The following is a 243793-nucleotide window of genomic DNA, read 5'->3' as shown; positions in this document are numbered from 1 at the left end:
ATGGCAACACTGTGTTAAACAATGGAGCTGCTTCCAGAGTGATTAGCAAGAGTGAGTGAGGTTTCTGCAGTGACAGTAACCTCAGCAGACACTTCCCTTGAAGGTAACAGGGTCAGCAAGTGCAGTCTCTTTCACATGCAAGCACACTTCCAAACACACAGCTCTGCATATCTCGGGGCCTTGATCCACAGTAACCAAGCTCCAGAGCTGCTTGAAGAATCCCACACAATGCAAAGACAGCAAGGCTGAAAATTGCACAGTCCAAGCAGATAATCTGTTCTGCCTTCCCCACCAGCCCAAGCCTCATGACTGACCCACATCTCAGTCATAACCTTAAGTCATCCATCAAAGAAACTTATACTGTGCTACCTAACCCATGACTAAAGCCCAGGTAGGAACATGACCTTTCTCACCTCAGCAGTGATGACACTCTGGGAGCTGTCAGATGAGCAGCAGCTTCTGGGACTGTTGCTGGAAAAATTCCCATGCTCAAAGCTTGCAGAACCTAGGTTGTAAAAATATTGGCAGGATGGGATTAATATGTTGGCACATGCAAGGAGACTTCACCTTCTACCATGAACTTCAGAATACCTTTCATGCTTGCTTTGAGCTAGTGGTCAGAATCAACAATCCATGTAAATGATCAATGAATCTGAGCTTGACAATGACTGAAAAATCACTGGTAAATGTCTGTATAAACAATCACATTGTTTTGAAAAGACTATTTGGAATGCAATGTAAATTAATATATTACTTGAACTTCACTTTGCCTTGTCAATTTTTGAGCAGCAGTATTAGCAAAAGAACAGCTGTTTTCCACAACAAGCAAGACCCATTTACTGCTCTAGCACACCAGGCAGAGGAAAAAGCTTTAAGGTTTTAATACAATCCATAAAATTAATGGGTTTTGTTATTTTATATTTAATTTTGTTTAAATATTAAATAAAAGCATATATTTCCCTAAAGAAAGAAGGCTAGTAGATATTTGGTGTTGGAGTTCCTTCCTAGACTACCAGTTGTCATAGGTTTCAATGGTTCCTGAAGGAAGAAAAAAATCATTCTTGCATAAAGGAATGCACCACTTAAAGCTTTAGGTAGAGCTTTAGTAGTCCATACAGCTTAGTGCAATCCATTAGTTTGAGTTAATTTTAACTAAGATGATAAGTAACTCAGTAATAATGACTATGGGGGGAAAAAAAATTGTGTGTGTGTGTTGTTCTGGGTTGGTTTTTTTTTTGTTTGTTTTGGTTTTTTTACAGTTTATAAAGACAAAAGAAACTGAGAAAGTTGAAACATAAAATACTGAAAGCTTCAATTTAAATTCCAGGTTGGGTTTACTACCTTTTACTCAGATCTGTATTACAGCATCTTACAGATTTTCCATCTCTGGCAGTGAGTAAATCACTGTAAAAATACCTTGGTTTTCATACCCTTGTTGTTACAGTAATACCTGCATAGGTCATAGTGCCAGGAGCAATTCCTACAATAGTTTTGTTCTCTTTGGCAGAGCAAGAGCCAGGATTTTACTATCTCTAAGATGCTGATTACAGATCAGCACTGGCTTCATATATATACCAAGATCTCAGAAGTGTTCTGCTGAACTGAAATTGATGAAAAAAAATGCACTAGATCTGCACTGTACAACACTACACGATTAAGTTTCTTTCTGGATTTTAATTAGCAAGACCATGGTTTCCATAGTAGGTCAGCAAATTCCTGATAATATGCATGTAAAAACGTGAAAGTAATTAAAAACAGACAAAAAGCCATATATAGGCTTCTGGGACTGAAACAGAGTGATTATGCTAGCTAAATTTAGAAAAAATAATATCTTATTACAGAATTAACATTACTTAGGATCAGTGGAAGAATACATCAGCCTTCTTTGGATAAGGAAGAAGGAACAGTTAAAATCAAATCTGAGTTAATCATTATGAATGAGGTTTTCCTGGCTTTGATCAAACAGGTAATAGAATGATTTTAGTCAGGTTTTTCTGTCTCCACTCTCTCAAGATACAAAGCAGCTCCTCAGCTACAAAAGAGAGCGGTAATTGTCCTGGATTTGGGGTCACTTCTCTGATGTAGGACACTTTAGACTTGTTGGTTTCACCTACACCCTATGCCCCCCTTTCATAGTCATGATCATCCTGCTGTTTTACTGCAACATTTAAATCCTACTTTCTAATCCAAGCCCAGCATTTTTTTACTTGAAAAAATCTAGCCCGTTTGTTACAGTATCTTACTTGTATGCCCCTCGTAACTACAAAGTCTCAGGATCCCAGAATGGGCCAGGCTGGAAGGGACCACAGTGGTCAGCTGGTCCAACCCTCCTGCCCAAGCAGGGTCATCCCAGAGCAGGTGGCACAGGATTGTGTCCAGGTGGCTCCTGAATGCCTCCAGTGAGGGAGACTCCACAGCCTCTCTGGGCACTCTGTTCCAGTGCTTGGTCACCTGCACAGTGAAGTTCTTCCTCATGTTCGGGTGGAACTTCCCGTGCATCAGTTTGTGCCCATTGCCTCGTGTCCCATTTCCTGGCACCCTGAGCAGATCCCGGCTCCCTGCTCTGAATCCCTTCGGACACTGACGGACATTGCTGAGCTTCCCTCTCCTCGAGGCTGAGCAGCCCCAGCTCCCTCAGCCTTCCCTCCTCACAGAGTTGCCTCAGTGCCTCACTCACCATCGCTGCCCTCCGCTGGACAATAAAATTATTACACTGTAATTTTTGTAAAATAACTACACTTACTGTGTGCTACACAGCAGTTCCCAGGGAAAGGGAACTGCTCAGGCCTCGTTTCACTCCCCGCCGATATCAAAGCTCTCTGAGGGACCCTGAGTTTATCAGGAGCCAGTGCTTAAGGCCGAGGTCAAAAAAGACTCCCGGTGGTGTTGTTTACTTATCCCTGGCTTCCTCCGCACAAGAGGGGCTATAGAGATTCCCCCGAGCGGCCTCGCACTGATACTGATGCGTGGAGACCCTGAAAACCGAGTCACCCGCGGGTCCCATGAGCAGGAGAGCGGGCGCGGACGGTCGGGAGCCCCACACGGCCCCTCCCTCTGTGGGCGGCCGCGGGGCCGGGGCCGCCCGTCCCTCTCCCCGCGGAACTACAGCTCCCGGCGCGCCCCGCGCCGTTCCCATGGCCACGGGCAGCCGGGCCCGCGCCCCGCGCAGCCATGCCCAAGGCCAGGTACCGGGAGCCCTGCCCGCGCTGGAGACGGGAGATCGCTCCCGCTGCTCTGGGGGAAGGGGCTGGCGGCGGGGGAGAACAGCCTGGAAGAGGGAGGAAGGGAGGAATGGAGGGAAGGAGGGTTTGCAATAGGCCGTTCCGGCCTCTACCCCTAAGCGAGCGGGGCCGAGGGCAGGTGGGGCACGCTTGGCCCTTACCCGGTTGTTTCTGTAAGGGACCCCACATTAACGAGTCCGCAGGTGACCGCGGGCCAACCTGAGCAGCCGCCTCCCGCACACGGAGCTCTCCCGAGCCGTGCCCGGCTCCTCTGCCAAGCCTGACACGCCGCACGACCTTTTGAAGGTGTCTTGTGGCGCAGTGGGCTGCCCGGGGAAGAGGTGGAGTGACCGTCCCTGAGGTGTTTTAAGGAAAGCCTGGACGCGGCACTCGGTCTGGTGGTGTTCGGTCACAAGGTGGACTCGGTGATCTCGGGTCTTTTCCAGTCTAACTGATTGTGTGATTAAATGTACTCCAGGCAGAGCCTCCCGCCGCACAGCTGGTACGTGCTCAGTATGTGCCACAGGTGGCGGCTGGGGAAATTGAGAAATGCAACTTCAGCTGGTTTGGTTAGAAGTACTTCCACAAACAGAGAGCAGGAGGTGTGAAATAATAATAATAGCAATAGTCATCATCATCTACACCACAATAACTTTCATTTAGATGTTTTCAGGAATTAGGGCCTTAGATGTTTGTTTTCTCTAATTGTTCTCTTCTTACTTTGTTTTCTTCTGAATAGTGATACTTTATGGGATCTTGCTATAGCTGAAGTGGAGAAGAGAGAAAATCCTGATGATGATGGTGTCAAGCCAGGGGAAGTTTGGGAAAAATCAATATTATTTATGGGAAACAAAAATGGGGTAATCTAAATACTGTACAATTCTACACTTTTCAAACATAATTTTTGTCAGGGAAAACATCTTGTATTTTCAGGTGTTAAGGTTCACTTAATTTTAAAGACATAACATATCATTCTACAGAGGTCTGATTTATTACTAATTCTGTTTTAAGTACAGTGTTCCTATTACTATATTTGTCATATCTGTTAGTTTATACTTACAATAATGATAATGTAACTTGATTCTGATTGAAAATTGGACCTAAGTTTCCACTCTAAGGCTGCCAAAAGTTATATGCATTTACAGTTTTCTGGTGCTTTATTGTAGGAATGTTAAATGAATTTGACTTAGTGACACAGCTTTATGCTTTAAAGACAGTTCAGTAGAGTTCCTCTGTTTTTAATTTCCAGGGAAAGACCACTATCATACTGAGATGCCTTGAGAGGTATGTGTTAAATATTTTAAAGCACTTTCCAGCTGTAGATTGTGTGATAATTCATAATACATGTATGCAGATGTGTTCTGTGACTGGTTGATCACTAACTTCATTTATAGGAATGTGCTTATTTCCCTTCATTATAACCTCTAAGGTGACCCTTTCAAGTCCTTCTCCAGTGTTAGCTGGAATTACTCATTTATTTGGGCTGGTGCTGCTGCTTCTCCTGTCTTCAGTATCTGACACCTCCTGTCTAAAAGTGTCCTCTCTGTACTGCTGTCTCTAAACCAAATTCTGAACTGACTGTTAAATTCAATTTAGTAACCATAGAATTAACTTCCTTTCTTTAGAGAATCTTGACAAAATTAATTACTTTTCCTCTAGGGAAGAGTCTCCAAAACCTACATTAGCCTTGGAATATACTTTTGGAAGAAGGGCAAGGAGACCCAATACAGTGAGTATAAAGTATAATTTACCATATCTTTATATATACACACACCTAAAAATAACATAAAGAAACTCTTTTGCAGCCTAAAGATGTAGCTCACTTTTGGGAACTAGGTGGTGGAACTTCATTAGTAGAACTCATTCAAATACCAATCACTAGCCACAACATAAGGTAAGTGTAAATTCAATTACAATTCCAGAGTTAATTTGAGCTTTCCTTCAAATATTAATAATCTCTAAACTTTTCTTTTTTAGTATAAATTTTTTATGAAAACCTTTGAAAGATAGAACATTTACAGGGTTTTGCTAAGAATACCATGATGCTTTGCTTTGGTCTTCCTCTTCATGCTTCTCTCCTAAATAAACAAGTTGTAAATAATCTCAACAAAACATGGAGGAAATAGGCTGGACTTTAATAGATAGAACAAGAAATGCAGAAAAAGAGAAGACATAATATCTTTATGCTCAGTGAAGAGCAAAAAAAGAGACTTGGGGACATATGAAAAATGAAATCTTGCTTCCTACTTTTGTGCTCACATAGATGCTCTTTCTGTGACAGATATTTTAGGGTGAAAAATAAGGCCAAAAATTGTGACAAAAAAAAAAAAAACCTCTGGATTTTAGTGAAATGATCTTTTAATAAGAAAGTAATTTCCTAACAGAGAGATTGTATTTCCTGGAGGGACTAGAGCTGCTGAAATTATTTGAAAACAAAAGGAAAAAGAAATTTTGATCAGATTAAGAGAATGTAGTGAGAAGAATCCATTAAAGTCATGGACAGCATAAGAAGAAGAAATGCATGAAAAGTTGCATGAAGAAATAACAAAGTGATAGGAGGTGCTTTTTATGGGTTTTTTTGGCTAAGGAAGATGGGAATTGAAAGGGGAGAAGAGGGTTAAAAGATAAAGCAATACATCATAATACAAAAGTTATTTCATTGGTATTGAGCTTTAACTTCTGTGGGGAAGAAAAAGGAGGGATATAATTTTTATCAGGTACATTTGCTCCTGTTTTGACTTCTGAAATAATGTCATTATTTGTGAGAGACTAAGACAGAGGGAATAAAAATAAAACACTTCTGGCATGTGAAGCTCTTTGTCTCTAGAAGAGCTTGGGAGAGAAAAAATTATTTATAATTTTTTAGCCCCTGACCAAATTACATTAATTGAGCTCTACCTCCATTTGTCTTTTCTTCCTTTTTTACTGATGAGAGATTTTCTGATGTGGAAAATCTTAAGACTCTTTGCTGGGATAGCAATGTTGTGTAAGAACAATTCACTTCTGTTCACAAGGTAATATTTTAACATGCCAGTAAAAATTCTACTATTTCAACAAATATAAGTGCATTTTGCTGGTTTTCTCATCATTGTAGACAAGCAATTTGCTTATTTAAAAGTCCCATAAACTATATATAGTTTCAGCAAGAGACTTTTCACCAGATTTTTCTTCCCCACAGCATTTTAAAATGAAATTGAACACTCAGTTTGTTTCATCACTTTTGTAATACCACTCTGGTCTAGAATTCCCTTTTTCAAGTCAGGCTGGAATAGGATAGAATGGCATCCATTCAGATTACTGCATTTGCAGTGATCTTTACAGTTGCACTAAAATGCAGCTGGTGTTTTGGGAGGCAGGGTTGTAGAAAGAGGACTTCAGATGTAAAACATTTCTCATCAATAATCTACTTTTAAAAGTCTGGCAGTAGCTAAGGATGTCATGAGTACTCTTTTATCTTTCAGAACACTTTTCTTATGCACCCATTCAAGGTTTCAACAAATTGTCACAGTCCATGACACAGAATATTGTCCTTAACCAGGTTTTCTTCATTTCATATTAGAAAATAATAACGAAAGTAGGGAATTTTCCCAGGTATACAGGGAATACAGGTAATAGTAAAGATCCTAGCTGTTGGCTAACATTGCTTGGTCTGGGATTGTAGTCTTATGAGATGACAGGGATACATAAGAGCAGAAATCCTTCCTCCTAGGAAGGAGCTACAGATCTGAGGCTATTTTGCATATTTTACAGTTTGAAGACAGTCCCCAAAAACAATGCTTGATTGAAAGTTGCCAAAATAACAGTTCTGAACAAGAGACAAGGGAAAGATTTCTTCAGAATACAGAATATCCCTAAAAGCCATCTTGCTTTGCTGTGACATTTAATTCCATCTTAGCAGTTAGATGTTCACATTTGCACTACAGGTGTGGTTTTGTATGAAAATGCTAAATATCTCATGCACTAAATATGTGACCAAATAATGCCTATTTAATAGGTCATTTGCTGTAGTTCTGGTATTGGATCTCTCCAAACCAAATGAACTCTGGACTACTATGGAGAGCCTTCTGCAGGTCACCAGGAACCATGTGAAGAGAGTTTTAACAAAACTAGAAAAGACAAACCCTGAAGTAGCTGCTGAAATTAAACAGAGAATGTGGAACGATCTGCGGAGGGATCACCCTGTAAGTTACTTCTAATATTTTCTCCAGATGTCACAGGCCTTTATACAGTTAAAGATAATGCTTTTGAAAATCATAAACAACTCTTTTAGATTTTTATGCATGACTGAAAATCCATTTGATGTAGATGAACCTGTTCACTGGAAAATTATAGCAATTTAATAAAAATTCAATAAGAGCAGAAACAAGGAAAGAAGGTTTCTTATATCTTTTTGTTAGATATCTAATGTGATTGTTATGGCATGTTACACCAATCAAAAGAAATAGTTTTAGAGTAGCAGTTTGCTTTTTTCCCCCTCATCTTTTTAAAATGAAGATGAAAACTAGAATGTACAAAAGTCATCTAGCAAGAGACTAGCTGAAGGTACAAATTTAAGCAAAGAATATAGTTATAACAGCCATCAACATGACTATATACTTTGCATTTATTTAAATGTCTATCACAAACTCAATGCCTTTTGATAATCTGACAACTAATTAAATTATAAAGTTTCAGAAATGTTAACATCAGTCCTTTAAACATAATTGCTAACTAAATCTCTGGAAAAGCTAAACTAGATTATGCGCAATAGAAATGAAAAGTCATTGTGCATTAAACCTCTGCAAATGTTGTGTGTATATAATGCATAAATAAGTATTCAACAATTCAAAGACCTGGCATGTAAATCTAGTTACTGTAACTTCTGTAAAATTCTTCAATACAGCAAGTGCTTGTAGAGCTCAAAAATTTAAAAGTAAATCAAAATATATGAGAAAGCAAGATACACAGCACTCCGTAGGTTTAGTGTATGGGGTTTGATATAGGGATTGTTTTGGTTTTTACTTCTAGAGAAGGCAGTTCACAAAAAAATAACACCTACATGCACACCTGGCAGTAAATTATGACCACAGTGTCTAGTTTCATGTAGAGGTTTACATACCAGAAAATTGCAAGCTTATTGCTATAAGGAAAAATAATAATGCTATTAATTGTTAAGAAAACTTGTTATTCTTGCACTGTAGGAAACACAATTATACCTTCTGAATTAAAATTTCAGTTTAGCTTCCATTATCAAAGACATCAATAATGCAAATAAAATAATATGTTACTGCTTGGTTCTCTTCTTACTTTCATCACTGTTCAAAGAAAAATTGTCTCAATTTATTAGAAGAAAATATTATCTTTTATAGTCAAATTTAATGACAGTTTATGGAGATCATTATGTGCCTTTTAATGGCTAAGCATATTTTATCACAAGCAGGAATCAATGAAATACTTATATTTTTAAGGATTAAGATCTACTTAATTGGCCTGGCTAAAGAATTATTTGCCATGATGATAAAACATCAATTACAGACCTTGTTTAAAAAGGCTGGATGTATCTAAAGTACTCCATAGTCAAAACAATAATAGGGTTCAATATGCTAGTTTTAGGGTTTCTGATATTATCCCAAATTTTCCTCTTAGTTAGGAAATGAAAACTATTTTTTTCAGTTTTATATTCTATGTACTCATTTTTAAGTTGCAATAGTTTTGCTCAGAGGTTTTGCTTTGACAGTGTGTGAGTGAAGCCGTTCTTTCTCCTCTCCAATTAGAGGATTTTCAGTATGTGCAGCTTCTGTCAACATTCTGTCATTTCACATGTGAAGTACCTGGGGTTAGGAGGAGCAGTTGGACCAACCTCTGCTATAATAAATCCTTCTTGCACTGCTGCAGCCAAAGCAGCTTGAATAAATAATTGCTTGAACATACAAGGGGATTATCTCATTTCATATGGACTACAGCAAACCTTTCCAGACCACTTGAGAATTCTTGTAATTCACTTATTAAAATTTTTATCCCACGTTAGCTATTTAGCACTTAAGTCTCACTCTCAGACCTGCTGTCCTCCATTGATAGTGATTCACATTTTCAAGATTATTGGATGATGTTTCCTCTTTGTGCTAATATCAAACATTTGAAATTCACATTAAATACTGTTTAAGTGTTTGGAAAACATCATGTGGGGAGGACAAATGCATAATACAAGCAAATTATTCCACTTATTTTTCTTGAGATTTTATTTGTATTCTTTAAGATTTTATCCAAGGAAGGTGAATGTGTCAAAAAGCCAGTTCTATTAATCCAGGCTGACAGGTGTTCTGTGAACACATCAGGTTTTTCCTCTCTTCCTTTCCCATCTAAAAATGTAATACATAGTGTAAAAGCCCTTTTATGCTAGTAAGTGTTCTGACTACTCAAAGGGATTGTTTCCTGACCATTCAGGAAGAAAATGGTGGAACATAATATGGATATTGCAATGAAGTTGATTACTCTACCTTAAGGTTTGGAAAACCTTGTCTTCTGTGTATTAATTTTATCCCCTTTCAGCTGCTTTAAACAGTTGCAATTTTCTACAGTTTGTTTACAGAGCTTAACTGTCCTATATCTTTTTAACAGGATTATGCATTAGTTGATCCTTTTCCACTACCTTTGGTGATCATTGGAAGCAAATATGATATTTTTAATGTAAGTATTACTTAGGTACATTTTTAATAATTAAATTTTCCCCAGTACATATTCTGTATATTAAAATTTCACTAGTATAATAGTAATCTTTTGCACTGAAGTGTGGACAGACAGTCTTCTACCAAAAAAAAAAAAAATCATCTTTCCATCCAACGCATTAAGGAAGGCCTACTATCATTCCTTCACAAAACAATCCCAAACTGATGATTTTTGAGATGTACATAGAAAATGTTAAGACAAAAGCTGTTGCAGACCAAAAAGGGAAGCCAGAAAACACCATGTGGATGTTTTCCTTTTATAATGAGAGAAATCCAACTCCATGTGTCCTTATGACAGCAGCTGTAAGTTTATGGCAGTGAAAGAAGGGTGTATCTCAAGTCAGCTGATTAGATTTTTTTGGCAGTTGTGGCAGCTTCAGTCTGGAACTTCTTGTAAAGCACTTCCTAAGTTTCTAGAGACAAGTGAGTAATTGCATCTTTTATGAAAGGAAGGAAAGAAATGACATAGTACTGCTGGATTCTTTCCCAGGACATAAAAAACCCAAACAAATGCATTCTCACTGCACTTGATCATGAGAAACTAGGACAGTACTTTTGATTTTTAGCAGTCATGCTGGCAGCCTGTGCTTCTCTGGGTGGCTACACAGTGCACTCAATAGCTGGCTGACTCTCTGAGTTACTGAATTCTTTATTGATAAGGGACTTGCCTTCTCTCATACCGAAGCTTTATGTTGAGCCACGACCCCCTTAAATGACTCTCATGTAATAAGGACAAAAAACTAGCCTACTTCCTTTAGGAGTCTATGGATTGACTCCTGCAGGCACCACTGGAACCAAGTTTTCACCCATTTTATCCAGGGAAGGCCATCTGTATGATCTTAGATTAAACAGACATGGAAAGAAAGGTATTTTGATGTACCTTTCAAATATTGCAGGTATTAGAATTTAGACAGCATATACCCAAAGATTTACTTAAATATCTTTGCAAAAAGAAAAAAGAAAGTCCTTATTCTTCTAGTAGGCAGGATTTCTACTGGTAAAAATTTAAAACAGTATAAAAAAAAAAATTGAAAATTAAATGTGCATTCTCAATTAAAAAAACTTTTCCTGGACTAACATATTGCCTGAATTAGGCTCCATCTGTAAAAAAGAAACAAAGAGAAATTGTGACATTTCTTTTCAGAGTAGGCTGTTACTGATTCTGTCTTAAGATATAATTATGCTGACAGCTGAAAGCCTTATATATTGTAGCTTAAGTGCATTGCAGTTTATATAAAAAAATAAAAGTTCTAACTGTATTTTGGGCTTTGTTTCTTAAATCTGTGTTCCACTATCAACTTTTTCAGGAGTTTGACTCCGAAATGAGGAAAATAATAAGCAAGACACTTCGGTTTGTTTCACATTATTATGGAGCATCATTAGTGGTGTGTATTTTCACTGTCTACTTAAGGATAGAGAAGATGAACAATATTACTGTTACAAAACACGTTTTTTTAAATAGTACTGTAAAGCTCCTAGAGAAAATAGGATTTCATTGGTTTTACAGGAGCTTTCTTCATGAGACTATCTGTTGAAGAAGTCATTGTACTGGCAGGGGATGGATGGACACGTCTTGTAAACAAGCAAACTACACAGTTCCCCTATTCCCAGTACCAGCAAAAATGAAATGAAAATTGTTACCACTATAGCCACCTTAGTTCCTACACTGAGTTTACTGCATCTTGGGGAAATTTTTTTTTTATACCAGAAAGGAGAATGGGCAAAAGTGATTTCCTTAGATTGAGTTAGAGAACTGGCCCTTTTGGTTTCAGAAGCATGAACTTACATGAAGTGACTCGGCTTTTGCAGATTTAAAATCAAGGGCTCATTTTCACAGTAATTTATGTATATACAATATATGTATACAGATTACTACACTTAGGGTGTTAAAGAAGGACAGGAGCTTCCTACAGAAGTGGGTAGAAAGATGCCAACATGAGGACAATGAAGTATACCAAATTTACTGGGGCCAGGTATTAATTTGCAAGGCTCTGTTCTCTTTGTAGATGACAAAATGTAATAAATCTATGATGGAAGTTCATAATATATATGTTTTGTTTTCTGATTCATTTAGTTTACCAGTAAATCTGAGGCTCTCTTGCTGAAAGCCCGTGCTCTTATTAATCACTTGGCATTTGGCTACGATAAAAGGTAACATTACTGTTCAACTATTAAATGTCTTGCTCAGAGCCCGAAGTTACTTAATATTTTAATCATAAAAACTTTTCTTTTTCTTAAACATTATATCTGAAAGATTTTTGTTCATAGGCTTGAACTCCTGTGAGACAGCTGCCTATCTGTGCTAAGGACAGTGGTAGCTCCTTAGTTTTCATCCTCAAACCGATGAATGAAAAATGTGGTTACCACTGGAATTGAGTGCTATTTTATTTATATGTATTTATTGCAAAACCCACAAAGTCTCTAGTCTTGGCTAGAATAATGTTGGTTTTTGTTCATTGCTAAATGCTCACTTGATACATTTTCTTATTTTCTGTTTAGTAAGTCTGTATCAGTGGATCCCAGCAAACCTCTCTTTATACCAGCAGGCCTGGATTCCATGAGCCAAATAGGTTTGAACATTTCCTCTTCATTGTTTGTTGCTTAATTCTTTTGAAAACAAGAAAAACACATTCAGCACATAGATAAATTACAGCACAGCAGTATCAGTTTTAACAGATTATTGATGGGAATAGCTTAGAGATTTTTAAATCGTGATTCAGTATATTACTGAGAATTATCTGTGCAGCTTTGTTAGGTAGTTTAATATAAAGTCTCTGGACTATGTAAAATAATAAAGTACCAATAAGCTTAGATATGAAAGAAAATAAAACATACAAAACCTCTCAGCCCATTTCATGGTAGGAGATCAATGTTTTTTTCAAACTTGTTGTACCTTGTCAGTGTAGAAGGTAAAATATTAAATTAGATGGATCATTATGCAAAATCATTCTGTGATTTATCTGGTTATGACAACACATTTGTCTTATGTGTGCTGTGATCTTCAGGACCACCACCTACCTCTGACAGTGATCTTGGAAAGATGCGTGCCAACACGCCTTTGGAACTATGGAAGAAAGTATTTGAGAAAACATTTCCTCCCAAGGTAGGCATGTATATGCCATGCACACAGTTGCTTTTCTCACAGAATAGCAGCAATATCTCTGCTCCTCTTTGTCTTTCAAGTCCACTGACTAGTATTTCAATCTCACTTAGTAGTTCTCAGATAAAGACTTTTATGTAGTAATGCTTCTACATTTTCAACCACCTTCCTACATTTAGAAATTATGAAAGATGCTGTTCTCAGTATAAAATGCCACAACATAATAAAGACTAAACTTCTCAGAAACGACACAGAAGTGTTGTTTTTCATGTTAGTTTTCCTCACAGCCTTTAAAAACACAATAAACAAATGTTTCCTCCTGCACCCACCCCTCCAAGTACCCCCTTTACACCTCCTGAATCAGCTGGAGAAAACACTTCTCATCTTGCAAGCTCCATCACTGTTCATCAGTGTATCAGTTTAATTAAAGAATTAAACATTTGCCAAATAAATTCACAGTCTCCGGTTTTGGTTCCACAGTGGGCTTTAAATTTTGAAGCTATTTTTATGCATTGTAAACTTCTTTTTCCATTGTCTCACCTAAGAAGTAGAATTCTGCTTTATTTTATTCCATCACTGGTATTACTGCCTTCTTGCTACTTTCCATTTGATATGATTCAAAAGAAATGTGCAGGACAATATTTTTAAAAACCCTCCTCATTTGATAGTTTTTCTCAATATTAGTGTATTTGCTTTTTTGGAATCCAAGTTATAGATCACTCAAGGCTAGGAAGTGAAAATTCAGATATTTGCCAAAGATAGCAATCAGATTCTCAGCTATTGAAGTAATGCTTCTAATAACCAGAACTGAATTCTAGTCATGAGTGTTAAATATTTAAGTAAGGGCAACCTCAACTGTGCCCTAATGCCATGGACCAGAAACGGTATTTTCATTTTGATGCTCAAGAATAATAACCAAACACCAGATAAGAATATTTTCTGCCCTTTAGAATCTAGCTGCACTATTACTTTTTCTTCATTTTACTGATAGAACAGCTTTTTTTTTATTTTTAACTAATCTGTGTCCTGTAGCACAAAATTGTTCCATAAATGCAAGATTTTAATATATTAGTATTAAAAGAAAATACTTCTATACTGTAGATTTTTCTTATTAAAAGAAGATAAATTCTGTCACTTGGGTTTTTTTCTTTTCTCCTTTTAGAGTTTCTGTGATTTACAAGATACCAAGGATCCTGCACAGGATAGTCAATACGCTGAGTATGAAGTTGATGCCATGAGAGCTCAGAAAAACCAGGTATGTGGTAATATTCCAAATGCTGCTCCCAGTCAGGTATTCCAGAACCACTAGCACTGCTGAACTAATAGCATATATTCATACCACCCCTTTGCCCTTAAATAATTTCAGCTTTAGATTTCAGCTTAGTAGTTGGTTGTGAGGGTTTTTTTCCCCTTTGTTATGATACTAAGCCAGTAGACCATTGTTAGATGTCAAAGTTTTCGCTCTGAGTTTCTTTAGAAATTAATAATTCAAATTTTGCCTCAAACTGTTCTCTAGAATTAACTTGCTAAAACAAGCTTTGAAGCTTTCTTGACAATAATTTCCTTATTTCTTCTGTACTTCATTTGAGTGTTGACTGAGAAAGTGTAGGAAGCAATATCAAGGTCTGTGATGGGGACTGTTTACTTCTCTCTTTCTGCTTCAAAACTTATTTAAACTGAAAAGATACTGAGATGGTAACATTTCTGACTTGAATCTTAAGGCTACAGACACTTTATCTTAAACAGAGTGAATGGAATTGTTCCACAGAGTGATGATATGTGGCTTTACCCCTGAATTACAGAAAAGACCTTTAATGAGGAAAGGGTCTTTTATTTTTTCCTATTCATTTTGAAGTGTTTCTGCCTTTCTCTAGATTAGTGAGGAATTAATTGTATTAAAAAATTCCATGGCAAACTAGATGAAGGTTAAAGGATTGCCTTAGAGCTGTCAGTATATAATATCAGCTGAGTAGCAGCACTGTATATAACAGTTTTCATCAGTATCATAGGTATGAGTCTGTTAAAATCAAACCAAGATTTATCCAAAGATGCAATTTCAAAAATCCCCTGCAGCCTTTGAACTTCCACATTACCTGCAATATCCTATTAATGTAGATATCAGTTCTGAATTTCTGTCACATCAAGAGCAATCTTAGAAATCATTACAATTTGTAAAGCATGCTGCTTTTGGAATTTATAATACAAACATACTCAGTATGGCTACATATCTCAAAATAACTATATAGTATACTAGGTTTGTTATTTTTACATAATAATGTGTTTCAAAAGAAGATACTGGTATGTATTGATTAAATCATACAGGAAATTATTAACTTTCTATTTTTAAACAAAAGACACAGGCTTTTAGAATCTTAATCTGTTCAAGGGCATTGAAAACCATTATAGCTTCTTTTTGTTGGACAACTACAAGTAATTTGAGCATTAAAGAGAAAATTACTTTTGTTATCTGTAGTTATTCCTTAAGTTTTCTATCATGAAGTTTAATTTTTACAAGATTATTTGCACATTATTAAAATGTTTTATACCAGGAATTTGAAATGCATCAAGCTAAAAATATGCATCTAAAAGAAAAGAACTCTCTAGCTACCATGTTTCTTGAAGTGTCCTTCTGTTTTCCAGTTCAACGGAAAGCAGCACAAAAATCCTATTTTTAATGCAACTTTTTAAATTCACTGTGTCTGACATTCTTTATAGAGTCTCATGTTATCTGTTGTGTAAGGAGGACCAGTATATTCAGATGGTCAATATGCAACGTGATGTTAATGAAATCATGGGACCTAATGCAAAATTATAAGTATCATGTGATGAATATTTTCATGTTATCATTTTTCCCGGTTACTTTCGGTTAATTAATGTTACTTTGGACTCCAGGTAATAGCCTCTTTGCTTATTTATCTCAAAGATAAGCTTTAAAAGAAAAATAAGCACAAAACCAGCAAGGGAAGCAAAACACAGTCCCTGTCACTGTATCTGATAGAAGAACCAGCGATACCTGACTGACTCAGTCTTGGTCAGGACTGCTGAATAATACTGTAATAGATTTAAAGATAACTGTGGCAATGCAAAGTTTATATAAATAATTTCCAAATTTTTAAATTTGATTGAAGGATTTGCCTACATTCTAGCAGAGTAAAAGATTGAATTCTAATTCTTAAATAAGGAAACAGTTTTTATAAAGAAAAATATTAAGCAAGTCCCTGACTGACTCCGAGGTAACTGTCAGCCAGCATTTATCTGAGAAGCTGTTTGGCTGTAGAGTCCAGCTCATCAGAATGCTGACACAACTGTTTTCTTTTAGACCAGATCATCTTGCCTCCTTAATATTTTCAGTTAATTATGTGAGATGTGCCACTTTCTTTCTAATCATTTTGCTCTGGAAAGCTCTCTGAGGCTGTCTTTTCCTCACTGTGCCTTTCTTCAAGATGGAGCACATCTCTCTTTCTCAACTGTGTCTTTTCTTGTCCCACAGACATACATAGCACAAGTTTATATCAAATAGTGCTCTTGGAATTGTTTACTGCTTTTCATTCCTTATAGTTAAGCTCTGAAAGAGAATAAAGCACCAGGGACCCTCTTGAAATTTATATTTCTAATGTAATTCTTTACTAGCAAATTTTCTCCAGGAACTAGTAGAACATTGTGGGATTTACATGGCTTTCAAGATTGAAAAAATATATTCATTTTGCATTAATTATTTGGCCTTAAATGTCTAGGTTTTGGTCAATTCTTCATACATAAACCACATGGCAAACTTCTCATTCTCTATCCATTCCCTATTAGCTTTTTGGCTTTTGATGCTTTCAGGTCACCTTAATTTTGTTTTTGGTACACACATAACTGGAATAAGAGTGAGATCTTTTAAAGTAATATTTCTGATTAGAGCTGTATATGCACACCTGCATCTGTGAGCACCTATGGGGAGCATAAAAGTCTTGTTCCTTAGTTCCTTCTAAACATTTGTGGCAGTGAGAGCCTGGCACATGGGTTCTCTTTCCTTTAGAAATGCTCTCTGCCAGAGATGCAAGTACTCTAAGGTGTCTTTTTGGAAGCTTTTCTTTGTTTCCTATTACGCCTTCACTGCTAATATTCAAAATGGGTGCTTGGACCTCTTGATCTGGACATTTGACTACAGCTTCATTCATTGATGCAATAGATAAAGCTCAGCCTTGAGTTGAATGAACTGGAGAGCCTCCTACTCAAGTGCTACTCAAGTGCTTCAGAAGTCATGCAGTGCCAAAGTTCTCAGTGATTGGTCCTTGTCACACAGAGCTATTACTTGAGGGATTGGTGCCAGTTCTAGCTGAAGCCTCATGCCATGACATAATGTCAGAAAAGTAGATGCCTGGTGCCATTTGGTGTCACCTAGTAAGTCATGGAAGCAGTCCTTAGCGGACAGAGATGTAACTGTTAAGACTTCAAAAAGCCATAAACACAAGAAGATTCTACATCTCACAAGAAAGGATAGTTGCATTTCACCTAAAATTGCAGCAGCCTGATCAACTGTGGCACTCACAATTCACAGCAAATATCACCTCCATGTCAGACATGCAGGCTGACATGGGGACTGTGTTGGCCAACAGACTGAGAACCATATTTTTTCAGCATACTTTGCTGACAAGAACATATTGCTGAACTTCATTAGACCATTTCAATCTCATTCCACAGAACAGATTTCATACTGTGCCAGGAACCCTTGGTCACACAGGTGTTACTGGGTAGAGAAATAGAACAGGCCCCTACTTTAACCCATGTCACAGAGCAGTACCACCTTTCATTTTCTCCACAGAAGGACATGTGCTAGTCTTTGTAAGAGAAAAAGTTTAGGATATTTACTCAGCTGCAAAGAACATGCTTTCCTGTTTTCACATGAAAGCATGTCCTAATAGGTAAAATAGATTTCTTTTTTTAAACCAAATTAAAGAGCATTATTAGAGCACTGCTATTAAATTTTCTACTAAAGTTTGTGTGTTTAAGATTTTTAATTAGTGTTTCAGTACTTGGTTGCTTTCACCATGTTCCAGATTGAAGGCACTTCTAGTAAGAAACTGCATGAAAAGGAAAGTAGAAGCCATATCAGTAACTCAGAACAGAGGAAATGCAACAATTAAAGCTTTTCCTACAATCTTAATTTTCCCTTCTTGTTTGTAGACATTGTAGTATTGTCTTTAATTACATGATCATATACTATTTTGCTGCTACCTCAATTCAATTGTTCAGTATTTCTTTTCATCATCCTTATTCTTTATGTACCTTATTTTTCAACCTGCCATTCAGATACTTCAATGAACACAAAAGTATTATTCTTTTTTTTCTCTGAGAGTGTGTGGTTATGTTATCTTATCTGAGTGCCTCACAAACACAAGTTAAGTCTTTCTTCCCAATCCCTTTATGAGATTAGGTGTGATCTTCCCTGTTTGACAGATGTAGAATTTACAGAAACACAGAAGCATTAAGGTTAAAAAAATAAATTTAAGCCCACTTTATGCCAATGTTGAGACATCTGTGATAAGCTGCTAGCACTAATTATGTTTAAAGCATTCAGAGCACATTAAAAGCACATTTAAATTGCAATTATTTTTCCTTTGTATATCTGATCTCTGCCCTCTACACTTGCACCCTCAAAACAAGCATAGCATAATGCTAGCATGAAGACTTTGGTGTACTTTGAGATATATTCTTTTGTAGGATCTTCTTTCACTTTGGAGAGATGATCTTTCAGCTGACTGTATCATCAGTTCTAGAATTCTGCTCATGTTTGCAGTAGAAAAACTTAATGAGCAGGAATGGGGGGTCTTTTTCAAGAGGGTCTCTAGAGTGATCTTTAAGTAGTGTTTGAAAGAATTCTGCATTACATTTCTGAGTTATGGGGATGTATTTTATTTTCTGTTTTGCACAAAATCTAGGTAAGTGTACTTTGCTGGCAACATTTTCTCTCCTGAATCACTGAGATTTGTTAAACTATTATTTTTTTTCCTAAATATACTCCCATTTAATATTTTTTTTCCTTTTTTTTTTTTCTATTTCTCATTGTTTAAATGTTAGCCTTACTTAGATACACATCCAAAATACTTAAAATTTTGTTCTGTACTTTTTTATGTAGTGGAGTAGCTAAACAGCTTTAATATATGTTGTGATTTAACAGTTTGCATGTTTGCATTGTTTTGAATTGCCTTTACACTGAAATGCCTCCTAGGCTAGCTAAACCTACAGCAAAATGAATTCTGCTAAATTATCTACCTCTTTCTTTAAAGAGTTTAGTCAGATGATAAATCTGCAAGGGTAATTATTTGGCCAACACCTGTTGACATGACCCCCAAACAGTATTGTCATATATGTAAAACGTGGCTATCTAATTTTACCCCTTCCTGAAGCCTTTGAGAAAGTTTTTAAATGAAATTACTTAGCATAAAGCAGATTCCATGTGCTTCTTAAAATATCACAATATTCTTTCTATTCCTAACAGTTGGCAAGTTTCCAACAGTTCAGTATGTTCCAAGATCATAATTATTTTATATTAATAATGAGGGAGGGAAAATACTGAATCAAGACCAGCTTAGAGATGAACAGTTTGACAGTACTGGAATTGTAGCTAGTAATGCAACTCACTGGCTTTAGCCTAGACAGAATCTGTTGGGTGTCAGTCGCCCATGGATTTACTTAACCCTGCCAGTGGACTCCTACAAGCATCAGCAAGAACATGCACTATCTAAAAATCTTCTCTCTGCTCATACAGCTGGGGTGCTTTCTGAAAACTTTGCACCTCTGACAAATCTGCTGAAATTACTTCTTGAGAGAAAATTCCATTTTCTATTTATTATTTCCATACAATCTTAAAATTATGATTGCTTTGTTGTTCTGCCCTTTAATTTCTTCTTCTTCCCTCTGTGCTCTGGACTGATAGTTAACTTCTGTTAAATTCACCAGGTGTGAATTGTTACTTTTGTCATGCTGATACTTCCATGCCTACAGCAAAACCTCTCTTACTCTCTTTCTATTTCTTACTCTCTTTCAATTAAAATCAAAGTAACAACTGTAAAATACAGTTTTGAAGGTCTTTGCTACATTTATCCTAAGCACTGGTTTATATCCACCTCTTTCCTGATCTAAGTAAGATATGGTGAGTTTTTTTTTCTTGCAAGCAGTACAGGGTTAGGTCTAACAATACCTCATTAGAGCATCATCTTCCTGTAAATTTGCTGGAGGCCTTACTCTGAAATAAATCAAAAGCCATCGTAATGCTTCCTAAATTATTAATTTTGCCTGAATAAAATCTTCAGAAATACTCCTGACAATACACATCCCTACATAAAATTCAGTAGAGGAAACTGTTGTTTGTAATGGTGCTAGAAACCTTCTATTATAGGCTTCAGTGTTCCCAGTTGTCTGAGATGAGGTCATTTGTCTACCTTGCTAGCACTCCACTGATCTAAAGTACAGTAAAATGTAGCTCCCTACATGACAGCAAATGTGGCAAAATTCATAGCATTTTCAGGATAATTTTGTCAAATATAAAAATACAGTACACTTTTTCTACAGTGTAAAGTATTTGTACATACATGCATTTGCCAAATAAATATGTGAAGTTTCTGGAGACTTTTAGTGATGAGAAAATTAGCTTAATATGTTTTTACATTTCTTTTTTAGGAACTTGAACAATACAAAAGAAACGCCTCTAAATCCTGGAAAGGAATGGATTTTGACTCCAATTGATGAACTACTCTGTCTTCAGTTTAACACCATTTACAAAATTATTTTTATCACCATTACATTAGCAATTTCATCTAATGCAGTTGAAAATTTATAATACCAAACTATGAACTTAGTATTCATTAAGCATCCCTGTTGTTATTTTTCATAAAAGGAGCTGTTTATTCACTCAGTCTGAAATTGTTTATCTTGACACTGGCAAAGAGTTTTAAAAAGTGGGGAGAAAGGAATTCTAGATTGCTCTCAGATAGGTTTGTAGATGAAGACTGGCATTAGTCAGTTCTACCTATTTTATAACACATTATTTGATTTACTTTTGAATACTTGCACCCTAAGCATATATTTAAATATAAATAAGTTTTCATACCCAAAATATGAAATTTTTCATATGAAAATATGTAAGTGTGCTAGGCATCTTTTTGTAGTTCAAAACCAAAGCTTAAGAAATACTTGCATAATTGTTTGATATATTTGAATAAATAAATAAAACTAAAACTGGCAGAATAAAGTGGAGTTAAAACCATCTTTGACCTGAATTTCAGAAGTGTGCTTCTTCTGTGTCACAGAATCATGCAGTTTAATATAGGACTTATTCTTGCAATGTATAATGCCATACAGAGTTTGGACGATGGATGTTTCTGTCATATATTCAAATGCTAGGAAGTCGGTCTCAATAATTTGACAGATACTTGGTTAGTGCTGAGAATATTACTGATTGATTCAGCCTAAACTGGGGATGGGTTTTTGTCCATGCATAGTCTGAGTCTGTCCATACATCTCACTAGTCTGAGATGTACTGAGTGTTCTGAGAATACACAAAATAATCCAGATTAAAGCCAGAGGTGTCTTCTGAGAGTTCAGATTTGCTAGAGAGTGAATGTCTGATCAGTCACTTGGCAAACCAGATCAACCCTACATGCTTGTAGGGAGAGACAGACTAATCTGGTAACTTTCCAGCTATTTAAAGCTGCTTGTTATTTTTAATATATTTATTCACCAGATGTTTTTCTGATAACAACATTTATATCTCAGAATATTTTACATAAAGATATTAGAAAAATACACTTAAGTGGAAATATTGTATTACCTTGAGGATTGGATTTCAAATTCCTTGTTATGAACTGCCTTATCTCAAAACTATCATATAAAACTAGTTATATAATTATAGAATTTTAAGATAAAAATATACTTACCTCCTTGGAGAAATCTATTTATCTCCAAAAAGTAATTTCTTCACAGAACATTAAAATAAGATACAAAATTTAGGAATTCTATGTCTGTTATGTTTTCACTTTTGAAAGGCCCATGAGAATAATTTCCAAAGATAAAAATGGCATTGCTTGTGACAAACAACTTTGATACTTTTTCCCTAGTTAAACTGACATTTTATTAAATAAAACCAAAACATTATTAAACAAACATATTTTTTCCTTGTAATTCATAAACGGCTTCCAAAACAAGATTAGAACTTGACAATGAAAAGAAAGAATTTACATAAATAATGTCTTCACTGATTTACCATCATTTACAAGGCAAAACCAAGTTGGATAACTTTGATACTGCTTCAAGATCCTGTACTCATCAGTTGTATAGTGTGTGTAAGATTAGAGTGATTTCTTGATTCAGTCTTTACATGCATTTGGTTTGTTTCCTTTCTACAGATTCCTCAAATGGTATCAAAGCAAGGCATAAGACTGAAAATAAAACTCCAGAAATGAGATTTACTAGCAGCTGGACCCCTCTGCTTATTAGTAGTGGTTAAAAAAAAAAATAGTGGGGAAATAGTTAGAGCACCATTGCTACTTTGTTAAAAATTGTCAGCAACAGCTGACTGAATTAAATCAGAAAGCCCTTTAAAACATGAAATAATGTGGATTATGGCTGATCTGGAAATCAGCCAGAGGAGGAGAGTGGAGAATACCAATATAAGGACTCATTCACACTCTTAAGAGAACACTAGTTTTCAAGATGAAAACAAACATGAGTAGATGAATGTGTTTTCTATGTGTAATCACTCACATTCTATCTAAAATCCAACAATATAAGCCTTCGACCATAATGTAGACACCAGCATAGTATTAGAGACTATTGGAATTGCTACTTTTTCACTGTCTGTCAATAATTCTCTCTCTTAATTTGAAGCTCAGAATTGCCATAATGGCAAGTACTGGTATAAAAGCATACAGTACAAGGAAATCGACTGTGAACCGTGCCAATGCCCCGGGATAGTTTTTTTCAATGAACAGGACGCCTTGGGATAAAACACACGCAGGATTATTTGCAGTGGAACTGTTGGCTCCACCTGTCAAAAGAAACAAACAATTTCTTTAGCATGTAGATCAGTAAAAGTCAGGCTCCAGTCTCTAGCTCATGCCACTCCCTGCCATCACTCGCATGGTTCTTCACAGCAGTAAAAATACCCACAGCAATATTTCTCATCACTGTGGAATAAAACCAGACAAAACCTATGTTTCTGTGGTTAATCCATAATATAACAAAGGGTCACTTAGGAGCTCTCTCTTTTGTTCATGCCAAACAAAGATTTTTGGCTTTTCAGACACATTATCTGGAGAGGCATCAAGAAGCAAGTTGCCCCATGTGGTAGACTTGCAGTGTCCATATGTGTTGAGGGTTCCAAAATGCAAGAAACAGTGACTTTCTGAAGGGCACATTAAAAATGAGGTGTTCATTGGATTCATTTTCTAACAGTTGTTGATCTTGTAATAAAGAGGTGCAGGAAAGGTCAAAGGTATGCAGCCTTGGAGAGGAGCACAAACACCTGGCTACAACACCCCAAATTTCTTAGGGTAGGTCCAAAGCTGTAAGTTTTACCCCACTAATTTGTATTAGCTACTAACCCTGCCATCCTGATTGATTCTCTTGTTTTGCAGGTTATCGTGCTCACAACCAGCAAAACACAGCCTGACAGACCCAAGCTGCTCAATAAATACCATGGAAACACATTTGAACTGAAGCCTCTCTAGTATCAGAAGAAATAACCTGGTCAGTTATTTGTTACCTCTCAATACTCCCTCCACTGATGTTTGATCTTAGATTGTGCAATTCTCTTGATTCTCTATTTGTGTATCATTGCTCAAAAAAAATTTCCAGCCTGTAATAAACTTAGCTTCCAAAATTCCTCTGAAGAGTGGATAAGAGAACAGGTGAAAAAGAGAAAGATGGAAGATCTTGAAAAATGAGAAATGGTTGGAACAAAACAATCATTCTGCTCTAGCTTGCTGATGTGGCATTATAGTCTTTACTAAGTTCTTTTTAGCAAATCAAAAGTTACCTTTATTTTATCAGGATACATGTACATAGAAGGAAAATAAGCATCAACATCTCATTAAGATTATTTTAATGGACTTTTTTTTGAACACTTACCACATGTGAAGTTTAAGCCATAAAATTCATTGACTACAAGGACTTCACTGCTGTATTTTTGAAACGTAAGAAAACTGAGTAGTTTGAAAGGTGTTGGCATTTCTTCAATGGTCCTTAAAGAAACAGAAAAGTTCAGCTGGCTTTTGCTACATAGTAAGAGCCCCCAAATTAAACCAAGCTCTCGTTGTTTGTAACCTGTGACAGAAACAGTTCTTGTCTCTTGTGTTCTCCAAGCATAAAGTCCAATTTTAGGGCTAAGTGATGAGACAATCATAAAGAGTGTCCCTGACTTTGGTACAGTGTCACAACATTCAGCCCTGACTTGTTTATGGACAGTCACAAAGAATTCTGTGGTTGTTTGCTGTTCACGTGGCAGTGATAAACTGAAAATGACAAGACCCAATATAAACCTCACTTGCCAAAATGTGTTGCTTTCAAAGAAACCACCATCCTTCCCTCCATCTTGCAAGTAAGACTGAATAGCAATTCATTGCCTCAATAATAACAAAGCAAAAATGAAGCAAAAATAATGAGAAGAAACATTCTAGAAGACTGGGCAATTCCAGCATCTAAAACACTTCAAGACTTATAATTCAACAACAAAAAAATTAACAGGAAAAAAAACAGCAGCCTAAGTCTCAATGCTATTTTTAATGTCCTTTGTTGCTTATTAAGATTAATCAAAAATATACATAATATTAACAAGCAATGTCTGTGCTGTAAAATAAGGTTAGAAACCACTCTAATGCTTTCAAGTTATCATTAAGGCATTAGACTACAGTAGCAGGAATAAATGTCTTGTCACTATAAACACACATCTTCCTGAAACTAGGCAGAGACCAAATAATTAGTCATTAACCTAGCTTTATATTTTAAGTATAAATTGAGATCTACTTTAAAGAGACAAAGCATCATCAACTTTGTGAAGATTCAGGTGATATTCTTCAGGACAACACCATCTCTTGCTCGGCTTACTTCATTTTCATTGGGAGGGTCTCAGGTAAGCATATCCTACTTACTCAACATCTCAGGAAAACTGCTTTTAACAATTACACATTTATTCTGGTATGTTCTTCAAAAAAAACCATTGATTTCAGAATTGACAAATACAAGAGGAAAACTGTTCAAACTTCATGCAATTAAAACACAAAATCATTTATTTGCACAGTAATAGAGCAAGTGGATCACAATTTTCCCACATATTTATTACACTACTTAATAATTTTTATAGATTTCTGTCTGTATGGGTAGAAAAGTTTACTGGCTAAACTGAATAATAATTCTAGCTAGATAGTTGAGAGCAACTGCTTTTTTAAACCAGCATTACCAGTGTTTAATGCCTGATAAGTTCCAGCAGTAACTAAAAGATGTAGGAAGAGGGATTTTTGGTAGGCTCCTTTAGTGAAGACAGCATTTCACAACATCATGTCAGCATCAGTAAAAAACTTAAGCTTATATTAATTGTTCAGTTTTATCTTCAATGTATTTGCAAAAACTGGGGGAAATCCTCAATATCTTTGTTGATATAAAGATATTAAGTGTCTGTTTTCTGTGTTTAGTACAAGGCCTAACAAGATTAGCTAGTTCTGCCTCTGAAGAAGCTCAGCTGCTCTCGCTTTTCCATTTCAACCTGTGCATGAATAGATTTCTGTAATACCAACTGTCCTATAAACTCTTCCACAATTGGATCACTTTAAGAGCAACACTGTAACAAAGTAAGATTTTTTCCTACCTTACTAGTCCTGTTCCCACTATCACACCAGCAGAATTAAGTAGCACCACTCCACTTTGGACTATATTTGGGTCTTGAACCACACCAAGTATAACAAGTGTTAGTAGTTCACCAATCATGTGAGATGCTAGGACAACAGCAAAGAAAATTCCAAATCTGGAAGCATCAGGATACAATCCTGTAGTCCTATACAAAGATGAGCAAAAGAACAGTTAAAAAATGTTTGGGGAGTAAATTTGGAAAGTAGCTTTTACTTTTTTTTCTATTTGTATTTTTGCAATTATGGCTCTTACAGTGAAGAGTTTATACCTTGATCCTTAGTATATTGTTTGGAATCTTAACACAAAGAACATCCATTTACTATCTTGATGTAAGTGCAGACACATGAGGTTTTCTCCATCTTTGATTGAAGGGAGTTATGCAAAAATGTAATTCTTGTAGAAACCCAGGCTGCTTCAAGACAATCACCATGGCTTTTCAATTCCTTAAACTAACCTGCTGCTTCTTGTAAGAGTCTTTGCAGTGAGAGTCATGTAACTCACATATTTAAAGAACATCTTTATGCAAGTAATTAACAGGTGTGATTTTGCACTTCTGATAATGTGCAAGCAAACAGAAGTATGGATATACTCAATTAAATGAAAAACTAATTTAATTCACCATCCATATAATTCATACCAATGCCATTTCCCCCATACTCCTGCATTCTTAAATGCAACATGCTGTTCTCAGTTTTCCCCTAGCTAACTCAAGGGAAAGAGTCCTCTCAATCTGTACTCAAGATTAAAACGTTAAAATAAGCCAGCAATTGCTTGAAAAAATTAGTGCATATGACAGATTATGAAACCTTTTATTACATTGTGACACATTACTCTTTTTCCAAAATACCTCATACCAAAATTGCATCACACCAGGTGCACACTGAATGCTTTGCTTAGCTAACAAGCAGCAATTTGACACATAGTTTTCTTTTATTTGTTGTTCAGTGCAAGACCCTATGGCTTTTTATAAATCTACCATGTTCAAAGATGATCTTAAAACAGAAGTATCAATTTTGTCACAGGTTTTCCTGTAGCATTTTTTGTAACACCAGAATAATTTATAAATTGATGGATGAACATTGACTCTTCCAGTATCAAACACTCAGCAAGCTAGCAAGTATTTAACAACTTTTAAGTACAGATTGGTGCAGAAGAAACAGTTTTCCAAAGTCCTAGCAGAAAACTATCACCTCTGAGACACTCTAATACTTTACACAGAGATATGGAGACACAAGCTAGTAAATCTGGGGTATGAACAGAACAGAAAGAAACCTAAAAAAAAAAAAAAAAAAAAAAAGCCCAAAGAGAGAATAGAACAGTAACAGAATAGAACAGCAATAGAATAACAACATGTTGTGAACTGTTAGAAGATTTCCCAGAGGTATCTTCAGCTAGGAAAATCTGCATAAACAGGACATTTACTTGATTGCAAAGAGGCTCGCTTTGAGCTTGGCCAGACCTGCCTTGTTTCTGATCAGGTCAAAGTTTGGGTCTGCCTGACCCAACTGTCTGACCCCACAAACACAAACTCTCTGAGAAATGGCTTGTAAGAACACATGCCAGAGATTGTCAAAGCCTCTCAAAAAGTTAGTCCATCCAGGAAAGTTCAGTCCTGCATAACAACTGCCAAAATTTCATCCAGAAATTGCTTGCCCTGAGAGGTCTAAGAGCATTGTGAAATCACTTTGACACATCACTAGTGGCTTCCAAACAACCGCAATATTGGAAAGATAATATCTGTAAATATTATCCATTAACTGGAGACTCACTATTTATTGTTGATTGTGTCTGAGCCAACCAAAGCACAGGGGCAAAGTCTCTGCCCATGTGGATGCCCTGCTTGTTAAGGAGTTGAGCGTGTCACTGAGCCTGGAAAGCTGCTTTCCAAATGGCTGTGTCCTCAGCACCAGTCACAAACAGAAAGTCAGCGCAGCACTTAGTGGGAGGAAGAGTAATTTCTGTCTGTGAAAAAAAGACTTCTCAGGGAGCCCTGCCTGAAGCAGGTAGCACTGACAGCTTGCAGAAATAAAAGCCCAAGTAGCTAAAGGGACAAAGGTGGCTACTTTTCATATCAACACCAAACTACAAAAAAAACCTGTGCATGCATGCAAGTCCTCACACCTAGAAGAGCAGAAATCTTCGTCTCAAAGACCTTCTCTTTACACTGAGATTTCAAATGGAAAGATTTAAGTAAATGATGAGCACTGCCCCACACTGCCTACTATAGACCAGAAGGAAGAAGAGAATAGTCATCATTTTTTCCTGAGATTTTCCAGATGGAGGAAAAATGTTACTACAAAATTCTCCATGCAGAAATTCTGATTTAGAAGTCCAAGCAATTTTGTGTAGTTCTCCTTTATCCATTTTCCATACATCTTACTGGAAAGCAAGAGCACTAACATGCACGGCTACAGCAGAATGACTCCTCCACTTTAGCTCTTTTATAAGGGTGTATCCACTTAACATTTTTAATAGCTCATCAGATAACATACGTACATCCATGACACAAACCAAGCCTCAACACTTGTAAACATTTTATTACAGGCTGCCAACTGATTGCAACTCTCCCAGGAAAACTAAAATTAACTTTGGTGCACTAGACATCCCTCAACATTAGGAAAAAGAAAAGATTGAAGGATAGAAATTTTTGCTTTTCTCTGGAGGGTGTAAGAAAGGGGTTTCAGATTCCATCACTTTCATACGCTGTAGTAAACCCCAGTGTCCCAGGAAATAAAAATTTTGTTACTGTCATGTACCTACAGGTGACTTCCTCACTTTGGGTCTTTTAGGTGACTTCCTCACTTTGGGTTTTTTGTTTTTTTTGGTTTTTTTTAATTTCCTGTCTTTCTAAATGCAACATAAAATGACACTTCCTGCCTTCAATATGACACAAGGATGATAACTGTCCCAGGTCCATTAAAACTTTCCAAGTTACCTAGAGAACTGGTAATTTACTTACTGGGGAAGTGTTTTCAGCTCTGCCTGAAAGTGAAGGGCAAAATTTGTGTCATCTTTCCTTATGCTTTCTGTGTAATCATTTTGAGAGACGACAGCAGGAAGCTATGCCAGGAGGCCTTTTGCTGACATCTTAACTGACACTGGTAACAAAAAGAAAATGACAATCCAACAGATGGTCCAAATGCTTACCAGTATATGAAGGTGCTGAAAATGGCCACGCTGATGACACTGAAGGGCAGGAAATGGACTATGTAAGCTACAAGCATTTGCCATTTCTTATACAAGCCATCTTTACTTTCTTGGTCACTGATAGCACGTAGAGGTGGGACTGAATTAAATATATAAGAAATAGAGTAAATTAGCATTAAACAGAGAGAGGAATACTTGTTAGCAGAAATTACCTGAATCACAGAGACAATTTTGAGAATATATCACAAACATTCTGCCCAAACCACTCTGATCACTTTTCCCCCCACTATAAGTGCAAAGCATGCTCCCTGCAGATTTCACACACTGGTAAGCTTAATGAAAGAAGCCTAACTTAGGAGCATGCAGGACAGCCTTCTCTTTTTGCATATACAAATTAAAGACATGAGAAAACCTCTGTCACTGGCTAGTTTATTGAGGTGCTCTAATTTCAAGCTGATGACAGCATTTTATGTTCCCTACACAAGCAAAAGAGTTTTTAGAGCTGTAAATGAAAACTACTGTTGCTTTCACCTGTAATAGAAAAATCCTTTAAAAAATGTAATCATCGCATAATACTCATAAATCCAATAATGCTTAATTCCTGTCAAAGCTGTTTTGTATTTCCATCCTTTCCACGTGTGTGATTTCGAGCTCACTTAGATATTAACTAGACCTAGACTTTGTCTTGCCAATAAAATGCTACACACAGGCAAATCACTTGCACAGTTTAGAACAAAGCTTTCATAGACAGGTCAGCTGTAAAAAAGCAAGACAGGGATCAGGGAACATTCCCTTAAATTCCATTGAATGTTGTGCTTCTGTATAAACTCTGACATGACCTAGAACAGTGAAGATCCTTTAAATTACTATCTTCAAAACATATATTTTTTTTATTTAAGACAGTGGCAGCAACACCTGCTGCTGCATGTAAGACAGAACAGAAACTCACACAGGGCCACAGCATTGAGCATCCCTGTGTAGGGGGGGGCACTCACGCACTGGTAGACAAGCCCCACGCGGTCCTGCACGGCTCCCTGGGTCAGGTCACTCCTTAGTCTAAGAAGGAAAAAGGCTATAAACAAGCCAAACAACAGATTCTGGAGGAGACGCATGATGACGCCTATCTTATCTCTGGAGAGGTTTCTTGTTGCTCTCCTGATAATGAAACAACAAGAGGCTTGTTAGCTACAACTGAACACATGTTGGTGGGGTGTTAAGCTTTGAACAAGTCTTAGACACACAGTATCCACAAAGAGCTCATATGTTAAACAATATATGTACAGTGGGAGATCAAATAACCAAGGATCTGCATCTATACATGGAGAAGAAACCTGAAAGATTAGTGGAGAAGATAATTGCTTTAAAAATGGAGTATGGGGGAAGGCTTACCGTAAAAGAATCAATATTTGGTAAAAGCCACTGGGCGAGTCTTTGTTTTTGAATGGTATTGGTGGCAACTCCTTCATACACTTTGTTTTTTCAATGGCTGCCAGTACTTTGCTAAAGATCTCTGAGTTTCTATAGGCTGAAACAAATTGCTGAACCCTACTGTATGTTTCGAGTTCATGTTCCTTGCTTCGGGTGTCCACAGATGTCAGATCCACTGTAAAATGACAAAGTTTTTACTTTATATGCACATCACTTTCCCTTCATACATTTTTTCCCCTTAGAAGCAACTAACTTCTTCTTGTCTCCATTCTAAAATTTGCAAAGATGAAAAGATCAATTGAATGCATTCAAGGCTTCTTTCTCCCTTCTGTCAGATGCAGCACGAATGAATTAACTGTGCAGCCACAAGAAATCTGTGTTTTGTAGGATCCCCTGTAGGATACTACAGTTTCAGGTCCTGAAATGCAAGGCCTGAGCACTGTGCTGGTCAAGCCTTTAGCATTCTCCTAAGACAACACAGAGCTGTAGAGAGCAAGACAAAGCACCAGAGGATGAACATTTATGAAGACAGAGATGACTTATCTGGTCATGTATTTCTCAGGTTTCCAGCCAAATGCCCAGATGGCACCATGGCTCCCCCTTGTCCTCTGCCCACCCCTCCATAACCATGGAGCTTTATTTTTTGGTTAGTGTGAACTCCATTGTAGACTGTTCTTCTCTACTTGAGCTGTTAATGCATTGTTGCACTGGGTTTCATCTACCTCCTTTGCAGACATGCTTCTCTTTTAATGTGAAGTTAGAGGATGTTCAGCTGGCCAAATTCCCCTAATAGGCTCAGCCCAAGTTGAAGGAAGTATTACTGACTGCTATGGAACTCAGGAAAGGTAACTACTTCACAGAGTTAATGTTCCTTTCTAGTAAGTCCACCTAAACATACTCCTGGCACCAGCAATTCCTTTGCTGGCAGATGGGAAATTTGTGTGTTCCATTTTCACAAGTCACGGAGATTCAGTAATAGAGCTGAAACATCCTAGAAATTGCCCATTTCCCTAACAGCAATGAATTAGCCAAGGTTTTGAAAACTGGATTGTTGTTCTCAGCAATATTTGTTTTTACCCAATTTTATATTACTCTCCTACATCTGGTAAGATGACTTCACCACTTATTTATTTCTAAGGTTTCTCTCATCCTTAGATTTCAGTTTTGCAATATTCTGTTCAACTTCAAAATACAAATCCAACAAAAGGAGGCCTTGTCCAAGATTCCTAATTTGTCCTCAAGACCTGAATTAGGCTTATGAATAGATCCCTGGTGTTCTGAAAAGCTGAAATTTAGCAGAATTGTCTTAATGGTAAACATAAGCAAAATGAACCCTTCGCTTCTACAAATATGAATATCCCAAATTCAGAAACATTTTTTTAAATCTGGCTGGTGTGACTTGCTGGAAGTCACACAGGAAATAAAGGGCAACCAGGTGTGCTTTAAAAGAACTATAGCATTGACTACTAACTAGACCAACTAGCTGATGCCTACCATGCATTAGTACTTTTTATAAACATGTGACAGTTCAACAATATAATCCACACTCAATACACAGGATCTATTTTCCTCTGCTGCTGGTGTAAATGATATCAGAATCTGTCCCTTCATTCACATCAAATCACACAAAAAAATATAAACTACCAATTTTCAAAAGACTAAATATTCTGATGATTCTTTGCTCTAATCTGTATTTTTTCCCTTTCTTGTCACATTCAAAGGTTGACATTTGAAGAATGCAGTACTGTCTTTACCAAGCTTTTTTAAAAGTGGGTCTAAATCTCAAATCATCTATGCTTTTCAAGACTATTCAAATTCATGAAGGCAAAATTATCCTCACTGTCATACCAGTATTTTCAGCTTTATCCCATTCCAGCTTCATGTCAACAACCATCCTCTCTTCTCACTGAGTTTAGAATGCCATGCAGACAATAGGAAAACAGTGCCTGCTCTGAATGCAGATTTTTGGATTGGTCAAATTCATTAACCTAACATTTAAATAGAATTACATACATGACTGCATATCCATACACATACAAACACATCCACATTCTCTTCAAACCCGTGCCTGTAGGGATCAGGGACATGGATGTCCTGCAGCAAAACCAAGCCTCATTTCCAAAGTCTCCTGCTGACCCTTTTTTTTCCATCCTGATTTGCTGAAACAATACTCTCCATCTTATGCCAACAGCTTGCTATCATCATCTCCTGAAGCATCCATTCTGTTCCAGTAGTTTACCCTGGTATTAGCAACTCCCCAAACTTTCAGAAACCTCAAATTCAGAATTCCTGAAAGTGGATTCCTCAAGTCATTCCATATTTATAGTACATCCTTCCCTCCATGTAACAACTCTTTTATGTTGCTTGGCATCACAGAGTCCATAAGAGCATGGGATTTTCCACAGTTTTGGAATCAAATTAATTTTCCAACATCCAGTGCACAGCCATAGGGAAACACCATCAGGAATCCACAGGTTTCATGAAATTGAGATTGGTTTTTATTGCCAGTTTACTCCTTTACTACAAATATGGCTCTTTTATAGAGTCATTAGGAATGACATGGGGCCAGCCCTCTCTCTGAGCTGAAAATAATTAAAAAGTTGGAGCAGAATTCAAATACATTTATACCTCTGGAAAAACTTTAACTTGGGGAAGAAACTCAATTGTTTTACTGAAACGACTTAGACAAACTTACCATAGAAGTCAAAAGGATTTGATTGTTCAGGACAAGAATAGCCACAGTCGCTAAAAAATGTGATCATTTCCATAGGGTTCCCACAGAAGACCATTTCTCCAAAGCTCATGATGGCTATTTTATCAAATAACTGTTGGGGGAAAATTAATATATTAGCAGTATGTACTAAGATTCACAGAACATGCTGACTTGGAAGGAATCTATCAGGAACATCGAGTCCAACTCCTGGCCCTGCATAAGACACTCCAAGAATCACAGCATGTGCCTGAGAGCTTTGTCCAAAAGCTTCTCAAACTCTGTCATGCTTGGTGCTGTGGCCAGTTCCCTGGGGAGCCTGTTCCTAACCACCCTCTGTGTGAAAAATCTTTTTCTAATACCCAGCCTAAACCTCCCCTTCAGGCACTTCCCTCACACTTCAGGCAACTCCCTCAGGTCCTGTCACTGGGCACCACAGTAATCAGATCAGGAGTGCATTCATTCTTGAATACAGCTACTGTCGTGGTAATATAAATGCTCTGATGGAAAAAATAGTTTTGACACATTCAAACTTCCTTACTATATTTCTCCCAAAAGAAGTTTGTCCTTTCTTTCACTCCTCTCATTGGTGGTTATGCAAAATGACACATCTTTAAGCTCCAGTGGTTCTCAAAACTGTCAGTGACTACAGCATACAGAGGTAATCCACAAAAAGAGATGTGGCTTTCTGACTACACTTCTAATGTACCTTCACTGACTGACTGACTTCCTGCTTAACAGCCCCAGTCTGTAAAACCCCTCAAATTGTTGGCAAGATTATCCTGAAGTACTTAAGGATTCTAACAGCACTACTCTTCAGGGCAACATTTCCCAGGGCAAGGTTCCCACCAGCTATGATCAATCCATGTTCTCATGACACAAGGGCTGCTTTCATTCCAGAAAAGCACTGTTGCTCCCCTCTGGCTCCACATCCATTTATACTCCATTCAGTCAGACAGGGAGGAAAAGTTTGCATTCATGTGGTGGATAAAAGCAAAATGAGAAACAGTAATGGGAAAAGAGAAATGCTCTCCCAGCACAAGCCCTGCAAGGCCAGACTGCCCCACCACACGACCAAGGCATATCCAGATGCCTTGTCATGGCTTCTCCCAGTGGTTTTGGTTTGAGTAGTTGCATAACACAAGTGTTAGGCACACAGTCAGAGTCCATACTATTTGCACAGGGCAATGTGTGTCCCAAAGTGATCACAAAGGCCAGAGGTGTGAAATTCAAGAGAAGCCTCTAATTATGCAAAGGAAAGGAAAAGAGGCAGCTATACTGGATCTTGTACTCCCATCCTGAAAAGAACCTAAGTACTAAAAGGTCTGGTGGAAAACCCACGAGTGAGTAGGTCTCATCTACCTTGAAAAGTTCTGAGCGAGGCTGATGGATTGTAAGAATCACAATCCTGTCTCTGTGTGCAAGCTCTGAGAGAAGCAAGACAAGCTGGTTTGCAGTCAGGCAGTCCAGCCCAGTTGTTGGTTCATCAAGTAGCATGACCTCTGTCAAATGACAAGATAAAAGCTTTAAAATTCAAATAAATGAGGAGCAAATGGCATAGCTTCTGTCTTTAAAGTAATTTGGCAAATAACATGGAAATAACTTTGCAAATGAAGTTCCACACATAAAACAAGGTATGCACAGATATTGCCATGACATGATCCTTCAGTTTTAGTTAGTTTCAGTAGTTCAGTTTCAATGACTAGGAAAAAGGACATTGAAAACTACTTCAGAGCATAATACTTCTTTTTCTAAATTCATTTGAAGTCTGAAAATTACCAAAATAGTTTTGATGCATACATCTGCTTCTAAGAAAAATAATGATAAATTTCAGCATGCATAAAAATGCAAATATAAGCAACAAAATTAACTAGGAGTTATATATTCTGAATTAAATGTATATATACACACAGAATTTGTTATGAACAAACCAAGTACTGTTAAAATACAGATGCAATTCCACAGATCGAAGCAGATGTTACTGCATTTTCTTCATTATTTTATTGCACATGGAAGGGAAAAACTTATCATCAAATCCATCATTTTTATAAAGATTAGACAAGCACAGCAGAGGCCAGTCCAACCTTGATCAGGGTACAAGGGGAGTAAAGTTTTCACTACAGTTTTATCTACACTGAATTACTATAGTGTTTACTATAGAGTTTAGTGAGGTCCTGAGCAGCAACTATGCCCCAGGAGTCACCAGCAGCAGGGATGCACCTCACTGTGCTATTTAAGCTCATCCTGCCCAATATACAGTTGTAGCACACCCACATGGCTACAATGACCCCAGCATCCAATAAATATGTGCTGTACATTTTCTCCCCCCACCATGAGATTCTGGCACCTTCAAGAAGCTCTCTCAAAACTGACATGATTTTTCCCATAGATAATCCTCCCATAGTTACTCAGCTTTGACTTCCTTTCACTGGAAATTTTTTGGCTCTGGAACACATATGGCAATCACACATATAAATATCAAGGGCAGCTAGTCCACTGCAAGACTCAATGCTTGCACATATATGGCTCTAATGTACTCAAAATCATAAATTAATGGGCCACAATCAACATTTGGGAAGAGTGAACCCAGAAAGATTTAAAATTAATAAATCCAAGTCCAAACCTATGTTCAGTCCCTAAGATTTTAAAATTGTCTGTACAGAGGTATGCTGAATCATTCTTTATACCTCATTACAACACTTTCCAAGATCAATGGCAGACCTCAGTTACTGCTTATTCTTTTCTGTCATCACCAGACTGGCTTCTGCTGAATTAAAGAATGTAGATGCTTTTGTATTTATAAGTGGTTTATGGAGGCCTGGGGTAGGAGCACAAAGTGACACAGCCTTGTTTTATTTTGAGAATCCATGCAGTGGTACTTACTGGGATCTTGTAAAAGCTGGGCTGCCACTGATACCCGACGCCTCTCACCCCCAGAAATTCCGGCAACATTCCGGCTTCCAATTATTTTATCAGCAATGTGGCTCAGACTCAGCTCAGCCATAACTGCATCTACCTGAAAAACAATTACAATTTCAAAAGATTAAATATAGTTCAACTCAGATACCTGTGTGCAGTAGTAAAAAATAGCAGAAAAAAGGATCTAATTTTAATTTAAAGCTTTACCAGTATCCTGCTTGCATTCATCCTGGTAGGATGGTATCTGGCCTAATTCCTATTTGATTCTTTTGAATACATTATTTCAATCATTTTTTAAAAATTTATTTCAATGTATTCTGAAGTAAGTAAATTTTAGCTTCACTTGACATTAAGAGATGAAGAGTTCAGAGGTGGGATTAGAAGTTAAGGAATGGACCATGATGTGCTGCTCTGGTTTTCAAAATCAGGCAGCAGGAAGGCACTTCAATTCTGGGAAATTATAGAGTGAAAGACTGGGAAAGAGAGAAGATAGAAAGCAAGACCCTCTGGTCATGAATATCCAATTTCACCTTGAACAGAACTCAAAAAGAGCCCTTTAAATAAATCTGAAACACACCAATTTAATCAAGAAAGCAGACCCGTGCTTTTTTGAGCTGTTGAGGTTAGTGAGAGATGTCCTACAGGAGACAGAGTGGTGCCAAAATCAGTTGTGCTGTCCATGAGACCTGCCAGCACCCAGAGCCCCAAATGCCCCAGAGAACTGAGGTTCCCCTCTGGGGAAGGGGAATTGGCCTCAATACCCAGACCAGCATCTCCTGCAGTAGTAACTGCTTCAGTTTTGGGTGAGAGGGTTTTGTCCCAGCATTACTGTGATGCCCGGGGGTATCAGCACTAACTCCTTGAAGAGCTGGGACCACCAGAGAGATTGTGTCCTACTCCTCAGCAGGGGGATCTCTCCCCATGTGCAGAATGAGGATTACAAAAGCTCATAAACATCAAACACAGCCATGGATGGAAAGTGCTGCTGCTGAAAGCATTACATGACATCCTGTATGACTTTCTGGTGGAAGACTGTAAAATACTGACCTTCTTTTTGATGGAGCTATTGGAGCAATTCTTAAGAGTTAGTAAAGCTGTGTAGGTCAAAGACTCCTGTATGGTGAGAAAGCTCAACAAAGAGTCACTCTGAAAAAAAAGTGAAGAGGAAGAAGCAGTTAGTCCTGTAGTAATTAAAATTTTGTCTCCCTTCATGCAAGCTTAATCACTCATACAGCTGATGAACTGATTTCTCCCAAATTTACTAGAAAAATCACACTCACACTACTCCATTAAACTAGCAACCTTTTTTACACAAAAGGAAGCACAGTACAGAAAAAATAAATATGGAAATCAACCTGTGGCACATAAGAGAAGCAATCTCTGAACTGTTCCCTCTTCAGCTGACGTCCATTCAGATACACTTCACCAAAGAAGTTGTCTTTATGTCCCAGTCTTCCTGATATTGCATCCAGAAGTGTTGTTTTCCCAGATCCTTTTAAACAACAAAATTTAATCATGTGCTGAGATTAATTTTATGACTCCAAGAGTGGTAGCCTGACTTGGATGGACACATATGAAAAGTAAAAAGTTGGATTTTTTTCTCAATAATTTAAACTCATAGGCCCAGTAAATGTAGCTAATTAAGGGAAAGTAAATGGGAAAAGTAGGAAGCAAATTAGCATTTAATTCATAAAAAAGTCACACTTTGCAGTGAAACATTTGAGTTTTGAAGTAACCTTGTCTGTCATTGAAGTCATAATTGTTAGTTAGATGACAGAAGACTGAGCTCTGAAAACCAAGCACCAGTTTTACATAGCAGAAGTTCAAATCAGCCACAATTTCATTATTTAAAACGCAGACCTCAGTCACATTCATGTCACTGTGGAAGTCACCAATATTAACTGTGATCTTACTTTCTTTTAAAGTACTGGAACAACTTACCAGAATTTCCTAAAATCCCCATAATCTGGCCACTTTCTATGTGAAATGAAACATCCTTAAGTATTTGCCGGGTCCATTTTTTACAATATAAAGAAAAGTTCCACCATGGGCCAACACGCTCTCTTGGAAAACAAACATCAATATAAAATTAGAGAGAGAATATGTAAAAATTTTGCATAAAGCAAGTGAATGGTTCATAGCTACTTCCATGTGGGTTGGGAACTGCAAGGATTTTCAAATATAGAAAAATAAAAGTATTTCCCCTCTCCCCTTACCCTTTCCCCTCCTAAGGCTTCAACTTTGGCATTACCTGGAAAATAAAACAACGTTTGACTTTTCAGAATGATTGCTAAGAGCCTTTCTTTCGGACTACAACCAAATGGGGCAAATGTGAACTGTGGCCTTATTTGCTGATGATGTTTGCCAACCATTAATTCACCTGTCCCTTTCCTCAGGGCCTCGTGTTATCCCTCTGGCAGCAGCAAGAAAGCATTGGGAAAGGGCTCAACGTTTGTAAACCTCCTCTAAAGCACGTCCTTCAGAGGAGGAGATGCGGAGAGCTCCGGAGGGCTCTGCCCTGAGGAGGGGGGCCCGGCACCATGAGGGGGCCCAGAGCCATGAGGGGGCTCGGCACCATGAGGGGCTCGGCACCATGAAGAGTCTGACACCATGAGGGGTCTGACACCAGGAGGGGCCCAGCATCATGGCTCCCGCCGAGCCCGTAGCCCACAGCCCACAGCTCACATCCCACAGCCCAGTCCTGCTGCCGCAGTCCCCGGCGCAGGAGCAGGGACCCTCGCACCGCCCTGCCAGCCCTACCTGACGGTGTAGGAGACACCCTGCACGCTGATGCTGTCGGGGAGCTGCCTCGCAGCCTTCCCCTCGCCTGCGTGCCCGATGCTGCCGCTCTTCTCCAGGGTGGGAGACGCTCTGCCCGACATCCTCGAGCGCCGGGGCTCCGCAGCCTCCCCGCGTCCCTCAGGCTGCCGGCCGGGTCCCTGCCGCCGCCACTGCCGCCGCCACCATTCCTGCCTGGCACCGCGCAGGGGCCGCTCCCGCTGTCCCGGGTCAGAGCAGGTCGCTGCCCTCGGCACTTGCCACCTCAAAGAAAACAGACGCGTTCCCTGTTCTTTATCCAGAGAAGTACTGATCAGTGATTAGCTGAAGTCGCTATCTGATGTACCTTTAGCCTTAGCTATTAGTGTCCCAGGGGACGGGAGTATTTCCCTGTCCGCAGGGTCATGCCAGCTGCAGACACAGGAGCAATGGTGCTGCGGTGAGGGTGCCTGGAAAGGACAGCGTTCCAAACCAAGAGGAGCTTTCACGGAGACCACAGTCAAACCACTGCAGCGAGCGAGACCTTCCACCACCATGAAGGAAACTGCTGACAATGTCTCTCTGGAGGACGCCAGCTGGAGCCAGGTGATGTGCGAGGGCTTGGCTGCGAGTGAGAGCCGCGTGGAGTGAGTGGAAGGAGCCCAGCTATCCCGCAGCCGCAGGAGCTGGAGAGGCAGCAGCCATCCTGCCCAGGGCAGACCCCGGCTGTGAGCCCTGAGCTGCTCCCGCTCGGAAACGGGGGCGGGAAGCACCCGCATCCCCACCGGAGCGCGCCGGGCTTGAGGCTGGTGCCATGCGAGCCCTGCTCAGGCGCCACCGTGGTGGAGCTGAGAGAGGCTCTCCAAATGTGTGGGTGGAGGAGAAAGCCCCTGAGCATGTCCTGGACTGGCTTTCCCAGGACATGCTTCAGACTGGATCACATTTGCTGGGGAGCACCTGTTTTTAAAAGTTAGGTTCAGCGTAAGGAAGGGCTGAGTGCTTTGGCAGCAGGGGTAGTTTGGAGGGCTTTCCTGTGGCTTTTCAGGCTGCTTGGTGTGGTGCTGCTTTCTGCTGTGTATCTGGAGTGAAAAAAATAATCAGCCTTGTTTGCTGTGAGGGCAGGGGTGCACACAGCGATCATGGTCATCTCTGCCAAAGACACCACAGGCAGGCATAGGGTCTGGTACACAGGGAACAGGTACGTTTGCCTTGGCTGGGGTGTGAGTGTGACAATTGGGAAAAGCACAGAGCTGTGGGAGAGATACAGCTGGCTGGAAGGAAAACTGCAGCATGCACAGAACTAAAAACAAAAAGCCAGAAAGCTGCCTCAGCTGGGACTTCATAATTGCAGCTGTATGCAAAAGGGCCAAGTAGACTCTTGTTATTTTAACTGATATCCCAGAACATTAAGTTCCAGCTGATAAATGGTGAATTAAAAAAATAAAAGAGAAGAAAGACTGCACTAGTGGCTACACACCTATTTGTTCATAAAGCCTCCAAGTTTATGAGTTCATGTGGAATTCAAAAATGGACATACTTCCAGTGAACCTTCATTTTTAGCTGCCAAAACGCACCAATTACAATATGCACCATTTTGATTCAGTAGACTAATGCTGCTGAAGTAGTACATCTTTCTTCCTAACCAAAAAAAATAAAACAAAAAAAGTCTAATCTTTTTGTAGTAACATGACATTTATCTCTATTTTGAAAGTTGCCCCTTTTAATCTGAAAGCAACTAGAAAAGCACAGCATGGCTTGTTTGGCCCTCACACGTCCCACTGATTAGCAGATAACTGATAACTCATTTCCACCCTTCAGACTATTGCACTACACTAACTCATCAATAATGCTCTTACATTCCAGAAATGCATTTCCCTTTGTGCTTCATCTTTTCTGAACTCAGACTTTAGCAGCACTTTAGCTATTGCAATTAACTGTTGTGATCTACCTATTAACTTTTCCAGACCAAGACCCAGGATGCTATTTTTCACTCTGAAAAAGATAACAGTCTTTATTTCACCTACAGTGGAAAATCAAATGTTCTGGAGGTCAAAGAACTCAATTACCAGGTAAAAATGGTCATTTATGCATCTCCCTTCAGCAAGAAGCATATCTAGCAATGCCTATTTCAGTACCCATTTCAAAAGCCAAATAAAGTTGAAAAAGTTCACACAACTGTTGCACAGTCAGTGAGCAGAATCATACTCTTGGCTGCAGTATTGACAGCAGACTAACTCCTGTATTGTAAATACATCCACTAAAGTTAAGAGATAAGACAGAAAAAGACATCTGTTTCTAGGCCCTGCTTTGTTCCAATCTTGAGCAAAATTATTCTTCTGAGGGCTGGAGCAGAGGGACTTTCTGTTCAGCTAGGGATGAAAGGAGCCCTTGCTGGCAAGAACAAGCATGTGGAAGGGGATATAGAGAAGACTAACAAAGAAGATTTCAATGAACCAGTGAAATATTTCATCTCCTTCTCACCATGGCATCTGAATAAGATTTTACTATTTTCAGTTTCATGGAATTCTAATTAAAGTTTGAAAGAAATATTTAAAATTTACAATAGCAATAAATTACCAAAGTAAGAAAGGACAGAGAGCGCTTTAGTCATAAACAGAGCAAGAAGCAAGGCAAGAAAGTATAGGTGGCTGCAAAAGAACTTCCTTCTATGAATTTCTGAAGATGAACAATAATATTTTAATATATGCTTTGCTTATAGCGTTGAAACTTGGAGGTATTTGTTGTTAAATATTTTATTGCTTGAATTGAAGGGACTTGTTTCTTTCTTTGTTAGGTTAACACAGCATCCCAGATTCCCTGGTATGAGAACCTTGCTCAGATGAAGATGCCCTGGACCTGGAAATCAGATCCCCATTCCCATGTGTCAGTAATCCAGAATCTGAATCTAAAAGTGAGAAGTGGTCAGATGCTTGCAATTATAGGAAGCACTGGTAAGAGCAGCCACATTTCATTATTTGACCTGCTCTCAGATAAAATGTACACAACCAAGAGCATCATTCTGCAGTCTTCATAATGTCAAAACCTAGTTGAGAAAAAACTATTGGATGTGTCACTAAAACACATTCTTTAAGTGACATGATGAACAAGGAAACAAAGAAAGATACTGGCGGTGGGGGAAATTAAAATTTATTTTCAAACCCTATTTTGTTATGCCCTGCACACATTTGCATTCTGTTTCCTGAGGTGTAGTGAAGTATTGTTACAAGTGTTACCTTGCAGCCCCAGATCTGCTGGACATGAATCAGTTTCATGGCTCAGATTCAAAACAGGCCAGTTGCAGACCATACTCAGATAGCAAACAAATGAGGCCAGACCCCATAAAAAAATCAGTGCCAACTTGAGTAACCATAAGCAGGAATTCCATTTGGACTGAAACAATTCTAACAGGATAAAATATTGCATTTGCATTAAGTAATAGATAATTACTGAGAAGAAAAGACAGTTCCTCTTCTGTCTGTTATTACTGCTTTATTACACTGGGATTTGGTTTTTTCTTCCATTTTCTGGTGGGACTGGTCAAGGGGGACAAGAAGTAGACATATGACCTTTAAACTGAAGTAAAAAGTACTTGGAAGGCAAAAACCCACATGCTGTGTCTTCACTAGAGTCTTATTACATCAGGTTAGCTCAGTGATTCAGTGAAGATGCTCTCTCTCAAAAGCAAGGCATATTTGCCAAAGCAGTTTTAACTTTATTCCTAAAAAAATTAGAGTTTTCTTCCCTATTGCCATGGGAATTTTTCTTTAGCAGATATTCTTAATGTAAGTGAAGCTTACCTTAGAAATTCTCATGATAATAAAAGAAAAAGCTTTGTGAGATGAAATAACATACTGAGTTATAGATATAGCACCTTTGTAAGGCAATATACACTGAGCACAAACCCCTTTCAGCAAACTAGTCAAACTATTTTCAAAAGCTGTTTATCATCTATTTCATCAAATGCCTTAGTAAAATGGATTAAACTGCTGATGGGTTTCACATTGTCAATTGCAATCAATATGTCACTCTTAAACAGAGCAATGCGTGGTTTACAGATGGATGGGTTTCTTTTTTAAGATGTATGTATTAAGAAGCAAGTGTGGAGTTAATCTTTCAACAGGGAAACTAGAAATAAATGACATCTAATCATAAGAGTTCTGTGTATTTACATACAGAATCATACAACAAAAAGGAAAAATTCATTTGCTGTTTAACTCCAGGTTTTGTTTTCATTGTTTTACTATTCTTACCTCTGGGTATGAGCCAGCTTTTCTTAATTATTTAAATGACTTTTTGTCTAATTTAAGTCATAATAATTTGTATTTTAATTGTGATTAATGTTCTTATTGTCTGTATAATCATTCAATGCCTTAGTCATTCAGCTGATCCAGCTGCTGTTTCTGAATTCACAAATCCCTCCACAAAGAAAGCTCTTGCTGAGCATTTGGGTGCCAGCCCTGCAGCCAGGGTGGAACCATCTCTCACCTCTGTTTCAAAAGTGAGAGAGTTTACCAAAGAGATTTGAGACACTTCTTGTGTTCATGTCCTCAAAGCCCAACTACCGAATTCTGCTGAGAAATGATAAGGATTCAAACCACCTACTACATTCCAGAGGGGAGAGATTTCCTGAAAAGGAGTTTATAGTCAGTATTTTCTTTGAAGATCATCCTGTCTCTGTGATTTTGGGAAAACTTTAGGAGGGGCTGGTGAAGAATTTTTTTTTTTCTTTAATATCTCTGTCTATGCCAAGATCACTTTTCAAAACCATCCCTTGGAAATTAATTTTAAATTTTTATTTTTCTAGCTGGTGGAAAGACATCCTTGCTTGATGTGATAACGTGCCGGGATCATGGAGGCAAAATCAAATCTGGTCAAGTCATGATCAACAACAAACCCATTACTCCCCAGCTTGTTAGGAAATGCATAGCACACGTGAGGCAGGATGACCGACTGCTCCCCCACCTGACTGTCAGAGAAACACTATTGTTCGTTGCCAAACTGCGCCTTCCAAAGTTTTTTTCAGACTCACAAAGGAAAAAAAGGGTAATTAAGCTGTTGGGAAAAAATAAAGTTGTCAAAAATGTGTCTGACAGGAATTATCCAAGAGATCCTGTGTGTTTGGAGTCAGAACAGCTAATCTGGCATTTTTTTATGTAGATTATGAATTATAAACCTTTTTCATCTTTCAAGATAGAAACCAGCAATTGTTCCAAAGCTCATAAAAAATGACAATCTAGAGAAAGCTTTAGAGAGGCTGAAAGACAAACTAAATTTTTGATCGCTCAGTCTTTTATAACATTACCTCTAAAATCAAGATTTATTTTCAAATGTCTCTAGCACTGAAATATCCAAATGAATTTTACCCATATTAATCATATTTTCAGTTTTATCTATGCACGAATGTGCAAATGAACTCTCGCTTGACGCCTGTCACCCTTGGATCCCCGCAGGTGGAAGATGTGATCGCGGAGCTCCGCCTGCGGCAATGCGCCAACACCCGGGTGGGGAACGAGTACCTGCGGGGCGTGTCCGGGGGAGAGAGGCGCAGGGTGAGCATCGGCGTGCAGCTGCTCTGGAACCCGGGTGAGCAACGCGCACCTTCCTGGGGCCCACCTCACTGCCCTTGGCCATAATGGGGTGCTGCATGAAGATGGAGGCTCGCAGGGAAGAGCCACACACTCAATTGCCCCTAGGGCAGCTGGAGGAGTTAATACTCGAGACACTTAACAGGCCCTGCACCACCCTCTGCCAGAGGCTGCCTCTCCACAACACAGTTATTGACTGCTGCTGGTCCATTTGCTTCAATTGCAATCGGGGCTGACCACAGATAATACTGTAATTGTCACAGGAATAATTCTGTAAACAGAGTGTTTCAGCAGCTGACACACTCTTGTTTCAGTCACCTTTGCCAGTGGAAAAGTGGAAACAGACCAAGGCAGAGCCCCCAGGAGCCTTCACCCACCACTCTCTAAAAATACCACCACAAAGTTCCCTGAAGTTACTCTCACAGCAGTACTTTGGTTAGTGAATATCAGTATAAGGTTTAGCTTTTATCTGACCACATGCCACAAGTTATTTTGGCTTATTTTAACACATAGATTGTTTTACTCTCCTCTGACACAAGCCCCCATTTACATGTGCAGTATTAACAGGAAAGGTCATTTTCTTCACTGTATAGTCAGTCATTGCAGTCTTTTGCAACTCACTGACATGGCTTCATATTGCAGGTGAACTAGAAACTTCCACTGTCTTCAGTGCAAGCAAAACATGAGGCTAAATCCACAGATGAATTTGCTGAATTGAATCCCCTCTCTGATCTTATATATATTAAAAGCACTACTAACCTTGACTGAGCCTCTCGTTGAACAAGATTCCCCATCAGCTTTTTCCCTAGGAAATGGATTTGAAAACTTTTTGCTTGTATATACTTCTGTAGTTATGGGGAAAGCAGGGGGTTTGCTTTTATAAGATGCTCAGGAACAGATGTACCAAAGTAAAAAAAAAAAAAAAAAAAGTATTACTTTCTTTAAATTTAAAAACAGTGAATGAAATTTCATGCACTAGCACCATTTCACTTAGAATAGATTTTCCAAACCAAATATGCTGCTTACCACAGATAAACTTACTGTCTTTGGCAGGAATTCTCATACTTGATGAACCCACATCTGGACTGGACAGTTTTACTGCACATAACCTTGTGATTACATTATCCAGACTGGCCAGAGGAAATAGATTGGTTCTTCTTTCACTTCATCAGCCCCGGTCAGATATCTTCCAATTGTTTGATTTGGTTCTTCTGATGACTTCTGGACTTACTGCCTACTGTGGAACAGCTAAAGACATGGTCCAGTATTTCACAGAACTAGGCTATCCCTGCCCAAAGTACAGCAATCCTGCGGATTTCTACGGTCAGTATCAAGACCTGTCATAAAACAAGGGTTACTGAAAATCATTTGCTTTCCTAAGTGGCTAGATAATGTTTTATTTTTATTGACCATGACTGTATTAGAAATTCCTTGTAACTAACTCAAATCAGAATTGCAGCAAGTTCAGTTTTTAACAGAATTCTTATTTGTCAGTATAGAAAACGTAGCAAAAACAAGAGGTACAGACAAAACTAATTTTAAAAATCCTTCTTCTAACCATGACAGATGCAGTAACTTGTAGACATGTTTATGTAGACATACTTATCCTCATGTCTTAGCTGGTTGAAACTTCTTCTCTGGGAAAGACAGATTAACTGATCAACTGCTTTCTGTAGACAGTTCTCTGATTTCTCAATTAAGCACATGTAGAAGTTTGTTTCCCAGAAGCTAGCTCCTAGTCTGAGACAAACCTGGAACAGGTAATGGGAAAAAGGAGCGCTGCCCTACAGAGCACACTGGAAGGGAGAAAATCCTAATGCAAATCAACCGTCTTTTTACTCCTCAAAGAAAGTTGACATGGTTTCAAATCCATCCATCTTCTAGTTTTTGCAAGGTGACATCTGCCCCTGTTAATCTAATGGCAGCAATCTCTTAATTGAGGCTGATTCAATTCCAGCCCTTAGGTCTTTGGAATCAAGTTGGACAGAAAACCTGGAACTGACCTCAGATAACCACAATGCTCTGGAGTAACCTCTTCAGCTGTGCCTGTGTGGCAGGCAGCGCCAGCTGCGCAGAGATAAACAGAGGTTAACCTTGGTGTCAAAAGACCTTTGTCACCCTCAGGGTTCAGAGCAGTCCTCAGCCAAGGAAAGCCTTGGGGAAGGCTTGCAGCACCCCTGCATGGGAATGGAGAATGGGAGGCAGTTCTGGGGAAACCTGTAGCTACAGCCTGTGGTTACAAAGACAAACCCCTGTGACATGGAGGTGGGCAGGGCAGAGAAGCAGTGGATTGAATGGTATGCACCAAGTCAGTACCCACAGGAAAAGAAAGGAAATATAGGCAGCAGGAATGTGGATATAGGACAGGATGGCAGAGCATCCACAGCAAGAGGGAACACCTGATGGAAACACACAGATGCTGGCTGTGTGTCTGACAGAGAAACAGATGACCAGGGCAGAAGAGAAAGCAAAAATTTCTGATGGAGCAAGGAGTTAGAAAATGTGCAGTGATAGTTCTCTCAGAAGGCATCTGTAAAACATCAGATACTGTCAATCTACACCAAAGGTCAGCATGGGGAAATACTACTGTAAGTTTATGGTACCTCTGTAAGATACAACTAAGACTGTAACTATAATTTTTCAGATGAAGAAAAAAGGTGATTTAAGTCAAAGTCACATAAAAGACTGTAAATGCCAACATGCCAGAAAGGAAATTCAAACTATTTTTTCTCAGCACTGCTCTCAAGGTGCTATGAAATTTATAACAATCTGAAATAGCAGTTTATAATACTATAATAAGCAATTGTGTAATCTCTCAGTGATTCATTGAGTGACTAGGTAAGAAACATACGCATTAACAATTTGTTAATCTCTAACTACCTAAAATAACTGATAGTTTTAACTGTTGTAATTTAATGCAAGTACACAGGTTGGACTGTTTACTCCCAATGAAATCCCTGATTCTAAACACATCATAAAGTTATTTCTTCTACAGCACATGGGCTCACATCAAGCAATGTCTTGCAGTTGACTTGACCAGTATTGATAAACAGACTGCAGAAAAGGAGATGGAAAGCCGAAAAAGAGCAAATGTTTTTGCCAACTTGTTTGTAGAAAAGGTCAAACATTTTGATGATTTCTTATGGAAAGCTACGGAAGGAGACAACACTGAGACCACAGTCATCAAGCAGAGGTAAAGAAAAGTGTCGTACAGAAGATCTGGAATAATAGCTACACCTTGTGCTAAATTAATTTTTTTTCTCATTTTTTTGGGCCAGGAATCCAGAAGAGGTTATCAATATGCCTCACCATTCAAGTGATCAATTACCAGGAGCCTTAAAGCAGTTCAGTATATTATTAAGGTAACCTTATCTTCAGCATGAACAGTTATATATAGTGCCCATTTGTATTTAAAATCATCAGAAAGAGGCTGATAGACCAATTGTCCTTCAGGCTTTCAGCATTTCAGATCTGAAATACTTGGTATCTACAGGTGCTTCATAGGTTTGATTAGGTAAAATCCATTACAGAAACAGGCAGCTCAACTCCTGTCCTAGCCAAAGCCAGCAAGTTTCAAGAACTGATTTTAAAACTGTTTGGGGCAATGTATGAATATAAGTGGCATTAGTAAGTATTATATCTTACAGTCAATATTGCTGTTTTCCTAGTCGTCAGGTCTCCAATGACTTCAGAGATCTTTCAACATTATTAATCCATGGATTTGAAGCCCTTCTTATGTCATTACTAATTGGATTTTTGTACTATGGCCATGAAAAAAACGGACTCTCTATTCGAGACACAACAGCACTGCTGTACATGATAGGTGCCCTAATCCCATTCACAATAATTTTGGATGTTATTGCCAAATGTAAGTGTCAGTCTTCTTGTGAATGCTATAAGGAATCAAAATCAAAAAAATCTTAAATCTGTGAAAAAAATAAACTTATGATAATAACCCAGTGGGTTTGTTCCTATCCTGCAGGTCATTCAGAAAGAGCAATGCTTTATCATGACTTGGAAGGTGGAATGTACTCTGTTAGCCCATACTTCTTTGCTAAGGTAATTGGTTGTGTTGCCAAGAAACACAAACAGCTGTCTTGAACATTAAAAAACACAAGCAAACCAAAGTCTTGTTGTATAAATAATCACATTCATATCAGACTTTGTTCTTTGGTGTCTGCCAGCCAAGGCTATCAGTCTCACTTCCTTAGTATTAATAGATTAAGCCTCACACTAGTTTAGAACTTTGCCATAAGTCATGGCTGATATCCCACACCAGAAAAGCCAAAGAAGAACATTTCACTGGGTTCTTTGGCCAAAATGTGAAAAATCTCAGATTTCCAGGTTTAGACAATTTTACATACCTTCTTATTTAATTCAGCAGCATCTCTGAAAGTTTACTTACACACTTTCATCTGTAAAACAAAACACTCATATCAAATGCTAAAGCAGAGGTAAAACAGAAATGACAAAGTGCTGTGATATTTCCAATAGTTGTTTGGGCCCTTATTGGTCCAAGCTAAAAAATTAATTACATGCACAAAGAGCCAGAGTTTCTAGAATTAAATTTAGAACTTTTAAAAAACTACATTCTCTTTTTCACAAGGGTTTTGAATAATCCCTCTTTTGTGATGTTAGATGAGTTCTGCCTGCCATGGCATCTGTAATTTAGGTTTCCATTTCTGCACAAGATTTTAAATGCTTATTAGTGGTTGCCAGAGAAAAATATTCTTTGCATTGTGTCACAAAGATTGCACATTATTCACAGAGAAATCGATGTAATTTGTTACAACCTTGGTATTAGAGGATAGTAGCAACCCTCTTTGGAAGAACTAATACTCTCTATACACAGCTTTAGATATTTGAGAAAATCACAGTTATGCTTTTGTTTTAAAATGAATCAAATTGCTAACTGGACTGCCTTTGGGACAAGGTGATGAAGGGACCAACAGCCAAATTTGCCTCAAATTTGATGTCACACTAGTTTCAACCAAACTGGGACAAAATATTCAGTTGCCATGAGTCAGTAACAGTATTAATGTTATCAAGCACACCAGTTCACAGCAAAAATGTATTACATTCTTAGAAACTCCCAAAACTCTTAACAAAATAATCCATAATCATTAGTTATAGGCATTGTCACATCCAGAGGAAAAATCAGCAAGGATTTGTTTTTATTGTGGAGTGGTTTTGGATGTCACTGGCAAGCCCTAACAGGGAGATGATTGCATTCTAAGGGAGTGTTTCCTATAGCTCTTACAAACAGTCCATGAGTACATTAAGGCATATATCACATATTTTTGTAATTATCATTCACCTTTTTCTCTTTTTTTAGATTTTCTTTTTCATCTTCCCAAACAGGTTTTGGGGGAGCTCCCAGAACACTGCGCTTTTGTTATAATTTATGGGATTCCCATCTACTGGCTGGCAAACCTTATTCCTGAGCCAGAACATTTCCTGCTGAACTTCCTGTTACTGTGGTTGGCTGTTTACAGTGCCCGTGCCATGGCACTTTGGGTGGCAGCTCTGCTGCCGACGTTACAGCTCTCAGCCTTCCTTGGCAATGTCCTCTTCACATCCTTCTACCTGAGTGGTGGCTTTGTGATAAGCCTGAACAGCCTCTGGACAGGTAAGACAAAGCTCCCACTCTCCCTCCAAATGGAAACATCAATGGATTTCCTGTGCAGGAAAACTCAGCTTTATTCTTACCTTTGTAATAATCTTCTTGGATGGTGACAGTGCAGTCAGGTCATCCATTTTACATCAGTTTCTCCATCTGAAATTGAGGCAACGAGAAGTTTGGTCAAAAAAGCACTGGTGAAAGGCTAGCTTCTTATGTGGTTGCTAAATTCTTCAGTAAAAAGAACTGTATTCAAGAGACGAAGATGGAGCTCCAGGAAGACTTAGTTGACAGGGGGAGTTTGATGGATATGGATATTAGCTAACTCCTCATTTCCCATCTCCATGTAACTGTGTAAAGTATATCTGCCATTTTGTCCAATAATAAACTGTCACATGTTTACAGCCTCTGGCTGTCAAGAAGTGAGACAAACCTGCTGTATTTGGCAGCAGTATTTGAGGTCTCAAGTTTTGTATGTGTGTATCAATTTCTGTCATTTTTTTTTTCAGTTCCTTTTTGGGTTTCAAAAATCTCTTTCCTCAGATGGAATTTTCAAGGAATGATGCAAGTTCAATTCAGTGACACCACATATGAAATTACTGATCGAAACATTACTTTTCAAATACCAGGGAAACTTGTAAGTTGATAATAAAAATTGTTGCACACATTTGATAAGAAATTGGAATGCTCTTTATATGCCTGTCATATTTGTGTAGATGGTGTAGGCCTGAAATTCAGCAATCACCAGATTAACACAAAATGTTGTTACACTTCATTGTAAATTTGTTCCTGAAGATGGCTCTACAGCAGTCACTCCTTCTATGCCTTTCTTTTAGTTGAAGAGAAAAAAAGAAAATAATTAAGGGCAACTCTTTCCCACACCAGCCCCAAACATGAATTTTGCTGTAATTGTTTAGAAGCTGAGCTGTGTTTTTGTGAAATAGGAATAGCGTAGCTGCAGCCCTCTATCAAACCACCCAAGCTGGAAAACTGGGGAAGCAGGGGTCAGGGAAGCTGACACATAAAACACACTTCACAGATCCAGCATGAACATTCTGTGTCTTTTCCTAATTTTATGTTATTGGTCACTGCAGGTCACTCAGGCTCTGGACCTCGACTCCCACCCCCTCTACGTGAGCTACCTTGTCCTCACTGGCATCATTTGCAGCTTCCTGCTTTTATACTATCTATCTCTGCGCTTTATCAAGCAGAAATCATCCCAAGACTGGTAGGAGCAGCGGAGGCAGCGGGTGACGGCCTCCCCTGCAGGCAGGCAGGGGAAGAAGGCTCCCGGTGTGGGAGCCGGCAGCCGCCCGGGAGCGGGGAGCGCCGGCAGCCACAGGATGGCAGCAGAACCCCAGGAGTCGGGACGCGGGAGCTGCCACGGGCCGTGGCTGCAGCCCGGGATTGGGGTCGGGGTGGGCTTCGGGCTTTTTGTTTGCTTCACCTAGTCTGAACGAGTGACAAGGCGCTTGTGAGTCCCGCACTTCTGGAAACAGCCTGAGCTGTGGGCCCCCGATATAAAAGGACCCATCGCCCTCTGTAATAATAGCTGATGTTTTAGTCCATAATGTTTGAACATACGATGATCACTTACTTAATTCAAAGGGCTGCAAGAGAAGAGGATCAAAGCACTTTCTGTGACATTTTAACTTATTAAGAACAGCACAGAGGAAGGCAACACAGATTTCACAAGTGCTTCAGGAGAACATGCAAGGATGGAAAACACAATTGTTAACTACTCTGTGTTCTAATTGCTTGTGTATTTTGAAGCTTTATTTCTGTGTTTTAAAGCTTTGTGTTCCAATAATATGCTGATGATGCCCAAAACAAGTATTTACGCACTGTATAGATGAGATCTTGTAATAAATAAAATTATCTTACCTTCTTGGATTTATTTTTACAATATAAATCCATAGCAACTGATTGTTATTAATGACACCTTTCTCCATTGCAATTCACGTCATAGCAAATTGCCAAGTTTGCTTCCTAAGGTTCTCAGGTAGAAAACACCAACCTGCCCCTGAGTAATTAAAAATCTAATGATGCAACCTATTAATGCTTGTCACAGTGCACCTAGTTATGCTCAGAAAATGAATATCAGTAAATAAATGGCTGTAATTCACAGAGTCACGGTAAGTGCATGTGCAAATCAGGTGTACAGTTGCTGTGAGCATTTTGTAAGATTAGCTTATCTGCTTTTAAACATTTAGATGCATATCTCTGTTCTTATATGTAGAAACCCAAAGCAGATTGTCTACTTGACTTTCATTTGCATGTTGCACACAGTGGAAAACTCCTAGTGTAATCAGCTGTAATGTCCCAGATAGTTGTTATGCAAATTGTGAGGTTTGGTTAGTTTTGGTTGTCTTGGTTTTGTTTTCTGTTGTTGGTTTTGTTTGTTTTTTTAAGAAATATGAATGAAAGAACACCTGTATTTTATTATTCTGTTTGGCAGTTAGGATTGCCATATTACTTTCCACAGGTTCCACATGGTAATAAATTCCCAAGAGGACCCTGGTCTGTGGATGTTAAGCAGGTCTGAGAAAATAGGATCTTCAGCCCCAGGCAGCAGTAGGAATCCAAAACACTCCAAGGTTCATCTAAGAATTCTACCATTTCTTTCTCCTTCTGCTGCATTTGATTTCAAAAAACCCCACTTGATCTGATCTTAGTGCCATTTTGAAATTATCAGATTTTCACTGCCTTTTAGTGGCAAAGCCAATTCTTCAGTCCAATTCAGCATCATTAAATTGTCAGAATAGCAGCTTCCTGTTTGATTCTTAATTATTCCTTTTTATTATATTTAAGACACTTAATTTTTTTTAAAGTGGTTTACTCTTCTTTGTAATGATCTGTTGTGATTAGAATCTCTTTTATATTACACTGAAGTTTTAAGGGTATATATTGGTACTTCTAGTCTAAACCTCTATTTTCAAGGTATTTAGAGGATTAAATTCTAGGCTGACTCTCTGTTGTGAATTCACTTTGATGTTTAATAAAAAAAAAAGGAGCGACACAATGGGAGAAATTAAAGACATAAGGGACAGCTCTGAATTTTAGGGGCATATTGTCATGCACAGAAATCTTCAGGCATCTAGATAAGAATATACCATAGCCTTAACTTTGAATTTCCTTCCTTTTGTGAAATTAGTCAGGCTGCTGACATTACTTAAACAGCCTTTTTCCATTTAATATTCCACCCTCTTACCATTATGCAGCAGGACCAAACGGTGTGAGTGTTTCAGAGGTGGTGTTATGACAAGGGTGGATGTATCCATAATGGGGACTTGAGCGGTGAGCCGAGGAACAGCCCGCGTGCGGGGTGCGGGAAGAGCTATCATAGGATGTGGCCAGGCCTCTGTTTACACAGAAAATCTCATATTCTATATACTACAATTACATTAGCACACTGCCTATGATCATATCTTGTTTCCTTGATGCCGAGAGATGGGGAATATAGGCTGTGATTATTGTTACAGGCTTTAGCAATAAGAAGGTAGGAGCCTTGAAATACCAGCAATTAGCGTTCATGCCTAACAATAGCATCCGTGGGGCTGTGTATGGAGCAGAACTCAGGGAAGAGTGGGTGGATGACACACAACCTGCCCCACTCGCACTGCTGGCACTTGCAAATAGCACAAGTCTGGGGGAGAGATGTCCCTCTCAGCCAGTGAAGGTCGTGCCTCGGCCTCTGCACATGCTTCCACAGCAGAGCTGCTGCTGCAGAAAAGCAAGTGCTTGGGGAGGCAACAGAACTCTTCCCACGAGCTCCAACCAAGGCTAGAAGTTGTACCTGAATTTCAGCACAGCTTTGCTTTCCAAGTTTGAGAGTAGCCGTTCCTTTTCCTTAGACTGTATCCCTGTATCAGCAGCAGCAGCGCACTGTGCCCTCCTGCCTGCACTCCCTGCATCAGTATAACCAGAGTTGCTGAAGTCCACAACAATCTCAACACTGAGACTAAACAACACAAGGAAGACACTGCCCAAACTCACTGTAGTGCCCACTCCACGGGGTCAGTACCATGTTAGGGACTTTAGCAATGTGGCAAGGCAGATGTGCCACTCGGCAAAGCACTGCCAGCCAGTCCTACAATGCCACCATCCCAGGGATTCACCAACTGCTGCCTTTGCTCTCCCTATATCCTCCATGGCCAGCTTTCAAAGGGATCTCCTCAGCTGTAAATCCCAGTCCCTGCTCCTGCAGGCAAGCAAGGCTGGTTTTGAATTGGCACCACATTTAATTGGTTACAGGATTTCCAGGCTGTTTTGTCCAACTTACTGTTTCAACTGTGCACAAACCAGCTGCATCAGTCTGTGGGGCTGCAGTGTGCAGATGTGTTCAATTTGGGAATGGGATTACAAATACAAGCAACAAGGACATTTGTAAGGAAAATTCACCCAATTTAGAACCACAAGAGTCGTTGGTTACATGGATACTGATCTGCTAAGAAACAGACTACAAAATTCCCTTTATTAGTTTGGTATTTAATGCAGCAAGAGGTGGGAAGTTCTTCCCCAGTTTCCACTCCAAGTTTATGCATTCTCTCAACTATGCCAAAAGGACAAACTCTTTCAGCACTGGAAAATGGGATTATAGAAACACTGCCCTACATACTGGCTCATAGGTAGTGTTAGTCCTCCAAAATAATTTTAATTCTCTGTGGGAAAGAACTAGCTTTCACTATGGCTAGCCTAAATTAATAAGTAGTTGCCAAAAGTTTCATTTTGCATTTGTTCATACCAACAATCTCTTTAGAAATGCTAGGCAAGTAGCAAGTATCAATAGCCATTCCTCTTAATAAAAAAATCCATTGAATTCCTTTTAAAAAAAAGAAATCACAGACAATACACTAAACATGGAGATTCTTTGGGTAAGAAATTACAGGTGTTGGTGTGTCCACTTGTACCAGAAATAACAAACCTTTCAGGTTATAGCCACAGTGATTAATTTTAATGGCAGTAGACAAGAAACAGTGTACACAGAGCTCTGTGACATGCTGCTTTTTTTTATATATACTCTGAGAGCCAAGACAAGCCCTTCATGTGTTAGCAGCTATTAATTAAGGCAACAATGTTTAAGCAGTGGGTTGAGGTAATTTTAAAACTGCTTAACCCTTTTCAGAACTGCTGAGCTTTAGAAAGCACATATATATGTGTGCTCATATGAATATGTACAAGTATCTGCATGAATGGATTACATACATATGTATATACACATATAAATAATGCCTATGATTGCTTTTTTTTTTTTTGTAGACAATATTTAAAAAGCAGTTCAAATCCATAATTTACAGAAGTGCTGTTGCCAATTTATATAATTAATTATAAGACTGTTTGTTGACATTTATTTTGTCATTAAATCAAACTTAAAGGTTATTTTGAATTGCAAATTGTGTTGGCATTATTTTGCTTTCATGGTCACAATTAGATTCCTATAATGCTTCCAGTGCTAAAAACCCTGCAACTCCAAACCCTTAACATTCACACCATGGCTTCAGAATTATCATCTCCCATCAACAACACATTTGTATGTTTTGCTCCTCTTTAAGCATCTGATCAGATTTTGCTATATTTCCTACTGCATCTCAGCACTGTTTCTGCCCCATGGTAGTTTTTTCACGTTGAACTAGTGAGTTTAGTGGCCTAAATGTTAAAGTACTGGCCAGAATTACATGGTGAGTAAACAAACAATGCTACTTGCCTCAAAAATAATTTGTATTTTTTACACAAGCAAATTAGTCTGAATTTTCAAGCAGATGCAGAAGAATTAGAAATCTATGAACGTTCGCAAGTAATCAAAACCAAAATGCACACAATGTAATTTTCAACAAACTCCCAGTGCCTTGCAGTAACATACAACCATACTAGGTCAGAGCTAGCATCATCAGTCTTCAAGACAGTACCTTTGTTCACTTTCACCTGCTGGGGGATGGGGGAAGTGTTTAGAAAACAACAGAAACTTTCCTAGCATAGAAAACCTTCACCTTTCACTGAGAAAATCAGAAGGAAGAAAACCAAACAATATAGCAGCACTGTTATGCCTGTCTAGCCTCCACCAGCAGCTCCTCCCTGACACAAGTAAACATCATCCTCATGATTCAGTGCTGTGAAGATTGCCCTAAAAGAACTGAGTATTATCTTAATAATGGCTTTTCAACAAACACCCGAATCTTTTATGACTCAGTTAAAAATACCAATTGCCTTGTGGTGGTGCTTCATCTGACTGTGGAAAGGCATAAAGCCAAAAATGGGAGCTCCAAATCAGGCAGCAGAAAAATGTGCTACACAAAATGAAAACTTTGAAGAGCAAGATGTGTTGTGCCCTTATTAGCTGCCACCAGGGACTGGATGTTGTGCTACACTAGGCAGCCAATGGATTTCCAAGTGGGAAAGCTGGAGGTCAAACCTGTGGTGGCCATCAGCCCAAGAGACTCTGATCTCAACTGAGCAAAGCAGAACACCAACAATTTCTTTGCTCTTTTAGCATCCCCTTGACAGAATCATTTAATCAATTTTTTGGTTTGCAGTTCTTAGCAATGGGAGCATTATCTGACACTCCCCCCCCCGCCCAGAGCCACAGTGCATTTCAGGCACAGTTTGAAATCTGGCACGGTCCCATCAGCCCAACAGTGATTCTGCACACAGCACTTCTGGCTGCTTACACCACAAACGGTACCTGCTTCCCCAGTTCCCCCCATAACAAAAAGCTTTCTGCACAAGTATTATTATTACCAAGAAAAGTAGACTTGTCTGGTTACAGCAGAGCTCAGCACTGCCAAATGCTTTTCCACACACTTGCTCCAGGTTCATTCCTTCTAAAAGCAAGACAAAAGAAAGGTGAGTGAGTATTTTTAGTGTTATGTACTTCACAGTGAATTGCTCAGCGCCTCTGGATTGGAGAAAAGCCTTGCAGCTCTGTAGTATGTTCAGTGACAGGCAAGTGATAAATTTCCACTGGAAAAAAAATTCTTGAACATGACTGACAATAGTAAAGCCACAAATTACCGTAATTTTATGCCCCCTGCAGCTAGTGGTGTAAAACATAGTTTTCAACCTTGTTTTTACTTGCTGAATTTAGACAAATTTATAATGTTACTGATGACAGTGAGAAAGACACTCAAATGCAGAAATTGTATTCCTTGGCACAAACACAACTGGAGCACAATATTTTATATGTACTATAGGGAATGAAAAATATGGCTGTCCTTAAATACATACATATAAAAGAGTGGAAAACTAGAGGATGCAAAATAATTATTTTCACATTATATACATATTTACAGCTATCACACACTCGATCATGTTTTTTTTTTTTTCTTCCTCCCTACAATGCTGAACTGTTAACCAGGTGCAGCACACATTGCCAGTGCTCTCTCTTGCTGAACACTAATGTTTGAAATGCAGGATGTGTCAATAATATCATGAAGAAATGCAAAAACCTTGTTTAAGCAAAGTCTACAGATATATTGTTCCTAATGGATTTTCCAGTGAGCATACACTTTCTATCATATTTCTAATTTTTACAGTGTAATTTTATTTACTAAGGGTTCTGAGGGTCCTAGACCTGGACAACTACTAGAGATAATCAAGCTTTACAGTTACCTAACCCCATACACAGACTGTTCCATCTACTAACTGAACTGATGGCAGGGAGATCCCAGGGAACTCCGCAAGTAACAAGGGCAATTGCATGATTTATTTTGGTGTAGGCGGAAAATTTTTCAGATTATGGCTCAGTTCTGGACAGAGCTGCTTCAGTTCCAACCCCACCTGAGGCTGCAATTCCAGTATCAGAACACACAAAGAATGCTACACACAGTCCTGTACCCAGACTCCTGTTCACCCTGAATTACACTAACAGCACACTTACTCTTTGAATTTGAGAAGTGAGAGGTTGAGGAGGCTGCTGCTGGAACAAAGTTCCTTTGGTATCTCTGGCCTGTGATGATGCTCCTCTGCCTTCAGCCACCAGCTGTGATTACAAGGCCAGCACCATCTCCACTCCCTGTGGGGAAAAGGCACGAGGGCCAGCTGGACTCAGCAGCTCTGATCAGTCCTTCATGGCCTCTTCCTTCACTCAGCTGGGCTCAGCAGCCACACAGCCCCAGCAGCCCTTGCTGCTGCCACAGCTGCCTCCTCCAGCACACCTCAGGGAGAAGCAGTTGAAGAGGAGCCAGCAGGAGCCATGCAAGAGGCAAAGGTCCATGGTGGTGTCATCAACCACAACAGTCAACAACCTGCAGGCTGCCCCTTCCCCTCATGGTATTCAATCCAAAGCACTCACAAATCTCAGGCTTAAGGCATCATGGTGAAGCTGCTGGTGTTGTCTATTGAAACCTACAACTGCCATCCTTCCCACCTTCCCTGTACTTCCCCATCCCTTCACAGTTCCTCTGCACTGATCCTGTGTTTTGACAACCACTCCTTCCAGCCCATTTCCCATAAATAAAAATCCAGCACCCAACAAAACAGCCTTGCAGAGCCTTCTCTGACAGCCTTGAAGGAGGTTGGCTGGAACAACCCTGTCCTGTCCACACTCCCTTGCTTTCCCTCCAGCCCAAATTACTTTCCACCTGCAAAGTTAACCCTCCACTCCTGCCCTCAAGACTGTCCAACTATCTACAACCCTTCCCAAAACTCACTTTTCAGATCTGCCCTGATCTCCTGGACTACGTGAAGAACAGCAGATACCAACTACTTGCCAAGACAAGAACTAAATTTGCTGCTGGTTGTCAAGGCTCATCACTGCCAGACATTGGGGTTCACTGCTTTCATAGCTCTGAGTTCACTGGTACTTAGAGCTGAGGGAAAGAACTGAGAAACACAGAGCTACAAAGAGGTTTGCAGCAATCACTGCAGACAATAGCAATTCCACAGACACCACTGCTTTATCAGTGTTCAAGAGTAATCACATGAGAAATTGTGAAGCATTAGCCAACTGCAGTGTAAAGATTTAAGAGTATCAGAGAGAAACCTTGCATTAATAGTTTTATCTAAAAGTAGATCAATGTGGAACCCCCCTCTATAGCAGACACTGCATAAGACAGTTTCTATTATCTCATTTTCTTAATTACAGGAAACAGAAAACTTAAACCTCAAACTTCCTTATCTACTCTTATTTCCATATCTAATGGGAACACCAGCACTTTGCTCTTGCAGCTGAGGATCTGCACACTCAGGAAGATGCCCTCAGATTGAATTACAGTCTCAGCTGAAGCCACTAACTTAGAAGGATACTGGGTTTCCTCTGATTATTGATTCACAGAAGCACTGGCAAACCACGAGAGGCTGCAGGCATTCTGGAAAGGAAATAATTTTTGGCAGTTAGTTTACACAGAAATGATGAGAATAATTTTAATAAATGTAGAGAAATACTTATTTTTAATAAAAGGGCTAGATTGAATGACAGTCTCAGCTTTTTCTTACATGCTTACTTTTTTCACTTTTGCAGTAAAAATAAATTGGTTCAGGAAACTAGACATTCCTTCTAGATGCTGACAGATTTCTCACACTGAACAGTGAGACCTCTTGGTCACATTCATCACTTCTGTCACTTTCTCCTCTGCTGTGTTCCTGGGGAGTCCAGAAGAATAACATGTTCAAGAAAAGCACTAAATACAGTAGAACCCTGGTGAACACACTACCAGTCTATTCCTCTGTCAATATGTGCACTCATGATCCTCCCTTCACAGTTATGATTCTCCCTTGCCATGTAAACTGCAGGTGAATCCTGCTGACTCAGGCATTCAATCTACAAAAACCCTCTGACTCTCCCTGCGAAAGTCACAATCCCCTCAGCTACTCCATTTCAAAAGTGGGTACATATTAAGAAAGTGTGAAGAACAGCTACTAACCTACCAAGCTGCAATTTTTGCCATAAGAAAGGGTCTCAGGAGACAATGAGTTGAACAAACTGTTTTAGTAGATAAGGATAAAACCATAGCATGTAATTATCATGCTGCAAATGACTACACCAGTAGTTAACGAGGAAGCTTCCCATGCTGATCTCAAAAGCCCAAAAGCCCCCTGCTCCTGCCCCTGCCTCAAAGGGAGGGGGAGAAGAGGCAAGCCCATAATGTGGTGCAGGGCACAGAAGTGAGATTAAGTCATCTGAATTCAGGCAGCAAGCTTTTCCCAGTCCTCTCAACCCCAATCAAGACACACGATTATGCAAACACATACACACTCTCACAATTTGCTTTCTACAGTAACATGTCAGGTCATGGCATGTCAGCAGGCTCTCTGCTTCCCACGGAGGCCTCTGGAAAGGCATGCCTCCATCTCACAGACACTGCACCTGGTCTGGATCTTGCACAGTCCCTGTTATCCACTAGCCAGTGGCATACAATTCTACCCTGCTTTAAAGGGGTGCATGCTGTGGCCAGTGTGACAGAGTGTGTTTGCTCTCAGGACCAGTAAATCACCGTGACAAGTTTGCAAGGCTGCCATTCTGCATTTTGTCATCTTACAGGTTTCTCTCTTTGAAGATGAAGAAATAATGAAACTGCCTACTTATCTGGTGAAGAAATGCCAACCTTCTAAACTGCACTTTTCTTCATGCTTGAAATGGCTGAGTCTCAGCACAACGATGCACTAGAAATATTATCATTTCAAGCGTGTTCTTGAAGAGTCGGCACAAATGCCGATTCTGCAAAACCTTCCCGGTATAACCTTGTTTCAGACTGAGATGATTGTATCCCAGAGTGGCACAAATCCCTCATTGGCCCACATTTTAAAGACAGGAGAGACTGCACTTCTCAGTGTAATCATCCCTTAACTGCACACGAAACATTTACTGGAACAGGAAATCAAAAGTATTATCACACAACAGCCCATCCTTTGAATAATCTTCTTCCCATCTCTGCCACAGAGATGGGCTGGGCTCGATGAGTCCAGGCTTTTCCAATGGGAGCCCAAATGATCAGCATGTCCTTTTGCTCATTTTCCTGTCACTGCTGCTATGAAACTCAGGTTTTGTTTGGTCTCACGTTCCTGGAGTGCGTCACTGATGTTTAATCAGCTCCACATCTGGCTTGCTCAGCCCACAACTTCCCATGAGGTCACTCAAAAAGCAATTTTGGAGCTGATAACAATTTCACTTGCACTCTTCAGTTACAGGCTATCAAATGTACTTACTATCTCCGTAACTGCAACAATAACAGGGCATGGTTCTGGCAAAGAGGCAAACAAGCTAGAAGAAAAATGGGTAGATGTTAACTAGCACCAATCCTGCACAGTCAGACCCCAGCAGGGCACCAGGAACACAGCCCTGCAGCTGGCTGTGGCCTTGTGTGCTGCTCTCCTGCCTCAGAGGGCAGCAGCCAGCAAATGTGACCCCTTGGTATGACAACACAGATTACTGATAGGTGCAGTACCTGATCCACAGCCTCATGAGACTTCACCTCCTTGTCAAAAAGGGAGTTAAGATCCACAGATCTGCTGTTAACATCCTCTGTGATGACCTGGTGCTTGCTTCAAGTAATATTCTCTTCCTTAATCCGTGTGCTAGCTCAGCTCCAGCTGCATCCTGCCCATTTCCTCACGTTACGCTCAGCTGTGACTCCACTTACAGGAACACGGCTACTGCTGTGAAATGGAGAGATTCACGAGATGACCTCTAAAAACAAGAGCTGTGGCACCAGAGAGAGGGTTGCCAACTAGTTGACACAGTCTTCAATTATGCTGCTATTACATTGAAACACATGTAATGTAGCTGCAGCTTTAGAAAAAAGAACCATCTCCATTTGTGAAATGAAATAAACTGAGTCCTGCCTAGGCTTGCTTTCAGATAGGGCACACAACCATTAGGCTATGAATGAAATTTCAAATGTTAATGCCTTATCTTGACAAGCCAGGAACAAAGGGTGCGAGACGGTTCGAGCCACAGAGCTGCCGTATGTTGTCGAGTCGACGCCTGTGGAGTGATGAAGGTCACTGCAAAACCACGCCAACGAGGAGGCAGACACTGCTTGCATTCATCCAGCTTGCCTGGAAAACAAAATTTACCATTCTCCCCACTCCTGATCAGTGAAGCCTCATTTTTAAAGTAGAGCAGGATTTTTCTGTGCATTTATTAATGTAATAATTAATTAAATTGGAAGTTTAACTTAAAAACAAAACAAAACAAACCGGGTCCCAATTTCTTTCTTTGACCATACAAGTCTTAAAAAAATCTTGCAAAAAACCTTGTGCGTACATATGAATTTTTAATTACCATAATTTTGCCTGTGGGGGGAAAACCTAAGATAGATAAAGTTAAGATATGGCTGAAAATGTAAAGATTAACAAACCAAGCTGAAATGCATGGAAACAATCTTTCATTTCATTAAAACCCGTTTGAAGTACTCAGCAGGCAACATGTTCAATTTGTAGTATCAATGTGCACATTTGTGAGTTTCTATCATCATGATGCCTTAAGTTTTAAGGCTCATAATGCTCATTATCTGCACAGAGATAATGGATGTGCTTTCTACCTAATATTTAATCTTTGTAACTTAGACATGTCTTATTTTCATGATCAAACAACTCTGGGCTCTGAAACATGTCTCAGAGTAGCTATACTCCCACATTCCTTGAAATAAAGCATGTCCACCAGTCTCTCAGCCAGTAAAAATGGCTATCCCTGCAAAGAATAGTCACTGCTGTGTTTAAAGGGCATGTTTTCAAGGATATGGAGTTCTTGTACACATAAAATTACCTGAACTAACAGTTATGAGAATGAAGATGCTATATGACTACAACACACAAGGCTAGTGCAAAAGGTCAAAGTATTTTGGTATTTTGTCTTTATCTATAATATCCAACACCCTACCAAGATGCTTACCACAAGAAAGTACAATTAAGAGAAAACTTAAAAAATATGTTTATTTCTGTGTAGATACAGCTGAATCCTGAAGATGATGTTGTTCACCTCTATATTTTCACCCCAAAGTACAGTGATCAGGCAAAGAACAAGGATAAGAGACAGTCTTGTTCACTTACAGCTCTGTAAGTGCAACTTTCTTGATATACATATATCTGGCAAATCAACAGGGGCAAAAAAACAGTTGAGTTTACAGCAGATCATACAACAAAATGGAAATATTTTAGAGGGCTGCACCTTGATATTTCATTAGCAATTTTAACAGTATTTCTATTAATAAATGTTTCTACCAACTTCAGTTACAGAAAGTGATGTTAATCACAGACTTAAATTAAAAATTGCACATAACATGCTTTTTAAAGTTTTTATTTAATGTAGTATTTAAACAATTTCATAACAACTAAATCATAAAGCTGTCTGTTCATGATGCTTCCAATTTTCTGTTCTTCCATTTTTCCACATAGAACTTGAATGTCTCCTATAAACAGAGTGGAATAAACAAGTTCAACCTTGTTTCAACTGAAAAGTTACTAATTCTGAACAAAGTCTTACGTCCTGACAAAATCTATTATTCTCTGTCATGCAAAACTAGATCTGTATTGAAGTCTGTATAATTAGGAGAAATACCAGAGAGAGTGAATAAAAGGAAAAGGAAAACCTTGCCAAAAATGCATAATGAAGCTTCTATTACTAAATGCAATAATATAATCAATTTCATTTTTAAAATGAAAACACTTTTTAACTTCAATCTGCAATTGTGTCAAAAAAATTGAAACGCTTTTAAAGACCAAGCTGCATTAGAGAAAAATTGAACAGGGAAATCAGAAAATGAATCATCCCAGTGATTTGGAAAAAACACTCTTATTTTCGCTAGCTATATACAAGAAACAGACATTCTAGGTTTTAAATTTCAAGTCCAAATAAAATTTAATATTAAAAACTATGTAAAGCTGCAGAAAAAAAATGAACACAGCCGCTGAAAGGCTAAACCAAATATTTAGTGGCAAAATTTTCTCCAATTCTTTACAAATTAGAAAATAAAATCACATTTATCATGAAGCAATATAGAGAAATGGTATATAGCCAGTCTTCATGTAATTACAGAAGATTTTTTTAGAATATAAAAAGCAGTGAGAAAATAGCAATAAAAGTTGGCTTAGAGAATGAAAAATAAAACGTCTTCAAAATCTGCTTGCAAAAATGGTACTAATAGAATATTAGTCAAAGGAATGAAACAATACTTTGTGCAGTCTTCACAGATTTAATATCATGCTGCATGTCTCCCTCAAGTAACATGTATCTGCACAGTTGCATAGGTATCTTGGCAGGGCAGCCAGAAGCAAAGCTGCAATTGAAAAATAATTTCTACAGTTCTTAAATTCTATCCTACTAGTGCAGCAACTTATACCAGACACAAAACACTAATTAGTGAAAAGTAGAAGCCATTAATTGTTACTGAAGAACACATTCTGCAACTCTTTTCAAGTCTAATTGCTTAGATAAATGCCCCAAGGAGATTTGATAAAGGTACACCTGTAGATGAGTGCCTGATAAGGAGGAGGTAGTTTAAATACTGTAAGCCCCATGAGGTTTAATTTCCTCAAGTCAAATCCAATGCAAGATTACCACAGCTCCCACAACACCCAGGACTTCCTACATTACCTCCTTTGAAGTCTCTGCAGAGACCTAGTCCCTACATAATTATTCATGCAATTTGTTTTATTAATACTGAACACACACAACTGCAGATCTATTTCTTAATTAGGAAATACTCACAGGGGGTTCAGTGAAAGGGACAGGCTCTCCTACTTTCTTCAGAAAGGTTGCTAAAGATTTCAAAGAGATCTCGTGCAGCTCTATATTCTTTGCTTTTGTTTTCTCATATGTAGCCTTTACAGAAGCAACATCCCCATCCAATTCTGAGGAAAAAAATAGAACCCCAAAAAAATCTCAGTTGTTAATTGTTTCTCTTTCCACCTGTTTTCACTCATGCTTAACCATCACCTGCTGCTCAGACATTTGCTTGAGAAGCACTGGGATGAAACTGAAGCGACCCCTGACAGTTTGACTGCTGTCCCTGGGGTCCTAGAAGCAGTACAACAGTTCCTAGCACCTTGTTAACATCAAGGAAGCCATCAAGTCCAGTTAAATTCATTCTGTTGGCTGGAAAGGAGAACACAAACACCTGCAGTATGGGAGCTGTCTCAGGTTTTACTTATTCACATTTGGAAACATCATCTTCACAACCACAGGAGCTGCAAAAACAATGCTTCATAAAGGAAAAAAAAAAAAAAAAAGCTTTGTGCAGAAATGGATAGCCTGTGTCCCTTTCTCATGAGAAAAATCTTCCTTCCCACTCACATCTGGCAAGTGGCTGAGCTCCTTTTTGAATGTGGGAGGCTACTGCAAAAACTGCATGAAATGACAGCTTAATGAAAGCATAGAAATCGTTAACTTTCTACAACTTTAAATAGATTTATTGTATGGGAAACACCAACAAAAAGAGCTAATACTTAGACTGCATTTAATGGACCACACAATCGTGACTTTACGTATTTCTTCTTTCCTAAAAGGTATACAGCAAGGATTGTGCATCCCACCAGACTGAAGGAAAGCTGGCCCTGGCAATAGAGCTCATCTCAGGACAAGGACAGAATAAAGGTCCTTTTATTTGTTCCATCATGGATGCCTGACAGATAATCAAACTTCTTTCAGCTGTGATGTATATTCTACTATATCTTTGCTAAACATAAACAATTACAATTTTATTTGCCCTTTTTTTTTTGTTAAACAGCAATCAGTTGTGGTAATAACAATACTGTCATGTTTCATAGCCTTTTCTAATTAAAAATAACAATGGCCTGAAAGGACAGTAATTTGTTCCCCAAAAAATTGAATTTGGCCCAAAACAAGAAATAATGTTTGAAAGCTTACTAATGACAAAATAATAAAAAGACAAAACAAACAAACAAACAAAACAACAACAAAAAACTTTGATTTAAAAGATCTTATTTCTACACCTCATGACTAGAGCACAATCTAAGCCTTCTCATTTTCAGTGGTGCTAAATATTTTGCTGATGATCCCTTTAACAATCAAATTATCAATGTCTCATACAATTAAGATGCTTGAACAGAATAGTCTGGGAACAGCTTTTAAAACTCTTCATGCTGATACTGAATGTCTCTAGAAGCTGCTAGGAGCCAGGCACATCTCTCTGCCTGAAGAGAGTACATCAAACATCTGTTCATACAGAGTGTAACTTCACATGTTCAGTACAGTCTAACCACTGTTTTAGGTATAGTAGGGCCAGAGACTGATTCTCTGCAATCTCTTTATGAAAACGCTGTAACAACATGTAGTTAGGAAGGATAGTGGAAAACTTAGTTCACTTACAGAATTTTTACTGAGGTAAAAGCAGCAGAGGACTCATGACAGCGTAAAGCAGCAAGTACTGGTGACAAAAGGGCAATTTTTTGTTTTATAAAAACATGTTAAAAACTTACCCTGCTGGGAAGCTGAACCTATCTGTTACAGGGCTAAACAATTTTGGTAGTGATTGCTCTTCGCAATGTTACTAAGCAAACAAATTTTCTAAGTTAGGTAACACATCAGAGGACTTTGACCAATTGATTCAAATAAGTAAGTTTGTATTCCTCTAACACTATCTTGGATTTGTGTTTGAAGTGTTTTACCTAATCATTCCTATTTATCTCCTCTGTGATAGATTGGTGCACAAGGGCTTCCATCCTAGAACTTTTTTACTTGTAACATGTGAAAAGGATTTATTCCCTTTAAGAAAACTGGAGGACAGTATGAATACACTAGGCAAAGGACTCTACAGCAGAGAGATGCAACCTTCCAACTGAGTGTTGCCATAGGAGCTGTAGGTCCTGGTTTTTCATGAGTCTTGCAAATAAACATAATTCAACAAAAAACTATTTTTTGGACTCTGACTTCAGCAATAAAGAGAAAATCAACTACTCATGTAAATTCTTATGAGGGCATCTGGAATATTAACTTTGGCTGCATTACAAGATGCATAAATAATTTACACTAATAACAAGATCGTTTCACATAGAACAAATCACAGTTTTGAAACACACACACACAAAAGGAACCAATATTACTACATGATTTGGGGGAAAATAAAGCTAAATTCACTTTAAAAGTCATTGATTTCTACAGCATTCTTCCCCATGGGTTAGGATGGATTCCTTCTTATTCCATGAAGTCCCCACTTTAGCTTCTAAGTAAAGGATTCATGGCTTGTGTCAGCTGGTTGCTCTTCCATCCTAACAGCTGGGGCAGCACACAGACCCAACAAACTGAAACAAGAAAAACCTCAGATAACTCCTGCACCTCTTTATGATTTGAACTGTAAAGCAAGTAAGGGCTTGCATGACCTGAATGTCCCCAGATTTTTCACTCAAACATTGTTCCAAGAAGAATGGCTTACCATAACATCTCAAGAGGTACCGGTAGGCTGTTGCTGGATCGAGATGCTCAGGAATCAGTTCTAGAAGAGTCTCAATCTTCTTGGCCTGTGAGATTTAACACACAGAAAAAAAAGAGTATGATCTTGAAAGAACAAAATAAAATCACCAAATTCAGAACAGTGATTGCACATTTTTTAAGTTAAATCAACTGTACTGGTAACAAAGACTGTGTGACCCAAAGTACATACAATAATTTCCTTCCCAAAATTTTGCCAATATGAAATAGTGAAAGAAATTATGCACAAAATGCAACTAATGTTAAAAGGGTCTAAAATCCACACTCAAGAAGCCTAAACACTAGTGTCTTTTTATTTTTTTTCCCCAGGTAGGCAATTAATGCATCAATGAGAATATGGCAGAATTTCAAATAATTTAAGAAAAATGCAAAACACTCAGCATCCTTCAGTGACCTAGAGGTCAATGGTAGTAGCTATGATCAGTGCTTGAAAGGAATCAGATCACTAACTAATGTGCTTAAACTACAAATCTCCTTCCCTCAACCTCTGATTGTATTTCAAAAATTCTCAAGTTTTAAATTAAAAGCAGTTTATTGAAATTAAGAACATTTTTATCATACACTACTGAATTTGATGTGTTAGTAAAATTTTAGTTTGATGAGCTGAGAAATTTCAACCTTTTTAGTTCCTTCTCAGACACCAACCAATGATGTTTATCACATCATATTTGTCATCATCACTTCAACAGAAGAACTTCAAATCTCTTAGTATTGAATGGAAATTTTCACAAAACAAAAATGTGCATTTAGGTCATTTAAAAAAATATTTATTCTAGTTTATGTGCTAGTCTCCTGATGCTGCTCCTCTATGAGAGAGGAATCTATATGGTTTTGCCTGGGTGTGTATTTCAGGGTTTTTGGTTGTTACTGTTTGATGTTGGGTTTGAGGGGTGGGGGGATGTTTGATTTCTTCCTGTGTGCTAAGGCTTTTTTGTTTCTGTTGGAGGTTTTTTTTGTTTACTTTAAGGGGGCCATAGGAGTAGGGAGGGATAGGAGTAGAGCAAGCACATAAATGAGAGCATTTCAAATTACAGGGAATGAGCACAAAGCCAGGAATCTAAACAGATGCTCCAACCAGAAACATGTCCAAACCACCACAACAAGTAATATGAAATGTGTCTTTTAATGTAAACACAGAAGCATTTAATCATCAGAGAGAGGCTGAGGTTTTAACTTGCATTTGTATTCGTACAATGTAGCCAATAAAATAAGGACTTTCAGCTTGCTATACTGAACTGGATAATGCAGTAGAACATTCTAAGCACAGTGTTTGTGGGATATACAGTGTAACATGGAAAAGGCAGGAAATAACTGAAACAACAGAAAAATATTAAGTACACCCTCTTTTCCATCATGCTTCATAATGTAAACTTGTCTTTAAATATAACCAGCTCTGGAAATTAACTTCCCCCTACCTAAGAAACCCAGTGAAGCTGTCAACTATGAAGTTCAAAACACTTTAACAAGGTTGATGAAATAGTATTTTACAACATATGAAATTGTATACAAGAAAAAAATACCATACCTGTCCAGGTCTAGATGCTGATCTAGCCATAAAACGCCCTAAAGTTCTCTTCTCCTGAACTATTGCATCCCACCTCTGAAGACAAAGAAATTATTAATGTAGCAGACATGAGTAGGTTACTAATAAACAAAATTACTAAGGTGAAAATTTCCAGTTACAGATGCTTAACACAATATACTAATATATTATCTATTTACAAGGTAAATGATTGAACACTAGTTTGGCAAGAAAACCAAAATCCAACCACAAACCAAGTTCATTTCACGCACTCTTTGGTAAACATTTTTAAAATGGTAGGTATAAAGTTTGTTTAAAACAATAGGGGAAAGAATTAAACTAATACTTCAATATATCACAAAAACGAGGGTTAGGACTGCAAAAGAATGAAAAAGAGAAACACTATTCCTCTCCAATTATACTGCCAAGCATTCACAAGTGAGCTAGGGATCATAAGGTTAATTATACATTTAATAAGGTGTCAGGGAGATAACTGCTCGTTTCTTTATAAAAATTAAAATGTACAAAGCAAGTTCTCTTTAAAGTATAATTACCTACACTTATGCATACAAAGGACTGATTTCAATCTCTTTATTTTATAAAAGGCTTTAACTGCAATAGACAGGGTTTGAGAGAGAGAAGTTGAACTTAAAAAAGTTTGAGACAGACCAGATAAAAATCAGAAGTCTCTCTTACTTCAGAAACAAGGACAAAATAAAATATACAAGACAATATTTAGTGTATATTCCTCAAAGATGTCAGTCTTAAAACTCTTAACAATGCAGCGTGTTGTGTTTTTTTTTTTTTAATCAGCTGCACAATATCGCTACCAGAATGCACAGGAAAAAGAGAATATTGTGCATATGAAAACACATACCATGAATTTGGTATATTCAACTAGTATATGCAAACACAAAAATTTGGGTTATACCATGAGCATTCTGTGTAAGCAATATGGTTTACAAGCTCTTTAAGGTCCAGGTGAAAAGCTGTGAAGGTTCATTCCTTCAGTAAAACAGACAAGAAGTGGCTTTATGGTGTTAAACAGGGGCAAAGCACTGATGAGAGAAATGTGCAATATTTTATTACCATTTCTAGCCATTCTCACCTACTGCCAGTAATTGCTCTGAGAGCAAAGAGTCTAGTTTGAGAAATGTTATCCACAGTTCTCTTTCATGCTGAAATAATTCCTTCTAACTCTCATCTGTAAAAGCCTCCTCCCTCCAGACAGTAGCAGACACTGCTGCTGCTTCATAAACTTTTAAATAAACTCTTAGATGCTTTCTGAAAGCAAGGAGTCTCCAAGTATATACTAATATTTTAGATTACAAGCAAAACTGTTGTTTACTTTCCAAAATATAACATGAAGAGTGATTATTCCTATCCTCCAGCCACTGTATTCCTATTAGTGCAAATACTTCATCCACATCACAGTCACAAGTATTGAACACAGCTCAAAGTTTTTCCTGAGCCATAAAACCCCCTATTTTTCACCTAGACACATAGACTCAAGCCTATCTGTAAATATCCACTTATAACAAGGTATTTTTAAATTCTCCATTAAGATACAATGTATATAACGTTATTTCATTGTATGCTATAGAGCCATGAACTTAATTCTAACAGTTGGATGCTATTGTAACAAGTGTCAGGAATATAGGTGTGGATTATTAGTCCATGCTCTGAAAAATTTTAGGGATAGTATGATTTTACTTAAAAATTAAAAAACCTGGTCTTCACGAAGGCAAAAACCATACCCAATTTTCATTTACTCATTCCATGTCAATCAAAGACCAATCAACAATTCAGGAAGAGTGAAATAACTTGAAAATCTTTTTGCATTTTGATGTTTCAAGCTACATAGCAAGAGGTTTTTATGGCAAAACTGTAGTCTCCTTTTCATTTAATATTCAGAAGACCAGTTAGGCAAAACACTACAAAAGTAAGCGAATTGCAAGTAATAAACCTCACATTGTAGCAGACTAACTCAACAGCTTTGTTGGCATTGTCTTGGAACACCATTAAATATCCCATGGATGAAGCAGAGCTTTTTCTTTAGGAACTGGTGAGCAGCATGCACTATCAGGAGATGATGAGAGGCCTTGATTTGAGGCAGGAGCCTATGCACACATCAGCCTGACTGCTGGACTGTCACCTGCTTGGATGAGCCTCCTGACAGAGCCTGTTTCCAGCACCCACAGCTCATCCCACCTCTTGCCTGGCACAAAGCAACTAACTCTGCACAAATGGCACAAGTGCAGCTGCCTCAAATCCTAACTCAGCTGAGACTGGGACCCACAGACCAACATTTGGGTATTAATGCAATTGTTGACACTCAAATAGAAAGCAAATTCAGCTCTCAACTAAGGCTTGAATACAATATATACACTATTATAGCAACCAAGTGAAGTCATGTCCATGACAAGCACTCATTGCCTGCTTCTGTTTTGCAAACTGTACAGCTTTAAGATATCATGTTTACAGCACTTAAATTAGGTGAGAAACTGCAAGGAAATGGCTTGCAAGACACAACTGACATCTAGCAGAAAACTTGGAGAAAAGTATTTGCAATATACAAATACTTCCTTTATTTCCTTCACGTTACTGGAATACAAAAATTGTCCCTGACTCTGGCAGGCACTACTACTCTCAGTACTGAGCATGAGCTCATGATTTAGTCTAAAGTGTGCACTGCTGTTCCCAGTGTAATTCAAATGCATCCCAGCAGCAGCCTATGCTGCACAACACCTCTTTCTGACAATTTCTCAGTTAACCTTTGAAGAGCTCGAAGCATTTCCATACCTCTTGTTATGTCATTACCTGTATCAACGATCTGGCATCATCCACTCTGTCTGAACTGATATACTGAAGGAAAAGATCTGTGACAGGTCTGTAAATTCCAAACTGACTGGCCAGTCGTTCTGCCATCGCACCAACTGCAAAATGATGGGTGCATAAGGAAAATCTCTGATTGAAAAGCCATTTCTGTAAACTTCACAGGCATCATTTATGCTGACTGAGCAGGTTTTATGGGTAATAGCTCTTTCATAACACTTCTGTCGAGTCAGAATATTTAAATATCATTGTAATTAACTTACATTTTTCCAAAGCTGGTTCTAATCCTTCCTCAGACACCATCCTTAACAAATAGGAAATACTTCTGACAGCTTGATCAGGATTCTGTGCACCAGAGATAAGCAGAGGCTCAAGGTACTTCACAGCAGCATCAAGGTCATTGCTAGGAAAAGAGATTGAACTGGCTCAGTTTCTGAAATCAAGATTTCTAAACCCAAAGAAGCAATTACAATAAAGTTTTAGTTTTGTTTTCTACATCAAACTTGTATTTACCAGGAATAGTTGATGAAAAAATATTGACCAAAAAAACTTTATTCAGTCAGATATTGTAAATTCATGACTGAATGAATAAATCAATTAATAAATAATTTTTAATGGCCTTTGACCTGTACAAAGTTTAGTTATTTTAGACATACTTTCTTTCTCATTAAGAAAGAAGAGTCCAGCTTGCTGCATTAGGAAAATGCATCCTCCAAATTTAGAAGGACAAAATCTAAATATTAACAGAGAGTATCTGAATAATTAATGCATGCAATTTAAGTATTTTTATGCAATGCAATTAATTATTTACCTGATTTTTCCCATGCCTGCCTTTTTGGATGCAGATGACAATACTAAATGCCATTTGGTCATTACATCTAAATGCTTTTATTCTTAAGGCTTAAATATAGCAAATGCTAATAAAATCATGCAAGAAGTATTCACCAAAGTGTAAACTCTACTTCCTGCATTCTAAAAAGTTCAAATGATGACATCTCTTACCAGTTCACTCTAAAACCTAATTAAATTGAAAAAGAAAATTGAGCACAATGAACGCTTTTAAGCAAAGCAGAAATGCAGCACTTGTGAAAGCTCTTAAAAATGCTTTGAAAACTGAATCAGAAACATGGATCTACCAATAAATGAACATTGTATTGGAAATATCTGTAAGAAACTGTTTTTCAGACTTATAAAGGTACAGATGGCAAGGTATTTAAGAATATATAGGATGTGTATTATTTATACTGCTAAGTCTTTCCATACATCAAGTTAGTTTTGGTGTGGGAAAAGAAAAGTTGCTCTATCTGCATACAACATTAAGAAGATCTTAATGCTTCACAGTTATCCCAGTATTTCATTAAATTTTCAACCCCAAATTTGTTTGGGAGACAATACCAGAACAGAACTGCACACTGTACTCAAGTAAAATTCTAACATTTGGGACACTGTAAAAATGGAAACAGAACAAAATGGATCAAGCAAGAGATTTCCCAGCACTCTGCAGAAAAGAATGAGATACGTAGCCTTAGAAATACTTACCTTTTAGTATGAGCCAATGCAATTGCATTAGGTATTATTGAGTCAGATATACCAAGTGATTTTGTAGCATCTCCCAGGATATTTTCAAGTACTTGCAGGTTCTTTGTATCTCCTTTTTCTGCCAGGGTCTGAATGAGAGCAGTAACTGCTGATCTAGTAGGCAACACACCACTGTCAAGCATTCCTTTTAAAACAGCCAAGGCATCTAACAATGGTAAAGAAATAAGGGAAACAGAAATCAGACTTTAATTCAGACAGCACCATGCTGCTGGTATCATTAATCCTACCCTTTTAAAAATATGTCCAGGTAAAAAAATTCTTTAAGCCCTGCAATCACTATAGTAAATTCTACCTTGAATACATACATAGACAAATAAAAACTTGCAACAATAATTTAGGTTGAAAGGCTGTAATATCTCATAATAAGTAGTATTAAGCTACTTTCAACATTGAAATAATTTGTTTGTGACCAGCTCAAGGAAAGCAGGTGTGTCATAAATATTCTCTCTTATGATTTTAAAGTCCTGACTCTTTTCTTCTCCAAACAGCAAGCAATTTTCTTTATTGAAAAACAAAAATGTTGCATATTTAAGAATAAATAGAGCTTAAAAATTTAGTTCATTATAAAAACTACTTCAGTATAATACTGAGATTTCTCTTTTTAAGTGTGCATGAAAGCTTTGTTTCCCAAAATTCATAGAACTATGGGACACAAGTCTCCTTGCAAGATCAAAAACTGAGAACTCACCCCTTACCTCAGAAACCTCCCAAGATTATACCAATTACATATGCTAAAAACACACAAGGTCAAACTCCTGTCCATCTGCCACAAATTCCCCAAACCCACAGCTGATGAAGTCACTCCCATTTATCCAAGCAGAATTCTTGTCAATATACATTATCCATGAGCAAACACACACAGAAAGACATGCCCCTCTGGTAAAAATCTCTTATTCTTTACCAGCATAGGCAGGATTAATCACAGATGATAATTATAATACCAAGGGATAGCACTTCTAGCATAGTATACACCCACATGAATTCCACAGCATTGCCATTCCAATTCAATATGCAGGTACTGCAGAAACTAAGTACTACCCTTTACTTGGCAGGAAGCAAAAACATCCTGAATGCTTAGCCTTCCTTCACAGGAATTTTTTTTCTGCCCCACATCCTTCTTTTTAGGGAAAAAAAAAAAAAAAAAAAGGAGCAATATGGGGAGGGGCAAGATGGACAACATTTAAAAAGCAATCTCAGAACACATGCCAAGTTCAAATTCTCTCCTAACTAGGTGTGGACTTCCCTCTAGCACAGAGTACAACCAGCTTTCTCAAGAACAAGGACAGAGAAAGATCTGAAAGCTGTGTATGTGCAGCTACTAACTACTAGCTAACAACTACTGCAAGAAGTTAGGTACTAACAGCAGAATGGACAATTCTGCAGGTTAACTATATGCTTGTGAAAACCAATCATGCATCTTTCAAAATGCTCTCCTATAAACTCTGCAAATTTCCTACTATGAAACTCAAGTTCTGACTCTTTAAAGTAACATGTTTTTTACCAAGTTCTTCCTAGAAGTATCAGAGCTCTTAGGACTATACTTAGGGGCCTCCCTAAAACCTTTTAACTGTACCAGCAGAACAGTACAAATTACATAGCAAAGAATGTTGATGAAATAAATGAGGTATGTATGTGGTAAAGCAAGAAAGCTTTACACAAGTGAAAGCTACAGGATGTAGGCCAAATGGAGCTCACCAACAAAAAGATTACAAAAACACCAAAATGTTTTGGGTGTCCAAAAATGTTCTGGGTGATTTACAAGCATTAGAAAATGACCAGTATGGCTGAAATACTTAGTAACTTGAATTTTGAAGGCTTCCCTTAGACAAAGACAAATGGTATCTCTCAAATTAAAATAGAAACAAGGATTAAGTGTAACTATTCAATAGAATTGTCAGATAAAGCTTGTTCAATGCATAAGATAAAAGAAAATAAGTTTGCAAAGCAATGTAATTCCACAGACTTGAGAAACCTTGCATTGTGCAAAGAGTAAGATTTTACAGTACAGCAAGGGAGTTGATATGACAGAATTTAGTAAGCTAGCTAAAAAAAAAAATCCATACAGCTAGTGCAATAGACTGGCAGGATATAGAAACATCATAATGTTCTGAAGAAGGGAAGAATTTTAGTGTGCAGTACTCAGGAAGAACTGATAAAATTCATGGCATATTGAAGAAGAAAACAGAGAAGATTATAAGAATAAAATCAGACAGGAAAGTCAGGTGAAGGCCTTGAAAGCTGCAAAAAAATATCTGCCAAGAGCAAAAGAAGCAATGGCATTCACCACAAAAACTTCATTGGTTGACACATGCCAATGACATGAAACTGGAGACTGAGGAAGAAGACAAGTTTATCAGCCACAGTAAACAAAGAGTACAAGTGAGAAGATGTGTCTAAATGCTCATCTTGAGTATTTTAATGTAGCTGATTTTACAGGGGTATGGGTTAATAGCACACCTATGTGTGATGGAATGAAATAAAATATAATGATGGCCAATCAAAAATGGATTTTCTGATAGTCTTATAAACACAGCTCAAATAATACATTGAATTGGTACATAGTTGCTGTAATGCCTAAAGGTACTGACAAAAATAGGTATCAGCACTGTACTAAGACTTGCATGGAGATAGAAGACATTGCCTGCATGTACAACTATCTGCATGCAGAGTCTTGGCCTCTCCCAAGAGTTCTACAGCCCAACTAAATAAGTAAGATGTAACTCTGTGGAGCTGATCTCTAGACTGCAAAGCAACCAATGTTGAGAACTAAAATAAAACAACTGTAAACTTTATGTACCATCTTGTTGGTTACACCTGCATAGTCCTCAGCCACCATTTTCCTCACTATCATCATTGTTACATTAAAAAGGACACCACAGCATTTTGTTACTGTTGGTATTGAGAACTATTAAAAAGTGTTTGATTAAGTTTTTAAATCAATATTATAATCATTTAGTTCACAATCACGCACATTTAACAGTCAATTTAACTCATCTGGTATCTCACACAACCAACACAATATGCAAGAAACAACTGCTGGGAATTGTTTCAGATGCTCTAAAGTATGTTAATTTCCAAAGCAAAATGACTTGTGCTGTGAATTTTAACGCACTTGAAAGCCTGTACTTTCTCTCGTTCTGGAGCACAAATTTTGCATGTCTGAAGAGCTGTGATTCATCTTAAGAAAACCCATCTTGTGTTAAATGGAATGGAAACTGGACTAAGTGGTCAAATGACAAGTACATTCATATTCAAGCTGTATTATAAATGCATGTACAGTAATTTACGTCTCTCAGCTACCACAAAAGGCTCTTGATAAGCAGGTAATTTGCTAAATGGACTCCTTTATCCAAGTATTCGAAGGGCGTTACAAGAAAAATCTGCAGAGGCATTAATGTGACGTAAAGGTCAAGCATTGTGACATACCTTTCAAATAATCCCGCCTAACTTGCGATATGATGAGGAGGCTGCTGGCAGCACTGTTCAGTGTGAAGCCCTTGATGTGGGTCTCAGCACTAAAAGAAGCAGACATTTAGAAAGGAATTACTGACATGCTTCTGATACGATAATAAATGGTTGAGCACCAAGGTGAAATTATAAAAACTACTGTTCGTATGTTAAAAATATTGCTGCAAAATATCGACCTGGAGACAGCTTTTGTGTTATCCTGTCAATGGTTATAGAAGGATAATTTTTTTTTGCATTCTGACAGATGACAAAGTTGGAAGTGAGCAACAAAAGAAACAAAGTACAAGATTTTTTTTAAACAATCGGTTCAGATTCTTGAATGCTGACATATTAGATGACTAAAATAACTGCATGCCCTGCATTGTTCTGTTGTATCCTAAGCTGGATACTTTTTCTTCTTTTTTCAATAGTCACCATAATTATAAAATATAAAACTATTCTTTCAGCAATAAAAATGAAACATTTATTTTCAGCACTGTATATTTTAAACACAAACTAAAGCATATTATGAACTAACACCATATCATTTGGTTGATTAATTTTCAAATTTCTGTCATCTAGATGTATACAGGTTTTAAAGTGAACATCCTACATTTGCTGCCTTAGCCACATTAAAATTGTATTTAGCTTATCAATTCCTTGTCTCCTGTAATACAAAACTTCATGTATATACAGCAAAGACAGCCTTTACTTCAGTAACCCTGCTAAAGCTTTTCTAACACTCTGGATATTAGTCAAGAGAGACTAACCAGCAATCACATTGGTCTTATACTACAAAATGTTCCTGCTCCCAAATGACATACAGCCAAGCCCCATTTTTAATATATAAGGATAACTTTACAAATGTTCATTTCTAGATTACAAAATCTCTACAGAGCAAAGGGGGGCATTGCCATTTACCATATCAGCAATCAAGATAAACCTCACTGATCATCTTGTGGCAAACAACTGAGCAGCCTACCTACTTGAACTTAGGGGCTGAGCGGATTGGGAGGTAAGCAGGGTCATTGCTAAATTGTTCTCCTCAATCCCAAGAAAATCCTTCACATTGCACACAATATGACTATCCTCTCAGTCACTTTCAGCCTCCCAGGCTCACAAATGCAGTCACTGGACTCAGGATTTTCTTCCTCTCCCAACCAATCCCCTTAATCCCTGCCTAAGCACCCACTGCTCAGTTCCGCCTTTTTTTTTTCCCTTTGTCCCATCTGTCAAAGCCCTTAAGTCAACAATTCATGCATGAGACTGTAAATTACATATAACAAAGGATTTACTTTCTCCAATCTTCCAATCTTTAGTGTGATTAAATAGATGTTAGCTACTATTACAGAACTAATCCATCATTCCAATACTCCTAAATTTCTATTTAAAACTTCTTGGACTAAATGCAGTAAATATTCATCAAAACAGTTCTAGAATGAGAAGACAACTACATTTGGGTTGACCAACAGATCAGGAATGTTCTGGGATGTCTGGTGTTTGTTTCTTTCAAAGGCAGTGTAGGAGTGCTATTTACCTCTCCCACATTGCTTTCTCAAGGAAGTTTTTCAGTTCCAGTAATAGGGAGACATTTTGAAGTTATTGGATGCTTTTAAATTGTAAAAAACATTAGTTATTTTGTTGCCTATGATAATGTGCAGAGTAAGACTATCTACATATTATTTACCTTTCAAATTTGGCTTCAAACAGTAAAATGACTAATATGTACTTAAATGAAGGTAGTTTTCCTGTATTTTATGAAAATATTAGGAGCTGCACAAGTTTCAGGCCACCGTACACATTCAGGCTTTGTAGGAATAATCTCTTTTTAGTGTGAGGCTGGAAGAATTCTGAAGCATCCAGGAATGTGTGCTAAACACACAGATGTGTTATTCCTCAATTACAGGCGCACACATACAATCACTTCATCTATTTCAGTGAATTATTTAGAACTTAAAAGCTTTGAAAAAGGCTTAAAATAAGCATAATTTTGTTACTAGAAAAAAAAAGCCACACATATACCATGAGCATGACCAATATGAAACATTTTCTGTCTTGATGCAACAGCAAGCCGTTAGAAACTTCTCAGATTGTCATTGTTTGGCATCTCTGTGCTACAAGATGGAGTAGGAGAGTTGTGAAAAGCATCATAGTTGGCTTTGACCAGTAACCAAAAAGAAAATCTCTTATAAAATCTTTTTACTTTACTCCTAAACATCTCAAACTTCAGAGGCTTAACACATCTCTAACCTTTTCAGTCTTTCAAATTATTTTTTATCCTAAATTTACAATTTACATACTACAACACCTATCTAAAGTGAGTTCTGAATCCTTGAAATACTAGGAACAAACCATCACCTTCTTTCTTCTCTCTCAATTTGCAAATCATTGCTGGTATTATGCACTACTTTGTGCATCTTGCTTACAAGTGTGTCTGAGCTGTAGAGCAGGGAAACAGTGGATCCATGTACAAATCTTTAGTACAATGTTTCAAGCTTTCCATTAAATCTTTAAATACTTGGCTATTTTCTCTGAAACAAACTACCTAAATTTTATCAAGGTTCTTTGTATTCCCTGAAACACCTCCCCCTCCATCTTCTACGTGCAAAGATTTATCAGTTACTTGCATTACAGGAAGATAAATTTGATAAACTGATTTTGTTTCCCCTTCATATAATCCATATATCCTGCAGGCACAAACATTACTTATTATAAAGCCCAGTGGCTGAGAGCTATTTGAAAAAGCACTGTTTGTTCTTCTGAACACAGAACTCCAACACTTTTTCAATGCAAGACATTTCTCCAGTCTAAACACTTTTAAAGAAAACATTTAAATAATCAGAATCATCTTACACTAAACTGTTCCTGGACATCAGAAACTAAGTTGGCTTGAAAAACTATTAGGTTTTTTTAGAATACTCTATGCATTAGGTAATTCACCTACAGGCACCTTCAAATCCACTGTATTAGTTCAGTGAGCACACTTGATGACAACCACCAGTCTTGTTTTAGTTGAATAAATGGAAAGACTTAAAATCCTTAAACTTAAATTCCTGTTCTTCTAAATTCTATGTTCACAAGTCTTAACACTTTAAAGCCTATAACTTGACCAGAACAAACGTTACAGGCAATAATTAAAGCAAGTGCCATACCATACAACTCACTAAAGGTTAATTCAATTCCTTTCCTTCTAATAATTCATGACAGCAGGTTGGATTTATTTCAGAAGTGTAAGAGTTGGATCTAAGATTTATGGTCATCTCCTAGCCACTGGCATCATAGTCAAATGTACCATTTTGCATTTGGCAGGCAGCCAGCTGCCAAGGAGTGTGGGCAGGGTAAGACAGCAGCAGGGACAGGCATTCAGGGGAAGGCTCACGGGCAGCTAAGTGAAGGAATCTTGTCTGTTTGGATATTGCTCTAAAGAAGAAAAGGCAGACTGCCAGAAGGGTAGACTTTCAGCTCTGATGCCAAGTACATTTTGTTCAGATTGTTATTTGAAATGAGTTATTAGCAATACACACTGTCACTCTAGTACCTTTTTAAAAATGTGGCATATCACCCTATGAAACACTGGTCTATTTCTTACCACAGCTCCCAATCACTAGTCATGACCTGCATTCCCATTAAAAGATAAGGACTCACCTGAAAATGATCCAGAAATTATTTAACCCCTCTCTCTGAGCCAATAGAAATCCCCCAAACAAAGAAAAGCCTTACATGCGCTTCACATCGAGGGCTTCATCAAGACAGTTCTGTGCTAACAATGCTTTTACAAGGATGTCACAGGAACGATAATGAGACTCATCCTTCTCTGGCATTTTCCTGAAAATATTATAGGCCTCTAAAAAAGAGTAAGAAAGCCAAAAAGAAATGTCATATTGCAAGAACGTTGATCACAGAAACAAATCACCTATTCATCAAAAAAGGTCCATCTTAAATCTATGTATCCTTTGCTTACATAGATAAGCCCAGAGCTGCAGATCACAGCTTGCTCAAAACTGCCTTCATACACACTTCTACAGGAGAAAAGGTTTGCTACTGCTCTTCCTTCATATGTGGCTGTTTCTTCAATATCAACATAGCTGGTTAGAAGGGGAAGACTCAGGATTTTTAAAGCAACACCTAATTCTGGGGTATATAGTTACAGTGTCTGGTGCATGATCACAACAGCAGTTAACAAATAATATAGGAGGCGATTCCAATATGGGGAGATCAAATTATTTGGCTACGACAAGATTTATACAAAACATACAATTTACAAATATACAGATATTTAGCAAGTAAACTACACTGCATTTGTTTGACTGATTAACAGTTTTATTTCATGCATTCACAATAACTGTCAGTGTATGAAAAGATGTTACCAAAAAGGGGGAAAAAAATGATAAGCACAGTTTTCAGTCATTTATTTTTCTGAAACAAGATTATGCAGCTATAAACATGCAGCTAGAACTGCCATCCATGCTGTAACATAAGCTAGAAAGCTGTGTTAAGAACCACAAATGATCTTTAGCATTGAAACAGTGACTGCACATTTCTTTTAATGACTCATGAAATAATCCCTTTGCTAATTCAAATCATAGCCACAATAACCTTTAAAACTTATCATAAATAGCTGGACTATCAGCACAATTTTCACAGTTAGCCATTAAGCTTCTTTCTTCTACTTTGAAAGTAAAGATGAAGACAACTCATTTGACTCTTAATGTCCTAAGAAGCATCAGACTAAATGCACCTGGTATAGCATGTTATGGAATTTTAGTCAAAACTGTTGGTATGCTTTTCACTTTGCATCTTAAACTTCTTCAGCCAAAAAATATACACAAAAACCTCCAGAAATATAGGCACAGAAATGGCTATGCATACAAATTATTATTTATATCACACAGACTCCTAAAAATAGTTAATAATTAGAATTACTACGACCATTCATAATCTACTTTGTATGCTTAAAATTTTGTTAAATATATATATTAACAGAGATAAAGGTAACAGCATCTTTGTAAAAATTAAATTCACTTGTGTGCATTTGAGTTTCATGTATACAAGAGAGTCTAACATTACAAAAGTGATTGCACTGTCAAGCAAAAGAGCAATGAAACAACAATAGGACCACATAAGAAAGATCCTGAAATCCTCCACCACTTTTACTCAGTGGTCTGAAGTTAGTTTGGGCTGCAGCAACGTGATGAACTCTCTTGCCTGCTCAGATGCTGATCACCAGCTTTCATAATGTTCAAGATCAAATTCAGTGGGAAGATATTTTTCCTTCCATTGTTCTGCAATCTGAGGTGGACCAGCAACCACATTCAACAAGAACAATACCCCTCTGACTGGTAAAACCTGCTACAACTGCAAGTAATGATTTACAAAAATACAGCTGACTGGTGATACGTTTGGTCTTTCTGCTCATAAAAAAAATAGAATTCAAACATACATTTAAGGCCAAAAAGTCCTTGTGTTTAGAGACTCCTACAAAACTTCTGCTGTCTTCAGACTGAACTAGGACTTCACCCTGTGAAAAGCTACTTTCATCAGATGGGTACAGAAATGGACCTTGCCACTAGCAGTCATGATGTCAAGTATATATCACCATTGCAGTCCATAAGATGTAAGATCTCCTTCATTGAAATATATTTAATTTTTAAATTTTTTTTTTTGTAATGACTAATTTAATGAAAAATTAAAAATATTTCCATCAATTTTGTTGTGTATGTCAGTCCTAACCTTGCAATGATCATCCTACTCAGATTTTTTCCTTAACTTCATTTCTCATCTCTGCAAGAAGCACGTCTAAAGAATACCTAGATCAATCTTGAATTGAGACATTTGCCTGATCAGGTATTATCAGCTTATTACTCTTCAGATGGCATCTAAAATTATTAAAATATATTAGCATTCAAAAGAGAAATTTCTTGGTTTCAAAATCATATTGTGTTATACCAGCTATTTCAAGTAGAAAGATTTGTTAGAAAAGTGACAACTTGCCAAGAAAGTCTCAGTTCTCAAGACAGTCAAAGCTGTTTCAGTAATTGTGACTGTTTGGGATATGTGTTACATGATCCCCTAGAGTCAAGTTCTCACACTGAGGAATCAAGACAAAGATGAAAATATGACTTTGCATATATCAAGCACTTTGGAGAATACATTATCAAAATGTGTCAGACTTGGAAAGTTCATTGAATAGTTACATAACTAGATTGAGTTCATCTTTTTCCTGTCAAAAAGCTGCCCTACTACATTCACACCAAACTCACATGATATTGCTATATTTAAAAAAAAAAAAAATAATCAACAACTTATTGCTTTTAGGTTCTTTTAGGGCCAAGAGAATAGTTTTTCAAGAAGACAAATTGATTCCAACATAGTTGGAACATTTTTTTCCCCCTTCATTCCAAATGGCTCTAGACCACCTTCTCTCAAATATTGCACCTTTAAATAAAAAAATATCCAGAAGTGATTTATTGCCAAGTTCAATATTCAAAGTCATCATAGAAGTTATATTTTATATTTTTTCTTGTAAACTAGTCTCCCTGCAAAGTCTAAGGCATATTTATTTGGTTTCCTCCTGCTCTCCACTTGATCATTTATGATAGTAGAGGCACAGGACACTTTCCTAGTGAAAATGTCATTAAGTTAATTCCCTTGATTTGATCTGATTTTCAATGAAAATATTTCTTCATTTCTCATTTTCTGATGATGCCCAACAGCTACCAGACTGAAGAATTTCCTGAAAACATAATGTCTGCAATAATACTGCCAAAATAATTCTCAATTTCATATGCATATTATGGTGTTGCACTCCCAGTAAGCAAAATGTCCAGACTCAACTTTAGACTCCTAATCTAAAGAAACTGAATATTTAGACTGAATAACTCTAGATGGTAATTTCACTAACAATGTAAGTTAAATGTCTGAATGACTGATACATTCTTCTTTTAAAAAAATCTGTGTCCAACCCATAAAATATACTGATTACATTTAGAGAAGAAAATTACTAGGTGTCTTGCATTTATAAATCTTCCTCATTCAGCAAAATTAATTTTTACATCTATTGAATTCTATTTTCTATACTGCTTTCAAGTGAGGTACCTAGTTATTTACTATAGTATAGATGAAGAAAATAAGTATTTCTAGGATACTCAAATGCTCTGCACCTTGGAAAAATACTAGAAATGAACTAACTGGGACCAAGGCTCTTCTAGGTGATGCAGAGCAATAGGACAAGAGACAATGGGCAGAAACTGATGCACAGGAGGATCCATCTAAGCATGACTGTGCTGGTCACTGAACACTGGAACAGATTGCCCAGAAAGGTTGGGGAGTCCATCACTGGAGATATTCAAGGATCTTGTTCCATGTGCTCAAGAATGAGACTGAGAAAAAAGGCTGGACCAGATGACCCACCCTTACAATCTGACCTTCTGGGATTCTGTGGTTTCTGCCCCATTTTTAAGGTCCAGTTAAGCTATTTCTTCTTCTGTAACCTGCTTTGAGATGAGATGGATAGGAATGGATTTCCAACAATTAAACACAGACTATACCAAAGGAATGACACTGAAATACAGGCTGCTATTCTGTATACAAAAGCAAACACCCATGCATAAATTAATTCTGTTTTTAGTAGAGACTGGGAAGTTTGCATAGAAGAGCTCTGCAGTTAATTGAAACCTTAAAATTAATGTGGAAGGGGGAAAAACACACAGTGGATTTCAGTTTTACCTTTTGCTTTATTTTTCTTGCAAAGCATTTGTATTTTCAGCTCGTCCCCACTAGCAGCACTTCTATCTTCAGGTCTCCCCTTTAAAAGAAACAAACATTTAAATTACTGTAATGCTATCTGTTGATGTTTTTTTAATAAGAAATACATTCACAAGTGGTGTTAGCTAGGAAAGTTAAACTCCACTTACTTTAGGTACTTCAAATGGAACAATCTGACCATTTTTCTCAAATATATCAGCAAGTAAAATGAGTGTTTTCTCACGAGGAACAATATTTTCTTCTTGAATTTTAGTCCAAATAGCTTCAGCCTTTCCCCAGTCCTTGCTGCTCTCTGAAACAAGATTAAAATCTTCAGATAAAAGCACATTTAGAATATACACCATATATAAGGTGATTCAAAATGATGCCTTTGGAAAATAATTCATCAATTAATCATGTACTTCCACTTCATACAATCATCAATTTGAAATTTTAAAGTGTTTTATTACATGGAAGATGCCAGAAAAAAACCCCAAGGATTATAAGAATTTTTAGATAAATGAGAAATCAGCTCAAAAGTAGTAAAAGAAGTGATCATCCCAGCTCATCAGTTCTGTTTTTCTAGAATGTTAACTGAAAGATATAGATGCATTACTGTACGTAACTGCAAAGACACAGAAATCTGCACTTCATGAGAGAAAACAGTTAACTACCACTTAACTACCTACAGCAGGTGGTTTCCTGTTGCCTTTACATTTTCTAGCTTTGCAGTTACCAGTTGTGAAGCATTTATGACTCTCAGACACAACTGATTTACAGTTTGGTAAAAATGAGCTCTCTAAAGCAGAAACATCTTTCTCAATAAACTGCCTTGGCATTTTATTCAAATCAGGTTTAGTTCTCCTACAATACATGCAAATCTTGTAAATTCTTCACTGACCCTTCAAAAGTCCTCAGAAGTGCACAGCAAAGGGAGAAAGGTGACATTTGCAAGCTGCAGCAATGGATTATCTGAGAATGATCAAGTCCTGGATCTGGTTGTTCCAAAAGGCTCTTGGATCTCCACTGTTGGAGGCACCCAAACTTTTACTAAACAAAGCTATGAGGTGATCTGACTTTGGAGCTATTCTAGCTCCAGGAAATAGCTTAGGCTCAAACTCCCAAGGTTTTCTCCAGTATAAATTATTCTGTGATGATCAAATGCCTTGTTAGTCAACATTTTTGATTACTACTTGGACTAATGGTAGGTTCTTTCTTTGTATGCCTAAAATATCTGAAGTTATAGTTTTGGTACACAGTGACAGTCCTACTGTAATTGTGCATGGGGGAGCTTTGATAGGTAACCTAAAATGTTCAAAGCAAGATTATGCATGGCTTTTGTCTTTCATGGTGACAGAAACCCACAAATGTTTTCCACTTCTTTGAATAGATGGAATTGGTTCTGTCTTCTGAAAGAAGACTGAAGATTTTGCATGACAGAATTTGATGAATTGTATCTTCTGAGATTCTCTTCCTAGCAGGCATACTGTCAGACTTAGTCATTGCCAGAGGTGAACAGGATGAGTGGAGAAATAGGAAGGTTCTCTCCCTGTTGAGACAAGATTGATTTTCAGGCCTACTTGACTTTTGATGGTGAACCAGTATGTGTAAAGCCAGAATTAGGTAAGCTACAGTTGTCTTTGAAGCTTTTCAAGGATGAAGGAAATGAAAAGCAGCAAAATTCTCATGGGGTCTCTGGTAATTCTTTTTGTGCAAGTAGTCCTACCTTCTCGTGCTGTAGCTAAGTGCAGTGGGGAAGAGGCCTGCATCAATAGTCCTACCCAATAAAGAAGATACATGGAGAACAGCCTAAAATAACTTCAAACTCAAAAGCAAGTTTTCTAGATATATCAAACTCCTGTAATGGCTCAATAATATATAGACATACATTACCAAAGTACACAGAAACCCCTGTAATGCTTTATGTTCCAATTTACTGTTTAGTGCTTCACACCCAATCTTAATACATTGTATTTTTTCAGTACTTTAAAATAAATCTCCAAAAGTTTAATCCTTTATACTATACTATAATACACAAAACCAGTATTGACTGAAAAACACAGAATAGAGGAATGAAAAGCTCATAGATACATCCTACACTTGGTCTGTAGCACAGAAATGAACTTTCAGTTTTAAAAACTGTTTCATGGCTACAAATGATGCAAAAGTTTGGTTGTGGCTGGTGAAAAGTATTAAAAATATATATGCACCTTTCTGAGAGTTCCAGTTACAGGAGACCCCCGATTTTTATCAGTTATGAAGATAACAGATGAGCAGGTTTTCTTCTCCAAGCACATTGAAAGCCAAAATCGAACTTTCAAATTGTAACACCAGACAACAGCATGGACTGGAAAACTTGTTCTACCTAAGTCTATATATTATATCTATCCATCTATTCACACACACACACACCATACTAAGTGTTCAGGTCTGCAGATGGAAAAAACCAAAACCCTGACCTCTCCTCCCCTCCAAGATGCCTCAGAAATGATACCCAGACTAATTGTGCATCAAGAAAGTTATGTTCCATCTCCAACCCCAAAGGAAAACAGATTAGAAACATGGAAAAGATCTCAAGCTCACTTACCACACAGTTCAAGCAGGTGGTAGTACATCTCATCTCTATCGCATTCAAACAGATTTCGAGTTAATTCTACCAACTGTTCCAAAGCTTCCATCTTCAAAAAGAAGGAAGAACACAGTTATACCTCAGCCAAAAATTTTTTTTTCTTTACATGTGCACATACATGCTGTGTGCATTCAGCTAAAATAGTATTTCTGTTTAAATATACCCTAACGTTAAGTTCACATCATCAGCCTGTCACATGGCCTTTCACAAACATAACAATCAAGCAAGAAAATACTTCAAAACAATTTTTCTTGGAACAAAATGACAGCTCCATAGAACACATTATACAAGTCACATACCTGTTTATTCAATATACACTTTTTTGCAAACCACTGCAATCTTCTAGAATGTGCTCTCAAGCCAGGAGTCTGTAAAATATTTCCACAAGAACTACATTATTGCACACAAAACACTATAAGGGAAAATAAACATAATACAGGTAATCATAATGGAAGTTCATAGCTTTTGTTTGTTTTTTGAAATCTATATGGAACTACAAGCTCACAAATAATCATGTTAGGTTGCATTGACGAGATGTAACAATTGCAGTCACCATATTCAAGACATTCTCCTCTTCATTTGAACAGTGCTGAGAGAGTTTGTTTAAATTACACTTCAGATGAACTGAAATGTTAAATAACTTCTATCATCACATTAATAGGGTATTATTGCTGCTACCTACAATAATCTTTTGTATTACTCATGGAAAAGAACTACACCAAATGTTTCCAAATTGTCTTCACAATGTAATATTTGTATTCAGCACTGCTGCAACTTAGCAGCTAGAAAACCATGCTTCTGAACTGCACCATCACCATTGGGTGATGCCAATACACTGTACAGACATCAGCTATAGTAACTGTATGGAAATTCCCACCCCAGAACAGAAGGCTCAAGATTTAAGGATAAGACACCTAAGGCTTAAGTGTGTGTACACAGAGGAAGTGATGTTTAATTGTCAGCATGCCACAGTTCTTTCTGTTACTGACTTTTCCAGGTTGTGAGCCTGTGCCTATTCATTCCTCTGTTGTTTCAAGCAGTCTGCTACACATGCTTAAAGAAAAGGTTTCAATCTTTGAAACTCTATCTCATGTAGAAAACCACATTGTGTCTTTCCAGCACTAGATGCCATAATCAGAACAGCCATTCCTCAACTTAAGTAAATTCATAAATAAAAATAGGAAAAGTCAAACTTTTTGAAGAGACATGTCACACATTCCACCTACTCAAGTCCAACATAGCTAAAAAAGGTTACAACAAAATGTGTGCAAAGCATCCATCATTTTTACCTCTTGGCCTTTTCTCCCACAGATACTCGATTTCCCTACTTTATTTTGTGTTTACTTTATTTGTCTTGGCACAAAAAAAAAAAATTACCAAGTGGACTCCAAGGAAATGTCTGTTCACCCCTACAGAGTGTTTTGACTCTTCAAGGCTTTTAGTTTTTAATATTGTAAGAAACCTCTACAGTTTAAATGTGAAGTACAAGCTTAAAAATTTGAACGCCACTTTGTACAAAATAGGCAGTTTGAAAAAAATGGTGTGAGAAATACTACATTTCAGTTGCAAAACAGTGGAAACAATTACTGGAAATGTGAATTGACTTCTCTCTTCTAAACACAGATAATTTCCTTTTCCTGTATTCTCCAAGCACAGAATTACTATCCTTGCAACTTTCTGAAATAATTCAGCATATACCAGAAAACCAGCATGCAAAATTTCAGTGAAAACTCTTAAATTTTGTTAAATATATAGAAAACAGTATTCTGCAGAGTAAATGTTAGGCCACATAATCCTACCAATCACCCAACCATTCCAGGAAGTCAACGTAAGGGTTTTCAAAAAACAGGATGCTAATCCCACATAGCTCCTCAACATGCAACATCTCTGTGTGTTTAGCTCTACTGTTAGAACAGTCTCAGCCCAGAAGGTTATAGAAAAATCGTGGCTTCCCACATATTCAAAGTGGTACATACAAACACAGCTTGCCAGATACGTGCTTTTTTCCAATTAGTTGTTTGTTTGTGTTTTTCCCCGTCTCCACAGCTACTTTATTTATAAGTACCTGTTCAGTGCTTTTTAAAGAGCTACCAAGCAGTTTCACATAAAATATGCTGAAAACTAAGTCAAGAATTAACATCTTACACAACAGGCTCGTGATACACAACAGGCTCTTGAAAATGAAAAAGAAAGAAGTATGTTGCCTGCATTTGTACCTAATCCTCTTTAGGACATGGTAAAATTCAAATGCTGAATTCACTTACAACTTCCAATATCACTGCTGATCCGAATGCCAATGAACTCAACAGCTCAAAAGCTACAAACTTTTTATAGTAAATCCTTTTCTGTTCAGAAATGATTGATGTGTCTGTCACTACAAGGACAGCTGAGTTATACAACAGATATCCTTGTGTTTCATTTTGAAATTGAGAAGTGTTTTCACATACTGCAGGTCTCAATCATCAAAAGAACATCTAGGTCAGATTAACTAAATCTCCAGGGCTTGCCTGATAGTCCATATTTGTAGCTTATCCCTTACAATCTTAGGGAATTTTAAACATTGCATTTAGCAGCAAGCAAGTGTTCCTACAATACAACAGACTAAAATAAAGAAAAACAAAATGCAAGGAATAAAGAAAAATTAAGTAAAACACTATAATTATTCTTCCAAATTCCCATTTACAATTTTGATTTGCTTGTTTCAATGGGCTTAAAAAAACCGTATCGAATCTTAGTGGTTTTTTTGTTTTGTTTTGTCAGGTTTTGTTGTTTTTGTTTGAGTCTCATGGAATTCATCTAGCATATAAACCAAGAATGGATTTCTGGCTTTTACATTCTTTTGAAATATAGAACAGTTGTACTATACCAAGTCAAAGTTTGTTATCCTCTCTGCAATAGTAACTATAGGAGAATACAAAATGTCAGAAAACATAGCAATATTTTCCTTTTAGTGCTTTTCCACTCTCCAGCTACCTGAGGTTCAGTGGATCACACAGGTTATTTCTCTTCCATGAGCTCTGTTTACCCCTGAAACCCCTTAAGATTTATCACATGCAGAAAATCTTTTGGCAATGGGTTGCCTTCACCACTTTCTGCAGGGAACAACCAATTTTGATTTTCTTCAGCCTAACTTCTACTAGCTTAATTTGAAACTCTGGATTTTGTATTAGAAGATGATGTTTTCTTTGTCTCGATTTCATACTAATTTAATGATTAGTATATAAAATAATTCCCTCTTTCTTCTCCAGGCTAAGCAGATTTCAGCTACTTCATTATATCCCCTATAGAAATCAGTCCACAGTTTTGATCAAAACTTACACATGATGTGATTCTTGGGGTGTCCCACACAGGGCCAGAAGTGGGACTTGATGATCCTGATGGGCCCCTTCCATCTCAGCATATTCTGTGATTCTATGACAAGTATACTTATGCTACACTTATACCCACACCAATTTACTCACTGATTCTACACTTTCACACTCAGCAAGGAACACTAACCAGAAAGGGAAAAATATGCTGCATCTTTGGAAGAACTCTTGTCAAGCAGCGCTCAAAAATCATATAAATGCAACAGTCCTAACACACTGAAAGCTTTTGATTTTTTTCTCTTCCTTCTGAGAACCAGTCACTTCAGACAGGTGATTGAAGGGGTCCAATCAGCAGATGTTCTGTACTAACATTTTTATTTGAGCTAATTTCTACCTATTACAGCTGAAAGAAAACAGACTGGAAAAATACTGACCTGTCAGAGAGGAATCTATTAGATGTTTTTCCAGATGTTTTTAAACAATTATAGAAATATTCAAATTCTATTTACATTAACATTCTGTAACTGCTACAGCCAATAGTCATACTAGTTTTTTACTTTTTCGAAAAAGCTTTCCTAACAAAAAAGTTTAAAAAACTACAAAGACATATGAAAGTATTTATTGACCCCTCTCCACTTGCCTAAACCAAATTTTTCTCTTTAAACACAAAACTTACAGAGAAAATCACAAAAGACAACATACCACAGCAGAATCCCTGAGCCCTATTCAAAAACATGACTTTTAGCAATCTAAGAGTAAGAACAGCCACTTTTACTGGCTTAGGTTGCATAACTGTTTAAAAACCAGCAGCAGCATTTTTGATTTGGCATATATGTGACATGAGAGCTTATGTTTTAACCTTCCAACACTGCATGTTCACAAATGACTGCTGTGCGCTGTTTGGGAAAATAATTCTTACATAAACCAGTCAACTTACTCTAGCCTTTCATTACTTCACTGAGAATAACACATCAATTCTAACTATTCAAGCTTAACCCTGACCACCAGTTTATGCTTACTTCAAAACTTTTGCATTTTCTATGCAAAAGTTCAATCTTTTCTTAGGGAAACAGCTCTACTATAATCATTAATTCAGACATATTGGAAAGAAAGAGCCAGATTTTATAAAAGCCATCCATGTTGCACCTCCTGAAGGTATTCTTTGGAAGGATAGATCCATCCATCCCTCTCTTTGCAGCTGAAAAAGCCAGTAATAGTAAGAGACAGCTAATGCTGCTAAAGGAAGCAGAACACTTCATGCAGAGTTACATCAGCAGCAATAAGAGACTTATGCTACCAGTACCAGAACCAGTTACTGAGATTTAGATGCCAAAGCAATGTCTTGCAGGAAAACACATTACTTCTCCAAGCAGACAGCCTTGGGCAGACAGCTATAAGAACTGATGTGTGTCATTCCTAACAGCTCTCTCCAACATAAGTGTCAGGGAAAACAGAAGATTTGATTGGAAGTTCTTAATTTAAAGACTGATTTTTCCCTGATTCCACAAAAATGTCTATGATAATCTCACAAATTCCATACAGCATTAATGAAGCCTGGGATATTTTTGCATGGCAGGTTATTTCAACAAAGCTGTTTATAACATAAACACTGGATGTTTTCCTTGAGTGTTCCCCTAGGTTAAAACCTGTGGCAGAAGTCCTCACTTTTACTAAGCAGTAAGTGCACTTCTTAGTCAGTTAGAAGAACATATATAAAATTTATGTACCTTATGTAGCCATCCTAATCTAGTTATTGAATGAGATGGCTAAAATTATATTACACTTCTATTATTTATTTTCTCCTGCTAAATATGCCTTCATTTCCAAATAACAATGCATTAGTTTTTTAAAAAATACCAATAAACACATTTACATTATTTATTATTAATAATCTTACAGCTTGAGTTCATATGTATGCAGGTTTACCACTTGGCTATATTTCTCCCACTACAATCTTTATAGCAAAGTCTAAGTGAAGTAGCATTGTTGAATATACAGGGGGAAAAAAAAACCACCTACTTTGATCATTGGCTCTGAACTTTGATGCAATAGTCCAGAAGCTCACAAAAGATGCAGCTTTAGAGACTGAGGGATCTAAAAACAACCTGTGCATCAAAAAGCATCTTTCCTGCTGCAATCATATCAACTGTCTAATAAAACATATTAGTGCTCTCCTAGCTCAGTTTTTCTTTGAGTCCTTGTACTACCAGGATGACATTACAGATACAGCTGGTTATGGCTGTCAATGGAAGCATTATTTTTTCCCTGTAAATTCATTTTCCACTTTGAAAGAAGTTTAGTTCTCAATGATTTCAAAAATGATTTCTTTGATGGCACAGAAAGATACCCTCACTGACTTTACTCTTTCTAAGCAAAAGAAAACCTTGCAAACTCCATAAAAAAATAGTAATTTCTTTTTTTCTTTATAAGCAATTCTGCCCAGAAATAAATATGACTAAACAAAATACAACTTCCATAATACTGAATTATCTAAAGAGAAACTAATCTAAAATATGTGGACTCTTGTTCAACTTTTCAGGCAAGGGATAACTGTGTGTAAGCTTGAAAACAATTGTATCTGTACCTTCCATGTCCACATTTCATGTTTGATAATAAGGGCAAGCACTCTAACGCAATACTAGAATACTGAAACTCACAAGTTGCTCCATTGCAAGTCATGCCTTCAAACCCTACTTAGCCATAGTGTATTTGATGTTTCATTTGCAGTACCAGATATTTAATGAAAGACAAAGGGACACCTGTCTACACATCCATCCTCACTAACTATTCTCCTGAGACTGATGAGGATTCAAGCTTATGGTCTCTTTTCTGCCTATCCTACAATCACACAAGGTAGCAACCAGTCAACTTTTACTAGGTCAATTTTGATGTAAAAAGCAGCAGCAGTTTACAGTAAGAAAATACAAAATACAAAGTCCCCACTGGGGAAGTTTGTACTGTTGATTGTGACTTTTTTCTTCCTAAGTATGTAATTGCTTCAAAGCTTCTGTCAGTTTTCACAGTTCACTGATCTTACTAACACAACTATCTGTTGAGTAAATATTTATGTTTTTATTTATTTCACTTGAAAGAGGAATATACACTGCTTTATGTTACACAAACATTGAGAAAAAAAATGTCAGACAACTTGATCATTTCCCAAAAATACTAAAATAGAAGTAGGATAGAGTTTTGCAACTTTATCATTACTCACCCCAACTAAAACTGATGTACATTTAATCACTATTGGAATAGTCTACATTTACCAGTAAGTTTTACAAAATAAATTATGCAGTAAAATACTTGTACAAAAAAAAACAAAACAAAAAAAAAAAAACCACACATTCACAAAAATAATCATGCTGGAAGAAAAGGTAACACCAAAAATACACAAAAACTCAGTTTAAAACAAAGTCCTCAAGGTTATACTAGACTCAAAACAGAACAAAAGTTTGTCCTTGGCCTTGTAATGTGGTTTTACAGTGTATGATGAATGAAAAAAAAAAACATTATAAACTTCTTCCAACACAAAGTCCCTGGAGCTAAGAAAAGATGCACAGATTTTGTCATAATCCCACATTCTGAACACATTACAGTCTTCCTTTCAGGAAGGAACTTTTTCAGTAGTCATCTCCTTCACCAAATTTACTTATTAGAAACATTCCTCTTCCTTGTAAGAAAAGAATACTTAAGAACCTCTAATAACTGAACTAGTCAGCACCCCTTTTTAAATTAACCCACATGCATTGATGCACAAAAAAATAATCCATGTTCACTAATACCTAACTGCATCAGAGTCCAGTTCAGAAGAAGCAATGATTTTATTGGACTAATAGGACTCAATAATAATTTTTTAAATTAATCTTTTCTTGTAATTATAGGGCTTGCATGCCTAAAAGTTCTTTCCCCTCTGTCTCAGCTGTATACAATTACCCTAATAAAACTTACTACACCCCCTACAAACTGTTCCTAAATTTCAGACCACCATTATCTAATACAATCTTGCTCAGAAACATGTAAATTTGATTTTAATCACCTCCACTCTTTTCTCAACAGGACCAAAAATAAGTCTTTGTAAATACATTCAGACACCAGATATAGCCATCACTAAATTACACATAACTCATGCACCCCCCTCACTCCCCCAACCCTGCTGTCACAAATCAAGAAAGCATCTTCTCCTGGTAGTTCATCTCCAGCATAAAATCAGCAGCACTCAATTTTATGATGCAGACTCTTAAAAAAAAGCAATCTGGATGAAAGAAGGTTGTAATCTCTCAATATCATGTAAAATATTCTCATTGTTTTTATGGCAGATTAAATCCAATGGCAATTGGTATCTTGAGGTCTGCTGACAATGGATGTCACAATTCTTTGCTTAAATCTATTTACCTCCTAAATTAACTTGACATCTGTTGATAGATATATTCCTGTACACTAAAGTCACCCAAACCTGTTCTTTAGTCAGGTCCCAGATTTCAGCAGCAAATGCCTTTTCCTACATTTCTTCACAACAGAACACACTTCATTAAACTATTTTACAACCATTTGTCCCACTAATTCTCAACACTAATGGTATGATAAACTTAATAATTAAATATAAGTAACATATTTAGTATGAGAGCAGATGAAGATAGTCCCACACTTGATTAAAATCTGGCTAAAAGAATTCTGAAGGCATGCACTATCCCTGGCTCCTCTAGCAGAACAAAATACACAGCTGGAACTTGTACAGAAAAACACTTTCCCCACAGTTCTGAGATCTTCTCCTGCATTCCAATCCTCTTTGCCTTCATTCCAAGCAAAACCAAAACCAGCGTAGAAATGGGAGCTTTCACTCTTTCACTGAAGGAGCAAATTAACAAGTGTTATTTCAACAGCTGATGTGATCTGATCTAGAAAGATTTCAAGAAGCACCTGCTGAACAACATGACAACAGTGGAACACTGCTACCAACTCCTACTTCCTATCAGAGGAGTTCATAAATTCCCAACCAAAAATGCAAGTGACCTGGTACCTTTCTGAACATGGTGCTTGTTTTGGTTTATTTAGGTATTTTGCTGTACAATGAAACTTGATACAAGGTGCAATGATTTTATCAATACAGTGCAGAAATGGTTTAACATCAGTTTAATACCTTGCCTGTTCAATCACAGGAATGAAGTGCTCCTTTCTGCTTCCAACATGGTTCAGACTTTCAGTAAGCAGATATATAGATGGGCTTTGCTTGACCCTCTGCTGCAGAACTGTTACAGTACTGAATGAGATACAAATCTTTTCAGAAAAAGCCAAGAATAGACAAGGGCTGCATTACACACCGATTCAGTAGGTATTTAAGTAGCTGCATTCAGCAGGAGTAAATGAAGGAAAAAGGGTGAGTCCAGAAATATTCAACTATCATAAACACAAAACAGCTGCAAGTTATGAGATCTTGGTGATTCAGAGGTGACCAAAATCCAATAAAAATGACAGACAGACATCAACTGTATTTTAACTACTCTAAGTAGTGAAATCTGTAAACCTCTATGCAGAATGAAAACAAATAGAATAACAGGTGAAAAGGGGAATAAATAAATTCCTCCAAGGTGGTGTAATATTCCCTTTTTTACTCCTACTCCTCTGAATGCCCTTCTCACTAGTACAGATCTGAAGCATCTGCTTAACCAAGTGGCAATCAACAGCTGAGTAAACAAAAGGGTCTTTTAACTGTCCAGTATAGGCAACAAGTAAGAAGTTGAAAGATCTGGGGGACTAGGCTCTAAAATATTCTTTTGTCGTTTATATACCAGACTTAGAAGAACATAAGGCCAAACAATTCTTCTAGATTCTCTCCACATAATTACATAAAACTTCTCTCCAGGAGGAGATCTGATTAAAATTTTTTGAAATAAGAAAATATTTTAGAGGATAGGTAAAGAAAGTATTTTTTTAGAAGGTACTTTTTCCCTAATCCGATTTATCGAAAATTCCCATCCCTTCCTTTTAGCCTACATTAGTTTTAATGTAGTTTAATTCAGTTAAAGGCAAAACATACTGACCTAATTTTCTTCCTTTTTTTTCTTATGAAAATTCAAGGACAAAATGCAATTAAGCTGCCTTTCTAAGTAAGGGAAAAAATCTTAAGTATCCAGATTTGATGACATAGAAGTCATGCTGTGCCAATCCAAGGGAAAGTAAGCTAGTATGTGACCTTGTGGTACGGAGCAAGAAGAGAGATGTGGCAACTTCATTTTGACATGATCATGTCTGAAGGACTCAAGACAAAAGCTAACTTATCAGTTGAGCTGCAATTAAGAAGACCAAATCATATCTTGATGATTTGCATCTACCAATGGGTACTTGTTTTCAGTGTAAAGTGAAACAGCAGCTACCAGCATAACTTTGGGAGCTCAGCAACCTCCAGACACAGCTAGAATAAAACAGACTTCCATTCTATAGAGCAGCCAAGGCTACCTTATTTGCAGTATTGTCTCTGAGAACAAGACTTTCAAGTGCTTAACAAGGCAGTTCAACAACACTGCAAACCTTGTCACACAAGTCCCATGATGCCTCAGAAACAGCTCTTTCCCCAGTGTCTCCTCAAACACAGCATCTCTTCCAGTCAGCACTGCCTCAGAAGAGCCTCCCACTCCCAAACTACCACATGTCTCAGTCTAGCTGCTCTAGCATTGGTCAGACAAATTCTTTGCCTCACCTCCTTTGCACTTCCCTTTTGTTGCCTCTCACAATCTCATTTTCTGATTAGTCTTGTTTTTATTCCAGCAAGCAGACAAGGCCCAGAGCTTTCAGCTGTCTCGTTACATCCCATAACATGATCTTGCATATATATAAATATATATATATATATATATGTGCATTCACAACACATTTGTGGCCAGATAATGTAATAAACACAAGTCTGACCTGATTTTTATAATCTCACTCACATCTTATCCTTTGTCCTTTCCCAGTATCATTACCCACTTTCATTGTAACAAAGATTTGAGATTCGAGAGTTATTTTTTCATTCCTGGGGCTTTGAGTCCCAAATTTTTCAAAGAAAAAAAAAAAAACAACAACAAAAAAACAAAAGCCAAAAAAACCTTGTCACTAAGTTTCACATAAGCATTTAGTGTACCTCTAATTCCTAAAAATATCAAGAGCAAACAGAGGCAATGGCCCCCGATGAGCAAAAATCCCATTAAGCAACCATATCTTCCACAGTGTTCATTTCCTTAGCTCCGAAAAAGGTTTTTTTCCAGCTTCGTTACTATCCTTTTAGATACTCTATTAATAGATACTATATTAATTCCATAGGTGTTTTCAAAACAAACAATATCACTAAAATTAAACGACCATCATCACCAGCAATACTTGATTAAAGTATATGCTTAAAGGTACATGAAACAGCATCTAAAAGAAAGCAGAACCAACTGATCTCCTTCACTGAATATTATTTCACAAGCAAAGAAGATAGAAAAATAATCTGAGATGACCATCAAGAGAAGTAATTTAGTCACAAAACCCACTGGACTAGAAAAAATAATACACATACATCTCATTACATACATATACACACACACACCCCCCATTTAACATTACACTGATCAATGCTTTCACTTCCCAACAAATCAAAAAGCAAATGGCAACTTGCTTTTGTTTTAAAACAATACAAACAATTTTCTTCTTCAGCAAAATATCAAATATAAAATTTCTGTCCTTCCCTCTTGGAAACAATTTCTTCGAAAATACTTAACAAATTGTGACATAACAAAACCATACTTAAAATATTATGCACCATGGTGTAATTGATTTTACAACACTTTTTCCACTAGTGAAATACATGAATACTATTCCTAGATAAATTCCTATACTACTAAGAATTCTGCAAATTAAACCATCTCTTCCTCCACAGCATAAACAAAGTTCTAATTCATACTTCTATGAAATTAGGTAAAAATACTTTAACTAGCATAAAAGGAAGGAAAACTTGTATTTCATCTCCTAATGCCTAAACATCTGTGGTTAGTAGTAAGTTATGATCAATCAACAAATACTGAATACTTGCAGAGAAAATCCAGCATATTTTAAGAAAAAAACAAGTTCCAGAGCCAGAACAATTTGATAACTTGCTTACTATCCTATTCACAATTGTTGAGCTCCAGAACACAAATACAAATTCTGAAAAATTAAAAGCCAATATCAAAGAAAGAGCTTCTAAATCCCATGACAAAAGAGTTTGGCTCATTTAGCTTTTACTTCCAAACCTCAGATTTCATACTTTTACCTCCTGTATGCTTTAATCACAGTAAAAAGAACTCAACTCCTCAGTGTCATCTGCTGTCAGATACCGATATTTCTGTTCTTCTGTATTATAAGATCTGAGTGCCAAAACACCTTCTCAGAACAAAAATACAAATGTTTCAACAGTGTGCTTAGCAATATCCACACACCCCACAGCAGGACAGTATTGTTCCACCACAGATAAACAAACAGATCTTCAGTTTTTTAAATGCAAGAACTCCATTAGACAATTCAAGCAGGGATAGCTGATATTTCAGATACTCTAAGAGGAACTAGGTGAAAAAATTACATTAGAGTTGTGTATGTGCATAACATAAAAATGCTGAGGACAAACTATTACTTTTTCTGCAAGATGCCTCCTCCCATACATCAAGTGGAAAACTTATGCAGCATTTAAAAAACATACAACTGTGTTAAGAAGAAAAAATAATCACAATCTGGGCAGACTCTGCAGCTGCCCCTTTGACTTATCAATTTCAGTAAGCACAATTTCAATCAAGTCTAGATAAAGTATACTAATCCTAAATAGACCAAGTTTGTCACCTACCACTTCCTATAAGCTGCTTACTATCCTGAAAAAGGGAGAGAGAGAAGAAATGCTAAATTAAATGCCAAACAGTAGCAGACAGCGCTTGTTTGGCTGATTAACTTGTAGACAAGCATTACAAATAAATCTGAGCATGGTCTGCAGCAAATTAAATTCCAGTGCTTTTAAGAACAAAGAATTCCTTCGGAAAGAGGATTAGCAACTTTACACCCAGGAATGCCAGTTTAATTTAATTGTTCCACAATCCGATATTGAATATGCAAATATCATTTTGATATGTGAGAGCATATTTGAAAAAGTGAGGAAACGATTTCAATGTACAAGACGACTGTCTCTCTTCTGAACTGTAATTACACAAAATAAAGCTGGCCGAGGGTTTTTTATTACTGGGATTGCATTCTATTAATGTGAATCAGAACAAGTCTAATTGAAGGTTAAAAACTTTAAATGTTTCTAATTAAGAGTCTAAATAGCTGCACGATTAGAGTACCACAGTTAAAACCCCACCTCGATGACCTTCTTGGCCTCTTTGTATTTCCCTGTTCGCAAGAAGGCGAAGAAGAGATCGTAAAGAGCCATCATGTCACCATATTCTCTGCTTACAAAATCTGAAACTAAAGACAAAGTAAAACTCATTAATTTACTTAATATATTGAAGTATTTCAATATTTATGTCAGACATTCTTAATACTAATATTTTCCAAGCCTCATAAAAGATAAGCTGTAAGGGGATAAATTTTGAAACAGAATGATTACAATTTGTTGTAGCTTTGTGGTTGAGCATATTTAAAATGTTTTTTTGTTTATCTGCACTACATTTTGAAGTACATTCAACAAAACAGACTATATTGGCATACACAAAAAGTGAGGATACATGGTATGTGAACTGCACAGCAATTTGAAAAAAGGTATATTGTTTTGTTATTGTGATGTGTCACTATTAATTTGTTTCTTAATAGTAACATACATAGCTAGAACAAGTATTAGCAGTAATCTTGGAGAGCTCAATGTATTATGCAAACAGAGCTGTTTTATGTTTAAAATCACAAATAATTTTTCAATCTGAAGAATGCAGGCATCATATTAGTGCTTTAAAGTTAACACATATAAAGAAACAATTATTTTTTTTCTTTCAGTTGAAAGAAACTATCTACAAATCCTGGAAGAAAACCCACTTCATATTAGCAGACAGCATTTGACAACATTCAACTAACCCTTCTGCAGAAGATCAGCATCTCCTTTTTCTACCAGTTTACAGTAGATGTTATGAAGTTGAAGGATTTTACCATACTTCTTGTAACAGCTGATTAAAGCTTCCAGAGCTGCAGGCATGTCATCCCTTGTGGAATGAAAACAAGAATAAAAACATTCTGAGCAGGAGCAATGCATCTTGAAAATTTCACAGAAAATTCATTTAGCAGTCTATAATCCAAGAGTTTATTCCCCCCTCAATTCTTTATTATTTTTGATTCCATGACCACTGTATACTACAAATTAGCCAAAGGTGTGAATGTTCCTCAGCATCAGATGCACTTGATTTTTGAGCAATATTTTCAAGTTATGCTACGTATATCTGTCTTGACAAAACTAAAATTCCATGGAAAATTCACTTAAGTGTTTAACAGCTTTATTTTACTCAATTTTAAGTAATACCATGTACACTCTATCACCTCAATGCTCAATTTTTAAGTTCTGCACAATTATTTCACAATATTTTGTTTCAGTATAGCTCACCAGAGTTAAGTAAGATAACCACAATCTCACAGATTGCTTTATAATGGTTTTATACTTTAACAGAATGACTATAAATCATCTGTTGATGTCCATTCCATAACAATGGAAGGACTGTAGAATTATTCTGTTCTATATGAAAATCAGAATCAAACAGGTATTTTCTACTCTAAAAAATACAATTTCTGCAGTTAATTCAACAATATAGTATGGTACCAAAATGTGTTTTATGCTGGCCTATCCATGTCATACAGACATGGCACTAGTGTAAATCCATGTAGTAGTAAATAAATGTGCAAGACAGCATCAAGTACATTCAGTCAGGAGCCTCTGAGCAGCAAGTAGAAGTAACACATAGAACATTTCCATTTTTGGTATCTCAATCCTTTGCTGAATTTCCCCCTATGTATACACTATTAACATCTTCAGAAGTATTTGTAATTAAAATGCAAAACTGAAAAGTCATAAAAACAATAATAGTAACAACAAATACAAAATAACCTTCCATACTGTGTAACTCACTGTACTTAATCATCTGCTGCAGACCTTTTTTTCAAAGGATTACAACCCAATCTTGAAACAAAAACCAAACAAAACAGCAAAACCACCAGAAACAACCAAGGACAACCACAGAAACACTGGTAAAACAACATGTCAAGTCAATCTTTGAAGGTTAAGGTTTAAGCTGAAACAAACCAACCCCTCACACACAAAATGTAAGTAGCCACACAGTCAGTAATACTGCATTTTAGATTTCAAGAGCTTTATTTGATAAGGGTAATGTAAGTTACCAAAGAGAAAAAAAAAAAAAAAATTAAATAATCACTTGACAACAGAAGCTGAAAGGCTGACTTGAAACAATGATTTAACATTCCAGAAGCAACCTTATTTTTCATCAACAAAACCTTTAAAAAAAATCAAGATATTACTGTTAAAACAAACCAAATTCAGATGTCCTCTCCTCACAATGCACTTCTTGTGCAGCAGATTTTGCTTTTTCAAAGAATGAACTATCTAAACTACTATGTACTACTCTTATTATCTAGGCTAATATTTTTTAAATTTTTAACAGTAAAACACAGATGAAGAATTAATTTTATTCAGTAATACTGGCATTCTTTAAAAGAGCCTAAGATGATGGATTTCTACCTTATCCCCCTTACTGAGCCCTGTTTACAGTGCATCTTCTGGCACCCCATGGAGTCATTTGAATTTTTGTCATTTGGGGTGAAGACTAAATTACAGGTTAATTTCAAAACTGCAAGTAGATGTTGCAGGCTAGATTACTGTCATAAAAGCGAAATACTATGGTAGTTACCATAGTCAGATATAAATTTATATAATCAGTATTTTTCTCCTGCTTTAGATGCAAGTTCAGTTAACATCTAGGAAAAAAAAAACAGTGTTGCAGAAAACTACTCAATTTCTAAGGAGGCACAACAACATTTATACATTCAAATTAAAGTTTTCAGTGATAAATCTAGCTTTTCAGACTGATGCTCAAACAGCTATAGTGTTGTCTTGGCTGTATTCCTAAAGGATTAAAGTGACTGTTTTTAGGTCAAAGCTATCAATAAATGAATGAATAATTGGAATGTCATACAAGCAGTAGCATTAAGTTTTCTAGTCTCTACATGTATACTTCAGAAGGCATTAATACTGCACATGGAGAGAAAAACAGTCAGCAAATACCTGAGACAAAAATAAATGGAAATATTCTACTTGTTACTGGGACTTACTGCTCGAAGGGGCTGAATAAGTCTGAGTTTAAGGAGTTCTGTATCTCTCACACTGATGTACTGTTACAACTGTTTTGAATCTACTGAAATCAGATATATTTGTTCAGTTGCATTCAATCAACCAACCACTCATCCACAGCTTACTAGAGAACAGGGTTTATAAAATGTATAAATGCTAAAACTGGCAAAGACAAAATAAAACATAGAGAAGTTCAGACTCCATAAAGAAACTGTTGGTATCACTACTGCAGAGAAAAAATGAGCAAGCTTATGCTTGTACTTGAGCTTCTATGATTTAACAATCTGCAGTATTTTTTAATGGTCAGAAAGTGCAGTCAATTCCAAGTAAGTAGCAGCAGCTACTATTGTAAGCAGTTTTTACAGTCCTTTTAGAAAATGAAAATAAAGAACTCACTGTAGGCTTCAAATATTTTAATGTGTTTCTTGTAATGATTATAATAAAAAAGAACTGCACAAAAAAGAATTTCTATATTTTAAGAAAATGCTATTTAGACATAATGAGTTTAAACTAACAAACAGCTGTACATTTGAAAGTATTTGGGAGTGTTTCTGTAAGAAGTTATGCACATGAAACACCCTTTTATCCTCCCAAAGGATACTTACTACCCTAATACATTAAAAGCCTTGTCTTAAATTATTATTTAACTAACATGGTTCAAGTCAAAAAGGAAAAAAACAGCCCATAAACCCATAGCCATGTTGGAAAAATTGGATTTCCAGCATCAGTTTGGAATAAACAGTATTTATAGTGTGAACACAGATGACCCACGCCTCATTTTGAGTTGGTCAGATACTACAGCTTTAAGTCACTCACAAAGATTATCTGTTAGGGACTAAGACCTGTTCCACTTAAAGATTAGGTGTATTTTTCTGGCACTTTGAAACTTGGTCTTAAAAAAGAAGACATACTATTATTTTTGAATGACAGAAGGAGCCTCAGCCACGAGTACATTCTGCTTGGCCCAGAACAATCCTACTTGGCATTATTTTCCAGCTAAAGTGATGTCTGGGTTAAGACACCAAGTTTTTTTGATTCTTTTGGTTTCTGTTTAGAATGGCTATGAAGTCCAAGGTACTATGGGTCCAATCTTCCAAAATATTTGTGTGGGAAATTTTAATCACACAAAGCTATCTGAAGAGCCAAAATTACTCAGGAGGTCTGCAGGACACATCCTGTAGCAGGACTGGCTAGACCATGCCTGGATATTTCAGCCCCCCTCATTTTCAACAAGCCACTCCCTTCTTACTTTAAGAATGTAGCACTAAATCTAACCCTTTTAGTTGTAATAAACAACTTTCCCAACCAGAGAGTCTGCCTGATAAAAATAAGACTCCAAATATTGATTTTAATTGGAATGAAGTGCTGCAACATTATGCATAAAGCTTTAGTGAAGTGGCAATTTACCTAAGGGGTTTACTGATTGAAAAGCTCTCAAACCTGAAATCACTAGAGAGGTAGAAAGAAAAAAGGGGCTCTCTGGGGTGGGGGTGGAGGGTAGCCTGCTAAAACAAATCCCTCTCTACAAATCTGAAGCAGATGTTAGTGTAGAGGGAAGTCAATTCAGCAAGGTACAATCAGCTTTACAAAAATTATTCTGTTAAAAGAGAACGGGCTCTTGAAAGAGCTAAATGTGTTTCTGTTCATTTGCTGTACTAAGGAATCTTCAAGGAGACTGGTGTTGCAATTACAACTAATCCTCCCCAAAAAATTAACTGTGTTGAAGGCTTTGTAATTTCCCTAGGTACAATTTAGCTGTCACTTACTTTAAAATTTACTCAAACATGCGTTCCGAACAGCACTAACTTCACATGTCAAGTGCTTTCCAGCCAATTGAGTCTAAACTGGAAGTCGGTGTTAAACAACTGAATGATTAGACAAGATAGCTCATTTCCCTGCTCTTTTGTTCAGAATAAAATGCCACATTTACATTATCAGACTCAACAGGATTTTCTGACAGAGGGAGAAAAAACCCTAGTGAACACTGTCCATAGCAGGCACATGAAGCCTGTCATTTACCAATCATCCTTCAAAAAGCAATAGCCATGAATGTAACTTAATTACGACCCAATGATCCTTGACGAAAAATCATCTTATCACTGTCCTGTCCCCATAGGGCAAATGAGACACTTTTGTCCTTTGGCACTGATGATGCTAAATTCCTAATTGCAATAATGGAGTAAGAGAGCCAAACATCCCTAATTTCATTGCAACACGTAAGGAGTTTTAATACAATATTTGAAATAAAGCCGCTAAAAAAACTGGAAAAACACCTCTCCCCGCTAGAGATATGTGTCCCTCCCTAAAAATAACATTTAATTTACAGAAATGCCTATTTTTAAAAGTGCATATAAAAGTCAAATAACTTGTAAGTGCTACAGAATGACCTCAAAAAGAATCACAGGTGATTTTAACTCCATGAAAACAACAGAAAGAAAATTGTCAAGGCACTGCATTAATGCTCTGTCTACTACAATAGTAACTAATCAAAATGAGTTTATATGAGATTAATGACAAATGAGTACACAGTGCTATACTGGACAATGCTGTTTTAAAATGCACCAACTAATTCCAAAGAAAAATGGGCTAATAATAGCCTTTTAATCATTTTAGATACAAGTATTACCCTGACTTTAAATTACAAAATAATTTACTCATATGGTCTGTAACACAATGTTTTCATAGTTTACCTGCAAATTTTCTTCCCGCTGCTTAGGAGCACTTCTTATGTCAGGAATTAGTAAATTTCAAGCCTGAAGATTTTTGTTTCTTTTCTCAGAGATGAGTTGGTAGAGAACTTAAGCCACAACTACTATCCTTAACAACTGTAATAATTTTTATACAGCGTAGGTATCACAAGTTTTTGTAATTATCAGCAGCTGGAAGAACCAGTTCAAAAGTAAGACATATTTTAAGACAAAGTACAAGTTCTTTATATCCTTGCAGATTTTTATCACACAATCCAAGGAAGGTTTAGCACATTATAGGACAGAACAAGACCATGTGGACTGTCTCAATTTTTAATTTGATTTTCCCACCTTGATAAACTGTTCAAGGTCATAAATACAAATTAGACAATTCAATGCAGGGGTGTAGTTCCCTTACTCAGTGTCAGAAAAACCACACGGTAAGTATGAGCTCTTTCTCTAGTTACTTCAGTTAAGAGTTTCCCAGAATATTAAAAGTAAAATTTTACTACAATGCTAGCTTTTGAAAAGTTATGCTGTCCATCATCAACATTTTTTTCTTTTCCATGCTCTGTTGAAAGCTTTTAACTCACGCTAGCACCTAACACTGCATATTCAGGACTGGAAGAAAAGGTTAGATGAAAATAATTTATACCTATAACTGCTGAAATCTTCAAGAGTGAACCACAGATTCCTTTATAAGCAATTCAAAAGTTTGAAATAAATTAAGAGCAGAAAATACTAGTACAACCACTGCTGTGGAACATGTAAAAATATCCCAGAGCTTATTTCAGAGGCATGCTGATGACCTGCAGCTAGATGACAACATTTAAGCATGATACTTGAGCTGTAGGATGGCAAATAATAAGCACTACTACTGAAAGAAATGACTAACACTTATTTCAGTCACTCATAACTTTCAAAATACTCTTAGCATATCTAGGAAAAACAAATCCCAAACCATAACACCTTCCCCTCGCCAAAAGTTATTCCTCCTAAGCAAAAAAAAAAACAAAAAAAAGAAACAAAAAAAAAAACACACCAAAAAACCAAAAAAACCACCTTCCAAATTCTGTCTACCACCAGAGAAGATGCAGTCTCTCCCCACATAAGGTGGTAAAAAACCCTTAAGAAATTAGATTAGCTTACTTTGCTTTTTATTTATATATATGAAATACATTATCATCTCTACATGTGAGGACCAATGACTTCTAGCCATACAATTCCACAGTCTGGAACTACTTCCTCCTTCATGAATCCAGTCTCATAAAAAATCCTTTTAATAATAAAAAAACTCCAACTTTTTATCAAGTTTTCCCAAAAATTTATAATAAGAAAAAAAATGTTGAATCAAATTAAAATAACACTCATTACTGTCCCCCTTTCCATCTGCACATGATCACACCTTGATCTACATCATCATAGACTACATCTCAAGTGAAAAGAGCCCAAGTAGCACCAGGTACAACTTGCATGTCAAGGTGCATAAAGCAATTATGTAAAATGCAGCTGCTCTTATGCGCACTGCAAAGCATATCAGATATTTTTCCAACACATTAGTTACATATGATTGCAGTTAAATTACTTTCATAAACATCTGCCTGGCTTGTGATGCAACCAAAGCAGAGTCACAGACTGAGAAGATGTACACAATATTCTTAACCAATGACCACTTCACTACAACACCGTTTTTGAAAGAGAATGTACAGTTACCTCTTTTTCAGCAATTTTCAATACAGAAATGAAATAATAAAAAGATTGTTCATATGGTAAATGAAAAGGGACTCTTGCCTCAATTTCAGAAGGAAATCGCTACATAATTCATATGTATGTTAATTGAAATACCCTACATCTCATAATGAAAATGTATGCAAAAGAATAATGCACATGGAATTAAAGAGACTTCTCACCAGAACGACTGTACAAATTTCCTTTTCTCTAATAAATGTCATTAAAAGTATATATAGGCAAAACCCCTCAAACATAACAGACCGGACAGTATTTTCTTTGAATTTTAAGTTCAGAAACACAGCAGCCTACTGGCAGTGGTATCAAATTATTTGAATTACATGAATTAAAAATATTTGAGTGTTCAACAACCATCCTGCAACTCACCTGAGCTATACTGGAAGGCACAGCAAAATAATGCTGTTCTGATGTGAAAACATGTTCCACTTAACCACAAGAGCTGAGACTGCACCTATCATGTTCTGAATAGCTATCTTGTCAAAAAGACTTTAGAACAAACTAATTCATAAGCATATTCCAACATATAGCCACTTCAACTCTGATGTGCCCATAAAGCACAGCTGCTGTTCCCAGAGATCATGACATTATGTACAGCTGATGAAAAGAGACTTAGCTAAATTAAAGAAACATATTTGTTCATTACTGCTCCAAGATCACTTCAGTAATTGCACGTGCGTGAGCACTTCCAGACACGTATGCGCAGCTGTGAATTGCGTACACAGGTCACAGAACACAAATAAATATCATAACTTGTTTCATCTGAAGCCCAAGCATAGCTTACTTTTCAAGGTGAACTGTAATCAGAGGGGCATGAAGGGCAGCAGTTTGCACCAACCCCAGGTTTGCAATGGTCTCATGTAATCGATTCACTGTTTCAACATCACCTCGCATGGCAGCGGCATTAAGAATGCGGAGAAAAGATGCAACTGTTCTGCCTGAGATAGGAACATCCTTCTCTTTCATCTCCGTTAGAATGTTAATAGCATCTACAATGAAACAACACAAAAGACCCTTAGGTAATTTCATGTAGGGAAAACAAACTGCTATTAAAACAGCATTTCAAACCCAGCAGGAATGTAAATTCTGGTGTATAATGCCGATTTCAAGTTAATTACTACTTGCATTTCTAAACGAGACTACAATTATAAATCCACAATAGCATGGTTTTATCATTTTGCTGCAACTTCGACTACAAATTATAGATAGGAACTGTGTGCCCACTCTGCACCACATAACCCTGTACAGTCTGCCCTATAGCTGCAAGATTCTACTAAATGGATGCTTTTATCGTTCAATGCTAACATCTGCTAAATCACTCCATTGTTTCTTCAGCAGATGGCTTGTCACGAGGCCAGATAATAAAGATATGTTTACACTGTATATACAGCCAGACTAATGGTCTGATACCGATAGGGCCTGTTTGCTGTGTCGATACTAATTAGCCAAGGAGAGCCAATGAAAGCTTTCTAACAGACTGCATGTTAAAACATTAGGTTCATTAAGCTTCATTAGTAAGGCGGAAACAAACATTTTTGTATATGGAATAAGTGCTTTTTTATAATTATTGCATAGACAGAATGTTTTGACCACTTTATGTTTGGCTACGTTTCTGAATTATTTTATTTTCTGAGGGACATTTATGGTCTTAAAACCAAGCTCATATTTTCACACTGCTTAACTTAATGATCTGATTTATTATGACTTGGACAACATCAGCTTAGTTTATTACTTTTCTAACAGTAAACTTAATAAGAGGCCAAGATAAATTTCAAAGGAAGAAATTACATGAAAAAACAGTATTATTTTTTTTGTTTTACTTTACAATGTTTTAAATAAAACCATGAGATTTGTGTCTAGGCTTAGACCATGTTTTATAGCATTAGTGTAGTTGTTACTCTACAAAATCATAGAACTCAATATTCAGAATCACTTTTAAAGCTAATGACAGTCTAGGGTTTTTTAAAGATCAATCAAACCATGTAAACCACAGAATTATTAGACTAAATTACAAAAATGAAAGGGCTAACAGCTTAATGCAAACATCTAAAAATCTGAAAATAGGCAGTTTGCAGAACATTCATTAAAAAGCCAAAATTTCCAGGCAGTTTACAGACTGAATATAAAATTCAACAGCGAACACAGAAAAGAATAGTAATAGAAAAATATATACTTTATGAAAAGTTAAATTATTTTTTTGCAGTACTTGGCTCTTATGATAAGGTTATGTTTATGGGTTTTATGTTCAGCCTTCAGACCTTCTTAAGCAAAAACAAAGCCATTAGTCTAGGCACATACGCAATTTGTGCCATAAGTCATGATCTTCAAACTCAATCCAAACAGCAATGCTAATAAAAACTAGCTGCAGAAATGCAAAAAGCACTGAGCTGTGCAAATGTAAATGACAAGCTTGCCAATCCATTAAAACTAATGGCCTGCACTGTCCAAGCATCTCTGGTTGAATTCACATGCAAATTTGTATGCAAAATGTTCAAGCACTTTTCAGGACATGATATACCATTAATATCAACTCACATTTTTATTCTTGAGGCAAGATACCTTTATTATATAGCAGAAACACACAATGAAAGCAAATGGATTACCTTCTAGTCTACCATGCTTTTCTAAGACTTCTACCAGCGCTACGTACTTTCCACTGTCAAGAGCAACAGGTGAATTCCTAGGGAAGCTGGAAATTAAAGCATTAAGAATTTTATCAACAGAGGCTTACATTTTATAGCTTCAGGTTAAAAATTTATTTTTAAAACTACATAACACAACAACAGCACTAAGAGCTAAAAATTATAGTTAAGTCTGAAAGAAGAAATCTGATAGAATCATAAAGATGCATCATTAGAACACGATTTAAAAATATGATCCATGCACCTTCCCACCCTCAAAAACCAAAGGTTATGTTTCTGAGAAAGAGTCAGATGGTTTAATTAATTATTTGGTAGCTATTGCATATAATAGGGTATTTTTCAGAAACCTGGGAAGAAAACAGCACAGATGACTGGAACGGGGCTATATTCTTTTTGGCAGAGAGATTCCAACTATTCACCTAAGTTAAAAGCTACTATCTTGAAGTTTCTGCTATATATTGTTTCTTTTCTCTGGAAGTACTAAAAGTTAATTCCTCCACTGCTGTTTCTTTGTATAACAATCCAAAGAGACACTTTGCAATACTAGGCTGTGCTTGAGTCAGATCAGTAAAAATGCCTTACCGCAGTGAAACTCCAGCAGAAGACTGAATTTCACTTCATGCAAGCTCACTGGGGACTGTGTGAGAGCAGAAGTGCAGCCAAAGCTAATACACACAACCCTTATTTTTAGAGTGGCAAAATTCTTGATATTCACAGCTCAATCATTTTACATCATTTCTAACACTTGTGGGGTGTAATGAGCACCTGCCTACCAACCTACTGCAAAACCTAAGCAAATACTTTGTGGGTGTATGTGAGAGAGGGAACCTGAAAATCACACATACTTGTTTTCAATTCACTATAGCATTAGACCAAAAAGGAGCTTTTTGAGGGAAAAAGGAATGGGGCAAATACAAGAATCATCCCTAAGAATTTGCTCTGGGCTAAGTCATGCACGGCATGTTTTAGCTGGGAGCTAATTTTTACAGCTAAGATACAAAGAACTGAATATAAAGTCTTAAAATAGAATGCTTCTTGACAGTCTTAAAGTAACGCTACTCAAACACTGCTAATTCTAAAAACAATGTAAGTGTCCTGCACTCTAAACACATCCTTAGGTGCTTTGTAACACAGAATACAGGTACCAATGTTTAACTGTAAATTAAGCCTAAATTCAATTTGGACATCTTTAAAATAAAACACATCTTATGTAGCAATCTGCCTTTTTCAAAATAAAAATTTTTAAAAAATTACTGACCACACAAAGTAGCTGCTCTAATGCTCAATTACAGGAAGCAATTTTTTTGTTTCCAAAAACCCCACCCACGACTGTTTTAAATGCACATACATTGTTGGGGAAAACTAATTAAAAATGGATGAGGGGGTTAATACTCAACCTACTTAATTCAACAAGGTCTGTGTATCAGCATAAATCTCTGTGACATGTTTCAGTGCCGGTGTACTTACACTTTTTCTTTCAGGTTCATTGCCTCTTGTACATTATCATGTCGACAGCACAAATTTATTAAGGCTGCATAGCCACCGACAACCATGTCCGGTTCGTATTTGGCTTTCACTTCAAGGGCTTTTTGCATATTCTAAAAAAGGAACAAAGCAAAGATGTGAACTAGAGGAAAAGTCAATCTGACATTATGAATCTTATACATTCAGGGTGCAGTTAAATGACTGCTTTAGTGCTTTTAGTAGTGTAGGATTGCCTATGAAAACACAGTGCTGTAATGTTTGAGCAATTTTAACAGTGAAAGCTGTTTTGCAAGCATTATTTTTGTAGAATACCTTGAACATTAATTTGAGAATAGACTTCTAAATAAATTTTCTTACTTTGCATATATATTTCTTACATTTTTTAATATAAGAAACTTTTTTGAATCCTGAGACCATGAACATGATTAATCCATATTCTAAACCAGTACTTATTGTTTTGGAATTTGTAACCATTTTCACCTGGTACACTGCCAAACATAACAAAACTACTTTCTAAAGAGTAAGAAACTACTTAATGATTCCATAGAAAGCTTATTTTTCTATAAATTCTTATTCATACATTTGACCACTTTGAACTTGCAATGGGGTGTTTGCATTTAAGCTTATTTCATATGCAAAATTGTAGAGATACAATTTAGGAAGAGTTGTGTATTTCGGCTGTGTGTTTGTAGCAACAGAGAATATTGTGCCATCATCTGCACAACTGCTACTGTTCCTATATATCCAGCTTTATAGGCAGGATCATACTGAACAAGAAACCGAACAAAAGTGTGGTGATACCCCACAAATTACAGACACAGACTAAATGAATGTAAACTACAGCTGGACGCCTGCCGAATGAAGGCAAGAGACCCTTTATCTCAGAAGAGCTTTCCTCCTGCAGGAAAATGGAATTTCAATCCCTGCATTAACAACCTAGTAATATTTGAATTGCAAATGACTAGTGCATGTATCAGTTGCTTGACAATCTAGATATAAGAGACCGGAGCCATGGCTTGAAAGGACATTTGGCATGTATGATAAACCTATCACAGCTGTTACTATCATTCACTTTGCAGATTATTGTAAACAAACTTCAGCAACCCCAAAACATGCCATTCAAGGTGTTGCTGAAATTAGTTAACCTTTTGATTTAATTGCTTTTTGCACTTATGTTTGATTTATAAGCATCAAACCATGAAACCTGAAGCACTGCACTTGTCTTTGCTTAACTATGTCTTTCCATAACACAGTCATTTATGTCCCTTTAAAAATATAGCTATGTGTTTCCAATTATCTCTGCATTGCTTAAGATACCTCTTCTTCACAAAGAGCATGTATGAGTTGCTTCAAGACATCTGTAATAGGCTGGTTTTCAGCTTTTCGCTTTTCTAGTTTCTTCTCCAAAGCAGACACGTCAGATTTAGCACTCTAAATGGAGGTAACAGAAAGAATGTCAATTGCAAAAACACCCTTCCCTGAACAACTTGTCGGATCACTTTAATAAAAGACAGACAAAATAATCCTCTTCTTTCATACTTGAAAAAAATTTTAAATAATTTAAGGTGCTTTTATCTGTTTAAATAGTAGATACTAATTGAAGACTTGAGTCAGAATACAGTTAAAAAAAAACTCCCAACATTAAGTTGTATATCTACAAAGGTCAACATTACTATTCCTCTTCCACTCAGTTCTTTTGTGTTCAGGGAAGTAGGGAACAGAAGCCTGTTTCCTTTTCCATCTCCACTTTGCTCAGATCAGAAATGTAAAGACTTGACACTCGACCATTAGAAGCAGTATGGATTTATATGGTTCCTGCCACTCAAGTGGATCACTGTAATTTATAAGCATGAATTAAGCCTCACACCACTACTGTTAACTAACTAGAACTTTCAAAAAAATATCTACCAGACAGGGAAACTGAGGCATGAAACCTCAGCCAACTCCAAGGTCAAGTATCAGGTCTATGTGAAAATCTGGATAGCCCTTACTACTACTCTAGAAAGTAACCTCTGAACTTCAAATAGTAGATTTAAATAACACTAATATACTTCCATGACCTGAAAGCTAGTGATTACACTTCATCTAAACCCCATATCCAAACAGTACTATTACAGTAAGAACAAGCATAGCTATCTGTGGATTTACTTACTTCTGAAATGTCTGTAGACAGGGATTTTTTGTTACACAGTAACCTTGCATCCTGAAATTCAGTAAGACAAAAATATCACTTATCTCCCCCAAAGTTCAAATCTCTAAGTAAGCATATCATGGTAAAAAGGTTCAAGGTAATTATATAATAGCAATGGTAAAAAAAGCTGTGTTCTGCAGCATTATTACACTGACTTGAAACAGCACTTATTAAATGTATCCTTTTCACATTAAACATGAAACCAGCTACAACAGTGAAAAATCATACAAAGGTTAAAAGGCTTACATATAATCACTGCATGAAGATATTTCTTTTGCAAAGGAGAATATATATTCTGAGATTTCTTTTAGATTCAAAGTAATTGCTATAGAACCACAGACCTTAATTAATTCAGGAACTTCAGTGGAGTCCAGCAGTCTGCAAATGCCGTTGTAGTGGCTTGTAGGGATAACTATATTCTGTACCAAGAGGTGGGGAAAAAAATTATATGAGTTTTGAAACACAACCAAACTGAAATTTGTCTAACAGAAATTATCTCAGACGTAATTCAAGTCTCCAGCTCCTGCATGTCATTGAGAAGTGGTCTGGTTGTACTTAAAAGCAGCAATTTCAAACCTAATAGATACATGTCAGGCAGGACAGGCATTATGTAGCAAAAAATGAAATGGTACCATCTTCTTCAGCTGATGGAAGTATTGTCTCAAACGCTCCTCCTTGGCCTGTACCTCTGAGTCACTCATGCTGTCAATCAAGTGATAAAGAAAATAGCCAACAGCTTCTGTGGAAAAAAACAAGAGAAAGCATTCCACTAAAATTACTGAGACTGTCATGTTATCAAGATTAATTTATAAGAAATCATTTTGGTGTGAGATGTCACCCTGATGAGAGGCTCTGAAATGGCAACAATGATCACTGAGGCATAGAGATTATGTGGTTTGGGAGCACATATCTAACTGGTGAGTGAAAGGAATATTAATTATTTTCAGACCTAGTGACAGCTTTTCAGTACAGAATCTTACTTCAATCTATTTTTTTCCACTACTGTGTGACAGAAGTGGTACTGCCCAAGGCCTTCCCCCCCTTTCCTGCCTGCTACCCCAAATAGTTGCCACAAATATTTTGTCATTGCTCAAAAGAAAAAACAGATTTCTAACACTTTGCATATTTATTCTGTACATTTTACCCATTATATTCTATTCCCAAGCTACATTAAGTATTATAATATTAATATAATAGCATACAAAAAATATTTTAACCATTAGAACAAGAAGAAACTGACGATTAGCCAATGAAAGTTAAGATGAACAGATTTAATCAAATTATGCTGTTTCTTATCTATGCAGTGCAAAAATATGTGGGGTCTACCTCTTCCCAAAACAGGAAGAGCATCAAGTACTGTCTTCTCAAAGATTAGCTGTCCCCTTGCCCCCCTGCCCCTGTGTTTAAACAAAAACACATTAAATAAAAAAGTATACTCATTTCAAGGCAGAAGATTTGGGATATTAAGTACTGTTTTGCCTCACAAAATCAGCACCTTTACTACTAAAGGTAATACTAGGTTGAAAAACTGCCTTTTTTTTCCCCTAAGTATTTAAGCACCGATACTGTATTCCTTCTAAATCTCTGTTTCGATCTATAAATTTAGAAAAATTAATCATTATCAGCAAGATTCATTTATAATTCTAAAAAAAATATATATCTCGTGGATCTCACAGAATATGCTCTGATTATTTGAATCAGGATTTTACCCAACATGTTTTCAAATTTCACTTTCAAAAAGAAGCAATCAGTGTTTACTGTTGTAATCCCTCAAACCCATCATTACACAGAAGAACGGATTTGTGGATAAGTTACAATCATAGAAATTGAAACTCTACCAGTTGGTCCTGGAGGCGTCAGGCAATAACGTTCATCCTTGTACAACAGTTCTGTTATCTGGTAAGACAGAATAATCGTACATTGCAGCCAAAAGAAGCAAGCAAGGACAAATAGTATCTGAAATTGAATTCTCAAAATAATAAAGCATCTCTCTGTTAAACTATTATTCTTTACTACATCATAGTCATTCCCTAAGAAACATAAAGGGGTTTTTTGGTAAATAATAGGGTTTTTCTTGAAAAAATATTGCCAACAGAAATGCTTTCTGAGGTATAGCATTAAGAGAGAGAACTCTCTAGTATTCTGTTTATATATCATTCTACAGGAAGTTAGCTATCCTAAGATACTGCTTAAAGCGTGCCACTCCTGAAGATGCTACAATTATGTTCCAATTTACAGAAAGGCTGAGATTGTCCTAAAAAGCTTCTTATTTTTTATATCTGAAAGAAGAAGGAAAAAAAAGGAAAAATGTTTATCATGCTCTGCTAGAATTAAGGTAACTATTACAGCTAGTTGTAAATAAGCTGCTGTAAATAAGTGCAATTTCAAATGCATTTATAAAAATTAATTGTAATCAACTACATTTGGCACTCATTTGATCCATATGATGCAAACCAAAGAAATATATAGATTTTACTTGCTCTAAAAGAAAAGAAGCCCCCATATCTTACCTACAAATACTTTTACCTAAACAGAATCACTTTAAAAATAATTTGACTGTTCTTAAGGAAATTAAATAATTTTTATTAATTAAATCTTCAGTTAAAAACCGAAATTGTGTTTTAAGAATTTTTGGTTTATCTCCTATGATTCTAGAATGCAATCTCAGAGATGTCAGGAGATGCATTCTCTGCCACTTAAAACTGCCAAAGTGCTGTGCTTTAAGTAAGGACAAAAGAAAAGGAACCCTCATCTTCAATTATTGATGAAAATGGATAAATACAGAAAATACCAAATGTGCAATTGAATATCTTATCTATCACTTTTCTACCAACACCATGGACACTGTTCACAGTTAAACTACAGCTTTTTTCTCCCCTTTTCCTGTCATCTTCCTATGACAAATCGATACACTGCAATAAAATTCAAGGAAGTCACAACAGTACTTCTGAATCAAATGTAAGAAGACTAAAAGGGATGAATTATAGAAAAAAAAAGTGCAATATTATTTCTGTTTCTAGATGTCCATTTATTTCCCAAGTTAGCATTTCTTACTTTACAAGTTCAATGCATGTATTTACTCTTAAACTTAGTCAAGACAACAAAATTTATTTTTCTTCCATTGTCATAAAGAGCAGAATTAACCCTACATATTTTTTCACACGTAGACCACCATTACTTTGGCTCTCTGCCTTTCAAAATTATTATATATAAGAGACCCTCTTTTTTCTTTCCCTGCTCTCCCTTTTTTTTTTTTAATGCAAAAAAGGAAAGAGAGAGGCAGCAGACATAAACATCCTCTCACCAGAATCACATAACAGTAAAAGGTAGTAAAATGCAAAAAAATCCTGCACTGATTTTATGCAAATCATTGATCAGTGGCTTTCCAAATCTCAATTTCCATTTCATTCCAAGATTTCTTTGTGAAATCTTAAATGTACTTTTACTAATCAGCAGTTACAGTACTGAAGAATAACAACAAAAAGCACAGTGCATCCCTTCCCAAATTCTGAAACCACATCCAAAGCATATCTGCCAACATCTCCTCTATTCTCTGTAATGACCAAGTTATACTGCAATGTCTTTCTAATGAAGCCATAATGTAGAGTCAGAAATATGATCAAAAATTTCCCTTTGAGTTCATCCAGTTAATTTCTTTCATCTGGCTTTGACTTCAATGCTTTAAGTCATATAGCAGAAACTTTGAAAAACTAAGTCTGCTTCACTATTTTATTAGTACCAACGTGAGGAGAGGAAGAAAGTTCAGGAAAGGCATCAAAGTGAATTGATGCCAGATGGCACAACCATGGCAGACTTTGTTCCAGAAGCTACAACCACTTTCAGCTGTAAGTGCATTGATCTAGAAATTGCAGTGGAATAAGCTAAATGATATGGTAACACCACACTTGATTTTTCACTATTTCACTGTCTGATTTGAAAACTTGGTTTGATATACTTGTCTGATCTGCCACTGGCAGAAGTCTTGCTCAAATTAATCAGGTCTACAATTTTCAATCTCAGAATTCAGATTTACAAGAATGCACCATAAACATGCAATGCCTAAAGAATCTTGATTTTATTTATCATCACTTACCTTGCTCCATAGCTGTACATCATCTGAGCTGAAGAGGGCAGCAAAGGATAACAAATTAAAAGCAACAACATTATTTCACTTTTGTAGGTCTCTCTAATGCAACACAGAAGATTAACACTGAGGATTTAGATGAAATTAAAGTACAATAATTGCCACATACTGTTTAAATTAATTATGTATAGAATAACTTTAGAACTTTTTACTATACTCGATATGGCCATAATTTCTGCTAAAAAATATTTAAATAATGCAACATTATTTTTATCACTTATGACTAGAAAGTGTTATAGTTTTGGTCTTGGTTCAATTTTTTATCATATCTTATTTTTTTAAACATACCTAATTTTTTTGTTTTAGACTTTTCTATTTAGCATTTCAAGAAAATAAGCTTCACTCAAACAAGCTGCACTTAACACAGAAAACACTTGATACATGGAATTTTCTAATAAAAAAAATTCTAACTGTCCTGTGCATCAGACTTTCAATACACAAAGAAAACTGCAGGTAGCTATTAAAGGATTTATACTATGCAAAAGAGAGTAATCAAATCTCTTAAGGTATAATGTTCATTATAGTGAGAGGAACATGTAATATTTTAAACGTAGAAAACAAAACACAGAATTTCTCTCATCATAGATTGAAAAAAGACTTGAGGAATAACACTTCTCTGTACATCATGAGGTTACAACCAAAAATCCTGTCAACCAGTTCACTAAACTATAAAACCCCTGACATCTTAATGTTAACCACCTGTCTCAAGTATTAAAAATCTGATGTTGTCCTGTAATTCACAGAACTCCAAAATTCTCAACAGAAGCTATAACTTTTCAAGAACTGTAACTTTCCAACAGCCATAAAACAGCATTAACATAGGCAAGGGTAAGAGAACAAAAACTTACTACACAATTTTATCTTCCTGTAATTCTCATTAGAGGAAAATAAGATGTCAGTCTGAACAGATGCACAAAAACTTGAATGCATTCATAGAAGTTTAGGTTTTTATTTAGGATGTTCAAGCCTATGAAGCATTTGTTCTTTCTGTGCAACTGCCACTTGTATTTGAAAATGAGTCAAATGCAGGTCGACACAGAGTGAAAAGAAAATGCCATCTGTGAGGTTAGTTAAGCTTTGTTGGGTGAACTCACTCCACCACTGACAGGATGACAATGAACTGCAGATATCAAATGCATCAATTTCCTAAAGTACTTGACTCTGAAATAGTAATGGTACATCAGGCAAATAGAATGGGAATACTTTGAAGCAGTTACCAGAGAAGAGCAGTTTCAACAGAAATCCATAAACTAGTCTGCCACAGACATTGTTTGTGTGTCCCTGGCATCCCTACCCTGTACTTTTGTACTCCAATCCTGAACTTTGTTCATTTGAACACTCAAGACCTGCATTTAGCCATAAAATTTTGCTGCTGTCTTTACAAAACCTACAAATACTCTTTCTTCTACCATACCCTCAAGTTTCATGCTCAGGCTGTTCTAGCCATTACGTTTAAAACAGAAAATGCAACATGAGTGGGAATGCTTTCAGAAATAATGTAAGGGTAAAACCTGAGCACAGGCGACCTTAAACACAGTGTGTGAAACCAGGCAGCAAGAAAGGCAAGCAAAAGTATAATATGGAACAGATAAAGAAAAGTTATGCCCCACTTAAAGGTGGTAAGGCAAGCTCCAGTAAAAAGTGGAAAAAAACCACCACTACCCCATCCCAAAAAAAACCCCACCAAAGGACCCGACCTTAATTTCCATCAGAATTTGGATTTTTTAGCCCAGATGTCCAATAACTGTTGCAGTAAGACCAGCAGGAACTGTTTCTACTATGAGAAGAGTAACTGTTTCACTTGAGCAGACTATAATTCTTGGCAACTAGTTTGCTAAATGCTGACATTTTAGAGATACTTCAAACCACATTCTGCACACCAGCACAGTTCCCCAGCGGCAGGGATATTCCAGACTAGCCTTGGTTGTGTGTGGTAAACATTAGCACGGTTTGCTTTCTAGTGAAAGTCCTACTTCAGTTGGATATTTATCTATACTTACAGAGAGCAAATGGTTTAGACAATTTATTAGTTAAATTAATACATAAGCTTAGGACAACCTTGGAAATTCACAAGGAACAGGACCATTGTGAACACAAGGTCCTGGCAATGTAGCTCAGAACCAGGTGCTCCATGTGAGTGTTCAGGAGCCATTTTAACCCAGAGGGCACAGAATGTTAACAGATGTAGCAGAATATGCCAGGCTCCTACTATTTCGTGTTCATCAAGAACCCTAATTCTTTACTAGCTAATAGTGATAATCTTTAGGGAATTTTTAAATTAGCACAGCTGTCAATAAAAAAAGTGAATCAAGTTAAACCCCCACATGTTTGTTACGCGAAGTTTATATACTAGCAAATAGCACAGAACAAAGAATAATGAAATTCTTTTTCATCTACTATATATAATGTTTCAAGTGTATGCTCATAGCAAAGGCAAGGAAAATGAGGGAAGCAGGGAGGAACGACACTATCTTCTACTAGACTTGGAATGCTACTTTTAAAACATGGAGCAGGGGGCAAAAGACTGGGCAGACTTGTGCTCAACAAGACAAAACAGAGAAGGAACTTTTTTACATAGGAAAAAAAAGTATTCATATAACAACCTTACCTTTTAAAACCCAAAATGAGGCTGTTTCTAAATAGACGACTATCAATAGCAGGTGTGTTTTCTGAAGACACTGTAAACAAAAGCAATGTTTCTCAATAGGCATTGTCAAAAAAATCCCTGAACTGCAACAGCTCAGCAGATCATGCAAATAGACCACCACTTGAAAAGCTCCTTCAGTAGTTTACTAAATGCTGACAAACATTTATAAACCAAGATTTAAAATATCAAAGTGTTTGAAACATCTGATCCATTTCAAAAGCAATCAAATATTCAGAGAGTGAGAAGTCTTCCCTCTACATTTCCTTTAATGTCAATAGTTAATAAATTAGGTTTTATTATGAATTATTAATTGCATAAAGCATTTTTACCTGTAAGAAAGTACAAGACCAATTCCAAAAAGCAAGACAAACCTCAAACAATACTAAACAAGAAAACCTGAGATAATAGTACTGGAACAAAAAAGATCCACTGGTTTGCTAATTGTTTCAGACTGAATACCTGCCTTAAAACAGGTTTGAAATTTCTACCTTCTATTTTTCAAAATAATAGTATGAAATAAAATTTTAAAAATCCAAGTAAAAACCAATGGCACGCTTTCTCAAGTGTTTGCTTCTGCAAATATAAATGCCCTGACAAGAAAGAAAAAGTAGTTCCATCTAAAGTGCTACCCACCGAATTAAATTAAATCTAAGGGGGGAAAAAGAGACAAATATACAGTTCTACATGTTGTTATATACAGTAATATTTGAACAGAAAGGAAAACTGCAAAATCACTTAAAATTAGATGTCCCTGAGAGGTCATTTACAGTTAAGTTTCATGTCCTCATTTTTACATAATTTCTTGACTGAATATTCCATAGCATTCTACCTTCTTCCTGTAGAATTGCTATCTCTCCTTCCAGCACCATAGATCAGCAAAGAAAAAAATACAGTAGTGGGTGCATTTATGTCCTGCATAAAGTTATCATCTCACTTCAGCATCAAAATGGAATTAACTGCTGTAAAAACCTGACTGCACGGGCCCTTTCAGCAAGGGCTGCAATATGGTAGAAGATAACCAAAATAAAAACACCAGCTCTAAAAGAACTTGGGAAGTCAGAGGCAAGAACATGCTAAGAGCACTTCCTTAGTCTAACTCCAGTTTCAAATGCTGGAACACTTCTTTTTATTTGAGAACCTCAGTTAAAGTTGGTTTCAAGACACCCTCAATACAAATTCTTCTCCAGCAGTATATTAAACTTTTTGCTCACAAAAAGACGAGCAGAAAAGCATCTTAGTATGCTCAGCTGCTGCTGACAATCGGCAACCTGGTTTCCTTAGCAACAAACAAGTCTGAGAAAATCAAGGGGCTGACAATGAAGTGGAATGGAACGGCATGATAAAGGGAAAAAGCGGCTCTCAGGTACACTGCCTTATGTGCCCAGATTCCTCAGCTGATGCTTCGGAGTTTTCATCTTGTCAGTGGCAGAAATCTATACATTATAAGGCATGAGAAGCTGAATCAATACCTAGATAGCAGCCAGCATTAATAACCAACCTTTGCCTCCTCTGACTACACTGATGAGACAATCTCAAACTATTTTCCATACTGCATCTATTTTTCTCTCTTTGTAATACTGCAAAAGGAGACAAGTCAAAAAGAAGAAAAAAAAATCAGCTGTTTAATATCTGTGCCTTATCATCACATAGGTGCTAATTAGATTTACTAGCATTCATTTCAGCTTGGTAAACTATTTACGGAGTAGCTTCCTTTAAAGCTCAAGTTCAAAGAAATTTGATATGTCTCCATGAATTATTAACCCTGGTCTTTGTAAACAGAAATACCACTACAAGATTTAAATTCAACTCACACACAATGGCTAAATGATATACTATGTGATACTAATTTTGTGACAGTAAGACAGAATTCAACTTGGTCTATGTGCCTGTGCAATACTTGAGATATATACATTTACCATACATCAGGCATACATGCATTTGTGTCTCACAATACATTAAAACCAGACTGTTTCAGTTAACCAGAATGAATGGAGGGGTCTACATGTTTCATGGAGAAAAAAAAAACCCAGACTATTTCACATTCCAGAAGAGATTTCATTGTTGTTAATAAACAGTTCTCCTTTGAAAAAAATGTCAAAGTTTTTTTAGGTACTTCATTTTTTTAGGGCAAATGCCTGGGTTTATGCTTTTTTTTTTTTTTTTTTTTCTTTTTAAATAAAACCAAACAAAATACTGGCAAAATGTAAGGTGAATCTTGAAAATTCACTAATTGATAATTCTCCAATACCAAAATCACATCACTGATTAGTAAGTACTCAATTTTCTCATCTGCAACACAAAAGCTGCAGCAAGCAACTGCTTAAGCTTCTCCCTGAGCCTTGAACAAATAAAACTCTTGTTTCATTTTTCTGTATCAGATTTAGTCCAAGTTTAGGTATTTTATTAATATCTCAATATACTAGGAATATAAACACAATTTATTTAAACTTCAAAGAGAATCACATATTCCTACTTAACCAAGCAAATGATCCTATCCCATACATTCAGTCAATGACACAAATTAACATTTGCAAGCACTGAGCATCAGAACAGTCTTTGAAGAAAACTCTTAAACATGCTACAATTCAATGCCTAATTAACCAATCGCATTTATACACAACTTTCACTACGAAGAGATCAGCAGAACACCCTCAGGTTAAAAATCTGATGGTCACTGACATTAAAGTTGGTTCTTTCATGAGTAACTCTGTGGTACTTCAGAGCTGTATCACTTCTACAGTCACTGATGCTGCAAACAAAAGCAATCCCAGCACTAACCACCTCATAAGCCTTGTGAAAAACAAATTCTTTGCTTAAGCTCTCTAAGTGCAAGAATGTCACACTCCTGTCACAATCACAGTAAAGCTGTTATTTGCAAATAACTTGTATGTAAATCTTATGGCCAGGTTCAATGCCAAAGGAGAATTTAAACTACGATTTATGGCTCAGAATTGGCAGTTTCAATCTGACAAGTCATCATAGGACACCTCACATGATAAGCACTTTGCTCAAGTTCTCCACATACGTTGAAACCTCAGACAAATCTCTTAGCCTACAACCAATCCTCAATATCACCTAGCACACAGTAACAAGCAACATGAAAAATACTCACGTATAGAAAGAACTTTGTCCAGTCTCCCATTCAGTGCTTCACTTCTTAGTTCTGCTGTATAGAGCCCAACACTTTCAAACAGGCAGTCATTTTCCTAGAGAAAAAGCAACCAACCATGGAACTCTACATGGAGAAGACCTTCTGATACCTCATACTTCTGTACACTTCCTTCCCAAAGGTAGCTGTTGAGAACACACAAGGTGCTCTACAGGAGTTTATACAGCAGCCAAACAAGTTGCTACTGATCCAAATTTTTTTAAAATCAACTGCAAGACACAAAGTTACAAAAGGCAGAAAGACTGGGACACTTAAACTCATTCATTTACTTTTCCAGTTCAGAAAACAAAAAGGTACTAGGTCTGGAGCAATATACTTTGGTTAGCTATGAAGAAATAAAAGCAGCAGGAGGAAGACATGATAAACAAACTATCGCTGCAACAATTGTTTGAATAATATTCTAAATATCCTGCACAGGCTTCATCATATCAGGTTCAGTGTTTCCCAGCACTACTGGGATCTAAAGCCCTCACAGAGAACATAATATAAGAAGCCATGTAATAGCCATTTTTTCAAATTTTACATGTAAACTTACCTTCAGCTGGGCATGGGCAGTTTCAGTATCAGCAAAGTTTTTAAAAACATAGTCTGTATATGTTTCTGCATCAAGGTCCACCCCCAATTTATGCATCATTTTGAGGACCTCAAAGATACCTGTCAAGGCAAAATTAATAAGGCTAAGCATTCAGAAAAATGAAAACCTGATAACCAACATACAAAAATAAATGTTGCTTTACAAAAAATGGAATTGTTTCCTCAATTTCCCTCCTTGAAATTGCTATGAAAAATCCTGCATTTTAGTATTAACATAATTCTTAACTGTGAAACTTAAAATATATTTACAAAACTTCTTATTCTGTGCAGTACTACAAAAACCATCAAAGTTCCGTTTGGAAATGGGTATTATACAAAGTTATTTTCTAACATAGCAAATATATGAGTTATGTTTGCAGAACATCCTACAGAGCTATGTACCAAAATATCCATATTATTGTGCATAAAAAACAAATCTGAAGTTTGCTGTAAAGTACATAAACTCAAGATATAAATACATCCTTCAACACATTATGCATTCTCAATTTTGTTCCCAGTACCCAACTCTGATTAGCATTAGTGTTCAGGACTTTTCTCTGGACTTGTTTAATAGTAACATATTTGTAATCAAATTGCTGATTACTCTGCAACACATCAAACTGGAAATTCAGAAAAAGGCTGGAGTCCCCCAGGCCCACTGAAGTACACTGTAACTTCACCAGGGTTCACATAGTGTCATACAACTAGACTGTGCATCACTTCTGTAGAGTCACATTTGAAGACACCACATACCAAATAATAATAGTCCAGCAACTATAATGTAGTTTCAGAGTATGTCATTCTTTTTAACTGCTCACACTCTTCTGATTTGTGGAAACTTCTTACAGTAACCTTAGCTACCAAAACTCTGAACCCCTGTCAAAACCAATACAGGTATAATCATTTTTTGCTGGTCTAAAAATGATTTGTCAGTTGCTGCAGGACACCAGTACCAAACAACATATGTTTTTTTCAACTTGCATTTCATACTTATTACTTTAAAAATGTCCAAAGTCCCTGTCTTTGCCCTGGAGTGCCACCTATGGAAAAGTGACACTTCCATGAATATTTTATGCAGTGCACTATGGTGCAAATAATCAAATGTGAATTCCCTTTGAGCACTTGAAAATACATGCAGGCAAGTCACACTAGATTAAAGTCGCATCATCTGTTCGAGTTTGCCTTAAACAAAACTCTGATTTTGGACCAGAATCTGCAAAAATATGAATAAAGAATTAATTACACTAAGTCTTTCTTTATACCTTTCAAATGTTGACAGCTAGTTTTATTTCATGTTTTCAACATCCCAGAAAATATATTAAGTCCTTTTATGCTGAAACCTTTTAAAAAATAACTAACACTAAAAAGTAGTTTGAAGACCAAGAACTGGACCCCACAGTGAATAAAGTGTGGTGCACTCAGGAGGTTTGAGCTCAAGCCTGTATGCAGAAGAGTGCAGAAAAAAAGGCTTGTTAAGCATCCCCATTCCCTAGCAGACAGACTAGGGCACATTTCCTGAGCAGGAAAGAGGAGGTGTGAGAAACAGAACACCAGCACAACACCAAGATACCACAGCCATACTGCACCAAAGTAATTGCATAGCAAAAGTAATTGCAAACTGAAAATGAAAACGTGTGGCAGCATTTTTCTTTTTTAAAGTGGCTGATGTACAATTTTGGGGGGGGGGACAGAAGATTAATGAAACAAGCACAGAGTCCTATGGTTTTGCATACATTTTCTACCTCACCAAAAGCAGAACTACTTTATAGTCAAATAAACATCTTCCACAATAATAAGCAATGGAACATTTCCATTTCAGTTAAAAAGATTGGAGCATTATGTACGTGGACTTCCATAAATTCTTTGCTTCTCATACTGGAAAACACACTGACCTCTTCTCTCTCCCCCCAAACAAAAAGCAGACTAAAAAAGAAAGGCACAAAAGTGCAGTCATGTTCATGCTGAACAATGATCTCACAAACTTTTTTGAGAACAACCCCCCAAATATATATGTGCATTGATTTAGAAAATATACACATGTGTAAAACTGTACTGATATATTGTGGGCATTATCAAAAATACAAGAAAATAGAGAGCCGAAAAGGATAAAATATTTATTTGCTAACACTCACAACCCAATGGATTGCCTTGCACACCCCACTCTAGAGACCATTGATCCAGAAGACTGGGCATGACTAAAACTCCCAGTAAAGTCTTTTGGTCATCTCCCTGCTTGATGAAGAACAGGCTTTTTGAGATCTTAGGCTGGCATATGTAAGTACACAGGAGCTGAGTATACAAAATCAAATAAGAGAGTAGAAAGAAGACAAACAGGAAACAAAACATACAACTTCTTTTTGTCAATACTGGAAACAGCATTCAAAAACCACAACAGAAAACAGATTCCAACCTCAAATCAGTATATTGAAGAACAAATACAGGAGAGGTGAACTATGAGGTGGTCATAATATTTATGTGGTTTATGCTTCTCAAAAACTGAGAAGTGGGGCCTGAATTTCAGTCTACCATTCATTTCCTAAGGTTCTCTGAGTTAGATCATGTCTACTCCCTAAAGCAGTCCCAAACAGAGAACAAAATGAATTTCTCAGGCAGTTATGTACAGTTCTACATGTGCAAGGGAAGTTAAATTTGGCTTTAAGCAGTTTTCTGAGGAAACAAAAAAACAAAAACTTCAGTTGAAAAGGTAAGGTCACATTTAGGAAAGCATAGTATTAAGTGTATTTTTGTTGTACTGATCATTTCAGATCCACTCAGAATGCTTTTTGCCAGAATAGTATGTCTATAAAACAGGATTTCAAGCAGTAACTTTGAAATCACCACCCTTAATCCCTTCCGAACCTAGACTCTTATTTTCCAAATTAAAAACTGAATTACCTTTCACCAACCATGAGTTTTGTATGTAACAAGAGTTTACACAGTAGTTCAACAACAGCAGAACCCAAAAGCAACATAGACATTTGTAAAAAGTGCTTTTAAAAATAATATCAAATCATTCAAAGGCAAAGGGAAACTATAAAATATTCAAAAATAAGCCTAAGTTAAACATTTCTGCTTATTTACACTAGGCTGTCCTGATTTTAGTGCATAATCTGACACAAAATGACACTCAGTGCCAGTAACAGATCCACTGCATATTGATCTTTTAAACCCTCCAAGCACTTTTCATTCCTAAAAGCCTAATAAACACTAAGGAAATAAGTATTTACCAGCTCATGTAACAGATGCACATAAAGGCAGAGCCCCACCAGAAATTATTTGCCTGTGTAAAATGACTGAAAAGAACTGTATGCTATTTCAGAGTAGTTATGGTGCATTTAAAAATGGCCTTTTTTAGTCTCATACCTCCTAGCCACCTCTTCACTGCTACTTTTCTTTCAAACACTATTCCGTAATACAGAAATTACAGAATTTTCTTTGATATCCAGTGTTTAAGTTTTGCTGTAATAAATTTTACAGAAACATGTAATTAAACACTGTTATTGGTTATTTGAGTCATACTGTACGTACTGATTCAGATATTTGTACACTGCAGCTCTAGATAGCTTGTTGCTTTTATTCAGATTATTTAGTCCAATCTACACCTATTGTATTTTCATAGTTCTTCCTCAAAGTTCTCTTCCACTACCAGCCTTGCCTATACCAAGACACAAAACTACACACATTACACTGGGCATTACTACTTTGTTAAGAAATTAATTACCTTATTTTATTGTAAGAGATGTGATGTTGTGTCTGTACTTCTGTTCACATTTACTATTCATTTACTATCTGCTGTCACTCTTAGGCTCTCACTGCAGTATGACTGTTGGCTCTATTATTTCCATGAAACAATTTCAGAGGTCTTTTCCCCTATTTACCTTTCTTCAAGTGTATCTGTTGTGTTTTTAAATAGTGGAATTAATTTATTCATTTTTTTATTATTAATTTGGAACAAAATGAATGCAAGCTTACACAGAGGAAGAAGACAACTTGTCTCACTTTTTAGCAAGAATAGTTACACTGGTTCTTCACTATCGAAGCAACTGATCAGCTACCTTCTTACCTAAAGTATTTTAAGAATTGCAAAATCACTGACTTGTGTAGGTATGTACAGAGTGGCAGTGCTTCCAAATTGACAATAAAAACTCGGACAGTGAGTACCAGGCTACAAAAATGAGTGTGCAAATTCACAGCATTATCTTACAGCCATGCAGAAGTATGTGTATGAAATGCCTTTGCAGACAGAAAAACAAAGGCTCTATGGAAAATGGCTAAAGATGCTAGAATTGAGGGATCCTTTATCACTTGTCTTCTCAATTTGCTTACATGACTTCCAGCAGCAAGTACAGTTGCCAAAGCACAGTTGATTTCTGCAGCAGGGAGTCCAAATTAAGGCAACCTCTGATCTTGACAAAGACCAAAAGAAGTACAAAAACCTGAGTTTCTCTTGACACTCAAATGTTTCAATTTTGGGAGCCAAGTCTAAACCTAAAAATACTTCCAGCATCTCTTAGAATTGTGTTAGTGAATTGAAATTTTTCATGGAGTAAATGATAGCAGCTTTTTTCAGTAGGCAGCATCCACACAGAGAAGTATGACACTGATTTCAATTTACTTATTTTTGGTAACACTGTGTTTCAAGTAAGTCACAAAGGACCCAACTAAACACTGCCAGACTTTTAAAATATCATAGAACTTTCAAGGATTTGAAAACCTGGATAAACTTGGGTAGTAGTCTAACAGGAATAGAGCCTAAAGAGTTAATAAAAACTGAATATTGTTTTCACAAAGGCTTTTTAAAAAATACTTGAGACATTTTTATAGCCAGAAACAATTAGGGAATACTTGTTTCAGCATTTCCTCCAAACTGGAATGTGACTGTATATTTAAGATAAAATTGCGATATGAAGAGTCTGCTAAAAGCACTTTTTTTTTGTTTGTGCATTTTGTTTGTCACCCAGTGTCACACTAACAACTCTGCATCTCATTCTAAAGCACATTATACTGTGAGATAAGATGAAAAAGACAGTTTTTTGTTTCCCCAAGGGGGAAGTACTTCTGTTAAAAGCATCTTTTTACAATACCATTCTTCCTGAATTACCAATAACGCAAACCAAAGAATTAGATACTGTACTCTAAAATTTAATATTTTTTCAATTCTTATTCATATCCTGTAGACATCCCCATGTGTAACAGGGGAAAGTATGCTAAATGCTTAAACCTACTTAAGAATCCCAAAGATTGAGCATTTTTGTCCTTCAATCAGTATGCTGTCAGGTCAGGCTCATACATTCAGCAATGTAAGTTCTCCTGCAGTTTTTATGATTGTAACAAAACTCATGTTTAGTTCATCAGGCAAATAATAAGAAGCTGGCTTGAATAAAGGACTGGCTTTGCAGTCCAAGAGAGCTATAATAATGTAACCTTACTTTTAAATTCTTCACTTGGATTTCAGTTTCTTCAAGAGTAAACTGTAAAGAGTAATGAGCAGCATAAAGAACACTGGGATGCAGAAAGAATGTGAAGAGTTAAAAAGATAACTAAACACATCTTTCTATGTCAAGCGAGACTTGAAATTTGTAGAACTATATCACAATCAATTAAGAAAGGAGGTTTTCAAAAAGTCTTTCTGAAGGAAAAATTGTTTGAAATGGGGACAGACATACAGCAAGGGCTTTGTTTAGTTTCTGAAGAATCTCATAGCAGTAAGATTTGTGCACTAAGTCTGCAACCGTGCCACAGGAGACAACTCACCTTTAAGATTATTCTGTTTCTGGTATGCAACTAGCAGCGGCCAGCAATAGTGAGGTCTGAGTGGCAAGGCTTCCTCCTTCATCAGCTTCATCACATCCATGGCCAAGGCTGAAAACATTCACAAAATAATTAAAGAGTGACCAAGTAGTCTAAAGAGCACAGGTAAAATCACTAAATAAGTACAGTACCCAATCTGTTGGTCTCCAAAGCGCAGCGCAAGACAAATGGTAACGGTGCCGAGTGCATCTTCGCTTCTTTTAATTCAGTACAGAATTGCTTCAGCTTGCTCACAGGCTGCAAACAATTTCAAAAATTAATTTAGTTTAATTTCCCAAAATTGTTAAAAATGTCAGATTCTTCTAATGCTTAGAAAATGGATATTACATAAGCCAAGTAAGATTCCTTTGTGAATTTCAATTTACTATTCAAGATGACACAAATAATAAAATTCTTTTCTTCTTGAAGAACTGTGCAACAACTCACCATTTTCAAATTTCACAGTTGCATTAAACTAAATAAATATACTGTTAATATTAGATTAAGAAAAAAAGTATTATTCTTCTGCTTACCAGATCTCTATTTACACAATGTTGCAAGAAGAAGCTACCCTGGTCCAAATCTTCACGTGATAAATGATTTAAAGACTTCAAAATGTTGAAGCTGATATCTTCAAAGCCATGAGTTATCAGAGTCAAACACAGGTTCATTACATCTAGCAATTGAAAAATCAGAGAAAAATAATATTAATAAAATGCATATAACTTTTTCACCTTAAGGTATTAAAATTAATGAAAGCTAAAAGTATCATTAACATACTTTTAAATAAGATTCACAACCCAAATGTGAGACTACCTTTTCCAGAATTATTTATATTTATCAATGAAATTCACTTCTCCCATAAGAGGACCAGGCTAAAAATTACAGAACTATCACTACTGCAGCATGACAGAAGGATAAGGAAAAGAGAAACCAATTTCTAGACACGTCAAAAAAAGAAAAAAATGGATTAAGTATAATTAACAGTCATCAATCAGATTAAACATACAGAGATCCAGAAATTACTTTAAAGGTAGGCAATGAAAAACTACATTCAGCATTTTGCATCCCTTTTTTATGGCAGTCGTGAAGAGCTCTCACAACAGGAATCTTAACAGTGGTGTTTGAAGAACTCCACACTTGGTGCTTTCTTATGAATTTTAGAAAATAAAAAAAATTCATTTTGGTAAGCAAATTATTATAGCTGTTTCATATTTAGATTTTATAAAATGCAATCGAAAACACACAAACATGCAAATTAATCCACAAACTAATGGCACAAATATTCCCTTCCCTCAGTATTCAAGACAAAACTACAAAATTACCTATTTTTGGAAAATTAAGGAAAAACAACAATAAAAACAAAAAAAAAAAAACCAAAACAAGAAAAAAAGGAAAAAAATGTTCTCTCTCCACCCTGCTGTAGGAACCAAGGACATACCTGGAATTAATTCCTTTTCAAATTTTATGCGTCCTTTAATATCCTCGATGTGCTCTGGATATCCAGCCTTGGCAAGGCTAAAAATCACCTGCATCAGAATCCTGTCCATAAGGTACCCTTCAGTCTTCTCAACCTGCTCTAGAGTCTGTAAAAGCAAAATTTATTTAACACTCAAAACAGAGTATTTTTTAAATCAAACAAACATGAAAACATGATTTTTTTTTCTTTTTTAAAATCCCTCATTCAGATATTGGGACGTGGTAGAGAGAAAAAATATGCAAGAAGTATTAAGAGGTACTCAAACATCTTTAGACTGCAAAAAGGACACCTAAAAGGGATATAACAAATAGTTCCTTTCTAATATCCAATAATATATGAAAACACCAGAGGTGTTCTCATTGTAAGATAACTTTCAAAAGAAATTACTTTGTAAAGGGAAGAATGACTAATCAAACATTTTGGGACTCTTTGGAAGAATGTTGGTTGATGAGTATTTGTTTAAGTCACAGAAGAAAATTATATTTCCAATACCTACTTCCTTGATCTGATCCTCTACTACATCCGATTAAACTCCTGACAGAACTTAAGAAAATTGGTTTGATCTATTCGCATTCCTTTGTAAGTATTTTTTTGATTTAAAAAAAAAAAAAAAGAGAGAGAATACTTGAAAAAAAAATCAGCTACAAAAAGGGCTGCAAGGAAGCCTGATCTTACAAATATCTACGTTCACATGAATTAAGAAAAAAAAAAAAAAAAAAAATTAAAAACATTTTTACTGGAAAGATCCTGTGGTTTCAATGGCCAAAGGATGGCTCAACGGCAACAGAATAACGAAGTTTACTTTTTATTTTCATTAATAAATACATAGATGTCTCATATGCATTACCTCTAAAATAACTCCTGAATTATTAAATCTCTCACTGACAAATCTATCTTCCCAGAGTGAAATGCTATTATCAAAAGGCAAGTATTTTTCAGAAATTATAGCATTGCTTTCAGTTAACCAGCTATTTAATTGCAATTAAAAAAAAAATTTAATTACCTCAAAATAGGAGGAAATCAATTTAAAACTCTTTCTTATTCTGTCTGCCCGGACAGGAAGCATTCCAAAGTTATATTGAACAAAAGATCAAACAAGTTGCATTTAAATTCAAATTTGCAATACCTTTTTGATGCTATCAGCATCACCTTTTTCAGCATATACATTCAGCAGTGATAAATAGGTGTCTGGACCTGGTTCAACACCAGCCATCCTCATCACTGAAAGGATGTTTTCTGCACTCTTCATATCTCTAAAAGAATTCAAAGCAAGAATTAATCTTAATGATGTTTATTATGACTTCTACATTTCCTCACTAAATTAATTAGAATTGGAAACAAAGACTGCAACAAGCTCAGAGAAACTTATTTTAACAAAGCAAATCCTGAAAGGTGAAAGTGCAAATCCTTTTAATAATTGTATTACTTAAAATACTCTTTCAGCTTTAACAGACGATAAAGTTCAGAAGTGCAGCAAATTTCTTAAACACTACAATAGTACAGTAATTTATCTTTAAATACATGATTTTTAGACACAAGAAAGATTCTACTTCCTTTGTTAAATAGCTTCTTTGCTTCATAAATATAGAGACAGTCTTCTACACATTATTATTCAAAACCATCACACTATTCTGCAGCATGTTATTTTTTCTGTACAGTATCACTTTATATTTTAGCCAAGTTAACAGTAAAGAGAAGGAATAAAAGGTATAAAACATTACCCTGATCTTGCATGTCCTTTTACAAGGCTACTGAATACTGCCTCAGTGATGGGGAGATCTTTGCTCTTCATGAATCCAAGAATCTTACTGCAAAATACAACACAATTTGTATTTGCAACTTTGGAACATGCAGATGCAATGTGGGGATGGGTGTTTATTTTTATCTTCCTTTTACTTATTTCTCATGCCCCTCAATCACACCGTTACAGCTTAGCCTTGCTAAAATTGTTACAGAGATAGCCAGCAAACTCTGTGTGACAACAAAACCACCAGAATTATTACTATTTGCTCCCTAGCCCACTTTATTCTCAAATGCTTTTCCCAGTAGTTGTGTCCTTACAAAGGCAGGAAACCTTCACAGCCTCACAGTTTTTCATGACAGCTCTAGAAATGAAAAAACAAGTTATTTTCTGAGCTTGATTTGAACACACTGGTCTATCACTTATTTTTATTTTGTTTGTGTAGGTTTTGGCAGTCTCCAGGAAATTGCTCTTCATTGCTTGGTTAAAATGTATAAAATCCCTCTCTGCTTTGCTTATTTTCTATGAATTACACAGAAATCAGTTTTAACATCAGTGTAGGGTATATGAGAAACAGATTTTGTGGAAATCCCTTTAAACATAAATGCAAAAGAATACCTTGCTCCTTCAATGTCACCCTCATTGCAGTAAGCAGCAATCAACCTTTGGTATGTAACCTACAGAAAATAAAAAAGGCAAGTTAATTATTTTAATTCAATAAAGGGAGACTATTGTTAAGAATGAAGATCCTGTGAAAGGGTACCTACTCGATTGGGCTGCACATTAGCTTCCTCCATCCTGGCCAAGAATTCTGTTGGAGAAAACTTGTGCTCATTCTGAAGATAGACTTTAAGCAAAGCATTGTAATGACTTGCATCATACACAGCACCTAAGGAAATATTTCAATCACAATCAATGTAGATTCTCCAAATTCAACACAGTTTCACAGCTTTCTCAGGTAATTAATTTCATGTAAATTTTACTCTGTATGAACTTAGGAGACAGCTTCCTTTTATTCACCTTTGAAATATCAGACATTTATTTAACAGCTTGTGTTTACAAAAGGCTGCAACATATGAAAAGCACAGTAACAGCAATGCTCATGTGCATGGTATTCAACAGTCTATACAGCTGTATTTATTTAACAGATTCAGCAATGCTAGTAAAAAAAATATTCACTTATACATTATCTACACATAAATGATGCACTCACAACAAAAATAACATCTGATAAAACAGCTGGTACTTTAGGAATACTCGGCCCACCAGACATAAAGTTAACATGTAACAGAAAAGTAAATTCAATAATGAAAATCAAGCAAAAGTCCAATCTAAGCATCTTTTTAAAAAGTATTTAGATTAACACCCCTAGATGTCACTATAACCCCCAGAATTAGAAACCAGTCTCACACCTGAATAATAAAATCCACTGTTCATTTACTAGTAAGAACAGCCTGTTCTATAAGCTAACATTTAAACACCATTAAAATACACTGCCTCTCATTACCAAGAGAGAAACTAAAGCACAGAGCTGTTCTTGCAAGAAGGACTAACACACCCAACATACCAAGTTCTTTCATCTTGTCCCACATCATATGGGCCAGTTCTGTTCTTTCAGGTGACAATACCTCTGGTAAGACAGCACCACAGCTTTGTAACAAAAGCAAGGTCTGGTTACTCCCTGGACACCCTGTGAGTGGAATAAAAACACAAATTTCTTCATAAATAATTATGCATTCAATATCAGAAAGAAGATTTGAGATATTTAAACATTTTCTATAAAAGAGAATTTTCTCCAAGACTGAGGATTTTAAATGAACAGAATACCCAAATCATTAAACTACAGCACTACCATGCACTTAGCATAAAAAGATTTATGATGAAACATGCCATTTAGTACAAAAATGAGCTTATCTGAACAGAAATTTTTAGAAGACAACACAAAATTCCTAAACTTAGATTATCTAATACTTTCCACTTCCCAATTCAAGATCCTGATATAATTTCATCCTAACAGGGACATAACTTTCCAGTAAGTTTCTAAAATGTCAAAGTACTTCATACCAATTTAATGCAATTCCAGAACTGGTAGACAGAGACATTCCACACGTGAATTTCCATTTTCAGTTCTGCCTAGGCTTAATACATTACAAATGAGAAAATTTACATCTAGAGAACAGTGAAGAACTGTCAAATTGTCTAGTCACAAAATGACAAAAATGTTAACTATAAACTAGTCTTTGTTGCACTTACTACTATTCCTGAGGAAAAGGCAGAACTGCAGAGAATCTATTACAGATGACCAAATCAGCTGAAGATAATAATTTTTTCTATCCCATCTTTAGATGCAAACTCAGCAATTTCAAATAAAAATGAGAGTTTCTTTGGAAAGCAGCATACTGCCAAGTATGATCATCAATTTGTAATTGATGAGCTTTTAAATGCACACAATTACTTCATGCAATGAAAATGAAAACACATCTTCAGTTTCATAATGCCAGTGCTGCAAGTACTAGTAACATAGTACCTTGAAAGGGAAAAGAAAATCAAAAACTTTTGGCAGTGTGGGCACTGAGAGATGCACGAGATCTACTGCAAACACCTTTTTCACGTATTTTGTGTGTTGTAATTACAAGACAAACAGGACTAACTTTCCACACTTTTGCTAAATCAGTTTCACTATTAATTAATAAATAAGGACTAAATTTTTCATATGGTAATATTTGCCATTTATTCTAATAGCACCTTAGCTAAATCACTTGTGAGGTTCTATGCTTTTATTCTGAAACACAATTACAAAGCCAAAGGAACAGCTTATGAGCGATTAAGATTTTTGTTTGTATGACTTAGAACATGTGGAACTAGTCAAGGTTCATGAAGAACTACTTCCAGAGAGGTTTATAGACAAAATTCTTGCAAACTCACACTCACAAATTAGAGGTTTACATCAAAAAAACAACAAACCAGTCAGAATCAGAAAGGATGTCCCAAGTAAAAAAGAAAAAACTGAATTCAACAGAAAGAGCATGAATTAAAAGTTTGGTCTTTAAACAGTAAAATGCAAAACTTTTAAAAGCACAATGCCAGCTAGACAGGCCATTTCAGTCCAGGGCAATACATAGCAAAGTTTAAAACTTAAGCAAAACAATACACACTGCCATTGATAAATATTGGCAGTAGTACTTAGCAAATACATTCTTTAAATATCTCCACTGACTCATCATAACTGAGGTACCAAACCTCATCAATTGTGGCAGATGGTTTGCAAAATACTAATGTAACCTGCATACTTTAGCCAAAGAGGTAATGAATCTGTCAGAATGGACAATGCCTCAGCTATTTGGTTGTATTTTATTATTTTAAAAAATGAAGCTTTCTTGTCATGAATAACCACAGCTACCTGGGAATGTGGAAACTTGCGGATCGCTTCCAGATTTCCCTGTTGTAGTTCCATTTTAAAACAAATAACATCTTAAGGGCAGCATGTTTCATTACAGACACTTTAAAGATATACTGTGCAAAGGAGACAGTTATGATCCCTGCTCAGAGAGCACAATAGAGTCACATGAGGAAATCACATTACCAGATTAAAAACTGACAATAAGCAAGGCAATATAACATAACTGAAAAGTACACTTTTCTAAGACTTTATAAGTCTTAAAGACAAAAAAACCCAACAATTTGAAAAAGCTAAAATGAGTATTCAAAGCAAAATACTATCTCTCCATCAACATATACAGCAGATCAAACAACACTCAGAGACAAAATACACATCAGAACACTCAATTCATTTTCTTGGCTTGATGAATTCCTTTCCTTGGTTAAACAGCAGCCTGAAATTCAGTTTTATTTTGTTTCAATTGGAAGCAACTTACCTGCTTTGCTTATTTCCTGGAAGATTTTTAGTAGAAGAGCTTTAGGGATGCGGCCAGTTTTTCTGACAGAATTATCCACTTTATTTAATGCCCAGTCAAACTGCCAGGTCGGTCTGGTTCGAACTTCTGAAACTGGTTCTTCTTTGACAGTTCCCTCCTCTTGAGGTGCAAGTGTAAGCAATCTTATTTGGTTCACGTTTCTGCTTTAACAGAAACAAAAAAATAAAGATTACAATTCTGTAAGCCATTTTGGATCTGGACTAGTCACATAATGTCAAAAAGATAATGCACTTCTTGCTGATGAACAGTCTTTAAAACATTCCATTTTAAAATAAACAAAAGTGATTCATTTCAGTGTCTTTCTACTTAAGAAGTCAGTCATACATTTTCTCAGTGACATGTTGCTCTGAGATTTTCAGTTAATTTCACCTCACGAATTAAAGGGTTCAAATAATATTCCCACAAAAATAAAAAGTTTTAAGTCACCCAAGTGCAACAAAACCTGCTATTGTCTCATTACAGTACTCACCAAAACTCTCACAAGGTTTTGAAAAATCTCAAGAACAGTCACAGATCTTTCAGAACACAGTAAATCAAGGCAGCAAATCATACCTTTCTTGTCAATTAAACTGCACAAGAACTAATGCAGAGGTTGTTTTGTTAGACAACAATGACAAACACCAACAGGATCATTCCACATTTTACAGAATTGACAATAACCAGCATGCAGCATCCACCCATTCTGCCATGTAAACCAGACATCAGCAGAGGATTTGTTTAAACATTTATTTTCTCAAAATAAAATATGACAAGAAGCGTAACAAGAAAGTGTTCTTATTTCCAGCAAAGCAACAAAAAAAAGCTTGTTTTTTTTTTTTTAAAGAATAAGTTCATATACACAAGTATTTAAAAAATGCAATATGTGCCACATATGGTTATGAACAGCCTGTGCAGGTGAAATTATCATTACAGACAAGCATTTCAGAAGCCTGTTCTCAATTGTTCTTGCAACTGCGTAAAACAAAGCAGATGATTCTCCTCCAGAATCCTATAAAAAAAAAAAAGTAGTATTTTCTGGGTGGCAAAAACAAGATCCAGCAACTTCTGAAATTACCTTCCCTCATCTCTGGCTCTTCAGCTAAATTTTTGTATGCTTTCTAGACTAGTTTAAAAAAAATCCAAAACGCCAAGTTTGTACTCCCTGCTGTTACAGGTGCCCCAGGAGTGCTACAGAATAATGGCTCCACATTTTATGAAATGGCAACCTAAAAGCCAGGAGTGCTGACATTCTCTACAAAACAATTTCCTGTCCCTGAAGCTTTCTCACAGGTCTGTCAGCTGGCTGGTTTCTCACCTAACAGTCACAGTTTAAAGCCCAAGAAGAGAAATCCAGAGTAGGAGAAAAGCTTGCTGGTGGCAATTCCATGTTTCAGAAGCACTGGCAGCAAGCTGCTAAATGGCAGAGAAATCAAAGGTACAAAGTACAGACTGGTGGTTTACCATCTAGTTGCCTCTTGTGAGCAGAAAATAGCCCAAAAAATCAACTTTTTTCTTGCTGTTTGAAATCTTGATTTGGTAACTCAACAGGACATAAATTGTAGAAGTAGTCTGAAGCAGAATCTCTTTCCTAATGGAGCCATGACAAGTGTCTAATAGATGTTACTTGATTTTATAAAAATCCTTCAATAATGAAAAAAGAACATCACTACTATTTGGCATTATCTTTTGCAAGAATGCAATTTTTACATCGGCCTATCTTCTAAAGATTCCTCCTGAAGGATATTCCAGAGCCCAGCTAACTATCTGCATGGTATTTCTCTAGGGAAAGGATAAGGATAAAAGAATTGAAGAGAAGAAAGACTGATGAAAAAGGACAGACCCTCTCCTTCAGCTGCAGTTCAATTTCCTGACAAATTCCCACCAATACTTTTGGGCTCTCACTTTATTCAGATCCCTCTGTGAGTTTATTTCACTCACTAACCATATACCTACTGATTTATCCACTTCTACAAAAAGGTAAAATTACTGTTCCATCAGGTTAGAGTGGAAACAGCTCATGATGTCCATAACCCACCAGAATTAATCAGGAATAAGAAGAAATTGAGAAAGAAAAGGTACCTAAAATCAGAGAAGCTAGAAAATAAAACAAAAAAAGGAAAAAAACTCTGAAACCACTACATTTCATGGTAATCACCTTGTCAAATTATCAAACTCTTTTGTTGCTACTAGTAATACTATGTCTCACAAAGTATTCCAAAGGGTGTCATTTTCCCTGATTCTTTCCATCTGTTTCCTCTTCTTCTACTGCCTCCTATAAGCAGACACAGGGCACTTTTGGAAAACAGAAGTCATTAGACTAATTAGCATAAAATCCAGTAGCACAAGGTAAGAATAACAGGAAGCCACTAAATTTTAATTCCTTCAGGATTTAACAAGCAAGTGAGATGCCTAGAACTTTAACAACTCCTTAATAACACATAAAGAGCAATGCTCAACTTGGAGCTAGCCAGTAGACAGCTAGAAGAATGAAATTTTAATGATTGCAAGTTCTTTATCTTTTTCTTAAATATATAAATAATAGAAATAAATAAAATGGTACCATCCACTCTTGTATACCCTATTAAAAGAGCTATTTGAAAGCTTCCCAGAATACCTCTAGAAAGGTTAGAAAACTGCTCTGGATGCTGCAGCAACACAGGGCTGTATTTGTAACAAAGAAATTTATACTTCAATTTCCATTAACAATCAAAGCACAAGTGGACAAAACTCTTGTGCTTCCGATTTGAATTTAAATGCCTTTCCCTATAAAAAGCTGTTAATGTTTTATAGTATTTTTCAAATTATTGAACAGTACCTTATGATATATAGCACACTTCTAACCATAAACAAATTGGTATCTACAGTTCCTAAGTCCTGCACTATTTTAAGAAAGCCATCTTTCTAAGATTCTCCACATATCAGAAGTCACAAATATCTTAAAGTACTTGCACAGTGTCATCACATGAAGTCTAAAGATAAAAACAGTACAGGCATGCTCAACATAAGCTGTTAACAGTTTCATTCACTACTGAAAACTCCTGCTTAGCATTTAGGATGCTATTTATAACCTATGTGTGGAATAAATACTATAGTATCAATTGGTACAGTTGCACACTGTAAAATACTATACATGTACATGAAAGTGTTATTTTTATGCAATAACTTCACCTTCTAAAAGGTGAGCAGAATTGGGCATTTCTATTTATACCCCTACCCCTCACCTCCAATATTATGGTGCTTCTGCTAATTTATACTGATTAAAGACATTTTTAGGAATGACAGGATGGGAGTCCGAGTTTCATTTTGAGACAGACGGGTGAAAACAGTGTGAGATTATAAAACAACCTGAGGAACTCAAACTTTCACTGGCATCCACCTAAATTATCATCATCAATCTGAAACATGTTTGGTGTAAGACTCAGGTGCACCTCATCATAGGCCTTCAGCATTTGAATGAATTACACTTCTAGCACTATCTAAGGTGCTGTGTAGTGTTAAGTCAATCTCATAATAAGAATTTGTTAAAAATAACTGTGGCTTCAAAAGCTGGATGAAGCTGCAGCATCTACTGTTTTGAATCTGGTATGTAGCACTATGAATCAACTAAGAACTCAAAACTTATAAAAAAAAACAAAACAAAATAAAAAGAGCTCATCTTATTTCATAAGATGAAAGATTGAGAAGATAGAAAATCAGTTTCCAAAACAAGATAAAACTTAAATTAAGGGACACAGCATTAGGTTTGATTTCAGGCAGTCAGGCAAAGGTGAGGAGAACACAGTAGACAACATAGTGAAAGTTTCTACTAATTGCACAACCTCCCTACAAAACACAAAAAAAAGTTAACAAAATGAGGGAGTTATCCATGCATCAGGAATCTGTAATCTTCAGAAGTTCAAAAACAACACACAGTTAAGAATAGCAAAAAAGCAAGGATAAAAATAAAGAAGGCCACATTAACCATTTCAGTTACCAAGTGACCTAAAAAGACAGCAAGAAAGGTTGCTAAAGATGATTTTAGAAATTACCTCTTCACAGGGAAAAAATGACAGCTCATACACTGTTTGGCTTTCAAAAAACGTTAATGGCAACCATCCTCTGCAAATTTTAACAAGGAGATGGGGGTGTAGGCGAGAATAAGGAAGAATGACTCAATTTCTGAAAACATTAAAATATATTGAAGGCAAATTACTGGTTCTTACTCAAACTCCATTTGAGTCTGGAAATCCTTTGGATTTACTTGGAAAAATCCATGGAAGTTGAAGGAAAAACAGAAGCCTAATAAAAAACACAGACTGATGTACAGGCTTTTGGTACCACTTTACCTGACAACCTACTCATAAGCAAAACAAGGAGATACAATGTACTTCTAGTTGCAAAATACGGGAGTGGTAGTTGTGCAAACAGAAATTTTAAATATGTATACAAAATTAAAATGTGGTTCATGTGCAGAACTGGGAATATTGTGAGGGAGTCCAAGTGAAGCTATCTCCTGACTCAACTAAGAAACAACTGCACAATCCATGTGCATAATAGCTTCAATACAGAACACAAGAAGTTGTATATTTTGGACAAAACACAAATGCAGAAATTTAAGATGGGGTACAACTGGCTAAGCACTGCAGCCCAGAGGGTATTGAAAATGAGGCACTGCTAAGCATGAAACGTTGCACAGCAAGAAGACTTCAAATTCTCAACTTCTAAAAAGAGGAACATAGCTAAAATGCAGGTAATGATCTCTTCATCATGGTGTGCTTATTTAGGAAAAAAAAAAAAAAACCAAACATAAAACCCTAAAGGACTCATCTATCACATCCCACTTTCCACACACAGAAGTGACTGAAACTAATCCATCAGCAATCACACAACCAATACTAATGGTTGCAATATTAATTGTAACAAAATATTTGAACAGGATACTTTAGTCAAGCTTTCTCATCTGGAAGTTGCTAAAGTAAGATTAGGAGGGGGAAAAAAAAATACCAACTACCATGCATGATCTTAATACTTCTGATCCTGCCCCAGTACTAGATATCTGATTTCACAGTTTTATGATGTAATTATATTTTCTCGATTATTTTAATTAACTTTTTTCAGACTTAAATGCTATGCTACACAATAAAACATACACTTCCCCAAGAGCTGCAATGAGTGCCAAGTGTTTACTTTCACCTACTACCTTCAGATAGCATTTCAAGATTTTCTCTATGTGAAACACTTTATCTGCAAGCACATAAAGCTGCACAGTAAATTTCAGATCTGTTTGTATAAACAATCTGGTTCTTCCCCAAAACATGTAATTCCTCTCTACTATGCTTCAGAACTGGTAGAAGTTCAAAAGGATGTATTGAGCCCTATGAAGCAAACTCTTTCCAACTCACAGCCACAAAATTAGAAGTAGCCTTCAGATATGGGAGCCTTTAGACCATTTTCATCTTTGTCTCCACAACTGCAGCCCTCCTCGCCTACACAGGAAAGGTCCACTGTGCATTTGTAATCCCAAAACAAGTGGTAACCACCTCCAGTTTAACTTACAACATTGGGAAAGTAGCTGAAGATAAACTCACAGAAAAACTGATGCAGAGATGAAGTGTACATGGAGAAATTCATACCAAGTCAACCAGTAAAGTCCCCCTGTTTACAAGTGTTTAAGTAAGAATCCAACATACTTATATCTTCCACACAGCAGACCAAAGGCATTGCCTTTATTTCCTATAGGAACATATCTTACACACCAGCCTGAGTAAACAAGTCCTGTCTTTCCCAAAACTCAAGAAGTAGGTGATGTTCATGTTTTCCCTTGCAGCAGCTAAAAAGTTACTTTCTGTAAAACTTGAGCAAACATTTAAAAAAATATTACAGATTCTGATAAATATGTATTCATATATTATGTATATGATGATAACATGTTTAATTATAAATATTGCCTTTATCAGAGCCAAATAAGGTAGGTGCTGGTGCTTTTTCTATGAGAAGTACTGAGTATTTTGTTCTTTCTAAACTATAAATAGGAAAAATACTGCATGAAATAGTTCTCAAAATAAAGTCATGGCAAAGTGAAGTGAGTTAGCTCTGGAGTGCTTTTATGTACACGAATGGATTCTAACATTAAATTCAGTAAACATAACACTAAATGTACCACCTGAGATTCCAGCATGATTCACACAACTGTTTATAAACAGTGTTTCTACTGTTAGCCATAATCAACTACACAAAAAGGCCACAATGTTCAGGCTACTATACAGTTGTTTCAATGGGATATAGCAGGATCTCACAAGAGAGAAAAATTAATGTCTTTTCACATAGACTGACAAACCTCATACTTTTTGGAGAGTATCTAAAAATTGCCTAAGTGGTTCACAAGAAGTGAAAGAGAAAACCTTTGCTTAATACTACATTTAGAATCTTAGAAAAACACTCGAAGGAAAAAAAACTTAGGAAAACACTGAAGAGTATCAAGCATCGGAACAGGCTGCCCAGGGAACTCAGTCACCTTCCCTGGAAGTGTTCAGAAAACAGGTAGATGAGGTACTTGGGGACATGGCTTAGTGGTGAAGCTGGCAGTGTCAGTCAACAGTTGGATTTGATCATCTTAGAGGTTTCTTCCAACCTTAACACCTCTAAGATTCTGCGATTTCTTGAGAAGTATCTAGGCACTTTCTATCCATCACTAAAACACTTAACTACAATAGTGCAGCTTGTGCAACTTTAATACAACAGAGTATTATGAAAAGCAAGTCTACTCTATGCCTCCTCTGCATTTGAAGACTCTTCCTTCTATCAATTTGCTAGTGTAATTAAGCATTCAGTTCTATGCTTTCATTAAGCATTCAGTTCTACATTTTTGTCCATTGGTAATGGATTGCTGAGTATGACAGTGAATAATCAAAAAGAACTCGTTTGCAGCTTATCTTAAAAAAAAATAAATCAAAATACATCATTCACTAAGCCCATCATTTGGGTCTTTAATTTATGACTCAATCAAATCCATACTCCCTCCCCTCTCCAGTATGAAGCCTTTTTTAAAAGGATATTCACTCTCTCATCTTACCAACATACTTACAGCACAATGAAAAAGCAAGAGTTCTTGCAAGTACCCTCTGTGCTGGTTTTGGCAGGGTTAATTTTCTTCAAAGCAGCGGGGATGGGGCTGTCTTTTGGATTTAAGCTGAATACAGTTTTCAAAACATAGAGACAAGCTTGTGAAGCAGCAGGGTCCTGGCAGGACCTTTGGGCCTGTAGAGATGAGAGCCCACACTAGGGCACGTTTGCTACCTTGATTTCATTTTGCTATTGTTTTGGTTCTCCTTGATTTTCCTCCTCAGCTATATCTCCATGGACTACATGCTTTAGGAGCCTAACTGTTCTCCTTCCCTGATTCAGAGCAGACAAAGAGCCAGCAACAGGAGGGTGTCAGAAGAATGGAGCCAACACCCTTTTTCTGAGCACTCATTTTCCCACAGCAGAAACCTGTAACATCAAACCATAGCATCATCACCTGCAGCATGTAGAATAAATTCCCCCAAAATATCCTGATGTTAACTCAAAAATCTACTTTAAACACTTGTGAGTGAAGAGGTTTGTTACACCATTCTTGACAGTCAGATACTAACAGCAAATTCAGGCTTTTTTTTCCTTAGTGAAGCTTCTAAAAGTTCCAGTAAACCATTTGTACCACGTAAACCAGTGCACTGCTGATGCTGCAGATCTGAAGTTTGTTGTACTGGTCTGCCACAGTTTAATAAAACTGCATGGCAGGAGAGTGATGACATGTAGCTCAACATACTTCACATTTCACAGCAGAGGTGGTCAAGTGAATGAGTAAATTTGTCTTAAATCTGACTTGCTATGAAATGCTTTGCAACCATTAGGACACACATCTACTATCCTAGGTTGAAGAAGCTTAGATTAAAAACCAAAGCAATAATGATGCTTTGCTAAAACCTCAGCTTGAATGTGATGCTTACTCTTTCACATCTCTACAGAAGTTCACAGATTTGCAACTTTGCTGTAACTATTCCTGTAATATTGTCACAGACTTGCCTCTAAACTGACTTCATTATGTTCAATGCTAAAGTGACTATACCAAGCACATGGAAACATAGTTATTTAGACAATATTCTTGCAAAATGCTAGATTGTTCCTGTTCATTTATTTAATCTTAAAACTGGGTGTGTCTTTCCCTACTATTCCAAATAAACTGCATTTCATTCTCAAAATAATATTAAAACCTGAGCAGCAAGAACAGCAAGCCCAAATGTTGTCCACATGCCAGTCTTGCTCTTCAGAGGAGGTCCAGTTCTAGAAATTAAGGCTTAAGTAAAAAAAAAAACAAAAAAAAACCCCAAACAATAAATAGTTACTTAAGATAAAAAAATTAAATTAGATCATATGCTTAACACATGAAATTTCAGTTTGTAAGTATTACCTGTGCTTTACACTTTGGTTCTAGATCATCACTTGTGCACTAGGATGCCTAAACACACAGCAGAGTGACCGAGATTTTAAGTGAAAACTTACCTTAGGAATGAAATTACTGGGCAGGAGGAATGTACAAAAAACTTCAAAAGAGTTTTCAGCATGATCACTATCTCATATACAACCAAATTTATATATGAAATTAAGTATAACTTTGTGTAAGGAAAAAGTATTGGGAGAGAAACAACCAAGAAGCCAAACCCCAGCTGTAAGAAGCAAAATATCACATAAAACACTTCTAAAGTTCTTTCTAGAAACACTTCTAGGGGCAAAAAAGCAGTTAGTCCTTCACCAAGTCACACATGAATTTCAGTGAATATTATTTCTGGCAACAAATTAATTTAGGGAATTAAGCTTCTGGTTGAGTAAAACAAAAAGTAGTTAATAGAAAGAAGAAAGGTTTATTGATAATTTTTAGCTAACTAAATATGTGGTTCTGTTGCTAACCATAAATAAGACATTCCTGGTCCCTCCCAAATTGGTCTACTCCATCCTTCACACCAACTTTAGCATTTGTTGCCATCTGACACACTTCAATGATTAAAGATGACAGAAAACTAACATTTTTAGGTAAGATTTTGGCCAGGCTACCAATAAAAGAGCCCCAAAGTAAGACTAATAAGCACTAAAAGTAGGCAAATTAGCAACAATATCCGTATTTTGACAGTCAGACTTCCCTCTAGGAGGTCTCCATTTCTGATTCTTGTCTTTTCCCATCCCTTCTTCTGAACGAGCTCTGGAACTCACCAAGTCCTTTGTTGAACATATTTATCTATTCAGAATGGCAGAAAACTGCTATAGTTTTCTACCAAGAATTAAGTTACATTGATTTAGAGGGAGCACCAGAGACATAGCATGACACAAGAGACAGAACAACTCGGGTAGCACTAAACCCTTATCTCATAAATCTGTATGTGTCTGTAGCTGCATTAAGGAAGGTTTGTGTCTCTAAGCTTCCTGCAGGGCACCAACCACATATAAGTGTTGTCAAAACAACCTCTAAGTGCTGTCAAAACTGCGGCCGGGATGCACACAGGGGGTAGCACAGGCTGAGTTTTCCACCCTACCTGCGTGACAAAAGGGAGAGAAAACCACGGCAAAGAAATTAAGCCGTGCTTCTTCACAAGAGACACGGCAGAGTCTGAAGGCACAAACAGGAAGCCCAGAGTCAGTCACAGAATCACCGACTCATTCAGGTTGCAAAAGACCTCCAAGATCATCGAGTGCGACCTGCGATCGATCACCACCTTGTGAGCTACAACCAGAACACGAGTGCCATGTCCAGTCATTTCCTGAACGCCTCCGGGGACAGTAACTCCACTCCATCCCCGCTTATCTCCCCTATTCTTGCCCTCCTGCTGGATGCCCCCTCCACAGGCGTGTCCCCCCACAGCCGTGCCCCGTTGGTCAGGGCTCTGCGCCGCTCCGAGCCCAGCGCGGCGGAAAGCGCGGGCAGCCTGAGAGCCGCAGGGCTCCCACACGGCCTTTGCCCTGCGCTCACCCCGCGGCCGTGCACACGCGGTGAGGCCGCCGGGCCGGCCCGGGGTGAGCGCTGCCTCGGAGCCCCCGGGGCACACGGCGGGCAGCGCTGCAGGGCCCGGCGGCATGGCCGGCAGTGCCCTTGGGCATGCGGAGCGCAGCCTCTGCCGGCCCCGCCAACCTCGCCGGGCAGCGCGGCGGCGCGGGGTCTCACCTGGCGGGGCCGGGCGGTGCGGCGGGGGCGGCGGGCGGGCGGAGGAGCGGCGGGAGCAGCGGGGGGAGGCGCGGGCGCAGCGCCCGGAGGCGCCCGGCGGAGCTCAGCAGCGCGGCCATGACCGCCCGCAGCACGTGAGTCGCGCGCCGGCGCTGCGCCGCCGCCAGCCCCACGTGACGGGAGCGAACCATTCCCAACAGGGGGGAGGCGCTGCGCCCGGCCTCGGAAAGGGCCCGTTCAGGAGCCGGCGCGATGCTAATTCCCACCCCGTGCCGGCGATGGGCCGTTCCACGCAGGCCCGGGTTGGGCGGCCCGGCAGCCAATGGGGAGCGGCCCCGGCGGAAGGCGGGCGGCGGGAGGAAGCGGCGGGAAGCGCTGGGGTTCCTGGCGGCCGCTCCGGAGTCCTTCCGTGCTGTTCTGTAGGGCGTGCTGGCCCTGCCTCTCCCGGTCTGCCCACCCAAGCACTGCTTCTCTGCTGCCCGGCGGTGGCCGCCGCTTCTTCGCTGCCCCTGAGGTGTTCCAGACCCTACCGAAAGCGCTGCGGGTGGCGCGCATGCGCGCTCGCGGGAAAAAAAAAAAAAAAAAAAAAAAAAAATGTCCCTCAGCCGCTTCCATGCAATTCATGGGAATGAACCGCTGGTCGCTATCACACTTCCCGCCGAAATCTTATCATTGCCTGGGAGTGTCCCTCCTTTGCAGAGGGAAGAACTTTGTTAAACCGAGTATCAATAGTAAATCTCTGCCCGAGCTTGCATATATTTGTTGCGATTCCACCTGAATTGATGCTTCGTTTTAGCGTCCAAGTTAACCTGGTTGCTATGATATAAAACATTAACTAAGGTACTTAGATATTAAATGCGTATTTTCATGCAAAAACCCATAATATTTTTGCTGTAACTTACAAATAGTTACTCTAAGGGCAGATCGACTACAACCAGCCATTTCCAATTATGCTTTACCTTGTCTCATATCAAGATGCTAAAGCCTGCGTTTTTTAAAGTTATGTGCACATTTACCAAAGTCCTGGGCGCTCAACAGTGCTCACTGAGGAATGAGTTGCAGCTAATGAGACAATATTTGCAATGTTACTGTTTGTGGCTTCTGCTGTATCAGTGCTACAGCGTTTCATGGAATACAGAGGAAAGCTAATGTCTTTGCACATAATTTAGGTGAAGGTGTGGGTGTTGATGTCTTTGAAATGGGTCTTAACTTCTCTACTGACTTCGGACAGCGGGTTTGTTGCAGGCCCAGACAGCTTGGCTCGTGAAAAAAAACAAGGGTCTGCATAGGTCTGAGCTTCTGAATTTTGGGGTAAAACAGTAGGTTCAAGGGGGGAATATGTGCTAGGTGATTCAGGAAGGCTGTACCTTCCTGGTAGCTCAGCCAATGAGGAAAAGAGCGACATGGTGCCGGGAGTTTAGGACAAAAGGAGACTGCACCCTCTGAAACACGGAGAGAGAAAATCCTTCAGTCATGTACCCCGGTGGCCTCTCTGTCTTTATTCAAATAAAGTTGAAGGACTCCTCTGCCTCCTTTTTGGACATAAACCCCTGGTGTTTGTGGATTTTCCTGACAATTGGGGCACTTCCTCTGTCCTTCCACCGTCTGTGTCCAGGCAAGAGGAGCAGGAGACGTGTCTCATCCAGTTTGGGTCACCAGCTCCCTTCGGCCCTGCCGGCACCAGAGAGAAAGAGACAAGAGGGAAAACCCTAAACCCCAACAGACTGGAAGATGGAAAAAAACAATGTGACATTGGTTAGCATAATTGTAAGTTATTGTTACTGAGACTTCACTGCTACTGAATCATCAAAGAACATATTAACAAGTGTTTTAGAAGAACACTGGGACAGATACTGACCAAGAATTCCTGCAGAGGATGAAGAAAAAGCAAAAGTCTCCGTTTGATAATCCAGCTGGTGGATAACTGGATCTGAAATGAAAGGCTGCTCAGAAAAGTTCTGTCATTTCACTGCTGACTGAGAAGTCATAGACATGATTCTGCTTCAAAGGTAAGGACAACTACTTGGTTGATGGGAAAAGGAAAAGAGGTCCTGGAAAGTTAATTCAAAATGTGATTTAGCTGAAACAGTAGACTTAGATAATTGCATTTCCTGAAGTTCTCTGAATGAGAGGGTCTGGATTACATTTATCAAGATCTGAAAATGAGAAAAACTAATCAGCAAATTGAGATATAATGTTTATGGAATCTAAGTGAGAGTTTTAGCTCTTTGGATGAAAAGGGGAGTTGTGTATTCGGTATGTTATTTGTGGAGAAAGCATATTAGCCTTTTAATGCAAAAATCTAGAGAAAGCACTGTGTCACTAATAGTTGTTGAGAAGTTTTTTCCCTGTAGGCACATACCATAGACCACATACTCTAAAAGTCTTGATCTGATTCACTCTGCTCAATGAGTTTATTCCCATAATTGAGATATTTACCCCTGGGGATAATAATTAAACAGTGCCAGGTTGTGTTCCTGGGATCTGGAGCTCTGTCGCTGGTATTCAATTCCTATTCTCTACAATAGCTTCAGCCTATAACATAGTTGAGGAATTAGCTTCAGTCAGCTTGGGACTGTTTCTAGTAGGTGCTTTGCAGATGGCCATGCTGTGCTGGAGAGTGGGAGCATTTAAAAGCAAGGATTCTGGCCAAATTCTTCCAGTGATCTGCAAACTATCTCTACTGGAACTCATAAATTCTCTTAAGGTTTCTGCTAATTCCATTGAGAATTTACCATTAAAACCTATTATTAACTTTTACAATTCAGTTGAAATGTGTGATCGAAATTTCCAAAATGAGAGTTATAGTGACGTGGGTAATTAGAGTTTTCCTCCTTCACTGTCCTGTCCTACAAATAAAACCCTGTAAAAGAACTAGCTTATACCACAGTTGTCTCTGGAAACTTGGAAAATGCAAAGTTAAAATTATGCAATAAATGCATCCCCAGAATCTCAGTGTAAAACTTTTGGAGTGAATGATCCAAGTCATGTCAAAGTGAAGGAAGCATAAGGGGACATGCAGAAGAGAATCAGTGTTGGCCTAGGACTGCCTGTAGGCAGTTTGGATGTGGCTGCTGTGTGTCAGAGGGTAGATGGTAGCAGGGGCTGTGGCTGTTTGACTTCTGCCATATTGGAGGTTTCTGAGAGGTTGACCATTGAAAAAGCCAAACAGAGGCTGTGCAGGGGGGTGTGGGTGAATTTCTGGGCTCCTTCAGGGGTCCCAGATGTGTCCTCTACTGGTATTTGAGCTGTCTGGTGGGGCCATCAGGTCCCTGTTGGAAAGGTGGGGTTTGTTTCTTGAGGGAACATGACCTTTCCTTATGGCTTGTTCATTAAACCTGACTGAAAGTGTTGGCTAATTGTTGGCTAATTAGGCAATTGTCTTGCCTAATCTCAGGCATGTACCTCTAGAATAGGTGACTCTCAAACCAGCTCAAGAGCAAAGGATAATGATAAATGTGGTTCCCTGTGATATTTGGTATATTTATATAGATTTAGATAGCTCTGTATTTAGATAATATACTGATAGTCTTGTAGTAGCAAAGAAAATCTAAGTGAAAATCCTGCTTGCTGAGGTTTTTCTACACTTTTAGTATCTCATTTGCATTTTATTCTAGGACAAAGTGGAAGCAGCTTAAAGTATTCACACACTTGCTACTTCAAACTCCAGTTGCATTCCTAATAATTCCCAGATCTTGTGAAAATGCATATTCCAGCTTAATTCACAAAAAAACAAAAAATAAAAGCTAAACTGAGAATCTCTGATGAATTTAGACAAAAAAGAAAATGTTAAAAGAGTGAGTTTTTTTAAACCAAATGTATGTTTTTTAGAGTTGCTTAATGCTAGCAATAATGTGATTTCCTTGTTTGGGGCATTTTCCAGGTTGCCAAATTGCCTCTAGCTTTTAATACTTCAGTGTTTTTCAGGCCTTGCAATGTAGCCAGTGTTGCATATAGCAAAGCAGGTGTTCTATGAAAAAATCTCTAGTTGCAAATAAGATTGAAGTCACCAAGCTTTTTGCACTACTCAGGTTTTATTTTGAGAGGATAAAAATGGAGTTAGATATTCAAGAACTGCAGAAGTGAGGTGGAGATGGTAAAATCATACATGTTGAGAAGAAAAGTGGGGAAATGGGGCACAGAATAGTTTGACAGAAAGGAAGGAGAAATCTGAGATGGGACTAACTGAGTAATTGGTAATGTTACTTGATGGAAAAATGTGTTGGTTTTGACTGGGGCAGAGTTAATTTTCACTATTATGGGACTGGGGTTTGGATTTGTGCAGGAGACAGTGCTAGTAATGCAGGAATGCATTCAGCACTGATGAGCAGCACTTACAGCCAAGCCAATGCTCCTCACACTGCCCTGCCAGCAAGGAGGTTGGGGTTGCACAGTGGGTTGAACCCCACTGACCAAAGAGACATCCCACACCTTATGGCATCATGCCCAGCACTAAAACCAGGGCAAGGTTGGCTGCAGAACCATTGGCTGGTTGGAGGGTGGTGACCAATGGCTTTAATTTGCATCCCTTGCCTTTCTTGGGTTTAATTTCTCTGTGTTATGTTTCTTTTCATCACAATGAAACCCCATGAGTATTCTCAGCCCATGAGTTTGCCCACATTTACCCTGGCAAATCTCTGCCCCCATCCTGCTGGGGGTAAAGCAAGCTCCTGAATATATGGTGCTTAGTTGGCAGCTGGGATGAGACCACAAGGAAAAGGGATTGCTGTTCACATGCAGAAACAAGATGAAAGTAAGGAAGATAGTGAGATTTTTTTCCTCCTGGAATTTTAAGTTTACACTTTGCTGCTCAGATGCTTTTGGTGCCTGTTTATCTTTTAAGTGTCAGTTGTTTCCACTGTTCCTCCAAAGTAAGTTCCTCTATCCATGCTGAAAGTTTGTTTAAGGTTAAGCCAGTCTCAGATTTTATTGAGATCTGACTGCACAGCCTTGATGGTATTTCCATATTGGTTTGCTGTGCTCAGAGTCTGGCAGTGTGGTTAAATCAAACCAAGGAACTGGAACAGGTTCTAGCAGTAGCAAGTAAAAATCAAAGAGCCATGTTTTAGGATTTGTAGAATAGTATCCAAGAATCTTGTTGAAATTCCAAGCAAGAAGGCAAACCTGAGAAGTGCAGAAAGATGAATAATAGACAATTTCAATGGAAAATTATTTCTTCAGAGTTCTGTTGATTTCTATATAAAGAATGCCTGGTTTTCATGTAAAACAATTCCTTTCCAATGGGCAGTGGTGACCTAATCCCTAACTAAATTGATGTCTTATTGCATGTATCTGTTAGTTAAAATGTTTCTGCAGGCAAAACTGTGTTTGCTCCTGTTTGATCCAACTCAAAATCTTTGATAAGTGCTTTTAGAGCTGTACTGCATTGTAAAATAATTATTTCCACTGAAAATGCAAAAGAATTTATCTCCCTTGACTCCTCAGCTATGTTAGTTTTGCAAGGTTAGTAGAAATTTTAATAAGTAGTAGTGCCTTTATTTTTGTAACCAAGTCAGCAGATCTTATCCTGACTATCTACAGGGAGTAGATCTGATGAGTAAGAAGGTGCTTTTTTTATATAGTTACTTTTCAGAGGATTACAATATGAAAATGGTTGTGACATAACTGGGTCACATCTGAAATTTTTCTATAAGCTGCATAAAATGAGGAGTTGAGGTAGCTGGTTTTGTCAGAAGGTATATTCTTTGAGCTGTAGTGAATCATACAGCTCAGAGATTTGCATATTGTACTGTTACTGAAAACTGCAAACCAGTCAGAAATCTGTAACCAATTACTAGCCCTTCAGTATCTTAAATCTAATGCATTAAATAATACCAAAGTAAGAATATAGATATTGATTAGATATAGATATTGATATAGATACAGATACAGATATATTTAGACACATAAGTTTCACACACTGTATTCCTTCTGTCATTGCCTTTGTTTTATATGTTAAACTGGGGGCATACTGTGCTACAAAGAATATCATGTCCCAGGGTTTGGCTGCTATGAGTATTGAAGAGGAAATAGTTGGAGAAAACAGTAAAGCAAGTTTCAGGAATAGAAAAACTGAATTTCAGCTGCCTGTAGCTCCAGCATGTAATAAAACATTTTCTGATTTTTGATGCATAATTTAACTTTTGGTTGGAAATAGAAGTGGAATGACTTGGAGGCCATACAGATTATTAGCTAGGCTGGGAAATTGTAATAAAACATTATTAAACTTTCAGGTTTTACTCTATGTAAGAATTCTGATGCTGTTCTTATATTGCTGGCCAAGTCTCTGTCAAATCTCCTCCTATCCCAAATAATGAAAAAAAGTTAATAATTCTGGATATAAGACAGATGAAGTAAAAGAGCATCTAAACTCTAAATATCTACTTTAGTTCAAAGTATTTGAGATTTTCTCGCAAATTTTCTGATTTAACTTAATAGTTACTATATATAGTTTAGGACTTGGGCAGTTAATCATGAAGGATGTAGAAGAGTTAATCCAGAGGCCACTTATACTCTGCAAAACCTGATCCAGTAACATTAAAATAAATGTTAAATCACATTTAGATTGTGTGTATCTCACACATCTGCCTCACTGGCACTCACACCAGAGGCAGATACAGCGTGCTGCTTATTTGTATGGCTCGTTTACCTGAGTAACAATTTAGTTTCATTGAAGTCCTTCAAATAGAAAATGGCTGTCTAAAATGGCACTTGGATTGTTCTCTTTATGAACAATAATCAGATTAGCTTTTATTGTGTTGAAAAACTTTTGTTTATTTCTCTTCCCTAGTGTTGTATGTTGACAACCCTGCATGACCAAGAAGACAGAAATATCCAGAGAGGTGAAAACAAGCATTTTGAAGGGCAGAAACCAAGAATCTCTTAGAACAGGTCAGTCACTGCTGGAAATAGTTTTTAATTTTTTTTTTTTTTGGCAGCTGATCTACTTTGAGAGATTATTTTATTCTCTTGATAATTTTTCCATCATCCCTGTTGGACATTTCTGCCTCACTGGTTGAGTCAAATGCCAAATCAAATATTTGTGTGGCTGTGCTCTAACTGAGGAGTAATATTTCCAATCGTGAAGGTAGGATAGAAAAAAATGGTTTTTTACCTTTTTGTCAGTGCAAATACTGATTGTCTTACAAAACAAAACTTTGAACTCAAGCTTCAGTTAATTGTGTAGAAAATAAATTTTGTTTCCCTTAAAAAAAATATGTTTCTTTCTGAACTTTTGAGTTTAAAAAATTTTAAATCAAAACAGATATATTTACCATAAACAGTATTCAGTATTGGTCTTTTACATGTTGCTTTAGGCCCTTGAATGAGTTTTATAAGTTTTTCATGTTGTCTCATAAAAACAAAATATGATGTTTTTCCCTCAATGAGTGCACATTTGTAGTGAAACATCTTTCTAGCTAGGCCTGTGTATATACCTAGTGAGCTGGGGACAAAATTTCAGTTCAACTGAAATAAAATTTCAATTAATGAAAGTGGAATTCAAGGGTGAATTTCAAATTTGCTTAACAAAGAACTTCAGATCCTTTGTGGTTTGTGAGTACTCTATATTTTTCTAACTAATTAGCTTTTATGCTACTCAAACATTTATCATTTAATACTGCAAAGTCTATCATTTTTTTTTAAACTCAGGATGATTGGAATGAGTATCATTTAACTGGAGAGAGTAACCTGTTTCAGCAGCATGGGTTGTGTTGCTAGTATTTTCCCATTGCTGCAATGTGTGAAGGCTGGAAAGTTCAAATATTTCCCTTGGGGCAGACACTGTCTGGATAAATTAAGATAAAATAACAGTTGAATATATTGGGCTATCCAAGGTGCAGCACAAATGATCTCTGCAAAGGAGGAAGAAATTATTAACATTTTAAACATATCTCCTGTGAAAAAATCAGTTTTCGTTTTCTCTGATTTGTCTAATTAATTATTTTAAATACATAACCTTGTGGCATAGAGGTAATTGTGTATTTCTGTAAACTCATGTTTTAAAGGCATTAATCAAAAGCATGTAAAACAGATGATATTTTTAGCAGTGCAGAAAGAAATTTTTCAAATGCAGATTCACCCTGCAAAATCCTCTGCTTATTATTGGAAAATATATGTTTTGATGAAGCCATGAAACACTTTTTGATTATTTTCCTAAATCAGTGACTCGGACAAGAATTTCATGCTCCACTAAGTCTGATTTTGTACCCTGAATATTGGCTTAAAATGAAATTTAAAGACCAGTTTTATCCCTGTTCATTATGTTTCTTGATTGTTGCTGTTCTTTGGAAAGTATCATTAAGAGCTGCTTATTTTCAGAAGGAAGAGCATATTGCATCTTTCACAGTGAGAATTTCTTCCCACATATTAGTCATATTTGAGCTGAATAAATGTTAGCAAGGGAAAAAAAAAAACCTACACACTAAATCCCCCCAGTTCTTAAATGGCATGGGTAGGTTTAGAAATTTGCAGGACAAACTGAGATTGAAGGATTCTTCCTTCTCTTCTGCTTTATGCGAGGGAGCTTCTGGCTACTTCCAAATGCTTGGAAAGCTGCTCTTCCATCCAAGAGACCAGATGTGTGTCCAACATGCACTGTGCAAGGTTGCAACATCAGTGAAAATCACCCTATTTGTCTTGAGTCCTGTTTGAAGCTTAGGCACTTTATACTATTCAGACATTCAGAATCTCTTGGTGCCCCCTTATCTGATATAATGTTCTGTGGTTATGCAGGCACTCTGTCATAATTTTCCAAGAAAAGAGCAAGGAAGAAACAGATGTTAGGGAGAGATTCTTTACTGTGAGGGTAGTGAGGCACTAAACCAGCTTGCCCAGAGATGAAGTGGATGCCCTGTCCTGGGAAGTGTTGAAGGCTGGGTTGCATGGGGCCCTGAGAAACCTGGTCTAGGTGGAAGATGTCCCTATCCACAGCAGGGAGATTGGAAGCAGGTAGTCCATAAGATCCCTTCTAACCCAAACTGTTGTCTGATTTTGTGATTTTTGTATCAGCATGTTGAAACAGGTCACCCCAAGAGATTCTTAACAAATGTCTGTACCAAGATGTTGATTTTGAATGAAAATCTGAGAAATTCAGAGAATCAAAAGTATAATTTGCTACTGCTATAGCAGATGAGACATGAGATTTGGGAAATGTAATATAAGACAGCTATTTAGGCACAGAGCCTCAGGAAAGTAACAGGTCAGCTGATAATGGACTTCAACAGAGATTTTACTGCTGAGAATGCACTTAATGTTAACCAACATGATTTCATAGAAATTAGGTCTTGTCAAATGAGATTGTTACTGTTCTGGAGGACTACACTTCTGGTTGATACAGGTGGCAGCTGTGCTGGCACACTTTAGAGAGCGTTTGACTTAGTAACACCAATTAAAAAAATATTGCTCTTCAACAAGGGTAAATTCAGAATGGGTTAACTACTAACACACAAATTGTATTTGCTAGGAATGGTTAGCAAAATAAATTACAATCTAGTGAGGGTCTATGGAGATTGTTCTTAGATTAGTATTTTACTTGAAACCAAAGAGAAAAGTCTGTATTTGAATTAGTGAGAAAAGTCATGGAGCAGTGATGGAAATGGTTCACTTACACAAAATTATTTAGATCAAGTCAGCTTGTACAGATGAACAGCAACCAAGTTATTTCAGCACATGTAAGTTCAGATGCATTGGAATGAGTGGTCAGTACTCAAGAGGACTTCATTGGAAAGGGAAGCTCCCTGGAGATGTATCATTATCTACTTGGGACCTGCCTGTGAATGTCCTTTGTGTGGGTCAGGGCAGCACTAGGGAAATATATAAAAGCTTGAAAGAATTTTGATTTTTCAAGTTAATAAATTTAATCTGATCTTATACCCTGAAAATAGTTGCTGTCTTTGAAGCAGTGGATTATTTGTTGAAGTGTGAAGCTCTTGGGTGAGCACAGCCTGATATCTGTGGGGAAATCAATCTGTCACCAGGAGCTGAGAAACACTGATATAAGCAGCAAGAAGGATATACTAAAAATATTTCCTTCAACCTGTATTTTGTCTCTGAGTCCTCACCTGCACCATCCTTTTGTGCTGGCAGCAAGTGTTCATAGAATTTTCTGATGAGCTACATGCATGCATCAGGATTAGTTTTAACCCAGATCATCTCCCTGGCCCTTTACAATGCACAACCATACAAATCATAGAACAGTTTGTGTTGGAAGGAACCATCAAGATCCAACTGCCCATTGTTGTACTTAGCTTCTTTCAGCATTGAATGCAATTCTGGAGGTCAGCTTGTTGTAATTTATCAACAAGTTTAAACTTCTATTGTAGTGCAAGAATTTTTTAAAGTATATAAAAATTAAACTGGAGTGAAAACATGGCTGATACAGGCTAAGGTAGGCTCCACAAAGATTTTATCAGTGATATATTCAGTGCTCTCAATTTACATTCTGTATTCCCAAAAGAAAGGTAAATGTACAGAGAAATCTGTACAGTCACAGCTCACAGTTGTGTTTCTTGTTCTTGTGGAACTTCAATATAATGACTTCATCAATAGCATTTTAGGGTGTGCAAGGATTTATGGATAAGCTTAATAACAATTATATTATTTTAAATTGCTTCACTTGCTCCAGTTCTGTAGTACTGCACTTTTTTTTCTGGCCAAGTTGTGTTTGAATCTTTGATAATTTGCTCATTCTTAGCTTAAGCTCACCCACTTTCATGTAGGTTCATTTACATTTAACTCCCATTATCTGATCTCTCCATCTTCCCAGATTTTTTAATAAGGGTTATTTATACATGACAAATTTCAAACTTTTAGAAAACATTTTTATGAGAGCAAATGGAATCTCAATCACTCTAAACCCACTTCCAACAATTTACATCAAAATCTGAATTTGGAAGATGCATAGTAATTAGCTGGAGTACATTGGGGCTGCAATGGGAAGTTTGGTTATTTACTAGAGAAGTCAAAAGAAGAATGGTGGGTGTCTCTTACACAGAGGGCCTTGGCAAGTTCATTTCTTATATTTTTTCCCAATATTAGCCTTTAGAATTGAAATGTTTTCTTCTGTTTTTTATTGATATGTATGTGTTGCTTTTATGTCCTCATTTTTGGGAGGAATTTAACTGCTTTTGTCTGAGTTTTGTTTTAGCTTTAATTTCTGCCTGTAAACTTCACAATTTCACATTTACTCTTATCTTTTTAACAACTCACTTGACAATGCCAGCCATTGGCCTAAATGTACTTATGGCATATCTTTACTGAGAGGTATGTGAAGAAAGAGATGTACTAAAGAATTGTGGGGTGCAGTAGTTTTTCTTCAAATCTTTTTGCATTTTCACCTCTTTTACAACTCTTTCTCCCTCAATTTCAATAAAACAGTCTCATTTCAGATTTATTTTATTGCAAGAATTATTTAAAATGTAATATGAAAATTTGAAAGAGCCTTTTACTGTAATTCTTCTGATTTTTATAAAAATTTTTAAAGGAAATGTTTTTGTTTCATTTTTGCAGTTAGCAGTAGTTCACCAAGAGAGGAATGTAAGATTACTTTGAATTTTTTATCCTTAAGCAGAAGGTTTTTTTTCAGTTAGGCAAAGTATAAATTACTTTCTCAGTTATTCAGGTTAAATGCAATCCATGTAGGACAAAAATCTTACCCTGCTCTTTGTTTAGCCATCCACGGAATCTGTGAAGAAGAAATTGCATGTGGCTCACATTTCTAATGTAAGCAAAGAACACTTGGAATTCTTTTCTTTTACATATTAAAGAGTATCAAAAAGAATGAAATAAATCTTTTCCCAGTCCATTTAAAGTTTTTGGGCTTGGGTCATCATTAGATTACTACTGGAGATGGCTTTGGCTTCTGTATTTTTCCTATCCTACAGATATTTTCCCACTCAAGCCAGTTTGTTTTTTTATTTTTCATTCCAAGTATTTGCTTCTAAGCCTTTTCCCAGGCTTCTCCTTATTGTCAGCATCTGTTTTTCTTCCTTCCTGTTACCTTTCCATTTCTTCCAGTAGAGCTCTTTAATCATTAACAGTTTCAGAAAGTTTCCAATCTGCCATTACCAGTAAACTCTTCAAAGAACTTCTCATCTTGAAGTGTCTAAGTAGGACATTGCTACTTCATCAAAATATTTAAGTATTTTTTTCCAAATTATGTGTCAATTTAAGTTGTAATGCTCTTGTGGAAATCCTTATGTTTGGTGGTTGTTTCCTTAAATGCATTCCAGTGAGAGTGGCAAGGGCTGTGAGTGTCAGCAAGATATGCCTTCAGACTGTTTAGGTTTGATTGCATTGCATTATAGAATGCTTCATTACTGGTTTAACCTCTCAGAGGTTTTCAGCTGCTGTTTTATTTAGCTATACCGACTACACTGCCTACAGCAACTGCAGGCAATGATTCCCCCAGTGGCATGCATGAGCTGCCCCGCTCTACTGCAAAAATACATTATGGCTGAATTTGCCCTCAGAGTTTGGAAAGATCTAAAGTCTTTGGAGACTAAAAATGTGGTTTTTTCTTTGTTTTAGCTGGCAGTATGAGCCTCTGGCATTTTAAAGTGCAAGTCATTAGCGTCCACAAGGGTGATGTTAATATGTCTGTGTTTCAATCTCAGGACATTTTCCAGTTGCTTCTGCCACAACAATCTCTGCCATCTCAGTGCTTTTTAAGCCCCTTGTGAATTCAAGTAAGCTTTGCAATGCCAGTAAGAATCACTGTAGGGTTTGGCTGAAACCAGTTGCTACCTGATTTATTCTTTTTGCAATTGTTGGCAGTGAGGTTGGAAGCCTTTCAGAGCTGTTTAACTTAGAGGGAATGAGGAGGAACGTTTATGTTTAGAAACATTAAACACAATCAAAAGAAAAGCTAGAGGAATTTGGACATCCTCTTTTTATAAAATTATTTCTGTTTTTTAAATTGAGGAGCTATGATTTAGAATAACAATAATACTCAGTTGCACATACAAAATCCCAGCAGCCGCGATAACAATGGCATCCAGAAATAAAGGCAAACTAAAGGATCAATTGAAGTAGTCAAGAGCATAGCCTGAGGGACCAGATGACAGTCCTCATGGATGGGAAGGGTGGAATCTGTCAACAAAGGTAATGCCTTGTGGGAAATGCAATAAGGCAGCTCAGAGATCAAGGGCTGACCCTTTCACCCAGCGTGTAAGTGCCGAGTGTGGATGTACAGCGTGTTTGGTCAATTGCTGCTCGCTTTCACTGGGAGGAATGTCAGAAATATTCCCCCTTCCCTTTTAGACTGCTTTACTGTATTCCCTCCAGTTCCCAGCTCAGGCGTAATCCCAGCTCCCACAACTGAGAGGAATGTAATCTAATCAGAGGGACAGGGCAGAAGAAGAAAAGTGGTCTGAATGTGAAGACAACCAAGCGGAGCTAAAAACATAAATGTTTTGGCAAGCCTTGACATTTTTAGGCGTTTCATTTGGTCTTGGGGAAAATGAGGTAGTGTGGTGCCAAGCCAATACAGCCTGGGGTCAGATCTCAAGGTTTCACAGCCCACATGGCTTGTCCCCACCATGTAAACATAAAAAAAGGACTGGGGACAAAGAGATGCAGTTTCTCTGTCAGCTTTCTTCTGATTCTTTATTCATTTTCCCCTTGTTTAAACAAAGAAGTCTGCCAGGGTTTAGTCTCTCATCTGCAAGCTGAGAGGGCGTCTCTGACCCAGGCATTGCCCATTCCTGCCACCTGCACAGAGCACGGGTCTGTTAGAAAGGAGCAGGAAGGGACATCTGTGCGCGTGTGCCCACCCACACGTGTTTCCATGCTTTACCCAGCCTGGGAGCGCTTACTGTGAGAGCTGCAGCAGGGGGATAATCCTGGATCGCATTATAATTGCTGCTTCCCAGCGGATTTGGTGCTTTATAGCACAGAATTTCTGGCTCGTGAAATATATGAAGAGTCCCAGGAGAGCTGTGGTTTGGACAAAGCTGATCCAGGTTTTCAGAGATGTAGGTAGTGAGATGATGGCGTATCAGTAAAAAAATCTCTTCAGTTCACCAATTTATTTTTGCATTAATTACCACGTTTATTGATAAATATAAGGCTACTCAGATTTTTCTAAACTCAGATTTCTTGAAAATGCCACAACTCCTTGATCTAGTACTGAGTAACAGGCTTTCCCTTGAGTAATAACTTTTATTCATAACGTTGGAAGTGTGTATATTCATTCTGACCATGTTTTTGGGTTTGTGTGTTATAGTAACAAGTAGTTCTGGTCCAGATAAGACCTTACCAAAACTCATGTGTCATTCTGAATGTTGGTAATATTTTATGTTGTATGTTTGTCTGACCTGCTTACACAATTGGCCTACAAGGAACTAAAAACTTCAATATAAATTTAAATTTTGATGAAATCCTAGCCATTCTGTGAAGAAGTGGAAGTGGTAAGGAGGGATGGTGAAAGCATGAAAAAGCAGAACTCAGGTGTTGGCTAATTCAGAGTAATTTCAATGTCAGCATCTGAGGAGATGGATGGACTCTCTTTTTTATGGAAGGAAGTTGAGCTGCCATATGGGAACAGCAGCAGTAAATCTGGTCACAGGAGTAAAAGTCAGAGTTTTGTGACTGAAGTTGGAAAGTTAATGATTGCAGTGCTATGCACAGACTTGGTTTGACTTTTGTGTATCAGAGCCTGTTTTTATTTGGTTTGGATATGATGGGAATGAGTTATGCTCATGCTCTGAAAACTTTATTGAGATGCTCCTTTAAAAGTGTGAATTTGACAGGATTCACGGACAAGTACCAGAATTAAAAACTAGTAAGCTGTGTCATGTATTTCTCCTTGCCTGAAAGTTGCACATCAGAAACAAACACCCACTTAGGAAGCTTTGTACGTGTTTTACTGACAGGAAGAGGCAAGACATGGAACACATCTGTATGATATAGATGTTCAGTGCATCTAAGCATAAGCTGAGTGATCTATGTATTTTCGATGTAATATATTATTGCTTATTTGCAAAAAAAGAATTTTATGAATAATGGTCAAGTTTAGCATTCCATTTTATACAAATTCAACATACATTTTTTGAGAATAATTGTCTGGGAATAATCAATATTCCTTTTATATAAATTCAACAGAAATTGTCTGAGAATACTAGTTACAACAGGTTCTGTTTTGCATATCTATCATTCTTCCAGTTGGATGCTCTAAAAGCATCTAACAAACAGTAATAAATTTGGCTTTGCAACATCCTGCTGGTGTGGATGAATATTATGGACATTTTTTAAAATAGGAAGACTGAGGCATAGAGATATTAAAGCAAATGCCTCAAGGGTAGCCACTGACATTACTTGGGGATGCTTCCATTCTGTCTCAGTGAAAGAAAATTACACTGCATTGTCAAACAATACATTATCAAATTGGTGAAAGTGTGAGATAAAAGTTTTGTGATGTCACCATCACTTCTGCACTATTTGTCCTAGGCAAATGAGTGGTAGCCTAGAAGGATGTTCATGATTGTAAAGAAAATCAGATTATCTGGAAAGAAAGAGCTCTTATGAACATCATCAGATCTTTTGCATAATGTGTGCATTAAATACTAATGTGACCCTTACAACTTGTAATAATGTGCAATTGTATGTGAACACGACTTCTAGATGACTTTCTAGAATAAATTATGAATATTTTATGTCTTGATGATAAATCCATTCCAGATTTTCTAGACATGCATTTAAAAATATTTATCTTAAATAGGCAAAGATATATTTCAAAATGTTGGTATCCTTATACCTCCAATGTGGTATTAGAAACAGAAAGGTATAGAAAAATTCTCTTTTTGGCTTTAAATGGGATTGGTATATTTAAAACTTCATGATACTAACTGTCTTGATTTTTTTTTTTTGTTTCTGTGTCAATTAGCTATGGATGATAGAGTTTGTTGACAGTACCACAAAACTGCTGCAATTCTGTGTACCAAAAGGTCTGGCTTGAAGGTGTAAAAATGAGCATCAAAACCAGTCAGGACTGAAGGCAACTCTTAGTGAAAGTATCTGTGGTATAGTTTGAACCAGTGGAAAATTTACACATTGTGTATAAAAGGAGCCCTGCCTTACATCCTTATTTTAGAAAAATTCAAGTTTCATCACTTAGTGTTTATAGACTTGATCTTTAGAATTCTGCTTGTGCTCCATGGGACACCCTCCTTTGCAGAAAATAACAAAGGAAAAATACATATAAGTTATTAATTAATTATTTCAAACTTGAGAATCTATGTGCTTATTTCATTATCTAGTAATTAGGATTGTTTCATAATTTGCTATATTGTTATATGGCTAATCCATATTTCAGATACTTCACAATTTTTTTTCTAAGTTAGTTACTTAAATAAATTACTTGGCTGTAGAATGTTAACATCAAACTGCAAAATGGGATTCTAGCTAATATCAAATGACATGTATTTACTTCCAAATATAACTATCTTGGAAATCCTGACACAGGAAACAGAGTGAACTTACAGTTCATTTTGCAGGACTTGCTGCAAATGTAAATCAGAGTGCTTGACTTGAAACCGAGCATTTACTTTTGAGTTGAGCATTACCACTGATATGCTGTGTCTCAAGGGATTAATAGAATTAAGTAAATGAATTAAAGAAAATGTAAAGCAGAGTCTTTGTGCAACCAATTCTGATTTATTTGAACCTTTTCTCTATCAGTGTTCTTAAATGTAGCTCTGTGTGAATGTAATTAGTAGCTTTTCAGGGTAGGAAATCTTGCTAGATTAAATATTAGATCTCTAAGGACTTTTTTATTGTTTTCTTCTTTGGATCATGCTGTAATGCTGTTGGGGCTTGCAGAACAGGTTTTAGCCATGAAATAGTGATATCAGTTCTAGTGACTCCTGCTTCAGAACTTGAAGATGTGGAATAGCAGCTGACTCATATTGCTTCACATAGAGATTGCCTCAGTTTCTGAAAAATCAGAATGTCTTTTTCACCCTTGTTCCTCTCATTGGAGAGTATCAACATTTTGTTATTTTTTCCTACTTAACCAGAAGACTCCTAGTGAATTTGTCCCCTTATCTTATTAAGGAGGCTACCGGTGAGTATCCTTCATTCTGTCTGGACAGGACTCATTTCCCATTTCCAACTGGGTTGTTGGTCTAAAAAGAGGAAGGAATTAAAGAAAAAGCTGAGCAGCAGAGTTTGAGCCTGTAGTAAGGTCTAATCATACTATCTGGTGATAGTGTAGAAATCCTTTCCTATAGAAATCATTAAGGGCCTGTGAAAACCAGACATTTTTGTGTACCAGAGATGTAGAATTACACTATTCATAGCTTGAATATGAGTTTGTTGCTCACAGTTGTCAGTGTTACCTGCACTGGAAGTCTGCTTGGATCTTTACTTAATTGCTGAAGAACAAGGTGACTGAGGATCCCTCTTTACATTATTTTTTTATTTAATGCCATTAACATCACTGGTTGTAAAGTTCTGCAGGCCTTTGAAAATTCTCCCCATGGTCCATTAGTACAGGGTTATTAATATATTTACTTGTATAGCACTTTGAGCTGAGGACACTTCTCAAACACTGGCCTGAATTGTACCTTTGATTATACCAGTGATAAAAACGGAGTTAGAGAGCTCCATGCAGCCCAGGATAACAAGACAGGAGACCTAAATCTTCACACAAACATGGCTATACATACCACATCACATAACCCTTTTCCTGACCTTGTCAAAAATCATTGATGAACAGCCTTTTTACTTTCACTGCTCAGATGAGAAGCTGCTTTCCAGAAGCTCCACAGGAGCTTCCTGCAGCAGCTCCTTAGCCTCCATAGGGTACAGTCATGATATGATAGGATGACACCTGATAGGATGTCAAGGTGAGTAAATGGAAATTCTTATCTCTTATATTTCTTAAAAGAAAATTTTATCTGCAGTCACCCACAGCACGTCACTCTCTTCTCATGTTATCCCATCAGAGAGCATCTCCTTGCAGGGCCATTCTGGTTTGAGGAATTCTTTCCTGAACTAAGTGACATGAAAGCTTCTTAGTAACGTGTCACCTGAAGGGTCTTTCCAGCTGTGTTGCACATTGACATTAGTAGATCTTCAACAGAAAAGTCTCATCTGGTACCGGTTTGGTCTCATTTGCCTTTCTCACGCTGTCAGCAGATTGCCATCTGCAGCTCCTTCTGTCATCACTCATTACGCTAGAATCTTGCTCCTTACCCAGCTGATGGATTCCCACCTCGCAACATAGATTTTGCTATTAGTCTCCAAATGCACCATCTTGTGTTGTATGATAAACCATTTCTTCACAGGTTTATTATTCCAATTGTCAGGTCTTTCTCTGAGAAATGTTGCCTCTCTGTGTACTGCTCTACCTCTTAGCTGAGTGATGTCAGCTCATCCCATCAGCACACTGGCATTTTTCTGTAAAGGTCACAGAGCATATGAAAAAGTTTGTTTTAAAATTATCCTGGAATATACCCACTAATAAATCTCTCACATTTTAAATACTTATTTTAAACATTGTGTGATGTTATCTCCTCTTTGATCAGTTCCTTATGTACCAGATTTTCCTTTATTAATTTAATCTTCAATATTCACAGGTACCAATTTGTCAATTTTTTCACTGAAAAGCTGGCAGACATTTTACTAATTTCTTAAAACCAGGAAGCATTATTTATGTGAAGAACAAGCTTAGACAAATATGAATTAGTAGAGATTTTTTTTCCTGCTATTTTCATCCTATTTATTGAGGAATTTCCATTAGTTTCCAACCTTTCTTGCAGATATGCTCAAAGTTATTCCTTGTATGCTAGCATATTATTTATGTCTGACTAATAGGTTTTATCTCCTTCTCGACCTGTACAATATTCTTCCTGATTTTAGAGACTGTTGCTTTCAGTTCCCATTTAGGAAAGATGTTCAAGGACTTCAGTATGGGAAGTTTGAATTGAACAACTATATAATCCCAAAGTGAGAAACAAACAGTTGAACTTTGGATTTTCTTGCTTCAGTTGTCAATTGGAAATTTTTAGCTCAGGAAGAACAGAAGTTAAGCTGATAGAACCTAATACAAATTTTGTACTTATTGCCTTTCCGTATTTTTATGCCTTTTACATGAGTTCTAATAAAGGATTCACAAGGAAACCCAACTGGCAGTCACTTCCCTATACATTTTATCACATATCCCAATAGAGTGACATTTTTAGCATGCTTTTCCAAGTTGTTACATTAACAAATTTGCACTGATTTCTTTATCCTGTCATCTAAAGACCACCTTGTAGTAAGACAGTGAACTTTTACAGCATTCCATAGTTGATGCACTGTCTAATGTCACAAATGTCTGCTCAAATTACTTCACTAAGACTTGAGAAGAGTCTACATTGTGCCTTCCATTTGAGCTTGATTTGACAGAATCAGTCCCTGTGCTAGCTCATGGCACTTATCAGTTAGTCAGCCTTCCTCAGGGAAGAGAATTTAGAGTGCACCATATTCCGTTTTCAGATCAAGCCCTGTCCCCTTAGGAAGCTCTGTGCTGCATTATTAAACAAGGTGCCATCAGCTGTAGCACCATGCTTAAACATTCACTCAAATAAAAGACGACATCATTAGGTTAACTCTTTTTTCACCAGGTTCATTTATCATTCAGTCATCTCAAATAAAACACCAAGACAAAGGAAAATTTGCCACGTCTTTCTTTTCATTTCTCCTAAAAAAACTGTAAATGTGGGCAGGAAAACCTCTCTGATGTTACAAAATAATGGTTAAAGTCAAGGCTATATGAGGTGAGGTTTTGCAGATTAGAATTTTTCAGTTATTTAAGAGTGATTTATTGTTTATTTTGCCAGTTTTATGTGTGGCTCTCACAGACACTACTTCTTTAGTGTTTTGATTTAACTGTCATAGCTATGCACAACCAAATTCTGAATATTGCCATGACTTAATTATGTCAAAGTCAGAAAAGTGACATCAAGCTAATATTTAAATGAGGGAAGAAATTGATCATAAATGTAAAAATCCCTTTAAAAAATATATTACCTGTTATACTGTCAGTGCACTGTACAATAGAGAGTAAATAGATAGTGATCAAATTATGCATGTATCATCAAGAATTATAGATTCTTGAAAGTACTTTATATAATTTCAATCAAACCAAAAGTCATGTAGAAGGGAGGTGTGCTCCCCCTTGAAAGTGAGAAGACCTAGGATATGTATTTTAAGATTTGCATTTTAAATCTCCTTGGACCTTCTCCTTATATTCAAAGTGAGTTTTTTACATCTTTATTTATCTTGTCAGACCAGAAATTGTCAAGATTCTCTGAGAAAAGGAAAGATATCCTTTTTAAAGCTGCATGTTGATATAAATATGAAAATGGATTAAACTCTGCTTCCAATTTTCAAACATATGTACTTCAATGAATATTAAATGGTAGACCCATATCATCATCATGACTTATTTACTTTGTAGAGTTTTTATCAAAAAAGGACTGGAGTTTGCTGTGGAGCGTGAAACTCCACTGTAATTGAGTTTAGAGTGGTAAAACCACTAAAGAGGCCATGGCCCCAGAGAGTTCCCTGAAACCCACCTGTCAGCTGGTGTTACATCACTGATCCAACAAGCCGTGCCTTCCTCTCCCCGCTGAAGATTTCTGTGGAGAAAAAAAAAGGAGAAAAAACCAAACCAAAACAAAACACCCGAAGTTGCTCCTAGAAAAAAAAAAAAACAAACCTTCTGCAACAGCTGCACAGTGTCAGCAGAAATAATGATCTGAAACTCAGCCTCCAAGGGATGCTAGTCTGGGTCCTAATTCTGTAAGGTGTCATTTCTTTCATTGCAGTGCCATTAAGCATGAAAGTAATGGAGATGACATGAAGTATTCTTTCACCAAAGTATAACAGGAGGGAGAAAGGGTACTTCAGGATATTGACAGGAGAAGGTGTCTTGTTTTGCTAGAAGGGTTCTCTTAAAGGATCCATGCATAAGTGGCCATTTAATTCTCACTATTTTATTATGAAAATTGCATATTTTATCACTGTAGCATTTGAAAAGTACCTTCGTGTGAAAATTTAAATTGTAAGCAGGTTTTGTTCTTTAGTCTCTTTGGGTTAAAAGCTGTTTTTGCAGGTAGATTGAATGAGCGCCAACACCAGACTACTTTATACTCACTGATGAAATCAGTCCTCAGGTCAAGTGCCCTGCTTGTAGAACTGCATTTACTTCTGTGGAGTTTCACCTGTGCAGGATCTGGATATAAACCAGTAGTGACTGGTGGTTTTTAACAAATGGCTCACTTGCCTGTTTTCTGTCCAGCAGACACTTGGATCTGAAGCAGCTCCCTGCCACTACTATAATTTAAGCACCTGCACTAGACTTTTTGGCAGAGATAATGAGACAAACTACCTGGGAAATAGCTCCTCTGTGAAACTCAAGGTGATTCCTGCACCAAAATGTCAAGACAAGCTGGCAGGGCTATGTGAGCATTTTTCTAAAATGGTGCATTTATTCTATTTTTGGCATGAAAAGAGGCTTTCGTCTTCAGGCTGTCAAGCAAGTCCTGTGACAAAAAACGAACACCTAGCTTCAAAGACAGCTAAATGCCCCAGCCTTATTTAAGATCTTGCCTCCACTGAAATCAGAGCCATTCTGACATTGGATCAAAGTCTGTAAAAGCAAGGAGTCCAAATGTTTTCTTTTGAGAAGATGTAGCCGATCATATTGAATCCCTTTTTCAAGAAAGGGAAAGAAGCTGCTCTGTTAGACTTGGATTTGTTTCAAAGATCATGGCTGACAGATGCATTGTTCTGAAAACTGCTCCTGCCAGTTTTTTTATCTATTACACCTGCATTAATATTCAGTGCAAATGAGTCCTCATTTTGGTCTTTGAATTACTACTGTGATCATTGGTGCTGAAATTGAGAAAGGAAATGATATTTCCCCTATATCTTTGCTGCACATCAAAGTCTAAAATAGTGCTTCCTACAGGAGATGTGCTGCTCTCAGGAGTTGTCTTGCTGTAATAGCTTCAAAAATAGTTGCTGGGTGGAACATTGTGAATTGCTGTGCATTACCTACTTGACCTTGGCATGCAGACTCCCCTCAAGTAGTAACTGCAAACTGGCTCACTGCTGGGAAGAGGATACACAGGAACTTCCAGCCTACTCAGTGAGTGACTTGGCCTTCCAGCCTACTCCTGGAGAAGAATGAGGGCTGTTGCTAATGTGGGTGCTCTCCTAGCTGCAGGCACATTTTCTTTAAATCCAAGAAAGTTGCTACAAACATGGTGTCTCCCAGTGTTTCTGCTTACTTTCAGCTTCAGAGTCTTGAATGGTGATGAACAACACTAAATTGAATAAAATATCTAATGGCTTTCACTGAAGAAATCTTCTAGTTGCCCATCTTTACAATATTCTATGCATTTTTGCAATCAAGAAAGCCTTTAGGCACATAATGAAATCAAAAACTGCTGAGAAAAAAACATGACTTTTGGTTTGATCTTAATGTAAAGAAGTAAACTTTATGTCTTCAAAGGATACCTTTAAAACTTTTTAAAAATCATTGTCTATACTATGAATAATTCTAATTGTAGTATTGATTCAGTCTGTAGTACTACTCTCTTGGGCATGGTTTCACTTGTTCTTAAGCCAGTCAGAATGTGGGCTGATGCTATATGGGTGATTTTCCTTGAAGGATCAGGCTGTTTTTTCTGTATGTGCTGCAATTTTTAGTGGCTACCTGATAGAAAACTTTTTCCATCCTCAGTTAGTTTTCAGTTGGATCAACTCACTAACCTGGCAAAACCTGATGCTACAAGATCACTGGACCTGACATGAAGAAAGCAGTAGGAGCACAGCACCACAGGAGGGCAAGGGAGTGGCTTTTTAGAGTCACTTTACAGTTAATAGCAGTACTGTTTTATTAGTAGACAAACAGGGAAAATGTGATGCAATAACTCTGAATTAGTCTCTTTTTTCTCCCCTTACTCTGCCCAGCACTGTAGTGCCTGCATTCACATCAGCCCTGATTCTAGCACTACATCAAGAAGATGAGAGATGCTTAAAATGAGTGTTTCCATAAACTTTCACAGGCAGTCCTTTCTTCATCTCTCTGGCTGAAATACAGCTTCTCGCCTCCAATCCAACTCATCCCCAATGTTTTCTGGCATTTCTGCTTGAGGGGCCTGAAACAGAACAACTGAAGAAATAAAGACACCTTACCCCAACAAATTTAAACCTTGGTATTTATGGGAATGCACCAGATTTCAGGTGTTCACACTTGCCTTTATTGTGTCATGAGAGGTTTTAGCAATTGTTTTGGAGAACTCTATGGTAATGTGTTTTAGAAGTTTGCTCTCCTCAGTGGTAGCTGAGTATTTGTGCTAAGAGAACTGCTGGAATGACAGTGGTGCTGTGGATTTGACTGATATCTGTCTTCCTGCTCATACCTCATATCTGAATGGAGTAGAAAAACATCCAAATAACAAAAAATGATAGCCTGCATGTCTTCAACTTTCATTACCCATTTTTCCATCATATGGAAGTGGTAATTGTGTCGTCCTCCTTTCTGGAATTTCAGAAAAAGTATGTTTTTACAATCTGTTCTACATCACACTGGACTATTAGTTGCCTAAAATAAGTGATCATCAAAAAGGCCCCATTATATTCAAGGCATTTTATTGTAATGTTGTGCAGTTCTGTTTCAGCAGAAGTCTCATTACATTTTGAATGTGCTCACCAGATATTGATCAGCAGCTTTTAAATAAAAGGTGTTCACAAATTATTCACACGTACTGCCCAAATGCCACAAGGGTGACAGGTTGTCATTATTATTGTTGAGCCTTACATTTAATATCAGTAGCCTGTCCTGTAAGTGATGAAAGACGTTTTGTGGATTCTGAGAACCTTGCAAACAGACTCTTTTCCTTTGACAAACACCATCCAACACTAGATGGCACACTTGGCCTCAAGATCACAGCCACTCGAGCCTGTCGTCGTGTCGCCCAAGCACTTTCTCGCTTTGGTCACTTTTCCAGTTTCTATAAAAAAATGTCTGTGAAGATACAGGGTACAGCTGAGCAACTCTACTACAGGAATTTTGAATCCTCTGTCGGGTGTTCTTCCCCAAGCTGCTTCATTCTCCAGATTTCGAAAGAAAAATTGTAAAATTCCTAAATATGGAGAAAAAATAGGAGAAACTCGAATGCAAATAGTAGGGTTTTTTAGTAAGTCCTAAGGAAAAAAAAAAAAAAAGGGGGGGGGGATTAAAAACTACTTTCACCATTTCCCCCTTCTCTATTCCATCTCCATCATCTATTGTTCTTACACTGGCAGATTAACAATAGTTGCATAACCTAAAAATAAATTGCTTCATGTCAATTTGATCCAAACTAAAAATTAATTTTGTTACAATTCTTGATTTGATCACTAAACCAAAATCCACATTTTCGATGTTCCTAAAGCAAAGTGATACACTTAGCCTCTGCCTGTGTCAGAAACTGCCTCTGCCCTCTGTCAGGAACTTGTGGTACGTAATGGGATTGGGATTAAAGAATAAAGTGGATGGATCTAAGGATCCAATGTTCACACAAAATGAGATTCAGGGAAGTTACTTTGGCTCCAATCTGGTCCTGTGGGCTGGATTCCCATACATCAGGCAAGGCTTTGGAGCTCAATCTCTTGTGTAATTGCATTGGCTTTGGTGACGGCCAGAGACCAGCCAGAGCTTGATTTGACTGCTGCTTTGAAAGACAATAAAAACATGTCTATAAATACATTGTCAACAAAAGGAAGACTAAGGAGGATCTCTATCCTTTATTAGATGTGAGGTGAAACATTGCCACAAAGGAAAAGATTGCCTTATTTGCCTTAGTCTTTAGTAGTAAGGCCAGCTGTTCTCCATGAACCCAACCCCCTGAGCTGGAAAGCATTGATGCAGAGAAGAAAGAAGCCCCCATATTCCAAGGCAAAATGGTCAGGGACCTGCTGCACCACTTAGACACACAGAAATCTCCTTAATTTCCCAGCAGTCCCAGATAACCAAGGAGGTTGCAGTTGGCTGGAAATTAGGCAGTATGACACCTACAGGAAGGGTGAGAAGGAGGAGCCAGGGAACTACAGGTTTATCAGTCTGACCTGAGTGTCATCACACGGCATGTGCAGGGCAACTAGGGGGTCAGACTCAACCAACATGGGTTTAAGAAAGGCAGGTCCTGCCTGTCTGACTTGGTATCTTTCTATGGCACGGTGGCACTGCTTAGTGCATGAGCAAAAGGCTGTAGATGTTATCTGTCTGGACACCAGTAAAGCCCATGCTCATGCTTTGGACATGGTTTGGGTGAAAAACTGGCTGGATGAGTTGGTGAATTGAATTACATCCAGTTGGCAGCTGGTCACCAGTGAGGTTCCCCAAGGCTCAGAATAGGGGTAGGTCCTGTTCAATGTTTTCATCAACAGCCTGGGGAGGTAATCAAGTGCCCCCTCAGTCAGTTTGGATGGAAACAGCACCAAACTGGTTGGGAGTGTTGGTCTGCTGGAGTGCCCCGGACAGGCTGGATAGATGGGCTGAGGACAATGGTAAGAGGTTCAACAAGGCTCAGTGCCAGGTGCTGCCCTTGTTCACAACCCTATGCAACACTGCAGGCTGCAGGCAGTGTTTGGAAAGCTGCTTGATAGAAAAGGACGTGGGAATGCTGGTCAACAGCCAGGTGATCACGAACCAGTGTGTCCAGGTGGCCAAGAAGGCCAATGACATCCTAGCTTGGATCAGCAATAGTGTGGTCCAGCAGGACCAGGAGAGCTATTGACTGTCCCTCTGTACTCAGCATTGGTGAGGCTGCCCCTCAAGGGCTTGGTTTTGGGCCTCTCATTGCAAGAAGGACATTGAGAGGGTGGAGAAAAGATCAACAGAGCTGGTGGAGGGTCTGGGACACAAGTCTTATGAGGAGCAACTGAGGAAGCTGGTGGTGTTTATTCTGGAGAAAAGGAGGCTCAGGGGAGGCCTTATTGCTGTCTTCAAGTACCTGAAAGGAGGATATAGTGAGGTTGAGTTATGAAAGGAAATGGTTTCAAGCTGAGCCAAGGGAGGTTTAGGTTGGATATTAGGAAAAATTTCTTCATAGAAAGGATTGTCAAGCACTGGAACAGACTGCCCTGGGAAGCAGTGGAGTCACCATCCCTGGACATATTTAAAATATGTGTAGATATGGTGCTGAGGGATATGGTTTGGTGATGCTTGGTAGTGCTGTGTTAATGGTTCGACTCAATGATCTTCAAGGTCTTTTCCAACCCAAACTATTCTATGATTCTGTGATCTCTTGAGACAGAGCTTTCCATGGTATTACAAAATCTCCTTTAAAACCTGGTTTGATTATGCCTGAAAAACATATACTTCCTTTTACATGAATGGTTCTTAAAAATTCTTAAGAATGGAAATACTTCTTTTGATGCCATCAGTGCAGTGTGCAGACACCTGAGTTTATCTGTACTTCACTCTGTCACTGAACTGGAAAAAGACATTTCACTTAGCTACTGGGAATAGAAGCTTTCCTGAAGCCCTTGTCTCACTAAAGTATTCTTAGCTGTTCTTTACCTAGTTTTATGTGAAACTGCACATATCTCTGTGGTATTTCTGTCCCATCCTTTTCAATTTTTTTCCATTTTACCAGGCCAGGTAGGTGGCCTAGACACACAGTCCTGAGGCTGCATTGCTGATATCCAAGTACAGATTTCTGCTGTTCTGTTATGGACCTTCTCTACTTAACTGGGATTATTATCAGAGTATGATCTCCCCAGTGAGAGCCTGGGTTCAGATGTTCCTTTTTGTTGAAGGGCTGGAAATATGATACAAAGCATGGCTTTCTGTCAGAAGATAGGAGTCCTGACCTGGCAAATGCAGTGCAGAGATAGTTTTTGCACTCTGGTACCTCTTGGTACCAAAATTTGTTCTAACTGTTTTGAAATAATTAGGTATTGATTACATATGAATTTCTGCCTTTCCACCACTGTAATTTACATAATTTTAGCTGCATTGTTAATGATTTACATCAATGAAAGTGGAAGAAAATTAGAGCATAGAAATCTTAGGAAGTAAAAAAGAGCCTTCTTTAACTGTCCACAGAGGTAATGAACACATTGATTTTAGGAGTTCAGCATCCTAATTTTTACAATCTCTGAAATATCTCCCAGCTGGATTAAAAAACACATGAAAGCCAGCCCTGTCTAGCTGACACAATGCCAGAAACCTAATAAAGGGAATGCAGCATTGGAAAGTACAAAAGTCAACATGTCAACATAAATCAACTTTGTCAGAATGAAACAGATGTGTCCATTTGTTGGTAGATCAGATTAACGTAAATCAAGGCAGTATAAAGGTTACACATTATAGGGATTTGTGACTGGTAAACTTTCATAGTGGGATCAGAGATAGTAATCATCTGGCAGTGGGAATAAAAAGTCAAAGTGAAGCTTAAATGCTGAATCAAAAATCAGTCCTGTTAATGTCTAACATGCTGGGGTCAAAAATTCATAAGAGTCCAGCTGTGAAAATAAGATGGGAGCTGTATTAGTTTTCTCCATTCTGTATCTCACATTTAAGTGTTGTCAGTTGATGAGGGTTTGTCCCTTGGGAATTGTCGTGGGGTACTTTAGTCCATGTAAAGTGAAAATTTTGCATCACACAGAGGATCTTGTGAAATTCTGTAAAGCATGAGGACAACATGCTGAGATTCATAATGGCGAGGAAGGAACAGTAGAAACAGTAATCTGCCACATGCCCTTATCTAAAAGTGCTTCTTGACAAAGGAGGCAGCGTGTTTGCAGTGTGGAAGCCAACAGAATCTGGGACACATTTTAACAGTCAGTGGTTATTAATGGATAAAGACAGGTAACTTTAGATGGATGTTGACATAGAGAAATGTTTAAAATAAATAGAAAACCCAGTGGACCCATTCTTTTCATGACTTTCCATATTATTTCTGTTTGTGGCATTGTGTGATGTTTCATTACTGGGTCAAAAGTTTGATGTAAACAAGCAATAAGCTCTCTAGCAGGATTTATGTACTGAGAAAATGTGCAATAAGAAAACAAATCACAGTCAGCTTCTTTAAGGCACATGGTGCATAGTGTCAAAGCAAATATTTTACAAAGCTTTTTATACTTTGTCCATTTTTCTTCTTTGTTTTCAAATGATAGGTTCACAATTCACTGCTTATAACTCCATAAATTTCTACATTTATGTAACATTTTAATGTCATGGTTGTACTGTTTACTCAAAAGAAAGAATCTAAATCAAAAAGAATAAACTTCAAATTAAATTAATGCAGTCTCTCTCTTTTCCTAAAAATTATTTGCAATCCATGGCAAAGTGTTTAGCCCCTGTGATTTGAGTATGGACCTGCTTAAGAAACACTTTGCTCTGTATTTGGCTCCATTCTCTTACTTTTAGTCAGTGATGCTTTCCAAAGAGTAAAATGCTAATAAACTCATGGACACATCACATCTCTGTGTGAGGGACATAGTATGTCTTAAAGCAGAATTGTTTACATAAGGTATGCAAAGGATTTGTGTATTTGTCTAGTATATTTAACCTCATTTTATAGATGGGGCACTGAGTGACATAAAAACTGTGGGCAGATGAGTACCTGACTTTTCTTGTGATGGTCTAAATGTAACCTAAGGAAGGTTGTGAAGATTTTGGCTGAGGCTGATGTGCCCCTGAGTCTGTTTGTTTCTCCACCTTTATGACTATCCATTTGTGAGTAACTGAAGCTGTGAAGCATGGAAGTCACTATCTGAAATGGTGATTTGTTCAAGATAACAGTGGTGACTGTGGCAAAATCATGATGATATTACCTAAATATCCCAATTCTCGTTTTATCATCATGGTTATGAGATCATGTTGCCTCCTGCCCTATAAATATAGTGAAAACAGCATTTCAGCAATAAAAAGAAATTTCTAATGCATCTATATATTCTCGGAAAATACAAACTGAGAATAATGTCTATAAGTAGCACAAGGTCATAGTATCAGAAGCACAGATTCTATGATTCTTAATTAAATGTATTTAAATATACTTTATTCAATTTTCCCATGACTTTCATGTAGAAGACAGTAATGCCTCTTGTGAATAACATATTTTCCAAATTATTAATAGTGGCTTTAAGTTTCAGATAAATCACCAAAATGCCAACTCACTTGTCCACTACACTGTGAGGAGCACACTGAGTTGCTCAAGTTTCCCCAATACAGTGTAATGTCAGTATCCTGTGAGAGAGGCAGTAGTCAATAGGAACCTGATTCTGTGGCATTATGAGTTGTGGTAGACCTAGAGAAGAAGGAATTCTGAGCTAGGAGCTCTCAGTGACCATTATCAGTGGAGGGGAAAATAAAGTATTGGCAGAAAAATCTGCAGACAGTGAGTGAAGGTAACCACAGACTTGTAGAGCAGATGAAAAATGAAAGATCCCACTGAAATAAATGTTGTTGTTTTAGAGTGTGCTCAAGGTGAGTTTCACTTCAGACATGAAGTCTGTCAACATAGAAAATCATTCACTGGTGTTGATTCAGTAATGTCAGGTACTGACTGAGGCTGGAAAATACAGCATGGGTGGAAAAGTACTCCTTCCTGCAAACATTTGAGTTTTCTTGGAAGTTTCCTGTCTGAATACTGACCTGGCCTGACCCTATTTAGTTTGTGAGATCTGATGAGATCAGAGCCTGCGGTTACGGCACTAAACTAAGAAAAGTGATAACAAAACAAAAATGGCATGATTGACAGGGTAGTAGGCTGAACACAATAAACCTAAGGAGAACTATGTGTATGTATTCCACTCCTTAATATCCTCTTTGTAGATAAGAAAAATAAGCCTCACCCTAGAGCTAAAATAGTAATGGGATGAGGGCTGCCTGCCTTACTTGATGGCCATAAACAATAAGTATATTATACAAAGATGGATTACTGAAATGGAAAGTGGGTACTCATGAGATGTTACCTTGAGGCAGGACTGAAGCAGGAGCTATCCTGGCCCCCTGTGCTGTCCACAGTTATCTCCTTTTGGCGGCCCCACGTTTCTCAGTAAGCTGTGATATGACCCTGTGTAGTCCAGCTTTAGTGCTTTTCACTGTCAGGTTCATTGAGGCTATAGAAGACTATTTTGCTTGGAGAAAAAAAAATAGATATGTGAACTAGTCACTGAAAGCATTTCCAGATAAAAGAAGAAGTCAGCAGAAAGCTGTCTAAAGAGGTTTCTTTTGTAGTGCACTGAGGAAAAGAAGCTCCTTATGACAATAGCAAAAATGGCAATAGAAGAGTTATGTAAGAAAGTTCAGGTCCCTTTTTTGTGCCCATGTTTTTCACTAATCTTGAAAATTATTGAGACACATGCTATTAAGGTAATGATGTAATGATAATGAACTCATTTAACAGAACTCTCATGACAGATTTTTCCCTCTGCAATGAGTACTGGGAGCAACTTCAGAAATCAGGCCAAGTTCTGATGTTACTTGTAGCATAATAAATAGAAATTAAATTAATATCAAAGGAATTGTTTCAGACTGTTACCAAATATATCTATCTATATCTATATCTATATCTATATCTATATCTATATCTATATCTATATCTATATCTATAATCTTTACCTATATCTATATAATCTATCTGTATCTATCTATATCTGGTCAATCCTCAGAGCATCTATATTTCAGTTTTTCAGAAAATTAGCAAGTTTTCTAAACATCTTTGATTTCCACAGACTATTTTATATGCAAGCTGAAGGCTCATATAAATCTTCTGTTCAGTTGGAACAAGCCAGGACAGATCAAATGTCCCCGAGGCTTTTTTATCCAGTATTCCAGTTCAAGCTAGAAATGCAAATACATTTAATGAGAAATTACTCAGAAGGTTTCCTAATGTAGAGGCTCAGAACTGGTTTGCAATTTCTGGATATGAATTAGAGCTGGTGGGAATTTTTCTGCTGAAATAGTGAATGGAGAATTTGATTTTTGAAGAAGCACAAAGTTCCACAGAATGGAGAATTCATAGCTTTAAAATTATGAATGAATAAAAGTTATATATTTAATGGGTTTTAGGCTAGTTCTGGTAAGAATCTCACAGATCTTCTGGACCTGCTAAATTGAATATAAAGGCCACAAATGTTTGGGTTATAATTTTTTGTGCAACCTGGAATTTGCCTCTTTACTAAAAAATTCTGAATTTTTGGGTTTTGTGCTTTCAGAGGGCATGAATTAGTTTGGAGAGCAAGAGATCATTTTCATAGTGACTTTTCCAAGTTTTATTTTCCTGGGAGGCATACTACTGATTGTTACTGTTTTGCATTCTGTATAAAAATCAAACACAATAAAATATATAAAATTCTTTTAGTACTATCATTCCAGTCACTGCGAAGTGCAGTCTTCAGTCGAATTTGTAGGCATAGTTTTGCAAGTAGTATGGCAAATCACTGTGGCAGGGACACCTAAAATCTGAAATATAAATAATTTTATAAAAGTGAAGTAGTCCAGCCTCCAGTCTGTTACTAAACCCATGCATATGCTTTTTAGGCATCTGAGGTTACTTTTTGGGAAAGACAATACTGGATGAATGCACAATTAGAGCTTTTGTAGAGTTCCTCACTGGAATCACATTTGCTGAAAGACAATTGGAATGGAAAGTCACTTAGTCACATTCTTGTTTTCACACACCATTCAACTTCCTACTGTCCTTCTGCTCTTTCTTTTTTCTCACAGCAGTATGCACGGCATGCCCCCACCATTGTTCTGCATAGTTTAGGATGGCATTTAGATAGAAAGAGGGGTGTAAACATGCAGAAGATGCTGCCAGTGAAATGTCCAGACTTTTCCAATGCACACACAGTGGCAGCTTCCTAATGTCTCTGAAGAAAATGGAGAAATTATCAGTGTTTTACTAACACAGCAAACCAATTGTTGCAGAAGGTTGGAGGCATTCTCATTGCACCAGTGCAGGTTGAGGAAACAGAGCATACTAAGCAGTTATATCTCTTGAATTTGACCACTTAGCCACAGAAACTCTGTTTCCTGCTGTGTAGAATACTTGGGGTTGAAAATTAACCTGAAGATTAGAATTGAGCCAAAACAGAACCCAGATCTCCTCTCTAATCAAAATTTATATTTCTAAAAATTTCTGTGCGTGAACATGGTGAAGCATGAACTTTGCCAAATTGTGAAATGCCTTTATTTGCTTTTTACCAAGAGCAGCATCATAGGAAGGCTCTTATCTAAACTGATCTTCATCCACTATTTCAAATTCCATGGCTAGTTCTTTCTTTTGGGGCTCTTACTGTCACTCAGCATCACAACTGGCTTCTCATACTGACATTTATGTCACTCAGATGCCAAACACTGGGGTTATTTAATTTTGTTTAAAACAATTGGCTGTACTGTTTGACAGCACTTAAACATAGCTACCCATAGCCATGATTCCAACAGCTTTGAGATCCTCTTGTGATGGTAAAGCTGTATTCTGAGAGCTGGAGATAAACACCCATGGCTGAGAGTGCAGACCTAATTATGGGTATTTATCCAGAGTCTGAAACTACAAAGTTTCAGTACTGCTCAGTACTGGTGAGCAGCATCAGCGTGGCACAATGCAGCTCTGAGACAAGTGTGAGCTGCTAGAATGGCAGTATGTTAGCACAGAGCTTTGCTCTGACTTTACAGCCCATGTTTTCTGGTAGAATCTGTGTTTGGCCATGTAAGCTGCCTGCCACAGTTTTAAAAAGCCACCAGTAGAGGTACAGAAACACAAGCTGGTAGGATGCAGTGAGACAGAGGCAAGGCAGGACCATGGATGTATCATCTCAGATATGAAACTGCCCTCAGGCCAACATCTGATTTTTGGAGCTGAAGGCCTCAACTTCACTGTGCAGACATTATAGTCCTGTAGGTCTGCTCATGCTCTCACTGCATCCACCATTAGTATTTCTGCTGAATTAAGGCTGGGCGGTATTGTCACAAAGTCTGGAAGTAGAGGCAGTTTGAGAATCTCCGAAAAAATCTCAAAATCTCAGAGAAGTGGTGTCTTTGGAAACTGTATCTTTGCAAGAGCTAAAGATGCTGAGATTTCACAAACTGTATTTCAGTACCCTATACAGATAAGGAGAAAGGACCCTCTGGTTTGTGTTCTTGTACAACACAGAGCAGAATTTCCCCAGTTATCCTGGGTTATTGCATGCATCAGTCAATGCATAGAATCAGAGGGAGAGATACATAATATGCTTCGTATGTGATGCCCAGCAAATTTTCCCAGTAAGTGGGACTCTGTATTTGCTGTCTTTTACAAGCATATTCAAAAGGTCTGAACAATCACTTGTGTCCAATGAACCTACCTTTTACAAATGTATTCCAGTCTTGGAAAGATTTTTACATCTGCTGTGTGGACTGGATGGTGCATATCTTAATTTCTTTGCTACTTCTGTGTCAGGCAGCGTTCCCTAGCATTCCTTTTTTACAGTAAATAGTTCTGTGCCTAAATAAGACCCTAAAAATCATTTCCCTTTGATAAATATTTTAGTGAATATTCCTGCTTGCACAGGGCTCTCTTTGGTTCCCCTGAAGCCAGATCTGGCCCAAATACAGTGAAAATGAGGCTGGCTGCTCAACATGCAAAAGTCCTTATGTTCTAGCTACCAGTAAGCATCACATAAGAGGAAAAGGACTTTTTCTTCCTTTGTCTTGCAGCAATGTTATCTTAGACAGCCACCAGCACATGATCATTTACATAAGGAGGGAACTGCAGAGCTGCTGCCAACTGCCCATAGTGCCTGCCAAAAACAGATGTTAGATGTTACTGTTAGAATAATGTCTTCTGCAGCTTGACATGTGAGTGCTGCAATCTTTATTTAAAAGGAAGAGGGAAAAATATGGTTGAATTAATGAAATGGAGCACACAACATACGGTCTGAAAAAATTATAATCTAAGGGAAAGTGCTGGTTGTCCAATTGCCTAAGACTGCTAAACTCAGCTGGGTGAATTTGTCACAGAGAATTGTTCTGGTCTGCCACATAGATAGATTTGGTGACCTAACAGATCTGTTGTAGTTTTATATTTTTATTCCCATAGCTTCACTTCCATTTTTAAATACTTTATAAAAGGCAGAAAGTAAAACTTACTGTAAAACTTGTTAAAACTGCAAAGCCCTGTGTTGAGTAGTATGGTGCTAAACCCAGCATTCTTTTCCCTCAAAAATCCTCATGTTAAGTAGCAGGTAGCATGATCAAGGAAGCTGTGATTTACACATGGATTTTGCTATAAATTTGCATGAAACCCAGGATCTCTGTAAAAATACAATTGAGATAAAACCTTTGTATTTTATTTGTAAGGCATTTTCTTCATGTATCTTATGGGACAAAACATAATGTGTCTGTAAACATACAAAATACTGTAATTTATTACTTTATTTTCCTGTTTTCCCATGATCAGGGAACTAAACTACTTGGTCTCAAGAGCTGAAAAGATGATTGGAATTGCAGTCAGCCTTTATAGTCAGTCTCTATCAAGCCTTATACTCATGATGGTTCTGTGGCATCAGTAGAACCACCAAACCCTTGATTTTACACTTGTCTGTTGAGGTTGAGCTTTCACATGGCCTCACCCAAACAGTCAGCTCCCTCCAGCCCCTCCTTTGGTCAGTACTCACACTGTCCCTTCTTGACAGCCAGAGGAGCTTAACATCCCTGAGATCTCTGCCCCTTGTCCAAGTGTCATTGGAAGTGATGTAAAAGTAAAAAGAAGTAGAGATAGACATGTATGCACACAAACTGTGTGATGTCACCAGTCAGCACTGTTCTGTTAGAACAGGCTGAAGTGGGTTTGGATCCTCAGCTTGTATGTGCTAACTTCACTGCAGGTCCTGTAGTTAAAGAAATCTGAATCCGTGAGGTGTCTGTCCCCAGGTAAGAAGGAGACAAGTAAGTAGGCAAAGTATCTTTCTCTCCCACTGCAAGAGTAGCCAATACAAACATCCTCACAGAGTATGTTGCTGAAGTTTTTAGGATTCCAACTTCAAGCTGTTATGTGGAAAAAGCAGCTGCGTAATTGCACAGCTGCCTGCTCTGTGAGGGTGTGCAAAGTGCTGCCATCTGCTTCTGAAGATAGATGGGACAAGAAAGCATGTGAGTGCTTTTTGTACTCCTTGTCCTCCTTTTCTTTCTCTTTGGCTGGGAAATGAGGTGGTCAGGATGTTCTGTGGGTGTTAGACTCTGGTGGACAGGTCTGCAGGAGGTGAGCTCTGCAGCCAGGTCATGGCTGGCAGTAGGGGAAGCTTTTGTCCCCTTCTCCTCATTCTGGCCATGCCTGTGACAAACTCTGGTGCTTCTTTGCTCTTTCACTGGGCTGTTTTGACTGATTATATGGATTTTAGGTGGGTTTTGAAATTTCTATGGGTTTGGTAGATGCAGTCTTGCATCAGCACAGTAAAGAGCTTCCTCCAAAGATGAGGAAGAGAGAACAGGATTGCACATTTTGGTAGCACTGCTGTAGTGTGTAGGGTTGGCTCAGCCATCTTCCTTAAAAATACCAAAAGACTATGCTGAGATGTTATCACCACAGGAGGGTTACACATTATTACACCTTGTGATATGCTTTCAAAAATGCCATAATCTTGGCTTTTGGTCCTTCTGGTTCTTTCAGCACTGTCAATCCCTTTCCTCTTTCAAATTACAGACTGTTTCTCCAGCCATTTGCAAAGGGACTGGGGGAGAACACAATAGGGAAACGTGTGTTGTTGCTGCCTGTGTTCAGCAGTTAAGCCCTTTTTCTTTGAATTCTTCTATTTAAAGAAGTATTTACATGAAATGTCACTCACCCTGGGGAATTATATGAGAATTAATTATCTGTGGAGAATGATTTGGTCCTATTAATTATGGGTCTCACATAAGAAAAAGAATGGGCTTAATGTGTCATATGGTTTTTTTTTCAGCCAGTGAACTAGGAACTCATCGGCATCAAATATCAATAATGGTTTTGTTGAATACAGATTGATGACCTCTGACAGAAATTATAGGAGAAACTTGTATCATTTTGTCTTATTATAGCTTACTAAGACCTTAGTCAAGATCGGGGTCTTATTTTCTTAGGCTGTCATGCAAGGGGTTAAAGCTGATGTTTATCAGATTATTGTTTGCAACCAGTCATGAATGAATAAGGCTTTAATGTACGTAGAGTCAGAAATAACTGATGTTAAAATGCAATCACAAATCAAATACAGTATTTCATGGAGACAGTTAAAACATTATGTCTAATTAAGTCTTCATTTGAACATGTGTGTAATTTTGTTGTTCAGAATTATGTACAGCCTTGTAGATTGCTCCCTGCAGTGAACCACAATGCCTGTTTGTATCTTGCCATTTGGTAAAAGAAATCTTGAACTTTATCTGTTGTGTATATAATCAGATATAAACAAAATCCTAGACAGTTTTCTGTGTTATTAAAAATCTTTGTATTTCACCATGAAAAACTAAGTGTTTATCATACTGTATTTTTAAAATACGCTCTCAGTATTTTCTTGTTCATAAGTTTTTGTCCTTCTCCCATTGTTCAGCAACTTTTCTGAATGGTTGCAAAGTACTTTACTGACACAGCAAATTTGCTGGAATAGGATCATTTCTGGAGGAAATAGCTTCTTCACTGCAAGAGAAAGTCATACTTAAATACCAACAAAATAGCTATCACCACTGCATATATTAATTTCTGATTGGAGCATAAACATATGAGTAAGATGAAATGACAATCTGTTGTGGGCTGGGTTTCTTGGGGAGGCTGGGAAAGGCTGATAATTAAAGTAAAAATTGAAGGAAGGCTGAGATTTGTTTTTCTCATGGGCCAGGCCCCAAGTTCTACAGGAAACCTGTAGAAGAAGAGTGCAAAACTTCACATTCAGTAGGACAGATCCATCCAAAGTTTTTCCTACATTTATTCAGTACTGCAGAGTGATTTTCTCAGAAATACAGTGCAAGCTTAATTTTTGTTCAGATTTGTATTTGACTGATGCTATAACACACCTACTGTGCCTGAAACAGCAAACCTGTGAACAGAATTTGTTTTTGGGAGCGAGTGGGAGCAGACGGTTCTCAGTTTTCAGGCAGTGATGTTGGACTGTTGGACTTCATACTTCATCCCATTCCTTTGAGGATGGACATTTAAAATTAAAAATAAATGGCAAGAGAAGCTTCAAGGGAACTCCTTGCAACTGGGACTTTATGTTTTATACTTTAGAAAAATCATTTCACTTTCTAACTTGGATGGTGAGTTTAAGAGATACTGTTAAATGAAACTGCCAAATTGCAGATCAGTTATTTGGAAACAGAACAGAAAGCAAATTCTAAAGGAAACTAAGATGATATAAATACTTTGTCAATATCAATATTGTAGCAGTCTGTTTAGATAGCACATAATGGGAAGTGAAGTGAGGAATACCCATAAAAACACTTCAGGGAAGAAAAGCTCCTTCTTTCTTCTGTGTATTTTTCTTCAAAGTGTTTTTGTTGCATTTAGTGCATTCTCCACTGTCCAAACTTTGGGGTTTTTAGTGGTAAATTCTATGGAAAGGATACATTAAAAATGTAATTTTTCACATATTTTCAAGACAGCCTTCCCTTTTCTCCTTTCATGTGTATGTGTGTATGTATTTTCTTAAACCTTCTTCCCAGGGCAGGATTAGGTAGAGTTTTTAGTTACAGTGAGGACCAGGTGAAAAAGTAACATTACATCATAATTTGAGTAATTGTTTATCTGCACCCTGTATTGATGGAAATTATTTTTAATTCCATGGAGAAAAAAAGAGTCAAGCATTACTTGAAATCTAGCAAAAATTTCTCCTATTACCTATTTATTTTCTAATGACTTGATGCATCTATGTGATCATCACATACCAAGGACTTAGAAGCATAGCCCTAGATATTTTTCACTGTCCTTTCACAATGAGTAAGGAAAATTAAGTTTATTAATTAATTCAGAAAATGGGGAAAATATTTCTCAAGGAAAAATTTGCGTGCTTCTAATAGGCACTAGCATATTTATTTCTTTCCCTTAAATTTCGGTTTCACCCTGTTTTAATAATGTTGACATGAAAATTTAATTTCAGACACTGGAATGATGAACAATAAGATATAAAAGACAATGAAGCCAGAAGACAGGTCCTCATAATGGCTGTAGTTCAGAGGATACAAATTTGATTTTATTCCTAAGAATATGACTCAGGGTGAAGAGCAAAAAGGATGTAAGACATGAGAAAGAAGCCAAAAAAAAAAAAAAAAGAAAAGCATGTACTGATACCCTGAGCCTGCACAGTAAATATATAGTTCCCATTTAAGCAAAAATAGGTATTTTCTGCATATCTTTCAAGCAAAATGCACTTCAAAAGGATACATGCAAAAGTATTCTTCAGCGCTTTTTCAGGAGTTTATTAAAGGAGATTAATGAACAATTATTTTCTCTGTAATTTCTCATCTGATTAACAGCTTGCTTGCAGAATCACAGAATCATTTGAATTGGAAAAGACCTCTAGGATCATTGAGTCCAACCTTTGACCTGTCACCACCATGTCAACTAGACCACAGCAGTCCAAGTGCCATGTCCAGTCATTTCTTGAACACCTCCAGGGGTGGTGACTCCACCACTGCCTGCCTTGGGCAGTCCATTCCAATGCTTTATGATCCTTTCCATGAAGAAATTCCTCCTGATGTCCAACCTGAACCTCCCCTGGCACAGCTTCAGATTGTCCTCTTGTCCTGTCTCTGGCTGCTTGCCAGAAAAAGGTGACTCCCATGACCTCCTTTCAGGAGAGAGTGACAAGGTCACCCCTGAGCTTCCTTTTCTCCAGGCTGAACTACTCCAGCTTCTTCAGCCCCTCTGACTTGTGCTCCAAACCCTTTGGCAGCCCCATTGCCCTTCTCTGGCCTCACTCCAGCACCTCTGTGTGTTTCTTACAGTGGGGAGGCCCAAAACTGAACAGCATTTGAGGTGTGGCCTCACCAGTGCCAAGAACAGAAGGACAACCATTTTCCTTGTCCTGCTGGCCACGCTATTCAACCTCAGTATTTTACATACTTATGTGCAGAATGTGGGTGAAACATCATTACATTTGGTATCAGACAGGGACTGAGTACTCTGCTAACTCTAAAGATTGTTTTCTAAATTCTAAATTACAAGATACCAAAAAAGTCATGGTGTTCTGTCTTATCAGTATAATATGATGACATTTACTTCAAGTTTTATTCTTTATTTCAAGACCCTCTTTAGTGAAATGACTATCACCCTATTGTACCGGGAAATCAGATTGCTCTGAAGTCACATCTACACTTACATTCAAGGGGATGTTCACTTCTCCTTTTAATTTTTCCTTTTAGGGAAGCTGTCTTCTTTCCCTCTGCCTTCCTGCTACTTCCAACAACAGTCTTGGACTTGTCAGAGCTTACTAAAGGCACGAAATACCCTTGATCCTGGTAAACTCAGCCATAAATTAATGTGTTTGGGTCTTGTGAAGAGGTGACTTGAATTTCTGTGTTTAGCTCCACATGGAGGTCCCAGAGGAATTTTGTGTGGCTGTAAGATCACACACTGCATGCATTCACACTGGAGTGATGTTGACATTTACAGAAGCATCAAAGTTCACAGCTGTCCATCCTTTCATAGATAATCAATAAATCATACATCAACTCTGATGATTGTGCATGTCAAGTAACAAACATCAGCAGCAGCTAAGCTCTTAAAGATGGTGCACTGTTTTTGTGGTGGAAATCTGCTCTTGCTGAAGGAAGGAAATGGGGAGGGAGGGAAGAAATTCCATTATTTGCAACTATTTCTGACTTTGGTCAGGAAATACAAAATGTTTATGTATAAGAACAGAGCCCTCCCAAGTAAAAGAAAAAGAAAAATCTGCATGATCACTAAACTGCCCTCCTTGTCACTAGCTGACAGATCTGAAAAATGAAAGCCACTTTTGATATTTACTGATTTTGTGCTACCACATGGTGCATGGCACTTCCAGACCATTGTGATGGGGAAGATAGGAATGGATGGAAAACAAAGCAGATATAATTGTAAGCATCCTCTTTTATAATTCTGACCATTTGCCACTTCATAAAATGATCAATCTGATTTCTAATGAATAGTAGTTATAATTCTACTGAAAGTCAGACTAGAATAAACAGGTCCTGGTCTGCATCCCAGGTGAAAATAAAGATTAAAAAAAAATTTAAAAAACAAACAGAATTCTGTGAGACTCTGGCATCAACTCTTTGCTTCCACTGGTTCCCTTCTGACACAAGGGTACTTATGGTCTAAATTAGTGTTAATGTTTTGCAGAGTTTTATTCATATTACTAAATGGCTTGGCAATAAACAGCTAAGAGCAGAAAACATTACAAATCTATTGCCCAGACTATAATTTTCTGCAGCAATAGAAATGCATTAGTCCTGGCTTTGACTTCTCTTCTGCTAGTAAGGGCATGTTTTAATGCATTTCTGAATCTACTGTACCTCATCCTTCTGGGCCAGTTCATTGACTTATTTCCAACTACTAAAACACAGGAAAATGCTGATGATCTGAGGTCTGGAATTAAACATAACATCAAGGATCTCCCCTCAAGATGGCACTACTGAACTGTTTCACATACCCATGAACCCTTATGTAATCTTGTTTATACATCATCAGGGTCATTTTAAAGCTAAGATCACACGATGCTAATTTGGCCAATTATTTTCATTTTCATTTTGGGAAAATGCATCCTTTGTATCTAAGCACAGACATTTAAATGCAATATTTTTTGCAGGCTCTCTCAATAGACTTGTAATCAGGGAATATTTGTTTAAAAATTGCCAGAATTATACTTTTTGATCTGCCTTAGAAACTGTGGACCACTCTGAAATTTACTACAGAGATTATGTACATGAGATTTACAGGCCTCTTTTCCTGTTGGTGGAGGCTCTGGATCTTTGCCTTAACATGTGAATTGAGAAGGTCAGTACAAAGTCAGGGTGAGAATGGGAAGGATTTATTTTTCCAGAAGTTGCAAATAGAGGGAGTCCCTGCACACTTCTTTCTATCATCACTCTTAAGGAGGAAAACTTGCCTTTCCATTGCCCTGCCAGTCTCTTGAAAGTGTAGAAGTCAGAGGTCTAGAAGTCAGCATCTAGAGGTGAAAGGCCTGGACCAATGTCATTAGTTCTCTGATCATAAATTTGGCAAGAAATACACCTCAAACCTTCCCCTTGCTGTCCTGTCCTCTGCATATCCAGACTGGAAGCTTCATTGCAAAGCAGTTCTGAACTGTGATCAGCAGAGGCACTCTGTAGACAATAGATGCCTTTTTTGGTGTTCCCTTTTCTGACTTTCTGAGTTGTCCTCAAAATCCTTTTCTCTGAGAGGGCAGCTTTTCTTGACAACATTGTAAATAAATATTTTTCTGTAGAGAGTTCTCCAGAGAATTTCTATATAGTTTGGGAAAAGACATCAAGGAATGCCTCACTGTTCTATATCCATGAAGTGCAGAAAGAAACTGAGAATATCAATGAACTGTAGGAAGAAACTGAGATAATATCATTTGCATTGGCAATCACTTTATAAACCACAGGAAAGAATCTTGTTATACTTCATTCAAGGACAATGTTGTAGGAGATTAAATGAAATTATCCTCATTGCAGGACCAAAGAACATGGCTATGCTATGCCAAAACTATGCTCTGCCTTGAGTAGCTGATTCATCATAGCAAAACCTCATCTGTGTACCTATGAATGATGTGAAACAATCTGAGTAACACAGAGCTAGGAAATGGGTTTTACACTGAAAGGTGGGTAACATCATATGCACATATTCAGTTCAAAATATCTTGTGTTTTGTAACTCTTAAATGTCTCCTCCTTGTAGATGAAATCTGGGTTTTTATGCGTACAAAGGTGATTAGACTTTTTTTCTTTTCTTTGTTAAGCTGTAGCAATCTGCAACAAATGTACAAATTTGTGTGTGCCCTCCCTGTTACATGGCACTGATATACCTTAGTCTATGCTCAGCACAAAATTTATTCTATCTGCATGAGACTTCTGGGATTAGACCCTGTGGGACCAAAACCTGGTCTGCTTGATTTGATAAGGTGTGTCACCTCTCCTTCAAAAATGTTGCCTTCCCATAGATGCAATTGCAGAAATCTCAAATTACTGTGAAGGGAGTTTCCTGCCTGCATGTGATGTCGCAACAAGAGATGCCAAAACTCTTCACTGCAGGTGAACAGGGGCAAATTTTGCCTAGCGTACATTTAAGCTGAAAAAAAATAATAAAGGTCTCTTAGACAACATTGGACATTTCTGCAAATGGTGTCACACTGAAAAATAATAATTTAACATGAGCTGTGACAGAACAGTTGAGGGAAATAATAAAAAGACAGCATGTGGGATCCGTGCCTTGAACAATGATCCCTGAGGGAATCCATGACAAGGGATTGCCACCCAGGATGCTGAAGGGTTTATTTCTCTACTCACTGAGAATCACTGAGCATCACTGAGCATTATTACAAATCCCCAAATTAATACCATGGATTTCACTCTCTACATAATAAAAAATGGTATTTTCAGAATCTGGTGAAGTTACTTGGTAACAAGTGGATATTATCCATTGTATATTTAACAGGAAGTTTGATTGATTGGTATATCTAACAAGCTTTTGGAAGATGGAGAAAGAAGTGCATATTGAACTACATTTGCTTTATAACAAAAGCCAGACTCCAATCACAATGTTAAAAACACACTGGGGTTTTTTTGTAAAAGAAACTGCATGAATAAATCCTTTTGTCTTTGTCCTTCTATGAAAAATTTCTGTTGCTTCCTGGGCCTTGATCCCAAAAGCCAATATGCTTGTGCTGCACTTCACAACATGGACCTTCTGACTGATTTCTGTAAAACATCTTTGTGGAAATATTTTCAGAATTAATATCCTATGTCTGCTATGGCTGGGCTGCAGGACATACTTTGCTGATTGACCACTCAGTGGTTGAATTATTATTGATTGCTGTTGTTACTGGTGTGCTCACAGTGTCCTAAATGCTGTCCTTAGAAGGCACAGCCCCTTCTACAAAGTGTGATGGCTGAAAAAAATATGAAATAGGGGATGAAGTGTAAGGGAGGAAGGAAATAAAATGTGAAAATAAAGCTAGACACACTTTTAGTCTTCCTATACCTGCTGTTCGAACACTTTTGCTCTAGCAGACAGGGAAACAATTGCAAAATGTTTCTGACTGCATGAAAGAATAACAGTTTCTAGTTAGGTTGGCAGTAAGAAACTCAAAACCTCACCTTAAAAATTACTTTCTGAAGGCATCAGCATCATTGCTGTCTTAGAATGACAAAATTTTCCGTCCCAGCGATCTATATCTATTATACTTGTCTCCATTTTTTTGGGGTATTCTATCCTTTCTCTTCCCACTCCTCAGACTTCATTGTATGGCTATGATTTAGTAGCTTACTGAATGGTTCCTCTACTATCCATGCATTTGGTAAATATGACTTGAAGTTATTCCCAGATTTAAGGATAACAGAAAGTAAAAAAGCAGGGGAAGAAAAAGTAAAAAAGCAGAGAAAAAATAAGGTGTTAGCAAATCTTTGCATCCCAGCCAACTCAGCCTTTAAAAATGACCCACTCTTAATATATTGAACATTCCTTTTGCTTAGAATATATGGTGAATATGAATGGTGCAAGGAAGTGAACTTCTGACTGCTAAATCTGCCATATCCAGTCACGTATGGAATGCCTCTACTTTCATACTCTGCAGCAGTGCAACGTGAAGTAACATCGTAGGAATTTCTGGTGAATGAACAGACTTGCAAGAATGGAAGTGGGTTACTAGTAGATGTATGATATGTCAGTTTGATTCTGATGAGAAAGCAATATTCTCATGTCCAAGCTGCAGTAAGAAAGGCACTACTGATCTAGGCTTTCTCAGAGAAGCAGCTCCACTGCTAGATGGAATCTAATCAATGCAAGCCTGCTCACAGGGAGGTTGGCATCAAAACACAACAGCTGAAGTGTAGCAGATGGCTTGATTTGAAGGAGATGTAAACAGAGGCTGAATAACTAAGCATTGCATTCTGCAGATGTCAAAGTTTCCAGGCTGTAAAAAGTTTAGTCTAAGTGCTCTCCTGAAAGCTCTTTTTGTTTTTGGCTACCTAAGTCCTGAACTCTACCCACGTTCTCTCCATGTGATATCTTAGAGGCATCTGAATTCTCTAGTTTTCCAGCATGTGGTTGATGAGAAGTTGTCCCTGAAAGGATATAAAATGCAGAGGATTATTAATTCCCTGCTTCTTGTACATGGATCCAGACAGCTCTGGGTGCTCTAGGGACTTCATTCTCAGTAGCAAAGAAATACTGCAAAAGTGAGGAGTACACTGACATTGATACAGTTAAAGGATAGAGAAGTGCAAGGATGGAGTGGTTGATTCCAATTTTCTGCAGATCAGGGAACTAACAAAATACCCTTTTCCTTCCCCTCACATTCCCAGCTTGTTCTATGGGGCTTGTGTATGAGGAAGGAGGTTTTTGCCTATGGAATGGCAGAAAACTGAAGAGCAAGGCTGTGTGCAGCAATTGTCCGTGAGGCAAGCTGATTTCTAGTAGTTCTCCAAAGAAATACACAGACTTGAAAGCCGTATGAGTCAGTCCTGATCTGTTCCATGCATTTTTTCTGCTGCCTACTTCTTTTGTCATCTTCTCCCACTTGTGACTTGCACTTCTTTTCACATCACACTTCTGCTGAGAACATGCCGATGCTTTGCAGTTTATAAGGACCATTCATCACTTTCAATCTTCCCTTAAAACACTCTGCCATTGAAAAGAAAAATTGTGAGATCTCTTCACCAGCAATAACTGGCCTGTGCATCATATTCTGCAAGTGAGATAGTGAGTTGTTCATTCTCAATGTGCTCTCCAAAGGGTGTACTTGATGCTGTATACACAGCAGTATCTCCCAAAGTCGGGTAATTCAAACTGCTAGGGCAGGTGTTTTGACTAATCTTCAAGGAAAGGACAGCAAATGGCAGAGTGGAATAATAACTCATAGGCTGAGCCACTACCTGGAAACTGATACTAGGAAAGGTCTATTAAAAGAACATTGTTTCCTGGCTTATGAATGGTGGAGAATAAAGTTCAATAGAAAAAATGCTGTGAGAAAATGTACTCGAATTTAAAGAATATGTCTGGTTTCTTGCTCTCATCTTTAGTTAAATGCAATTGTTCTTAAAGGGTAAGTATATCATAAAGGATTTTTTGTCTTGTTTCTACCTTGCTTTGCAGGAATTCCAACTTTATGCCCTCTTAACTTTGGGCTACTGCCAGCAGTGCAATTTAATTAGAGTAATATGCCTGTCTCCAATCACCAGCAGTGCAATTCTATGCCTTCTACTGCTGACTTTGTGAAAGGTCACCAAACAACATCTACAGTTGTCCTCCAGTTCCTGCTCAGCAGGAATCCTTCTCACCTCTGAAACAAGGATTTTTAGGTCATTCTTTGGACTACTTTGGCTGTTTCTGTGGCACAAAGATGAAGGGCTTTAAAATTGGAATTGGATGCCCCCTGACACTGACTAAATAGAGGCCAATTTCAGTAGTGACTTCAGCTGATACAGATAATCTCAAACTATGCTATAAGGATATTTATGGTACTGAAAGAGATGGACTTTACAGGAGGAACAAATAATCACTGTGCTTCAGCAAGCATTCAGCTTGCAGTATTACCCAAGAGTGGGGTTTTTTTGCTATGTCAACAAAGCCAAAGGTAATCAACTTCAATCTGAGACAGAATGTCATGGTAGAAGGTAACTATGATGACATTGGTCAATGTGATGATTTTGATGGTGAAATTACTTTTAAAGCTGACAATTCAGCTCTGGCATGTGGAAAATATTTTGCTGTAGTCTTGGGCACAGGCCACATGGGGAAATGAAAGTCTACATCTCTCTGAAAGTGTAATTGTGTGGTGTGTACATAGACTATGGGTTCACATCACTTTGGTTTTAAATTCATGTTCACAGGTAAACATTGCCAATTGTGAACTTTCTTCCAGATAAATATTTTAAATGCTAAGGTGATTAGAAGTAAAGTTCAGATCCAAACTGAAATTAACACTTTTTGGTAAAATGTGTTTTCGTATTTAGGCTCAAGTTCACATTCAACTCTAGCTAAATGCCCTTCCTTCCTGAAAGGAGGAAGGTAGTGAATTGCATAATTAAAGAATTAATAGAGTTTAACAGTGACAGCCAATGACTGTGATGTCTTTGAAGTTCTGGCTGTATTCACAAGGTGTCTGAATGCTCTGGTCACTGTCAAAGCCAGTGCTTTATCCTGAACAACCCATTTCACCTCTCTTTCCCCAAACATGCCACGTCACTGAGACCTTGTCAGTGCCCAGAAAGCCCAGGTGCTGCACTGATGGACATCAGCAGATTCGAGACATCAGTTTCTCAGACAACTCTGGGTTTCATTGTGTCCTTTTGGACTCAGCAATTTCTTGCTTCTCGAGCTGCATCTTCCACTGCATGCATTTCATTGCAAACTTTCTGTGTCTTCTGGTGCAAATTCAGTCCTTCTCAGCTGCAAGGCACTCTCTTAGGAGTGCTGCTCCATAGAGTGCTGCACACTCTCAGCTGAGACCTGATGCAGGGGAGATGCTGTGCATTGGAGCTACCAGTGTTTGTAGCAGTTTGTCAAAATTCCCCTTCTTTTTGCTGCTGTGGGGTAAGTTCAGCACCAGCCAACTGCTCTGCCTTACCTTAGGGATCTCATGCAGTATTTCAGACAGTGATTCCTGTAGATATATATTTATGTACATATTGATATATATATATATATATATATATATATACACAGTTATATATTTATATACATACACATCTGTATGTATATGTATATGTAGAATTATATGTTCCAGCTTGTTCAGATTCTTTTGGAGTAGATGTTACTAATATACTGTTTTCTAAGCTTCAAACATGGCTATTTGCCATATGCAAGGAAAATGTTAGGACTTTGTTTAATAAAACAAGGAAGTATTTCCAAACTGGCCCAAAATAATCTAGGATCTGACCCTGGCCAATATCAGATGCTTCAGAGAAAAATTTCAAGGATGCTACAGTATGTATTTTTGGAACAAACTCGTTAATTATATAGAATAAACTAAACTTAGCTGCCACAGTTACTGAGTGAATATGAACCATCCATTGTAAGAAGACAAAACATGAGTGGAGTCAGCTGTTACCACCCCAGTGATGTATGGAGTGTGAGAAGGTCAACACAGTCTCCAGCTCACTCCAAACTTTCTGCTTCTCACACAAACAGATAATTTGCTTCAGTGTGGCAGCAGGGACTGCACATCCCTGTCACTAATTAAACTGTAGGGTTGTTTGTCTCAGATGTTTACAACTGAAGTGTTCATATATATTCTCATAAATCTTGTTCGACTGGTTGCTTACCCAATTCTCCTCTGTGGTGTTTCTCAAACACACCAGTTATAGCCTTTGCTTTCAGTTTCTGAAGCTCTGCAGCAGGGAAGTTTCTATACACTGACAATCAGATACCAATGTTTACAGTGTATAATGAACTCCAGAACATCCATAAGCTTAGCCTCTTTGGACAGCTTTCTTTCAATATCCTTTAAAGAAAAATCACTGCTGTAGGGTTCAGCTCAGAAAACAGCATTTCCTTCTCAGAGACTCCAAAGTGCCTTAGAGTCATAGCCTTTCCCTGGTGCTTTCCCTGGTGTGAGTCTTTTGGACTTTCTGTGAGCCTACAGTTTCCCAGCAGTGAGTGGGCTGTGCCAATCAAGCTTCAATCTCTGCTTGTCAGATGTGTCACTGGACCTGAGTGCCCCTAAAAGTGAGTTGGCACATTTCTGCCAGGGATCCACTCATCGTGGCTGAGCTGCCCACAGTCAGAGCTCATCGTAACACAGCCATACCATCAACTGCTCAGAAAGGCAGCTCAGACACAAGTGTGGGGTCACTGAAAAGGGTGGGGAGACCTGGCTGCAAACCTGCTTTGCTGGACTCTTCCTACTCCCCACACATTCTGCACCTTCAGGGAGGGAAGGTTAGAGAGAAGATAACACAGTTGGGTGCCTGTGATTTCCCTCTGGTCTGAAATCCCTTTCCCAATGAGTAGCTCGGGACACGTGCCCTGAAGAGACAATACCTCCACAGCCATTGTGTTTGGGGTAATACAATGCTGAGTTGCACAGTTTTTGCTGTGCATGTTTCTGCTGGGGGCTGCCAGAACCAGTGGCTCTGCATGTTGCTCCTGCACCCAGGCACTCAAACATCTACATTGCTGAATGCACACCATGCTAGGAAAGCATTATTTAGAATTATTTATTTTAAATGAGTAGCTATGAATATTAATTCAATTTTACTGAAGAAATTTTAAAAGCCAAATTAAAACGTGTGCCTGATTTAAAAAACAAAACCCCACAAAACCTGAAAAGCATCTTTATGAGGTCTATTTAAATGTTTGGAGGCAATTCTGAGACAAGCATCTAAATATAGTCGAGTGATTCAAGAGTTACATTAGCCTTCATGATACCAGCACTAACTTGTCTGGCAGACAGCCAAAGCTGCAGGGCCAGATTGAGAGCTGCTGGGAAGAGGACTACCTTGTCTTAAGGAAAGCAATGCCACTTGATCTTATTCTTTTATATGTATATTACATGACTAAAATATGTAGAGAAAGAACATAGAATATAACTAACACCAAATGGTCTTAATTTCTGACTCACTGACATTCAAGTATTTTAAATGCCGTGCAAAATCCAATGTGTTTGGCTGAAAATTTTGTGTAATGCAAGTAGGATGTTTGTGCAAATAAGTACTCTATAGCACAGCAATATTTCTCAATATTGGAGCACCTCTCCTGTGAAGACAGGCTAAGAGATTTGGGGTTGTTCAGTCTGGAGAAGAGAAGGCTCCAGGGAAACCTTGTAGCACCTTCCAGTACTTAAAAGGCACTACAAGAGATGTGGAGAGAGGCTTTTTACATGGACAGGTAGTGACAGGATGAGAAGGAATGGCTTTAAAATGACAGAGGGAAGGTTCAGATTAGATATTCTATATTTAGGAAGAAATTCTTTACTGTGATGGTGGTGAGGCACTGGAAAACCCTGCACAGAGGAGCTGTGGATGCCCCATTCCTGGAAGTGCTTAAGGTTGAACAGGACTTTGAGCAGCCTGGTCTAATGGGTGGGGGATTGGTAAAATGTGATCTTTAAGGTCCTTCCAACCCAAACCGTTCTATGTTTCTGTTATGCTATAAAAAAGTGAATGCACATTTTATGAAATAGTGGAAGGGTATTCCAAGATTTTCAGTTTATTAGAAGTGATGATCTCTCCAGAAATGTTTACTCACAACAGAAACTACCTGAGTGACAATTCATTTATGCCTTCCTTGTGACCTATCCTTCCTCTTTACATGTTATTGTCCTTTCTGGAACTGTGGGTGGCTGAAATAGCTCTTTCTGATCAGCAAAGCATTCCTGACATCTGCAAGGCTATTCAAAATCTTATCCCATTTCATGTAATCAGATTTTTCAGCCTTCCGGAGACCCTGGGAGTCTCAGTTCCAATATTAGATCTAGTTTTGAATCACTAAATCCTGTCAACAGCAAAAGAATATCCTTTCAGAACACTATTATTTTTGGTGAGATAGATCACTGCAAAATGGCTGCAGCAGTCCTACTTCTGGCACTTCTCTAAAAGTGTTGCCAGTGCTGGGAAAACTTGGGCATCAGATAGAGCTGGCTCCCAAGCTCTGGCGTGACTCAGGTGCAGGGTGGGCTTTGTGGAATGCCACTGTGCCCACTGTTATACCCAGCCAGTTATCTGTAAGACAAGCCCTTAACATTTCTAATCCTGGGACATTTTATCTAAGCCTTACGTACCTTACCCTATTACATTCTTAATTCCTATCCCAGCTTTGGACACTTTCATATACCAAAGACTAAGTTGTTTTGTAATTGCTTTAATAAAAGTGCAGATGAAAATCAGTTAGAGCTGCACTACTTGCAGCAAATGAATTTCACTTAGAAGCTATTACAGCTACCAACCCCAAATTATCCTCATCCCAGCTCGAGTGGTGCCTCAGTCAGTAATTCACCTTTTAAAATGTTCTTTGTGCGAATAAGAGAAAAAAGAAACTAATTGTCTTTTGTTGTAATTTTTATTGGTGCATTTCCAGTGGATCTTTTTGCTTTACATTATAAGAGAGTAACTCAGCATCTTTGTGTGAATCCAAGTAACCCTTAAGATTAACATCACTGCCATGGAAAATGGAGGCAAATCCTCAGGGTGGAGATTCAGCCCTTGGCTCATGCAGAATCTGACACAAGCACAAGAAAAGGTGATGTCTTTCCTAAATTTTTTGGCGGGTTTTCAGCTTGAACTAGGTCAGTTGTGGCCACATCTCTGGAGTGGGATTCTGAATGACATGGTCCAGAAAAGCACTGGCAAGTGCTGGGAGATACCCCGAGCATGGCACTGCAGTCCCAGAAGCACTTCATAGTCCTCATTCTGATGAAATGTTTTCACCACTGCTGCACAATTCTTGTTCTGAGCTGGCCATGGAGGCTTTTGGTACAGGGAAAGCAATTTGGGTCTGAGGAAGCTCAGCAATGGCATGCTCAGCCACCAGCAGTAGGCAGTTCCACTCCTCCCTCTTCTCCATGGGTACACTGAGACATGGATCTTGGTTCCCCACGGGATGCTCATAGGGCTGACTGTAGAAATGCAGAGGGACTTTAATTTCCAATGAGTGCTCAGGATATTCAGCACTTTAGGAGTTGTTAGAGAGTTGAAGGTTTGGTAGTTAATATAGGGCTTTTCAGGCACATGTCCTTCTTTTGCCTGTAGGGGTGAGAATCATTTAAAGAGCAAGAAGAGGGAGAAGGCTGAGACTCCAACACCAGACTGAAAGCTTCAGAGTAGCTTAGGGTTATAGGGTCTGTGTCTCACTGAGACAGGAAATAGGAACAGGAAACAAGACATCACTTTTTGGTGGTTGCATGACTTCAGTGCAAAGCACCTCATTCACAGAACAGGACAGTTGTTTGAAGATAGGTAAAAATGGGAGCAAAAAGGCCCACTAGGCTGCACTTAACTAAGGAACCAACTAATAAGTTTGCTTTCTTTGGAAGGAACTGTGTATTCCTGCAAGTCTTTCCACACTTAGGGTGTATGAAGGAGACCATCAGTAGCTCTGCTCTGTGCAGCCGTGACAGAAGAAGGGCTAGCAATTTGGAAGTTCAACTATCTTAAATGTCCAGGAAAAATCAGGGAGATTTACCTTATGAGAGTCTGAACAAAGAGAGTGTGGGGAAAGATTTTAATTTCCCCAGAATGTGGTCATTTCAATACAATTTAACTTCTTAAATCTGTTATATTCTCTTCAGCGGTTCCTTGTGTTTTTCAGTTTAGTTCAGCTCTTTCAATGAGGTTATTCTCAAAATGATGGTGTTATGTGACCCATGGCTACAAATTTCCATATCTAATTACTCAGTTTGCAACTAAATAAATAGGCTTTCTTTCAGCATGGTCTTATCTTGTAAATTGAATTATAATCAGCATCCTTGGCCTGTCTGATCTTTGGAGCCCTTTGAGCTACAACAGTTAAAATACATCAACTTCTGTCACACCAGAGAGCCATGTAGCTAACATCTAATTTATCTGTTATTAACTCTTCAGCCCAACTTCATGCTTACAGTTTTGAGAGGAGCCACTCTTTTGGAACAATCTCAGTTATCCTTGTAACACACTAGCAACCCCTTCTAACCACTCCACTACTGTACTCCTATGCTTTCCTGTTATCACTCAAAATGTGGCATTTTACAACCATACCCTTCTTATATACCAATACATTCTTTATGAAATATTATTTTGCAAAATGCCCCATTGTTGGCAAGAATTTGAAACTGAGATGCACATTTAGGATCTTAGCCTAAGGTATTGACATTTGTCAATATACGAAACTTTTAATGCATTGTTTTACAGGTATTACCTGTATTTTTCTGTCACCTGTGACAGGACTGCATGTTACCCTGCCTAAATATGGATATTAGGAGAAAGACAAATGATATTAGGCAATATATTTTTGAAGTGCATCTTCTTATCTGCAGTGACTCAGTCCATCTCTTGTGACTAACCCTAAGCAGACTTGAGGGTTACTGCTTACCCTTCTGATCAATCCAGACATTTGCCTACATCCAGGTGAGATGAATTGAGACCTTACACATTATTCATTTATGAGACATCCAAACTCAGCCCATATTGAAAACTCAAGATCTTTTCAACCCTTGTCCTGACAGTGACAACAGAGGCTCTGTCAAATTGTTCTTCAGCTGTGCCTGTGCATGGGTGGTTATGGTCATTGGTGAGACTCCATTGAGTCTACTGGCTAAATAGGGTTTCAGAAACATAACTCACTCACTCACTTGTTCATTCACTCTGTGTATGTATGTATGTATGTATGTATGTATGTATGTATCTATCTATCTATCTATCTATCTATCTATCTATCTATCTATCTATCTATTTTGTATTTATATGTGTATGTTATGCACAGTATAAGTAATAGATACATAATAGTAACCCCCTTGGTGATACATGAGACAAAACTGAACTCAATTAATTTCTGTTCTATTCTTGGCAGTTTTGCAGAGGTGTTTAAAAAGTAACAAGTGGTATCTTCTGTAGTGAAGTTACATGTTTGTGATCCAGAAGACACAAATGAATAAGTCTGTTTCCAAAAGTGGTCACAGTCTTACAGAACAGTTTCATAAAAACATTGCTCTTTGTTAGTCCAGTAGAAATTTTTTTTTCAACTCACTCTTCCTCTCAGGTTTCTGAGTCTAGCTCAGTTGCATTGTCCTTGCTCTTATTTCAAAAAAGATGCACACAATTAAATATCATGGAAGGAAAATAAAATCTGTTGTGTTTCCTTCTAATGTACTAATATTTGTTTGAAATTCCACTAGTTCAGTGCTCCATTTATTCCACAATCTGTACATCTGTATTTGCAAGAATAACCAGAATGATGACATCCTGTTGTACCTAAAATAGACAGGACTAGCAAGAGGATGTACCACGAAATGACATTTGGTAAAAATTATTCACTCTCCCTCAGTCCTGTTCCCTGCCGTGTCCTTCATGTCTGTTATTGATCAGACCTTCACTCCATGCAGAACATCTCTCTTTGAGCCCATACAATAATAAAGTAGGTCATTGATTAACTGCAAGTATGACAGGCAGCTCCTCCAGTCAGGTCGTGACGTACTGTAAGTCTTGAGGGAGGAGAGCAAGCGATGAATCAGTAATGTGAAAAGGAAGAAAGCCCACAGGTTTTAGTCTTTTGGGAGGACTTCTCTCAGCAGCATAGTTAGTAGCATCACCCTCAGCAAGTTGACGGCTATGCAAATTCACCAGAGAAGCTTTTCAGGTTTCCAAAAAAAGAAAAAGAAGAAACAAACATCTAAGATGAAATTGTCTTACCCAACTACAGTACCTAGGGAATTTTTTACTTCGCAGGCAACCAGCTCATATGGGCTACTCCTACTCATTGTTCTCTACATTTAGGTATAATATATATAATTAAGCACTGTATAATTAAGCAGTTTTACATGCATTGGTTTCCACTGCACTGTCTTTTGGCAGCAATTCCTTAAGAGTCCTTGTGCCCAGCTCTGCTCCATGGCTGTCCACCCTCTCCTGGCTTCCAAGCCCTCAGTGGGAGATCCTTTGCATTGGCACACTCAGGGGAAGCCTCAGGGTTGCTCAACTCCAGCAGTGCAGTGCAGGACAGTCCTGCAAGCAATTCTGCCACCCTATGCAGCTCATTGTCCCCATGTGACCATTGCCACAAGCCCCACAGATATCCTCTTCCTCTTCTTTCCTGTGCCCTTGCACTTTCCAAGCTATAATTGCAGCACACACACTGGTCTTTCATTAGCTGGCTTGCACCATTAGTAACATCTAAGGAAGGGTGGTGCTTACACCACAGGGCAATTCCCTGTCAGATTCTCACGGAGAGAAGAACACAGATGTGTCTTTGCCTGAGCCAGAGCCTTATTCTGACCATGCTGAGTAGCCAGTATTCCCTCTTCCCCTGTCCCCACTGGATTTTATTTTTTTTTTTTTTTGTTCTGAAGTTGCTCACCATGTTCCATGGCTGGCATTGCTAGATGTCAAATCTGCTCATCAATCAGTTCAGAAAGCAGAACAATGTTGCCTCAGCACTATGCATGGTATCATCCAGCAGATTTACATGTACATTTGATGTTATTTTTTACCAAAGCATGGAAAATCCACAATTTCTACTGCTGCCTCTTCACTGCCTCCCACTCCCCTAGCCAATAAAAGCTAGCTCAGCCACTTGGAAATGTTTTTTTTCAGATAGTAGCACTGCCCACAGTCAGTCTATATATTATGTGCAGAAAGAGAAAATGAAACAACTGGCATTTATTTAGCTATTTTTGACTTGCAGAGCTGTGGGCCTCTTCATCTCCCACACACTTCTGTCTCACATCTGAATCTCTGGTGCCTGACATCTCCAGCCCTCCACACTCTCTGCCTGTAGCTGCAGCAGCCTGAGCTAAGCAGTGGCTGCTTAGGTTTAAGGGGGAAAATAATACATACAAATGAGCTAAAGTAGCATTGACTGGTTTTAATTCAAATCTGTGGTATTTATTTTTATCACAATTGCATAAATATGTAATATATGAATAGAAATAAATATTACATAAACATGCATATAGTCAACAAATTCCATAAAGAGCTATAAGGTAGTCAGATGCTCAATATATTTGTGCAAAGAACTTGAAATAACATTGAGCATAGTCAAAGTATGTGGGTCACTGTCAATGAACAAACATAATTTGATTCTGTCATATTTCAGCTTTATTTTTAGAAAATTTATTTGGTTTTTTTATCATCAAAGTAGGGAAATTAAAGAATGCTGAAAAATAATTTAACATATTTCTGTGTTTGTTGAAAGCCATTACATGTAACAAATTAATTAATGAAAAACTTTTGTCCAATCATTTTCTCTGGAGCTTACTTGCTTCTTTCCTTTCTTTCCTTCTTCCATTCATTCTCTCTTTCTTCCTTTTTATTTGAAATATCAGCATTTGTGCCTGATCTTGACATCCAATTTATCAAATGTAGCAGTAGGTCTGCATGGCACAGCTCTGTGTTTGATGCTATCAGCAACTCTTAGCTAATGGTTACCTAAATGCTACAGCCATGAAAAAGATGCCCCAAACTATATTAAATGAAACAGCATATACTGGAAAATTACCAAGATTACTCAGCAGTTTTATTTTTAGGAAATCTGCCTGTTGCTGGAATAGAAAAAGTCTTTACTAGTCCCTTTCCAGCAAGAACACAGAATACAAGGATAGAGAACAAGCAACATATTTCCTTAGCTGAATTCATCATTCATCTATTTAGACAGAGTGACACCAGAAGTGCTTTCAGGAGTTACTTAATGAGAAAAACACTACACAGGCCATAAAGAACTTTAAGAAAAAGCATTCCAACCTCTTGGAGTAGGCCTTCTTGTAAACTCCCACTGCCATCCTGCTAGTCAGTCACAGCAGCTGGACTGTCCCTGTTCAGAGTCCTGTGTATGCTCTAGAGGGGTCTGAGTTACTGAGATGCTTTTTCAGGTCAGGTACATTCCATGGGTGTGGAGCTGAAGTGAGGGCAGCTCTTACCCCAGTATATACCAAAAGCCTGGGGATGAAACCATCCTACCCTTCCAGGCAGCTCAATGGGAGTGAGCAGAGATTCTCAGAGCATTTGGGAATCTCCACTGCCCAGGCAGGTGACAGCTGAGCTGGTACAGTGGCTTTTCCATGCTGCCCAGGGATTTGCTCTTAAATGCACAAGGAGGGCAGAAAATAAATAAATAAACATGTGGTTTTCCCTCTTGTAGGTTTACTCACTGGACTACTCATTCACAAGGGCTCTATCTCTGGAGGTATGACTGGAAATTTTTAGGTGTGAGTCTATGAACTCCAGCTTTGATGTTTCCCTTGGAAGAGCTTGTGGTGAAAGAAAAGGAAATTCCATGCACCCTCTCTAGGTTCTAGTGGCCTGTGCTGGCAGAGAGATCCTTTCTCAAAGGTAACTCAAGAATTATTGTTTGTTATAGGATCTGCTGCAGTTAAATATTTTATAATCTTTGAAAAACCCTTTGTTCTGAATCTGTTGTATGGTTACCATACTCCTACTCATAGCAAGTTTGGAAATAAACTCCCCCAAAATCACAGAAAATGTTAATTTCAATAGCTGATAGAAAGCACAAGGAAATGAGAATTTTGCCTAGTTTTTGATAATTTAATCTACTGTTCATCAACCCACTTTGACTGTAAGGAAAACTGAAGAAAGAGCAATCTGTGAGAAGAATGAGTGTTGCTTCCAGCAACATTTGATAATGAGTTTGCTAAAATAGACACTACTTTACATTTTTGTATAAATTACAGCTTAAAATATATGAAGCATATTGAATATTGACTCTCTGGGGAAAGACTACATGCTGAGAATATATTCCAAAGAGAAATGTATATGCATCTGCATAAGGGTATATTGCATATCTATATATGTACTATATATATGTACAATAATGAGTGTTATGGGAGAAAATATTTTCCACTCTCCCCTGATTACAGTCAAAAAGCAGCAATATCCTTCAAGATTTGATTTTGAATAAAATGTTTGTAATAAAGCTTTTACTAAATAGTATTATCTAGTGACCATCCTTGAAGAAAAACATTTATGATTTTTTTTTTTGTGTGCTCTCTTTTGTGACATGCTAGACATTATTAACAGATGTGTTGCTAACTGCTCTCATTTACAGCCTGGGTTAAGTGCTGAAATCTTTGGGCTGTATGTGTGGGGGGGGGATTTGGCAACCCTGCCTGCCCAGTGAGTAAACAGCACTGATGTTTGGTAAATGTGACTGAGTTTGTCCTTGTGGTTGTACTTAGAGCCTGAAAGGCCAAGTCCAACATTATGATGTCTTTGACACTCAAAAAACACTCTGTCCTCAGAGCTTCTTGCAAAACCTTCAAGGGGCCTGTGTTCTTTTGCAAGGTGTGCTAAAGGTTACCTGTACTAATGACACTTATGTTCACTGCTCCATTCAACAGGGCCCAAGTCCCCAGTGGAAGAGTTCCAGCTATGGCTAAAGCCTTATAAAAACAGCCAGAGTCAGCAGCACTGCCAAGGGTACCCTCCCTTATGCAGGTTACATATATTGATATGTAATTCACAGAATTAAAAAAGTCCAAACCAACCCAAGTTTTTACTAAGCCTACTAGAACACAGAAATAGCAAATGAAGAGCAGCACCAATTGCCTAAAATTCTAAGTGTATTATGTGAAGACGGCTACAACCCTGGAAAGGAGTTAGTTAGTGAATCAAATCATGATAGGAATAAATCCAGGAAACATCCTTCACTTAAGAATAATGAAAGAACAAATCTAGAATGCATTTGCCACGCTGTTGGGAGAGTGAGAAATGAGCCTGCAGCCTAAACTAAGAGGTTAAGCCATTTTTATTTACACAGATTTTAACATATCTGATAGAACCAGGGCCTCTGTTTTGTAACTAGATTAGCTGATGTGAATCTGACTGCATCTGTGTGGCATCACTGCAGTAAGTGGGATCCAAGTGGATGACTAATCGTGGCAGGGAATTGGGTTTACAGACTGGGCTGTGAGGTGGTCAGGCAAACAGCTGTGTATAGATATACCCATGGGCAATCCTAGTCCATTCACTACATCCTAAGTGCAGACATATGACTGGTGAAATTTCCCTAATCTTTAGCAAAATTAAAGAAATCTATATATAAAAGCTCCAAAAATTAGTATGAGAAGGAGTGAAATGTGCTTTTCCTGTATTGCTGTACAAGTTGGGGTATTTTTGGTTAATTACACATCCTATATGATGTGACAGGCTGGAAGAAAATGAAATGTGTTTCAGAGGAAAATTAAATATAGAGTATACAATTTAACTTTTCCCTGGAAATTAAGAAAAGTAGAAGAGAAGAAAACAGCAATAGTTTCAGCCTAACCAGTGCACATCTAGTTTGCATTCAGAGTCTTTCAGTAAATGCGACAATTAAAAACTCCTTCAGAACAAAATTGACACGATTTTGCTTATTACACAGATGGTGATGTCAGCTACATAACTTCATTTGTCAGAGCATCTTATTACCCACTTGGAATTCTGAGCAATGGAAACAATTAAAATTGGAAGAGCAAAAAACCCTCCTTGTGTTTCAATCAAATGAAAAATCCACCAGATAAGCAGATGTTGCTCAGTTGTTTGTCAGTGTAATGCAGCTACCTAAATGATTTTATTTACAACCTGAGGCTTTCCTGCCAGCTTATCATATCTGTGTTAGTTTTGCTTAATGAAAATAGCAAAACAGAGAGGTTTTTTTTTCTAAACCCACATGTTGAGCTGAGAACTCCTACAATATTTTAGGAAAGTCGGGGCTGTCATTGTTGTCATCTAGACAAAAAGCAGGAGGATGGCGTTATTTTGTTACTGTGACATGTTTCTAAATGTACCTTGTGGATTCATATAACCATAGGATGGTATGTCTGCTGATGACTCATGCTGACTCACCCACTGAGCCAGAATTTACTGAGCCTTCTTCTGTGCCCACACACAGTGATATGATTTCCAGTCTGAGCGAATTCTTTAAAATTTAATTTAGTAGGCTTTAACTACAGAGACAGATACGCTTCTTCAATAGTTGCCTTAATTTGTTTTTATGTCTTATTAAATGTGAGTTCAGATTATGTTTTGCAGAATCCTTTGAAATCAATTTTGAAAATAATGTGGATAAGTGCAGCTGTGCTTTCCAGAGATGAAGGTCTGTCTGAAAGCACTGGAGGTGGAAGCATTGATAATCTACTGATGCCATGGACCTAAAGGCCTAACACATAATCACTGCCTCTCTGCTGTGGCTTTAGCAGCAGTGCATGTGGGCCCCAACTATGGTAAGTCCCTAGGCTTAGGCAATGAATAATTCATTTTAAAAAGACAAATTGGCCTAATTCTGTTTTTATTTTTAAGACTGAAAACCATATATTGCCCCACTGGATTTAACAGAATTAAATGGTATAGAACTAGGTGTGAAAGCAATTCTTTAAATGCTACTAGAGATGTCTTCAGAGTGATTTTACTTTTTCTGAAGTAATAGAAATTATATGGAAAATTTTATTGGGAACGTGATCAGTCCAATTATTTGTCTCTCTCCAAATTCTGGTCAAAATCTGCCATGGTGTTGCAGCCTGAAAAGTAATTCCTGTTGTTACAGTATAAGCTGTAGTGACTGAGGAGACAACTACCCCAGTGAGATTCTCTATTGGAACCAAATAAAACCTTCTCTTCAATCTCACACTCTTTGATGAAGACTCCTGTGTTTTGTTAAATCAGGATTTTTGACAGTCTCATTCTCACTCCAGGATTCTTTACCCAGCACACAAGCTAAGGGAGAGGAAAAAATGCTTGGACTACTTCTGCATAATTTGCTTTTTAAACTTTTCTGACAAATGACTAATGAATGTTCAAGCAACAGAAAATGAGATGCATGTATCCTCCCCCAGAATAAAAGTTATCAAATGCTTCAGTAAGTTAATCAAGGTCTCTAGACTTTTCTCCACATTTCCAATATTCTGAAAGAACAGTTGATGCCCCAAAGCCACATACCCTTGCCTCTTTCTGTGGGATTTTATGTCACTTCTCAAAAGTATGTCAGCTTTGACAGTGTTTTGGGGCTGTGTGTTTTACTTCTCTTGCTCCTGCAGTCAGTCAAGCATGATTCGTAATCTGTAAGAATTCGTCTATGATTCCATCTTCTCCTCTCTGGGGTTTACTAAATTGCTCTGTCCTCTAAATCTGAAAGTGCTGTAAGAGTGGACACTTCATCCCCAGTGGTTTCAGCATCACTGACTTCCTTGTACTTTGAGTGTACAGTCCTTTGTTTTGCTTTTGGAGAACAAAACCCCCAGACTTTAAGTCTTTAGTCACACCTTCCTGCCTGCATCATTGTTCACACAGGGCCTTCTTGTAATGCTGCCACTAGAATTCAGAAGCTGTTGGGTTTGTCCTTTGAGTAAAATGTGTTTGAAAATAGAATATAACTATTTATTGGTACTTCAAACTTCAGTGATCATGACGATTCTGTATATAATGTAGCATGGTACAATCAGCTGGAATAGAAGGAATAGAAGGAATAGAAGTTGAAATATGTGTTTCTCCCTGAGTCCCCATATGTTCTGGTCATTAACATTCCTTCTCTTGCTGCTGCACTGCCACTCATAGTCTCATTTGCTCTGAGACCATCCATGATTTCTATCAAACAAGCGCAAAGGACTCAGCTCTGCTGTACTCCAGTGAGAGGGATGCTCTGTAGCAGAGCTGCCCACTTTTGACATGCTGCACCTTTCTCAAAAGAAAGGAGAGGCCCATATACTGCACTCCATCCTTTGCTGCAGGACATGGCAATTTCCTGGAAGTGCCATCATTACTGAGCATATCCAACAGGTCGCTTGCAGAAAGTTTCCCTCGTATAAGAGATGAGTGCCCAAGAAATAAAGCATCTGAAAGTAGATTAGTATCTCCAAGTAATTCAGACACCACACCCTGGTCTCCTGCTTTCCAAGCAGTGCTACAGACCTGTGAGGAGAAAAGAGTGATTACTGAACTAATTGTTCTGACAGTAGCTCCTTTCTAAAAGCCCTCTTTCTCAAGGGGCTCTGGTCCTTCCTGTGTTTTATTGCTGAGAGTGAAAAGGACTTCTAGAAATAATGGTAGAAGAAATAGGCTATTGCCAGTACCAGAGCAAGTCCTCTTGCCCACAGCCTATTCCAGAGAGCCACAGACTGAATAAGTAAACTTAGAGATCACAGCCACTGCATGCCCCAGCCTTTTTTGATGTCGCTGCAATTACTGTACCTTCCTTTCTTTTTCTCCTGGTTTGCAAAAATGTAATGACAATGAGAAAGTGCTGGTAGTTGAAAAAAAGCAACATTTTTTTCAAGGAGTGAAAATTCCCAAGCCCCTTCTAGAACTGCAAATAAACAGTTTATGGTATTTAAGCTAACACTGGCCTATCTTAGGTAAACATGCATGATTGCAAAGCCTGTATCCAAAGGTCCCTCTCTAGCCAAATAAGCAGGCACTGAGATTTTTCTGTACCTCTGTAGCTTATTCACTGCTAGCATCTAGTTTTAAGTACCACACTGTGATGTGGCAGTGCCTGCAGTGTGTTTGGCAGTGTCCACTATGTACTTACCTCTGTGCTTATTACACTTCAGCTGCAGAGCCTCCCTCAATTATTTTTATTTCAAACACTTTATGAAAAAGCCGACCTTATTAACGTGTCAGAGCTTTGTGCAGTAGTGCTCTCTAGTTATTATGTTGTTCTTTCTTTTCCAGCTTTCAGAATTTTGCTGTTCTTAGACCCTTTTGAAATGGACTGTAATCATTTCTTGAATCTTTTTAGAGATGTCAGATGTTTAGAGATACTCACTTGGATTCTGGCAGTCATACACACTGCAGTTCCCTGTGGCACTCTCATTTCACTGTCTTAGAGTTCCACCTGTTCTTCTGCCTCTCCCCTCCTTCCCTGGGATTTGTTGCATCTATGGCAGAGCTACAGCACTGTGTAACTTCCAAAAGATTTAATCTCAGTTGTGTGCCTGCAATTGTGCAATCTCATGTGTTCAATAAATGTCCCACTTGGAAGATTTCTCCCGCAGTGTAACACTGATTCGCTGTTTCTTAAGAAACACCTTGGTTTTTCAAATTTCTCCCAGGTTATGGGTATCCTAAAGGTTTATGTGCCAAGTAATTTATTTGCACATTATCCTTCTTTAGAAATATCATTCCTTGTGTTTGCCACTCTTACTTGAAATCACTGATATAACAAAATAAAGCTAAATAAGGGGGAAAAACTATACTAGTAAAGCAAGGGTTAAGGTTCTGATTAAAACCTGGAAACAAACACACAAACAAAAAGCATAGAAACAAGAAAATCCAATTTCAATACCTACATTGTTCTGGCATTCACTCACAGCTTGCCTCCGGGAATCAAGGAGCCAGTACAGGATCAGGATCAGGATCTACTTCTCCGCTGGGTTTCTGCCTGTCCCCGCCCAAAGCATGAGGGACTTCCCGACTGTGAGAGAGGCTAAAGCTCAGAACATTTCTTTGGACCATCTCCCTTCTCTTGCTTCCTTCAATTTAGAAGCAATTCCAATATATAATATGGCAGTTTTCACCAACCAGAATTGTTTAGATGAATGCAAATGAAATCTGTTTTCTCTTGCCTCAAATGGAATAATCTCTGAGATGCAGTGATCCTTTGACATTCTGATTTCCAAACTTAGATTTACCCTCCTGCTCAGAAAGTCAGTTGAATTATAACTTGATTTGGGTCTCCATTTCCCAGGCAGTGTAAATTCTTTTATGAACTTTTTTTTCATGCCTTTTTAAGATCTCATAAATTACATATAATAAAACTATCAACTGTACATCAGACCCTAACCTCATAGCTTGTGAATAATGAATTGCTTTATTCATAGGGTTCAGACGTGAGATGCCACTAATAATGATTATCAGTTTAGGGTCTGGAGCATTTTCTCAAATAATTTCATTCCTCTTACTTTGTCACTTTATCATATCAGAAACTTTGCAACTATCACAGTAACTTCCAACTCTAATTCCCTTAGCCATAGTTAATTATAGATACCCTGGCAGTTGCAGAGTTATTTATTCCAGAGTTTCTTGATCATGAGCAGGCTAATCAGAGGTCTTCTGGGGGCCCTTTTACTTTCAGAAATACTGCTTTTAAAATGTCAAGTCCTATCATCAAGGCTTTGTTGGTTCTGTTTCATTTTTGTACTGCAGAGTATAAAATTCATGAAACTGCTCATTTCTGCAAAGTGGAACATTCACATTTACATTCTGATGTTCCCTTGTCACTAGATTTCGATTATCTTCAAAAATTAGAAAATATTGTCTAATAGTTTGAAATACACTTAATTGGTTAGGGGATAGTTAGCCTGTTGAAAAGATGTGCTTTACACAGTTCTCTGATTTAGTTCTCTAGTAGGCCAAAAAGGCTTTCCCAGTATGCCTATAATAACTGAAAGTCCTTTAGTGGAGTGTGGAAACAGAGCTTGTAACATTCATTGTGCAGAGAGCCAACAAGACTATTCTTATTTTATATTTTTCTCTCAGATAACTGTAACACTAATTTATTTTTGTGTTTCAAAGACATCATGAGATTTTATTTTTCCTTTGAGAGGCATTAGTCCTCTACTTCTTACCTGGCTTGCATTCCTGCCAAGACTGGTGGCCCTCTGGCTTGAACAGAGCTGTCCCCAAAGGCTGTGATCACGCTGCTGGTTTGTCTTTGCTGCAACAGGAGGGAGTCGGAGCTCGGTGCCTCAAAGGAAATAAACAGCACACTTCATGTTGATGCTGTTATTATAGCTGGCATATTTTGATCATCTCATTTTCTCTTTGATACTGATGTACAGTAAAGTGTGAACATTATCTTTAAGCAGCAGTGTGATCTTACTGAGCTTTAAGTGCAGCGAAGGGCAGTGGATTTTCTCTTTGGCAGCAACACGAACAGCAGGAGCTCTGGAAATTGTAGTGGCAACAGCAGCTTCTGTTGTGACAGTTCTCTCATAGGTCACCATGGTGAGAATGTATCTGAGTGTTGGGCTTTTTTCTCTGTCCAGACACTAATATAATTTCTAGAATCCAGAATAGCTTATATAAATTATTACCCTTGTCATGAATTGTATTCATGTAGATATGCTAGCAAGAAATACACACATTTCTTTCTTAGGAGGGATTTAATACCTAGACAAAGAATTTGACAATACTTTTTAAATCTTAAAATGGTTGTTTTGTTGGTATATAGTTGGAAAAAATCCCCAAACACCATTAATTGAAACAAAAGGTAATAAGCAGCAACATGGAAACTGGTCTACATTGTTTTGTTTTTCTTTGTGAAGATTCATTTTATGCTTATATGTTTTAAAATTAGAAGTGTTAATTTTTGAACTGTGGATACTACAAAACATAGGATGTACCTGGATTTTGCATGTGGAAAGCAAAGCTTGTTGTTCAGAGCTTAAAATTAAAATAGCTGTAATAACCTGATAGTGTCTGGCACAGGTAGCTTTGATGGTCAGGGGCAGCACCCATCAAACTACCTTACAAAAAATGCAGAAAATTAATAATTAACTCTAATTTTTTTTGAGCCAGTGTTATCCTTCCTGTCAATCCTACTCATTATCTTTACCTCCCAAGCTGGTGTGCAGCCTGTTGATCTTACTGGGAGAGTTGGCTGTTGGCGACTCTTTAACTGAGTCACCACTGAGTGCTGCCATTAGCAAGTTCACAACAGTCCCATCTGCAGCTCTGGCCTGCTGGGCCACTTCTTCTGGGGTTGTGCACCACTGGCATGGGTACCAACAGCACTGCTTAGCCATTATAAGACTTAAGAGGAAGAAGCCCTTCCCTTGCCACAAGCTGAATTTTCTTAGTTTCATTGAGTGATTTCTTGCCACTTTCCCTTTCTACTTAAGCTGGTATTCATCAGTTTCATGGATGTATAAATTACTTAACATATTTCAGCAGAGCCTTCAGGAAAAGGTTCAGGGACCTACTGGACATGCATGAAGTTTCTGTCAGAAGACCTTTCCCCCCCTTAGTCTTAAAAGAAAAAAAAAATGCTTCTCAGTACCTGCTTTGTTCATTGTTAATGTTTCAAATGTGTATTAGGGCTTCACACTGCACAGTTTGGTTGCTGGTGTTTTTTCCTCTCAGAAGGATGGTGAGTCATATCTATTCCAGTTTAACAGCTCCTCTGATCTTAACAGAATGCCCTCAGCAGAAACATCCTTGAATAATACAGACCACTCACATAGATCAGATTGCTTCTGCCTGATGTGTTGCCCCATTCCAGGCAGCTTTACTTACCCATGAGAACAGTGTGTGCTACAAGCCCCTGCTCTCACTGGGGTCCTCAAGCTGTTATTCTTCCTCAGCAATGGGGATAAAGAGAGATGACAGTGAATGGAAATGTGGGAAGGTATTTTTAAAGTACCACGGATTTTATGTGGGAAGGTATTTTTAAAATGTCAGTGATTTTATGAAGCAACCTTCTCCACACTCTCCCAGGTAATTACTTCTCATAGTTATGGTAAGGAAAGGTAAAGAATTAACAGTATTGATAATTAACAGTAACGAATTAATTGAATTAACAGTAATGATAATTCCAAATTAATTAGGAAAATATCACAAAGATTAAATAGGAAGCTGTTAACTTGTCATTAGATTACTATTAGAGACTATGGTTAGGAAAGAAGTGTAAGTGGGCAGCAAAAAGTAACAATGGAATTGCATTGACAGTAAGACATCTCAGTTAATATCTGCATATTTCAATGATAAATTCTTCAGGGTTATTTTTATTTTTACTCTCATGCTTACTTTTAAATTTTCATTAGAATGGTCTCAGCTATAAAACATCATGTCTATGCAGCATTTGAAAGATGTTTGAAAATTGAAAAGCTATTATTACCAGAATTCATCTATTTATTGAGCTTTTTAAAAAGCAAGCTTGTTAGGCAGACTCGATTGACTTCTTCAATAACATAAGCATAAAAGATGATAAGAACATAAACATTTTACTGTTGTCATGATTAAGCTTTTGGACTATCTTAAAACTCTCTTAAAATACTTCAGTCAGAGGTAGAAAAAATAATCTTAAGCTCAGATAGTCAGTTAAGAACAAACCAGGGCAGTAATAAAGATGAAGGCACATTAGGGATGGTGGATGAGAGTAGTCTAAGCAAAAAGTGGTATTCTAACACCAAAGCAAAATGTTTAGCAATATTTTAGACTGGAGCAGGAGACATCACAGCACAAAGTTAACAAAACTAACACATCTGATCTGTGTCCTGTGCTACCTACAGTACTGCACTGGGTTCTGAGCTTCCCAGTGGCAGAGAGGAAAGTGTGAACACATGCTCACAAGTTACTGGGTTACCCAGGCAAATTATTCCTTATCAGCAAGGATGCTATGGCAGCCTATCATAGCTGAAATGAGCAGGTTTTCCTTCGGCAGCTGGGTGAGCTGGGAGCACACACAGAGGCACACAGAGGCAGCTATTACGGCTTGTCTATGGCGTAGTAACTTATTAAGCCATGCTAAGTCATGGCTTAATTACAAACTGGCTTGACAGCTTGTGGCTGTCTGTCCCTACCCAATTTAACAACATGAACAAAGCTGAAATGAAGGCAACAGAAATAATCATGGCACATCAACCCCTTCAGTTTGTTACATCTCAGAGCCAGCTCATGGCTGCCTGTGTGCATCTCCGAATAAGTACTTCCACACTGCCAATTAAGTGCCTGTGTGAAGGCACTTAACCTGTTGCCAAGCCATGCTTAAGACTGCATTTGTCATTCTAATGCTGAAGCTGAATGACATTTCATATCATGCTGTGATAAACTACCATATTCTGTCCTTCTTTGTCATCTTTTTGAAGTGATGAGCTCCCAGCTGCTAGAGGAAATTTCTGATGCTAAGGTCTTGCTTTTATACTCTTGAGGTTAACTGCATTTCTATTTCTCCATCAGTTTAAATGTATGTGGTTTCCTAGTTTTCCTTACTGTTGGTACTCCTAAGCATTGGATCATTTACAAATTTATTCCCCCCACTTCCTTGTATCAGTGTCATTAAGGAAAATATCTAATAGGTTTAAGCCCAAAACTTATCCTGGGCACTGGGGGTGTGTGGCGGGTTGTGATGATAGGAAGAAAAGAGAAAAACCTTTACTCAGACACCTCATTTCTGATCATTAGATTTTTACTTTATCCTCTGTGGATGTTTCATTGCATGCATTAGTTTCTGGTACTGCTCTGCTAATTCCTGCCATCTCCTCCTTTATCTAGAAGTTGAACGATATTATCAAAGGAAGATCTTAGGTTAATCTGGTAAGGCCCACCTTTAGCAAACAAACATTATACTTTCTCATTTCCTGATATACTTACTTTAAAAAGCTTACTATCAGAGAAGTGATTTCATTTGACACAATTTTCTGACTTCTGGAATGGACATTATCTGTTCTTTCTGCCCAGAAGCTGCAAACTTAGGGGTTTTTTTTCATCTTGTATTTAATACTAGCAATTTCCTTTCCCTCCTAGCTATTAGCCATTCTGCCCTCCAACCCATTTTCAAGACCACTGTCTTTACTGAACATTGAGGCAAAAATACACATTTAGCTTTAGAATCAGATGTAGACTATTTCTAAACTCCACTTCTTCCTCAACGGAAAGCAACATCACTTCCTTCTTACTCTATTATGTCACAGCTGGATAACATCTTGCTGTTTTTTTCAAATGCCATATACCATAAATCAACCTGTCTTTCCAGATAAATTATCCTTTCATTCTCCCACTTACTGATATTTGAGATCCTTCCCAAACCAAACCTTTTTTCTGTTTCATGCTCTCCACTTGCAATTCTTACCCCTCTCTTAATGCCATCTCTTTTCCACTTATGCCTTGAAGCTTCTACCTCAAAACCATTTTGCCTTCTGTGAGATACAGGATCCCAATCATTTCATTTCATGGTAGCTAAGGCTTCTTCCATGTTCCAGTTTTCATTATACAAGATGATTTTATTGCCAGGTCCCTTAATTTATCAAGTTTCCCTTTCTGAAGTTGAGAATGTTCTATTTTCTTTCACTCCTACCTTTCATCACACAAATTGTGATCACTGACTCCAGGTTTATAATTTACCATCAGGCATTTGAGGGCATATTCCTGAACAACCCAAAAGCATTATTTTCACTGGCTCAGTGACAGTTTGGAGGAGAATTTAATTTACTACCACAGCCAGAATGTCTGGCCCCAACTATGAGTAGCATGTATTCCCCGAATTTTTAAATGAGAATTTGAAATCTCACTGGCTGTTTCTTTGAAACAAGCAGTACAATCTCTTCAACAATATAGAGTTTTCCAACTACCTCCAAACTTTCCACCTAGGGTCTGGAATTATCTCAGGGCCCTCTTGTCTCACTAAAATCTGCAACCATCTTTTCCAAAAATATATCTGAACTAAATTTTGAGTTGTTTTATTATTTACCTTCTATTTGCAAAACATTGCTTCCTAAACATAGAATATTACTATATGCTTTTATTTTTACTTCTGTGTTTGCTCAACCACAAATTCCCTCTAATCCACATGTTCTGGTTAGGAATTGAGTTTTCTTTTATCACAAGGAGGGTATCCTGAACTTTTTTCTAAAATTCCTCCTTTTTTCCCCCCCGAAGTACTGGAAATAGTATATCCACTTTTCAATTACTTCATTTTGACACAGTAACATTACCTTTTTGCCTTTGTCTGTATGTCCTTTTTTCTTTCCTACCCATCCTACACTCTTTCTATTCCACATTGCTGTATTAACATTTAGTCTTCCTCTTGTTGAGCAAAACCAAGGTAAAATATTACATGAATCTTTCAAAATTTTCTCTCTTCATTTCTTAATGTGAAGATGACCTTATTATGTGGTGATTTCCTTCCTTTCTTCACAGATGGTGTAATCTAGAAGGGGTACACAGGCAAGTGAAGAACTAACTACTGTTTTTTGGTGAATTAGTTTCCATGGGAAGTTTACTCAGCTGAAAATGAAAGAGTTTGTTTGCTTTGCAGATAAAAAAGTAACCATGTACCATGAATATTGTCAGTGTCTGAGAATGCCTTCTTGTGAAACCAGAGCAGTCACCATTTGTCAAACTAGTATGAAGGCCAGTTAAAACACTAGAAGTACACATGCTTCAGACAACTAGCTTTTAAAAAACTGAGGTAAAAGGTGAGAAAATGACATGAAAACACTGTCAGATCAAGTACCTTCCCAAAGGTACTGATTCTTGGCAGGACCTGGTTTATAGCTCATTAATTTGAACATTAAACATTTAATTACTGAGATTTGTCAACAGCTACTGCTAAAAGGACAAATCTCCTCACCAATAACTATGGAACATTGAAAAATGGGAATTTTAAAAACCCTGTAGAAGAACTCACCTTCATTCCTCTTTAGTGCAGTATCAAAGCTGTTTGCAAATTACCTTTATCCCATACTATTTCCCATTCGTTACCATTTCTGCAGTTCATAGTTATTTTCATCACCACTAAGAATAAAATGGGCATTGCATGTTTTAAAACACACCGACTCTTTTAGGCATGCACACATCACTGTTGATCCAACACACAAGTATTCCCACAAATATCCTGCCTTGGTAATCTTAAAGGAAGCTTTACTGGAGCCAGCCATGAAATGGCACAAAATCCCTGGATTAGCCATTAACTCCACATTGCCACATACAAACCATTATTTCACCTAATTATTACTTCACCGCCCGCCCCTGCTGCCTGTCACTGCTGCTTGCTTCTTGCCACACACGCCTCTTGAGCAATGCCAGCATTGAGTTTTACCCCACAGAAACCAGCCAGATATGCACATTTTCTACTGATTAGAAATGTGCTGTTTATACTGGGTTATGGACTCAGGTGCACAGTGTAGCATTTCAGTTAATCTCTAACATTTAAGCAAGTCATGTTTGAAAAGCAGTAGGGGCTATCACTTACTAGTTTAGAGAAAATGTAGGGTAATATTTATTATTTTGGGATGTCCATCCTTCCCAAAGAATTGTGAAGGTTGTACAGCTAGTGGGATGATATGGAAAGCAAGTATTTAATTTTTTTCCAAGTTCATTATAAAACCATATATGAAATTAGAGCTGAGGGTGAAAAGAAGGGGATAAGAACCCCTGTAAAACCCAGAAGCAAGGAGAAAGGCAGAGTCAGAAGGTTTGAATGACAACTGAAAGCCTAATTTGTGATTTCTTGCACTATTTCTGCACATTTTTTTTTAGTTGTCACTGGGGGAAGAGTGGCTGCTACAGTAAATTAGAGGGAAGAGTCAGTAGTAGCTGAGTATACAATGTACATACTGAGCAAAATTATCTAATGCTACCTAGGATATCTCTCTGGTGGATGCCCAAGAAGCAAAGTATAGGATGCAAACAGGGACCTGATAAAATTACAGCCCAGTTCCATGCCTGCAAAAATCTGTACAGGATATACCATTATTTTAAAGAGTGTCAAGCTCTCAAAAAATTCCTGGTAAATCTCTTGAAATAAAAACAGTTTCAAAAATCCAAGAAATATCTAGGCTAAATAAATTTTGCATTAATCACCCCTAAGATCCAGCATTTCTTTTAGCCAGATTTGTCATTGCTTTAATAATACATGAAATATTTAAATGACTGTGAGATATAAGCCTGAGGAAATGAAGAAAAAAAAAGAAAAAAGATCCCTAGCTCTATAAAAGTATCTTGAGTCCCAGATCATGTGGACACAGCAAAGTTAACTAGGTTGATTGGCAGCTGGGTCTGGGCACTCAAATTAGCTTGTCTGTGAGCAAGTTTTCTATGACAGAAGAGTAACCGCAGTCTCAGCATTCTGGCTCTTTCTGAACTGGCTCACGAGTGCCTGTGCTGAGGCAATCTGGGTTTCGTTCTCATTCAGCTCTATCAGCTGGTAGGGAGCTGTGGGAAGCAGTACTGGCACACAGGGATGAACTATCTCATCTTCTCGCTGTGGAGCAGATGCATTTGAACCCACAGAAAGCAAAGCTTCAGCTCTCAGAGCCGTGGCTGCGTCAGTCACCTGAGTGAAAAAGCACCCTCAGAGCTCTGTGCACGGATTTTCTAACCTTGGAAAGCGAGTGCTGGTGCCGATGACCTCGGAGGTAAAAGCTGCATGGTATTTTCTGCACTGTGGACATAACTCCAGAGGCCCTGGAAAAATAATCCCATCGTGTGCCTATGTGGAAGACTGAGAGAGAATTTCAATTCCAGAAAGGAAAGCTCCCATCTTTTTCAGAGTCACCATCTTTACTTTTGTAAACACTGCAGAAAATAAATAGATGAATAAATAAAAATGCTGTGCAGTGTTTCGAGGCATGGTCTCAAGTCCTGCATTGATGGGTGTTCATTCACTCCGATGTGAATATGTGTGGGGAGGAAACACCTCAGTGTAAGGCAAGGAACGAGGGCATCAGCCAACTATGGTGTGGAAATTTGTGTGCCATTTCTACAGCACGTTACAGTCTGGGTTCTCGGGAGTGTGAGGCAAGGATATCCAGCTTCCCAGGAAAGTCTATGGGTTATAACTGTAGCAGCTGAACTGCAGAGCTGCTACCGAGGGGCAGGAGCGGGTCCCTCTCCAGCGAGGTGAACCGCAGCTGGCTTCAGCCAGCCATTGACTGAGAAAGGTGGGAATAGCACGGGATTACGAGGGATCAGACAGATTTTCATGTTCTTTCCTGAATAAACAGTTTTGGTTTGGGGCAAGAAGGAGGCCGAAGGGCAGGCGGGCCCTCGGGGTGTTCATTACGGCCTCCCGCGGCGAGGCTGTCGCTGCAGCCGGGCCGGCAGCAGCTGCCCATTCCTGCCTTCCCACCTGCCGTGACTCAGGGCTAGCGGGAGATTTAGGGGTGACCTTATCACCTTCTATGAGCAGCGAAAGGAGGCCGTGGGGGTCGGCCTCTTCTCCCAGGCTAGGAGTGACAGGACGAGAGGAAATAGCACCAAGCTTCGCCAGGGCAGGTTTAGGCTGGGCATCAGGAAGAATTTCTCCACAGAAAGGGAGATTAGACACTGGGATGTCATTGACATTGGGGGCTGCTCAGAGAGGTGGTGGAGTCACCATCCCTGGATATGTTTGAGGGAACATGGATGCGGCACTCAGTGCCATGGTCTCGTTGCGTGGTGGTATTCGGTCACGGGTTGGTCTCGATGAACTCAAGTCTTTTCCAACCTAATCGATTCTGTGATTCAGTGATTCTACACTTCAGCAGAGATCGGTGGGGTACCAAGGGCGACTCCGAGATGCCTCACACGGGCACCCGAGCGCGACCGCGGCCCCTCCGTGCCCTGTGCCGGGACACGGCGCTCGAGCCCCGCGAGCAGACGGGAGCGCAGAGGACCGAGACACGTCCAGCCTCGCTCTTTGGTGCGGTAACACCTGCAGCGCCCACATCCCTGACCGGCAGCACCCCCATCTTCCATCTCCCGCCTCCCGGGCCGTGCGAGGCGCAGCGGCTCCCGCCGGGGGCGCCAGACCCCGCCCCCCTCGGGAGGAACACCTGCCCTCGCGCGCCCTGATTGGCTGGCGGTGATGTAATCGCGCGCACATACGGGTACTCCCCACTGCACCCCGTGGGGCACGGGGGAGGTCGCGCGCCTCTCGCCTGCCCCGCGACCAATCGCCGTGCGGAGCGGCTCGGCGCGCGGGCAGGGCCGCTCTCCGCTGCCCCGCCGGCCGCCCTTGATTGGCGGGGGAGGCGGCCAATCAGAAGAAGGCACCCGCGGGTCGGTTCACGCCCCCTTGGCGAAGCGGCGGCCAGGGCGAAAGAGGCTGCGTGAGTGGCGGTGCTGGGAGCCAATGGCCTGCAGGCAAATCGCGCCGCCGGGAGGGAGGGGGTGTTGCGGCGGGAGGGAGGCTGGGAGGGGCGAGGGCGCTCGCTGACAGCCGCTTCCGTCAGACCTGCCCGGGGCTGCGAGGCCGGGGGAAAAAAATAAGTGCGGAGAACGACGGAGTCCGTGCGCTGTCGTCTTGATTGACGAGAGCCGCAACCAATAGTTACCAAAAGAGACGACAGAGACCCAATCAGAGAACAGCTTTTGGGCGGGGCCTACGTGTGAGCGGCGAACGCATCTACCAATGACAGCGAGGAAGGGCTGTGCCGACGGGTCTGGCGGCCAATGGGCGGCGGGACGGGGCGGGCGGGGTGAGCCTGGCCCCGCCCGGCTCTCCCGAGCGCGGTGACGCGGGCGGGGGGACGGCGGCTCCAACATGTCCGCGCTGCTGGCGGCGCTCCGAGTGCGCGACCGGGCGGCGGCGGCGGCCGGCGGCGGCCAGCGCGGGGCGGCGCGTGCCTGAGCCCGAGCCAGCACCGCCCGCACCGGCGCCGGGCCCCGCAGCGCCGCCGGGCGCCGGAGGACGCGGGGCACGCAGGTAGAGAGAGCGGCCGGGGCAGAGCGGGGGAAGGGGCTGAGCGGGCGGGCCGCGGCTCCGGTGGGGGCAGCGAACGCGGCGTGCGGCGGGTGCGCCCCCGGGGAGCGAGCGGGCTGCGAGGCCCGGCCGCCGCCTTCCTCCCGCCGGCGAAAAGAGAGGGCCGGGGCCGCGCTGCTACGGCCCAGGCCCCGCACGGCCCTGGGGCCGGGGAGCCGGCGGGCCCGGCCGCCCCGGGTGGCACCGGGGAAGGCGCCGGGGGAGTCCGGCGTGGGGCGGCGGCAGCGGCCGGAGCCGGGCCGGGGGGCCGGGCCGCGCACGTGCGCCGGCCGGGCCCGTGGCACCGACGGGCTGTGCCGGTGGGGGAAGGTGCGAGCGGCGCGCACGGCCCCGGTGACGGGGGCAGAAGCTGCCCTGAGGCCTGGGTGCTTGTGACGAGCCGGGGGTGAGATCCCCGGCAGTGTTTAGGAGAAAGCAGTTGAAGGCAGTTTTTGCTCGTAGTTTGGAGCTTGCTGGTTGTGCGAACCCAATTGGTATGCTTTTACTATAATTTACAATAATACCTCTCTCGGAAGGAGGGAGTCATTTTGATTAGTTGAGTTGGAGACAGCTAGAAAAATCTGTACCTGTCTTGTTTTGTGTGCTGCGGTAGGTTGAGGGCTGTGTTTATACCGTGGGGATGCAGATGGTGAGTGAAACCGCATGTGTTTGGGAGTAGTGGCACAGGAAGACCTGTGGATTTAGGAGTAATAGGTAAACAGCCTTCTGTGTGTTGTGAGAAGTAAGGTGGTAAGTTGGCAGGCATCTAAAGGCTGTGGAGGAGGGAGGCTTTGGGTGGTAGGGGAGCCTGTGTACGAGTTACAGGCACAGTGGTAACAGGTTGCTGCAGGGTTCTGAACTTGTTTTGTTCCGTGGCCAGTGTGGTTAGGTTAATGTGCAAGACCTTCGTGTGTAATATGAGCTGGTATGTGGACAGCAAGTCATGCGTGTTCCTACTGCTGTGCTTTGGTTTGTCTGCTGCTCACACTGGGAGCTGAAAAAGATGCCCAGCTGTCACCAGCTCGGTGAGCTCTGTCTGGTGTGTGGAGATGGGCTAGAGCATCAAGCAGCGTGGTCTGTGTCCTAGGGTCTTGAGGGGAACTGTGAGTTGATGTTTCACCTGTAGTGAAATGGAAATTTGTTGTTTGGCCCATGGAATACAAATGGGAAAACATATAGCAGATGCCACGTGTTGGAATCATGATAGCACTTTTTGGTGAAAAGTCTGTGTGTATGCTGGGGAGCTATAGAACTGTAGTTATATATGTTTTTGACAAGTATCAGACACTCTTAATTTCTAGCTATTAGGTCATCAACACTGTCTTCTTGTAGGTAGTTTCAAGGATGACTGTGGACTATAGGAAAGTGAGGGGGCTTAGGTGGATATTTGGAAACGGTTGAAAACGGGGAGAGGGGTGAATTTGTATACAGGGTGAAGATTATGTTAGGCTATGTATACACGTGTGTATCAGGGGAATGGTATTTGTGCAAAAGGGAAACTGGAGTTTTCCTATTGCTGAGTTAGTTAGTCTGTGTATAGAGAGAGGAGGCAGGCGTTTTTGGCTGAGGCTACGAAAAGTTGAAATGGTGTGGGGGAGGGATGATGAACTGGCTCCAGAGTCCTGTACAGGTTGGAGTATTTCATAGTTATGACACCTGGTGAAAATGAAAAAAGTGAATAACAATGATGAGGTAGTTTAGTAGTGTTATGAATATTACTGGATTACTGGATTACAGGACAGTCAAGGGGTTTCTGGTAAAGTGCTTTTTCGTTTGTTTATTTTGTTCTGTTTGTTTCACTGGATAAATTGACCATTAGCTTTAAGGGTAAACTTTTTCTGAAACTAGCTCTCATAATGGTGTTGACAGGTCAGCAGCTAACTAAAAGCACTTAATATAGTATAGGTAGACAAGTGTGTGTGTCCTCTGTGTGTGTGAGCTCAGGGGCTCTCGTACATCCATTATAGGTATTTATTACATGCATTTTCTATACCTTAACTGAGTTTGCATATTCAGAATATATGAAGTCTTCTGCACTGCATGTATACTTGTGTTTAAGAGGGGGTTAGTGCATCAACACTTGAGGGTCAGAGATTTGTGAAGAGATGATCCGTTTAGAATGAAAAGCTGCTTGAAACAGTTGGAAATGAGGAGTAATTACATGTGTGTATCCCATGTTCTGCAAGTTTGGATAGAATGTTCTATTTGTCTGTGTAGCCCCTCATCTGTTGTTCTGCTGATATTTAGAGGAGGCTGTTACATAGGGCAGTAATTTAATTAAGGCACACCATGTCAGGCTGAGGGAAATGTAATTAACGTAGTATGGGGAGGGCTGCACAGAGGGTGCTGAGAACCCATTTTTCATTTTTAGTGGTAGCCATGAGGTGATCAGTTAGTGACGTAAGGAACGAGAGATAGAAATGAGTTGTCTTGTAGTTATCCTGGACAATCCAGTTCTCTTCTTGTCCCTGGTGTGCACTGCTCTTTTAAACTTTTCCAGTGATAATCACCAATGTGTGCTTCTGACTTAGTAAACTTATCTCAAGAAATAAAAACCTATTGCAATTTAAATTCAAGCCTGTGAAGTCTATGTGTTGAACAGTCGTTTCACGTGCTCGCTGTCAAAAACTACTGCTCTCAGGGGTCCAATGGAGAGTAGGGAGGATTTCTTACTTCAGTGTGTTACTTCTAGATTACAGAAGGGAAAGGCACTAAAATCTGCTCTTGTGGATGTAAAAACCTGTATTTATGAAGTATTTGCTCCCCTTTGGAGCAGGTCTTATTTAGACTGCAGCAGGAGATGGGGATGTGCATTGAGCAGTGTGTGGTGAGTACTGAATGTCCTCCTTAAATGGAGCAAACTGCAGCACACCTGGCTGTGTGCTGCCATAGTGTTCCCTGGGGTGGGGTGGGCTTGGCTTGTCGGTGTGGTTTCTGTTCCTTGGTTTGGTCTTGTTTGTTGTTGGCTTTTTGTTGGTTTTTTTTTTAATTTCTTTAAAAAAAAAACAAACAAACTAAAAATGGAAATTGGTTATTTGGTAGTGCATTGTATCATCAGTCCAGTAGGAATGCTTGAAGCTGCCATATAGGTCTACTGCTGTAGCTTAGGAAGTGGGAAATGGCTGTTCTTTTCCAGTCAGCACTGGAAGATAATTAACTATTCACTGGTTTTTACAAGCACCTTCTCTTCCAAATGAATGGGAAAGCCTTGGTGAAAGAATGAGCTTGAGACACCATGTTTGGACTGTGAAGAGTGATTACTGTAACAGGCCATGCATATCTTTGTGTCCATAGTTATTGGGTTTCCCCCCCCCCCCAGTATTGATTCTTTCTGTCCACTACCTTGATCAAATATGCTGCCTTTTTGGGGGGGGTTGTTTTTTTAGTTCTTGTCACTTGTCTCCTGATTTCTGAATTCAGTGCTGCACTTCCCTGTGAAAAAGAAGCATTCTTCAGATCTTGGGCCTTTTAGCAACTGAAGTGATTCAATCTGAATATTGTTCTTTTCAGTAAATTGGAGGAGAGCAGTGGTGATTTCTTTGGAAAACTGTTGAAATCAAAACTTTTGCTGGCTTACAGTTGCACAGGGTGGGAATTGTGACTTCTTTTTCACTGTCTGTTAGCAGTGTGAATGCAGCATAAATGCTTTATGCATCTTAGAGGAGCCAGGTTTAGCCCCAACCTTCAGTGTATCTGCTGTAGATAAAATGTTCCAGGAATTTAATGTCAAAATCTGGACCAGTAATTGCAACTTCTTAATTAAAGAAAAAAAAAAAAGAAAAGCCACCCAAATAGAATGACCTCTGAGTAGAGAAGCTCAGAAAAGAGAAACTGAAAGATGATCCCTGATGTAAGAACAAGGATGCAGAGTTTCCAGAAAGATTATCAGTACTGCTTTTACTTAACAAACAACTTTGAAAACTCCTTGGCTGTTTGGATGATGCCTTTGAGCCTTAGACAGATGTCTAGTATGGGAAACTTTGTTTTCAAACTGCTTATAATTTACTTAAGCCTTGTACAAATTTATATTTGTATGATATGATAAAGTCAGATAAATATTTGGAAGAATTTGAGTGTCACTCCAGAAGAAAATGGGTCTGAAAATCTTCATGAAATGGTAAGAAATTACTGAGCTGGAGCAACTCATCTCTAGCTTCTCAGCTCATCTCAGTTTCTTGAGACATTAGTGGCATGTTGAAATATAAGGGTTGTTAGTGAGTGGTTAAATTAGTCTTTTGGCTCCTGGAAAACCCTGTGTTGGGACGGAAAGCACAAAGATGTTTTAATGTAGAGAATGATGACAGAAAGGAAGACTCATTGTCTTAGCACACAGCAGCCTTACTTGTAATTTTGAAGGAAATTACTCAGGCCCAGGTATTTTTGTTCTGCTGTGAAAAGTGTTATCCATCACTCTTTTTTTCCCTGTGCACCATTAGTTTCTCATTAACATTACTTCAGTGTGTCATTTTATGATGTCACTACATTACTATCTCCTGACATGGATTCCCTTCAGCTTTGATAGGAAATAACTTTATTCATTGAGTTTTCTTTTAAATAAATAGTACAACTAGGTGCTTTATTCTGTTTTCACAAGAGTTAACATGAAACAGATAAGAAGAACATTGCTTAAGGATGTTTCAGACTGGCCTGCTAGGGAATTTAAGATGGCTCTTTAGTGAGTATGGTAATGACATGTCAATAACCACAAACTTCTAGTTAAATCACAAAGGAAAGTGTCATTTGTTCTTTGCTGTTTTCATGGGATTAGTGTGTTAACAGAAAATGTCATCTTCAATAATCCTACTTTTGTGTCTGCACCCCAGTATAGGAACTTGACCTTTACTGCATGTAGAGCAAATGTGGCCCTGCATGGTTAGCATATGAATAAATTGTTATCAAGGAGGTAATGAAGTAAAAAGACAAGGATTTGTTGAGCAGAGGAGGTAGCACATTATTGTAAGTTTTTCATGCAGTACTGCTTTGGCCTGTTCTTACCAGCTTGTTGATCCTGCTAAAGGCAGGTATATGTTTGAAACTCATTATCTTCTGTTTAAAATTTTATAGAAAAAGAAAAATTGGTAACCAGAGAGAACATCACAGTGATGGAACTATTTGTAAAGAACTGATGTTTTGATTATTCAAGTGAAACAATGAATATGTTGGTCAGCTTATTCAAAAAGAAAAAAACCCTCTGTTCTGAGTGGCTTTGTTGGTTAAGCTGATGTGCAAGTCATAAAAAGTATAAAAAGTGCATTCCTTTCCTATCACCACCTCCAGTGGAACCTTTGATTAGGTTGTGTTTTCAATGTTATTTGAAAAGTTTTATAAAACAGTAATTGTAAGTGATGCGTGAAGTATGTAGATCTTGGGTGGGTTATTATTTTCTTTATTCAGAAAGCTTTTCTAGAGAATCCCACTAGCTTTTGAAAGTCCTAATGTGTAAAAGGGTGGATACAATAGTAGATGAGTGGTGATACACTGCTGCTATCATTACTCCAGAAAAAGAAGCACCCTGTGCAGGCCTCCTTTCTAGGACTTTTGAAGTGCATGTTGGCAGCTTAAGTCTATGGGTTTACTTTCTGCTGCTTGAGGCTGTCATAAATGAGTGGACAGTATCTGCCACATAGATTATATTTACATTAGCAGGCAGTATGCTGCACTTGAAGAAAGTTGTAGAGTGAAGCTGTAAGTTTGGTAGACTTGGTGTCCCCAGTGTGTGTATTTTGTGGGGTTTATTTTAGACTAATTGTGGTCTTGTTCTGTGGGCTGAGTATGTCCCAAGCTTTCCCAGAGTTTTGATGTAGGTTAATCTTGGAGATGTTCAGATCATGTGTTCAGAAACTTCTATGAGATGTGAAGCAAAATACAGGAAGTGGGTGACAGATTTACTTCAAAAATTCTCCTAACTCAGACTGAAGTGCCAGTACAGCTGTACCACTGGGTTTCCAAAAGGCATGTGAGAGCATTGCAGAGGGTGCTGAGCTATGCAGGGGGAGTGGGTTCTACCCTCTGCTGCTTCCTAAGTTTTGCCAGGCCTGCAGAAATTGTCCTGTTGCTCTCTGACTAAAGATTGCTTGTTAATTTTGACTGGTAACTAAATATCTATTCCCAAATTATTGTCCCAAGTTTTGAAATTTTGTGTGCAAATGAGTGGTGGTAAAACTACAATAAATTCTGTGAAGTAGTTCTTTCATGGCTCTACTTCAGTTAATCAAGAATGAAATGAGCTGTGTGAGCAGCAAGTTATGAAGCCTGGTTTCCTGTGGCTTTATGTTTTGTGGTTGGGTTTTTCTGGGTGTAGGGTACTGTGAGTTCTGTAAGTATTCTCATGTGTTTGGGGCTCTGTCTGTCCTGCATGGGACTATTGTGTTCCTAAAACAGCTGAGCTTCTGCTGCACTTGTCCTTAGGGGGCACTTGTTTGGATGTCTCTCCTTGATGTGACTGTTTATTTTCACAAAACTCATAGGACCTGATAATTTGTGAAATATTTACCCTTGTGTAAACTTTTGAGTTGTGTTTCAGTGATACTGGGGGGACACAAACAACATGCACTATAGGTTGGCTTGCTGGGATTTTATTTTCTGCTGGTGTTATTTCTTGTTTTACTGGTTGTGCATGTGGGTGGTTGTCTGTTTTTTAAAAAATAGCTACCACTGTTTAAAGTTTCTTCCAAAAGATTTAAAAGTATATTCCCCTCAACATTTCAGGGAACATATCTAGAAATAGGAAATTGTGTTCTTCATGGCAGCTCCTTAAGGGATGCTGAAAATCTCTTCTCTGTAAGATAGATAAAACTCTTGAGAGTATTCAACATGCTTGTTAAATCACATCCAAATAAATATTGACAGGTGTAAAGTTGCCTTTGTATATTGCAGGTACCACATGTAGTTTTGGACTGTGGTTCTAGGAGGGAAGTGAATGAGGGCTTTCACATTGCATAAGACTCTGGGAGTACAGCTAGACTGGATTTAGAGGGTGGTGGATTAGCAATTGGAGGGGGCAGGGACTTGTGTTTGTGATTGCCCTTGTGACCTTGAAAAACTGCTGAAACTGTCATGTGCTTTGAAACTTTTCAGATGAGAAGTACTGTACTGAAACTATGTGGTACTGTGGGCTGTTTTGAGAGTTCCATCTTCAGTGTATAAAGCTGAAGAAATTGTTCCTTTTGCTTATGTTTGAAGTGGGTCTGTACTCAAAGCACTGCCTTCAGAGAGCTGTAAAGGTATGAAAGAGAAAATAGCACAGATGTTACTCAGGGTTTTTTCTGTGTCCTTTCTTCTCCTTCTCTCTTTACCTAGTATAGTAATAAAATATGGCTCTACTATGTGTTCTGGTTCCTGACAGGAAAATCTTATCCTGGTCAAAAGGTACTCTGCATAGTAGCTTGTGCATAAGACTTCTCTTCAGATGTGGTAGTAGTTGCAGGAACTGTTTTCTGGTGTCTGACATGAAGTTTTCTTCTCTGTGGAACATTTAATAAAAATTGTTTATAGCTAGTTTTTCACTAAAAGGGTACCTTTTTTTGAGTGTTCATGTTCAAAGAAAACATGAAGCTCTTGTTTCAGGTGTTGTAAAGCTTGAATCCCAGACGTAGCAGAGGAAGTCCATTGACTCCCCAGGTAGTGTTCAGTCCCTCATTGGAAAGTAAAGCTCCATCTAGCTCAAGAGAGCCCCAGTGCACTGTACGGGCTGTTAAGGCTCACAAATGCCTCACTTTGGGTGTTGTCAGAAAGAACTGAAGTGACGCCTCTAAGGAGGTTATTAACCATGTCTAATTACAGGTGGGATTTACACTCAATGAGTGTTATTCAGTAATTGTGGGACTAATGCCTATACATGTACCAAATGGATTCCTCAGATGGGATGTTTATCCATTTGCTAGCTTGTCATGTTTTCTGTGCCTTTACTGCTTTTCCAGGAGACATACTACAGCAAGAGAAGCAAGAGCTTTCTTTGTTTCACTTTACTCCGAGATAATGTCTTTCCTTTTCTTTTCTTTGCTGATTGCTTACACTGGTCGATGAATTTATTGGATGTTTCCAAAGCCTAGATTGTGCCTGATTATGTTACTCTGAGGAGTAGTTATCTAAACTAGTAGAAGGTTGTGCACAAGACTTCAAATGATAGAGATTTTATACATAAGCAATTTGAAACCAATGTTGTGAAAACAATAGCTAGAGCTGGGAGGAAGAGGGTAGTGTGAAACCTGTTCTGTAAATCCTTCATAAGTGCATTGAATTCAAGCTGCTGTTCAAAAGATAACCTCCAGTTCATAAGCATTCAGTAGTTTAAAGAAATGTATTAATAATAGGAATTGTTTGCTTTGTGTGAGGTTTTCCTTCTTGCCCTCTTTTAGATTCTGTGCATCTCTAGCAGTGTAAAGACACTGGAAGCAGTTCAATGTGTCTGTCTCTTACAAGTAATTTGTGGGATCAGGGAAAAGACAAGCATACCGCTTTTGTGGATGATTTCACTGGAAAGAGATGTTTCACAATGTTTGCTAGAGTCAAATAGCTCTGCAGTCTCCTCTGCAGGCAGGCCTTAAGAGCTCATCTGTTTTTCCAGAAGTGATAAAGGTGATAGTTTAACTTTTTCCTGTTTTAAATTTGAAGCAATAATTAGGCTTGAGTGTGATGTGGAAGGAAAGGATAATTAGGAATCTGCTATAGTGCCAGTGGTGTTTCATGTCCTACTTTTATATCATAGTAAACAATAAATTTATTTTACTTTTGTTGGCCTTTAGTTTGTCTTATGCTGAACCATGTCTATATTATTATGTCTTCTTACAGTATTTGAGTGTGAAAATAATGGAGCTTAAGAGCTGTTGAAGATGGATAGCTGGTTTGTAATATACCAAACACAAGTAATTCTAGGCCAGACAACTTCTCTAAAATATGAGTGAACTCAAGTATAGTAGCTGTTGTTAAAGAGTTTATTTTGTGATTTTGACTATTGTTACAGTATTATTTTAATTTAGAGGAAAAAAAGAAAGCTGTCAACTTCGCATATCTGACTTTTAGAGGGAAGAGGATAAGGTTACAAACAACTGAAACACTTTCTCATGATCTTTTAACATGAAGTGAAAGTGCTTCTGTACTTCTGGAGTCAGAGGGGAGGAAATACAATTCCATTATAGTTCAGGATTCTTGAAATGAGCTTGTGTGCTGCTGTTGCCAATGGCAGGAAACACAGTTTAACATAGTTAGAAAAATATCACTATGGAAGGTACTCTGCAATTGTACTTTACTAATTCATATTTGGAAAAAAGGATTTTGGGAAAATCCTTGAAAACTTAACAGATGTATTTAACAACCACACTGGTTTCAGTCTGAAGTTTTTTGTGTATCTGAATCTGTAGAGAGGGAATGTAGGGCTCAGTTACTGCTGGAAATAATATTTTTTTGCCATCCTGTTTTGTTCAGTCTTATGAGATTCAGATGTGTTTTGTATTAAGAAAACCTGGGGTAACAATGTCATAACTGAAGTAAGTAATTTTTTGGAAAGGTATCTTAAGGTTTGTCCAGACTTGAAACCTGATAATGTTGTCAAGTTTCACAAAGAACAGAAAGATAATGTGGAAAACTTGTTAATAGGTCTCTCACCATTGTCCCTTCCTCCAAGGGCTTTGTTTTTTGTTTATTGGAGCACTGATTAAAACAAGCTCTTGCACACAAAGCACATCTGACAGCTTAGATCTGTCATGAGTTGTCAGATTTGTGCTTAAAGCCTTTTTTTAAAGTCAAGTAATGGTCCTAGGACGCTGTATTGGAAACTCCATCATCCTTTTCTCTATTTATCTTCTTAGTAGTTGGGATCTTAAGGTACCGCTAGTACAGTGAGTGGTGAATCAGGTCTGTCTGTGAGCAACCTTTCTTCCCTGCAGTTCATTTACTTCCAGTTTCAGAAGTTGGCTTTTTCCAGTCAGTGTTTATCTTCTCTTTTCCCTGAGTCAAAGTGTGATGCCATTACTGCAAGAGAGAAACTGAAATAAAGTCAGGAGAGGACATGAAAAGTCATGTCCTGGGTAAGGAAGAAAACTACAGTGCTTTGTGAAGAATTTACTGCATAAATTCACTGATAACTTCAGCTAATCCAGAGAACACTTGACTAGGCAGAGCACAGTATTCGTCGAGGAGTATTCCTACTTGTTCTCATCATGGGCATCTGTTTTTTGTTCTATGTCTGTACATAATTTTAGATTTTTATCAGCACATACACTGCACTGCCTTTTATTACCAAGTTCTACTGCCTGCCACTACATCTGCTTGCATTTCAGAGGTATCCTGACTCTTCCTGATACTGGCATGAGTAAAACCCAACAAGTAAAAATTGATTACTGACATTGCTGGGTGAGATGGGGAGGAGCTTCTTGCTATTAGTCTTTTTCCTTTATCCTTATTTTTGTTTATGTTTGGTTTCTTTGGGCTCATTTTCTCCTGTTGAATCCGCTCTTGAGAAGGACTGGGGGAAATGAGAAAAGATTTAGTCTATAGTGATTTTTTCTAAGCTGTGCAAATTGTTGGGCTTTTTCACCCTGAATTGTGTATAAAGTCCTGCGGATAGTGGAAAAACTTAATGCTTTATGGATTTAAGGTGTCATGGAATTGGTAGACTTGCATCACGGCTACTGAAGAAGCAAAGATTCTTATAAGGTCTTTGGATGACTGAAAAGATGTACTTTGAGCTGCTTTGTTCAGAGAAGGAAAGTAGGAGTGAGCTGATGTGACCCCAGATTAATTTTTACATTAACGAGGAAAAAAGCAATAAACTTGATTAGGTCCAACGGCCAAGGGGTTGTGCCTTCAAAATTCTATAGATAGGAGAGTTCATGTGGCAAGTATGTCATTCAGTTGAAGCTTTGCTGCTTCTGTGTTGGTTTCCTAGTCATGAAATCTTACACTACCTTGGTGAGAGTGCTGGGCACTGGGTACTATTTCGTTTTTGTAGTTGTTTAAAAACAATGGGTATAGCATCTTCTTGTAAGCTGAGTCACTTACTGTACATAATGCAGCTTTGGTTTTATCTCTTATTATGGAGAGTTTGTTCCCTCTACCCAAACAGATTTTTGCTGCGTGCTGCCCAGTTGGTGAGTGTCTGGTATTCCTCTCTTTAAAGGTTCAAGGTCGTTAGAATAGTTTGGTTTTTCACCAGTTTTCAGTGTTGATATGGTACAGAATAGAGTTTTTGCTAGGCATCTGTCTGCACTCAGGCATTTGCTTCTGGAACCCACACGTAATCCTGACTTTCATTAAGGAAGAGGTTCTTGTATATTTATCCAAGTATGTTAATGCTGTTATATTTCTGCAGTTTTCTGCTTCTGACCATGTGCGGAATCCTCTTCCTTCTCATGTTGATACTTGGCTGTGTCTCATCTTGTGCTAAGAATTGGGTAATGTGCACATGTTGGGTATATATTGCTGAAATGAATTTTCTTTTAGCTATTTGAATCAGCTTGCTGCATGAGAATATGAGAGCAACTGCTGCCAGAGCTGGGGTAGAAACTACCTGTGACAGGAGGTGAGCTTACAGCAGCTGTCAGTTCAGCTCAGCCTCGCTTACCGCAAGACCGCACGCTGAGGTGTTTCAGATGAGGTTCTTGTGTAGTTACTAGTGTCCGTTCTTGACACTGGTGGTTTGGATACCTGGTGATCTATCTTGTGAGTAGAAGTTCTGTGTTCACTTGGAATGTTACTGCTGCTGAAGTCCATAGAGAAGTCACATGTTGCAGTCCTAAAGTAAAAGAGTGTGGAATTAAATGTTTACGTGAAAACATCAATTATAACTAAATTAAAAAGGTCCATTCCCCTCTTTTGGATTTTCCCCAAATGCATAGCCTGCTACAGGTTGTATGTTTATATGACTCCCTTCATAGTAGTCATTCCGGATTAATTAAATACCAGCACTTGCTGACAAGAATATCTGTAGCTACATGAGAATGCAACAGAAACCAAAACTTTGCATAGCAAAGGTCATGGTAAAGAGTTTGGCTGAAAGTTTCTGAGCAAGCCAAGCTGTTTTTCTGTGCTTTTTGTCACATTTGCAGATTTCCTTAGGGGTAGGAGGACTGCCTCAGCTCATCCACTGTGATGTTTGTCTCTGCTTAATGTGCAGTTACAGTATCTTACCCACCGCCTGTTTCAAGCCTAGGTTTTGATGAACTGCAGAGGGACTGAACTATTTTGGGTGAAACATGAGTAATGTCATCACCAGTAAAGAATAGAGTTTGCAGTTGTTTGTCAGGCACTGGCTGATTCTGTGACCAGGAGTTTCCGTATTCGTTCAGTTTTGGAGGTCTCTTGCAGTAAGGTTGGGGAGACATTCAAACTGTCTGAAAGGATGGAAGCAAACTGAATTGTAGCAATTCTTTACAATGTTCATAGTGAAACATGTTTGAGTTTTCTTGGTCATTTGCTGTTCTTTTCCACTTCTTTCTCTTCTCTTTCTCAGCAATCCCTTTCTGTAATAAGTTTTAGATATTGTTACAGAGACCAAGTTTTCCCTTTTATAACCTCTACTATTTACTGTCTTGTAGATACTTTGAAAACTAGCAAAAGTCTGAATTGTTTGATGTCTGTGTTTCGCATGTTTTAAGGCACAGAGTTCTTGTATTTAGGCTTTGGAACATTTGAATTCTGTAAATTGTTGAAGCATAGAGATGGTTCTTGTGCACTGTTCCAGGCATCCTTGCTATGTTATGCAATAAAGAAGGCTTTCCATGTCACTTAATAAAAACATTAAATACTGCTTTATTTGGATAGCACTATCAATAGGTAGTTTATATAAATCTGTAGAAAAACATTTTCTACAAGGGTGACTATTTTCAGTCTGCCTGGCTTCACCCTGGTCAATTGTGCTTGACCGACTAGACTGCCTTTTGTCAAATGATTAGCTCTTCAGCTGAGGATGGAGCAAAGAATTTTTTTTTTTTTTTTTTTTAAATTTTGATTTTTGCAAGGCATTTTGGTGTCCTTCAGCATACTCCTATTTATAATCTCAATGGGAGGATGACTAGACAAATGAAAACTGGTTGAGGAGTCATTTTAAAGGGTTGCTGGTCAATGGTTTGATGGTTCATACTCCATCTGGACAGCAGTTACAGCTACAGCTCCTCAGGGGTCTACTGTCTACTGAAGAAAATAGTTTTAACTATGATCACTTTTGCTGACTGTTTTTGGTATTAAGCAGTAGTTACTTTGAATCTGCCTATAGAGTATGCTTGGAATAAGCAAGGTACATTCAGTGAATAAACATTTAATTTAAGAAAGGAAAAATATTCTTTTTCAGTGTTAAAAACTAAGTTTTAGAACACTGTAGTTATCCATATTTTTTGTCTCTCACTTACCTTTGGTGTTCTGAACCTTGAGGTAAAACAAAGCGATCTGTAAAGCATTTGAAATTACCTGTGCTGGGAAGTGCAACTAAATCTCAGTTTTTCTGAGATTAGTGTATTTTCACAAGCCTGGACAAAGAAGAAAGCAAACTGTCATCTTAGATGCTCCATGTAGAGGATCTCCAGAACAGACAATGCTTGAGGCAGGTTCTTGCTGCAGAAACAGTATTCTGGTCTGCGAAGGAAGGGTGGGGTTTAACTGTGGTAGCCCTTCTCATGGGTTTGGGGGAAATGCAAGTTCGTTTCTTTCTTGTAAGCAAGAGAGCTTAGGCATGTTTCTGCTTGTGCTTTTAAAGAAATCCATAGTGGCCTGTAGCAGACTTCTTTGTTACGATTTCTGTGCTTTAAAATAAGTTCAAATCTCAGTTTTTAGTGTTTCTTTTCCTTGGCATCCAGGATGTAGATATATTACTGTAAACAATTGCATTTATATGCCAGACTTCTCCATTATCTTTGCAGTTAAATGCCCATGCATACACATGATTGTATGAAGGTTCTCCCTGTCATATTGTTTACATATTCCTGGTTTGGAAATGGATTTGCTTACATGACATCTGTAAAGGTGGTGTGTATTGAAAGTGGAGGTTTTTTGGCAAGTTGTGGCCATCAAATTGTTGGTGTCTTAGATCACTTCATACTTTCATCTTTAAGAAGTGAAAAGTAGTCACTCGATGTTTGGTGGCATTGCCATAGACAAATAGGAACTTGTTGTCTAGCTTGGCCTCTTCCAGTGGTTTGCAAAGTTTATTAGTTTCAGTTTAGCTGTTAATATTAAGCATTTGAGTTAGAGATTTTATTGAATATTGTGTTGAACTAGGAGAGAAGTTGGTAAATTCTTCCATTTTACTACTTTCAGACTCACAGACTCTTCTGCTTTATTTACTCCAATATACAAGGAAGAGTCTCTAAAGTGAATCTTAATCAGAAAAACAAAGATGTGAAAGAAATTTTATTTTTGTGCTGCCTCCAAGGTAAGACTTTCAGAATCATCTGTGATCAGATGACACGAAGCATAAGTACTGGGACTTGGCAAAATGGTACTGTTTGAGTTTTTGCAGAACTGTTCTATTCCTGCAGAAGGCTAACACTATTAAATACCTCTGCATATTTCTGTTGAAATGTACTAATAATAGACATATATAAGCTAGCTCTGGCTGTGTTCCTTAACGAAAATAGTCAAGTAGGTTGCTACTTGTAGCTGATGTTTATTGCAATTTTGAATAGTATAGTGTTGCTAATTATAAAACTGATACACTAAGTTGCATGTTTTGGAATGTCTTACTAAATTGGCATGGTCTTAGTAACTCCTTTTTGGTTACTTTTTGGTCCTGTCCTGAGTTTATTGTAATTCTTTGTGAATGCGGAGAGTGAGCACATTTTTGAGTAATATTTTGGTCACTTTCAAAATATCAGGAAATAGTTGGGATTTAGAGGGCAGATTTGCTGCATTTTGGAGGAAATGGTAGATGTGTTTCTTTTAATAAAGCCATAGCTTCAAGCACCTGTGCAGTTGTCATCTTTCTGTGAGTTAGAGCACAGTAAAGTAGTTGGAGCCATTAGCATTGCTTGGCAGTGATGCCTTTGCCTTCAGCTTACATGCACAGTTTAACAAAATGTTAGTCATGTTTGTTGTGTCATTCCCACACCACTCTCAGGGAAAAGTGGAGTATACATATAAACATTTGTATGTATATATATGGGTCTATGAAGCAAATGAGAAGGCTGGAGTACCTCTCCTGTGTGGAAAAGCTGATAGTTGAGATTGTTCAGGCTGGGGAGGAAAAGGCTCTTGGGAGACCTTAGAACAGCCTTCCACTACTTCAAGGATGCCTACAAGAAAACTGGAGTGGGAATTTTGACAAGAATGTGCTTTAATGGGACATAGTGTAATGGCTTTAAACTGTTAAGAGGGTGGGTTTAGATTAAATATTAGGAAGAAATTTTTACTGTGAGGGTAGTGAGGCACTGGAATCAGTTGCCCAGAGAAGTTGTACATGTCCAAGGCCAGGTTAAATGGAGCTTTGAACAGTCTGATCCATTAAGAAGTGTCCCTGCCTGCTTGTGGCAGGTGGGTTGGAACCAGGTGGTCTTTAAGGTCATTTCCAACCCAGACCACTCTTTGAAGACTGGAGAAGCACATAGCTATCCCTTTACAGAGCAGGTGTTTGCATAGAAGAGAGAATACAAGAGCAAAGTCTTGTAGGCGTGGAAACCTACTGAAATTGGTACTTGTTGTGCTGTGTTCAGCATCTGTTTGAAAGCTCAGATCAGCAGTCTTCTATTCACATACCTATTTCTGATATTTTTTGACTGGGGGTCTGTTTTTTATCCAGTAGGGTTTACTGAATTATTTGTGTAATCCCCAAGCTAATTGTCTGCTTTTCTTTTAAACTCCTTAATTAATCTGATTCTTTCAGTTGTCATTCTGCAAGTGCTCGAATACTTAAGAGTATTCTTTTGTGTGCCATGATTGCTTTATGGATTCTTAGTTTTTATGGATACAGATAGTTTGCTGTACTAGTACAGAATACAAGCAAGTTAAGCTTTATGGTAGTAAAGCGGCAAGGCTGATATGAGCTTTACAGAAATAATTTTAAAATATCTTGATGAGTTGTCTCATAAATGGGATGGCAGAATGGTGTTTGCCCCCTTGCTACAATTAATATGGTTTTCTAAATGTGTCTTTGTGCTAAGCTGCTTCTATCACTCTTCAGTCTAGCAAGGGTGTGTCTTGCAGCCAGTAGTGTACAGGAGCAGTAGTAACCTTTGGAGCTGGAGATGGTATGGTGTCTTCATCTGTATTATCTAGATTTGCCTGCAGCTGATGTCTGAAATGATAAGTAGCATAAAATGAATGTTGAATTATTAACATGCTAACTTTCCTGGAATCCTCTTGGTCATGTCTATCATTATGTCATTGACTGCATGTCATGCCCTTAAGCACCTTCCCTGATTTCTTGAAAATTGGCATGATCTTCTTGTATGTTAATTTTAACATTCTTACTGAACAGAATTGCCCTTTGAACTTTTGTAGGTATAGTTCAGCGTGTATTGTGATACTGGGATAGCGGCAAAATTAAAACAGTTTTTACTCAATACAGATATCTGAAACTTCAGCATCAAAATATATATTGCAGATTAAGCATTTAAACTATTGATTAAAAATGAGTCCAGGTGACTTATTATGGAACTGAAGTTGCAGTATGAATTGGATAAAACTTTTTTAAAGCTTACAAGTTGTCAAGTGACTGCTTGACCAGCTACTCTTGTGTACATGACAAATGGAGCAGGTCAGATAGCCTCAATGCAGACATCTGAAAAAGATTCCATGTGTCCAGGCACTGATACTGGAGCCTGCTGCCAGAAAAAAAAGGTAATGGAAGTTTGCTTCACTCTGCAGTTCCTAGAGATAGTAATTTTTTTAACTAGGCTTCTTCTTTAAAAAGTTCCTCTAGCCTGATGGGAAGTAGAGCATCCTGTAAAAGAGCAGGGAGGAGAGTAGTGTGTTTTCTGAAATAGTCTGGACAAGTCATCTGTGATCTGAAACGTGATTTTCCATACCATACTATGCATTGAGTATCATATGACTACAGGTATATTGATTGTTACAGTATGAGGGTACAAAAGTACGTATCGTGTAGGATCAGCTGCTTCGCTTCACCACTGCTTATAACTGCCTTAAAAATGCTTTGAGGTATGCCTTATTGGAAATTAATCAAATCAGGTTGATTTAGGAAGGTCATAAATCATTGTTAGCAATAAGGAAATGACTTTCTAAACAAATGTACCCTCTTAAATTTTTAATTGCCTTTACGTTTCTATGTGCTGATTCTGTTGATAGTAATAATGGTGCTGTTACTGAAACAACTGCTAGTATCTAGAAGAAGTGTCTTAACCTGGAAGACTCAAAGGAAAAAATGTTCTAAACCTATTACTGAGATATAATAATAACTCTATTTTTTAACAATTCCTATTTGGTGCCTTCAGTTCCTGTATTACTTAAAGTACCTCTTTTGAAAGGTTGTGTGTGTAGGCTGTGAGTTGACATAACAGATGCCTGAATTCTCCTTCCAAGCTGCATGCTTTGCAGTAAACATTAAAATACCTATAGCATCATAACTCTTAATATTTGGCAGCTCATACTGCTGGTTTTCTCATGTTACCAATTTAAATGTGCTGGTCATTTTATTGTGGTGTTGAATGACCTTTTTTGCATTTAATTTAACTCCTGATGTATATAAATTTAGCAAGTGGTAACATGGCTAAAAAAAGCCACTAATAGATCCAAGTGTCTAAGTAGTGTAGTGGAGAATTTATGCCTTCTCTAACTGTCTGCACATCAACAGTGGCCAAGTTGGTTTGGTGTTTTTTTTAAATCTGCTGTGATGGCTCAGTTTTAATGCATTCATACCTGAAGACTTACTGTTAGAAGTTGAAAAGGAGCCTTGTTTGAGAGAGGGGAAGTCCTTCTTCTGATAATTGGTATCATATATAAAGAAATAAAATCCAATTCCTATTATTCTTTTTAAATTTGATATGTCTTTATTTCTGTCATTGTCAAACATAGCAGCATTAGCAAATTCTTGCTGTGCTTTTTGTACCTGGTCCTAACTGAAGTAGTGTTATTTTATTTCTTTTTGGTTTTCACCCCACTTTGTGGAATTTAAAGTCCTTCTAAAGGCTGGATATACTCATGGTCACACTTAGAGTTGTGTTATAATTGTAAGATAGGGGAAAATGTGAATAGTTGGCATACATATGTTGTAATGGCCTCATTCCCCTTATAGACAAAATGTGGTGTTGTGCCTTTGAGAGTCCTTTGTGGGATATTTGTTCTAAATACAGGATTTGTGCAGAAATACGTGTTTAAACTTTGGTTTATTTGGCTTGGTTTTTTTTCTTAGTGTCAGGAACAGCAAAAATTTTATATGGTATTGAGAATAAAAAAATTCCTAATTGGCTTCAATGATAATAGCAAGACTTGATTCAAAAGTTGACCTGTTCTAAATGCAGTGGTAGCCTGTAGGAGCTAGGGTGAAGTTCTCTACCCAGATAAATATTAATTTTTGAGGACTCTGGCTTAAAAATCACTGAATACTGGTCACAGAGGAATTAGTCAAGGTAGCCATCTGCAGATTATCTCTTCTTTCCTCTTCTGACCATTTCATGCAAGACACTCAGAAGGATATTAATCTTTTGAAAACCATCAGACTTTGACTGTAACATACAGCTAAAGCATCTTAAAATTTTGTAGCTCAATCATCTTTGCTGTCTTAGTAATGAAATTATACAACTATGTCAATTTTCTTAACTATCCTACAATGAGGTTTGTAACAAGGGAGTTTATTATCCAAAAGCATGTACTTGCTGCTGAATTAACTGATTTGAGCTATGTTACTTTCTCTGATTTTGCTGACAGTTGATTCTGTAGGAATTTTTTATGGTTTTATGCTTAAGATGCCTTCTTTGAACAGCTTAATTGGAAAGGGCTAAGCCTTTTCTATTGCATAATAAACAGAGGGGTTTTTATTTTCAAGATTTTGTCTGAACTTGAATAATACTATAGTTCACTAATGCTTTTCCTTTCTAGGCAAAGGAGTGACAGACTCTGGGTGCTCATGAATAGTGCTATAGTAGGGAGAGTGGATGAGACTGCCAGGTATGAAGTGTGGTGTAGGGACATGCTGTTTTGTCCCAGAGGACTTCAGAAAAGATGTGCATTCTAATATTATTAGGTAACAGATATGGTGGATTCTTTCTCAGAATCATTTTATCTGACCAGTTCTCAGGCTGATTTTAAGGACATTTACAAAATCTAAGTAGTCTACCAATAGTGGTTGTATTTTTTGTGAACATCAGTTTGAAGGCCAGATGTTAGCAAAGACAACAGATGGACAGATATTTTCAAACTGGCACATCAGGTGTTGTTATGCAGGTATTCTAGCTAGTTATGTGATATTAAATTTACCTCATGGGGAGACAGTGTAAGAATGTGCTCATTTGATAGGCACTGCAGTAATAGTAAATATGATCTTAGGTTGCCCATGCGTATCAGTTTAGTGTGTTTGAGCTGGAATTTTGAGTACCCACCAGAGAGATGAATGATTGTAGACTTTGCCCTTTATATCAAGGAAAAACACAAATTCATACAGAATACCAAGACATCTTTCTTGATCTGTGACTCCTGGATTGCTGTGGAAGGTGTAATGTGTATCTAGAACTTTCCTGGCGCTATAGCTATTATGTAAGCTAAGATAAAAGCTAGTTAGAAACTTCTGCAGGCTTTTCTCTAGAAAGTCCTAGCTGCCCCAATAAACATGTTTGTTCAGAGTCCTCTGTTTACAATGCTTTGTTATGTCAGTTGAGGATCTTTTTTTAAGAAAACTAACATGTACATGGAATGCATTTTAGCTCTTGAAAGTACTTCCTTCTCCTTAGTTCAGCTAAGGATCAAATAACTGAAAATGAAAGAGTTTTGTACTGTGGTGTTTTTACTGAAGCATGTTAGATGTCTGTGCTCTTCAGCCTCCTCTCTTCCTCAAGTTGACTGTTGCAAAGCTGCCCAGCATAACTGATGGAGAGATGATTCCACATTTCTCTGCTTGAGCTGCGCTGAACATAATTCTGATCTGTTACAGAAGAATAGAGAAGTAAGTGCTTGCCAGTGATCTCCCAGTAGGCAAATGCAAATTGCATTCTGAATTCCAGTAAGGCTGGCTTTTGCTCTTCCTTCATCTTCTGCTTGTATAATTCAACAAAGTTTGATTTCCTCATCAGCCAGATGAGCAGTCTGTGCTTCAGGCATTCATTTGTACCAGCGTAGCTGTCTGTATGTCTGCTCAGCCACAGAGCATGGAACAGGAATTGGGCTGCTAAGAGCAAATATCACTTAAGCTACCATTGCTGCCAACATATCCACGCAGCCATAATGTGAATTTACCAATCTAAGGCTTACCTGAAAGTGAGTCACTCAGAGAACTTGGGAATTACAAAAGTGCAAATATGTATTAAAGACAGGTCAGCAGGAAGAAAGTTTAGAATATCTTTTATAAGATGTATCAAAAAGCAGTTTTCTGATGCTGTAACTTATATCTGTCTTTTTTGAGGTCATGTATAAATGTATGGACATAATTAAATGTGAAGCCCATGGTTTTAGCAGGCTTTTAGGTGAGTGAGAAATGCTGGTCTAACAGTGTACATCTGTTGGAAATTCATCATTTAATAGTTTAAATTACTAACTGGCTATAGAACTTTTTACTGCAAACTATAACTTTCTGAACTCAACTTTGACTGGAACCTCAAGCAAATGTATTTCAAAGCATTTGGCTTTTCAGAAATTTCTATGTTTTACCTCTAAAACACAGTGGAAGGATACTTCTGTAGATTTTTCAAAACCATAATATTATATAAAGTGCTTCAAAAATGATAAAGCACCTAAATTTCTTCATAGAGTTCTTAGTTTTGAGCTTTAGTTGGTTCTCCTTACTTTAACTGATTGATATGAATGTTTTAGTGCAGCTTCCTTGTTTGAAAAGGGTGAAAAAGAATTAACTGAAAACTCCCACACCTGCAGACTCACAAATCAGTTCAGTCTTGGTTGTTTCACAATAGAATCACAAATCAAGACTTTGTTCAGTGTTGGTTCTGTATAGAATGAAGAACTCTCTTTAGGGTAGAAGTTGTGCATTGTATCAAGTAAACAAGCAGAAAATAACTTCTGGTTTAGTTTTGTCTTTTTCACGTAGGTGCAATAAGGAAGAACTACTGCATGAATTTGCAGCACTAGTGCATTTCCCCTGTGCTCTTACTTTCCCCAAAATTCAGGTAGCCCAATGAATGCCCCTTTCAAGAAAGGGATGTTATTTATTACCTCAGTTTTACTGTGTGTTGGAAGCATGCCCTTGGGTAGGTTATAGTTTACTAGCTAACCTGTGGCATACACTGCTGCTCTTTTCTTTCTCCCTTCTGTCTCTTCTTGAGTGTGTGACCCAGCTTACAGTTCTGGGGGACAGTATTGGCAGTGGTTGTATTGTGCTGTCATAGGGTGGATCAGGGCCCTTTCTGTTGATGTTCAATGAGTTGCTTTGTTTGTTTGCTTGTTTTAAAGCAGCTGTTATTTGGTTATCCATGAAAGGTCAAAGTTCAGGTCTGTCTGGTTGTGAGGCAGAATAAAACTTGTTGTTTTTTGTTGTTTTTTTTTTTTTCTGATACTTCTCTGACCAGAGTTTAGAAACTTGCAAAGAACTGGATTTTATATTGGCTTTGTTTGTTTTAGACATTAAAATTCAGCTTGAGGACCATTAGTGCTTTGCTACCTGAATTAAGTGTGTGTTTAATCGTGAGGAAAACCAACATTTGATGCTACATTCTGTAAAATAACATGATAGGCTTCTTCACATTTCTTTGGACTGCATCATTAATTTCTTCATGTTCTGATTTTGGAATATTGAGTTTAGTTCTTTAGCAATGAATTTCTTATGATGGTTTTGTCTGTTTGGTCTTGCTTTCTGAAGAAAATACTGTAAGCATGGTGACGTTCAAATATTTTATTAGCCCAGGAATATTTAAGTTTTACTCAATTAAGAACTGTACTACTGCAGGGTGCTGGTGTCTTGTTTGCTGAACTTAGTCCTACTAAAATATTACACATTTACATAGTATAAAGACATAAGTAGCCCAAATTAAATACTTAATACATCTTGTTATTTTGTTAAGCCTTTAATAGGAAGCATTTGGCTTTATTTTTGTGATGTAATTTATGGTGAGCAATCTAGACAAGATATTTACATTTGGGTATTGTGAGCATTTTTGGCACTCAAATTGTTAGGAGCTGGATTTTACCGTTTGTTATCCCAAAGCTGTATCATGAATCTGAATGTCTTCTCATACTGAGAGGAAACAACCCATGCAGTTTATTTGGAGAGTTAAGAGTCACTACTGTGCAGATTAAGTCAAAGTAGTCTCCCTTTGTCGTGCCATTCAGTGGTGGATGCTGTGTCTCAAGGTGCTTTTGTGTTTTGGGACACTGAAGCCTGCGTCCCTCACTTCTGAGAAGTGAGATAGTGTACATAGAATTTGTATAAATGCAATCATATTTGGAGGTAAAATGCACTTAGCTCAAAATACCTATTTTTGAATCTGCCCTACTGTAAACAACCTTCTGGCTCAAAGTCATCCTGGTCTAAGGAGTATTCTCCATCCTCTGTAGAGTAGAATCTGGGAGGGCTCAAGCATAATGCCCATTACTTCTGTGGGTTTGCCACTCTTACAGGCCACTGGCCACAGAAGTACTGAGGCTCCTGAGCACTTCGTGGTGCAAGCACCTCATAACCCTCCTGGCTGGGGGTGTTCTGAAGGTGGAACTGCATGTAAGGAGCTGTGTCCTGGCCATGTCTTTTTTGTCTGTGCCCTAAAAACCTGTGTCTAAATTTAAGAAGAGCTGTTTTGCACAATTTTGTGACATTTGCACTGGGTGTGTTTCATTTTACTCCCTGAAGTTCCTTGGTGTGGAAACAACTTTTTTTTTTTGTTGAAACTTTTTTATGTTTTGGGGAGGGCTTTTGCCTTGTAGTTCAATATAATGATTTAGGGTACTTTTTCAGAGTTCAATAATGATTTAGTGAATGCTGTTAAGGTGTAGTTACACAATACTTGGAACATATATTAATTGGCAGCAGCTCCTGATTCTGCATTTCTGTTGTTGGCAGTTGTCTGATCTGGCATTTCCTAAGCTGGTTTGAAGACCTCAAGTGACAGGAAATAATTGACTTTTTCTGTATTAATTTGGTTCCTTGAACAATCCATCCTATTGTGGTGCGTAAGAAGAGAGAATGCTGGGGAAAACACTGGGCTTTCAGCAGTGTAGAGCTATGGGCATAGAACTTACTGAACTCCTGCAGTTCTTCAAAAGGTGGTGAAGTAGTCCTTTTGAGCAATTTTGTACTTACGACACTTTAGTAGTTGAAAAGCATTACT

General features: G+C 37.9%; 4 protein-coding genes and 1 long non-coding RNA gene across 11 annotated transcripts in view; 2 read left to right on the top strand and 3 right to left on the bottom strand.

Annotated features, from left to right (window-relative positions):
* Positions 1-3057: 3057 nt before the first annotated feature.
* On the top strand, positions 3058-51717 carry DYNC2LI1 (dynein cytoplasmic 2 light intermediate chain 1). The gene is made up of 26 exons (XM_079298933.1): positions 3058-3185; positions 3961-4081; positions 4471-4505; positions 4881-4950; positions 5027-5115; positions 7216-7406; positions 8975-9100; positions 9704-9726; positions 9819-9887; positions 11233-11310; positions 12000-12076; positions 12425-12495; positions 12931-13028; positions 14188-14280; positions 40836-40940; positions 41666-41822; positions 43676-43914; positions 44322-44454; positions 45510-45779; positions 47484-47649; positions 47735-47818; positions 48125-48324; positions 48439-48515; positions 49818-50085; positions 50586-50713; positions 51171-51717. Exons 1-26 carry the CDS (start codon positions 3172-3174, stop codon positions 51306-51308), a joined length of 3120 nt encoding a protein of 1039 aa, XP_079155059.1. The 5' UTR covers positions 3058-3171; the 3' UTR covers positions 51309-51717.
* On the bottom strand, positions 21518-39260 carry ABCG5 (ATP binding cassette subfamily G member 5). 2 transcript variants are annotated; one of them, XM_079333121.1, is made up of 13 exons: positions 38875-39260; positions 38056-38177; positions 37470-37606; positions 37162-37260; positions 36079-36211; positions 34558-34697; positions 33181-33310; positions 30447-30660; positions 30007-30113; positions 29058-29196; positions 25870-26055; positions 24138-24250; positions 21518-23055 (listed from the first exon to the last, which is right to left on the bottom strand). In XM_079333121.1, the coding sequence occupies exons 1-13, from the start codon at positions 38994-38996 to the stop codon at positions 22859-22861; spliced, it is 1839 nt and encodes a 612-aa protein (XP_079189247.1). In that variant the 5' UTR covers positions 38997-39260; the 3' UTR covers positions 21518-22858. The 2 variants fall into 2 exon arrangements, with proteins under 2 accessions (XP_079189247.1, XP_079189246.1); XM_079333120.1 differs by having other exon boundaries at positions 21519-23055; positions 30007-30212; positions 38875-39258.
* An 11200-nt stretch (positions 51718-62917) lies between the features above and the next one.
* Positions 62918-147429, bottom strand: LRPPRC (leucine rich pentatricopeptide repeat containing; the record flags this gene model as incomplete). Of its 2 annotated transcripts, none has more annotated exons than XM_079333103.1 (38): positions 62918-63419; positions 64718-64860; positions 67401-67485; positions 68982-69056; positions 71799-71914; positions 72077-72216; positions 73353-73557; positions 76839-76927; positions 80580-80703; positions 84585-84663; positions 84773-84915; positions 87190-87280; positions 87531-87599; positions 99877-99983; positions 100584-100708; positions 108076-108280; positions 109895-109980; positions 111401-111531; positions 112736-112849; positions 113571-113621; positions 113951-114028; positions 114242-114348; positions 115448-115505; positions 117703-117730; positions 120362-120431; positions 123513-123606; positions 124105-124223; positions 129897-130004; positions 130085-130190; positions 130466-130608; positions 131374-131518; positions 132539-132665; positions 133134-133220; positions 133772-133830; positions 133921-134042; positions 134721-134843; positions 137029-137228; positions 147239-147429. In XM_079333103.1, the coding sequence occupies 38 exons, from the start codon at positions 147427-147429 to the stop codon at positions 63363-63365; spliced, it is 4200 nt and encodes a 1399-aa protein (XP_079189229.1). In that variant the 3' UTR covers positions 62918-63362. The 2 variants fall into 2 exon arrangements, with proteins under 2 accessions (XP_079189229.1, XP_079189230.1); XM_079333104.1 differs by having other exon boundaries at positions 137029-137231; positions 147239-147376.
* A 23515-nt stretch (positions 147430-170944) lies between these two features.
* On the bottom strand, positions 170945-212343 carry LOC306798537. The gene is made up of 4 exons (XR_013773387.1): positions 212282-212343; positions 210613-210701; positions 208812-208950; positions 170945-171378 (listed from the first exon to the last, which is right to left on the bottom strand). It is a non-coding gene; the product is annotated as an uncharacterized lncRNA (long non-coding RNA).
* A 7289-nt stretch (positions 212344-219632) lies between these two features.
* The window catches only part of PPM1B (protein phosphatase, Mg2+/Mn2+ dependent 1B), a 59004-nt gene continuing 34843 nt past the window's right edge, over positions 219633-243793 (top strand). For 2 of the 5 annotated variants that reach the window (XM_079298840.1, XM_079298841.1), the window contains exon 1: positions 220187-220391. The gene's annotated coding sequence lies outside the window, so the exon portion shown is untranslated. Of the gene's footprint in view, positions 219830-220186; positions 220392-243793 lie in introns of those variants that run through there. The other 3 variants (XM_079298838.1, XM_079298839.1, XM_079298837.1) reach the window with 3 other exon arrangements.

The sequence above is a fragment of the Erithacus rubecula genome (genome assembly GCF_903797595.1).
Source record: "Erithacus rubecula genome assembly, chromosome: 2".
Classification (NCBI taxonomy): Eukaryota; Metazoa; Chordata; class Aves; order Passeriformes; family Muscicapidae; genus Erithacus; species Erithacus rubecula.
This window is presented reverse-complemented; position numbering and strand designations above follow the sequence as displayed.

What these genes read in the sequence shown, in the direction of transcription:
- DYNC2LI1 (XM_079298933.1), top strand. An exon ending in GCAAATATGATATTTTTAAT is followed by an intron (nt 9,888 to 11,232) that starts GTAAGTATTACT and finishes CAACTTTTTCAG; the next exon opens with GAGTTTGACTCCGAAATGAG. An exon ending in ACTCACAAAGGAAAAAAAGG is followed by an intron (nt 43,915 to 44,321) that starts GTAATTAAGCTG and finishes GGATCCCCGCAG; the next exon opens with GTGGAAGATGTGATCGCGGA.
- ABCG5 (XM_079333120.1), bottom strand. Translation starts at nt 38,996, where the DNA reads ATGTCGGGCAGAGCGTCTCCCACCCTGGAGAAGAGCGGCAGCATCGGG. An exon ending in GCTTCTCTTATGTGCCACAG is followed by an intron (nt 37,261 to 37,469) that starts GTTGATTTCCAT and finishes CTTTTTTTTCAG; the next exon opens with AGTGACTCTTTGTTGAGCTT. An exon ending in CTCGCTCAGAACTTTTCAAG is followed by an intron (nt 33,311 to 34,557) that starts GTAGATGAGACC and finishes TTCCCCCAACAG; the next exon opens with TTATTTGATAAAATAGCCAT.